The sequence below is a fragment of the Leptinotarsa decemlineata genome, unplaced genomic scaffold (genome assembly GCF_025532065.1).
Source record: "Leptinotarsa decemlineata unplaced genomic scaffold, Ldec_3_MD MMD2_tig00026307_RagTag_RagTag, whole genome shotgun sequence".
In the NCBI taxonomy this organism is placed as follows: domain Eukaryota; kingdom Metazoa; phylum Arthropoda; class Insecta; order Coleoptera; family Chrysomelidae; genus Leptinotarsa; species Leptinotarsa decemlineata.
Genome location: NW_027412681.1, coordinates 1893978 through 2182335, shown reverse-complemented (window position 1 = coordinate 2182335; position 288358 = coordinate 1893978). Strand labels below are relative to the sequence as shown.

The 288358-nt window shown below is 35.0% G+C and overlaps 24 protein-coding genes and 3 long non-coding RNA genes across 39 annotated transcripts; 10 read left to right on the top strand and 17 right to left on the bottom strand.

Annotated features, from left to right (window-relative positions):
- Nucleotides 1–10089: 10089 nt before the first annotated feature.
- Nucleotides 10090–18096, bottom strand: LOC141485092 (uncharacterized). The gene is made up of 5 exons (XM_074181096.1): nt 17920–18096; nt 16167–16342; nt 12733–12840; nt 12433–12582; nt 10090–10504 (listed from the first exon to the last, which is right to left on the bottom strand). Exons 1-5 carry the CDS (start codon nt 18052–18054, stop codon nt 10090–10092), a joined length of 984 nt encoding a protein of 327 aa, XP_074037197.1. The 5' UTR covers nt 18055–18096.
- Nucleotides 18097–77581: 59485 nt separating this feature from the next.
- On the top strand, nt 77582–79025 carry LOC141485116 (uncharacterized). Its single transcript, XM_074181156.1, has 3 exons — nt 77582–78022; nt 78082–78303; nt 78362–79025. Exons 1-3 carry the CDS (start codon nt 77789–77791, stop codon nt 79007–79009), a joined length of 1104 nt encoding a protein of 367 aa, XP_074037257.1. The 5' UTR covers nt 77582–77788; the 3' UTR covers nt 79010–79025.
- An 11495-nt stretch (nt 79026–90520) lies between these two features.
- LOC111502912 (angiotensin-converting enzyme) lies at nt 90521–108637 on the top strand. The gene is made up of 9 exons (XM_023157090.2): nt 90521–90771; nt 96256–96552; nt 100445–100700; nt 102260–102566; nt 102628–102780; nt 102883–103007; nt 103598–103773; nt 104065–104348; nt 108231–108637. Exons 1-9 carry the CDS (start codon nt 90688–90690, stop codon nt 108520–108522), a joined length of 1974 nt encoding a protein of 657 aa, XP_023012858.2. The 5' UTR covers nt 90521–90687; the 3' UTR covers nt 108523–108637.
- A 5915-nt stretch (nt 108638–114552) lies between these two features.
- On the bottom strand, nt 114553–119286 carry LOC111502928 (uncharacterized). The gene is made up of 2 exons (XM_023157113.2): nt 118429–119286; nt 114553–115276 (listed from the first exon to the last, which is right to left on the bottom strand). The coding sequence occupies exons 1-2, from the start codon at nt 119218–119220 to the stop codon at nt 114827–114829; spliced, it is 1242 nt and encodes a 413-aa protein (XP_023012881.2). The 5' UTR covers nt 119221–119286; the 3' UTR covers nt 114553–114826.
- Nucleotides 119287–124401: 5115 nt separating this feature from the next.
- On the bottom strand, nt 124402–139306 carry LOC111502934 (uncharacterized). The gene is made up of 5 exons (XM_074181093.1): nt 138500–139306; nt 135061–135503; nt 134175–134182; nt 132540–133387; nt 124402–124951 (listed from the first exon to the last, which is right to left on the bottom strand). The coding sequence occupies exons 1-5, from the start codon at nt 139283–139285 to the stop codon at nt 124505–124507; spliced, it is 2532 nt and encodes an 843-aa protein (XP_074037194.1). The 5' UTR covers nt 139286–139306; the 3' UTR covers nt 124402–124504.
- A 2802-nt stretch (nt 139307–142108) lies between these two features.
- Nucleotides 142109–145599, bottom strand: LOC111502927 (transcription initiation factor TFIID subunit 8). Its single transcript, XM_023157112.2, has 5 exons — nt 145391–145599; nt 145238–145336; nt 144778–144965; nt 144574–144724; nt 142109–144494 (listed from the first exon to the last, which is right to left on the bottom strand). Exons 1-5 carry the CDS (start codon nt 145515–145517, stop codon nt 144193–144195), a joined length of 867 nt encoding a protein of 288 aa, XP_023012880.1. The 5' UTR covers nt 145518–145599; the 3' UTR covers nt 142109–144192.
- A 1834-nt stretch (nt 145600–147433) lies between these two features.
- On the top strand, nt 147434–149979 carry LOC111502933 (uncharacterized). Of its 2 annotated transcripts, none has more exons than XM_074180977.1 (2): nt 147434–148107; nt 148313–149979. In XM_074180977.1, the coding sequence occupies exons 1-2, from the start codon at nt 147735–147737 to the stop codon at nt 149149–149151; spliced, it is 1212 nt and encodes a 403-aa protein (XP_074037078.1). In that variant the 5' UTR covers nt 147434–147734; the 3' UTR covers nt 149152–149979. The 2 variants fall into 2 exon arrangements, with proteins under 2 accessions (XP_074037078.1, XP_074037079.1); XM_074180978.1 differs by having other exon boundaries at nt 147438–148107; nt 148300–148815.
- Nucleotides 149980–153646: 3667 nt separating this feature from the next.
- Nucleotides 153647–161626, bottom strand: LOC111502920 (uncharacterized). 2 transcript variants are annotated; one of them, XM_023157103.2, is made up of 3 exons: nt 159213–161626; nt 158219–158476; nt 153647–154852 (listed from the first exon to the last, which is right to left on the bottom strand). In XM_023157103.2, the coding sequence occupies exons 1-3, from the start codon at nt 159562–159564 to the stop codon at nt 154029–154031; spliced, it is 1434 nt and encodes a 477-aa protein (XP_023012871.2). In that variant the 5' UTR covers nt 159565–161626; the 3' UTR covers nt 153647–154028. The 2 variants fall into 2 exon arrangements, with proteins under 2 accessions (XP_023012871.2, XP_023012872.2); XM_023157104.2 differs by lacking the exon at nt 158219–158476.
- A 464-nt stretch (nt 161627–162090) lies between these two features.
- LOC141479883 (uncharacterized) lies at nt 162091–165214 on the bottom strand. The gene is made up of 2 exons (XM_074180979.1): nt 164666–165214; nt 162091–163594 (listed from the first exon to the last, which is right to left on the bottom strand). The coding sequence occupies exons 1-2, from the start codon at nt 165024–165026 to the stop codon at nt 162792–162794; spliced, it is 1164 nt and encodes a 387-aa protein (XP_074037080.1). The 5' UTR covers nt 165027–165214; the 3' UTR covers nt 162091–162791.
- A 1069-nt stretch (nt 165215–166283) lies between these two features.
- LOC111502919 (uncharacterized) lies at nt 166284–171742 on the bottom strand. 6 transcript variants are annotated; one of them, XM_074180971.1, is made up of 3 exons: nt 169795–170363; nt 167951–168562; nt 166289–166516 (listed from the first exon to the last, which is right to left on the bottom strand). In XM_074180971.1, exons 1-3 carry the CDS (start codon nt 170153–170155, stop codon nt 166509–166511), a joined length of 981 nt encoding a protein of 326 aa, XP_074037072.1. In that variant the 5' UTR covers nt 170156–170363; the 3' UTR covers nt 166289–166508. The 6 variants fall into 6 exon arrangements, with proteins under 6 accessions (XP_074037074.1, XP_074037072.1, XP_074037073.1 ...); XM_074180972.1 differs by having other exon boundaries at nt 166289–166513; XM_023157101.2 differs by having other exon boundaries at nt 166290–166516; nt 168035–168562; nt 169795–170362.
- Nucleotides 171743–172221: 479 nt separating this feature from the next.
- On the bottom strand, nt 172222–174162 carry LOC111502921 (uncharacterized). 2 transcript variants are annotated; one of them, XM_023157105.2, is made up of 2 exons: nt 173784–174162; nt 172222–173586 (listed from the first exon to the last, which is right to left on the bottom strand). In XM_023157105.2, exons 1-2 carry the CDS (start codon nt 174145–174147, stop codon nt 172532–172534), a joined length of 1419 nt encoding a protein of 472 aa, XP_023012873.2. In that variant the 5' UTR covers nt 174148–174162; the 3' UTR covers nt 172222–172531. The 2 variants fall into 2 exon arrangements, with proteins under 2 accessions (XP_023012873.2, XP_074037076.1); XM_074180975.1 differs by having other exon boundaries at nt 173449–173586; nt 173929–174162.
- On the top strand, nt 174161–177990 carry LOC141485049 (uncharacterized). Its single transcript, XR_012466983.1, has 2 exons — nt 174161–174627; nt 176463–177990. It is a non-coding gene; the product is annotated as an uncharacterized lncRNA (long non-coding RNA).
- Nucleotides 177991–182498: 4508 nt separating this feature from the next.
- Nucleotides 182499–187293, bottom strand: LOC111502924 (uncharacterized). Of its 3 annotated transcripts, XM_023157108.2 has the most exons (3): nt 186825–187286; nt 186151–186327; nt 182499–183397 (listed from the first exon to the last, which is right to left on the bottom strand). In XM_023157108.2, the coding sequence occupies exons 1-3, from the start codon at nt 187144–187146 to the stop codon at nt 182673–182675; spliced, it is 1224 nt and encodes a 407-aa protein (XP_023012876.2). In that variant the 5' UTR covers nt 187147–187286; the 3' UTR covers nt 182499–182672. The 3 variants fall into 3 exon arrangements, with proteins under 3 accessions (XP_023012876.2, XP_023012877.2, XP_074037071.1); XM_023157109.2 differs by lacking the exon at nt 186151–186327 and having other exon boundaries at nt 186825–187293; XM_074180970.1 differs by lacking the exon at nt 182499–183397 and having other exon boundaries at nt 184395–186327; nt 186825–187284.
- A 562-nt stretch (nt 187294–187855) lies between these two features.
- Nucleotides 187856–193044, top strand: LOC111502932 (uncharacterized). 2 transcript variants are annotated; one of them, XM_023157116.2, is made up of 2 exons: nt 187856–188387; nt 189951–193044. In XM_023157116.2, the coding sequence occupies exons 1-2, from the start codon at nt 188072–188074 to the stop codon at nt 191120–191122; spliced, it is 1488 nt and encodes a 495-aa protein (XP_023012884.2). In that variant the 5' UTR covers nt 187856–188071; the 3' UTR covers nt 191123–193044. The 2 variants fall into 2 exon arrangements, with proteins under 2 accessions (XP_023012884.2, XP_074037075.1); XM_074180974.1 differs by lacking the exon at nt 189951–193044 and adding an exon at nt 189642–189939.
- Nucleotides 193045–197475: 4431 nt separating this feature from the next.
- On the bottom strand, nt 197476–199730 carry LOC111502931 (uncharacterized). Its single transcript, XM_023157115.2, has 2 exons — nt 199353–199730; nt 197476–198546 (listed from the first exon to the last, which is right to left on the bottom strand). The coding sequence occupies exons 1-2, from the start codon at nt 199717–199719 to the stop codon at nt 197684–197686; spliced, it is 1230 nt and encodes a 409-aa protein (XP_023012883.2). The 5' UTR covers nt 199720–199730; the 3' UTR covers nt 197476–197683.
- Nucleotides 199731–199758: 28 nt separating this feature from the next.
- LOC111502923 (uncharacterized) lies at nt 199759–213906 on the bottom strand. Its single transcript, XM_074181092.1, has 4 exons — nt 212826–213906; nt 210942–212149; nt 205154–205517; nt 199759–204260 (listed from the first exon to the last, which is right to left on the bottom strand). Exons 1-4 carry the CDS (start codon nt 213148–213150, stop codon nt 203305–203307), a joined length of 2853 nt encoding a protein of 950 aa, XP_074037193.1. The 5' UTR covers nt 213151–213906; the 3' UTR covers nt 199759–203304.
- A 2983-nt stretch (nt 213907–216889) lies between these two features.
- On the bottom strand, nt 216890–219781 carry LOC141485067 (uncharacterized). The gene is made up of 2 exons (XM_074181027.1): nt 218956–219781; nt 216890–218320 (listed from the first exon to the last, which is right to left on the bottom strand). Exons 1-2 carry the CDS (start codon nt 219323–219325, stop codon nt 217560–217562), a joined length of 1131 nt encoding a protein of 376 aa, XP_074037128.1. The 5' UTR covers nt 219326–219781; the 3' UTR covers nt 216890–217559.
- On the top strand, nt 218977–222603 carry LOC141485068 (uncharacterized). The gene is made up of 2 exons (XR_012466994.1): nt 218977–219108; nt 221731–222603. It is a non-coding gene; the product is annotated as an uncharacterized lncRNA (long non-coding RNA).
- Nucleotides 222148–224968, bottom strand: LOC111502926 (uncharacterized). The gene is made up of 2 exons (XM_074181026.1): nt 224373–224968; nt 222148–223661 (listed from the first exon to the last, which is right to left on the bottom strand). Exons 1-2 carry the CDS (start codon nt 224743–224745, stop codon nt 222520–222522), a joined length of 1515 nt encoding a protein of 504 aa, XP_074037127.1. The 5' UTR covers nt 224746–224968; the 3' UTR covers nt 222148–222519.
- A 1028-nt stretch (nt 224969–225996) lies between these two features.
- Nucleotides 225997–229255, bottom strand: LOC111502918 (uncharacterized). The gene is made up of 2 exons (XM_023157098.2): nt 228861–229255; nt 225997–228254 (listed from the first exon to the last, which is right to left on the bottom strand). The coding sequence occupies exons 1-2, from the start codon at nt 229237–229239 to the stop codon at nt 226771–226773; spliced, it is 1863 nt and encodes a 620-aa protein (XP_023012866.2). The 5' UTR covers nt 229240–229255; the 3' UTR covers nt 225997–226770.
- A 906-nt stretch (nt 229256–230161) lies between these two features.
- HINT1 (histidine triad nucleotide binding protein 1) lies at nt 230162–230762 on the top strand. The gene is made up of 2 exons (XM_074181024.1): nt 230162–230323; nt 230397–230762. Exons 1-2 carry the CDS (start codon nt 230204–230206, stop codon nt 230664–230666), a joined length of 390 nt encoding a protein of 129 aa, XP_074037125.1. The 5' UTR covers nt 230162–230203; the 3' UTR covers nt 230667–230762.
- A 2349-nt stretch (nt 230763–233111) lies between these two features.
- On the top strand, nt 233112–242843 carry Smox (Smad on X). Its single transcript, XM_074181023.1, has 9 exons — nt 233112–233491; nt 234823–235025; nt 236657–236786; nt 236841–237007; nt 237303–237480; nt 237540–237634; nt 240808–240918; nt 241036–241180; nt 241385–242843. Exons 1-9 carry the CDS (start codon nt 233289–233291, stop codon nt 241506–241508), a joined length of 1356 nt encoding a protein of 451 aa, XP_074037124.1. The 5' UTR covers nt 233112–233288; the 3' UTR covers nt 241509–242843.
- Nucleotides 242844–243709: 866 nt separating this feature from the next.
- On the bottom strand, nt 243710–244501 carry LOC111502917 (ribosomal protein L40). Of its 2 annotated transcripts, none has more exons than XM_023157097.2 (2): nt 244352–244501; nt 243710–244189 (listed from the first exon to the last, which is right to left on the bottom strand). In XM_023157097.2, exon 2 carries the CDS (start codon nt 244177–244179, stop codon nt 243793–243795), a length of 387 nt encoding a protein of 128 aa, XP_023012865.2. In that variant the 5' UTR covers nt 244180–244189; nt 244352–244501; the 3' UTR covers nt 243710–243792. The 2 variants fall into 2 exon arrangements, with proteins under 2 accessions (XP_023012865.2, XP_023012864.2); XM_023157096.2 differs by lacking the exon at nt 244352–244501 and adding an exon at nt 244291–244308.
- A 1397-nt stretch (nt 244502–245898) lies between these two features.
- On the top strand, nt 245899–249180 carry dUTPase (Deoxyuridine triphosphatase). The gene is made up of 3 exons (XM_023157095.2): nt 245899–246659; nt 248076–248221; nt 248799–249180. Exons 1-3 carry the CDS (start codon nt 246275–246277, stop codon nt 248853–248855), a joined length of 588 nt encoding a protein of 195 aa, XP_023012863.2. The 5' UTR covers nt 245899–246274; the 3' UTR covers nt 248856–249180.
- Nucleotides 249181–252535: 3355 nt separating this feature from the next.
- LOC141485065 (uncharacterized) lies at nt 252536–253561 on the top strand. The gene is made up of 3 exons (XR_012466993.1): nt 252536–252960; nt 253024–253113; nt 253172–253561. It is a non-coding gene; the product is annotated as an uncharacterized lncRNA (long non-coding RNA).
- Nucleotides 253562–253570: 9 nt separating this feature from the next.
- LOC141485064 (uncharacterized) lies at nt 253571–258206 on the bottom strand. Its single transcript, XM_074181022.1, has 4 exons — nt 258051–258206; nt 256883–257107; nt 254709–254844; nt 253571–253886 (listed from the first exon to the last, which is right to left on the bottom strand). The coding sequence occupies exons 1-4, from the start codon at nt 258063–258065 to the stop codon at nt 253726–253728; spliced, it is 537 nt and encodes a 178-aa protein (XP_074037123.1). The 5' UTR covers nt 258066–258206; the 3' UTR covers nt 253571–253725.
- Nucleotides 258207–262899: 4693 nt separating this feature from the next.
- LOC111502914 (uncharacterized) lies at nt 262900–268014 on the bottom strand. The gene is made up of 3 exons (XM_023157092.2): nt 267858–268014; nt 264341–264809; nt 262900–263242 (listed from the first exon to the last, which is right to left on the bottom strand). The coding sequence occupies exons 1-3, from the start codon at nt 267870–267872 to the stop codon at nt 263067–263069; spliced, it is 660 nt and encodes a 219-aa protein (XP_023012860.2). The 5' UTR covers nt 267873–268014; the 3' UTR covers nt 262900–263066.
- Nucleotides 268015–288358: the final 20344 nt, after the last annotated feature.

Below are 288358 nucleotides of genomic sequence, written 5' to 3'. Positions count from 1 at the left end.
CATCGGAACTGTCGAGGAAGATCAAAGTTGCTGCAACAAATATGCTTGCCGTTCCAATCTTACTCTACTCGTTTGGAGTGGTGAAGTGGACTCGGGAGGAGCTGTTTCAACTCGACGTAAAGACCCGAAGAATGATGCATCTCTATAGGAGTTTGCATCCCAAATCATCTGTTCCACGGTTATACTTCCCCCGACAACAAGGAGGCCGTGGATTTTTGAGTTTGAAGTGTTAACATGACAGAATTACACTGGATACAGCCTGTAAAGTCGTCAGAAGTTCGGATCCCCTTCTCTGCATGGTCCGTGACCATGAGAGAGCAGGAATTATAGCATTTCTCCTTAGGGCAGCTGCCCGAGCAGCTGATGAACTCGGTATAGTTTTCGACTCTGACTACAACTCTGTCACCGAGTTGGAACCCGTTCAGCAACAAGATCAGATAAAAGCCGCAGAGATCATGTTACTTCTGCGGAGACACAAGGATGAGCCAATGCATGGGGTCTTCTTCAATAACATTGGAGACCTTGGCTTACCAAGGCGCCTGACGTTCGCTTTTCTCAGGTCGAGTGGTCTGAAGTCGGAAACTGAGGGGTTCATCATGGCTTGCCAGGATGGTGTCTTCAACACCTCAGTCTACCGCAGTCGCGTGATGGGTATAGAGGTTCCTGACACAAGGTGCAGGGCCTGCCGCGAGTTGCCCGAGACCCTAATGCACTTGCTATCAGCATCTCCAGCATATGCGGTCTCGGCCTATATCCATCGACATAACGCGGCCCTAAGAGTGCTATATTACAATCTACGGCACTCTTACGGTATTGACGAGACACCGGTGTTGCCCTACGCTATGGGGGATATTAAATTCGTTGTGGGGAACGAGAAGTGCCGAATTTATTGGAACTATTCGTTCCCCACCCTCAGGCTCATACAAGCTAATAAGCCTGTTGTAGTCCTTCTCGACCACCAGACCAAAACAATATTTGCCGTGGAGTTTTCAGCTCCTGGCGAGACGAATATCGTCAGAAAAGAGGAGGAAAAACGGATGAAATATCGAGATTTTCCCTTCGAACTCCGCAGACTCTATCCAGATCACTCTGTCAAGATGGTTGTTCTGATTATTGAAGTCCTTGGTGGAATGATGTCCTCTCTATTCTCGAATCTTAAAATCATACCGGCTTGCCGCACTAAGGCAGAAATCTTAGCCGCACAGATGCAGAAGGCTGTCATTCTTGGCTCACTGCGCTTGCTCAGGGCACATGATTCTCGGACTCAATGATCACTTACCCCACGGTGTGGGGAGTGGTCCGAATGTATCAGGGCTTCGGGGGATAAGGCCTGACCAGAGCACACTACGGTGGAAAAAAAATAATAACAATAATAATGTTTATTATGCATAAAAATACATTTATACATAAAAGAAAAAGGGTTAGCCAAAGGCTATCTTACACCCTTCCCAAAAATTATATAGTAAGTATAAGAAAATGATTATAAACATACTTATTTAGTATTATAACAATGATACAGAAGAGAAAAATAATACATCATGTAGTTGCTAATAACTCTTAATTTTCTTGACATTATTTTGGTCAATTTAACAATTTTATTGCGCTACCGTACATTGAATTTTAAATCTTTTGAATTAGCACTGAGCAACTGAGACTATAATGTTGATGATTTCAATCTTCCTGACAACCCTTCAAAATAAACTAACAAGGTATTTTCAGAACTAGAATTTACCTTGGCTTTCATTTTCCAGTCCATTAAGTTTCTGTAAGCGATTTCATATTTTTCTCTTGATGTGCTTGGTAGCAAATCATTGCAAACATCTATTGCTTTCTGAACAATTTCTGGAGGTGTATTTTCCAACTCTTAATCTTCGTATTCCATTGTATTCAATATTGAATAAATCTGAACTGTTTATACTATAACAGTCAACAATAAAACTATTTTCGTTGGGTAAGTTGACAGCAATAATTATGCAGTGCTTCGGTTTTGTTGTTATGGAAACGCCGACAATGGGCTACTTGGATATTGCACGCGAATCTTCAGCGTAGCGTTGTCAACATGAATAACGTGTCATATCAATCTGACATGTAACAATTCATGACTGACTTGGGTTATTGTGATAACAGTGAGAAATTATTTCTCACTGTAATGGCGGATATTTCTTACTGCGTGAAAAATGTTTCGTTTTGAACGTATTAAAGCGATGAGACAGGTGGCACGTTGTATAGCATTCGTTGAAAAATGAGCTTTTTCTATTCGAAAAACAGCAATTCTCAAAAACGAATTCTGAAAGTAGTGAAACAAGTTTGGATCATAATAGAGACTAATTTTCAGTGAAAATAGATTGTACCTACCAACTTACTGAATATGGTTATCAAATAGAAGATGTATCTGGAAATGCAATACACTTTCCAAAGCGCGTTTCACCAGCCAAGTTGACGTCTTCAGAAGAAGAAGGGAACTAATTCCTAACTCTGAAATGATCTCTATTCATATCTAACAGGGTACACTACCACTTTCACTTTCCGATACACATCAATAATTTGAGCTAGAAATTTACATAATTTATTTTCGTTAATTTTCAAAAACGTTTTCACCAACTTCCATACAATGGTACAAACGAGCTTTCATTGCCGCCCTCACATGGTTGAGAATCTCGGGAGGTAATTCTCTGCAATGCCTCATGATATTCCCTCTCGAATCTTGTAATGTTGTTGAATCTCTCGTTAACTTTACACTTCAAATGACCTCATAGAAAAAAATTTACAGGAGTGAGATCCGGAGACCTTGGTGGCCATTCTGTAGGACGTCGTCTGCCAATCCAGGGACCAGGAAAATGATCATCCAAAAATTGTCGCACTGGACCTGAATAAAGAGGATGTGCACCATCGTGCTGAAAAACTATAGGGGAAGTAACATTAAATGTGAATATGTCAAAATGTGTCCCCCTGTATACTGTTGTTGAGGTGTTTGTTATTTTTCCTGCTAATCATCTCAAATCAATATCAGAGTCTCGTAACCTACTTTGTTTCGATGTTGTATTATTTTTCATTTTCCACGATATGTATAAGTGAATCCAGGCAAATAAAATCCTTGTTTTGTTTATATTTTCTGATGTTTTCGTTTGAGAAAAATTGGATGTTAGTAAAAAATTGAATGTGTAACAGTTCAGGCCCCATCCTTCTAATGAACTCACACATCCTGTAGGAACATAGCTCAAATAGCTTGTTCCGGTTGTTCAACACGAATATAACAACATCCCTGTCGACTTTTTGCCGACATTATAAATAAGTTTCGACCCGTACAATTCCCAAGTTGTTAGTCAGTAGTAGACAGTTCCCTTTTTTACAGTAAACATTCGAAACTAATGAGGCTTTGTAATTTACTATCCCATGTTGGGAATCTGCTCTATCGTCTCTTCTGGAGGCTGAAAGAGGATTTTCATTAACTTTGCTCACTGAGAAAATGATAAAGCTTGAGCCCGGAGCTTATGCAAAAAGATGCGAAAGAAACCGCCTTTGGCTCGCATTATTTTCTAATTTGAATAGTTGAGAAACTCTTGGGGCGTGGTTTTGTGTGGAGGATGTACTCGTCATATTCTTTGCCAATTCGTCTGGAAATTCAACTAGTGGGAGATTCGAAATCAATCGGTCTCGGATGTCAATAGCGTCAATTTTACTTGGAATTCGATCAAATACAGTGCGGTGGAAACTCGTTGATTTTTCCTATAAACTTTTGAATGGGGGAATATGTATTACCCATTTGAAATAATGTTTTCTTTCCATACAGGGGGTACCATAAGTAAGTTGAAATATTCAAGTGACGTATTCTTCAGACAATGTAAACTTGGGTACAGAAATGCTTCCTTTCGGGGATGCAGGGTGTTGGAATTGCATTTTTTGTTCGTTTTTTAAGAATAACTTCTGCAGAAAAAAGTTATTTTCACCAAATCTAGTACGCGGGGTTTTTTGACGTGGGAAATAATAATTTTGTATTGCCCCAAGGATCGATCTTAGGACCCATACTTTTTTTACCGTTTCAAATGACCTGGCTACTGTACGTATTTCTGGTAGTATCACCATTTTGCAGATGCTCTCACACTTTTGTGGCTGAATATAAATCAACAGAATTTACATGAAAGCATCTGTAATGACCTCAGCGAATTTAAACAATAGTGTGATGCAAATCTGTTGTCAAATCATTTTTTCCCATTCTAAAGGACCTTTCATGTTCAGCATACCGTTTTTGGAAATTTCATCCGCATTGTCCCACATAAACACTATTACACTCTGGACACTTAAGCTTATAAACCCCAGATTTTTCTAACTTGTCGACCTTATCTTTGGCATTGAAAAGAAAATGAGATGACCTAGCGATAGCTGCGTGATAGCTGCAAACCGCTACTCATAAGGGAAAACTTGTTATCAGTTCCATGCATATATATATAAATATATATATATATATATATATATATATATATATATATATATATATATATATATATATATATATATATATATATATATATATATATATACTGAAATGTATAACCTATTTAAGAAGCAACCTTGCATCTTTTGAAGTGAATGCGGCTACTCATAACTATTATACACGTCATGGTGATATGTTGAGAATACCCTCTCACAAAATAAATCAAATTTAAAAATTCTCCACTATATAACTCGATCATACTGTACAATAAACTACCAAATGCTATTGAGGAGTCCAAATCGTATGAAATATTTGAGAATAACACTAAAAAATTCCTAATAGATAGGTGTTTCTATAGCGTACAGGATTATTTAGGACAAAAATTCTAATTTTAGGATTCTTATTATCAATTTATACCTTCTCCAACTGTGATACCCATACGTTGTTGTGATATTGGTTTTAGTTTTTCCATTTATATATTATAAATCATGATTTTAATTGTTTTTATATTATTTAGTATTTCTATTCTACCATATGTACATTAAGTACCGAAATGGCTAATAAATATTATTATTATTATTATATGACATAGTGTTTTGGGGTGTATGCAGCTGTTTCAATCGTTTCAAACGTGCGGTACGGTATCCCTGTGGAGCATAGTGGAATCATCCTTGTAAGCCACTGTTTTCAATGCATGAAATTTCAACTGTGACCTTATTGTTTATTCTTGAATCAGCATGCCTTATACACGAGAACAAAGGTACCTTTACTTCTCCGCCTCAACACAATAACTAGAAAAGCTTGCTAATTAAAGGTTCCTATCCGAACAAGTAGTCAAATCAAGAACTCAATTATGTATAATGGGGTGAAAATGTATAAAAAGTTACCTAAAAGTTCAACAGAATGTGTCACGCTATCTTTTAGGAGAAACTTGAAGGCAATTATGGTCAAAAAGACTTACTATACATTAAATAAATTTTTTGTGGATAACCTCAACACATAATTTTTCCGTTATATATGAAGACCTCTCAATTTTTTATGATGTAAGAATTAATAAACTTTTATTGAGCTCATTTGTAATATTTCGTTGAGGTGAACTAAAAATGTTGCTCTTATATTTTTTTTTAAATCAGACACCATTTCCAAGATAAGTACCTATTGAAAGCCAAGGTCAAGATTTTATGCCTTGTGAATAAAGGTCGACAGGAATCCCTAAATTCAACACTACACATGTTTCTAACACCTCTTTTTTGTAGTACAAACACCTTATCAAACATGTATTGGCAACACGTTTCCCAAAAACAGATACCGTGTGGCAGATGGGAATGACTGAGAGCAAAGTACATATTTTTCACCACGATAGTGCCTAGTTCATTTGCTGATACTCTGCCGGCAAAACATCCTGGTGATTTTTTTACATACGTTATTTATGTGACTTTCAAAATCCAAATGTTCATCTATCTGTATCTTTGTAGGCTTTGGGTAAATCTTTGCGGTACTCTAGTACTAGCCCTGACGTAACATGTTGCCTGTTCAAGGCTAATAGGGCTTCTCTACTATCAGTGCAGATTGTTATGTTTTTGGTTTTTCCTTTTGTGGCGACTGAGATACCAGTCAGTTCTGTTTGAACCACACTGAAATTTTATCTACCGAGGCTTTGGCTAAATCTTGATGTTTATCTATTTGTGACCCCAACATTTCGTTTACTATTAATTGAGTACCCAGGTGAATATCCATCTCAAAAGCTGTACAACTTCACTGGTTGCAGTTACCCCTGTATTCTAGTGCAAAATCCACAAATACTATTACAGAAGAATACGTGAAACGTCCAATATTTGATCATTATGCCACCCCTCTCTATCAAACAAGATTTCTCGGTCTGACCATTAAAACCGATAATATCAATATTTGTAGATAATAACGGCAGCTACACCTCCGACAGACACATTCTCCTATTGTATCGTGTTCCAGCGTACAGAATATAAACAGTATAATGGACTGATTGATCATGGTCTATATAATCAAACCGACGTAATGAATTAGATGCCTGGCTGGTACAGCGGACATCATACGCTTCCGGTGTTTGCAGAAATCATCAATTTATCAACGTACAGGGTAGGGTCTGAACTTTGGATTTATAATTTTTCAAGCTGAAAAGATATAAATAACTGAGCTAGTGTGAATAAATACATAAATAGTTTTACAAAAACGCAACACGTGTTTCGCCATACAATGGCTTCTTCAGGCATGACTTCACTAACTTATTCTATATATTCAATGCTTCATACACCTTAATTTGAAGTACTTACATTCCATGTACCTGAGTGTAACTGAGTTATTTGAAGTTTCATGTGTACCTGACTTTGTAATGAATTATATTACCTGAGTTCATGTACCAGTTTCCATATTTGAAAAAATATTCAGTAACGAGGAGTTATTCATATCTAATTGATCTTGAATCTATTGATTTCTGAACATTCTAGAAGACTGAGTTTAAAACTCTTCTCTTCTAAATGTAACACGGCGAATTCATGTCCTTCTGCTAAAAGGTGGTTTGTAAGTGTGTAATTGGTCTTTCTATTTACAAAACTACTTCTAAGGTCTTTACTTCATCGGGAAAATGTCCTTCCTGTTTGGCCAATATACAGTTTCGAGCAAGAGCCACAGGTCAGCTTATATACTACTGATCTATCCCTCACCGTAGTTTCATCTTTATTGGTTTTAATGAATTTACGAATATAATTCACGAGGATACGTGCAGAACGTCCATTATGAGTATACATGTTGCTCGTTGTATGTGAATATTGGCAATATCCCACAAAAATAATGATTCACGTAACAATACGAGTAGACATGAGCCTACGAGTCCAAAAAAACTTTATTTGGACCTATCGCGTACACATTTTTTCATGGAAAAACGATGAAATGATTGGATCGAAATACAAAACATTACAAAAAAGTAAGTGAGTGAAATTATATTAATGAGTGTTGTGGATATTTACATCAATCTGCTTAAAATTTGCCAACATTACTCCACTGACTAGTAGTGACCTTTTTGCTCTTTTCAATGGGGATTGTTTCTCCTGACGAAAATCAAGTAGTTTCCATAAAAGAGCTCTAAAACAACGAATTTTAAACTTATCTTTTCAACCTTTTTCTTGAAAAAAATATTTGAATACTTAAAAAAGAGGAAAGAAATAATGCATTCAACATTAAAAGGGATTTGTTTCTATTTCACCATTTGGCAACATCGGTTATAGCTAATAAAGGACAATGAATCTGTTACCTGTATGAGACAAACAAAGATGACATATTTCAAAGGCGTGCTTTTCTGTTTACTTATGTTCCGAGTTCCGAAACATTCTGTGACATGACATTTTGTGCACCTAACCTATCTTCCTCTATATAAATAAATAACAAAACAACTGTTGTTTATGTGGCTTGTGGAGGTGGTATTGAACTATAATTTATATTTTGCCTCAATTGTTGATTCATAAAGATAATTTTCCTTTTTAAAGTAGAATATTCATGTACTTACGTATGAATTATTTCAACTTGATATAGGCGCTGTTGCCAATATGTGAATCAGAAACAAATCCCTTCAAAAATCAAAACCCAACATTTGAAACATCAATTTGAATACTTTTCGAAGTGAATTTGAAAAACTCATGAATTGAACTCAACTTCATTTTACTCAAACTTGCATTTGCTATAATAACCCAAATTGAGGAACATTTCCCATTGTAGTATAATTTTATATTCATTTGTGAAATACTGCTACAAACGACGGTATTTTATTTTCAGGAATAAAAGGCAAATTTTTCACTAACACTTGTTTTTGCAATTATAGATTATTCAATACAACTTTAAGCAATTGTTGACTATCTCCAACCCCCATGCCTTTTCATCGTGGATTTATCTGCCACACAGTGTCGGAATCACTGAGAAAACAATACCTAGTAAATTTTGCAGTTTTTCCTTGCATTTTTTCAAATTCATAGATATCAAACCTTTGTTTGTTATACTCATTACCATGAATATAACTAAAAAAATAGATAACTAGCCTGATGAACTTCAATTTTCATATGCTCTGTAGAAGTTCAAATGTTCCACTATAACACATCAACCGCTAGCCGCGGAAGAAAATATGCAGCTTCTCTGCCTAGTTAAAATATTTTTTCATTATGGCATGTGATATTTCCACACTGTCCCTATGGACATGTCGAAGAATTTGTGTTGAAACTTGGGGTTCAGGTCCCAAACAAATCCACTGGATTTATGTGATGATTGTTAGACCAATGATCACTTATGGTGCAATTGCCTGATGGCCGAAGACTTTACAGAAAACAGCCCAAGCGAAGCTCTCTGGCTTACAGAGGCTTGTCTGGCTATCAGTAGTTCTCCATGTGTGGATCTTCATGGCCTCACCGTCAGCGGCCATGGATATCCTTCTAGATCTACCTCCTCTCCACATCTTTCTCGAGAGAGGCTAGATGGACTGCATACAGACTTGCGTACATTGCCAATTGTATAAATCAATTTAATGCAGTCTGTTGCACGACTGTTGGTTGACACTGGAAGTCACATCATCCTTTAAATAACTTCTGACTTCATGCCTCCAACTGTCAACAACTTTTCCCGAGTAGAGAGGACTGGATCCTCCGGGAGAAGGAAATATTGAGAGCAGATAGTTGTTGGTTCACAGATGGATCAAAAACACCTTCCGGTTCTAGTGCAGGTGTTTTCAGTCGCAGACCCAGGACCAAGATATCAACCTGCCTTAGAACATATACGACTGTATTTCAAGCGGAAATTTACGCTATTGAATTGTATGCGGAGAGATTGGAAGAATCCAACCTCATACGCAAGTCAATAAAAATATTTTCGGACAGTGAAGCAGCTTTGAAAGCTCTTGACTCCTACCGAGCAACGTCTAAATTGGTAGCAAATTGCCAAAAACGACTCTCTTCGACAGGATGACTTAACAGATTGGCTCTGGTCTGAATTCCTGGCCAGACCGGCCTGAAAGGCAATGAAGCTGCTGACTCCCTTGCAAAGGAAGGGTTGCAAGCATCTTCATCGGACCAGAACCTGTTATTGGCATCACTTCAGGCTTTGCCATACAAAGATTGAACACCTGGATGGCAAGAAGAGTTATGGACTTCTGGCAGAATCTTCCAAGATTGGCTCACTCAAAGGCGTTTATTCACAATCACCCTTCGAAGCTTGATACCAAACAGTTGTTGGATTACAGTAGGGATTAACTACGATGTCTAATAGGCCTCCTTACAGGTCACTGTCATTTAAATCAGCATATGCAGAGACTTGGACTGTCGGAAGAGAGTGGGTGTCGCCTCTGTTTGGAAAATGATGAAACAGCATAGCACATACTTCATGTCTGCCCCGCTGGGGACCAAATCAGATTTTTAGAGTCCAGCAGAGCCGTACTCTCACCATCTGACCTGGACGACCACTCACCATACAAATTAATCTGCTTCGTTAAGAAGGTTGGTTCATTTGGTCGAGTGTTAATAGGTGTTAGTCACAATAAACCCTTGCGGTGGAGGGTCGAATAGACCCACTCACTTTGGACCTTACCTAACCTAATCTAATGTTCTCAGAGTGGATATTATTTCAACACGTTATTTGTAACGATTTCATCTACAGAATCCCATCGGTTGAATTCTGCTCAAAGTTATGGTGAAAATTGGCTCCTTCTTGATTCTTGAATGAATCGCCTGGATTATTGTGAACATTTTTCTTAGTTTTGGTGATAGAAAAAGTACACCATACATCACACCAGACATCGAATACACGCCGAATTGCCCGGAGTTATTCCGGAGAATTATTCCCGCTATGTTACATTCGATAACCAATTCCTCTCGGCCAGGATCCCGCGACATTATGAAGCCCACCATCGAATAAATATGCAGCGAACGTAACGGCGCAGTCAGTATAACGAACTTAGCGTTCTGGCGACCGAATTCGGTGTCTGTCGATGCGATGTTATATTGACTTTCGCGGATATCAATGGCTAACTTGTAAGTCACGGCTCCGGGACAAGTCGGCTTACTAGATCGGGAGAGGATTATCCGAAATACAATACGTTTGACTCGGAAAATAATTGGACGGCTTCGCAGAGCCGGGAAGGGGTGTTAGTGTTTTGATGGCAATAATAATGATAATAATAATATTGCAATCAATTTTCCACCATTCATTTTATATTTTCTGTGGGATAATCTGAACAAAAAGAAACCTCTTTTTGCCAATTTTCAATTGTGTATTATATTAAAAATGTCTACATTCTAAATTCACAGATTTATTCGAGAGATGACTTTATAAAGGTAATTCGAGCACTTTTATCTTTTCCCTCTTTCCTCTCTCCACTTTACCGTTTAGCGGGAGTTGAACGTTTTTCTGCTTGATCACAGGTCTTCGCTTGTTGCGCATCTCTACGCTAGCTTGTCTGAATGCGTTGTTGGACAACATATATGTAGCTTCTTTGAACTTCCTCTTGAACCAGTGTTTCTCCCTATGGATACTCTCAGCTTGGGACCACTTGATGTTCTGTTCATTGGTACAAACATGCTCTACTATTTCATCACCTTCACAATGGAGAAGGGATTCCACAACGTAATGCCATGCTTACACGTATTGGTGGAGACGACCGACACTGAGTGGGAAACATCTGTATACCGAAAAGCCACTTATACAAAACACTATCTGAATCACGAATCCAACCAGGAGAATCTACGAACCTACCAGGAGAGGAATTATCAAGACTCTAGTAGACCGTGTTTTGGGCTCTGCAATATGAAGGAAGGTCTCGAAAAGGAACTAGACATCATCAGAAAATGTGATGGTGGTCGGAAACGATAACAAGAATTGGGTCCAAGTACAGCATCAGAACCTGCTTCAGGTCTGGAAACACCATCCTCAGCAGCTTCGTGGAAAACAGTCCACAAAACGGACAGAGATTCTAAGAATTGCATTATCCTGATAACCTGTGAGTGCGGCAAATCCTATATCGGTGAAACTAAGAGACCTTTGTAAATCCGCATTTCCATGAACAAGGAAAACACACAGAGCGAGGGAAAATCATCAAATCGAAAGAACATGTTCAGAGCAGAGCTTGTTTGGACTCATGAATGAAACAGCATGTGGTCTCAAGCTGAGATCATCCACAGGAAAAAACACTGGTTCGAGATGAAGTTCAAAGAAGCTGCATATATGTTGTCCAACGACGAATTCAGCCAAGCTAGCGTAGAGCAACATATGAAAACTTGTAATCAAGCAGAAAAATGAGTCAACTCTTTCGCCAAACCGGTGAAGCGGAGGAAGGGAAGAGTAGTTTTATGAAAGCGCTCGAATGACCTATAAATAGTCATCACTTGAATGAATTCCACAGTTATCACCCGAAGACGATTGTAAATACTATCAATCGAAACGTCGTGAAGCATCTTGGATTAATATATCTTTGATTTCATCATGAATCATATCAGACAATGGAGTCCGAACTGGTTGAAAGTCTTTTTCCAGTTATACATCCTTACTGGTAATATATCGGAATTATCTCTAGAGTTTGGAGCTCTTTCAGGAATTTAATCTCACCAATATCTGCAGAATGTCTGTTTTAGCGATGAATGTTGAATTTTCAGAACGATAATGAAAGTCACGAAAATTATCTCGACCGTAAGGAAAAACCAGCATATCATTTCAGTGGAAAAAATCAATCAACGATGAAAATAGATCGTTCATCATATTCTGTGATCATGAAAATCTCTCTCTTCGTCTTCTTCTAGTACTGAAAGTTTTCATCTTCCAAATAAAAGTTGAATGAAAAGATATCCTTACAAAAATTCATTGCGGGATAAAAAATCCGTCCTGTGGATTTTTCACGGTCCATTTCACGATCTGTTGAAAACTGTTGGTCAGCATTGTCAGTTGAAAAGTGATTTTGGGAAAAGAGTAGCTCTAGGTTTATTGAAAAGCATTCATACATATGAAGTTTATTTTTAACAACACTGACCAAATTTAAAACACTGAAACTACATGATTGCTTATACTTCTTGCAATGTTTTTTGGTTCTTCCATATTCCTCTGATGCTACGTAGTCAATAAGACTACTCTCGTTTTTCGAGGATGAGGGGCTGAAACAATAAATTCTCTTTGAACTTTACATAGTAGAAGAGCGAATTTGAAATTTCACAGAAACTTCTAACTTTTTCAATTGGTGCGATATATTGAATTGAAAACTCCTATTAGGTAAAGGTTGAAGGAGAGGTTGTAAATCTACTCACGCCAGAATAATATGAACTAGATCGCCAAGAATTCCATAGTTTTTGGTTGAATATTCGGCAGCTTCACAAACAGCTCTCTGTAAACATGGTTTTCCCGGGTATCCATAGCTGAAATAAACAATGATGACCTTTTCAAAAAACAATAGTTACGAAAAAACCCATTTCTTTACTGCATATTCTGAGTATATCTAGTTCAGGATTGAGTCCAATACCATCTAAGCAAAATTTTCAGAAAATAGATCAAATCCATCTTCCTCTGTCACTATCTTCATTCGGGTTAGAAGGCCGTCATAGTTTGGAACTACATCCAAACATTTCGCCACCACGAGTGACTGCCTTCTTCAGAGGTTTATCATCTTGATGCTAGGATGTTGAGCATTTATATGGTCCGGAAATAGGTTCAGTCTGTCCCTCCTATGTGTAGAGATGACGAATGTGTCATCCACGCATGTTAGCCAAATGATTAATTTGAAATAAAAAACTTCGATTGCCTTGCATCAAGTTCATCATGGATACTGAACAGGAGCTCCTCTAGATGTACTCATTGAAAGGCTTGACACATGACTGATACACAAACAGTACAGAAAACCGACACGTACAGTCAGATATCTGCGTGCACTTTCGAACCACTATCCAAGTCAAAAGCGGGGAATTATCAACACCCAGATGGAACGTGTCCACAGAATATGTGAACCGGAACACCTACGAGAAGAATTGGAGCACCTTCATGTGGCTTCGAAATCTAATGGATACAGTGTAACCGAGATCAACAGAGCCATGCACCTGAACACTTCCACAAGTCAAAATAGGGAGGAAACTCAAACGGTTGCTGTCCATTTCTACCGTACATCTCTAGGGTTACATACGGAATCGGAAAAACCTTAAAAAAGCATGAAATAAAAATGATGTTCAAGCCTATCAGGGATGTACAACAAAGCCTTAGATCTACGAAAGACAAACGAGATCCACTGTACTGTGGGGGTATATTGTATACCATGCATCTGCGGAAAAGTTCATATTGGTACCACCAAAAGATCCATGGGTACCAGGCTGAATGAGCATCGGACAAGTTTACACCAGTGTAGAGAGGGCAAACTTCATAGATCACTCAATATGTTCCAGTAAATTGTCGTATTGCGAAAATTGGCCTATCAGCAAAAAGCTGAAAAATTGTTCGCATACTCATTTTAACATTTTCACCAAAATCTGTCTGTCTCCAGACAAAATCTGTCTCAGTCTTCAGACGAAATCTGTCTCTGTTTTCAGACAGAATTTCTCTGTTTTCAGACAAAATTACTCTGTTTTCAGACAGAATCTGTTTTTGTCTTCAGACAAAACCTGTCTCTGTCTTCAGATAAAGACAGATTTATCTCAATTTGTCAAAAATAAATTGGGATATAAATGGAATCAGCTGTCCCTACTGGGATCACTGGAAGCTACTGAAGTCATGATGTGGCTTTTGAAAAAATAGTGTTTACTCCATGCACTAAGATGAAATATACAGGGCTATTCCAATTCGTTTCTGTACATGGAGATCTCGTACACGATAAGGGATAGAGTGTCAGGTAAATCGTGGCGAAGTTGCGTATTTCAGAGACCTATTCAATAATGTTAAGAAATCGAATATAGCTCTGTTGGAGATATACAGGAAAAACAAATAAACCCCAAATAATTATTTGCCTACATATTCTTTATTCGCAGATATATTGGAAATCTGTCCACATTCTGCTACTGGTACTTGATGTGGGCTATCAGAATATGTCCATGCATTTTTTATACAGGGTGTTATGTGACTTGGGCCACCCCCATCTTTGAGTGTTTAGATACGGACCTGTATTTTTTTGTTGTAGTAAAATTGAATTCAATTTTATATTTCGGGATGTTTCGGTAATATTTGATTATAATTGTGTGAATAATTTCCTTTTAAATTACGGCCCTGATAATTGTTTGACTGAGTTGAATAAAAACACAATAGCAACTTTCACGTCTCCCTATGTATCGTAGAGTTTTTTGAGAGTTTTTTTTTTCATTTTTAGGTACCTATTTAAATTTTTTCCATTGCTCGAAACGTTTTCTACAATGAACTTCGAATAAGAAAACCTTTTATGATTATCTGAGTTAATTGTAGAAAACGCTCAGAAAAATGGGAATATGTTAAAATATTGATGAAATGAAAGGAATAAAAAAAACTCTCTAAAAACTCTACAGTACATAGGGAGACATAAAAGTTGCTTTTGTGTTTTTATTCAACTCAATCAACCAATTTCCAGGGCCATAATTTAAAAGGGAATAATTCACACAATTATAATTAAATATTACGGAAACATCCCGAAATATAAAATTGAATAAATTTGTCAGTATGAAGTGAACTTCGATGATACAAAAACTACAACAAAAAATACAGGTCCGTATTTAAAAATTCAAAGAGAGGGGTGGCCCAAGTCAGATGACACCCTGTATAGAAGATTCATGGTCATATTATGATAGCCCACATCAAGTACCAGTAGCAGAATGTGGACAAATTTTCAGTATATCTGCGAATGAAGAATATGTAGGAAAAAAAATAATTTAGGATTTTTTTGTTTTTCCTGTATTTCTCCAGACTCAAAAGATCTTCATTCGATTTTTCTACATCATTGAATAGGTCTCTAAAATACGCAACTCTATCTCTTATCGTTTACGAGAACCCCATGTAAGGAAACCAGTTTGAATAGCCCTGTATAATTTCATGTTGAAATAATCAATATTTCAGAATATCTAGGAAAAAATCTGGTTTCTGGATGCCAAAACTCTGTATTTCAGAAACGGTGCATTTTTGGAAACGTTTCATTTAAGAAATATTGATAAATTCGTGTGGAAAACCTTCTCTGTTAATTGGGAGAACGTTTTAGTCAATACTTTATTTGAATTTTTGACAAAATATCTCATGGAATCCTAATTATCTCAAAAACAGTTCGCCTTACACAAAATAATGAAGGATAAAAATTTTTACAAATTCAATGTCACTCATAATAATTATAATAATATGAATTTATTCAATTTTTAGTACAAGAATCAGTCAATATCAATTTGAACAATCTGAAGAAATTCAGGAAACTCACAAAGGACACCCTGTGCGTGGGAATGTAAAAAGATAATATGCAAAAATGAAAATGCAAAAAATGTGAAAATGGTAAATGTAAAAATGCAAACATCTAAAAGTATATCTCGATCACTGAAAGAATATCTCGAGTCTCAGCACCGTCTCCAATATCAGGAATTTTGACTTGACTCTGATGTCAAGTTACAGTCATATTTTCTTCTAACTCACCGGAGTCTGTGAAATTGGAATAGTTTCTTTTGTTTCCGAGATAATCCGTGTGAAAATTTCAAATGAAACACCCCGTATAGAGTTGCAGTAATCTCAACTTCCATCATCCATAATAAATACTCACCCTTCCAATTTTCTCTCTAGTAAACCATAGACGTACTCCCTGGTTACACCTACAATGGGAGGGTAATTCAACCTTGTTTGATTTTGGGGAAGTGGATATGAGGCTTCGAAATTCATCGATATGAACAGATCAGCCGGACCTCTCAAATCTATTGGTAACGCTATGGCAACGAACATCTGGAATAAAAAAAAAATTAATCTAAAGCAAATGAACTTTAAACGTTCAGGCCAGTCTCTATATACCTACACAGTAGGTTTAATGGACTGACGCCTATCAGAAAACAACTACTCCCCTGGCTAATACCACGAAGCGTTGACGTTGGATTATATCCAACAGGCGTCAGTGCAGGAATCTTCACAGAAAATTTCCTGCATATGCAATTGGCAATACAACTGAAAGAGTCGACCTTCAATTATGGAACGGGCACACTTGCAGACCGGTTTCGGGCTCATTAGCCACTCGTCAGTGCAAGATAGTGACCATCATCGACCTAAAGTCAATGATATTCCAGAATTGAAAATTGGAATTCTTTCAGAGTATTTCATTCCTCTTCCGAAGTTGAAGCGAACATCATAAAATGTCACTCCATCTAGTGGACGAGGAACTAACCAACTGCATATCCGTAATTTGAATAAGGAAGAAAAACTGTCGTATTAGTCAGTGGGCTATGCTTCAACCCGATGATGATTCCACCTCATCCGAATATAGCGAAGAAGAATTTTGATTTTTCTAGAAATTTTGTTGGCCTCTATTATTTTGTAAATATATGTTTGACGAAAATTCGGTGCGGTTATTTTTGTTTTCATTGTATTTTAGAGTTTTCAACTCGAAAATCAACTACCTTAAATTTCGAAGTTTTTCATGATTACCCATGGTGAAAAAATTCAGTTGAGATAACTTTTTTCATGGGGTGATCAATTGCTATGATTGTAAGAATAAGTAACTGAAAAACTACCACTGAAAAATAATATGCCGACGCCTATGTCGAGGCGGGAATTCCTTCTCTGTGCTATTCCAATCGGTATTGGAAATACTATACTGTTTTGTTAAGTGTCTAGCGGAAACGTTTCGATGTAAAGTCTCACTCAAATACTTGAAACTATATTTAGTATTAGCAATGCTAATACTAAATATAAATTCACCCACCGGAAACTCAAAAGCATGGAAAAAGAGCCCCGCGGTTGACTCTCCAGTTGGAATAACTGAAGATCCTTTCTTATGGCACATCTACAATATGAAACGAACCTACATACAAAACTTCAGCCTCCGATAATATAGCGATACAGAGAAACAGTGATGAAAAGGTAATTTTCTTATGTAAACGCGTCTCTTTCATCCCTAATGGGGAGACCCAATTGAAATATTTGAAAATCCTTTCCTATTGCACATTAACAAGATAAAACCAACCCACATACAAAATTTCAGGTTCCGAAAATATAGCGGTACGGAGAAACGGTTATAAAAACGTAATTTTCATATGTAAACTCGTCCTTTTCACTCTACATTGTTCTTGAATTCTTTGAGTCGTTGTTTGACATAACATATCTTCAAAATTTACCAAAAAAGTTCTGTTCTCTATCAAGTATCGCATTCAACGGCTTCTAGAATACGTGCTGTTATGTCTCGCTTATTACAAATAACCTCAAAAACATTCGGAGAGAAAGGACGACCTTGTATGTAAGGAAAATGTATAAAACCTCAAAAAAAATGTTACACTTGAAATAAATATTTTCTATAAGAAATGATAACTCACTCCAACATAAGGACTCCCATTATTCGTATAAGGAAAATGTATTTTATTTGGAATTTCGATTGATCTTGCCACCGAAATCCATCCAAACAGACTCACACTCACAAAAAACCAACGACACCGACAAAGTTTCGCCATGTTCACTTCTCTCTGCTGTATCTTCACGAAACATCTGACAATTTGTCTTGAAGAATTTTCCATTGCAACTTTCAAATAGATGCTAATGAAGCGATAAGAAATTTAGAACTGTAAATGATTATTTCAGGCACAGTCGGGTAGGATTACATTTGCTGAAGGATATACCATTGAAAAAATTAATAGTGACAAAGAATACTATCCAAATAGATTGTTCTACATTTCTGCTGGTTAATTTATTGCCATTCCCTGAACAGTGGGCTGTTAAAAAATGAAGTGAATGTTAAAATTTCTCGGGCTAAGTACATCCCATTAGCGATTTTCCGCTATCGAAAAAAGTAGATCAAAGAGTGATATAGTCGAAGTAACCTGTATTGTGAATAGGTAAACCTATCGGCATCTGAAAGGCCAAAAAAACCAATACAGAGAAATAACTCCGCTGCCAACTAGTCCACGTGGACTGAAGAATTGGCGGTTCGTATTGAATAATTGTTACTAATCGAGTTTCATGATTGGCTGAAGAGTCATAAAATTAAAGTCATGATACGGTGAATAGCGATGGTGAACAATGCGAAAAGGAGATACCAGTGAATATGATTCGGATGCATTTGAATATTGAAACACGGAGAGTATGTTTCAATGTATATAAGAATCTACATCTCAAGTTTGGTTTCGAGGGAAAGAAACTATTACAAGCAACATCAGATTTGACCGAAATTCCTTTCTCAACTGTACGTAAAATAGTCAAAAACAAACCTCATGAACGCAAGACGCGATGTGATACGGAATTACCAAAAGGTTTAAATGTTCATCTAATAAAATCATTGAAAAAAACAATATACGACTGTTACAAAAGCAACGAGATTCCTGCAAATGGAATCATAAGAAAGAAATTGAATATTTTCGGCCGTATCGTGAGCTGCTGTGACAAAACTCATCAAAATTAAATAAAGAAACTAGGATTTAGATTTAAAAAAAAACAAACGTCAAGCAGTTATGGAAAGCAGAAGAATAGTGGAATTGCGTAACGAATACTTAGACCAAATAACTAGATGTAGACAAAAACAACGGCAAATTTTCTATTTCGACGAAACTTGGTATGACACACTTCAACTAAAACTTTAACTATTATCTGAATGTATATCGCCTTATCAGATCACTTCGCGTATCGCACTGTAGCTTCCACTTGATTGTGTCGATATTCTCGTGGCTAGCCTTTAAATATCGTAATCATATGTCGTAGAAATTTCGCCATAGTTCTGTCGAAGTCGGTAGGATTATTCTCGCTGCTTCTCAAGTGGCGGGAAATCATCGTACACCCGCTGCTCTTAGCCACGTCACTCCTGGTTTATAGCTATCAACTAATGCTACAGGAAAGACCCTTTCCACGTTCAGAAAAATACATATTTGATATTAGAAATGAGATTTGTATGGTGCTTTTCAATAAATCTTCCATATCTTACGAAATCAAGCAGCTGATTTTCATTGGGGCTAACCGAAATTGGAAAATCATCTCAATTTGTTCCAGAAATTGCTCCATTTGAGCTCCAACATTCGAAAATATTTACGTACGTATTTAATCAATATCAGCTTCTACATACCCGAAGCCTATATTCATATTAAAGAGGAATGTGTTGTAGAATTTTTGGGAAAGAAAGTTTTTGGCTTTCTACTACTCCATCTTGATACAATTCAATTCAAGTGTTGTAGAAATTGATGAATTCTGCAAAAAATCGTGAGATAATGAAGCCATGTTTATGTTCATTTAGTCTGTTCCTCTGTTGTTCTGTTCTTCCGATTTTGTTTCACGACAACGCCCGCATATTTCACAAATCACCGTCCGAAAATTAAACGAATTGAGTGTCGAAGTTCTGCCTCACCCTCCATACTCCCCAGATCTGTCACCAACCGACTACCATGTTTGCAAACACTTCGATAACTTTCTCACCGGTAGAATCTTCGTCGAACAAAACGCCTTCGTCGGACGGAATTCATTAACTTGTATTACGTTTACAATTGGTAATGTGAATAAAAACTAGTATACGCAAATACTAGGGGTAGTAAGTGCTAGGGGTAGTAAGTTCTAGAGTTTTCCCGGACGAGTAGTAGATGCTTAATAAATGGCGTGAATAAAACTTTTGAAGTAGATTGTTCTGTAGCATATGCTTCGATATTTTCAAGCCTGGTCTGGGGCATGCTAGACTTTTTCCTAACACTTACTACCTGTCTTCTCGGTCCACAGTTTGTTGTTGATCATGGCTGAGTTTATACCTATTCGTCAACGTAAAATTCATCCTGTTCGCTCTGGAATAAACGAACGTAATTGTAAGGAACTGTTAATGTTCAACAGTGAGAGTGTTGATTTCCTTGCAGCACAGTTTCTTGAAGGAAGTGATACTCGTGGCGGTGGTATTTCCAGAAGACAGCAAATGGAAATATTCCTGAGGTTTGTGGGTGATCCTGGCTTTCAGTCTGGTGTAGCTCAAGATGTGGGTGTAGACCATATTACTGCTAACAAGACTATAAGGTACGTGATGAGTAGAGTAGTTGAACAATCACACAATTGGATACGGTTTCCAACTACAGCTGAAGATATGACCGAGGCTGAAGTTTTGTGGCAGAGACATTTTCGTTTGCTGTCTGTAATTGGTGCCCTTGATTGTACTCAAATTAAGATACAACAGCCTGGGCTGCACAGTGATGAGTATATTTGTAGAAAAGGATATCCTAGTATAAATGACCAGGCAACATGCAATGCATTGGAACAGTTCACAAGTATCAGTGCGGAGTGGCCCGGCAGTGTTCACGACGGCAGAGTGTGGAGAAATAGTCATGTCATATCCAGGATACGGTTTATCGCCGTGGTTGATTACACCCTTCAAACCTCCACGAACGCATCAAGAATGAGAGTTCAATCTAATCCATATTAGAGAAAGGGTTATAATAGAAAGGTGTTTTGGCCAGTTAAAAAGGAGATTCCTAACCCTGGGAAACTGTGTTAGAGTTGCATTAAACAACATTCCACAAGTGGTAGTCAGTTGCGCTGTGCTACATAACATTGCCAAGCAGCTGAAGGATGACTTTGAGTATGGGGATCTTGATAGCGTCCCAAATGAATATGACCAACCTGAGGTGGTTCGTTATGACAATCCCAACACAACATTAAGAGGCAAAGACAAGCGTGCCAATATGATGGCGTATTTGAAAATTCAGTGAGGGAATTGTTTTTGTGAAATTGAACTTAGTAACGTTTTCATGTTTTTCCCACGCAAGCACCTACTTGCACACACTTTTGTATATTTTTTTCATTTTCTTTTGGGATATGGGTTTTGTTTATTCACTGAATAGAATCATCTTATTTTATATACCAGTTTACTGAATCATTTCAAATACAAGTTTTATTACAATGGTAAGAATTATAATCCTAAGAATCCTACATCATTACAATCCAAAGGAAAATACAACTTATGTAGCTTACAATTAATTACAATGTGAATCGAGTATGGCAATCATCAACAGTTACATCAGTTTGGGTAGACTTTTCAACGGTTTGCTTCTTCATGGTTTCCAACAATATAGTTTCCTTCTCCATTTTGATTTTATTCAGTTTGTATTGTCGCAACAAAACAATCATTTGCAACTGCGATGTGGACAGGTCTTTAGTTTCATCTGCTTCATGATTCGACACAATTTTTTCACTATTTTTGATCTTATTTTTGTGGTGGTCGGCATCAGATTTACTTTTCATCGGCTTCTTTGTTTCTTGGTTCTTCGATTCTTCATTTTTATTTGGTTTCCCGTCAGTTTCTGTATTCGGTAAACTTTCTTGGATGTCATCACCGCCAATAGGTAAGACCACTTCGGACTCTTAATTAAATCATACTGATTCCTCTCATGGAATTGTTGGTCAACAACGTTTCCTTCGAGAAATTCAAATTGAGTAGTCAATGCATGTAGAGCCGACTATATTACTTATTACTATATTACTTGAGTACTGCAGCTCCTTTATTGATTGTTACCTAACTCATATTATCAATTACTACCTGGAAAAAGCTTATTTTCTCAAAGTATGGAAAAAAGCCATTGTTAAACCGCTACCAATATTGAAAAATCCACTTACTTTCTCAGATTTACGCCCAATAAGTATTTCATCAGCCGTTTCTAAAATTCTTGAAAGAGATATCCACATTCAACTAACAGCTTTATTATATCCAAAAACATTCTTCCAAACTACCAGGCAGGGTTTCGAAAGGGGTATTGTACTATTACTGCTCTACTTAATGTTAGTGATAATATTTTAGCCAATATTGATGGAAAAAAACTCACCGTTCTAGTATTATTAGATTTTTCTAAGGCGTTTGATGCCATTAGCCACAAACTCCTTTCCAAGCTCAAATACTATGGGTGTTCAGCTGATGTCATAAAATTTTTCAGTTATTATTCGAACAACAGATATCAAAAGGTATTTGTTGATGATAGAAGTTCATCCCTTCAAAGAATTAGATCGGGAGTACCTCAAGGCTCAATTCTTGGTCCTCTTCTATTTTTGTTATACACTGCAGATGTTTTTCCTCAAATTGAGCATTGTCAGGTTCAAGCATTTACGGATGACACCCAGTTATATCATAGTATCGTACCTAATAGCATTTCAGTATCCCAAAATCAAATAAATGATGACCTTGAAGTCATAAAAACTCTGTCGAGCAAACACAATTTGAAGCTGAATCCTAGCAAATGCCATATCATGTTCTTCGGCAACATAAACCAAAGACAATATGCTAAAGATCATATGGAACTCAAGATAGGTGACCAAATACTCAAATCGGTTGACTCTGCAAAAAACTTGGGAGTCACTTTCGATTAAGATTTAAAATTCAACGCACATGTAAACAGCTCATGATCAAATCCTATGCCGCTCTCAAAGTTCTTTATCCATATAGACAGAGCTTGTCCTTTAGCACAAAAAAGCTACTTCCACAATCGCCTATCCTTTCGAAAATCAACTATGGAGACCCTGTCTATGGTCCCTTTTTGGATTCCGCTAATCAATACAAAATTCAACGTGTGCAAAATCTTTGTGTTCGCTTCATTTTGGAAATACGTAAATTTGAACATGTTTCCCAAGCTCGTGTCAACCTTGGTTGGGTATCAATGTCAGGGAATATAACTACTGAAATATCACCTATTCAGTACTGAAATCTAAAATATTTCTTTCACTATTCAATTAATTGTCAAAGAGGTTAGAGCTCCATCCTTTCAACCTTCGAACTATCGAAAACTTACACATCCCTCGTCATTCGTCAGCCATGTTCAGAAAGCATTTTCCTTTCTTGCTGTATTTTTTCATAATACGATTACTCAGGATCTCATGCAATTCTCGAAATCCACATCCAACAAGAAACTAAAAGCAAAATTCATATTAGATTAAGTGTAAGAGTAGCATAACTAAGCTTCGCCTATTATGTAATATTAAATACTGAATGTATTATTATTAATGACATTTTGATGTCTTGTGGTATCATTTTCGACAAAATTTGCAACAAAAAAATAGTCACTGTGATATATGGAACACATTGTATATCGCATCTGATACAATGCAACACCTTCTGCCACTGGAAATATTCCCAACCGCTAAGCAGTGGTCCAGTTTGCTATTTTTATTTACTTTTTCTATTGGCACTTTAAAACTCCTAATTTCTCAGTTACACAAAGGAACAGAATATCGGATGGACAATTTGGAATAAACTTTCTTCAAATAATGAGTGGGAACAATTTTTGTGTCTATAAATACATTATGTTTTCCAGTGACCTGCAAATTGTCCCAAATAATTAGATGTCACTTTTTCTTTTGTTCCAATGAAGAAAACAGACGAACATAATGGAATGGGCATAACTGACAGCGGGATATCTTGAATAACTAGTAAGCGATCAGTCAATCTTTGTTCATGCAAATTGCAAATGTAAACTGAAGGTGCTATTTCTATAAAATCCACTTCAATTATACAGGCTGATTCACGGTGGATGGCACATTAGACGTTTCTGGTGAACCAGACAACAGATCACTTTGAAAATTTAATGGAGGGCATATTCGGACATTCTCTAACCAACTAAAATATTTTCGACAATGCGGTGTTGCCGCTTCTATTAGAAAGCAGTAGCAACTTTGATTTTTCAAATGGAACACTCTGTATATAATATTATTTTTGGAATCTCCAACAATTGCCCGACAACTTTTCTTGATATTTCCCTATACCTATCTGTTACCGTTTTCGAAATAAAAATTAATTTCAATTTTTTTCTTCGAAAATCATGACTTCTAAAAATGCCGATATCTTTTAGTTAAGAAGTACTATGATATCGAAATTTGGTTTGGAGTTAGGTGATACTTGGACACTTCCCACACGTCAGCCTAATCTCCGTTACTTCAATATAGGGTGGTAAAAAAATACAGTTTTTTCATTTGCTTGAAAAAGTTGCTGAAATTTGATTATTTTGAATAGAATACCCTATATATTATTGAAAATTCGGAAAGCTGCTGAAATTTGCTGTCTTTCTATGTATATCATACCTATACCTAACTAGTCAAGTTTCGGACTTATGAACTTTTATTTGTGAAAATGTCCCTTCAGAATAGTATTTCCATTCGGTATTTGGTAAGCAGGCCATGATTACTATTTGACAGTGACGTTGTGACATTCTCCTAATAATATCGACATTTTCGTCACTTCAGAAGTTGCAAATACCTTCAAAACGATGGAACAAATCTATTCAAACGAAGTTCTTATGAATTTGTTTATTATTTTTGGACAGTGTGACAAAATTATCAGCAGAACATGTAGAAAGTTCAATGAAATGTATCCGAATCTACCGCCAATGAACCTCAAGAAATTTATACGAATTCAGAACAATTTCAATGCATTTGGATTAACTTTAAAAGCACCAAGAAACTTGCCTCGACCCGTAACTTTCGAAGATAACCAGATTAATGTCTTAGCATATTTTCACTTATCATCGATAAGAAGTGCTGAAGAAGATTTGGGTATAAAATATTCATCGGTTCAAAGAATCTTGCGAAGACATAAAATGCATGATTATAAATTCACCAAAATTCAAGCAATGAAGCCTCAAGATCCTCAACAGAGAGTAGAATTTTGTGAAATGTTGTTGACACGCATTCAAGAAGATCCACTTTTTTTAAATAAAATTATTTGGACTGATGAATCGAAATTTTCGAGAGAAGGGATTTCCAATAGAAGAAATCGTCATTATTGGTCCAGTGAAAATCCTCACGTCACAAAAGAAGCCGGATTTCAAGAAAAATTTAGTTTTAATGTCTTCTGCATGTTGATGGACAACAAATTGAGGTACGTGATATACGAGGAGTCATTAACATCCAGAAGCTACCTGAATATTTTAGAGAATACTGTAGACAGTTTCGTGGATAATCTGCCACTAGAAGGTTATCAAAATTATTGGTACCAACTAGACGGAGCTCCTGCACATTGCACAAGAGAAGTGAGCGCAGAACTGGATAGACTATTTGACGATTGGTGGATGAGGCGCTTGGGACCATGGAATTGGCCATCGAGATCACCCGATCTTAATCCATTAGATTTTTATTTGTGGGGAATGTTTAAAGAAAAAGTTTACAAAATACCCGTGCGTTCGAGAGATGAATTGTTAGAAAGGATTGCCCAAACATTTGAAGATTTGGATCCCAATGAAATCAGATCTGCCACCACGAAAGCAGTCAACACCCGCATTTTAAAGTGCTTGGAAGTGAACGGCCAGCGATTCGAACATATTTTGAAATATTCCACATGATTGTTTTACTTTTTTATAATTATTCATATCAATATTTCCAATTTCAAGTTTCTTGGTGCTTTTTTAAAGTTTATCCAAACATATTGAAATTGTTCTGAATTCGTATAAATTTCTTGAGGTTCATTGGCGGTAGATTCTGATACATTTCATTGAACTTTCTACATGTTCTGCTGATAATTTTGTCACACTGTCCAAAAATAATAAACAAATTCATAAGAACTTCGTTTGAATAGTTTTGTTGCATCGTTTTGAAGGTATTTGCAACTTCTGAAGTGACGAAAATGTCGATATTATTAGGAGAATGTCAAAACGCTACTGTCAAATAGTAATCATGGCCTACTTACCAAATACCGAATGGAAATACCATTCTGAAGGGACATTTTCACAAATAAATGTTCATAAGTCCGAAACTTGGCTAGTTAGGTATAGGTATGATATAAATAGAAAGAAACAAATTTCAGCAGCTTTCCAAATTTTCAATAATATACAGGGTGTTCCATTTAAAATAATCAAATTTCAGCAACTTTTTCAAGCAAACGAAAAAACTGTATTTTTTTACCACCCTGTATTGAAGTAACGGAGATTAGGCTGACGTGTGGGAAGTGTCCAAGTATCACCTAACTCCAAACCAAATTTCGATATCATAGTACTTCTTAACTAAAAGATATCGGCATTTTTAGAAGTCATGATTTTCGAAGAAAAAAATTGAAATTAATTTTTATTTCGAAAACGGTAACAGATAGGTATAGGGAAATATCAAGAAAAGTTGTCGGGCAATTGTTGGAGATTCCAAAAATGATATTATATACAGAGTGTTCCATTTGAAAAATCAAAGTTGCTACTGCTTTCTAATAGAAGCGGCAACACCGCATTGTCGAAAATATTTTAGTTGGCTAGAAAAAAATGTCCGAATATGCCCTCCATTAAATTTTCAAAGCGATCCGTTGTCTGGTTCACCAGAAACGTCTAATGTGCCATCCACCGTGAATCAGCCTGTATATACATATTATATATAAAGATAAATAGATGAGTAATATTCCGATCACTCCCAATTTGATTTCAATTTGGGTGCCACCGTTAGGCAGCTGTCGTCAGTACTGGGCAGACGGTCCTTAATTGAAGACAAACTGTAAAGAGCCAACAGAGTACTTGATAAAAATGTCACACCTATTAGTGTGACATCCAAGTTAGCTTGCCAAGTTTTCATACCCGGTACTGATGATGCTCAACAAGCTGAAACACTTTCCACTAGTGGCTCATGAATTGAAATTGAATTGGGAATGATCAAAATATCACTCATCCATTTCTTTTTTTATTTTCATGGAATTATATTCCAGCAGCTTGGAATTCTTGATTTTATATAAATGTATTCAGAACTAGCAAAAGCACCGGATAAATATTTTCAGTGAAAATTCACTAACTGCATTCCATTCAAAGAACGAAAGACTCAGAGGACTCCCATCAACAAGTTTAGGATCATCAACATTCATTTAAAGGAACCACATTTTAAAAATATTTTGTCTCCAGTTGAATAACGTTGAGCCCAACAATGAAGTTTGACAGTATTTGACAGACCGTTGCAAACTACCATATTACACTGACCAAGTTGAGTTGAGGAATACTTGGTGGCTCACCTACGAAGGTTGATAATTGAATGTTTTCAAACGAGATGATTCACCTCCCTTAATCGGAAAGATAGTCATGGATCACTTTCCTGAAAGGCTGAGGGTAAAATGGAGTTTCCTAAAAAGTTCAGGCATGATATTTTCTTCAGGATCAATCGTGCAATAAATCAACCAATGTCAAGTGAATTTCTAGACCATAATATCAAAACTGATTCAAAATGGAAACAACATTGTGAGTTTGTTACCTCCAAGCTCTTCTCGATATTTTTTTATATTCAGGAAGCTGATAAGAATGTTATAGTTTGCACTGTTTGAACTGGAAGAGGTCATCTGACACCTGAGCTGAGGTCTCCCTCAAATTGCCCTATTTTGTAATTATTCCAAGCCTATCCTTGCTTTTCTTAACAGTTAATCAATTCTCTTCTGAGACGGCTCCTTCACAAAGGTCTATCAAGTTGATGTCCAGTTTCAGCCAGATACCTCTCCAAATATGCTTTGGTCAGGGTCAACGATACCTCCACCCAATTGTTGATTCGAAGTTTCTCTGGGTTCTAGTCTCACTATCAGTTATTTAACCTCTCACGACAGTAGTTTTTCGAAGTCGTAGAGATTTCAGACTATCTGTCTAAGTCCTCTAGGCCTCTTGGTAAATTCTACTATGCTTTCTCGGTCCATATTGTCATAACTTCTGAAGCCTGCTGCATACGTTTCCTCTTATAACATCATTATTTTTACACTGAACCAGGATGAGGGAGTGCATAGTCCGATAATATTTATCCAGTATATCCATCACGACACACCTCTTGATAAAAATTGATTCACTGTCCAAAAGAAATCCATTCAAAAATATTTAAAAAATTCTGTGTTTCCGTTAACCAGCTATCGGCCTCTACGAACGACAACTTATAAGATGATACATAGAATCCCCAAAAATTTCCAAGAATAAAGGATGATACATAGCTGTGATCTGTCTGCTCAGCAAGACCTTACTGGCTCTGTCACACTTATGGTTGATAAGGGACTACTTTGCTGGTTTGTGGTTCAATAACGATTTCTGCAGGTCATCATTCACTGATCACTTTCAATTTGACCTCTGTCAACTTCCTGCTACAGAAGTTGTGTCCCTGGTACAGAATTTACTCAACGACAGTACGTTTAGTTCATATAGAACAATTCCATATGATCTTGGGATCTCTGAGGTTTCGTTGTGAATTGAGTTCTCTCTTCTCCCAATCCCTCCTCCAGCCACCAGAGTTCTGGTGTGGTATCTAACTCTTTCATAACCTTTGTAAGGGCTACCAAACACCTTTGTCACTACTTGGGAGCCATCCGTTTCTCCCAAGTTTCTCCAGGAAGCACAGCAGCCTCATGGATTCATTGCGTTTCACTCCCATATATTTCAATAATCTTGTGCCCTGTTTTGTTTGTACAGATCCCTTGCTGGATACGTATTATATCCTCATGAACACCATTTAAGTATGGCCGTGAATTGTTTGCCTACTGTGATCCAATGTCTCACAATCGCATGTAATATGACGAGAAGCCTGTCCCTTTACTGCATGCAGTTGAGAAATTTGTGCTACTGTCCTATTTTGTTGAGGTGTCCTCTAAATGAACAATATCTAGTGAGTAGCCCTGTAACTGTTTTGAGCCGATCCCTACTCTGTTGAAGCAGTTCTTCAGCTCTCTTCTGGGACGATGTTTCTAGAAGGTTTTCCCGTGTGTTCCCTAGTATGTTTTTCCAATACACTATGTTTCTCATAGACCCAGTTTCAAAACCCAGTTTCCATACCAAAGACTCAGGTACCCTCACAGATGGTTTTGAGCCTATTAATTTCGTTGACAATCCGTCTGTGGCACATTCATCAGATTTTTCGTTGCCTGGGATGCTCAGTTCAAAGTCAATCTATTCCTGACCGCTAGTTGGATTCAGCACCTCAAGTGCAAGCTGGCTGTTTTTGAAGATATTGATCCACATTGAGGCCTCAAATTGATATATCTTCCGCATTGCAAGATTTGAAAACTGATGTGTACTGGGCAACTGAAATGGAAATTTTTTCACGCACAGTAAATTCCAGCTCCCGTTCCATGTACGGTTTTCGATCCGTCTGTATACCAAGTCTTCTTGCCGGGCATGTTCTCAAGATGAAAGTTTATTCTCTGCTCTTCGTGGAGTTTTTGTCGAACATATATTTTGGTGTCACGTGGTTCAAAAAAATTTATCATGTTCCTTTTTCCACGTATTTCGATGTTTTTCAGTCTGAATTAGCTCACTCTTGCCTCTTCCATTATAATTATATGTGAAGGAGTGTCTTCAATGCAGCCCAAACAGGCTTTACACCTTGCCTAGTTTGTTAATGGCGGTCGTTTGTTTCATATTTGGCCAACAAACAATAGATACATATATCATCATAATTTTAATTACCATGGTGTAGAGACAATACACCACGTCTAGTTTGAGTACCATGTATTTCCGTAGGTGCGTCTGGCTAGCATTAGTGCTACCTCTGGCTTTCTTTCAACACTCTCTAGATGTTGGTTCCAAATCAGGCTAAAGCAGCCTGTTTGTCACCAGTCGAGCTTCTCTTTGTATGTAGATGTGCAATGGTAGAAGTAGGACCTCAAGTATTGCAGTTAGGGTCGTTCTCATGGCTCCCGCGACTCTTAGGCAGTGGATATTATCAAAGGCAATGTGGTAACGGTCGTAGTGACCGAATGGGTGCTTCTGTTGTTTCGAAAGAATTAACTACGATGTCTCTTCACCACCGAGCCATACCAAGAACATGTTTAAATCTGTTCAAAATCTGTTTTTCCGTTAACCATCTGTCGCACCCCTACGAACAACAACCCTCGGAAGTCGAAACTTGTGCGAGCTAAGGATTAACAAGGTCTCACCTTCCAACTTGTGATTCCTAACACATCAACATAACGCGACCAATATTATAGTTTCATGACCGCTTGCTCCAAGGCCTGTTGTTTGAAATTTTCCATGAAAGAGTTTGCCACTGCCAGACTCAATGAACTGCCTATTGCGGTACCATCCGTTCATTCGTAAAAACACCATCGCACTGAAAATGAGTTGATGATAAACAGTGAGCAAAGAGGACGGTTATTTCTACTGGGAATACGTCTTCATCTCGAAGTTCCAAAGGTCCTCTGTTTCGGCCTCTTGGTGAATGCTATTATGGTCGATTCTGTTGGGCTCATTTTCAGCCCTTTTTCATCGGACCAGAAACCTCGAATGTGTCGTTGGTTGGCGTGTACCATCACTGCATCTGAGATGGGTCGCACTAGCATCCTCATCCTTCTGTTCATACTTGTAGTCTATTCAGTTCCCACGAGTTTAAGGAAAAAGTTATTCACATCCATGGAGCTCTTTCCTAAATACTGTGAGTGGTCACCTGGTATCCCAGAGGTTGTGTTGGTAGTAACTGATTAAAATATTTATCTTTGGGTAAGGCTCACATAAAGGCATCAGATTGGGCTCCCTTATTCAGCGTCCTACCTGAGCAAATTACACTATCTGTCGAAGCAGAGTTTTCATCATACTTACAACTCAATTCCCAGAGTATGATGAGAAATTATCAGTTTGCTTCGTAAATTTGCTCCTTCAACTGATGTCAAAGTTACTGAGATCGTTATCAGGTTATCGAGTCACTAAATCCCCCAAAGAAAACACACGGGAATGGATCCTTCATCCGCAGACAAGCCCGATATTGATGAAGTCCCCTAATTCAACATATTTCCATCAGGGTCCCCTTTTCCGATTAATAATGAAAAGACCGGTCGCGTAGCAAGCCAATGAAACAGCACAAATCCTTGTGAATTTTCATCGTGGATCCGAAGGCTTACACAGCGAGAGCTGCAGAATATCATTCAGCGTGTAAATTTATTAGGTTAGGCGGTGACAAGGGCTAAGCAGAGAAGACGTATCGCGGAGAAGAAAAATACAATGACCGGGCGTGGAGGATAGCGACTTCCTTACAGAATGAATGGGATTACTGTGTATGGAATATAAGCCGGCGTGACACGTCCTGCGATATATTTTTAATATTTCGCCGGGAAATCTATTGCGAGCCGAGGATTCCATTCGGGGGAATTCTATTGACGAAATCGTGATCGGAATTGGATGGATCAAATTTCATTTTTTGGCGGTGTCCGGCGACAAAGAAAGATAATTTCTCGTAGGTGAGAAAGTTCGTGTGGAATTATAATAAATATACGATTCATTTCAGTGAATTCACAATTCAGGGTACAATTCCGCCGAAATAAATGTAACGGATATGTACATGTACCTGAGAAGTGCCTGTATTGAACTACACTAGACTCATCTTGTCTACGTAACCGAACATGAGAAACATGTTCTTCGAAACGAATTATTATCGTTCACTGAATTTGACCAACATACATTTTGTCGCAATCCTCACAGCGCATTTCGTAAAATCCATACTATTCCTTCTGTCATCCTACTCATTGGGTTGCCCAACATCTTTCTTTGCTTGAGGGAAACATCATGAGTCCATGAACAGTTTTCATTATGAAGAATGGTGAGAACTATCAGGAATGTATTCTCTTGGAATGCTATCCCAAAACTGAACCGTTGATTTTAACACTTCGACACGTGTTTCAATCTGTTCTGGTCACACAATCATTCCAGCGCTCTAAAACTCCAATACCACTTTTGTAGAACCCCATTTTTACTGTACATCAACAACTTGGAAAAAAACAAGAATCCAATGTATTGCTTTGCTGACGTCATTCCATTTGGATTCCAGAACATCGGCTACGGAGGCACATCTTCCCTGGCAGCAGGAGGTTGCAATCTTAATGGTTCAACTCCGTACTCCTCGAACTCCATTGTTCAGAACTCTTTCATCCGGAGAACTGCGTTTATAAAGATGAACTTTGTTAAGTACAGAGTAAGTATAGTTGATGATGTATGCAATATAAAAGCTTGAGAATTTGTTTGTACTGAGAGTTATGAGTATCAAAAAAAGGACCCAAAATTGAACTTTGCGGAACCTTCTGTCATTTGAAATGGTTCCAAAATAAATAATGTAAACAATAAAGAGGCTTTGACCTATATTGCTTCAAATACCATGCCGATATGATTAGTAAACTCCAATGCATCTCAAAGAGGTGCGAAATCGAAAGAAAACCGAGCACACGAATTGAATTTACAGAGGAAACCAACAAAGACACAGGAAATTCTTTCTATTATCTTCTAATGGCCGCCCGGCATTTCCCAAGAACGTATTCGGGAAACGTCGTCATCCTGGGACTCTGGAATGAAAAGTGCATGGAAACTCCCGGCTACATTGCGCCATTGTCTACGAATTCTCTTCTTACGTACGAATAAAAATCAGACAATGGAACATCTACATCGTTATCACATCATATCCTAGCGGGATGCGACGTATAGGACAAGAAGAATTTGTTCCGTTTTATCTGCGGCGGTGGAAACTCGGGCGAATTTCCTCGAGTGGCTACTTCGAATTCCGATGCAGGAAAACGCGGGGATTATCTCCTGCAGTGTCTGATTCCTCTGGTGAATTATTCAGGAAAAACTCTGGAACTTAGTTCGTTCGGCAAATTCTATTACCCTTTGGATCAATTTTTTCTAGAAGTTGAATGATGAGAATTGTAAAAAACTGAGAAGACCAATAATTGATACTCATTTGGGATCCCCCGTTAGGTACATGGGGCATATGTTGCAATATAAGTACAAACCAACACGGTTTTATGAAAAATCGTTCAACGGTCACCAATCTTCTGACTGTAACCCAACATATTGCTGAATCTATTGACAATAGTGCCCAAACTGATGTTATTTACACAGACTCTTCTGAAGCCTTCGACAGGCTTGATCATGGCATTCTACTGAACAAACTAGTAGCCTTTGGATTATGTCCATCCTTAATCGCGCTCTTTCAGTCCTATCTACGGGATCGAAAACAATATGTTCAGCTCAATAGTTTCAAATCTACCGAATATAGTGCTTCTTCCGGTGTTCCACAAGGTTCAAATCCGGGACCGTTGCTCTTCAATATATTCATTAATGATATTGCAGATGTTATAGATGTGTATTTCCTTTTATATGCCAATGATCTAACACTATACTGCCTGGTGAGACCAGGAACATTTACTGATCTAGACGTCACATTTGACACTGCACTATCATTTAATAGGCATATCGATAATGTTATAACCTACTCCTGTCGTTTGTATGGATTAATTGTACGTAACAGTAGTGATTTCAAAAGAACTTCGACCTCAAAAACTTTATTCTATGCTTTCATAAGATCAAAGTTAGAATACGTGTCAGTTGTGTGGAGGCCCTTTTATCAATATCACATTGATAGAATAGAAGTAATTCAAAGACGATTTTTGAAACTGCTAAGCCTAAAAACCGATGGCATTTATGCTCCAATAGGAACAACCCACTCTGAATTGCTACAAAAGCATAACTTTTGCAGTCTCGAAAAAAGACGTGAATATTATAGTGTTGCACTAACCTATAAAATTATCAAGAGCATAGTTGACTGCCCAACATTACTGGAAAAGTTTAATATTTCATTCCTAGAATCTGTTTCAGACACCCGAGTACTTTCTATATAAAAACATCTCGCACAAATGTTCTGGAGAATTCTCCGATCCATACCATGTGTAAAGTGACAAATTCTGTTAGCGATAATTTAAATATATTCAGTTGCAAATTATCAAATATAAAATCCCACTTCCTAAAATAATTGTTTTGTCACCTATAATGAATATGAAATGTGTAGTCTTTAAAGTCACTTGTTTGTAGTGTTTGTAGACTTTACAGTCACTTGTTTGTGATGTATTTATTATACTCTGTTATTTCTTGCTCTGTAATTGGGCTATGTCCTGTAGAGTATTGTATTACAAATAAACAAATGAATATGTATTGGGAGTTGAATATTTGATTGAATGAATCATAAGAAGACATATCAGTAGGAAAACATTTCAAAAAACGAACTTTCAGGAATTCAAATATGCATCAAAAATCAATCACATTTTCTCTCTCCTCCTAAAAATACTAACACTAACACTTTAATGGTTCGTGGCTCACAAAATACAAGGAAGGACGGTATACCAGTTTTTTTTTTTTTGGAAAGGTACATTGAATTCCTTTCAAGTATCAAATCCTTAGCCGTCTAAGCTGATGATATCGACATTGATATGTTGCTATATCACTGTCCACAAGATGTGCCTTCGAATATTGGATACGCAGTAGATCAACAGGCGGAGAGAGGCGAGGGCTCATTAACATCGACGAACTCGTGTAGTCTACATCGTGTTAGTACAGTAGGTGAAGGAATTATTCTGTGTGCTGAACTGTGAGTTATTTTCATATCAATATTTGATAAACGATATTCCACTTCAACGGCCTCTCACATTCACCGATGTAGGTGTTACCTTCGACACAAAACTGTCCTCCGTACCACACATTGAAGTCATTCTGTCTGCTGCAAACAGAATGTATGGATCTATTGCACGAATCTCCAGAGATTTTGCAGATCTATTGTGAAAACCTCATACTATGCCTTCGCCAGAACAAAATTAGAACATGCATCCATAATCTGGAATCCATTTCATCAGTTTTATACAGAGAAAGTTGAAACAGTACAATGTAATCTCCTAAAACTTCACTTCTATAGATCAGACAATATCTATCCACCAATTGGATTTCCTCATGATGCATTGTTAGCTAGACATGCTATGAATAGCTTGAGTTGCCGTCGTGATTGTCACTCCACAATTTTTCTTTTTAAACTGAATAATAATTTAATTATTGACCCACATATTCTGCAAAAACTGAATTTCATTGTACCTAGACCAACCTCTAGAGTGGTTAATCCTTTTTATCTGCCAACAGCATGTACAAATATTCTGAATCTTTCACCTCTGCATAGATAGACACATACTTGATTGTCCAAGAAAATACAATCTTATCAACAAAGCTTGTTGAAAATCTGGTATATACGAGTATGGCACTTCAAAGAATAAAAGAAAAGAAACAATTCAAATACACAAATACCCAGAAACACAATTTGAGCAAAACTAAGTTCACATATCTAATAGATAAAATATAACAATAGAAAATAAAATTCAAGTTTGTGAACAAAATATTTTGTATAAAAAAAAGTCCTTTTCAAAAAATGTAACAAAAAAATATGCACAATTTGAACAGAAGTTCACATGTCATGGCAATAAAATAAGACATATCCCAGTATAAAATATAATTTAAACTATAGGTGTCAATATAAGCAACAAAAAAAACACCTATATTGAATTACAGCAGAATTCCATTGTAATATTCATCAAGATTGTAGTAAGCTTCAGTTGCAAGGGCATCTTTAACAAGATTTCTGAACATGTCATAGCTTTTTTCCTTCCTAATTCCGTAAGGTATGTGATTATACAGCTTTTCAGTTTCATAAATTAAAGAATACTTCGTCTGGCTTGTTTTTGGAACAGAAAGATGTATTTTATTTTCAGTTACTTGCCGGGTTATGTAATTTGTATGTTCCGGAGTTCCAAGCATATTATGTTTTTTCATGAATCAGGCAAACAGTTTCAAGTATGAAAATATAAGTAACAGTGAGAATTTTTTCTCTCAAAAATAATGGTCTGCATGACTCACGCACTCCCACCTTGCATAATTATCTAACCGCTCGCTTTTGCAAAGTAAACAATGAATGAAAAAGTTGTTGACTGCAAAATCCCCAGAAGGCAACACCATATCTCAGGTGGGACTCAATCAGGGAATGATATACCATTTTTGTTGTGGATGAACTCAGTTCATTTGAAACTACTAGAAGTGCATAACATCCTGATGCCAATTTTTTTATTCGGAGCTGAAATATATTAATCAAATTTTAATTTGTTATCCATGAAGATTCCTAGGAATTTGTATTGGTGTTTATTCTCAAGAATTTGTTCATTGCAAGTATAAATTGTTAATATTACAGCTGAAGTTGGGTAGGTTTGTTTTTTTTAATATCAAAGCACAAGTAGTAAGCGTCACACCATTTTTTCACAACTTCTATATCACTAGAGATAGTTTCTTTCATATTAGAAGTAATTTTCCATGCCAAAGGAGCGTGGTGTCATCCGCAAAGATCGTAAAAATTCGTTGAATAGAGAGAGTAACGAGGTCATTTACATAAATATGGAAATAAATCGGGCCCAGTACTGATCCTGGTGGAACGCCCCATGAGATGTATTGAGTGTGTGATAGTTTTTCGTTTGATCTTACTAACTGTTCTCTATCACTTAAGTAAGACCTAAACCAGTCATTACACACTCCTCTAAAGCCATGGTCGTTCAAATTTTGCAAAAGAAATTCATGATTTACACAATCAAATCTTTGGAGAAATCGCAGAATACTGCAGCTACGACCTCAACATTGTTGAGATGTGTTTAGACATGTTCAATAAAGGAAAAGATTGTGCCTTTTATCTTCTGAAAGCCAAATTAACAGTTGGTTAACATATTGTATTTATGAAAATAGACTAATACCCTTTTTTCACCATTTTTTCTATGATTTTTGAGAGTGTCGAGAGCATGGAGATGGGTCTGAAGTTATTTGGATTTTCTGCGTTACCGCACCTTTGAAAATAGGAATTACAAGAGCTGTCTTAGACACGGAGGCAAATTTCCAAGGGGAAAGGATTTATTTATATCCATAATTAGTGTTATCAAAGCGGAATCAGGAAGGTTATTTATGATTTTTACTGAAATTTCATCAAAACCCGTTGCATTTTTGTTTATATTTTCTTGCAAGACATAACATGTGTGTCAAATGTAATTTGGCAAATTGTCAGCTCGACATTTTTTCATCTCTGAGATTAGGTCTTTTCACTTCAGCCGAGTCTATATGTATTGTTTTCATCTTGTAACTTATTGTAATTGTATTGCGATTTGACTTATATCCCTGTTCTGTAGTTGGGTGTAACCTGTAGAACAGTGTATGAATAAATAAATAAAATAAATAAATAAATATTCTTGTTGCGTTCAATAGTTAGGAGGCTATCATTGTCCGCCCTGTATAATAAATGCCTATTGTTTTATTTAGTTCTCATACGGTTATTACATCACAGCTAAACCAAAACTAGCCCTCCAACCCACGATATCTATTTATAACAATACATCGTCGACGCTATCACATCCGTCCCATTTAACAAGCCCGTATTGATTCGCTCAAAAGTTCAGGACTGTCAGAATGCAAAATAACAACATCAAGCGTGTTACTCGATATGCTTAGCACCGATATCATTATCACTTGATGTACTGCCATATCAGCCAAAGCTAAAGGGACACATCAATCACGTGTGTTGATATCGAATCGGGTTGTTTGTCAAATGCAAAAATTGCATTATGCCTCGCTAGGTGAACGTGTATATGCGTGCCGTTGTGTGTTTTGGTGGAGGTATAATGAGGGACTCCTCCTTCGCCGTATCTGTGGCGTGTGGCTTCTTTTGTTTCGTTTATGCATGATGCATGCTCGATGAATAATCGAGATCGAGGTCACATCCGCGTGAATGGGATATTTACGCTGAGTCGTCGGGAAATATCGGGTTCGTAATTTGGTGTCAGGTGTGTCATGCATACTTTAAGTCGGGACTATGGCAGAATGAGTGAACTCCCATGCAGTTTTTCCTCTGTTTACAACTCACTTGAATGTATACAGTGTGTCAATGGAGAAACGCCCAAATTCATCATCAATCGAATACACACGTGAATAGAGCTCCCCTCTCAACTTTTGAACGAGGCAAGATATATATGGTCTTTCATTGAGCACTTCGTACCTTTGAATTTGAATGAAACGAATTGTGGGTGAGATATAAAAGGTGTTTCACGACGAGCATTCGTTAAGAATACATGGAGAACGATTCAAAATAAAAACTTGAAATTTTCTGGTAGTGGATTTCACAAAATGGCCTTCTCAAGTGAAATATTTTCAATTTTGGGACTCTTTCCTTTATACCAAAAGTTGAGGGCAACTTCCTTATTTCGAATGGAACACCCTGTATTTTATTACATTTTTTGATTTCTCAGCATATTTTAGGATCACTGTGTAAAATATACCAAAATTTATTATTTTTCAAGTTATTGATTTTTTTCTGAAAAATTTTACAGTTACAGCACCACTCCAAAAAAATCATAACTCATAGACATCATCAGTTGAAAATGTGAAATTCCACAGAGTCATGGATAGGTCCATCGAATTTTCGAAAATAATTTACAGGGTGGTCGAAATTTCCACCTAAAACATAACATCGAGAAAACTGAAAAACACGATTTTTCCAAATGGAAACCTTACACTATTCTATTATTTTTGGATACTACGAAAAAAATATATCAAATTCATGATACCTAAAATACACCCCTGGCAAGATATATCCGATTTTAGGAAATATTTGCAATGTAAATCATTCGAAGCAATACCAAACCAAGAAAGCTTTGAAAACAAATGAAGTTACAACAAATATGTCATGATGCGATATAATTGACGTGTATTTCGTAGTTTTCTATTTGTGTGCAAAATGTCTCTATTGTAATGAAGTTTTCGTGAATTTAATAATCATTTATGGTGAATGGAGTTTTAATGTTTTTTTGCGCTATAAAGGAAGAAAGGAAGACCGAATTTTATACTTATGATGTACTGTTTGGAACCTTTGGTGTAGTAATGAATATTACCGGAGTTTTTTCCCAACACCAAATCATTATTTTCAACACCTCGACACGTGTTTCGATCACCAAGTGATCGAACCAAGTAATCTTCCTCTTCAAAGAGGAAGATTAAAACTGATTAATCTTCCACTCTGAAGATGATCACTTGGTGATCGAAACACGTGGCGAGGTGTTAAAAATAACGATTTGGTAATGGGAAAAAAACTCCAATAATATTCACCGAATTTTATGTTTATATCTCTATGAAGAGAATTTGAATAGCGATAGATATTCGCATATAATTAAGAATGTGGTTGGTGAATCCATAAGGTATGTTTCAGAACAATACCGTTTCAAGTTATGGTATCAGATGAATGGAGCCCCTACACTAGTACTGATACCGTTGCTGGGTTTTTGAATGGGATGTTCGAAGATCAGTGGCTTTGCTACAATGGACTATTTAAATTTCCTCCTCGCTCTCTAGACCTGACGCCACTGGACTTATTCATCTGGGGATATATCAAAAAAAATGTTTATGCGGATCCTGTGAGTGATGAAGAAAATATGCAACGAAGGGTTCTGAGAGCTTTCTATAATTTGATTCCTGACTCCATACAGAAAGCTACAAATAGTAGTATGCAAAAAAGAATTTATTCTTGTTTAGAACAAAAAGGCAATGTCTTTGGACATATGTTGAAATGAACCACAATATTATTTTAATTTAAAGAAATTGAGTTTCGAAAGTAAAATCTAACCTTGAATAATATAAACAAAATAAAATTACTGTATTCGATATCAATAAATTAGGATATAATTCATCTCTCTGATAGTATTTTATTTCAATCCATACAATATCATGTTGAGTTACCTTTTACCAACGACAGAGTTAATATCAGTTCATTTGTTTTCAAAGCTCTCTTGGTTTGGTATTGCTTCAAATTGCATTTCAAATATTTCCCAAAATCGGATATATCTTGCCAGGGGTGTATTCTTCATGAATTTCATATCTTTTTCTTCGTAGTATCCAAGAATAATAGAATAGTGTATGGTTTCCATTTGAAAAAATCGTGTTTCATCAGTTTTCTCGATATTATGTTTTAGGTGGGAATTTTGACCACCCTGTAAATTATTTTCGAAAATTCGATAGACCTGTTCATGACTTGATGCTCAAGGTGTAATTCTGTGAAATTTCACATTTTCATCTGTTACTGTCTATGAGTTATGATTTTTTCGGAGTGGTGCTGTAACTGTCAAAATTTTCAGAAAAAAGTTAATATCTCGAAAACTAACAAATTTGGGTATAGGCACTGTTATACAAAGTGGGCCTGAAATGTGCTGAGAAATTCAAAAATGTAATAAAATACAGGGTGTTTCATTTGAAAGGAAGGAGGAAGTTGCTCTCAACTTCTGGTATAACGAAAAGAGACCGAGAGTTGAAAATATTTTAGTTGAGGAGGCCATTCTATAAAACCCACTAACACAAAATTTCAAGTTTTTATTTCGAATCGTTGTCCATATATTCCTTACGAACGCTCGTCGTGAAAGATCCTGTACTCGAAATTTTTTATTCGTTGGAAATGTCTACCACGACTTGGTGACAGCTCTCGTGATCCTCGCAGCTGCCTTATAGCTAGAACAGCTTTAGTATCGAACCATCTTTCATCTTTCTGGTCAACTGGTGATTCTGGAACTGTACCAAACGCTGAAAACCTGATCCTTTTACGACGGAATAGGTAGAAAATTGTGCTATCCTGGCATGACCCAATCAGCGCGGCCAGTCTATAATAACCTTCTTCCAACTTTCGTCCAACTTTCCATGATTCTGGTGTTGAATTTGATCGATGATATGGGTTATGTTGTCTTTGAGGAACGCTGTGGTTTGTGGCTTATTGGCATACACCTGCGACTTGAAAAAAACTCACAAGAAAAAGTCTAACGGGATCAAATCGCACGATCTCGGTGGCCAGTTCCCGTCACCTCCACGTGAGATGACCATGCCTTCAAATCGCTCGTGCAGAATATTCAATGTGGCATGAGCTGTGTGACACGTAGCGCCATCTTGTTGAAACCACATTACGTTGGTGTCCGGATCATCCAATTCAGGCCAAGAAAAGTTGGCATTCATCGACCTATAGTGCTTGCCATTGCCAGTGATGACCTAGTCAACGTCGTTCTTAACGAAATATGGACCAATGACGTCGCCAGCCCAAAATCCACACCAACAGTGGCTTTGATGGGATGCATTGGACGCTCTTGGATCATGTAGACTGGCATCGTTCCAAATTCGACAATTTTGTTTCTTCATCCAGAAATGGGCCTCATCGCGAAAGGTGGTTTTCAGATGAGAATTAAGGTCAGTTGCCAACTGCTCCAGAGACCATGACAATTTATTTGACAGATGTAGTTTCAACAAGAAGTTTGGAATTCCCTGTTGGAAGACCTGTTACCTAATTTTGTCTCCGCTTCGAAGTTTCTGATGTTGAGTAATATAAAAACGCAAAAATTGCAAATATAATCAGAATTGGAACTTGTTTTGGAGGCTTCCATGAGAACGATATCAGTGTCTCACCAAAAAAAACAACACAAAGGAACTAAGTTTAATATAAATCCACGATCTGTATTCAGTTTCATAAAACCCAACATCGTGTGAACTTCAATTCGCCTTCAGCGTTGAGCAATTAAAAACTACGACGATACACGTTTCGAAAGACAATCCCACCTCTGCCACCATTCAGAACAGCGAGCATAAACTCGAGAAAGAACTCCGACATAAAAATTCGAATAGACGTTCAGGTAATGATTAAATTTTGCGGAGTCTGGAGCCAATCCAGTACGTGATCGGCAAACCTGAATGGTGGTGTATTGATGGGTTATTTTTGTGTCACTTCGAACGACGTGACTTTTTCGCGCGGAACTATACAACAATATCATAGACATAGAAGATGCGGCGTGTCTTCACTGATCGAACGGCGTGACTGCCGTTCGCATGAGTGAATTTAGATGGAAAGATGTTTTTTCCTAGTCTCTACACCGTGGCTTGGAAGTGATGAGAATGAAAAATCAGAACCGGTGGTAGTTGTGTTATAATGAAGTCTGAGACAACAGGAAAATGTCGAACAAGTACGGTTATACAAAGGTAAAGAGGGATTTTTCTTGAGCTTCATTGGAAATCTCGTCATTTTTCTCGGGATCTCGACTTTTTTACACGATTCATATTAGCTTCACCTGTTTGTATATACAGTGTGTCTCACTTCTCATGGAAACACCCCCGTATCTTCCGTAATATTCGAGGTAGAACGATGAAATTCTCAAAATGCACCCATCACCTGAATGGGGTTGGACAAAGTGATATACACTGTCCGCCACTCGCGATGGAACACCCCATTTTTACGGTAAAACATGTTAGTGGGCAAAATAGGCTCAAAATTCCTTCAGATTCGTGATCAGGACTTCCAACTCACTACGATTATGCTTTTTTTCCAGAAAAACTTTCAATCCTGAAAAATCCGAATTTGTCTCACTTCTTATGGAAACACCCCCGTATCTTCCGTAATATTCGAGGTAGAACAATGAAACTCTCAGGACTTATGGAAATACTCAAAATGCACCTATCACCTGAATGGGATTGGACAAAGTGATATACACTGTCCGCCACTCGCGATAGAACACACCATTTTAACGGTAAAACATATTAGGGGGCAAACTAGGCTCAAAATTCCTTCAGATTCGTGATCAGGACTACCAACTCACTACTATTACACTTTTTTCCTGAAAAAATTTCAGTCCTGAAAAATCCGAATTTGTCTCACTTCTTATGGAAACACCCCTGTATCTTCCGTAATATTCGAGATTTTTGACCTCTGGTTTAAAAAAATATCTTTTTGAAATATGTTTTTCCGTTAATCAGCTGCTGCCCCCATACGAACGACAACTCTCAGAAGTTGAGAAACTTGTGCGAGCTAAGGTGATTTTGGCAATCGATCAGATGTTATTTTTATTTGATTTTCTGGTACCTTTTTTTAAAAAGTATAAAAATTGAGGAACACAATTTCATATTCAGAAATAGTCATCTTTCTCAGGATAGTAACATAGCGATTCAGCAAGTATAATATTTCGAAAAATATCAACATTTCAAGAAAAAAGACGAAATCTCAAAAAAAAATCTTGAGAAATAAGTCGAAATTTCGAGAAAAAATTCAAGTTGGGATGTTGTGAAAAAAGTCGAGATTTCGCCTTTTTTATAGGAATCTCGAATAATTTTTTTTTTGGAAAAAGACAAAATCTCGAGAATTAAGGCGAGGTTTTGAGTAAAAACGCGAGATCTTGAAAAAAAGTCGCTATCTCAAGAAAAGTCGCGATCTTGAGAAAAAATCGTCATCTGTGAAAAAAATAATTGAGATCTCGCGTTTTTTTTCCGAGATCCCAACATTTCTCAAAACTTTGACTTTTTCTCAAGGTTTTGCATTTTTTCCCTAGGAAAAAGTTGGTATCTCTATGAAAAAAGATATCATCTCGACTTTTTTATTGAGATATCGACTTTTTTATTGAGATATCGACTTTTTTCACGACATCCCAATTTTATTCACGAGATCTCTGCTTTATCTGGAGATCCCGATTTTGTTATCAAGATCTCACAGTTTTCCTCTACATCCCGTCTTTTGTCTCGAGATCTTCGACTTCGGGTTCCTCAGCAATTGATCAGATGTTATTATTTATTGAATTTTTGGAACCCTCTTTCGAAAAGTGAAAATTTCACGAACAACATTACAATCATATTCAGAAAAAGTGATCTTTCTCAGAATTGCAACACAAACAATATAGCGATTCAGCAAAAAAAAAATCGAAAAATGTCAACATCTCAAGAAAAAACATGAAATCTCGAAGAAAGGTCAAGATTTTGAGGAAAAAGTTGAGAACTCGAGAAAAAAGTGTAGATCTCTGGAAAATGGCCAAATCTTGCCTTTTTTTATAGAGATCTTGACTTTTTTCTAGGAGAAAAACGCGAAATCTGAAGAAAAAGTCTAGGTTTTGATATTTCGAGGAAAAACGCGAAGTCTTGAGGAAGAAGTTGAAATATTGAGAAAATAACGAGATTCCGTAAAAAAAAGATGTTGAGAAAAGAGTCAGGACCTCTGAAAAAAGTCAGGATCTTCCATTTCTTATAGAGATCTCGACGTTTTTCTAATAGTGAAAAAACGCGAGATTTTGAGAAAAATTCATGTATATCGTTTGAACAATTTGGAATAGCTTTGGATTTGATGAATTCTTACTCACAGAAAAGATTCAGAAAATACTAGTGGGAAGGGTGAAAATATGTACGTTGAAAATCAAAAAAAGAGTTCCACAGAGATCTATACTACGATCCTACTCTCGCATACGCAGATGATACTTATTTCCTTGTTGATGCACGAAATCGCATGAAAAAAGTTGAAAAGTCGTGAAAAGAGTCGAGATCTCTGGAAAAAAAGTCGGGATCTTGCATTTTTTATAGGGAAATCAACTTTTTCTTAGTGAAAAACGCGAAATCTCGAGAAAAATTTTAATAAATTCAACAAAATAAAAGACGATTTCCCGTAAAAAAACGGGTATTTCGAAAAAAAAGAGTGAGATAACCAATAAAATTTCAATATGACCCTTCTAGGCCTTCGTAGATTTATGATGAATTTCGATTCGAAAATTTGACAAGTTCTGTTTTCATCAAGTTCTGACAATCTTGCTTTTCTGAAATATACCTATTTACCATGACAAATGAAATAGTGACTTTCAATGTTTCGATGTTAGTCCAGAGTTGAACAGTATTCTATCTGTCTAAGATGAGGAGCAACAGCAGTGGAAAATCAACAACTGTGAGAGATACGAATTCAGTTGAATTAGGAGGAAGTTGAACATTTCAAAGCTCATTCAAGGCGTTTCAAATTTCATGAATTCCAATTAGTCTCTAAGATACTCAAAAAGAACTAATTTCGTGTCCTGATGGGATATTCAAAAACTAAGTCACTTTCCTATCGCCACTTTTCAAGCTGTACAAGAATTTTTTCACAGACTTTCAATCCGAAATTTCGTTCCCAGAAAACCATCATCAATTTTATTTTTTCATAAGAAAAATGTATCACCTGTTATAGGTTAACTTTTCTGTCAATAATGTTACTGATGTAGCACACTTAACCTCCTCAATTCCGAAACATCATTCGAATAAGGTTTTAAATGGGTAACTTTTTCACAACCCAACCAACTATGTTTTTTTTTCGCTGAGTTCATTCTCCCGACATTTCGTTGAAATAATTCAGTGCACCGCTTTTTTGGGCCAATATGAAATAGCTAACATAACTATAATAGTATAATAAAATCAATGTATGACATGAATTATTGAAAGAGCATCGGGACTTAATAATTCAATATGAAGTACGTAAACAACATGACATTTCTGAAATAAATTACAGGTCTGCAGAAAAATCACATACGTGAACTATTCAGAGAATGAGTTAAATATTCAAATTTCACGGCCAACGTAATAATAATAATAATAATAATAATAACTTTATTCACAACGTATACAGATTAGAGTACAATTAAAACAAAATATGTGAACACAGTGGTTTGGCGATAAGAGCAGAGCTCTTGTTTCGCAAGAAGTTATAAAGAATATGTAAGTACATAAATATTTGTATAAAAATATGTATGGCCCTCATGGAGTAGAAACTACAAAACATTTTATTAAATTTTGTGAATTTGGTGTTATAGTTCAGCAAATTATATTTCGGCTTGAGGTAAAATAGGCCGATTAAATACTAGACAAACAAAAAGTAAGAAAAATAGATAAAACCTTAGACAAATATTACACGTTCTATGAGAATAAAATATTAATGTACAAATAGATAAAATCTTAGGCAATATGGATCAAATTATGCTACTTACAATACAGTATGATACAATTTTAAGATAAATTTGACTAAGACTAACTTATTTCACTCTAACAGATTTTTTCGAGAATGTGTTTTCTTATTTGTTTTTTGAATATTGGTTTGGAATAAGATTTTCTATTTTGTGAGGTACGGTGTTATATAATTAAGTTACCATGAAAGAATATGCTCTTTGTGAAATTGACTTTTTAACAGTAGGATATGTTAGTTGGTCGCGATGTCGTGTGTTATAGTTGTGATTTCGTGATAATGCTTCATTTTCGCTGAAATGATACTTCACGTTTGTACAATAGTAATATAATTGTCTCATATCCATAACTCCACCCTCTTTATACAGGAGATTTGACGAGAAACGTGAATTTCTAGACATGATCAACTTCATGAATCTCCTTTGTAATACCTCTAACGGATTGAGGTGTACACGCAGAGCTGACCCCCATGCTGTTATACCATATCTCAAATGGCTCTCTACTAGGGAACTATATAATTGATTAAGTTCTATGTGAGGTAAGTAATTTTTCAAGGAACGGAAGTTGTGAAGCATTGTTTGCAGTTTTTTTATTGTATGTTTTATATGAGAGTCCCACCTTAAGTTTCTATCTATGTAGATGCCCAAGTATTTGATTTCTCTCAGGGAATCTATTTCTATTGTTTTTCCTTGTTCGCCGACATCAAGAGTTTCAAATCGACAATAATTGGATAGATTGCAGCTAAAAGGAAGAAAATCAGTTTTTTCCAGATTCACTGTCAAGAGTCTTCGGTCAAACCATTTTTTGAGCAAGTGGATATCTGTTTCTACGTTCTTTTTCGAATCAAGCCAAGAGTCTGCCTTATAGAATATCGCAGTATCGTCTGCGTATCCAATTATTTTCCCAACGCTGTCCAAACTGAATAATTCATTCAGATATAAATTGAAAAGCAGAGGACCCAGTACCGTACCTTGTGGGACTCCACATTCTATTTGATTTTGATTGCTAATTCGCACAACTTGAATTCTATTTCGAAGATAGCTTTCAAAAAGCGTTTGGCAGTTTCCTCTGATACCATTATTTTGTAAAGTTTGTAGGAGTAGTTGATGATCGACAGTATCGAAAGCCTTCGTTAGGTCTATATATAGACATAAAGAAGGTTTTCCTTTCTTTATTCTGTCAGTTCAAGAATCGCGTCTTCGGTTGAGGTTTTTTCTTTGAAGCCAAATTCTCTATCTGATATCAATTCGTATTTGATTATAAATGAGTTTATTCTTCTCCTTAGCAATTTTTCGAAAATTTTTGATAGATGGGTGATAAGCGATATTAGTCTATAATTTGTGAATTCAGTTTTATCTCCTTTTTTATGGATAGGAGTCACTACTGCAGTTTTGAATGAGTCGGCCACACACCAAGTAATATACATTTATTAATAATAAAAACCAAAAGGATTTACTATATAATAGTCTGGTTCACATGTACTCGATTTACCTCTTTTTGGTGACATTTTTCAGCCCTATCCAAAAATTACGACCAAGGTGTCATTTGATTAACAAATCACACTGGAGTTCCACAAGGTAGTGTGCTTGGTCCCCTATTATTCATTTTGTATCTGAATGATATTCAATTATTTACAGACTGTGAGTTCATCAACTTATTTGCAGATGATACCTTATTGGCCTGTACTGGAGTGAATTCAGAAGAAACTTTTGGCAGAATGAATACAGTTCTAGAGAAAGTAGAAAAATATCTGAAAACCAATAAAATGAAACTTAGCGTTAAAAAAACAAAAGTAATGATAATTACTACTAAATTCAAATATAATCAAATAAATACAAACAACATAAATATAAAAATTGGAGATGAACGTATAGAAATTGTAACATCAGTGAAGTATTTGGGATTTCAACTTGATAATTGCTTATCATTCGACGACCACTTCAAATATATTGAAAAAAGATTGCAAAAAAATTATATTTTATCTCAAGAATCGCCAATAAACTTATCAACAGATACAAAAACTATGGTATATAAATCAATAATCCAACCCCATTTTGACTACTGTGCATCTATTTTACTCAATTTTAATTTGAACAAAGTGCAACAAATACAAAAAAATGTAATATGTATACACCAATTTCTACCATGCTATCTCCTCTACAATGGCTCTCAGTATCCAAAAGATTATTCTATTGTTCCATGGTTTTCAATTATAAAATATTAAATAAAATGACTCCACCATACCTGCTATCATTAATAACTTTCAATAAGGACATTCATCACCATTCTACTAGGCACAACAGTCACATTCATATAAATAGAACAAATACAAGAAAAAGTATGAGCAGTTTATTTTTCGAAGGTTTTGTCCAATTCAATGATTTACCTGATTCAATTAAATCTACTCTATCATTAAAGATTTTCAAGAGCGAACTGTTAAAATATATCCATGATGGAAATTGAAAAATTCCTTTTTGTTCAGTTCAAATTATACCTATATGTATAAAAAGTTGTATTATTTATATAAATTGTTGATTGTATTATATTTTAAGTTAGCTAACCTGTATATTAGGGAATCCTGATTCGATAAATAAATTCATTCATTCATCCATATTATGTAGTTAAAAGTCAATGTATTGAGGCAATTATTGAAAGTTCCGCCATTTTGTAGTAGTTGGAGATATTGACATTATATTCTAGGGTTGTGAAGCATTTGTCAGGAGCTTCAAAAAGATGTATCACAAGACCCGCCTTTCTATTCCATTTTTTCCCAGATGTCGCCCAGCCGCCATCTTGAAACTTTCATCTGTCAATTTCATTTCAAAATAAGTTATTCATGCCTTGATTTTATTACTCCAAATTTCAATTTTTTGAGTTGACCCGTTAAAAAATAAAAGGAGGGGACATGAAAGAAATGAACTGTATAGTTTTCCATCACATAAATACTTATTCCATCATTATTTCATTAATTCACAGTAATTGTCCTGGCGTATAAGTCAACTAATTGAAATTCAAATTACTTCGATGTTGAATTGATGTTATAACATTTGTCAAAGAAATTTAATTCAGGTTATATCAAATACTGCGAAGAGAAGGTTCGTTTCACAACTCGTGGAAGTTGTTATTTATCTTAAATCCATGGTAAATATTACATATCGAAGTTAATATCGCTTTGATTTACATCAGTGGAACTTTATAAAATAGCAAATATTTTCCTGGTTCATTCCAACGGAGTGTTTGTTAACTCCAGCAGAGTTTGGAAACCGTTTTTACAACACAGGAAAGATCATTGAAAGAGACAGTAATGTTTCAGTCAGTTTGGGAATTTTGCATTTTTATGTGGTAAAAATACATCATTAATTTTTTCATTCAGTGTGACAAGTGAAACATAATGCAAATGCCCAAGTCTACATAGACCTAATACAGAAAATACTGAATGATTCGACAGAATATTCGGAAAAGATCCTCAGAACCTTTTACCAATTCGTTCAGAATATCACATCTAACTTTAAATTGATATAAAACCTGACAAGAAATTCTTCCTACATACATGTAGGAAAGATTTCATGATCCCCCTGTTAGTTTGTAGACATCTCATCGGTTTTCCTTGTCTACTGTGACTTGTTATTCTTTATATGTCTAACTAATGAGTTACCAGTCTTACATGCTATGCTGATATTTTGCATGTTAATGTATGACATCAGACTGGTATCTTTTTGGGTGGACATATGAAGAACAACAAGTCACAAGTCAAGGATAACAGATCAGGTGTCTACAAACTAGGTGAGGTTAGGTTAGGTCCAAAGTGAGTGGGTCTATTGGACCCTCTGCCGCAACCCGCAAGGGTTTATTGTGACTTACAACCATTCACACTCGATCAAATAGACCCAGCTTCTCAACTGAGCCAATTGGTTTGTATGGTTAGTGGTCTTTCAGGTCGAATAGTAAGAGTACGGCTCTGTCCAACTCCAAAACCCTGATTCAGTCCCCAACAGGGCAGGCACAAACTATGTGCTTTTCTGTTTCATCATTTTCCAAACCGAGGCGACACACACTGTCTTCCCACAGTCCGAGTCTCTGCATATGATTCAAATGAATGGCATGTGAGAAGGACTGTTAGACATCGTAGTTCATCCCTACTGTAATCCAACAACTGTTTTGGTATCAAGCTTCGAAGGATGAATAAACGCCTTGGAGTGAGCCAATCCTGGAAGATTCTGCCAGATGTCCATAAGTCTTCTTGTCATACAGGTGTTCAAAGTTTGTTTGGCAAAGCCTGAAGCGATGTTAATGACAGGTTCTGGTCCGATGAAACTGCTTGCAGCACCCTCCTTTACAAGAAAGTCGCAGCTTCATTGCAAAGTCGCATAATTTCCTAGGCAGGTAGATATCTCTGTCCTGGGTCTGCCACTAAAAACACCTGCACCAGAACCGGAAGGTGTTTTTGATCCATCTGTGAATCAACAACTATCTGCTCTTAATATTTTCTTCGGGAATATTACTTGATAAGGCAGTTCGTAGTTGACAGTTGGAGGCATAAAGTCAGAGGTCATTTCCAGAATGCTGTGTGCAAGTGTCAACCAACACTTGCACTCTGCATTAAATTGATTTGTGCAATTGGCAATGTGCACAAGTTTGTATACAGTCCATCTAGCCTCTTCTCAGAAAGATGTAGAGAGGAGATAGATCTAGAAGGATCTCCATGGCCGCTGACGGTGTGGTCCTGATGGCACCACTGATAGCCAGACAAGCCTGTCTCTGTAAGCCAGAGAGCTTCGCTTGGGCCGTTTTCTGTAAAGCCTTCGGCCACCAGGCAATTGCACCATAAGTGATCATTGGTCTAACAATCATCACATAAATCCAGTGGATATTAGGAACCTGAACCCCAGGTTTTACTACAAATCCTTCGACATGTCCATAGAGACAGTCTGGCTTTGTGTAAAACTTTTTCCAAGTGAACGTTCCAGGTGAGTCTTTCATCAAAGATACTGCCAAGATATTTCACCTCCGTTCCAAATGGAATGACCTCACCATTAAGAGAAAGTAGCGTTAGATCGTCAAGTTTTCTCTTTTTGGTGAGAAGGATTGACACAGTTTTGCTGGGGTTGACAGACATCTGCTACCTCAAGCACCAACTGTGAACAACGTCCAACCTGCTTTGGAGGATATTACAAGCTACTCTTCCCGACGTGGACCTTGCCAGGATGACAAGGTCATCTGCATAAGCTTGCAGATCAATTTTTCTTCTGTCGAGGGCATCAAGCAGACTCTCCAGCAACCACAAAAGGGGAGACAGTACCCCTCCTTGTGGGCATCCCCTGGTGACCTTGAACCTGATGGCCTCGCCTTGAAGATTCGTAGTTTACTATCCAGAAACAATCCTATAGATTTAGATGGTGCATTGTCAAATGCTCCTTCAATATCAAGAAATACACCAAATGCTTCTTGTTGTCAAGGGATTAACGTGGAGATTGAAGAGGATAGGATCTAAAATTGACCCCTGCGAGTCGTTAATATATCCATTTTTAATGCTCTCATACTGAGTTCTATAATGTGAATAATTTGAAATGCGGTTAAGTCACACCTGACTCCATATTTCTCTACAAGTTAGAGTATGAAGATGTCCCTCCGACCAGAAGATTCGTTGATGTCGAGCTGTTTCAGTGTTATTCCAATCATACTGGAATATTCCATGGCCTACTAAATGATCCACTTATCAAATCGTATTACAAAAAAACTCCCTCATTTAACTTTCTTCTGCAGATTCATTCGAACTCTTCTGATAACATCTGCATTCCGGCTCGCCGTAAACTTTCCTTGGGGAACGCAAATCGAAAATATTCAAACAGTCGCAAACACGCCGATATAGAAAGCAGTAAAACTTTTCAAATTAGCGTAGGTAGAAATATAAAAATATCTAGAACGTTGATCGTCAGTAAATATAACTGGAAAGTTTGGAGTTGTTGTCGGATTTCATAGGGAACAATCTTGTGATATACTGGGTGGATCAGCAGAAACAGTATAGCAAGGTTTATATATGAAAATTAAATTTATTTATTTTCTACTAGCTGGGAGCTGTCTGCTTTGTCATACTGAACCTTTTTCAGGGCAAAAACACAAGCACTACAGGAAAATCCTTAGGGCGCTCTAAGAGCGGTGCCTGTGTGAATGTACTGATTCACATTGGATTTGAATCGCTGGAGAATAAATCCATTTGGAGAAACGTTGCAAGGAAGTTTATTCCACATGAACGCAGTTCTCTGAATGGAAGAGTTCTGAAACTATGAAGTTCGCTCTTGGTAGAATCAACACTTTCCGTGGAAGTATCTATAGAAGAGAGACAAATCTCCAAACTTCCTTCGATATTCCAGACCAGTCACTCTCAAAGTGGGCGATAACGCCCACTTATAGGTGCTGTGGGCCTATAGGGGACAGTGAAGGGCAGAGAGAAGATTGGAGGGCGTTGAAGCGGTTTACGGGGAGCGATGGCTAATTTAAAAATGTTTTTTTGCTCCTAACACAAACTTTACTGCTCCTTTACGCTTAACGCTCGTTTTCTCGTGTAACGCCATCTAGGGGACTAGACAGTAACTATTTCCTGTTCGATAGTTGTCAAACTGTACAATAGATGCTGGTTAGCTTCAATGCGAAGCGAGAAGTTTCTAGTTTCCATTCTCGAAAGTACTAGGCCCGCCCGCTACCTCATATAAAAACGCGCGCGCCATCCAGCCAGTAATGTCATTCGACGATATTACGACAACAAATGAATTTAGTTAGCGACTAACCAGGTGAAGTGCTGTACGTGCGGTGGTCAATACTGTGAGTACTGTCATTAGCAAGTTTTCAATACTCGATTCTTTACTACGGTATTTTTGAAGAAAAAATTATGTAGGAAGCAAAAAAGAAGAAACGGCAGTATAGCGCGGAATATATTAAATATGGATTTATTGAAAATCACACAAATCAATCTTCGCCTGTGTGCCTTCTTTGTCAAAAAACATTTTCGAATGAAGCGATGGAACCCTCAAGGCTACAAGATCATTTGAATAAAATGCGTTCAGATAAAAAAGACAAAAGTGTGACTTATTTTCGAAAAATGGAAAATAACTGTGAAAACTTTTTTGAGCGGCTTTTAAGCAAGACGACGACGAACTGCGAGCTTCCTACATTATCCTCTTGCTAATTGCTCAAACAGGGAAACCTCACACTATTGAAGAGGATTCAATTTTACCGGCAATGAAAGAAGTAATAACTACTGTGAATATCCGAGAAATTCCTTCTGCTGCTACTGCTACTGCTACTACTGCTGCTGCTACTACTACTAGGCGGGTTAGCTGTCCTTGTTCATCTTTCACTGCCTGAACCACTGTGCATGCTGTTTTTGGAGAGTGCATTAGCTTGGGATGTGGGGGTTGAGCAAACCGACCATCGGATGCTTGCTTTCACGTAGCCCCGCTGGATACGGAAAGGACAGAATCACTTGTGGTTCTGTTATTCCCTAACTGAGAGGCATCCCAACGATGGCCTAATCCTGAAGTGTGTGTATCCGTGCCAAAAGGATAAATGACACTGAGCCTATCACCTGTCTCTACGGAACCTTCGAAATACCGGGAGCCCTCTCGTCGTAGCATCGCCTTGTCACGGTAATGCGGGGTTCTGCCGTGATTGACCTTCTTCACCTAGCTTCTCGTAGGACTTTAATGGACAGAGTAAACTCAAAAATTCTTTCTGTCGCTCAGTCTGTAGAGGGGATGGATGTCGAGCTTACGACTCCAACTGACCTCCCTGTAAATTTAGATCAGGAGCGAGTCTACAGAGGAGATTAATGTCGAGTCCACTACTCCAACTGACTTCCCTGTAAATTTCATCCAGAAGCGAGTCTACAGAAGAGATGGATGTCGATTTCACGACTCTAAGTGACCTGCCTGTAAATTTAGTTCAGAAGCGAGTCTACAGAGGATTCAACTCCTGATCCAATGAGTGAACCTAAAAAAGAGGTTTGGTGGTGGAACCAGGAAACGATTGAGTCGTCTCCTCAAGAGCGGGGTATCTTATGAAACCGCCTTGCACCAAATTCTTGAGCGGCATACGCAGAATCTGTTTGAGATGGAGGAACAAACCCCCATGAGCAGGTTAAGCAAACGTTTGCACTCAAGTGATGATTCACCAAAACCAGAGGCCAAAAACCCTGCACGGTTGAATCTAAGGCATCGTCAGGTGTAGCTGACGTGCAAATGGGAAGGTTGTTGCGGGTATCAAGGTGGAAATCTTGCACCTTACCTATCCAACTACCTCATCAATGCTGAAACAGAGCATATATTTTTTGCCTGCCCCGCTGGGGCTGAATCAGGTTTTTAGAATTCGGCAGAGCCGAACCTCAAGAACCACTCACCATACAAACTAATCGGCTTCGTTAAGGAGCTGTGAATAGGTGTGAGCCACAATAAACCCTTGTGGGTCGCGGTGGAGGGTTGAATAGACCCACTTACTTTGGACCTAACCTGACCTTACTACTACTCCTACTACAGTCTAGTCGCGTTGAAATCACTCGAGTTCCAGTGACTTTGCTGTTTGGGAGGGATCTTTCCTGCACTGATGAGAAGTCATACATCAAAACCAGTCTGTAGGTCCTGCTGCTAAATGAACGAGAAACATCTGACAGATCAACCTCAATGAGGTATCTTCTCTACCGGATTTGATTCAATCTCCATCGTGTTATTAGCCAGAAAAGTGGTTGTTTTCCACCAGGTATTCACTATATGCGTAGGGACGTGTAGGAACTTTGGGAGACATGACTGTTTAAGAATTCCATTTCGAAATATTCATTTTCTCATACGGATTTATCTCTCCTCCATACACCTATCACACCCATTTTGATTTCTGTAATGTGTAATGTCCCTCTGACACTGAAAGTATAGGCGCTCGATTTTTTTTCATTTTCACATACGAGGCCGGAAACCTAGCTGTGTGGGACTGTTTTCAGTGGACCACCCTGTATATCTGAAAAGTTCCAAGTCGTCGTCGGATTTTATAGGGAACAATCCCGTGGATGTATTGATAGTGGATATTTCAGATTCGACATTTTTGTTTGTGCAAAAGTTTGAACGATTTGTTTTGAGCTACCCGAGAGTTTTTCTTTTTAAGAAACTTCGCGAGTTGAGAGTTATGCGGGCGAATCTCTATCGTATACTGTTCCTGAAATTCACCGCCGACAAATATTGACTCAACTCGAAAATGTCTTTTTGAGCGAAACGTGGGAATAGAACATTATTTACATGGTTAATGGTTGATCAAATATTAATTTTGTAACGAGGCATATTGTGTATTCTGTAATGCGTAGACGTCTACGTGCGATGAGGAATATTTGAAAGTCAAATAGGGATTTTATTACAGTTGTTGTGAGGGTATTTCTGCCTATTCCAATGACGTCATATACGCAGGCTAGTTCAACCTTCAGTTAACATGCATACTCTACCTTCTTCAACAAGGAGTACTAGACATAATACGAGGTTATGGTGATGAAACCATAAATAGGCTGGGTCTTGGAAAAATTGTTACAATCATCGACACAAACTTCTAAATCATAGAATCATATTCAATAAAAATGCCTGGGAAAGAAACTAGTAAAGTTATAAGATATACTTAGAAATACCTAGAACCATTGTATTCACAAATAATGAACATTGTTTCACAATTGGGCAGTGATCAAAAAGGAATGTTGCGTGGTACTTGCGAGATTACACACCAAATACCAGCGGATAGAGCAGAACAAGAGGACAAAAAGGGTTAGGTTAGGTTAGGTCCAAAGTAAGTGAATCTATTCAACCCTCCACCGCAACCCGCTAGGGTTTATTGTGGCTCACACCTGTTCACACTTGACCAACTGAATCCAGCTTCTCAACGAAGCCAATTAGTTTCTATAGTGAGTGGTCTTTCAGATCAGATGGTGAGAGTACGACTTTGCCGAACTCTAGAAGCCTGAGCCAGTCCCCAGCGGGGCAGGCAAAAAGTATATGCTCTCCTGTTTCATCGTTAATGAAGTAGTCGGATAATCAAGGTGCAGGATTCCCACCTTGATACTTACACCTAATGATGCCTTAGATGGGCTTTTTCGCCTCTGGTTTTGGTCAATCAACACTTGAGCGCAAACGTTTGCTTTCCTGCTCATGGGGGGGTTTGTTCCTCCACTTGAGACAGATTCTGCGTACGGCCCCTCAAGAATTTGGTGCAAGGCGGTTTCATGAGGTACTCCTCTCTTGAGGAGATGACTCAGTCATTTCCGGGCTGCACCACCATATCTTCTTTTTAGGTTCAGTTATTGGATCAGGAGTTAGAATCATAAGCTCGACATCCATCTCCTCTGTAGACTCGCCCATGATCTAAATTCACAGGTAGGTCAGTTGGAGCCGTAAGCTCGACATCCATCTCTTCTGTAGACTCAGCGTCAAGAAAAATTTAGAATTTTCAAGTTTACTCTGTTCATAAAAGTCCCACGAGTTGCTAGGGAAAGAAGGTCAATCACGACAGAGCCCCGCATTCCGTAGCTGATAGGCTATAGGCTCAGTGTCAGTCATCCTCTTGGCACGGATACATACACCTTAGGATTAAGCCATCGTTGGGATACCATTCAGTTAGGAAATAACAGAACCACAAGTGATTCTGCCATTCCCGTATCCAGCGGGGCTACGTGGAAGCAGGCATGCGATGGCTGGTTTGCTCAACCCCCACAACCCAAGCCAATGCACTCTCCAAAAACAGCATGCAATGTGGTTTAGGTAGTGAAAGATAAACAAGGACAGCTTACCCGCCAAAAAAAGTAGTCAAATATAGAACTGGAGTCACCTGAAGGGTTTTCCAAGGAGCATTGGTTTATTTCAAAAACAATAATAGTTTTGAAGAAGATTCTGTAAAGAATTAAAGAATTAACTGTCTTAAGCAAATTCATTTTTACAATATTTCACTATCACAACTAATTTATGTACCACACTTAGCAACTAACGCTTAATTTATCTTTACAGTTCGATTTATTTTAAACGCACGATTCACTTTCTAGGTACATACTCATTCCCTCTAGGGAATGAATGAATGAAAATCGTATATTTACAAATTATTTACAGTTTTTACAATTTTGTGTGTATATGTGTTTGTGTAGGGCCCTGCTATAGGCTTATGCCTCTTCAGGGTGAGTGAGTTATGTGTGTGTTTTGTGTTTTATGTTGGTGTTTGTGTTGTGTTGTTTTGGTTTTCCAGTTTTCTTAGTTGGTTCTTATGTTGATCCATGTGGTAGTCCGGGTTCATTGCGGTGGTCGGTGGTCCAGATGTTGTGGCTTGGTACGGGTTTTTGGGCCGGGGTTTTGTGTGTTTAGGATTTCGGTACTTTCCGGGGCGCTGCTGTCAGGTGTCCGCTATCTGTATCCCAGTGGGAAATCCTCTAGGATGTTCTGGATCGGCTCTGGTGGGTCTTCCATCGCTCCCAGGAGTCTGGCTGGGGGAAAGGGGAGCTTTTTCCTAGGTTTCCTTCGGGATCCTCCACGGGGGATCCATGGCGATGTGAGCGTATCGATGGCATCGGTGTTGTTGCTGCTCATCGTCCTGGTCGCATATCGTCCTCGGAGTTCCTGAAATCTTTGGTCGATTGGTGTAGTATTTATGAGGTTGTATAAGTGTAGGGAAGGGTATCGGTAGTGCAGGTTGTGTATGTTGCGTAGTATTCGTCGTTCAGTCGTAAGGATGCGGTGGGACAGTCTCAGAGGAAGCGTACAGTATATCATTGCTTTGTAGTCGAGGACTGGTCTTATATAGGTATTATAGGTATGTTCTACTGTCGCATCCCCCAAGTTTTCCTCTCAGAGCTTTTAGAAGGTTAGCTCTCTTCCGGACTTCGTCCAGTGTCTCTCTCAGGTTGATTTCCCAGTTGAGGGTCCTCGTGAAGGTGACCCCAAGTAGGAAACCGAGTCCTGGAGTATGAGGTTTTCCCCCAAAGTCTGAGATTCAAGTTGTCCGGGTTTAGTTTGGGACGAGTGTCGGAAGAGGATTGTTTGGGTTTTTGTGGGGTTGATTTTGATACGCCATTTGTTGCACCACTGCTCGAAATGGTCGATCATATTTTGGGCTTGAATTTGCAAGCGGCGGGTGTTGAGGGCGGAGGAGTATAAAATGGTGTCGTCGGCGTATTGGAGGATTTTGTGGGTTATGGGAACATCATGTGCATAGATGAGGAATAGGAATAGGGAAGTGCGAATAAATCTTTCGCCTTTTACTACCTCTAGGGACGGGAGACCGGCTTTATATAGCGGCAACGATCACTGCAGATCTCTCTCGTCGTTTCGGCACTCATCTAGAATTGTCGTTGCGGTTCGTCGATCGCATTGTGGATGAGATAACGGTCAGGGCCGGCTTCAGATTCATTACAATTCTACGGGTAACTTTGATTGAGTGACTCTTTCGAATTTTTCATAGTGATGTTGCAGAAAGTTTGACCTTGAACACGAAAACTGTTTAGAGAAACTTTCATTTCGAAACCTGGAATATTTCCGTGATATTAAGAAAAAATTAAAGCCCCATTTTTTTTCACTTAATTGTTTACAACTTTTGTAATTTTTATCGGCCCGTTTTCGGACCTTTCCTTAAATTTTCTAGGCAAAAATACGAATCGAATGACACCTTGGTCGTAACTTTTGGACAGGGCTGAAAAATGTTACAAAAAAAAGTATATGTGAACTAGACTAAATGCACATCCGTGCAAGTTTACGTATTTGGATATTGCTTTACATTTTTATATCTTGTAATCGTATCAATTTTGATGTCTATAAACTTGGAATATTGAAAGATGGAATTGTGAACACTGAGTGTTTTTGTTTTAGAATACTGAAGTTGAGGTTGAAATATCTTTCAATTCGTTCATTTACTTGAATGGATTTCAATTATTTTGAGTTGTTTTTCTTAAAAACTAGTCTCTCCCAAAAAAATAGCTTTTTAATTATCTCGATCTTGATGAGAATTCTTTCATGTTCAAATTCAAATGAACTATTTCCATCATTAACTTAACTTTTTGTCTCAGGCAGAGACCCAACCCCTGTTTTGATTAACGAAACGAGCCCTCCCCTGCCTCGTAAAAAAGTCAAACATTAACCCCATATTACGAAGTTGTAACATCCAGCAGACCCATCCGTCGATAGTAAATCTAGTTTATGGCGAAATCGCTCCGGTATTGGCGAGTTGAGGCCAGAGTTGAAAACTTCTTTGTAGCCAAGTAGGTGGGAAGTTATCGGGGCATAACAAAACAACGCCAAAAGCAGTCAGCGTTTGGAGTTAGGGACGTTTGAGGACCAGATCTGGCGCCATTCGGAGGTAAACAAAGCAATCAATAACGGCTACCTGCGATCTGTTATTCGACGAAAACATATAAAACATGGCGATAAGTCGGAGTTTGAAACTTGGAGAATCATTCGTCATCGTTTTTCGGGGGGAAACGAATTATTTCCGTTGACTGAAAGGTTTGGGGTGAATAACATGTTTTATTAGGAAGGGATGACTTTTATATATCAGTGAGTTCTCCGCCACCGAATATAAATCAAGGAATAGATGGATTTTTCGCAGTGATATCGATAATTCATCATCGTCATCATTCAATGTCTCTATCATGCCACCATTTAGCTGGCTAAGAATATTACAGAAGAAATATTTGAAATTACTTCAAATCATTGCCTGATCCAGATTGAACTTAAACAACCACACATTCTTCATTGATACAATTGATACAAATATTATTACTTAATGAACATTATCGACACTAGTGTGGTTACCTCGTTAACACACAGACGGGGCGATGACAAACCTGTTGTTTGTTGTCCGCTTCAGCCTAATTCGAGGAATGATACTCTGAAGAAATTCGATTTGAATTATCAGAAATCATCGACTTTGTGTTGATGATAGACAGTACCTTGCACTGACGAATGGCCGAACAGTCCGAAACCGGTCTGCAAGTGTATTAGCCAGAGGAGTAGTTGTTTTCTGATAGGTGTCAGTCCATTAACATACAGTGTAGGGCCTGAACGAATTGTTCCTTTGGATGATTTTAAGAATATAACTTTTTTTAATATTCAAATTTCACTTCAGTTTATTTCAATAAATATTCAATCTCCCTGGCAATGATAGAGTCTGTCTAAAAATATTTCCAACATTCTGGAATGTTTCTGGAGTGTATCCCTCACTCCATATGCCACGTATTTCTTTAAAAACATCCAGAGGCGTCACATCAGGGGATCTAGTGGGCTCTTCTTAGGGATCACGTTTACCTGTATATTTATCTGTCTACTGGTGTATGAATTCAACCAATGTTGGGATTCAGCAAGATGAGGCTACTTTTCATCGCAACAAGCTGGTTTATTAGTGACTAGATGACATTTATTCAAACCAGTGGATAGGTAAACGTGATAGTTGGAATATTGAGAACTTTTTGGAAATTCTACAAGAATTTATGAGGAATATGGGAATGTGCATCAACAAAAGAAACAATAGTTTGAATTCACTATTACTTATCTAATGCAAACGGCTATTGATTTGATTCATTAGTAATAACCTTTGTTTCAATTTTATATTTCCTCCATGTTTCTCAAATCACATCTTTATCAGATTACAATAACTTATTGTGTTTAAGAATTATACATAATTTTCTTGTCATATTTTCACATATTCAACTCACTTTAATATTTTGTTACTTTCATTTCATACTGACTTCAATTCCCAACAATAAATGAAAACAAAAACATTCACCCCTAAATAAAAAAATGCTGATGTCATAGTTATCTTGCAGACCAGCAAATTTGTGAACACAGTGTGTTGTACTGTGTGTGTGTGTTGCACATTGTGTGAGGAACACTCACTGTCCATGAATCCCAAGAAGACTGAGATGGTCCTTTCCACCAGGAAATCTTCAAAAGCAAACTAAACTTCTCAGGAGAAGTGAAATACCTTGGTACTACCCTCGACAGGAAGCTACCATAGAACTCTCACTACAGAGTAGAGCAAAAAGAGTATATGTGGCTTATGAGCAATGTCGGAGAACAGTGGTGGTCCATGACCTGACAGAAATTTTGTCAAATGGTCCCGCATGACTATAAGGTTAAGAACCACTGATCTAGGAGGATAACTCCTCAGGATGTTGTACCCTAAGATGTAGCCTAAGTGCTGTGGGTATACACTCACCCTCCCTACTCCACAGATACAGATACCCCCAAGAAAACATAAAAAAATATCACCTGAACAATCTTACTTTATTGTTTTATGTCCGTCGTAATTTTCACAAAGCACGCCTCTGGTACATTACCATCGTGGAAGTGTTGAATCTTTTGAAACGTTTGCTTTTGTTCGTTGAGTCACTTCCTGAAGTGCGTAGCCTGGTAATTTCAACTTCATTCGTCCTCTTCTAACTTATGCTGGCATGTGTACTCTGTCAGAGATACTCCAATAAAAATTCCATTTCTTTGTTTCGTACTGTTGCGAACTTCTTTTTAATGTCAACGATTGAATGAAATTTTCAGTTATAAGTTCAAGAGGAAGGAGTACTGTTTCCAGTGCAGGTTCTGGGGTTCATTTAGGGAGTGTAGAATATATAGAATAAGAGTAAATTAATGTTACACAGTAGTTGTTGTTGAGTTGTTGCTGAAATAAAAAAAATTAAATTTTGAATTCACCTTTGAAAAACATCTCGTTAAATTGAATTGGCGTTTAATATGTGTGAGGTACCTCACATTTCTCTCTGTCCTTGGAATAATGTCAATGAAGCCAAAAAATAGCGCTACTCAACATGTAGCTTGTAGATGATAATATTCAAATATGTTCATTCACATCTGTTCCTGCGGAAGTTTGATTTCAAAACGTTTGTCTTTGTTCATCTTGTTTCATTTTATAGTATGTTTGTGTCAGTTTTCCTGTTCGACCCCGTATAAAAACAATTGAGAGTGTAATATGTAAATAAAAAGTTGTTTTTGAAGGTACGAAAAATCATCTTCTCATTTTGTATATGTCAAAGAGAACCAAAGTCTTCACCACTTTGGAGAGTAAAACCAAGTCAGATACAACATCCACGAATATTTTCAATATCATGAATTGTGAAATTCATTATGTATCATGAACTAAGAATATATGGTTCTTAACTGTCTACAAGTTACTTCTTTTTGGGTCTAACAAGTAACTCTATGAATGAAATTATACAACACGTACAACGTTTAGTTGAAAACTAAAAAAATTTTGGTAAAACATAATGAAAAAGCCTAAACCCGGCTAAATTTCCACTCGTACGAATTCTCTTCAACCAGAGTTTGTGTAGACTCACTGTGACTCTCATTAAACATAGAACACATAGTATGACATTCACATCTCAGGAAAATTCGTAGAAAGAAGTACAGTTAGATCACCCTGTACATGTCCAGAAGCTCACATACTTCACATGAAAACAAAAACGAAAGAGCGGGAAATTCAAAATTTGTGTATAAAATTTTACAATTTTCACAAAATAGACAACCGGCAGAAGATGTAAATTATTGTCAAATGGAAATAATTTATTATCTGTTAAATAAAATTGGAAGAGAGATCATGAAATTGTTGTAAATATTCAGAAATAATGAAAAGTTTGAAAATTATTGTTATAAACCGTTTCCCTGGTTACGGGTATGAAATGATGATATCGAAAAATTCATATGTTTAGACATAAGTGAGGTTAAATATGTATTAACACAAATATTAAGGAAAGATCCATCTAAATTTAGAAATAAGTAGCAAACTTGTAGAGGAAATAGTTTTCAAGATATCAAAGTTAGAAATTTGAAGTTACAGAAAGTGAAAGTGAATAAGGAAAGTAGAGGATTTTCAACTTTTTTGTCAACAAAAGATTCTTCTCAAGGCGACGAAACCTGAAGCCACGCAGAGTCTTTGCTCCCAGAATATAATAACGATCAATAGAAAAGTTAGCAGATATTGTATAATTATATTAAAAATAATACTTGGAAGAATTTTTGAGACTACTAATCTGAATAAGCCAATTCCAACCAAGGAATTTATCAAGAAATTTATTATTTGTGGAATATCCAGCAGACAAGAGGAAAATCCAGTTGGAGAAACAATCTTTACTGCACTAAACACACACAGAAGAAAAACCAGGTATTTACCTCTTTCCATATCGAATGAAAAAATATATATGCATACATAAATAATTTGTTCAAAAGGAAACACTGGGCAATCGAACAAAAAAAAATTATGAATTTCCATCGAACATAAAATCACAAAGTGACCAGGATAGATTAACTGACATTTTATGAACTGATAGTGCGCTCCAAAATTCATATTGCATAATTTGGTTCAGCATAACTTCAGCGTAACTTGCAGTTCACAATAGTTGATTTATATTAAGGATTCAGATTTTTCATTATATTAAACTGTTTCAAATTTCTATTGTCAGTTTAGTCTTTCCAAAATATAATTACAGGTACACCTGCAATTAAGATTGTTTCTTGGTAAGTAATATTTGTATTTGAGCCTGAATCTACTTGAGGTGTTGGGAAAAATCTCTATACATGAGTTATAGGGATTTCAACTCGACAAAAGAGTCTAGTCGAATCAAAATCAAAATTATTTTTGAAAAAATTAAATTTAATAATTAAATATAAAATTCAAATTTTTTTTTTATTCAACAATAACAACTATAATAACAATAATAATTATAACTCTTACATTGCATAATAATACACTATTTCACTAGTTCGGACTTCCAATGTCTAATATATAAAATGATTTGAAATCTCTGAGACACCTAAAAAAGAATAAATAAAAAATGAATAGCTGAAAATAAAAATTATATAGAGCAAAAACCTGAAATTAAATAACAGTGAAATAAAATACAAGTGAAAATAGAACAATTGAACAAAACATTAAATAAAAATAAAGAAATGAAAAAAAAATAAAAATACAAAGTTAAGAGATTCCTAGCCACGTTAGTTCACGACGTTTCGATTGTTGGTATCTACAATCGTCTTCGGGTGATGACTGGACTGATTCCTCCGAAAGATGACTATTTATAGGTCGTTCGAGTACTTTCACTTATCCCCGCTTTCCATTTTCCGCTTCACTGGTTCCGTTGGAAATGACCGTTTGGCGGGAGTTGGCCATTTTTCGCTTGATGATGGGTTCCCATACGTTGCGTATCTACACGCTAGCTTGGCTAAATACATTGTTGGACAACATGTATGCGGCTTCCTTGAATTTTCTCCTAAACTAATGTTCCTCTAATATGATCTCAGCTTGGGACACTCGATGTTGTGTTGATGGGTCCAAACATGGTCTGCTATTCCTGATTTGCTGGTTTTCCCTCGCTGTGTGTGTTTCTTCTGCTCGGCAATGCGAGCATTCAATGGCCTCTTAGTCTCACCAATATAGGATTTTCCGTACTCACAGGGTATCCGGTAAATGTAATTTTTGGAATCGCAGTCCGCGTTTGGTGGCCTGGTTTTCGTGAGTCTGCTACGGATAGTGTTACCGGATCTGAAGCAGGTTCTAATGTTGTACTTGGAACCAATTCTTCTTATCCTCTCCGATAATCCTCTGATGTAGGGAAGTGCAAGCACTGGTTGTGATGGGTCCTCTTTCTTGCGAGGCTCCTGCTGTCTTCTAGCCAAAGTCTTTTCTACCATCGCTTTGGAGTAGATCTCCGTTGTAGATCATTTTTGATGATGTCTAGTTCCTTCTCGACACCTTTCTTCGTATTACATAGCCCGAAAGCACGGTCTTATAGAGTCTTGATGATTCCTCTTTTAGTCGATTGATGGTGGTTGGATTCGTGGTTCAGATACTGTCCCGTGTGAGTGAGTTTTCGGTATACAGATGTTTCCCACTTAGTGTCAGTCCTCTTCACCAAAACGTCTAAGAATGGCAATTCGTTGTGGATTCCCTTCTCCACTGTTAAAGTGATGGAAGGTCTCACGCTGTTGATGTGTTTCATATGGTTCCATATTATGAAGGTGTCATCTACATATCTCAACCAGACTCGAGGTTTCTTGTGGGCTTCTTCAATGACCAGAGTTTCAAACCACTTCATATATATGTTGGCTATGACTGGTGAAAGTGGCGATCCCATTGGCTGTCCCTCGTCTTGTGTAAAGAATTCGTCCTTAAGTTGGAAATAACAGTTTCGTATACAGCATCCTAGTAATTCCATAATTACTTCTATCGGAAGATTCGTTGTCTCTTTCAGGTTCCCGTTTTCGGATAGCTTTCTCTGTATGATTTGGAGTGCTTCTTCGAACGGAACATTGGTGTAAAGGCTATCCACGTCGAAACTAATAAGTTTATGTTCCTGTGTGACTTCAATTGACCCTAGTAGTTTGACAAAGTGCCTGGAATTCTTCACAAAAGACGATGTTTTCTTTGTAATGGTTGTATCATGGGAAGTAAAAATCTAGACAAGTTTTGAGTAGCCGAATCTCTGGATCTGATGATCGGTCCAAGCGGAACAACATCGAGTGGTCCCAAGCTGAGATCATACACAGAGAGAAACATTGGTTTAGGAGAAAATTCAAGGAAGCCGCATACATGTTGTACAACAACGTATTCAGCCAAGCTAGCGTAGAGATACGCAACGTATGGAAACCCATCATCAAGCGAAAAATGGCCAACTCCCGCCAAACGGTCATCTCCCACGGAACCACTGAAGCAGAAAAAATTGAAAGCGGGGATAAGTGAAAGTACTCGAACGACCCATAAATATTCATTTCTCGGAGGAATCAGTCCAGTCATCACCCGAAGACGATTATAGATACCAACAATCGAAACGTCGTGAACTAACGTCACTTGGAATCTCTTAACTTTGTTTTTATTTTTTTTTTCATTTCTTTATTTTTATTTAATTTTTTGTTCAATTGTTCTATTTTAACTTGTATTTTATTTCACTGTTATTTCATTTCAGGTTTTTGCTTGGTATAATGTTTATTTTTAGCTATTCATTTTTTAATTATTCTCTTCTAGGTGACTCAGCGATTTCAAATCATTTTATATATTAGACAATGGAAGTCCGAACTAATGAAATTCATCATGAAACATTGTCAATCACCTTCAAATAATACACTATATTTGATGAAACCAGCAAATCCAAACTTCAACAGTGACCGCACATTTTGAGAGGATAGAAATTTCATCTCTACCAGAAACTTGGCTGGTGTCTGGCTATTTTAGGATAAGTATCATTAAACTTGGTCTCAGCTATACATGTCATATTCAAAAAACTTCGTCCTAAATACACCTACCCTCGAACCCCAGAAGAAAACCACCCTTCACGCCCATGAATTCGCATACGGCGGCACTTAGCCAAATGACTTCGACGTCTTTTGGCAACAATAACTGTCAGGAAAACACTCAGTCCTTAACACTTATTTTTTCTCTCTTTCACTTGTCTCATATCCTGTTTACACACCCCTTAATGCGCCCCGACCCTTTGGCTCTGCAAACACGATTTTACCTAGCAAACACAATCCCGAAAAGCACCCAGGACTATTGTCCCTGGAAAATGCCGGAAGAGCCATTTCATCTAGAATAAGAAAAGGTTACATTATTGGGAGAGGATTACAAACATGCTCTTAGTTGCGAGAAGTATACATTTTTATTTTAATAATCCTTTCGGTACTGATTTTTCCCATGCCCATCATTTTTGGCTCATATACCGTTTGATTTGGTTGTTGATTATAGTGGATGTAGAACCAGATACAGCTTGAGATGATTTTCAAATGGATTTTCATATATCGTCTCTTGCGTGGACATCCAAATGAGGAGGTAACACAAGAAAACATGTTTTGAATGACCGAAAAGTGAAGTTGCGTGAGTGATGACATTGTAAATACAGGGTGTAACTGAATAAGTGTAAAACATTCAAGGAGGTGATTCCTCATCGAAAAAAAGATAGGATCTTTCATATAAAGAAATTTAATTGGAACATCCCTTGTTAAGATACAGCCCCTCAAAGGGGGTACATAAAATTTGTGTAACAATTTTTTTCACAAGCACTAAAAAAGTTACGATATTGAAATCAACCTGACGTTTTGTACTAACAAAAAGACACTCAGCTAGAAATTTATTTGGTTTACCCCATGGTTGTAAGGGGTGGAAAACGCAACCTCTAACTTTCTGTCTTATCATTTGTTTACCATTTAAACATTTATTTCCGATAGCCTGTTTCATTGTAAACAAAAAATGTCTCTTAGGTTTTTTGACCAAAATAAACCAGTTCGCAGCAAAAAAATATTTTATGAACAACTACAGAGATACATCGTCATAAATGTGAAAATACGAAACTAATCTATCTAGTAGGTCGCTATTAGCGATAGTGACAATTAAATTGGTATGACCCTGTTAGTTTGTGAATTTTCGAAATAGAATTAATACTAATTGTGTGTTGTTCTGTTCTTGATTTGGTACTTTGATAATTCACTTGTTATTAAAATGGCATACACAAATAAGGATACGGCTGATATGCATTACGTTTACGGTCTGTCGCAGGGGAATGAGTTAGAAGCTTCTAGAAGATATGCTGAAATGTATCCTCAACGGCAGCATTCTTCACATAGAATATTTGCTCGACTTCATCAACGATTACGTGAATATGGTCCATTCGACAAAAGAACGCAGGATTGTGGTCGCCATCGAGAAGTACGAACACCACAGCTTGAGGAAGCAGTACTTAATTTGATTGAAGAACAACCTACTACCAGCACTAGAAAGATTGCTTTCCAGCTAAATGTTGATCATATGACGGTATTTCGAATTTCAAAGAAACAACTCTTATACCCTTACCATCTGCAACGAGTACAGGCACTGTTACCGCGAAAAAATTGTGACTTTCTGAAGCAAAAGCACAACAATTGGCTGGAAAGGTTATGTCTTCGGTATTTTGGGATATGATCCTTGTGAAACACCAGATTTAACAAAGATGATATGAGAATAGTAATGATTAACCCTGACAGTTTACGTTCTTTCTGTAAGATAGCTCTGCAGCCACTGCAATACTAACCCATCAACTTCGTATAAATAAAATTTATATTCACTGATGTATTTAAGAAGTTTTGAAGAGGACGGAATTCGATTCAACTGTATTGAGAACGAGGAAAATGCTGCCAAACCAGGCAACTAACTGGTTTTGTTTTATATATTAGACTAGATATTGCCAGCAGCTTCGTCCGAATAGCATTCGGTTTGTCCATTAAGTTTCGTGACAGATCATTTTAGACAAATAGTTACAACATTTTTTATCAAACCAAAACTTCAGGTTTCCAACTTCAAAACTGACAAAATTGAACCCTTTTTTTCCCCTTCGAGGGTAGAAATTCCTGATTCCCTTTCTTGATATTTACGCTATACAAAGAACCCGCCTGCATATTTCAAAATTCTAGGTCCAGTAGCTTCGGCTGTACGTTGATATAAAAGCGGGCAACAGCTAGTCACTTATATTTTCAACACGCTTTTATTAGCTTCACCTGTATGTATGTATGTTTGTTTGTTTGTTTGTTTGTTTATAACTCTTCTTTTCATTTCATATTCATTCCCGTTTGAATGCTCGGGATCTGTATTTGATAGAATTATCGACATTATTGCTTGGTCTATTCGCGGGCAGATGGTGCTGTACGTAACCTCCTTGATATAATTCGAACTAACTTTACATGTGGATGGATTTTTTTCAATAACACACGCGCCTGCTGCCTTATTTGTAACTCTCCTTTGCGCTCCTGCTGCCTTGTGCTTGGCAGCTGATTTTCAGGCACCCTCTCTGGAATCGGAAAATATCAATGGTCATTTTTCTAAACAATACACGGCTGATTGATCCCAAAGTTCAGATAAAATAAATATAGTTAAGAAAGACTAAAAAACAATCATTTATAGCATACGACATTAAAAAGCGCCTGTCGATTTTTTCACAATAAGACTAGAATTCTTCGTTTGATATTGTTTCAAGCATATTCAAAAAAAATATTTTCAACTCTTTACTTCAATGTTCTTCAAAGGCATGTTTTTTTTCCTCAAACTATATTTATTTCATTTTTAAAATGCAGTAACTGAAAAAATATGCCAATTGCACTACATAATGAATAGCTTCGAGAATCGAATTACGTCACCTGAAGAAATTCGCAAATCGAGTCGCGTTCTTGGCGTTAGTGCTTCATTGCTTAGACCGCCCCTCTACCCCTGCGCATCGTCCCCCCGACGTCTTACAGTAGCCGCGACGCGCAATGGCTCAATGTGATAACTTCTGAACGATTCCTCCAAATCACTTAGTGTGAATGACAAAGTGTATCTTTACTTGAATACTGGAAACGACAATTTTTTCAATTTTTATAAGATTTTGACAGATATTCTAAAATCTGTAATATCATCTAATAATCGGTAATCAAATAAAAAAATTATGAATCAAGAAATATCGAAAATCTGGCCTTAATTTCCCACGATGGATGATGGTGCTTGGAGTTTTTGGTAATGTCCTAAAGAGATGACAACTTGTAGCAGTGCTCTTATAAAAAATGTTCCAATATTATGACCTAAATTACAGAAACCTCTGTAAATTGTAGCCTATATGTTATTCTAATGTATAAATTGTCTCATCTAAATCCGTTCAGTCATTTAGGCTTGAAAGAGCCACAAACATACATGCATACATCCATGCCTACATATTTTCACATTTATATTAGTATAGATTCTATTGATTGTTAAATAATTTCCCAATTTTAACATGCCAAAACTGTTGACATAACCTCTTTTGAATATGTACTGCAGAATAGTTGTTTATAAATATGAATTATCTATATATCTGTTTTCTATACTTATGATCCTATAAATAAATAGCAATAACTTCACATTCATAATCATGTTCCCTGAAATTTTGAAAAATATGGTGTGTCGGCAGAGTTTCCGGTAACCTCAAGAGAAGCATTTGTAGATTTCGGTTCTGGAATGATACTCAGGGGTCTAGAGGAGAGGTAAAATCACCCTTTCGTGAATAATGCAGACTCGAATAAATAAATTGGATGCTGTTCCTGTTAATTTTACAGAATATCTTGAGTAACTGGTTCTAATAAAGAGACCGTTGTTATTTCATTTTCATGGGCGTTTAGTTACATTTGATGAAGATACTTTCATCTACTGAAAAGGAAAACAGTAACGGTAATGTAACGGTTGAATAATGAGGTGGGAATTAGTGAAAAGAAGTTATTAAAGTGGCAGTTATGAGAAAAACATGTTTCAATGCTCTGAATTTATTATCTGTCAATCTACATTATTATAACATGGAAGCTATATATGAAAAATCTCATAGTTTTTCTGATATCCCTCTCCCCCTGCTCTCCTGTGCAAATGAATGATTTTTTTTTCTCCAAAGAGTGACACAGTAATCATGACCGTTTTTTTATGTGCTTTCACTATTCTTTCTTCCATTTTGTTCACTTTCCATTTCTGGTTCCATTTTATTATTTATGTTCAAATTCACAAACAATTTTTTGTTTTGTTTGTTAATGAATATTACTGGAATTTTTTCCCCTACACCAAATCGTTATTTTTAACACCTCGACATGGGTTTCGATCACCAAGTGATCATCTTCAAAGAGGAAGATTAAAACAAAGATTGAAACAAAATGGAAAAACACAAATTCACTAGTTCTTTGCATAAGCGACCAAGAAAAATCCACAGTAGAAACAAACTTGCAAAACTTAGATACGGAGGGAGCCAGAAAGCACAAACAAGCGTAATATGTTGGTCGTGGGTTTTTTAAAAGATTTTTTGAAATATTCAAATGCGCCCAACACAGAATCACAAGGAAATGGAAAATTAATAAGTGATCTGATACAAAACGTGTCTGGTTTTCATCGCAAGCTAGATATCTTTGAGAAAGATATTGTAAGACAAAAATTTATTCATATTCCGACAATTCTTCAATATAAAAAGAACTCTCAAGAAGACATTGCAGTGTTTGTAAAATTTCTGACCGATCTTAGGAACGAATTTGCTACAAGATTCCAATACTTTGCAGAGATGGGCAAGCTATATCCGATTCTTAAATCGTCATTTGAAGTTGATGTAACCGCAGAATGGAATGGAATGGAAGTGATATCTTCGGCTGCTAAAGATATCACTTCAAATAGAGATAATTGATTTGCAAGAAGATGTGTCTTTGCAAATATATAAAACGATATCCACTGAAGAATTTTGGACCAAACATGTTCCAGAAAAATATGAAAACTGCAAGAAACCAGCTATAAATTTGGCCACTATGTTTGACTCGACATATGTATGTGAAACATCTTTCTCAAAGATATTAATTTTTTTAAAAATAAATATCGTTCGAAATTAATAGACGCCCACCTAGAAGACACACTTCGAATTTGCTTTTCCTCTCAAGAACCAAACTATAAAAAACTGGCTCAAGGCCGTCGGTGTAATTTCTCACATCAATTTTTGGTCTTGTGTTTTATAATTCAGGAATTGATCTGAAACCAAAATAATACAAAGGTTGCACTTAATTTTTATCAGTTGTTTTTTTCTAGACCTCATAAAAAATTTCCCACAGTTACCGGACCCCACCCAAAACTATTTTCTGATCCCTGGTATAGGGTCTTCCATCAAACGCTTTCTATCTTCAAGGTCAAATGAAAGAAACGAAGAATTTGACAGAGGTAGCTTCCCTCATAATAATATATTTCAGTTTTTCTTATCACTTTTTTCATTCTTGTTTCCGTAAAATAGTAAGCATTGAGGACATGTCATTGTTATTCATTTGTTTGTAACTTCTTTCCAAAAATAAGTTTCTCTTTGTTTATCCAACAATAAATTTGGTTTACTAATTGGTGAGTTTTTTCTCTCTGTATTTGTAGAATGGAAAGATATATTCCAGATCCTGTATCATTTATGTTTTTCAATTTCTTTAACATTGATCAATTTTTGAACGATTTCGCAAATCCCCAAATCTTCATTTTCGTTGTCTGTGTCTTTTATTTCAATGACTTGTTGCTGCCTGAGTTGCTGTGGAAGAGCTTTCCTTACACAAAACAGGTCCTGATTGTTTTTCCCAATCATGCCGAGAATAGCATTGCTTTCATTTTATTTCTGCTCTACACTCGATCAACCAATCTATCAGTTATCTTCTTTGCAAGTTCCAACTGGTCGTTATGAGATTATCTATATTCACATAAACATCCTACGCACGAGCAATCAGAAGAGTGGAGAATATTTTCTCCATGAATCAGGAATTCAGGAATCCATATAACTTGGCATTCTAAAGTTGGATTTTCCTACAAATTGGCAATATTGTCTACCTAGCTTTAGCTGATAGCTTTCCTATATTCAACGCCAACAGAAATTTTCAATATCGTCTGAAAAATCCGCACCGATCATTAAAACATCTGAAACTTCATCAAGAACCAATTGAGTTCCTTTTTCATCAAGACCAAGGAGAATAAACTGTTCCAAATCACTTCACGACAGTGGAATATTTATTCCACTCTGGTTTCACCATTTAGTTTCAGAAGACAGTACATGAATTCAGATGTGAAAACGAGAAAAATAACCAAGTACTTCACGATCGACACAAAAACAATAATGACATAAGTCGTAAATATTGTTTGGAGTTGGGAATCATCAGCAGTCCCGGGGTCTAATCTCATCAAGTTTTTCACGGTTGACCATCGGAAAACACTTAGATAAGATGGACGAGTTGGACAAGCGTAGCGTTTTAAAAACTTTTCTCCGGCCATCGGAAAGATAGGTACAGAAGCGGAAATATTGAAGAGACGTTTGTGAAATACTTTTATTCCCGTGATGTATTCCGAAGATGAGTATTTTTCACAATTAGTCGGTGATTAAATAATATGGAGAAATCCGTTTAATGTAGATTGTGGATTACGCGTTAATGAAATGCCACTTTGATTACCACAACGTCATCCAAAATCAACAATGATTTTCCGATGTCTTCAATCAACTCGATATAATGACCACACATAAAATCAACTGGTTCATTTGTCCCATTTGCGAGGTTCTTGGAACACAAATGTCCCATTTGCGAGGTTTTTGGAACACAAATGTCCGATTTGCGAGGTTTCTGAAACACAAATGTCTCATTTGCAAAGTTCTTGGAACACAAATGTCCCATTTTCTAGGTTCTTGGAACACAAATGTCCCATTTGCGAGATTATTGGGATACAAATGCCTCATTTTCGAGGTGTCTGGGGCACAAATGTCCCGTTTGCGAGGTTCTTGGAACACAAATGTCCCATTTTCGAGTTTCTTGGAACACTAATGTCCCATTTGCGAGGTTCTTGGAACACAAATGTCCCATTTGCGAGGTTCTTGGAACACAAATTTCTCATTTGCTAGGTTCTTGTAGCACAAGTGTCCCATTTGCGAGGTTCTTGGAACACAAATGTCCCAATTGCGAGGTTCTTGGAACACAAATGTCCCATATGCGAGGTTCTTAGAATACAAATGTCCCATTTGAAAGATTCTTGGAACACAAATGTCCCATTTGCGAGGTTCTTGGAACACAAATGTTCCATTTGCGAGGTTCTTAGAACACAAATGTCCCATTTTCTAGGTTTTTGGAACATAAATGTCCCATTTGCGGGGTTCTTGAAGCACAAATGTACCATTTCTAGGTTCTTGGAACAGAAATGTTCAATTTGCGAGGTTCTCGAAACACGGATGTCCCATTTGCGAGGTTCTTGGAACATAAATGTCTCATTTGCGAGGTTCTTAGAACACAAATGTCATATTCACGAGGTTCTTGGAACACAAATGTCCCATTTGCGGGGTTCTTGAATCACAAATGTCCCATTTCTATGTTCTTGGAACAGAAATGTCCCATTTGCGAGGTTTTTGGGACACAAATGTCCTGTTTGCGAGGTTCTTCAAGCACATATGTCCCAAGAACGAAGTTCTCGAAACATAAATGTCTCATTTGCGAGGTTCTTCGAACACAAATGTCCCATTTGCTAGGTTCTTGTAACACAAGTGTCCTATTTGCGAGGTTATTAGGACACAAATGTCTCATATGCAAGGTTTTTGGAACACAAATGTCTCATTTGGTAGGTTTTTGGAACATAAATATCCCATTTGCGAGTTTCTTGGAACACAAATGTCCCATTTGAGAGGTTCTTGGAGCACATATGTCACATTTGTGAAAATCTCGAAAAGCGAATGAGATTTGATACGATTTCAAAGAAATTCGTGTACATTCCGTTATATTACCAAACAGATTCATTATGACTCATTCGAGATGTACCTAATCAATGCCGAAATTCGCCCAGTATACATTATTTTGCCTCGCAAATCCTCCATCGACAGTCATCCATCCCAGTCTATTGAAACCGCCCTTTATGGCCATGGTTCGATGCACAGGGATACATACTATGTTCGGACATAAATCAAGAATACAAAAACGGCCGATTAAATTGAAATGTGGATCACTTTTTGGCGATTAAATTTATATTTTGATTCCGTACAGGTTTGCCAAATGATGCGTGAGAGGCGAGTTAAAATTCAAAAGCAATACATTCAACCGACATGCGAGCTGTTACTATGAATATTTATTCTGCTCCAGAGGGACGCTAATTTTGGTGCACACACAATGGCTTTCTGAAGCGCATGATGCGAATATTTGCACATTTCGATGGGTCATATACCAGAAAAATGTTTTCAGTGAAGCTATGGTGATAAAATTACCAAACTACATTTGTTATACACACAATAGTGATTAAACTAGCAAAGTATTTTATTACAAAAGCACAGAATCATTTCAAAAGTTTAGGAAAGTGAGATTTTCACTTTCTACTACTCTCTCTTTATATAAAAAATATTAGGATGTTCAAAAGCAAGGAAGAAAGCAATTAAATTCAAGATTAACTCTATACAATGATTTGTAGATCATGCAAAGAAGTAACTTTCAGGCACAAACTGAAAAATATCCCTCTCGAAACAGCTGTATACTCTCTTATGAAAATTGCCTTATTCATTCATTTATTGTATTCCGAAACGTCGAATGTCCGCCATTGAGGATGGCAGTGTTCCATGTAAGTGAAATTTCACCTCTTCCGTATACTATATTGTCCCTATAGCAATCCTATGAATGATATCTGATTCGATTCCATAACGAATGCTTGGAGTACAAAGTACATAAGTAAAAGTGTTTTGTATATTTCAATGTTATTCTGAAAGTTATTGTTTCAAGAGGCCTTTTTTTCAGTTTGTATCTGAAAGTTATTTCTTTACATCATCTACACATCTTCGTGAAGAGTTTATTTTGAAATTGATTGCTTTCTTTCTTCCTTTTGAAGATTCCCACTAGCTCGATTCCAGACTATTAGGTATGACTTACTTAAAAATACTCAATAAATATGTTACTCGTATACACAACATCAAACTTCTTGAAATCAGTTATCTTGAAATAATTAATACTCAAATGGTATTTGCATGTCCATGTCATGTTCACATTGTGTCCATCTCCTCTCCATGTTCTGTGTACATCCTGTTCATGTCCTTTCCATGTCATGTCTATGTCCTGTCCATGTTCTGTGCATTTCCTGTCCATGTCCTATCCACGTCCTGTCGATGCCTTGTTCATGTTGTGTTCATGTCCTGTCCTGTCCTTATCCTGCCCATGATCTGTACATGCCCTGTATATGTCTAGTCCATGGACTGTAATTGTCCTGTGAATGTCCTGTCTATGTACTATCCGTGTCCTTTTCATGTCGTGTCCATGTACTGTCTATATCCTGTTCTTATAATTTTAATTAATGTTCCTATTTATGTCGTGTCAATGTCCTGTACATTCTCACATCCATGCCCTGTACATGTCTGGTCCATGTCCGGTCAATATCCTGTGGAAAGCAACACCTCAAGGTTGCCAAAGAGAGTGTGTGTTCGGCTAGTCTTGGCCTACACCTGCCGATATGAAGATGTATCTTAGTGACCTGTCCACTTTCCTGGAAAGGACAGGATGGACGATGACCTAGGAGGACAACTCTTCGGGAGGATGTACAATGGGATGCATGCGGCCTAAGAGCTGAGGGTCTACACTCACGCTCCCTATTGTACAGATACAGATACAGAGACGGTCTTCATTCAATATTATCTTCAGAATATAATTTTGCGTGTATTGGAGACTTTTATCACATTGTTGAGGCTACCACTCCATTACACACATTAGCTATGGCATTACTCTCTGGGGTAATTCCACCCATGTGATAACAATTTTCAAAATGCAAAAGAAGGCAATAAGGGTACTTGCCGGAATTGGTTTCAGAGATCACTGTCAAGAGTTTTTTAAAAAATTGAAAATTATGCCTTTACCATGTTTGTTTTTATTTCACACTTTAATTGAAATTCATAGAAGTCAGTCGGTGTTGCCGAGAAATTCGGATGTACACAGCTACAACACTCGCAATGCTCATCTTATCCGAAGCAGCCGTTTTCGACTAAATATTTCACAGTCGAACTCACTGAACTATGAGCTTTTTAACACATTGCCATCAAATGTAAAAAAAATTGAGTATTAATGCCTTTAAAAAATACTTAAAAAAGTATCTCCTGAAATATTGTTTTAACACTGTTGAGGATTACATTGCGCATTGCCAAGCCAAACGCATTGCCGCATCTCTGCTGTGATAGTTTAATAACATATTGTAACTCAGTTCTTGAATTCCTGTATTTGCTGTCAAATTTTATGCGAAAAAATGTTTATTGGACTTTCTTTTTTGACGTGCTACAAACAAGCATATTGTAAAGTAGTTAAATAATAGTATATTATGCAACGATCATGTAATGATGGTTATTAAGACACGAGCATTAACGGGGATACGAAACGAGCCGAAGGCGAGTTTTGTATGGTATATGCGAGTGTATTAATAACCATTACATGGGAGTTGCATACGCTATTTTTCTAAACCCGATAAATAAAGAAAAAGTATAAATATTATATTTGTATTGAACACATTTACAGTAATTACCTCATATTTCTTTAAAAAAACACAAACTTAATGGTATTATCATGGATATATGAAAACTATAAAGATTCTAATTATATTTATATTTAATATAACAACTGTAATTAATCTGATCTTTTAAAAATATTGGAGTGGATGGTATTCCTTCTATATCGCTGTTTTCAGACATTTTGATAATATAGGTAGGTAAAATGAAAACTGATTTTGACAAATAAAGCAATTAGTTACTTAGGTTAGAATCTAGGACAAACAAAGGAACAGGATTCTTGATTGAAAAATTATGGTTTTCTATTGGTTGATAATCTGTATCGTTATGAAAAATCTGTATCATAATGGATGTCATTATGAAACGGATTATGGTCATATAAGTGTATTGTTAGAGTACGGGTGTAGAAAATAGTTATTTATGTATCAAGGGAATTAGGAGGGCCTTAATTACCAATGGCAAAGTTTGCGTCCCGAGGGCCTCTTGCCCGAGGGACAGCAATTGCCTGAGGTTATTAAGGCTCATTAATTCCCGTGGTACATAGATAATTTTATTTCTGACCGATTTCAATAAAATTTTGTTCATTTTTGAAACGGAAAATGTACCAATTCATTACCTTCCCGGTATATTTGAATCAGGTACCGTTGATTATAGTAGAGTTTTCTTGTTGCTAGGTTGTTGCTATGTTACTTGTTTATGAACAGAACTTTGTTATCAAGCTGTGTTTGCGGTGAAAACGTGTTTTCTACCCCAAATATAATGGAGGATATTTTGAAAAAAGCTGAAGAAGCAAGAGAATCATTAATTCCATCGAAAAGTGAAGCCGTATACCAAAAAGAATACAAGATATATCTGGACTGGCTGACACGGAAAAATGTTATGCCAAAAGATGTCACTGAAACTGTATTTCTGGCATATTTTCAAGAACTGGTAAGGAATTTTCTATGTTTTTCGGTAGATTTGGTAGTAATTGTGTTTATTCGTTTCAGTCAGAAACGTATAGTCCGAATTCTTTATGGACTAAATGGTCAATGCTAAAATCGATGGTGACTATACATGAGAAACGAGATATCACCAAGTTCAATGAACTACAGGCTTTTTTGAAACGGAAGAGTAAGAGTTATAAGCCGAAAAAGTCTGCTGTTTTATCTCCTAAGGATGTTATCAGATTCCTAAAGGACGCTCCTAATGATATTCATTTATTGCATAAGGTAATTTTTTTGTTATTTTCCTTTTTGTGTGTATTTATTTCCTTTTTTTTTGTTATAGGTTGTTTTGATTATGGGTTATTTTGGAGGATGCAGAAGTCAGGAACTTTTGAATATGAAGATATCGGATATAGAGGACCGGGATTCCGTTATGGTAGTGAACGTACCGGAAAGTAAAACTGGTGTATCGAAGAAATTTACAGTTGTGGATGAAAAAGAGTTCTCCGCTTTGCCTTTATTGAGACTTTATATGTCTTTGCGTCCTAAAGGTATTGAACGATTTTTTTTGAGCTTCCGACAAAATAAATGTACATCTCAGCCAATTGGAAAAAACATCTTTGGGAAAATCCCCAGCAAAATCGCAATGTATTTAGGATTGCCAAACTCATCTTCCTATACGGGACATTGCCTTCGTCGCACTTCTGCTACTGCTCTAGCCAATGCAGGAGCAACTATGACTAACTTAAAAAGACACGGAGGTTGGAAAAGTTCCACGGTGGCGGAGGGGTATTTGGAGAATAGCATCGAATTGAGAAATAAAACGGCGCGTATGTTGTCTACTTTGTCATCAGAAGAGGCAGGTACCTCGACTGTAGTGAACAGAAGCTCCAGCCATACAAAAGAAGAAATTGTTTCCAGTGGCGGAAGTAATTTTCAGGGAACATTTCAAAATTGTACATTTATTATTTGTAATGACGTGAATAAATAAAATATGGTTCAGTTTTCATTTCTATTTATTTTTACTTGTGAAAGGTAGAGGGAATTATAAAATCTATAATGTCCCAAGGGAGTTATGACCCTCTTTATTGATAGCGTAACTATGACGATATAAGCTTATAATATCCCGGTCAGAAATAAAATCTATAACAATGCAGTATCGTAGTAACGATACTTCCAATCCATCATGAACACTACATATACTACCCATCAATCATGAACACTACTGCAGATAGGGTTTTCAACTAGGTTTCAAAAATTGTCAATCACAAATTCTTCCACCGCCAATTCTCACCCAGCAAATCACCGCCTCGGTCGCAATCTCGAAAAGTTATTTCACCTCGCATGATGGTTCTGTTTTCCAATAACAAAACGGCGATCAATCAAAATGTGTACCGGGCATAATAGTAGGTGGCTGGGTCGAATAACCGGATATTGCATTCCGTATTTCACACCGAGATGCATCAAGTTTGCCATGTTGGAAAATCCGGCTGAGCCGGCCAATCCACCGCAGCGGACGCGCGAGAAATAACAAAATACTCTAATGACGTCTCCGGCAAGCTGTGCCTTCGAGATGATATACCAGATATGCGGAAGTGGGCCGAGAAAATTGGGGGGTTGTTTCATGAAACGGGGGAGTCACTCCCGGTCACTGGGAAGTGGAGAATGGTTCCAAAACATTACGTTCGTAATGAGATGATCATACAAATGATTCATATTATCGTCATCTCAGTGAAGTTTTTGTGGGATATTTTGTACAGCGCGGACTGTAATAGTCCCCCTTCCTCTCGACTTCCGAACTGGCCAAGATATATCAGAGTCGAAGGAGTAAATTAATTTGCGGATTGTTTATCGATGAATGTGATGGGACAGTTACTATTTTAACAATAATAGAAGACAGAGAAACCCGTAACAAGAATAGTCAGTTCTAACTTCAAGGACCAATATACAAAAGTTGACTTATTTACTAGGAAAAAGGAATTATATCAACATAAAGGATTTTCTCACAATGTTATCCTCGTTTTATTATTCAACTGATGAATTATATTCCCTCTAGTCAGCATATCATCGGTTTACAGTTGGTCGAAGGTAGCTAAGGAAAGGATTTATAAATGGGTATCAGATGACTGAACTACAATTTTCTGTCTTATTTCGAAACGCTTGTTGCTCAAATATATTCATGGTTTCACTCGATTTATCCATGATTTATAAATTTGTTCTATGATCATTTCATGTCTCTTTTCAGGCATGTCATAGAAATCATCCTTTGACCGAAATTTCACAAACACAAACTGAACCGGGTCAAAGTCCAACATATGTCCGGCTCACTTCTGAATGCTGTATCCACCCCGTAGGAGGAAGTCGTGAAATGAATCAAGTTAACGACGGGAAAAAGTGCCTCCCTGCAAAGCTTCCCGGCCGTGATGTATCATCCGCATACATCTTTGTAATGGATCTCTTATATGGTAACTTTTGCTGAGTTTGCTCGCTCATTATTTTCCGCTCTGTCAATTTTTATTCCTCTTCAGAAAGATGCGTTCAACACCTTGTTTTACAAACGTACGAACAATTATTTTTCGAGATTCGTCTCTTTTGAGAGCGCCGTGATTGTGAAAGTGTACGAAACAAAAAACATTATGTATGTTCAGTTTTTTCTAGGGAAGCATAAGCTGCTTTGCTGTCGAAATGGAAAACACATTAAGAATGTAGCGAAGCTATTTTTCGGGTTTGTTACACACGATATGTGAATTTCGTAGACAATTGCGGTAGATATCAAGGTAATTTGGTGACAAATGTACTAGTTGTCTTCAAAGTCCCTCGCCCTTTGCTCCAATGCTTCAAATAATTTGAAACTAGAGCTCAAAAGCAAAGCAAAGTATTCGTGTACCAAAACCAGACTGTTTGAATTCGCCAAAGTCTAATCAGTGGTTCTTGGCTGCAAATGCATCTCTCCTTGAAGGAACAAGTCTGATTAATCTGATGTTGATGACCATGACGATGACGATGACGATGAGTATGACGATGAAAATGACGTTGGCAACAACGACGATGACAATGACGAGGAATGACAATGACTATGGTTATGATCATGACTATGCCTATAACTAAAACTACGACGATGATCATGACGATGACTATGACTATACCGATGGCTTTGACGATGTTCGTAACCATAACGATGATTATGACTAAGACTCTGACTAATACGATGACGGTGTAGGTGAGCATGATCCTGATCATAACCCTGACCATGACCCTGACCATGACCCTGACCCTGACCATGACCATGACCCTGACCATGAGCCTGACCCTGGTTATGATGACGATGATACTATGACTATGAAAATGAATATTAATATAAATATGACTGTCCCGTGGGTGGCGGATGGGGGAACGGCCAGGGGAACGGAGGCCCTGTCCGGGAAGCCAATGCGGCCTTGCGGACGGGGTCGCCGGACTCCTGGTCAGTGGCAGAAATAAGTAGGGTGAAAGGAACAAAAACCCTCCAAGAGCCTTTGCAAAACATGCCACCGTGGACCAGTCTACCCAAACTTAGGTGTAAGGAATCATGCCGACAGCTGAATGGCCGCAGGGTGATATGCGGCCACGAATGTTCCCCTTGTGAAACTGGGCGAAACCTCATTGTAATCAGCCTACCTCTGGTAATGCGGGGCTCTGCCAGAGATGACCAACTTTTTCCTTGCTACTCGTGGGAACACACATGAATGGAACAACACAAAAACAGAAACAACAAAAACCAATCCCGAGGCTGGACAGAAGTGCTCACCTCAATCTGAGGCGGTGGCTGGGGATGAACAGAAGTGTCCACTCCAATCTGCCGCTTGGAATGAGGCTTGACATGGCAGATCACCTCCAACAGCAAAGGCACTTCTTGCGGCGGGCGCCAAGACCTCCGCCTTGAATAAAGGCAAGGAACCGGCTCCCCCTGGTGGCCTCCCCCTTTGTGGAGGCCACTATAAGACACCTCAAGGTTGCCAAAGAAATTGTGTGTTCGACGAGTCTTGGCCTACACCTGCCAGTATAAAGGAGATGTCTCCTATTGACTTATTAACCTTCCTGGAGAGGACAGGATGGACGATGACCTAGGAGGACAACTCCTTGGAAGGATGTACAATGGGTCACATGTGACCTAAGTTCTGCGACTCTACACTCACCCTCCATACTCTACAGATACAGATGACTATGACCATGACTATGACCAGGCATATGAATATGACTATGATCAAGAATCTGGCTGTGACTATGAATATGACCATGTCTATGACTATGAGCATGACCATGGGTATGACTATGACGATGACTACGACTACGAATATGAATATGACTATGAATATAACTATAACAATAACGATGACTATGACTATTACTATGTATATAAGTATGATGATGACGAGATGACGGTGGCGATGGCTATAATCATGGCGATGACCATGATCATGACCATGGCCGTGACGATGAATATGGCCATGACTATGGCTATTACTATGAGAATTACTGAGGCTATAGCTATGACCATTACATAACTACAAATCATCTCTTCTTCATCCATGGTATCATGAGATACTGAATCCACTAAAAGTGTTTCAATTGAAATTCATAATAATTATTTTTTTGAAGATTATCGTGAATACGTATATTCTAATGGAAGTATTTATTGTATACTCACAAACGTTTCATAGCGCTAGCTTCAGATTACAAAAGTGAACGGTATTCTCAGAGAAATCGTAGATTGACAATTTGGTCCTGAACCAAATACAAAATAGAGAATGATACAAAATGATTCAAGGAAGGAGCCCGAAATTGTATATTTCTGGATCCACTATCAGTGGTTGTTCCATCGGTCGGTCGGTAGCCGGTCGGTTCGACGTGGGTGCTTTGTTCACTCACTCAACTCGACCGCCGTGTGTTGTACAAGCCCCAGGCTGAACGATCGATTTTCACTTGCTATCGTTCAACCCATGCTAGGAATCACACGTAAAAGATAAGACCTCGTTAGTTCTTAGCTCGCAACAGTTTCTCCTTCTGATTTTAAACAGATTTTAAACATGTTTCACTGAAAATTGACTCAAAAAAGTATCGCCTCCGATGCGGAACCTTGCGGAATACCTCAAAACACTCCCTTGCAATTCGAGTCGACCTCGCATGTGGCACTAATTTTTCCTGAAAGCGTACCTCTCCCACATCCACATGATTTATCAGGCACCCCTGCGGCATCGTAATCCGGAAACATGTTTACCTAATATAACAAAAAGATTTGTGCTTGCAGTGCAGAAAAGGTAAGAGGCGCATTACAATGTTAGCAGGAATAGCAGGAATAGCAGGAACCGCTCGACGTGAGTTATTTGCTCAACTAAAATCCTTTTGCAGTGTTTTATGATGTGTTTTTTGTTGGCTTTGTGCTCAGGATATCCAAAGTTGCTGAGCCGGCAATTAAAACGGGGTAATTATGGCGCGCGGACGACTTCGGCGGAGGTCAGGAACGGCGGGCGAGGGGTGGAGGGGTGGGAGAGGATCGTTTTGAATTCAGAGGGGATGATATACGTTTCCGTTATCTGCAGAGGGAAATGAGATGTTGATTCACAGATTTTTTCGATCTAGACTTCATGAAGAACTTGAGGACAAATTTTCGATAAATTATAAGAATATACAAACGATTAGGACCTCTAATTCGAATATATAATGAAATGAGATTCATGTTTCCATATGACCATGACTATGACTGTGACAATAAATATAAATATGACCATGACCAAATCTACTACTATGACCATGACCACAACTATGACTATGACTATGATGATGACTATAACCATGATCATGACTATGGCTATGAATATGACTATGACTCTAAGTATGACGATGACTATGACTATGTACACACATCGGAAAAGTCTAGGGATATTTTTATAACATACTAAATATCATAAAAATAAATGCATGAGGTCGTTTAATTTCGATTGAATTGGTACACTCGACCACCCTGTAGATTTCTATGGGTTGAACAAAGCCTGCAAAAACGGTAACTAATCTTTTATCAAGTTTTTTACAAACTGTAGGTTTTCGGCTAAAATGAATAATCTGAAAGTGTCGAGTTTGTACATCCTATGCAGTTCTTGCTCAGCAATTAAACTGGAAATATTGTGCTTTAACATGGAACGCCATCACTTACCATTGGCTGAGATGAATAGTGCTGTAGGGCTTCTTCAAGGTGGCATGCGACAAAATGATGTAGCTCTTCGTTTGTGGGTCTCCCAAAGTGTTATCAGTCGATTGTGGCGGCGTTTCCGTGAAACTGGCAGTCCAGCCGAACAACATCCAGGGCGAGGACGCGCTACAACTGCAGTTCAAGACCGATTTTTGGTCTTAACCGCAAGAAGATACCCGACAATCACAGCACCTGAGTTGGTTAACGTGTTGCAGCAGACGCACCAGGTAACCATTGGTCATGATACTGTCAGAAATCGATTGCATGAAGCAGATCTCCACAACAGAAGGCCACTTAGATGTCCACCTTTGTCGAGAGGCAATCGCGGTAGAAGATTAGAGTGGTGTCAAGAACATCAAAACTGGGATGCAAATGATTGGGCCGCAGTTTTGTTTACAGACGAATCCAGATTTGGATTTCATCCAGATTCTCGTCAAGTAAGACTGTGGAGACGACCTGGAAATAATGAACGTTTGAGACACGTCCAGGAAGTCCACACATACAGAGGTGGTACAGTAATGCTATGGGGCGGAATCATGATCGGCGGCAGAACCGATCTCGTTTTTCCAAATCGCTCCCTCACAGCTCGACAGTACCTCGACACCATTCTTCTACCTATCGTCCGTCCGTTTGCTGGTGCTGTTGGTGAAAACTTCCACCTAATGCACGATAATGCTCGTCCACATGTCGCGCGTCTAGTGACTGACTGGCTCACCAACGAAGGAGTTGATGTATTGCCATGGCCAGCACAATCACCGGACCTGAATCCCATCGAGCATATGCGGGACATGCTTTAACGAAGAATTACTCCGCATATGGGAAACATTCACACAACGTTTCAATTGAGAGAGCTTTTAATCGCTGAATGGGCAAATGTACCTCAACAAGACATTGACAATCTCATTTTGTCGATGCACGATAGTTGTAGGACCGTAATAAACCAGCGTGGGGGCCATACTTTGTACTGATTCCATTTTTTTTGTATTATGATTTTTTTTCGGGGTGCCAAAGAAGAGCCATATTTTTTTTAGTTTTGCTTATATGCACACTCAGTATTTTTGACCATTTAATAAATTTTGTTGTAAGTTACATTCGTTTAATAATCACTCGTCAACTTTTTTCCCTAAATCGATCTAAAAAAAATTATTGCCATTTTCAAAAATATCCCTAGACTTTTCCGATGTGTGTATATGAGCATGATGATAACGAGGTTACGGTGGCGGTGTCGATGGTGGGGACGGTGACAGGGATGATGACTATCATGATCATAACCATGACGATGAAGATGACTATGATCATAACCATCACTATGGCGATGGCTATAACCATGGCGATGAGCATAATTATGATCAAGACCATGACTAAGGCCATGGCCGTGACCATGACTATGACTATGAGAATGACTATGACTATGAACATCACATCACTACTAGATCAACCATTTAGAATTTTTTTAATGTGGTGTTGAAGATTTTTAAGTCTCAATTCAATCATTCATTGAAAACTAGAGTCGAGGTATAGAGTTTTTCGTTAGACGCTTCTTGTCGAGGTATAGAGTTTTTCGTTAGACGCTTCTTATCTTCAAATTTTAATTAAACAAAGTGTATGTGACATATCAATGAAATTTTTTATTGCTGCACGACTGCCCTACTGAAAGAAGTTGATGACATTAATACATCAATAGATGATGATGAATTAACACTTCTTGTTTTAATACATTATTCTAAAGCATTGACAAAATAAGTCACCTCCTTCTGATTGCTCTGTTGAACTGTATAGGTTTCTCATACTCTTCTTCTACACTGATTATTAACTATTTGAATGAAAAATATCAATGCGTAACTTTGGATAAAACTATGTCAAGTTCCGCAGGTGTACCTCAAGGTTCAATTCTTAGTCCTACGCTTTCCGTAAAGCGTAGGACCAAGGACCATACATTGTATTTTTTTATCTATCGATAAAAACAATTATCATCATTTTTAATTTGACAGATGTACCTACCTTCAATAGGATGGCCATTATTAATTATCAAAATTCGTTAGTCCCTGTTAGAAAATCCTATATTACCTCTCATCAGTGCAAGAAAGATCAGAACCAAACAGCTTGGGCTTATTTTTTATACGTATGTATCTGTCCTCGATACAGTCTTTAAAATCGGTTTGATCTCAATTAATAATTGTTGATTAACTTTTTGAAAAATCAACAATGAATTTTTTCCAACTTTTCCAACTAGTCTACTAGTTTCATTTGAGAGTATAGTTTTTTTCCAATCAAAAATTTCCCAATCAGTTGCAACTCAAGATTAAAATTCACTTCTTCATCCGTTATCTTTCTGGAATATCAGATTGATAGTCATCCAAGTTCAGGAAGAAAGTGTTTCACGATTTTAGTCTACTCCTCTGAAAGCTTCTCGTAGTTTCAATTGCGGACTTCGTCAATTATTGATACTGAAGTTTCTATAAGTCTCGTGCTGCATTCTAAAACGAGGACATTATAGAAGTTTCGCGCTGAGAAGAAAAAACTCAAATTAAGCGAATCATTTCTCTATTCCCCGAGCTTCAACTACTGAGAGATGGAACAGGAGTGTTATAATGATGATAAGAAGTTCGTTTATCATGACATACAAGTGAAAGGGCAATATACATTCACAAATGAGAATAAACAATTGAAACACAAAATCAATGGGTAACTATAGCACGAAAATACAATTTCTGTGAACTAATTCCATGAATGATCAATCCATCTGAGGTATTCAACAAAACTGGTTCCAGTTTTTGAATGTCGAAGATAAATTTAGGCAGCATTGCAATTGATAGACATATACTTTATTGTCCAAGAGAACACAATCTTATTGACAAAGCTTGTTAAAAAATCTGGTATATATAGCACTTCAAAGAATAAAAGAAAAGAACCAATTCAAAAACACAAATACCCAGAAACACAATTTGAGCAAAACTAAGTTCACATATCTAATAGATAAAATATAACAATAGAAAATAAAATTCAACAAAGTTTGTAGACAAAATGGTATGTATATTCCCTTTCAAAAGATGTAAATAACAAATATACACAATTTGAACATAAGTTCACAAGTCCTGGCAATAAAATAATATATATCCCAGCATAAAATATAATTAAAAAAAACACCTACATTAAATCACAGCAAAGTTCCATTGTAATATGCATCAAGATTGTAGTACGCTTCAGTTGTAAGGGCATCTTTAACAAGATTTCTGAACTTTTTAGAGCTTTTTTTCCTTCCTAATTTCGAAAGGTATGTGATTATACAGCTTTTTACTTTCATAAATTAAAGAATACTTTGTTTGGCTCGTTTGGATCAGGAAGATGTATTTTATTTTCAGTTACTTGCCGGGTTATGTAATTTGTATGTTCCGGAGTTCCATCCATATTATGTTTTTTGTAAATCAGGCAAACAGTTTCAAGCAATAGTGAGAATTTTTCCTCTCAAAAATAATGATCTGCATGACTCACGCACTCCCACCTTGCATAAGTATCTAACAGCTCGCTTTTGTAAAACAAACACTGAATGAATAAGTTGTTGACTGCAAAATCCCCAGAAGGCAACACCATATCTCAGGTGGAACTAAATCAGGGAGTGATATCCCATTTTTGATGTGGATGAACTCAGTTCATTTGAAACTATTCGAAGTGCGTAACATTCTGATTCCAATTTTTTATTCAAAGCTGAAATATGTTGATCAAATTTTGATTTGTTATCCATGAAGATTCCCAGGAATTTGGATTAGTTTTTATTCATATGAATTTGTCCATTCAAGTATAGATTGTTAATATTACAGCTGAAGGTGAGTAAGTTTTTTTTAAATATTAAAGCACAAGTAGTTTGCGTCACACCATTTTTTCACAACGTCTAAATCACTGTAGATAGTTTCTTTCATATTAGAAGTATTTTTTCCATGCCAAAGGAGCGTGGTGTCATCCGCAAAAATCGTAAAAATTCCTTGAATTGAGAGAGTAACAAGATCATTTACATAAATAAGGAAAAGAATCGGGACCAGTACTGATCCTTGTGGAACGCCCCATTAGATATCCTTAGTGTGTGATAGTTTTTCATTTGATCTCACTAACTGTTTTCTATCACTTAAGTAAGACCTGAACCTCTATTAAAAATTGAAATAGGTATAACCTGCAAACGTCTATAAATAATAGGAGCAACGTTTGACGCTATAATGGAGGGGGTTTTACTAGTAAAAAATAAGGTGCTTAGCTACATTTGGAGAGTGGGTCGTGGTGATAGAAAGTACTTGTGATGCAGTGTTTGGAACCTTTGGTGTAGTAATAAATATCACTGAAGTTTTTTCCAACAGCAAACCGTGTTGAGGTGAAAGGAAGATCTTCCTCTTGAAGATGATCACTTGGTGATCGAAACACGTGTCGAGGTGTTGAAATAACGGTTTGGTATTGGGAAAAAAACTCCAGTAATATTAATAGAAAGTAGATTTATTCGTTGTGCTAGCTACAAGTAGATGACTACATTACATGGAGAGATGGAAATGATCATTTGATACCCCTATGTATATATACACCAGAGTTACATATATGTATAAACTAATAAGTGGTAAGTAAATACAATTTCAATGAATTGTCACGTTGAGTTAACTGTATTCTTTCTTCTAGAATCACTGGTGGAAAAAGCTGCTAAGATAAGGGATTAGTTATTAGTTGTATAGCTATTAAAAAGAATGTAATTGAATTAATAAGCTTCCTTCTACCTTTTTAGCCAAAAAGCAGCATTCAAGTGTTGCCAATAAGCAGGACAATTCACAAAAACGAGTGTGATATTAATATAAACAAGAGAAATAATGGAAACAGCTCGCCTTGCCAGCGTTTATCTTCCTCCAATGGAACTTCGTTCGAACCCCTGTAGAGGTCTGGTGTGTTCATAAATGATCTTTGAGATTTTGTGGTAAGCGGTGCAACCCTTATGACGACATCCTCAGCAACCTCTAATAGTAGTAATTCGACGAGTCGCCATCGAATTGAAAAACAGTTATTCAAAAAAAAAGGCAGCTCTGATGTGAACTGTATAGTAAAGTAATTTTTCAATATGTTTAGATTGAATTTTCGTCATAAATGAAAAAATAACGGCTTCTCAATAGACTCTGTCTTGAAAAAATCAAGGTATTTGTTCTGAACCTATAAAAATGTTGTGTGTAGCATGTAACGACATCTTTGCGTCGGTAACTCAATTCACATAAGCTGACTACCAGAAATCTCACAGCAGTTTACAGGAACCTGGTTGTATAGAATGCTAACAGAAACTTGAATAAAGTTTTGTTTACTAGATGTCGACTATTGCTATTTTTTTAAATGTTTCAATATATCCAAATTCATATTTTCATTCGCATCAAGAATTAGTCAGCAATACTCATTACCTAATTATTTTGTCATCGACACATAAATGTTATATCACTGATTTCCTCGAAACATTTCTTGAACAATACTTGAAATGAACAATCAAATAAAAATTATTTTCATATTAATTTTCAGTTACATAAATATAATAATAACTACCTTTACGGAACGATGATACCCCTGTAATTGGCATATTTTATTTATGATTACTTCAAGGATATTGCCTAATTTGCTGTAAGCTCAAGAATACCATTATTTTTCAAGGAACATATCAGTATTTCAGTTTTTTTGTGGAAAGTCTGGTGGCAGGTAGCAACATAGACCAACACCAGGATTCGATAAGATAAATGTTGTTTTCTGAATATACAGGTTTTCTGAATATACCGGGTGTCCCACATTTTATGTGACAGGCAATATCTGGTTTGTTGAAGAAATACACAAAAATGTTTCATACAAAAGTTTTAGTCCAAAAACAGTGTAGTGCAACTAAATCCCTTCCGAAACCCAGACTGAACAGATGGTAAAATGTTGAATTCTGAAATGTGCTTCAGGAGTTGTACTTCTATGGGATACATGTTCTACAACCGCGATAGTTCTTAGCTCGCACAAGTTTCTATTTCTGAGGGTTGTCGTTCGTAGGGGTGCGACAGCTGGTTAAGGGAAGAACAAATTTTTGAGATTGCCAGAACAAATCATTTTCAAATCCATTCTAAATTCTTTCTGCCCCATCGACCACGTCGGCTCTCCCTGCAACCACTTTCCACTATTAGAAAGCGCTTCTGCAAACACATCTGACGAAACCAAAAGAAGGCGATGCACAACGGAGCACGGGGCAAATCATCGCAGTGGTATCGAAAATGAACGCCAGCACATCCTTCACGACATCGTCACGCTCCGTGCGGTACACCTCGACAGTCATTTGTCACGCCAGACCTCCAAAGCCTTCTTTAATTCGCGTCTTATTTTGCCCGGCTGTAATTTTCAGATACGATGTATGTATTCAATGACACATTTGGTGTTTTATTGTCGAGTGGAATGAATATTGAAGAATGATCGGAGTTTCGGCGGTGATTTTCGTGGTGGTTTTGTTGTTGGGGGTAGCCAGTGAGCCGGATGATCTCCAGTTCGTTAGGGTGAGTTCACTGTGCGTATATTATGTCGAAATATTGTGGAACTTCGGAACATACACAAATTTCACTTTTGCCGATATGATTCGTTAATAAAAATGTTTGAGATTTGATAATTATGCCTGATCTAGTGTTACCTTCAGTATCGTATTATGAGCAGAAGAGCAGAAATTGTAAAACTTCTTTCTTAGGAATTTGAAAGATGTATCAGAACATAACCTGTTAATGAATTTCTCTCACTCTCAAGTCAATTTTTGATTTTGGGTGTGTCTATGGGGTATTATTATCCATAACAATATTTGTTTATAGACGAATGTACATTTTTTCAAACGACAATGTTCACAGATAAAATTGCCGTTGTTGAAGTGACACCAACCCTCACGTTTTCCGGGAAACACATACCCAATAACCAGAGAAAATTAACGTTTGGACAGAAATATTCTGAAACCATATTATAGACTGTAGAACGTCTATTTATCGATCAAAATTCAACAGAGGAATTTGAATTTGCTGGAAACTACTGTTGACCCCCTCATCACTGAAATCGTGAAAACGAATCCTAATGAATTTGATATGGATATTGTATTTCAACATCACTCCAGACTAAGAAAGAAACTATTTGGATACTACTTTTACCGGTCTTTGGATTGGTCGCCGAGTTCCTACAGAGTGACCAGCCCGCTCGCCAGATTTGATACCTTTGGACTTTTTTATGGGGCTATTTGGAGCAAAAGGTGTACGGAACTGAACCTGCTTCAATATTGGATATACGGCAGAGAATAATAAATATTTGTAGAGATATTGACGTTACTGTGATCGAAAATGTTCGGCGTAAAATATCGAATAGGCTGTTCATATGTAAAGAAGTTCAAGGCAACCATTTGGAGCATCTTCTGAACTGGCCTCAAGCTTATTACCTCATATCATGTAGTTAGTATTAGTATTCAGGCAATTATTAGAAAATCCACCATTTTGTAGTAGTTGAAGATATTGACATCATGTTCTACGGTTGTGAAGCATTTGTCAGGAGCTTTAGAAAGGTGTATCACAAGACCCCCTTTTCTATTCAATTTTCTTCCCAGATGATGCCCAGTCGCCATCTGGAGAGTTTAATCTGTCAATTTCACTTCAAAATAAAGTATTCATGCAATAATTTCATCATCCCAAATTTCAATTTTTTGAGTTGACTCGTTCAAAAAATGAAAGTGGGGGGGAGCATTAAAATGAACTGTATAACTTTTTCAATTCAAAGTATATCACATCAAGCTTGATTCCATTAGAGGTTTCAAATGAAGGAAGGAATTCATCAAACAAATTTTTCTGTAGTAGTTGCAGATGTCAATACATTGACTTTTATTAGGTATTCTCCAATACACAGGGTAACCAGTCGAAATATGTCAAATCAAAGTTGTTTTTGAAAGAAATGATAGCGACCAGTTGAGGAGTTATTTCAAAAATAAAATCTGAAAATTAATGTATAAAAACGTCCCAATTCTTATTGAAACCTTATTGAATTTTTTTATGAAAATGTCATGAAAATATAAATTGTATATTAACAAATAGTGACCACTAGATATACCACTAGATACATCAAAACTCGCAAACCATTAATAATTCTGTATTCCTGAATTATGGTTGATTGACACAAACTCGCAATTTGTAGCAAAATATAGAGGTATTTTTTGAACATAGCGAAATTAATTTGTCGTCCACAACCTGGGTTCTCAATATTTTTTCTAGTGAGATACACATTCACGATGTTTAACTGTTAGAAGAGGCGCAGTTTGTTTTGACACGGTATTTAGAGCTAAACAATGGAACGCGTGCTGACCTATAATCATTCATATGAAACCAGAAGAGGAAGAGTATTCAGTGAAATTTCCTACATTAACGAGGCATGGATACCGCTTACAGCACAGCACACTCATTCATTGTTAACCTATTTGACAATGTTCGGGTGGATATAGAGTGAACATATAAAAGTTACAAAAAAAATCGTTTTGGTCTTATTGGTCTTCCGTTGTTTTATTCATAAACAGACACTTTTAGAAAAAGAACGAAGATATCTATCCAGAACTGTCTAGTGAAATAAAAACTGAAAAATTGAATTCAACTAAATCAACTGATTTTGCAAGTGGTTGACAATGTTTCGTGGTGAATTTTACTAGTGGACTTCCATTGTCAAATATGAATGAATATGAATAAAAATGAAAGTGAATAGCTAAAAATAACAATCATATTGAGCAATGAATACAATAAAATCAAAGTAAGCAAAAAACTCAACTGTGTCAACTCATGGAACCATTAGAATACAGAACTAAACACCTTTTTGAAGCACATCAACAAGCTAAAACCTTTCATCACACTTTAAATGGAGCAGGAAATCCACAACGAATTGCCATTCTTAGACGTATTGGTGAAGAGGACCGATACTAAGTGGGAAACATCTGTATACCGAAAACCCACTCATACGGGACAGTATCTGAATCACGAATCCAACCACCATCAATCTAACAAAAGAGGAATCATCAAGACTCTAGTGCTCTGTTATACGAAGGGAGATCTGGAGAAGTAACTAGGCATCATTAAAGAAGATCTTCAGCACAATGGTTACTCCAAAGTGGAGGTGGAAAGATTTTGGTTAGAAGACAGCAGGAGCTCCACATGGAAGAGAGGCCGTCACAACCAATACTTGCCCTTCCCTACGTCAGAGGATTGTCAGAAAGGATAAGAAGAATTGGGTTCAAGTACAATATCAGAACCTGTTCCAGATCCGGTAACACCATCCGTAGCAGCATCACGAAAACCCATCAGAACCCACCTATACATCATTGGGATTCAGTTTCGAATCTTCTGAATAGAATCAGATGAGTATCTGACGAATGAATTTGTTATCCCCACCAGTAGCTGTAGCAGACCCGATCTCCTATGTCGGAGATCCTATGGCACTAAAGATTGGTGCTAGTGAGACACCCGGCTTGTGAATTTTCGGTAAAGCATACAAACGAGGTGGTAATGCCTCGATTTTCTGTAACGTAAATCTCTCTTGTCATCGTGGTTGATTGATGACATCGTGGTTGATTGAACACGAATCAGCTTTTGGTTTTTCTCAAGACGCAGTTGATCGTATTTCACTTGAGCACGTTATATGTTTAGGGGTCAAGTAGGTTAACTATCTTTTTTCTGCAGTCGTGCTTTTTCATCACAACGGAGGCATTTTCTTTGTCGTAGGATCAGGATATTCTCATCATTGTTCAGAGCTTTTGAGGATACTCTTTCTCACTCACGTTTCGTGTTGGACTCAGAAGGTTTTGCACCTTGCAGAATCAACGTTGTCTCGATGCGGATTTCCTCCACAACTGAGGTCGGTATCCTGTATTCCAGCTTCTACTTTGAAGATATTATCCTTATCTCTTTGGGATCATGTGTAGTGTAAGAGCGAAATTTACCCCGTTGGATCTTCGTTCTTTGACCCCAACACATATGACGTGCTCAAGCACGTAAATACCATACTAGAAATCTTGAAAAGGTTCGTACAAATAATACGATGCAGCAAAATCCCAAAAAAATATTCGGGTTTTAATCTTTGGAACAACTTTCCAATTCTGTTGGAAAATTGCTTTCTGGTGGTTACTTCTACTTTGTCAGTGATAACCTGGAGCGTTCTGAAAATTATAGTCAACGTCAGCCAAACCACACAATCACTAATTTTGTCTGTTATATATTTTTTTCATTTCCACATGTATAACACCTTCATTGAGTTAACGTAACTGTTACAATAATTCATTATGACTTGCTCCAGACATAATTATATACCTATCTCAATAATATGCAACTTCACCAAAATGAAATCTCCATCTATCGAAATTGTACAGGTACGGCTCTGACCCTGATATAACTTTTTGTATCATACTTCACTGACAGGCGTCAGTGTTATATGTTATATTCAATGGCTTCAAGTCTGTGGAACATGCAGGTACCTCGGGTGTTCCACAAGGAAGCAACCTAGGTCCACTTCTCTTCAACGCCTTCATAAACGACATAGTTGAGGCCATTGACATCAACTGTTTGATATACGCGGATGACCTTAAATTATATTGTGAGATCAATGGCATCGAGGTCTGTCTGCAACTCTCCCTCAATCTGAAACGTGTTGAGCAATGGTGTTTTCGCAACAATCTTCTTTTAAGCGCGAGTTAATGTAATGTAATGACGTACACACTAAAAACTCGTCCATTTTCATATCTATATTTAATAAACGATATTCCACTTCAACGGCCTCTCACATTCACCGATCTAGGTGTTACCTTCGACAGAAAACTTTCCTTCGTACTACACATTGAAGCCTCTCTGTCTGCTGCAAACAGAATGTATGGATTTATTGCACGAATCTCCAAAGATTTCTTGGCTCCATCTACATCGAAAACCATATACTATGCTTTCGTCAGACCAAAATTAGAATATGCATCCATAATATGGAATCCATCTGTATCAGTTGTATACAGTAGAAAGAAAGTTGAATCAGTACAAAGTCGTTTCCTAAAACTTATCTATTATAGATCAAACAATATCTATCCACCAATTGGATTTCCCCATGATGAATTGTTAGCTAGACATGCTATGAATAGCTTGAGTCGTCGTCATTATTTTCACCCCATAATTTTTCTTTTTAAACTGGTTGATAATTCAATTTTTGACCCACATATTTTGCAAAAACTTAATTTCAATGTACCTAGACCAACCTCTGAAGTGATTAATCCTTTTTATCTGCCAATATTGAATATTATTGGAGTTTTTTCCCAACACCAAATCGTTATTTTTACACCTCGACACGTGTTTCGATCACCAAGTGATCGTCTTCAAGAGAAAGATAGTTTTATCTTCCTCTTGAAGATAGATTTATCTTCCTCTTGAAGATGATCACTTGGTGATCGAAACACGTGTCGAGGTGTAAAAATAACGATTTAGTGTTGGGAAAAAACTCCAGTAATATTCATTACTACACCAAAGGTTCCAAACAGTACATCACAAATATAGTGAAATATTGTTAAAAATAAATTTGTTCAAGACAGTTAATTCTTTAACTCGTTACAGTATTGTGATTTGACTCATATCCCTGTTCTGTAATTGGGTGTAACCTGGGTGTAAATAAATAAATAAAGAAATAAATAAATTTACTGATGAACGTTAGTTAAAAACACTGAACTTTCCAACTTTTCAATGTTTTATCCGTCAATATTAGATGTAAAAATAGTTCAAAAACCAGGCACCCTTCTAAATTATTCAGTCTAAGAGCATTCAGCTTCTAATTCTCAATCATTTATTTCTATTCATCAACTTTACCCACTTGGGATTACATAAAAGGGAAATGGTCCAGGAAAATAGTACAATGAGATTCAAACTTGATAACTTGATGTGCTCATAATGCTTGTTTTCAGGAGTTTTCAACAGAATTTTCACTCTCCATAATTACATATTCTCACATTTCAGGCAGGTAACACGAATGTGAATGAAGCTATTCAGTTTCTCAGAGAATACGACTCAGAAGCTTCTGAAATGTGCTTCAGGGTTAATGCCGCTCAGTGGCAGTATTCCACCAACATGACGGATCTTCTCAAGAGGAAGATGGTTGAAGAACAAACGCTGAAGGCGAAATTTGACAAACTGACTTGGAAGAAAGCATCCATCTTCCACTGGGCTGCGATACCAGATCCTGTGGTCAGAAGGCAATTGAAGTTATTGACCGTTGATACCAGGGCTAGTTTGTCCGATGAGAAGTACAACGAGGTCAGTTAAAAATTATTTAAGTTCATACCGAATCATCTCAATAACTTGAGTAACATATTTTCATTCCCTTGAGGTTATGCAGAAGAAATTTATCAGGTGTATCCTACGGAAAAGTTGAGGAGTCTAATTTTGAGTTACTAAAATAAAAAATGGAAGATGATTTGAAGAAGGTAAAACACTGGTGCGACTCAAACCATCTCTGAATGAAAAAAACTAGCCTTCTAACCTTCAATTCATGAACCTCTTATATTTGACACTACAACCATTGAAAACAAACTCTGTACCAAATTCCTTGACATTGAAATTGATAGTAACCTAAAATTTCATATCCACATCCAAAGTCTCAAACGGAAACTGGCATCGGGCTGCTCTGCAGTAAGAGTTGTGTCTGAGGAACTAAGTCTGCCAATGAGTGAGGTGACATATTTTTCTTCAATCAAATCACACGTGCGATAAGGTATTGAATTTTGAGGTTATTGCAGCAAACAATTGTTCGATTCTGTTTTCGTCCTGCAGAAACGAGCAGTTAGATTCAGGTCCAGAGCTAAATACACCGACCGTTTCAAACCGTTATTTATAAAACACAGAATTTTGACTTTAACTTCTATTTTTATACTTGAAACTCTATGTCTGAAGCGTAAGCTTCAGACATAGAGTTTCAAGTATAAAGCGTAAGCTTAGAATTAACGAAAAAATCAATAATGTTTGAGAGTAAAAAGATATATAAAAATTTGCCACCCTGTTTGAGAGAAATCTCCATACACCATATTTTTAGAAAAAAAGTCAAAAAGATGCTTTTGCTCAAATCCTATTATGTACTATTTACAAACTGAATTATACATATATTCATTTTACATGTGAATAATTTTTTTTATGATGATGCTTATAGAAAGCTTTGTCAATAAGAATATCTTTTCTTGGACAATAAAGTATATTGATTGATTGATTAATTGACTACCCTAGCGATCTACTTTATTCAGAATCTGGAATATTTGATCCCAGACAGCTGTTTTTTATAAATATTACTGCTGACAGCATAAAAACAAAAAAGAATTAACTACTTATCACCATAAATATGCTACACGTCGGAATCATAGTATCGTCGTACCATTAATGCTCAAATCAGTTGGGTAGAAATCCTATAGGTATTTAGGACCAAAACTCTACAGTTTTCTTCCTTAAAATTTAAGATACGAATCAAATCTCAAAAAATGTATGACAAAAATTAAATGATTTGTCAAGAATATATCAAATATATATTGTGTATTTATTTGTTTGTAGTCTGGAACCCTTATGATTAAAATCTCTATATCCATTGATTGTTTAATTTATTTATATCTAGTTCAAATGCGTCTAGTTCAAAATTATGTTTTAATCCATACTTAGTATCCATTCAATACATTTTTGTTCATATTCTGTTCAAATATGTACAGTTTAAACTTATATTCTAATCTATATCTAGTACTTATTCCAATCAATTGATTGGTTTTATTCATTTTTTTTTTCACCATAGTTTGCGCTGGTTAGGCCCTATCCCCCGAAGCCCCGATACATTCGAGAGGGCGCGCCAGCATTATCAACCAATGACCACTCCCCACGCCGTGGGGTAAGTGATCATTGGGTCCGAGAATCATGTGCTCTGAGCAAGCGCAGTGAGCCAAGAATGTCAGACTTCTGCATCTGTCTGGCTAAGATTCCTGCCTTAGTGCGGCAAGCCGGTATGATTTTAAGATTCGAGAGTAGAGAGGACATCATTCCACCAAGGACTCCAATAATCAGAACAACCATCTTGACAGAGTGATCTGGATGGAGTCTGCGGAGTTCGAAGAGAAAATCTCGATGTTTCATCCGTTTTTCCTCCTCTTTTCTGATGATATTTGTCTCGCCAGGAGCTGAAAACTCCACGACAAATATCGTTTTGTTCTGGCGGTCGAGAAGGACCACATCAGGCTTATTAGCTTGTATGAGTCTTAGGGTGGGGAACGAGTAGTTCCAATAAATTCGGCACTTCTCGTTCCCCACAACGGATTCAATATCCCCCGGAGCGTAGGGCAACACCGATGTCTCGTCAATACCGTAAGAGTGCCGTAGATGGTAATATAGCACTCTTAGGGCCGCGTTATGTCGATGGATATAGGCCGAGACCGCATATGCTGGACATGCTGATAGCAAGTGCATTAGGGTCTCGGGCGCCTCGCGGCAGGCCCTGCACCTTGTGTCAGGAACCTCTATACCCATCACGCGACTGCGGTAGACTAAGGTGTTGAAGACACCATCCTGGCAAGCCATGATGAACCCCCCAGTTTCCGACTTCAGCCCACTCGACCTGAGAAAAGCGAACGTCAGGCGCTTTGATAAGCCAAGGTCTTCAATATTATTATTATTATTATTATATCATCCAAGAAAGATATTTCACATATTCAAAGTTTCGTGAGAAAAGATATTTGAAACATCTTCAAAACTCATCTTCAAGTAACTGTTTCTAGATTTGTATATACAAAATGATATTATGTTTTGTCCTTTTTTATGAGTCTACGGTAAGCTGTCATCGAACTAAGCGCCATTTGAATCAGTGCACTTTTGCCAACGTAAGATGAGTCGCTTAATTACGTATCACAAAAATGGTGTGCTCGGTATTCGATGAAGTCGATGAATGCCGAGTTTACCCGGTCCTGATGAGCGGAAGTTTTACCGGTGAGAAAGTTTCCCAAGTACTCGAAAAGGTGGTAGTCGGTCAGTGAGAGATCTGGAGAGTATGGTGGATGAAGCAGAACTACAACGCTCAGTTCGGACAGTTATTCGTGAAACGTGCGGACGAACGTTGTCGTCGAGCAGGATTGGTTCTCTTACGTTGACCAGTGCCGGCCGCTGCTTTTTGGTCATCGATTTCCTCACAAGAGGACTCTGCAGTGAAGGTTTGTCCCGGTTGCAGTAAGTTATGATGAATCATATTAGCTGCAGACCTCTATACAATAATCATGATCTTTCACATGAGTGTTCGCCATTGGAAAGTGCCTGGAAGGCTCTCCGGGGTCCAATCACGATCCAATCACGCCACCAAAACGATCCAGAAAGGATCGTTTTGGTGGCGCAAAAGCAACGACGAACAAACTTCGGAACGTGACAATTTCTGTAGATCGTTCAAATCGAAGGGCACCCACTTATAAAGCTTTTCCAATACGTTTCGAACCATCGGAAACCGGTGAAGAGTTGACGCCCAGTTGTTTCGCTATCCCAAGCACCATTTGTGATAGATCGGTCTCCACCAGGTTCTTCAAATCCTTGTCTTGGATTCCTGTAGGTTGACCACAGTTATTTCACGAATCCAGGAAACAAATATTTCCGAAATGTTTTCCTTTCAACCAGTTTGACTTGTTAGGTTGTCTGATGACTTTGTTCCACAGTAGCATGTCGCAGAAAAGTCAATGTTACCATATACGAGTAATTTATATACCTACTTGAGAATTGGGTTTTTGAAAAATATGCTGGGAAAATCGAAAAATTAAGATGAGATATGATATGATGAAGGAAAAGGACATCAAAAATGTTGTAATATTCAAAATTGCAAGTCAAGAGAAACATAAAATATATTTGGAGGATTATAAAGGAAGATTAAAAGTATATTTCATTCAAAAGTTTGTCAAAAACCAAACGGAACAAATTTTTCTTTGATTTTGTATGGTTCACGTTATTGATAGTGCAAAATACCCTCTTTGAATATTCAATGAGCATCCAAAGGATCCATTTTGTATATTCGCATCCTCTTTGAAACATGATTTCATGAATTTCGAAATATCCTGCTGAAATTTGAATAATATAGTTCTTGAGGAATATTTCTGAAACTCTTGAACCCTTTTTCTTTTTTAATGGTTTCCCTATCTTTATTTTTCAGATATACCATTTGATATCCGAGATGAAAGATATTTATGCAAATACCAAAATTTGCTCGTACGCACCAAAGGTAGCCACCAATGAAGTAAGTTATTGTGATTTAGACGCTGATGATGTTCAGATGATCATGGCAAGATCCAGAAATCCTAAGGAATTAGCTTATATATGGAGGGAATGGCACGACAAAATCGGACCTCCGATGAAGAATAAGTTTATGCGATATGTCGATCTGGCAAATCAGGCCGCTAGAAAGAACGGTATAAACCTAAACAAATTTCTAGTTCGAGTGTTAAAGTCTTTGAAATTGAAATTGAAAATAATTGAAAATAACAAAAAATAATAATGAAAAATGGGGAATAAAACTTTCTATGTTCTTTATACCCATCGTATTTGTAACTATACGGACATTTTCAAACTTATACAATGAACTAACAATGATTCATTACATTAGCCTCATATACAACCTCTGTAGATACGAATAGAGGGACTTGGCTTGATTGAGTACCTGAATTTACAGTTCACAATGCGGATGTGCCAATTTAAAAACCGGTGAATAAAGTAAATCGATTTGATCATTTAACATTTTGCACCCGCAATGTTTATGCTTGTGAATTTCCAAGGATTCTAAATAATTGAGTTTGTAATGCTGGTGTTTTTGTCCTGGTTACCAGCAGCGGAAAAAGCGATAATGAAGGCACGAAGTGATCTTTCTAAAGGAAGAGTGTAGGACACTGTTCTCAAAAAGGGGTATCCTGCCACTTTATTTGAAGGTACTACACTCTGAACTTACTTTTCAACTCCACCAGATAAAATTGGACATTTGTCATGTCCAAGTTAGGTCTACAATTAGTGATTTCATATACCGGAAGTACCAAACTCAACTCAAGAAACTTAAGGAACTAAAACAGAAACAACAACATATCATGCACAGCGAATCAGTCGAACCAGATATCCAGTTCAGCGAAAGAATCATTAACTTGATCAAGGTAGAATTTAACAAAGAGGAAATTCCAACAATGTCCAAGGGGCCAAAATATACACCAACAATAATTAATAAAAATAGTTTGGATACGTTTATAACAGATACAGCTATTGCATTGAAACAGACAGATAATAGAGATATAGGGGCATACAAGATAAATAATTGAAGTAATTCAGAACCATCCATTCTCTTCATCAAACAGTAGGGAAACAGGCATAATAAAAACTATACAACAAAAAATAAGAAATAATGATCTTGTTTTCACGAAAGCTGATAAATCGAATGCCATCGTTATCCTTGAACGAGAAAAATATGTTCAGAAAATTGAGTCAGGCATTTGAAATGAAAACCTTACTGTCATCAAGGAAGACCCAACAAAAAATAGTCAAAATGAACTGAAAAATTTCCTCTTAAATGCTAAAGTCATTTTCACGAGATCAGAGAAACGGAGAATTACCAACATGAACCCCTCTTGCCCTTAACTATATGGCCTGATAAAAACACATAAAGAGGATAAGGTACTTTCGTTTATAAATAGTCCGGTAAAAGAACTAGGAGCATTAAAAATTTACTGACTTTAGTAGAAAACATAAGGAACCAAACCACGCCATATAATTCAATTTTAGTTTCATTCGATGTAAAGAGTATGTTCTCCAACATACCATACAACGAGTGTGAGCCTCTCATTTTAGACATATTAGATATTCATATGTGATATTTATTATGTCGTCTCAAACTTATGACTAAGAAAAATTGTTGGTTTAGCTCACAGTTTACTAAAATAACTTCAAAAGCCAGTATTTTCATTTCTCCATAACCAATGACATTTTTAAGGCTTTTTGGATGCGGGTGAAGAAATGAGATACATCTACGAAGACCTCAATTTCGAGAACGAACTGGCCCAATCCCTCCACAAACTGCAGCCGTTGTACAAACAATTACTGACTTACGTCAGAAGGCAGCTGATCAAGCAATACGGGAATAAGGTTGTCAGGCCTGACGGTCCACTACCTGCTCATATTCTAGGGAACTTATGGGCCCAAGAGTGGATCAATATAGCTGATATAGTACTCCCCTATCCCCAGTTTTCCAATATGGATGTTACCGACGAAATACTGAGGCAAGGCTTCACTCCCTTGAGGTACTGTGAAGAGAAAATCAAGTTCACCTGAGGCAGTGTCAATTCCAACGACTTTTTTCAGAATGTTCCAGATGGCAGAGGAGTTCTTTACCTCGATGGGTTTGAAACCCATGCCCCCAGAATTTTGGAGACACTCGATGATGGAACGTCCCAACGGGAGGAAGGTTCAATGTTCTGCGAGTGCGTGGGACTTTTGCAACAATATAGATTTCAGGTGAGAAGAGATTCAAAGCAGTGGAAAGTTTCGTCTGGCTTTCCAACACAAGCTGTTGCTCGATACTATCTAATAACAGTATAGTACATATTTGGCTTTTAGGATCAAGCAATGTACAGAAGTTGACATGAAAAATCTCATAACTATTCACCATGAGATGTCGCATATTGAGTATTACTTGTACTACGCCGATCAACCGTTTCTATACAGAGATGGGGCTAATCCAGGTGAGTCAGTAACTAACTGAGTGTGAAGCCAATAATGTATTCAAAGTGTATAGAGGTTATTTTCTGGACTATTTTGAGAGTATTCCATAAATTTCAAGCCTCAGCTGAATTTTCAGGCAGCCAGCTCATACATCTTCGAAATGTATGGTTTGCATAGTCCTGAAGTGGAAAATGTGTTTCAGTCAAAGTCAGTAGAAGGTGGCGCACACGTGGAAATCTTGGAAAATTGAATACATTTATATGTCTTTCATAAAATATACTAGATACCACATGATGTTTTACAATTTATTGAACTTATCTGAAATAAAAATTTGGCGCACTATAATGTGATTACCAAGCATTGAATCAATAGTTTATTCTACTCCAGTGCAGATTATGGAAGATTAAAGACAACCCCTGGGTTGACTCATTGTGGTACGACCCTGCTACCTTTGAAAAAGTTTGTCAGTTAATGAGAAGCTGCATGTGTAACTGTAGCTGTTAATTTCGAAAATCACTAAAGGATAAAATATTCTTAGTATAGTCCAGAGGAAAGTCTTCGAAAGTTTGCCGCGTGTCCAATGAACACTTCATATACGTTACTTTTCTAGGATTCCACGAGGGAGTTGCAAACGCCATAGTTCTTTCTGTGTTCAACCCGAAACATCTGTGGAGAGTTGGACTTTTCAACAATAATACGGACAAATACGAGACCAACATCAATTTTCTAATGCTGATGGCTTTAAAGAAGGTTGCCTATACCCCTTTCGCCTATTTGGTAGAACAGGTATCTCTTCTGTTTCGATATCGTGAATATTCTGTTGAAATGCGTCATTATTTCATCAAATTACCAAAAATCAACAACCGCAATGAGCTAACGACTGAGTAGTTGAGATGGATATTCAATTACTTTTCTATGACTTACGAGTATAATCTCATCTTGAGGATTGACAGAAGATTCATTTCACAAATATCAATACTCTCTCTATCGATAAAATCATCATGAAAATCAAAAAACTCGGCATTCCAGCTACTCAACCGTTGGGAACATCACGAACAATTGTTTTTCCATTTTCAGTGGAGGTACCAGATCTTTGACTACGGCGTAACGAAAATGAACTCCGACTGGTGGGATTTGAGGTTGAGGTACCAAGGAGTCGTTCCTCCCATACCAAGATCTGAAGCCCATTTTGATGCAGCTTCCAAGCGGCATATTCCTGCTGACATGCACTATCTGAGGTACTACGTGGCTTTGCTTCTGGAGTTCCAGATCTACAAGCAGATGTGCCAGGCAAGTGGACACAGTGGGTCCCTGCATACCTGTGATGTGTACAGATCGAGGGAAGCGGGAAGAGTGCTGATGTAAGTTAGGGAATCTATAATAAAATGAACAATTCCTCTTCGAATTCTTCTAATTTGCGTTTATACTCTCTCGAAGACATTCCGGTTGATACTGAAAGTTTTTATTTAGATCACCGATTAAATAGGTGAGATGTAAGCAAAATTAAAAAATCTTCTTGGTCCACTTCTCCTCATGATGTGAACTTGGTTGAAGAAGATGCTGCTCAGTGTTTTTCTGACACGATTTGTTTTGAGGCACCCTGTAGAATTTTTCCGTTACATTCATCTTGATTAACTTCTCCTGATGATGCTAACTTGGTTAACGAAAATGCTGCTCAGTGTCCTTGTGGTATGTTGGATCGCACGCTAAAACGATAGAGCCCCGTTAAACTGGCATGTTTTTCCTTAAAGGATACACCTCGATATACCCCGATGGCAGCCATTTTTTTACGTTGCTGGCCATGTTTTTTTCTTTAACGCTGTACTGAATGCCTGCCGTCATGTTTTTTTTTTCAAGCCGATTTTTCCTTCATTATTATTATACCATTATTTTTAAAATTCAACCGTGTCGCTATCACGCTTAATTTTAAAAGCTCCAACAGCGCCAACTTGAACAGCTCTTACTGCCCTTCTAACATGTCGGATCGCACGTTGAAACATTAGACCCTGCTAATCATCGCCGTTGACGACGTCATTTTTCCCACGCTTAATTTCAAAAAACCGGTAACACCTCATAAGCCACATCGCCCCCATAAACAATGCTTTATTTTACATCCGACAACACCGAACTGTTTGCGCTGCCAAACGTTTGTTATCTTTGAAACGGATCAGCTCGATACCATCTCCATCTCTCTCACACTCGTATGACAAACCGACCCCTCTCATTCGTTTGAAGGTGGTTCTATACACACGCTCTTATGAAAACCCATCCTCTCGCTCTGACAAACACACTCTTATGCAAAAACAATTTTGAGGTTATGTGCAAAAATTGAGACACCTTCAGCCTTGTATTTCTACTGTTCTCACTCGTTATTAGGTAGGTTTGTTGCAATCAAAATATGTAGCAGAGCTGGGCTTTGCAGGTCACAAAGTTGTTAGGTTAGTTTCCAAATGGGTGGGTCTTTCAAACCCCTCTATATAACCTACAAGGATTAATAGAAGCTCCCACCAATTCAAACTCCAATATTCAACTCCAGTTTAGTTGGTTCATTTTCTGAATGACCTTTCAGTACAAAAGGCATGAAGAAATCTCTGGAAAACAGTGCAAGCTTGATTCCTTACAAAGTATCCGCTTTGCTGCTTCATCATCTTCCAAACAGATACAACCGGCAGTCTCTTTATATGATGGTCAGAGAAAAATGAGTTGCCAATTGGATGACGTGGGTAATCTAACAATTATTTGGTAATATTCTTCAAGGCGTGTCCTGGTTGATTTTGTCAGAAATTCTTCTTAGTCCAGGTATTGAGTATTTCTTGAACAAAACTAGAAGCGATGTAATCTGCAGGTTGTGGCCTGCTTGCAGTGCAACTTCTTCCTTCGATAGAGAGAATCAGCAGCTCAATACCTTACAGGTTTTTGTAGCCGGAACAGAGACAATTTTTCCAATATTTTCGTTAAAAATAGTTTGACAATTCAGTAGGCTATTCAAGAATATCTTTATTGATTAGTTTTCGGCAATATCTCCACATATATATATCCATGCCAGAAATTCGATCGCGTAGGTTGATGTGTGCATCCTGGGTCTGCGAATGTATACACCTGCATGATAACTTGAAGGTATTCATCTGTGAACCAACCACTACGTGCTTTCAGTTTCTAGTTCTCCCAGAAGATCTGGAAGAAGTAAATACTGACAGACTAGGACCATATAGGGCAGGTCGTAGTCAACTATAGAGACATCAAATCGAACGTGAATTACATTAGTTCGGAGTCCCATTGTCTGATATTATATAAAATGATTTGGAATCCCTGGAAGAACTAAAAAAGAATTAAAAAATTGAAGATTATTAACGATTAACTGAAAATAACAATTATATCAAGCAACAAAAAACCTGAAATGAAATAATAGTGAAATGAAATAATAGTGGGAGATGACCGTTTGGCGGGAGTTGACCATTTTTCACTTGATTATGGGTTTCCATATTTTGTGTATCTCTACGCTAGCTTAGCTAAATACATTGTTTGACAACATGTATGCAGCTTCTTTGAATTTTATTTTAAACCAATGTTCCTCTTTATGTATGATCTCAGCTTGGGACCACTCGATGTTATGTTGATGGGTCTAAACATGCTCTGCTATTCCTGATTTGCTGGTTTTTCCTCGCTGTGTGTGTTTCTGGTGCTCGGCAATGCGGACATTGAATGGTCTCTTAGTTTCACCGATTTAGGATTTTCCACACTCACAGGGTATTCAGTAAATGCAATTCTTGGAATCGCAGTCCGCGTTTGGTGGCCTGGTTTTCGTGAGACTGCTACGAATAGTATTTCCAGATTTGAAGTAGGTTCTGATGTTGTAGGGAAGTGCAAGCACTGGTTGTGACGGTTTCTCTTCCTTGCGGTGCTCCTGATATTTTTTAGCCAAAATCTGTTCCACCATCGCTTTGGAGTAGCCATTTCGTTGAAGATCATTTTTGATGATGTCTTGTTTCTTCTCGAGACTCTCCTTCGTATTACAAAGTCCAAGGCACGGTCTAAAAAAGTTTTGATGATTCCTCTTTTTGTCGATTGATGGTGGTTGGATTCGTGGTTCAGGTACTGTCCCGTGTGAGTGGGTTTTTGGTATACAGATGTTTCCCACTTGGTGTCGGTCCTCTTCACCAGTACGTCTAACAATGGCAATTCATTGTGTACTTCGAACGTCATTTTCAGAATGCTATGAGTTTCATAGTCAACCAGTAGTCTACTACGTTCCGCATAAGATCGCTGTTTTGATGGAAACTCGAAGACCAGAATTTTCTTTACGACGCGCATTCCATCGATGTGGAGTAAAAGAATAATTCAGCTGTATAATATATTGTCTTTATTATGTGTATAGTTCATTTCCTGATGACGTCATCTTGGTTAATGAAACGTGCGCCGAGAAAAATATAGAAATTCTAGTGTGTGGGGGCAGTGGGTTTTTTGGAATGATAGACGGTTTATTTATGAGCGAGAGAAATTGGATTTCCACAATTTGTTGACTACAGACGGTCTGGGTGATTTCCTTCACAATGTTATATAGTGTCATTAAACTGTAAACTTCTCAATTTGAAAACCATGCTTGTGGTTTTCAATATCCTTTCGGAAGTAAAATGTTGGCCTAATTATTCTGTGTGTTTTTGTGGACCACCTTAGGTTTAAATAACGCCCCTGCCACAAACCAACTGTGTGATTTGTAATAAACTATCCAGACACCAGACCATACTGTAGTTGGGAAAACGTCCAAAGTATGCATATTTTTCCTAATATTACTATAACTTTTGAAATCGTTAAATTCACATTTCGTTCAAAACACCAATACTTTTCACATGATAGTTGTGACGTCACATGTAATCACCGAACCCTGGTGAACTGATAATGTGATAAAAGGTTTTCCTGAAGTTTTTCTGATGTAAAGAATATCTAAGTAGGTACTCACTAAACGTTTCTAAAATTGTTCACATATTAATAATAATAATAATAATAATAATCGTCTTTATTGTGACCCAGCTGTAGTTACATACAAATATTTAAATAACTTAGAGAGCTAGTTGCTGACATAACAGAAGGCGAAGTTCAACTTAGTTAGCACAAGTGCTACTGAGTTCTCACGTTTCAACGTGCTCACCATGTAACTATTTTATATGCATGATTTGTGATGAATATCCAGTCGGAATTGAGATAATAGCGATATTTTTAATTTTTTTTTCAATATTCATTTTCAGCGACATTCTGAGAGTTGGAAAGTCAAAGCACTGGAGAGACGTAATCAGGACCCTCACGAGAGGCGAAACAGACAAAATATCATCAGACGCCATGCTGGAATACTTTGAGCCTCTACTGGAATGGCTGGAAAATAAAAACCGCGAAGAGAGGGTTATAGGTTGGACAACTTACAGAGAAGATAAAGCTTTGTTCCAACCACTAGTCTTCAGTTCGTCACTTAGGATTACACTTGATGGCTTTACTGCATATTTGATACCACTCGTGGGGTTAGCAATTAGAATAATGATCTAAAGAAAGAATTATTGTGATCTTAGGAATAATTAGCATGTAATATGAAAAATTGTTGCCTTTTTGCTTTCCTACAAGCGTCCCTAGAAAAATAAAAGACTAGATTACTCAAATATAATTTGTTAAAAAAGTAGAGTATTCAACTCGTGAGAAATAGTCTTTTCTCACTCGAATGATTTACTTCGTTCTCATGGTGATTGTATAATATACTATTACTATCAAGAAGTTTCAGTGTCACTATTTTCCGGGTTTGAAGGCCGGGAATTTTTGGAATTTCTTCCTGACGTTTCGCTGGCTAGCTTTCCCAGAGGTTTCTTTATACGTACTGAGTTCATATCTCCGATGATATTAACTCTGAGATATCAACTCAGTTAGTATAAACCTGTGAGGAAGCTAGTCAGTCGCGCTAGCGAAACGTCATGAAGAAATTCCAAAAATCCACGGCCTTCAAACCCGGAAACATCGAAAACCTTGGCGGCGAAAGCCTTAACTATTTTGTCGTCAAAAAGTTTTTCCAGCTCTTTTTTGAATTTCAACAAATTTTCTATATTTTTTGACTTTAGTGACGATTTTTAATATATATTTAACCCCGTAGGTATATACGCAATTGAATATTTCAATCCATTTTTCACTCAATGTACTCCAGTGATTCCCAAAGTGATCCAGATGGACCCCAAGGGGTCCACGAGAAACTCGACGGGGGTCTACGTTGGCGTAGCCAAAAAATGAGGATTCACAATTCGTAAGCGGGGATCCATTAGAATTTATCTGGTTTCGATAGTGAAGAACTAAAATGTTGGCTTTACTTAACCTATCAATGTAGGCAGATGATATTTTAAGAACCTCAGCGACTGCTTCATGTGAAAATTTGCAAATTCCATATTCAGTACAACCTGTCGAGACTTGCAAAGCGCCGCCGTCCACAACGCTTGTGCAACCTAACCTAACCTAACCTAACCTAATCTAACCTAACCTAACCTAACCTAACCTAACCAAACCTAACCTAACCTAATATAAATATTAAATAAGTACAAAAACCAACGATGAACGTTATTAATTTGTTTCCGGAATTTCGAAATGAAAAGTAAAGTAAAGTGAATCGATGTTAGTGTTTGCTAGTGTCGGAAAAAGTAAGTACTCATCTGCATATTTGTTATACATACTCGAAACTAGCACTACTGAGGAGCTGAAGGTGAAATTTAAAAGATGATAATAAACATTTTTGCTGCAGGCAGAAATACACAAAAAATATCCTGAACTGGGGAATTGCCAGAAAGACTTTGATAGCTTTTTTCTCGTCATATCTTGCCAAAAAAAGTTTTAGTTACAAACTTTTCAACAAAAAAGAGCAGATTGAATATCACAGAACAGAAAGATCGCGGTTATTGCTAACAAAACTAAAGCCAAATATCGATAAGTTGCTGTCAATCCATCAACAAGTATATCCCTCTCGTTGAAATTATAACTATTTTGTGATTGTCATTGTAGAGTAAAAGTTACGACTGAGTAATAGTGTATTACTTAAATATTTGAATAAATAACACAGGAACATACACTATTTTCCTTTTTATTTTCACCACACCAAATGGGGGGTTTTCTTAATAAAATAAATGAGAATATCTCGTGCTGTGAGTAGATGTCAAAAAAGTAAAGTTGGATGGAATCCCTTTTTGATTGACCCCTGTTTCCACATCTGTTTTACTCCGAAAAATGAAAATATATTGCATCAGTGGTGCTTCATCCTTAAAATACGAACTGTTGTGGGATATTATCTCACTTGAAATAAATTTTTTTGTTCAATGTTCAATCTTGTTTCGTTATTTCGGAGTTAATTTTGGTAGATCCGGAATCAACGATATAATCCTCAGACTTAATATCATCTCCTACAGGTAATAGTATCACTGTTCCAATAATTATCAATAATTGCTTCCATTGCTCTGTGACTTCACTAATGTTTTATCTGATAGAATAAATATTTTATCAATGCCAATGGGCTGTTTAACACTAAAGGATCAAGTGTATCACATACTTCATTCGTCAAAAACTCAGGTATCTGAGAGAAATAATTGTTCATTATGTCAAGGGCTAGAAGAGTTTTCATTGTCTCTTTATAAATATAATAATCCATTAACAATGCCTGATGTTTGCGATGTGTCTTAATTAACTGTTTTAATTAGGTTGATTGAAGCTAATAATATGTATTGTGTGGATTAACAATTCGAAGGCAAAAACAAGGACTTGTGATGTTATGAAAAAAATGAGTAACTGTGTACGTCAGTACATATGTATGTAAGTACTGGTACGTGACATAAAAATGTCACACGATGATTCAACTATGAGGTCAAGTGATATCTAAAATTTCGAACTTCAATTTGCTTGTGACATCAAAAAAGAATTCACAGCTAGAGTAACACAGAACTGAAAGTAGTACGATGAATTTTAAAGGTTTCCGGAACCGACGTCTGAAGCTACAATAAAATCATGCATCACATCAGAAGCTACATATGTTCTTGACGTTCCAAGAGTGTGAGTGAATTGTTTTGCTTGCTTAGATATAGATAAACTCCAAGAACTTCTAGTTTCGGTTCAAATCCAAACCTGATTCTTCAAATTGGCAAGTTTAACTTCATCGATTGCAAGGAAGCCTATAACGAACGTACTTCATCTCTTGTGAAGAATTCAAGGCATTTTGTCGAATCAATAGAGGCCATCGAAGTCACAGAGCAAGATCAATTAATCGGTTTCGACATGGAAAGCCTTTACACCAACGTTCCTGTTGAAGAAGCTCTTCAAATCATACAGAGGAAGCTAGGACCTAGAATAACTCAACTATAGAAGTGATCGTGGAGTTACTAAGATGATGTGTACGTGCTATTTCCAACTGAAGAACAAATTCTTTACGCAAGATGGGGAATTGCCAATGGGATAGCCATTTTCACCAGTTATATAGTTTGAAGAAGCCCACAGGAAGCCCCAAGTCTGGTTGAATCACGTTGACGACACCTTCATAATATGGAACCATGGGAATACAGAAGTGGACTTGTTTCTGAAGTACATCAAAAGCGTTAGACCTTCCGTCACTTCCACAATGGAGAAAGTAATACATAACGAATTACCATTCTTAGACGTATTGGTGAAGAGGATCTTCCCTGAATGGGAAACATATGTGTACCAAAAACCCTCTCATACGGGACAGGATCTAAAACACGAATCTAACCACTATCAATCTACCCAAAAAAAATTTAAGAATCAATAAGAAACTAGTCATCATCAAAAAAGATCTCCAGCGAAATAGTTTGTCCAAAGTGTTGGTGGAACAGACTTTGGCTAGATGACAGCAAGAGCCTCGCAAAGAAGAGAAGCCGTCACAACCAGTACTTGTACTTCCCAACATCAGGAGATGGCCAGAAAAGAAAAGAAGAATTGGGTCCAAGTACAACGCCAGAACCTATTTTAGATCCGGAAACGTCATCCGTAGCAAACTGATAAAAACCAAGCCACCAAACGCGGACTGCAATTCCAGGAATTGCATTTACCGTATACCCTATTAGTGTGACAAGCACTATATCTAAGAAACTAAGAGGCCACTGAAAGTCTACATTGTCGAGCACAAAAAAATACACAGCGTGGAATAACCAGCAAATTGAGACGAGCAGAGGATATTTGGACTCATTAACATAACATCAAGTGGTCCCTAGCTGAGATCATCCATAGAGAGGAACCATGGTTCAAGAGGAAGTTCAAAGACATTGCATATATGGTGTCCAACCACGTGTTCAGCCAAGCTAGCGTAGAGATACGTAACTTATGGAAACCTCTAATCAAGCGGAAACTCTCGCTAAACCGGTGAAGCGGAAAGAGGGAATAAGAACTAGATGAAAGCTCTTTATTGACCTATAGATAATCATCTCTCGGAGAAATAGTCCAGTCATCACTCGAAGATGATTGTGGATACTAACAATCGAAACGTCGTGAATTAACTTGGTCTAGAATCTTTTTTATTTTTCAATTCATTTTAAATATTGTGTATCTAGATTATCTCATTCGTTTCATTGTATTTTCATTTTACGTTTTATTGCTTTATATAATGAATATTTTAGCTATTTTGCTATTTTATTTGTTTTTTCATAGATTCTGAATCATAGTAGAATTATATTAGACAATGTTAATCAGAACTAAACTCACCATTAAACCACTTTCAAACGAGATCAAAAGTATTGATTTGTGCTATTTCCCTTGGGTCTCCCTTGAAAAATTTTGAATGGAAGTTATTCCTGGGATGCCAGGAGCTCTAGAATCGGCCCTGTGGAAGTTGCAGAGAATGAGAGAAAGTTATACCTTTCTGGATAGCTTTGTTTATCTTGAATGAGGTTGAGTTTTCCAACAATATCATAGATTGCTTCTTCGAGAAGTCCATGTTTACTTCAACTCAGGATTGTTCTTTGAGGATAGTTGAATTTAAAGTTCAGCTGAACACCACTGATGAGGTTCAATGTAGATTGGAACAGCACTGTCTGTTGTTGGTCTTCGAAAGCTTTGTTTTTGGTATCTGTTTTCATGGAGTGTTATGGTTCACCAATTTTGAGAGGCTCCTGAATTGGAGAGTGATTAACATCAGGCTTCTTTTAAGAAGATACTTGATACTTTTCTTATGGAAACAATAAACATGTAATTCCTCACACACGTAATTAAATATTATAAAAATCATCATGTATATCTCGATTATAATGTAGTTAGAACTACCCATCTTAGACATGAATTCAAAAATTCTATCCTTAGAAGATCGAAGAGAACTTAACATTTTGATGTTTTTATTTAAAATTATTAATAATAAAACTAATTCACCAACGTTACTTTCTTCACTACGATTTAATGTGCCTCCAAGGAGAATGCGCTCTTCTGTTACATTTAATATCCCTGCTTTACATAGAACTACTAGAGTACCTCTTGCAATCATGTGTCGACTAGCAAATTATTATAACACACTCTCATTAATTTAGATTGGTCAATAACTCAAAATATATTTAGAAACATTATAATCAAACAAATTATTAATTTATCATCATAATGTTAACTGATTATAATTACTACCTACTCAAATAATTTTTTTTATTTGTTGAATTGAAATTAATATTGTAAAAATCATAGTGTTAATGAATCGAAGAGGTGTTTTGTATTGAAGTGTATAATTTTTAAAATTCTTGCAAAGCGCTTTTGACTTTCGTCATCATCAGTGCTCACCTGAAAGTAAGTGATCTAATTGAAAAGGAAGTTTAGTGAAAATTGAAGTTGTAAAATTTTTTTTAATAATCTTTAAGGTTAAGAAATTTGGAAAAATTGTTAAAGATTACTTACTTGTCAGGCAACAGGAAGTATCAAATTAAGTACATTGCACATTTGTAATATTTGACTTATATAAAACAAAATACGCTTATAGCCAAGAAAATACATTTTTGGATTGAGGCCATTTGGTTCAGTCAAAGTATCATATGAAGAAGGACAACTTGAGACAGAATGTGTCGAGTGTCATGTTAAAATAATGGTACCAACTTGAGGAGTGATCCATTATGGATTTGATTAATTATGTAGAGGAAAAATATTGAATAAATTGTATTAGTAAAATGTGATTTATTAATAATTCATAATCCTTTTATGAAGGGGAAGGAAATCTCTGTTTAAGTTTACTTGAGTATTCAAACAATGATCATTATTGGAAAGTTCTTTAGAAATCTCCAACTCTTCAAACAAGTCAAGTCTAAGGAAATTTTTATTATCTATTTTATGTAATATTTGGAATTTCTAAAGTTGTGATTGTGAAATTTTATGTGGTGGCCACATAAAATACATATTCAGCTTTTATTCAGCTTTTCCAAATCTTTTCATAGTGTTAAGTTCAGTTTTACTTTTACTTTTTTTTTTCATGTTTATGTCTTGTAAATTGATATAAATTATTTGTAATATTATATATTTGTATATTTATCCATGTTATTAGACCATTAGGTCTGTTTGGATACAAATGAATAAATGCCTTCGTTAGGTCTAGAGTCGTTATATTCACAAAATGGGAGATTCAGTGAATACAAAAATATACTCAAAATGATGCTAATGAAAATATCCAATCTTTGAACTGAAAAACCTCAAATCACAATTCTTCGTATCAATTTTCAATGAGAAAAGTAGCGAATCCTTCGACATCTGCAATATTTGCGATCGTAGGTGTACAAATACCATTTAGATTGAAACCTCATCTTTAGAATATCGTATGTAACTATTTAGTGAATGAAAAGCCTATCCTCCTGTACGTTTCTCAAATATTCTTTTCTTGAAAATCAAAATAATGTGAAACAACTGCTTTCAACCTGTCATACACCAAAGCTTCCCCTCCCAATAATCCTAGTTTGAAAACATCCCCGAACTCTGCGCCCTCTTCACAGTCGTTGAGCGAAGGAGCTTTATCCTTGTCACAAAGAATAACTCTAAGTGCCGGTATCATGTGTATGAATCCATACAGGGAGTATTTTTTCCAGTGTATCTTCAAGTCAGCATATGGGAATACTTCTTCTGGGTCACTTCCCAAGTCAGTCAAATGAGCAGCGAAGGATTCGTAGTAGACTTGCAGTAACTCTTCGAAGGATTCCAGTTCCGTTTTGGAACAAACAGCATATATGAAGTACGAGAGATCAAAAACTGGAGATCTCAGGGATGAAAATTGCCAATCTAGAATTGATACACCCGAAGGGATGTTACAATCACCTCCCTGAAAATCAAAGGAGAATCATTACTCAGATGAATGAATACCCAACAAAAATACAAAAATCGGGTGATATATTTCTCAAAAGTAGCAACCAATTGAGTCTGTAAAAATTATTCGAAGTTTCCGGGTTTATTAGCCGTGGTCTGCAGGTTTTTACACTTTACGTTTCGTCTGCTACAGCGGCATACATTATCAAAAGCGATGTGGCAACAGTCAAAGTGATCCACCTTGCTGCAATGCGCAAACAAAAATGTCCTGGTAGTTTTATACTTATAATGGGACTACGAGTCGTAACGCCGACTGCTCTTCTACCTAATTGGTCCGAACTTTTCTCCAATTATTGGAAGAATATTCCTTCAATGAAGTGCCAGTATCCATGTCTTGTTGATGTTCAAGCTCTCTCTCTTACGGTTGAAATTATTCTTATGTTTAAGCCATAGAAAAAGCAAATCTACTAGTTGAATAATTTGCGTCCCACTCCACAGTTGATTCTCTGGGAAAGGCATCACCCACTATTTCCACACTAAAATCCACAATGCCGGTAATTACTTTTCGACAACGCCAACGTCTAGTCAGGTGAATTTTGCTCAATATCAACAAGCCGTCTGGCCCGGCATCGTATTCAAAAAGTGCGCAAATAAAACTCGGACCAATATTTTGCAGATTTTTCAACCAACACTAAACCGTTATTTCAACACCTCGACACGTGTTTCGATCACCAAGTGATCATCTTCAACACCAAACACCAACACCAAATCGTTATTTTAACACCTCGACACGTGTCGTGATCTCGTGATCGAAACACGTGTCGAAGTGTTAAAATATAGGTATGGTGCTGGGAAAAAACTCCAGTAATATTTATAGACCAGTTGTTTTGCTATCAGTGATATCAAAAATCATGGAGAAAGCCGTAAATCATCATATTCTTGAATATTTGGGAGGCTTCAACTCCTTGAGCGATCATCAATATGGCTTTCGGAAACAAAGATCAACAGGCGACTCTCTATCGTACGTCACCCATATTTGGAATAACGCAATTGAGAAACATGGAGAATCAAGAGCTGTTGCGCTTGATATTTCTAAGACCTTTGACCGTGTATGGTATGAGGGTTTGCTGGCCAAACTTCAATGCTATGACTTGTCCGATAATTTTTGTGTATGGCTCTCCAGCTTCCCAAAAGAACGTTCTCTGCAAGTGGCCATCGATGGATATCTCTCAACTACTTTTACCATCAACGCAAGTAAAAGTTTCAACAACTCATTGGAAAGAAACAAGAATCCAATATATTGCTTCGCTGAAAACAGCACACTTGTTCAAAGTGATGCCCATTAGATATTATACAGGCTTCGAAACGTCGAATCACTTCTCTCGTACAAGTCGCTCTTATAATATCAGGCGTAATATCACTGCACGCTAGTCGAATTTTCATTTTCAGATCATCCACATTCAAAGGGGGAGTAGTGAAAACAATATCTTTCAAATAACCCCATAGGAAAAAATCAAGCGGTGATAAATCTGGGGAACGAGCCGGCCACCGAATTGGACCCTTATTACCAATCCATCTATTTGGGTACGTTCTATCCAGATATTCAGTAACAATCTGTGAATTGTGAGGAGGAGCACCATCTTGTTGCCACCAAATTCCTTGTCGTTCTGCTATGGGAATATCTTCCATCAACTGGATCAAATCATTTTCTAGAAAATGTAAATATCGCAATCCATTGAGATTTTCATTGAAAAAGTAAGGTCCTATGATGCGGCCATTGAACAATCCACACCATACATTAATACCCCAAGTAGTTTGAAAATTACTTTCGCGGACCCAGTGGGGATTTTCTTGAGACCAATAGTGACTGTTATGTCGATTCACAACTCCATTATTGTGGAATCGCGATTCATCGCTCCACAAAATTTGACTGAATATGTTAGGACTTTCATGTAATATTACCTGAATACAAGCAATGAATTCAAGTTGTCGTTCAAAGTCCGTGGGTTTCAAACCTTGTATCAACTGAATTTTGAATGGGTAGTATTTATTTTCTTTCAGAATTCTCTGTATATTAGATTTACTCACACCGACTTCTTCTGCAACAGTACGGATAGAAACATGTGGATGAATAATAATATAAGCCAACACATTGATCTCTAAATCTTCAGTTCTAACAGATCTCGTATGATGACGATGCTTTATAGTAGAAGGAAATGAACCAGTTCGCAATTTTTCTACAACTCTCGAAAAAGTCATTCGTGACGGAATGGGTCGAATGGGTCTGTCTGGAAAACGTTCTTGGTATAAACGTTGTGCTTGACGGCAGTTTTTCTGACATTCCCCAAAAATTAATAACATATCAATGCAATCACTTGGACTAAACGCGAAAGGCATACTGGAATTTTCGCACAAAGAACACAGTTACTGTTTTGCAAAGAATCACTGAATCGAACTGACAAGTAGATACAATTCAACAACATTTGTTACTATGGCATCAACAAGCATAAGCTACTTGATGAAATTGTGCAATATAAAGCAATTCACCCTCAAGTTAGTCACATTCTCAAGAATTTCAATATTATATTCAACTGATATCGATATCGTATCGTAGAGGTGAGAATAATGGTTTGTATTCAGTAGTAGTCTAGTTCAATTTAATAAAAGATATAGACTGGATCCGTGTACGAGTAAATAAGTTTTTTTGAAACTTTATATTTAAGGAAAAGTGCAATAACTCAACAACTCCGTAACCGAATTTCAAAAACCAAACATGAAATGATATCAGAATTCAACGTAGCATCTGAATATGTAATGATATACAGGGCGTTCTATTTTAAAAAATGGAATTTTGGTCTGTAGCACCTACACCAAACACCCTATATATTTATCAAAATATAGCTCTCATGAACTACTAAAACTTTTGTATGAAAATTTTTTGTGTATCTCCTTCAACAAACCAGATATTACCTGTCACATAAAATGTGGGACACCCGGTATATACAATTAAAATCCTCGCTTCGTATTTCAGTTATAATGAAACACGCAATTCAAAAAGAAATATCAGAAACAAGGCTAGTCCAGAAGATTCCCGAAAATTGCCTGATTTACGTATTCGTTGAGATCCATATTTGCGAATGAAAGCGTTAAGACAACAACAGTACTCACCTCATATTTGAATAGAAAATTATTACACCAGCAATCCCCATGCGATATAACAGATTGAGGTTCAATATACATCGCTCTGAGTACTTCCTTCACCATTGTACTACATCCTTTCCCCAATAGTTTCCTGAGTTTTTCGTGTATATCCGAATCGCCATTCTTCTCGAACATTTCCAAGGCAAGTGCAAACGAATCATCGTAAACATTGCCGATGTTAGAAGATTCGAATAATGTTGAATTTGGATCTCCTAGTTTCGAAACCAAATCATCAAAGGTTTTGGCGTATTGCTGTCTCAGCGCAAAAGAAACCGCGTGTAATATTCCATATCGTTGTAGAACGGCCTTGCAATGCGCTAGATTCATGGGTTTTTTCCTGTCGTATTGCTGGTACCCCTTCATTCTCAGGTTTTCCAAAACTAGGACTTCCATACTTCCAGAAGAGGAGGAGTAGAGGCATCTGGGAGTACAGTCGAACAGCTCCGTGGCCTTTTTGGCGCGTTGGAACTTCAAGAAAGCGGGAAAAACCGTTTGGTACATGTATATTTCGTTTTCGAATATCTCGTCTATCGGCATGGCTTTCCTTAGGTGGTTGTTGTTTTTGGCATGCTTCACCACCAAATGCAAACTTGTTGGCTCGTTGTCCTTAGTAGTGCCCTTAGTTTCCACGAACACTATGTCGCTCATGTAGCCTTGATCATTCTCAGTACCTCCGGTTATGTCGATTGAATAGTTCTTCAAGTTTTCTTCGGCTACAGATTTCCCAACCCAACAGACGATTTGGTCACGCATAGCCATGTTTGGAATAATTTAATACGACTGACTGTGGTTTATTGCTGTTATCAAAGCATATTTATTATTCTACTCATATCCACTTATCACTCAACTAAACATTTGATGATCGGTAAGTGAATTAATGAATATAATTTGTTCTTACAGGGTTGGATTGTCGCATTTTCAAATATATTTGTCTCTTTTGTAGGATTCGGTTGAATGTTTGTGGTTACTAATATAGATAGATAGATAGATAAATACTACATGGATCAATAAGTCCCGAGACTAACCCAGAGATGGCGCTCTTAGTAAACCAGTAACCACGTCTTTCTAGAGTACTAACCTTTGCTTGAAACGTGTCGAAATTTTAAGTCGATCGGACCAGAAACAGCTGAGTTATCGAGGTTAGAGTAAAGTCGTTTTGTAGTTTGTTTAAAAAATGGAAAAAACCGAGTTTCGTGTTCTGATAAAACATTGTTTTTTAATGGGTAAAAACACCGTGCAAGCGAAAGAATGGATTGAAAAATGTTACCCGGACTCTTGTCCATCAAAAGCAACGATTTGTCGGTGGTTTGCCGAGTTTAAACGTGGTCGTACCGACACAAATGACGCAGAACGCTCGGGTAGACCTGTGGAAGCTGTTACACCGGAAAATGTGAGTGAAGTGACAAAAATTGTAATGAAAGATCGTAAAGTGAAGCTCCGTGAGATTGCTGAGATGACACAGATATCATATGGAAGTGTATTTACTATCCTTCATGAAAAATTGAACATGAAAAAGGTTTTTTCTAAGTGGGTGCCGCGATTGCTTTCGATGGAACAAAAACAGCAACGAGTCGATGATTCAGAAAGCTGTTTATCGCTATTTACTCGCAACAAAAAAGATTTCTTGCGTCGTTACGTGACCATGGACGAAACATGGATACATCACTACACTCCAGAGTCAAAGCGGCAGTCATCTGAGTGGCGCACAGCTGGCGAAAACCGTCCGAAACGTCCGAAAACGCAGCAGTCAGCTGGCAAAGTGATGGCGTCAGTTTTTTGGGATGCGCATGGCGTGATTTTCATTGACTACCTCGAAAAAGGTAAATCGATCAACAGTGATTATTATATTGACTTACTGGTACGTTTGAAGGAGGAAATCGCAAAAAAACGACCGCACATGCAGAGAAAAAAAATCCTTTTTCACCAAGACAATGCACCTTGCCACAGGTCGATGAAAACAATGGCAAAATTAAACGAATTGGGCTTTGATCTGCTTCCCCACCCCCCATACTCACCAGATTTAGCCCCCAGTGACTACTGGCTCTTTGCTGATCTTAAAAAAATGCTCCAGGGAAAAAGATTTGGCTCAAATGAGGAGGTCATCGCTGAAACTGAAACTTATTTTGAAGCGAAAGATACATTTTTTTATAAACATGGTATTGAAAAATTGGAAAAGCGTTGGAACCATTGTATCACCCTAAAAGGAGATTATGTTGATGAATAAAAAAAAATTTTGTAAAAAAAATGTTGTTTTCATTGTTAGTCTCGGGACTTATTGATCCATGTGTTAGATAGATAGAAAAAAACGAAGAACTTTCAATAAACACTGCAAACAGAGCACTGTTGCTAGTGGCAGACTGTATGGAAAGTAGACTTCTCAGTTTAGCTGAAGAAAAAACCGAAGCAGCATTGCTCACTAAAAGGAGAAAACTGGCACCAATAACTTTTGATCTGCAAGGCCCAGAGATAGTACTGAGCAAAGCTGATAACTATCTTGGGGTATGGCTTGAAACGAAGCTCTACCTTTGCCGAACACGTTCTTCAAAGTATCCTGAAGTCAGAAAGAACAGTTTTTGCGCTGGCCAGTCTGATGCCCAATGTTGGTTTTCCAAGGTCTTCCAAGAGAAAGATTTCGTCTGGAGTAGTACACTCCCCGTCCCAGTCCCAGACTGGAATTCCACCAATAGAGCTCCAAGTCCTCGAGAGAAAAGAGAAATATGCAGGCATTTCAAAGGGAATCGCAAGAGAAAATTTGATGGAGTTGATTGAGAGTTGGTTGAATCGAACCTACGGAGAGGTGGACTATCACCTCACCCAGGCACTGGTACATAGTACCTTCAATGCAATCTTCTTTCTTTCCTAAACTATTCAAAGGTGTGATGAAATACAGGGTGTTCCATTTAAAAAACACAACTTTAATATGTCCTTTTATGTTCCACCCTGTAGACTTCAAAATAAATTTGCTCTGCAGCATTGATCAATATACATATAATGAAATGGAGAAATTCCCGAAAAAACCCATGGTTTGGTTTACATCGATCGTGCCGTATGGAATCCTCCACCCTGTATATCTATGAAGAAATATTTTATCAGATTACAACAATTATATTAATAAAAAAGAGCAAGGGTTAGATACTCAGACAATTTGAAACACGGTGTATTACATAGAAGATTGGGGAAAATTCCAGAATATACTTTCAAAACTGAAAATGCAACTATAGCCCTAATTAGAAATTTTTAGTAAATTTTTCGAATATTTCCTGAAGTTCAGCATTTTTTTTCAACAAATTGTCATTTCGAATCAAGGAACTAACTGTTCAAAAAAGTATGAGCTGTTACGAATAATATAAACGACAAAAAAGTGTTTTACTATAAATCTAAACTTGGTGACAGCTTATGAGGCTGCCAATCATATAATTTTGTCACAACCAATGAAGAATGTACCTAGGAATGAAAGGTCCATTTCTGAAAAAATTAAAAATTGAAACCCTGTTAGGAATCACACGTTGAAAGGCTAGACCTCGTTAATCCTTAGCTCGCACAAGTTTCGACTTCTGAGGGTTGTCGTGCGCAGGGGGCGACAACTGTTTAATGGAAAAACAGATTGAAATCAAATTTTAAACCACTGTTTTGTTATTCAATACTTCATTCCCACAAAATTCTTGAGGGAAACGGCTACATATTTGAACTTTTTGAATGGTATTTATATTTTCATATCAATTAGACAATTGAATAACTTCGGACACGTTGAATACTGGGAATTCGTACATTGCTTTAATTTGATAAGAATTGAACCGAAACTATTTAATCTATTAGTCTATTTATATATGTGAGATCAGTGAGATCTGGTTCTGTTGTTAGTGCAATAATTGCTAGGTTCTATTATCGTTCTATTAAATTCATTGTTTTGCCAGAGTTGGACTCATTCATTTATAAACGAATATTTCCAATCTATCAAAACTGTGAAACTTGACTTTTATTTTTATTTTTGCATCAAATGTTTTTGTAATATTTTTGAATTCTTAGAAGTAATTAGAATTTCACTGAAATAAGGAATTTGTTGAATTAGGTCGTCTGCAATCAATAGTGAAAGTTAGCTCAATAATTTTTGCTGTTGGTATTGAAAGTTGTTGAAATTCTTATAGAAGTTTCCTAAGCCTTATACCTTTCTTTGTTTCTTCTTCATTAGTCATGAATGCAATTATATCTTACCAAATGTCTGTGATACGAAAGGGCCTTCTCGGCTTAAGCAAGCAATGGTCGTCCCAGTCCATAAAAGAAGCGATAAGCATGTAATGTCGAACTATAGAGGTATTGCTTTACTATCTCCATTTTCGAAAATATTTGAAAAATCATATCAAAACAGACTTGTGTCCTTTTTAAATAAATACAATATCGTATCTGACAACCAATATGGGTTTCAAGTAGGCTTGTCAACTCAGGATGCCATCCTTTCTCTACATAATCATGTATTATCAAACTTCGACAACGGTGAAAAATCACTTAGTGTTCTTTTCGACTTGACACGGGCGTTTGATACCATACATCATGGTCTTCTTCTCGATAAACTGTTTGACATGGGCGTCCGTGGTCCAAGTCTGAAATGGATTGAAACCTATTCAACTGGTCGTACACAGGTTGTTAAAGTTAGGCTTCAGACTGGGTCATTTGTCTCTGAATCTCGAAACGTTGTTACAGGTGTGCCCCAAGGTAGTGTTTTGGGGCCTACACTATTTATTTTATTTGTTAATGACCTTTCAAAAATTTATCATCCACAGTGCTCTATATAATTTGCTGATGACACATCTTTTACTGTCAGTGGTTCGGAATGTAAAACATTGTCAGTAAGAGCAAATGATGCTGTATGCAACATGCAAAATTATTGCTTTAAAAATGGCTTGATTCTAAATAATCTTAAAACCAACACCATTCTCTTTACAATTCAGGAAACTGATTGTAGTGTATTGGTTAGGTCTGAGATTAAAAATATTGAACAGGTAAACTATAAAAAATTTTTAGGAGTTTTTATTGATTCCCAACTCAATTGGAATCATCATGTTGATTTCATACTGAAGAAATTAGCGACACACTGTTTCGTTATAAGGAATCTGCGTAATTTTGTGTCTATTGAAATTCTTAAAAGTTACTATTATGCATATGTTTACTCTGCCCTCAATTACTGTATTATTTGTTTTGGCAACTGTAATAGAATCAGTGACTTATTAGTTTTCCAGAAAAAGATTATTAGAACAATTTGTTTTAAAAAACCACTCGATTCCTGTAAAACACTATTTGCAAAGTTGAATATATCAACTGTTACTTGCATGTATATTCTTAATTGCGTAATCTACGTTAAATCAAATTGCTCCAAGTTTCAGAACAGAGATGATACATGTCTTCTTTCGGGCTTCATCCTGAGAAAAAACTAAAACATTTTAATTCCTAGTCATAAGTTAGCCAAGGTCACTAATGGACCTCATATCATGTCAATAAAACTGTACAACAAGCTCCCAATATCCATTAAAAAAATAACTAGTGTAAAGCTCTTTAAACAAAAAGTTCGGAAACTATTATGTGAAAAGGTATTTTATTCGCTTGATGAATTTTTTCAGTCTGATTTGGAATTTTAAATTTTAATTTTTGTATCCCTTCTATGGTCTAAATGTTATATAGTATATCTTATAATTATGTTGTTTTATGATTGTGACCTCATTGTAATTGTACTGAGTAATGTGACTTTTTCCATGCCTTCCCTAGGTCTACGGAAATAAAGATTTTTTGATTTTGATTTTGATTTTGAATCCTGTAGTTTTCGCAAGATACTTGACTAAAATGAATAATAACGTTTTTGAGTAATACCAGTACGTATTAAGACCATCATATACCAAAACTTTTGATGGGATCTACAAATGAATAATCTTTTGTAATGAAAAACACATCCCTAGGTGGGTGTTGATGACCTTTTACTGGAATTTGTCAAAACTATAATTACATTGTTGTTTTTTACAAAACAAATAGGCTTGAAAGTCAACCTTAAAATTCACTATTTGTTGTCCAAGAAATGAAAATAGTGCCACACTACCCCTTTTATCCTATCATAAAACAGCGTGTCGTCCTCAAACTTTATATTCTTGAATATATCAACAAAAGTGTTTTCATCTCCCACATCTTCTAAAGAGGGCGCTGTTTCTTGGTCGCAAAGAAACATTCTCAGTCCGCTGCTCACGTTGACCAGTCCAAAAATGGAATATTTTCTCCAGTGACTCTTCAAGTCGGAATAGGAGAAGATTTCCTCTGGATCACTTCCCAGTTTCTTCAAATGTTCGGCAAGTGAGTTGTAATAAAAGTGCAGAAGTTCTTCGAAGCGCTCCAGTTGGGTTTTGGAACAAACGGCGTACAAAAAGTAGGACAGGTCGAACACAGGTGACCGCAGGGTAGATAGTTGGAAGTCAATAAGGGCTACTGCTGAGGGTTTATCTCTGGAGTCTTCCTGGAACATGGAAAAAAGACGTTCTTAGCAACATTCACTGGCGAAATTGATGGAAATTTATGATAGATGTATTTGAACAATATTGTAATAAATTTACATAACAATTCAGAAGGCCTCAACGCGTTTTTTGCTACACAATAACTCATTGAGATATGGCTACTACTATCTTAAATGATTCTCAATTGCATCAAGTCAAGATTATGATTATATTTACTTTGCAACTTTGCGAAGCTCTTGTGGGTGATTATGTACAACAGCATTTACCTGTCAACCATGTATATTATTTCCGATCATCAACATGGTTTCATGAATTATAGATTCACAATGAGTAACTTGGCTGTTTGTGATCAATCTTTATGTGAAACACTTGACCCTAGAGAGCAGGTAAATGTGGTTTACACCGACTTCTCTGAAGCTTTCCATAAAATAAGTCATGCGATTCCTATGCATAAACTTCCTGGTATTGGTTTCAATGAAATCTGTATTGAACTTTCGAAATCATATCTTGATCAGGGGAAGCAGTATGTCTACTATAATAGTTTCTCTTCAAATATTCCTTTTGCCGCTAGGGGAGTCTCTCAAGGATCTAAGCTTGGGCCATTACTTTGTTTACTATTCATAAATGATCCATGCAACACATTATTCTGCATTCTGATCGATGTTTGCAGATTATTTGAAGTTATGAAGATAAGATGACTGTACTAGATCGCAACAGAAGTTGAACACTGATGCACCGTCTCAATTCAAATATTTCCAAATACGAAATTGTACCAGAAAATTCAGTAAAATACAATTCGCATACAGTATCAATGAATCTATTTTGGATAGAACTAACACTGTCAGGGATCTAGGTGTTCATTTTGATTATCAATTTACTTTTGATAATCATATTAATTTTGTATTTCATTAGATCTGACTTCCATTGTTTAATATGATTTAAATTGTTTTGAAATACGGTATTATTAGTATTATTATCATCGTGGTATTAGCCAGGGGAGCAGTTGTTTTCTGACAGGTGTCACTCCATTAACCTACAGTGTAGGTAAGTCGAGACTGGCTTGAACAAATTGTTACTTAAGTTAAGTCTTCGAGTATGCCCCCTAAATAAATGTGGAGGTGTATACTTTGTTTACCAGATGGAGCGATATTACGATTTGTTTGTTTATCGTTCGCTTCAGCCTTGTTCGAAGAATGATACTCTGAAAGGAATTCAATTTTAAATTATGAAATATCATCAAGTTTAGGTTGATGATGGCCACTAACTTGCACTGACGAGAGGCCAAATAGCTCGAAACCGGTCTACAAGTGTGCTCGTTCCTATAATTGAAAACCGATTCCAGCAGTTGTATCGCCAACAATATATACAGGAAAAACTTCTGTGAAGATTCCAGCACTGACCGTTTAGATATAATTCAACATCCTTCGTGGTATTAGCCAGGGGAATAGTTGTTTTCTGATAGGTGTCAGTCCATTAACCTACAGATAATTTGATTCATAGGCAGTATCCAAGTAAGCCCACTCAATTCGTGAAGTCAAAACAATGTTATTATTGTCTTGATTCGTTTCATGAATAATTTCAACAAAGTATTTCATACAATAATTTTTTTTTTAATCCCAGAACATTTCCGAGAGCCTTGTATCCACAAACTACAGTCAACATTGAAGTAGTCGAAACAACTCCATTGTTTTTTGCTAATCTTATCAAGGAATCCGTCTTTGAATGGTAATTACGAAATCTAAATTGCATCCTATTTTTATTTCACGCAATCTTGCTACGTCATTCGCGAATATTGAAGTGAACAGTTCATGTTAACGTTAGTATTTTCCAACAAATGCTTGAAATGGAATGAAAATAATGTAAATATTCTTGAAAAATATATTTTTGAGGTGTTTTGCTGAAACTGAATGTTTCGAAGTCGAAACTACCTTGAATTGTTTTCTCTTCTCCGAGAAAAAAGTCAGCACATTGGAAAACTCTTATCTACATAACTACATTCGTATATGAGCACAGCCAGTATCAGAATGATATAAATATGACATAAATATGATCGTTTCATACAGAACATCGAGAATATAAAACCATATGTGATACGTTAATTGCGAAAAATGAATCTTTCTATATTTTTTTACCACTTTTACTGCAGTGTCCTCCTATAAAGAAATTTTCAAACAATGAACTGAAAATAATTGATAATATTAGCCCTAAAATATCTAAACATCACTCTAGGTAATAACAGAGGTACTTAGCTTAATTGAGTACCTGAATTTTGTTCACCTGTGACAATGTGGGTACGCTAATTTGAAAACCTGTGAGTAAACTAGATCGATTTGATAGTTTGGCAGATTACATCGCGAATGCTTATACTCATGCTTATGAATTATAAGGATTCCAACCGTTGCTTGCAAAGTGCAAAATTACCCTATCGTTTATATTCGGGAATTTGTTTCGAGAAATGTCGACCACATTGTCCTACATAAACACTATTACACTCCGGACACTTGAGCTTATAAACTCCAGATTTTTTCAAATTGTCCACCTTATTTTTGGCATTGAAAAGGAAATCAAATAACCTAGCATGTGGTCTGAATGCCACCTCCACATTGTTTTATCTGAAAAATCCCGCAATTGTCTCTTTTCTTTTGATTGTTTGATCTGGGGGTATATTAAGTAAATTTGAGGCTTTGTTTTCTGAAAAACTTCTGGATTGAGTCATGATAATCTCCTACCACGTAGTAACGCTACATCCATCAATTTGCGTTAATTGCGTTTATGTTTCCAAATAACTAAATATATCATTTACCGTACTGATGAAACATGTGTCAACACAGGTCTGCAGTTTGCATATTTTCTGAGTGCTTCGTCCATTAATTTTTCCTGTCTTCGATTATATGATTATTCGTGTTGTTTCTGCAACCAAGTGTTGCCTAACCTTGCACTTGGTTATACCGTACTGATGACAACTAATGACCCAGAAACACGTGTCTGCGGTTTGCATATTTTCTGAGTACTTCGTCCATGAATTTTCCCTGTTTTTGATTCAACATATAGAGATAATTTTTTTGGACATAGCATTCAAAAAAGGAGCAAACCAAAGGCGGGTGTTTCGAGCTTGTGGTACATCATCAGTATGTTACAGCCATGTGGAAAGATGGACAACACTTGGTTGCCAAGAGAAGTACAAATGCACGAAGTCATCAGCAGAAACCAGCCGAACATTTGCAAAACAGCTTAGGTATTCACACTAAAATTATATAATGAAGAAAAAAGAATTGAAACTTTCTATGTATTCACCACTTTCATTTGTAACTAACAACGTTACTGCAGTTTCGTCCGATAAGGACATTTTCAAACTTACACATTAATGTACATAAAAAGTTTCAATTCTCTTTTCTTCATTATGATTTCCTACCACGTAGTAACGGCTACATCCAACAATTTACAATTATATAAAATTTAAATTTCGAGGATTTCAGATTGGACTCCAATTAATTGATGAATATACCTGAAAACAGGTTAATACCTTGGGTAATAGGAGTGGATCTGGATTATTACCTCGGGGACCGCCGTATGAGCCTGTAAACTGATAGTACTTATCGCCTCTGCGAGGTACGAACTAGATTTGAGAGATCAATTATGATACAAAGAACAGAATTATATTATTTTTTCGTCTATCCCAAAATAGTATGATTTGGCAAGTGGGGTTTTGTGGTGGAGGTTGTCAAATGCCTTTGTGAAATCTGTGTCCAAGCTCAAGTTGCAAATGATTTGCAAAGGTTTTGCAAAATGCAAGTACAGTCCTTGATTGAAAAGTTTGGAAGGAAATATCAAGTTATACGCGGATGACACAACATTGCTTTATTTTTCTAGTGATACTAAAGAAGTTTACAATAACATGAAAAATGGCATTTTATTGCTAACTAACCTCTTGGTTCAATTATCATTAATTAAGTTTGAATTATTAAGTCTTCTTTAATATTGATAACTAAGAACAAAATCACAAACGAAGAGAATTTGGCTGTTAACAACAAAATAATTAAATATTGTCAGAATCACAAAATTTTTAGGACTTTACATTGATGAAAGTCTTTGTTGGAATACTCATATTGAGATGTTAAAAAAGAAAATCGGACCAATTTCAGGAATATTATTTAGGATTAGAAATTTTATACGATTAAAATATTTCAAATGTATATATTTCTGTTTGGTATATTCAAATCTACAATATTTAATTCCAATTGGGAACAGCTAATTTATCAATATCAAATTCTCCCAAGAGACTGCAAAATAAAATAATAAAATGTATATTCAAATTACCAAACCTTGAACCTACGTCAAATTTATATATATCACGTGATCTTTTAGATATTCAATCTATTTTTCAATTGAAAATTCATTTATTTTGTTAGAAAAAATCACAAATATTCGAATTTGGAATTCAATCAAATAAATACCATCCATGACTATAATACAAGACAAGCAAAAAAATTGCTGGATAAATCATATCACTCAAAATTTGGGGAGAAATCAATATTCCATTTAGAAGTTAAAATATATAATAAGAAATTGAAAATGAATCAAAAATCAAAATTCAAATCGGAATTGAAAAAGTTTCTGCTTTATTCCTCTAATTAAAATTCTGATCTCCATATTACATTTTTTGTTTTCAATTACCATTAGGGGACCCTGGGGCTGGTTTTAACAGGGGTAAATACTAACAGCGTAATTACATGGAACCTATTCGACTTACCATGTTAGTTCCAACGCACTTTGTGCTTACGAATACGCGCGAACGTGTCTCGACCTGTCAGTTGCCGGCCGAGCGTCACGGGAGCAGGTTGTGTCAGACGCCTCCAATTTCACAGGTAAATGAACTTTTTAACGTGTTTAATTTTTTGCATTACTTTTTAAATATGTATCGTAAAAAATTGGCTTTGGTATTGCATAAATCTGTATTTATTGTATTTTTCATTAATGTTAAAGTTTTAATCGAGAATATAACCGGTAAAAGAAAAACTATAACTTTGTGCAAAATGGGGTCGTGGGGTTGGTTTTAACAAAATGCACGGGGTAGGTTCTAACGCGTTAATATTTGCCCCGCACACGGGGCAGGTTTTAACAGTTGAAAAAATTTAAACGTAGGTAATATTGTTCTTACTGTTTCTATACGACGAGGGTGCAATTTTGATACCAAATGTGATCCCATTTAAAAAATGTTAAGGTTATGGCGACAATGTTTGACGACCTCTGTGGTTGAGTGGTTAGCGTGCCGGCTTTCAAAGCGCTACTACTTTCATTTCCTCCACACTGTTCGCACAAGCTGCAGCCATTAGATGTGGGAATTTATGGGCCCCTGAAGAATTACGTTGCCAGACTACAAACTATTGGATGATTAACAATCCTGGAAAGACGATGACTATTTATGACCTGCCTGGTATTGTAAGAGAAGCATTTCCGTTGGCTTTCACCCCGAACAATATTGCTCACTCGTTTAGAAAAGCTGGTATCTGGCCATGCAATGAGTTTGTTTTTGGCGATGACGACTTTGCTCCGTCTTTCGTAACAGACCGGCCAATGCCTGTATCCCAGCCGAATGACAACACTAATGCAGCGCCTGTTGAGTCTAATATCACGATTCCCCCGAATCAACAAAACGAGGAAGACATTTTAAGTAATCCATCGCCTTCATTGCTGCAAACTGAGGAACAAGACGAATTAACACCAAAGAGTCTCAGCCTAACATTAGGCCTGGAACCGTCCTTGATACCAGAAATCGAAAGAAGCATGCCTAATCTTGATATCAGCGTAGGTGCAGTAATTGAGGAAATGTCAAGGAGTCCAGTTCCTGGTACATCAACTGCAGAAAATGAACCAGCAGTGACGTCTCGTCCAAGAGATTCACCAACATTCTTTAGTCCCGAAGCTGTACGGCCATTGCCAAAAGCGGCCCCCCGCTCTAAGTCTAATCGAGGTCGCAAGCGAAAATGTGCGATCTTAACCGACACTCCGGAAAAGAGTGCTTTAGAAGAAGAAGCTAAGCTAAAGAATAACAAAAAGAAATCTACTGCGAAAGTAAAAGTCAATAAGGAAAAGCAAAGAGTTAAGAAACGTAAAGTGGAAAAAAAAGAGAAGAAGTCCAGTAAACAGCCTAGGGATAGAGTGAAAAAGAAAGTATTACAAGAGAGTTCAGAAGACGACGATGATGAGGATGAAACCATTTGCTTAGGCTGTGGCTCATCATATTCTGAAGATATATCTGGTGTGGACTGGGTTGAATGTATATCCTGTAAACAATGGTCGCATATAACTTGCATAAAAGGCGATGCAGTTGCTTATGTTTGCACAAACTGCAACTCAGATTCCGATTACGATGACTAATTTTTATCACTGGTTTGAAGACTGACTAATGAGTAGGTTGAGTAAGACTGATTAGAAAGTTTCACTGTTATAACCAAAGTTGTACCTATGTTGATTTATTAGAGGAGTAATGTTTTGTTATTTTATTTGATAAAGATAGATTTAGTAAGTTTTAAGTTTATTACACATGTTTAAACGGCAAGGAGCCGAATTTCATTTTATTTGGATTTTTAATGATCATTTGATGATCAAACATTATTTTTTGTTCTCTGATTTGAGTAATGCTGATTAAGTGAGTCAGTTTAACTATATAATTTAAGTTTTCTGTTTATTTTATGAACGGTAAGGAACCGCATTCAATTTTATTAGTGTTTCTAATAAACATTGAATATTATTTTGTTGTTTATCTTAACTAAAATCCCATTCCCAACTACATGTTATTTCTTACCCCCGCTGTTAAAACTTTCCCCAGCGGTGTTAAAACCAACCCCAAACCGGGGGTAAGATCTAACAAGTGACTTGTTTGCCAAAACTCGTTTTTTCTCAGATATGGTAATTATTATATACATTTTGTTGTACTTTACGTAAAGCTCATTAAATTTTGCATCATTTACCAAAAAACCATGTTTTTTGCTAAAGTAGTTTAGAAAATATTACGCTTAATTCAAAATTTGTTAGAACCAGCCCCCGTCTCCCCTATAATTTGAAAATATATATATATATATATATATATATATATATATATATATATATATATATATATATATTTATATGTAAATATATATGTATATATGTGTCTGTATTTATGTATTTATATATTTATGTGCTGTATATTTACCCGATATTTAATATTGAAATAATTTATTTAATCATTATTTTAAATTGTATCCCTGTTATAAACATTATTGTTTCTTGGGAATAATAAAGATTATTATTATAAATATCGTTAACACCACAAGTTGCTAAATTTTAAATTTTTTAGAACAACTCTCCCTTCCTCTTTACTCAGTGAAGGAATGAAGATTATGAGGTTGTTAGATACAACAGACCTTGCTACGTCAGAAGAAATTGCTATAGCATTTATTATGGCTACTGGATGGTCAACTTGCTTCTTGTACAGTACGCCAAGAGTCTGAGAACCTTTTTTTGTTATGTATGCAATTCTAGAAATTTGAAAGGTCTGTTTTGATCGAACATTCCAAATGAATAAGTGGAATGTAGAAAAATACTCACCTCATATCTGAACAAAAAATTATTACACCAGCAATCTCCGTGTGTTACAACAGACTGGGACTCTTCAGCGTTGAGTGCCTCCATCATCATCACCTGCGGACCCCTCTTCAACAATTTCGCCAGTTTTTCATGAAGACCATCATCGCCGTTTTTTCTGAACATCTCCAGGATGACATCTCTAGAATCATCGAGAACTTTGCCAACAAGATCGGTTCCCAAGATCTTACCTGGTGTATCATGAAGCTTCGACGCCAGATCATCGAATATCTCTTTCTTCTGATGCCGCATGGCAAAAGAGAGAGCATGTAACTTTCCATACTGCTTCAGTATCGCCTTGCAGTGGTTCAGATTCATAGGTCGTTTTCTATCGTGGTTCTGGTATCCTTTTTTCTTCAAGTCCTCTAGGACTAAGACTTCTGTGTTTCCAGAGGTAGAGGAATAGAAACACTTGGCGACGCAATCGAACGAATCGGTAATGTGTTTTTCCTGTTGGAATTTCTGGAAGGCAGGAATGACAGCGGTATACAAGAGTATCTCATTTTCAAAAATCAGGTCGACAGGAATGGTTTTTCTGAAATTTGCACTGGGTTTTGCGTGTTTCACCACAAAGTACAGCCGTTTTGGTACATCATTTTGAGTGGTTCCTTCAACTTCAACGAACAGAATGTCGCCTAGAAAACCTTCACCCTTTTCGGTGCCGCCGCGTATCACAACTTTGTAATTCTTTAAATTTTCTGACACCAGAAATTTCTCAGCCCAACATTCGACCTGAGTATATGTGGCCATAGTTTTGCTTTTGTTACATCGACTGATTCGTGAAGCTGTACACTGGGTACCTACATCAGTTCACCAGTTTTATCATCTCTAATGCAATATCAACATTTGACAGAGGTGGGTTCGCCCATTCAATCAGTTTGGAAATTCGAATATAAGGCAGATGCTCTGCCGGTATTAAAGAGAGTGCCACAAGGATCTATCCTTGGGCCCTTGCTTTTTAGCTTGTATATTTGTGACTTTTATCTGTCCGTGAAAAAATGCAATATACATCACTATGCAGACGACACGGAGTCATATTTCTCCTTTTCGCCTGGCGAGTCTACATCTGCTCTGTCGCATATTAATAACGATCTCCAAGCCATCTTTGACATTTCTACTGCCCATAAGCTCAAGCTCAATTCAGACAAATCCGCAATAATGATGTTCGGAGCTAAGAAGAACAGAGAGCTCACCAACTCTACCTTTCAAGTTCGCATCGAAAACGATTAACTTCCCTCCGTGGACGAGATAAAAAATTTAGGATTGTGGTTTGATTTGGATCTTTGCTTTACTAAACATGTCAGCTATCTGAACCAATCTTCTTATAACGTTCTCATACAGCTTTTTCCTAATCGTGATTTGCTCAACACAAACTTAAAACTTGCGACAGTATTTATGGACCTGCTTTAAAACAATCGGATGCTCTCCGACTAGCTATTCAGAATAGCTGTCTACGTTTCTCGTTTGGTATTCGGAAATATGACCATATATCCCCAGCAATGCAAAAATCAGGATGGTTAAATGTTGAGAAACTTAGAACTCTACACCTTCTTACCAACACACATAAAGTGTTGATAACTGAACAACCTGATTACTTACTGAAGAAGCTTAAAACATTATCTACGATTAATAGCTTTACTACAAGGAACAGTTCAGTTCTAGTCATCCCCAAACACAAATCTTCCATCTTCACCCGCTGCTTCTCGTATAATGCACCCAAATATTATAATCAACTACCCTGCGAATTTCGATCATACACCATCATAAACTTTAAAAAAAGACTGAAGACTTATTTATTTCATTAGCCTCTTGTCCGTTCCCGACCTTGGCATTTCTAAAATGAATTTTCTAAAGTAAAGCAATAACTAAAATTTTTTGATATTGTTAACTCGACTTGTGTTCATATTATTTATCTATAGTTTCTCCCAGGTTGAGTTGAAAAACAGCCTTGGCTGATACTCCGCCTATTCACCATATACTGGAAGTTTTTTTTCTTTGTTTTTGTTATTGTTCCTGTATACTGTTTTATTTTATTTTTGTCTTTTTCATTTGTATTTTTATGGTGAATAAAGACGTATTATTATTACTATATGTACATTCACAAAATAATCAATGAACATTTTTATTAATGAATAACCTTTCTTAACATTATCATATCAGTATACATGAAATGTAAGTAATAATTTAAGCTTTTGTCAAGTTAAACAATTTCAAAATTGAATAGTTCAACAGAGATTAGTTTCAGTTATCACTTCTGTTTTTTCTAGTATATTATCAAGAAACATCTAGTTATTAGCTTTCAAATCAAAAGACAGAAAGATTGAAAGACAGTCTTCGCAGTTACCGCCGCCAACCACGAAAAAAAATAGCATTCCATATAGTGGTGAATAGTTATATTTATTTTTTACCATTTTCTTTAAAACTGTCATCATTCCGACAGATTTTTTTCACCACTTCAATACAAATTAACTGAAGTATCTGTCACTAATTTTTTTCTATAAAATCAAAATAATGCCAGATCACTGGTTTTATTCTCTCGTAAAATGGCACCTCGTCCAATGGTACATCCGTAAATAACTCCATGAAATGTGTTCCCTCCTCAATGCTGCCTAAATCTGGTGCATTTTTCTTGTCGCAAAGAAATATTTTCAACCCTGTACACGCGGTAAGGACCCCGTAAATAGAATACTTTTTCCAGTGTATCTTCAAGTCGGAATATTGAAAGAGCACTTCGGGATCGCTTCCCAATTCGACCAAGTGGTCTGCGAAGGTGTCGTAGTAGAACTTCAGCAACTCCTCAAAAGATTCCAACTCCGTTTTGGAACATACGGCGTAGAAAAAGTACGAGAGATCGAAAACTGGTGATCGTGTTGCAGACATTTGCCAGTCCAATATTGCCACTTCCGATGGGTTGTTTTTGTCAAGACCCTGTAAGGAAGAAAACGCATGTTCATGCTAAAAATTTATGAGACTATCATGTATAGTTTTAAAAGAGAAAATCTTGAAAAAGTTAATACAATATACGACTTGCATATTCCCTAACCTAATGTCATACAAAAATTGGAAAGAAAAAAGTCGTTTTCGAAAATATATTTGCCAAAAAGATATAAAATTCCAGTACGGCTTTCATGAAATTGGATATGTACCTACTAATTACTACTCGTGTATTCCCTAATCATATGCCGTACAGAAAATGGGAAAAGGAAATAGGAAAAAAATTAATTTTCTGAAATGTATTTGCAAAAAAATGAATATTCCAGTACGGTTTCCATGAAAATAGATACTAATTACTACTTGTATATTCCCTAATCATATGCCATACAGGAAAAGGGGTAAGAAAATAGAAAAGAAATTATATTTGTGAATATATTTGCAAAAAAATGGATATTCCAGTACGGCTTCATGAAAATAGATACTAATCACGTCTTATGTATTCCTTAACCACATGCCATACATAAAATGGAAAAAGAAAGTAGAAAAAATGTCGTTTTTGGAAATGTATTTGCAAAAATTATGGAAAATTCCAGTACGGCTTTCATAAAATAAGATAGCAACTACGATATGTACATTTCCAAACCTAATGCCATACAAAAAATGGAAAAAAAAAATTAAAAAATGTCATTTTCGAAATTGTATTTGTCAAAATGATGAAAAATTCCAGTACGGCTTTCATAAAATTAGACATCTATTGCGACTTGTATATTCCCTAACCAAATGCTATACAAAATATGGGAAAGGCAAATAGAAAAAATATCATTTTTGGAAATGTATTTGCAAAAAATATGGAGAATTCCAGAACGGCGTTCATGAAATTAGAGACTCATTACAACAGATATATTTTCTTACCAAATGCGATACAGAAAATGAGAAAGGAAAATTGAAAAAATGTCATTTTAGGAACTGTAGTTGCAAAATGATGAAAAATCCAGTACGGCTTGCAAAAAATTAGATAGTAATTACGACTCGTATATTTCCCAACCAAATTCCATACCAAAAATAGGAAAGGAAATAAAAAAATTGTCATTTTCAGAAATCTATCTGCAAAAAACATTGAGTATTTCGGTACGACTTTCATGAATTTAGATACTAGTTACGATTTGTATATTTTCTCACCAAATGCCATACAAAAAATGAGAAAGTAAAATAGAGAAAAATCTCATTTTCGAAAATGTATCTGCATGAAAAATGGAAATTTCAGTAAGACTTTCATGAAATTAGATACTAATGCGACTTGTATATTTCTTAAACAAATACCATAGAAGAAATTGGGAAAGGAAGTCATTTTCGGAAATGTATTTGCAAAAAAGATGGAAAATTCCAGTAGGGCATTAATGAAAATAGATACTAATTACTACTTGTATATTTCCTAATCATATGCCATACGAATAATGTAAAAAGAAAATATAAGAAAATTTCATTTTCGGTGATGTATTTGCAAAACAATTGATATTCCAGTACGGCTTTCTTGAAAATAGATACCTACTGATCACGAAGTATGTATTCCTTAACCAAATTCCATATATAAAATGAGGAAAAAGTAGAAAAAATGTCTTTTTGGAAAGCAAAAGTGATGGAAAATTTCAGTACGGCTTTCATGAAATTAGTATTTTATTTCAAACACAATCATTCATTTGGTAATGCCGAACAACTCAGATGGTACACGAACCGTACACGAATAAACTATTCACTTTTTTGCCAATATTCTTCAAATAACTTGCCGATTCTATTTTCGAAATTGAAAAAAAAAAGGAATCGAACGAATGTGCCATCATCCCAACTTTTTTTATTCATTTATTAAATTTTTCGAGAAGGTCAAATTGGATATTGTTATGAAAAACCGAATTGGATCTAATTCGTCGAAAAAACTGTTTCGGTTGAAACACCGGTATATTTTTTAAAGAATATGACATTTACAAAAAGTATTTGACATTTTTTTGTGAAGTTATAAATACAACAAATTAATTGATCTCAAGTCAGTTGCTGAAGAATGCTTTTCACATTTTTTTTCTATTTTTTTACTGCTGAAGTTATTCTTTTTATCAAATGACACTTCAAAAAATAATGAAATGAGGATATGATGTGAAAGTAATGGATCAACCAATGAACAAATTTCATTAAATCACATTTTTAACAAACTTTACTGAAAAATCGAACCAGAAACACAGTGTCGGACTCAACCGACCTTCAGAGTAATTCAGCTTGTGCTTTCCTAATAGTTTTGAAGATCATACATTAAGAAGTAAGTTTTTGTATTCATTTGAAAAGGGCTCATGTATGCTGAATATCTGACTATGAGCTGATTTGTTCACATGGGTTATGTTGTTCCCAGTATATCACCTTCATTGCTCTTGCTTGATGCAACCATCACGAAACTACTTCGTGATGGTTACATCATCGTGATGTAACCATCACGAAGTAGTTTCGTGATGGTTACATCAATCAAGGGTCGAATAGGCCCACTCACTCCGGACCTAACCTAACCTTTCTTCACATAATCTCAAAGCTCTGTTCACTAGGGTGTTGATGACGGTTCGTTTCTCTTTTGGAAAATGGTTGGATCCATTATGTAGGTATCGATCTGTTTGTTTTTTTTTTATTACAGAAATTGCGCGGAAAATCAGCACTATAAATGACATGGCACAAATGAGAGCTTCAGTTTCAGTTGATACCTCAAGAAGAGTACTTCGACCAAGCCACTGAAGATGACTGCCGCAGTTGCAGTCGAAACGTTTGGAGATTACCACGGCAAAACCCGGAAACCAACCAAAACATTGACGCCAGCCGTGAAAACCTACATTCCTATGGGACTAATGGGATTATTGTATTGTTCAACTGAATTCTGAGTCAATATCAGATTTCAACTCATTCAAAACAGTGAAACTCTGAATTATTCAACAAATAACATTCACCACATTCAAACCTACCTCATATTTAAACATAAAATTGTTGCACCAAGGATCACCATGATTTATAACATTCTGCGGTTCGTCATCTGTGAAGAAATCGTCATTGACTTCTGTATCGAGTGCTTTCCACAGTTTTTCCAGTTTATCGTACAACTCCAAATCGCCTTTCTTCTTCAACAATGCAGAAACAAACTCTTGCGATTTCTTCATGGAGGAAACTGTCGCAGGGTCGTTCATGAACCACTTCATGGGATCTTGTATATTGGTCGTCAGGGCAGTAAATTCATCCTTATTTTGATCCCTCAATGCAAAGGAGACAGCGTGGAACCTGCCTAGTTGCTGCAAAATCGTCTTGCAATGAGTAGAGTCCATTGGTTTCTTTCTGTCATAATTTTGAAACCCGGCTACTTTGAGGTTTTCCAGAATCAGGACCTCCGTGTCTTCAGAGGAAGAGGAATAATAACACTTGGCTATACAGTTGAAGACGTTGTCCACTCCTCTGTCCTTCTGGAATCTCTGGAAAGCTGGAATCACAGTAGAGTACATGAAGATTTCATTTTCGAAAATGATATCCACCGGCATAGCTTTCCTCATGTGCTCATTGATTTTAGCGTGCTTCACCACTAAATGCAGGATCGAGGATTTGTTTTCTTCGCAAATCCCTTCAACCTCGACAAAAATTATGTCACCGACGTAGCCCTCATCTTTTTCCGAGCGCCCTGTGATGTTTATTTTGTAGTTTTTCAGATCTAGTTTCTCTATGGATTTTTCGACCCAATTAACTATTTGAGATTCGGATGCCATGGTCGAAACTTTACTAAATATTAAGTGCCAAGTATTGTTGCATGTTTGAATTGCAGGAAGTGAGCAGTTTCAAACAGCTGTAATCAATCTTCAATTTGTTAGGGCCGGACTTTTGCCAAGGAACCCACAACATAAACAAGCGGTTGAAGTTCGAATGATGCAGGTGGAGTGTTCTCCTCTAGGATCGTATCAAAACAGAAGTTTCCCATAATTTTTGTATGAATGGAGAATTAGAAAGATATAAAGCTCAGCCGGACATTTTTAAATGCCCTACAAGGAAGTTTGAAACAGTCCTCGTAGGACGAAACTGCAGTAACGTTAGTTACAAGTAAGGTGGTATACTACATCAATCAATAATAATAATAATAATATTCATTTCTTTGGTTGAAAAGTACAGTTGACAGAAGTCAATGTACAATAAACAAAGAAAATACCAATTATAAAAGTAAAAGTAAATGTAAAAACATATAAATGTAAATAACTACATGTAACCATATTATAAAAGTCAGTCCAAATAATATGTAACCATATTATAAGTCAGTCAAAATAATATAAACAACACAATAACACAAACAGTGATAAACATCTATATAAAAATATGAATGTAACTCGTCATAGACCATAAAAAAGCCAATGAAATGTAATCAACACACAATTTCTCAAGTATTTTTCAAGTATTGAAAGTAAACACTTTAACCAAATGTGCTAAAGCTCAAGGTCTCAGGTTAGTTGATTGGTTAATTCTTGAATCGTTTAACAAGTCCTTTGAAGTAGTATTTTTTTCAGCTGACTTTTGAACACATTATTTGGGGAATTCTTGAGAGATATTGGAAGCATATTGTATAATTTACACCCACTATACTTTACGTTTTTTTCATACAAACAAGTTCTATGAGCGTTTGGTACGATTAGATCTTTAGAACGAGTATTGTGGTTATGATTTGGACGAGAGGACTGACACTAGCCTCTAGTATGTAGGTGCTGGCAACTGTAAGAATTTTTAGCTGTTCAAAAGCATCTCTACATGAATCACGTTACCCTAGCTTAGGTATTATTCTAACTGCATATTTCTGGAGGAGAAATATCCTTTTAACAGAATCACTCATACCCCAGTTGAGAATGCCATATCAAAGGTGTGAATGGAAGTTAGCATGGTACAATGTTAAGAGTATACTAGAGCTGCAGTGGTTTGACATGAATCTAATAGAATAGCAGCTTTTCTTCAGGCAATTGTTACATTGGAAATTTGCGAAGAATAAAGTCATTACAAGAAATAAACAAGAACCCTACAAAAGATTATCTTGTCCATAGGGATTAATGTTGATTATTCACTTATCTTAAGGTTATTATGTAGGGTTTCTCGACTAAGTGAGATTAACATGATTCATTTGCTTTCATAGAAAGGGATAGCTATTAGCGGAAAAGTCTATAATGTTTAAAGTTTGGTTAGTAGGTATATAATGTACATTAAAGTATAAAAGTTATAAAACACATTTCACTTAATGAATATTAGCAATAATTTTACATATATAATGTATGGTTATAGTAACTATAAATCAGAAGTCACATCAGTTTTTTTTATTTTTTTTTTAATATATTTAGAGACAAAAATTATACATATATACATTGAGATTGGTAATTCAGTCAATTTATCATTCCCAGAATTGAAGAAGTAGATGATACATGTGTACACATATACACACATATATATTTCCTGTTATGATTGGTGGGAATTTCTCATATCATTAAGATCGCGTATTTTCATTCGATCTACGCCCGTGATGTATTTCTTCAACCAATTTTCAAATGAATATATATCTAATGTGTGTAACAGCATTTTAAAGTGCCTCTGGTGTCTGCGATGTAACCACTACTGAGAAGTCGTCTGCAAACATCGTGACAGATCCTTTTGATAAGAACTCAGGCGTATCGTTTATAAATATGATGAACATTAGTGGCCCCAGTACGGACCCCTGAGGTCCAATATCATTCGTCATATACTCAGAACAACAGTTTTCAACTTCAACGTAGGATTCTCTATTAACTAGGTATAGGACTGGCCCGGGACTGAATTCTCATTTTTCGAGACAAAAAGCTTTTTCCTAAAAACTGTTCTTTCATACAAAATATTCTACAAAAATTAAATACTTCTCTTTCTCGCAGATAAAAAGCGAGAAGTGCGGTCCTGAACGAATTTGTTAAAATTAACTGTTCAAGAGTATATTATTATGCCTTGTTTGACGATTATGTAATACAGTTGACAATGTGAATTAATGTATTACAATCCGTTTTTTTAGCGATCCAGGAAATAACGATGGGAGTAAGGAGTAGGGTCAACTGAATTTAGGTCATTGAGATATTGAGCAAATATCAAAATTGTATTTGGTTTTATTTCTCGAGCTTCATAAAATGATTCTCAACAAGGAAAGCACTATACTTTTGCCTCGACCACGTCATATTCATTGAGTATTGGTATATTACTCAACAAGCGATGAATGTGGCCTTTACTGAATGAAGTTCCTCGAAGGCAAGCGTCGTAAATCATTACCATATTTGAAACTAGTCTTGATGTGTTTTTGTAGATTGTTACAATAGTATTTTAGAGTGAAAATATGAGTCTCCATTATCAATTTTCATACTTTAACAAGGCTAGCCATTTGAACAAGTTCTTAGTTATTCCCAACCCTTTATATGAGAAAACCATAAAAATTTAACAACTGTTGAAGACAATATTGGCAACAAAAGCTGTGATTACTCTGTCTCCTACAAATATACTGCTCCTAGTATTTTCATGTTCTTTTTATTGAAATTGAAACAAATGGGTAGATGTGTCGATGCCATTTTATTTCACATCAATATCACAATTATAATGAAACATCTCTTATGATAAATTGAAATATAGTTTCAAACGGGAATAATTTTTGGGAAAGAAAGGTTTTGGCTTTCTATTCCTCCGTCTTCTTTAAAAAATAATGTGGGAATCTTCCAAAGACAGGAAGAAAGCAAATAATTTCAAAATAAAATTTTTGGGAGATTCGCACATTGTTTTGTATGAAGATGGAGAAGTAGAAATCCAAAACCTTGTATCGTCCAAATGCCGACTCTAAAATCCTCAATATGAACAAGTCATTTAATTGGTGAAAATCAATTGTTTTCTATTGACCTTATTAGGAATGTTTCACTTTCTACAAAACAAAAGAAAGAAAAATTATAAAGAAGAACTTCATATAAGCATGGATAAGATAAGGTATATTTCATCAGTTCGGACTTCCATTGTCTAATATAATATAAATTGATTTGAAATCCCTGAAAAAAAAAATTAAAGAAAGGTTAACCGAAAATAACAATTTTATTAAACAAAAAACTGAAATAACAAGGAAATAACATACAAGCTACAACCAGAAAAAAAATTGAAGTATTAATAAAAGCTGAAAATTAAAAAATATTAACAAAAATTGAAAAATTAAAAATTAAAAGATTCCAAACAAAGTTACGTCACGACGTTTAGATTGTTAATATCCACAATCGTCTTCAGATGATAATTGAACTTATTCCTCCGAGATCTGACTATTTATAGGTCATTCGAGTGCTTTCACCTATCCCCTCTTCCCTCTATCCGCTTCATTGATTTTAGCGGGAGATGACCATATGTTACGTATCTCTACGCTTGCTTGACTAAATGCGTTGTTGGCCAATATATACGCGGCTTCTTTGAAGTTTCTCCTAAACCAGAGTTCCTCTTTGTGGATCAGCTTGAGCCCACTTGATATTATGTCGATGAGTCCAAACATGCTCTGCTATTCCGGATTTGCTGGTTTCTCCTCGCTGTGTGTGTTTCTTGTGCTCAGCAATGCGAACTTTCAATGGCCTCTTAGTTTCGCTGATGTATGATTCTCCGCACTCGCGGGGTATCCAGTAAATGCAATTCTTGGAATCGCAGTCCGCGTTTGGTGGCCTGGTTTTCGTGAGGCTGCTACAGATACTGTTCCCAGATCTGAAGCAGATCCTAATGTTATACTTGGACCCAACCAGTAGAAGACTGGTTGTGGCGGCTTCTCTTCCTTGTGGAGCTCTTGCTGTCTTCTAGCTAAAACCTGTTCTACCATGACTCTGGAGTAACCATTCCGTTGAAGGTAATTTTTGATGATGCCTAGTTCCTGTTTTTTTTTTCAGGTATTTCAAATCAATTCACATTATATTAGACAATGGAAGTCCGAACTGATGAAATACACCACGAAACATTGTCAACCACCTTCAAACAAAGATAAGATATGTTCAAAAAGTAAAGTGAATGTTCAAAAGTCGCGGGCTACAAACTTTCGATTAACGATTATTCATTTTTTTATGTTTGTACACTGGTTTCGAACATATGTAAACCGTTTCAGCTGTTTAGCATGCTAAGTTTGTTGGTGAGAGACACAAAAGTAAGAAGTTTCGAAATGCTGAAATGAAAAATGAGTTGAAATGTGTCTTTCCGTTGAACAGCTGTCATTACGAATGATAACCCTCAAAAGTCGAAACTTGTACAAGCTATTAACGATATCTTACCTTTGAACATAAGATTCCTTGCGAAAGAAATTACAAAATTGTTGTTTTTTGATAGACAGAACAACCAAACATGACATATTACTGATAAAACAGCACTTTTTTTAGTGTGAATAGATTGAACTTATGCAGTAACTCAACGGGGTGGGCTAGAAGTTTGCGCTATCTACACCTGCATAAAATTATCTTCATCACATTTTTTTTCGATCTGTATTAAACTCAATCAAACACCTGATCTAGATTTATTTAACTGGACTGTAACCTGAGAAAAGTTTTTATCTTTGATAAATGAAGAACCTACAAGATCTCAGAACATCAAACTACATTAAAATCCATGCAGTCCATCAATCAATAATGAAGTATCAATAGGTATCCATAGCTTGACCAGCTGGTAACTTAGTAGCAGCCAGGTAGGGGTTATCAATGAAATTCATCCCACTCGGATTATCTGATTCGCTGGTTCTTGACTCGTTCATGGTCTCGTCGGGCTCCTCCATTTCTTCTTTGATCTCTGGCTTGATTTTCTTCTTCGCCCGGTCGTGATTTTTCTGCTGTTGTATGATTTGGCTTTTGGGGTCGAAGTCCAGGTCTTCCGGATCGAAGATTTGGTCCTGAGGCAAAAGAGCACTGAGATAAGGAGGATAAGCCGGCTTGGATGCTATTACTGAAATGAAAAATCGATAAAGTGAATCAAATAAAGAATTTTGTTATGAATGAAGAAATGAATGGTTCGTTTCACTTACATGGAAATATGTTTGCCTCATCAGTATCAAACAGGTTATGTGTCGCACTAGTTTTTGCCAAAAATTTTGTCAAAGCCTTTTCGATGTCTCTTTTCTGAATAGCTGCCTTTTCTCTCACAGATTCGTAATCGATCACGGGTTGTTTATGTGTCTGAAAAAAATATAGTGAGATCTCTTACGAGACTTTTATTATCAAATACCCACAGGTGTTCTAACGTAGGCGTGAGGATCGGGAAACTGAGGCAAGTACTGTGGAATGTGTGGGGGCAATGGTTGTTTCGTACCAGCCGGGAGCATACTGAGTTGCTTTTGTGGTTGTTGCTGTTGCAAGGAAGGTAAAACAGAATGTTTTCCGTTCTTATAGTAGTTTTCCAGGGTATTGAAGTTGAAACCTGTAAAACCATCCCATTTTAAATACATTATTATAGACTGTCTTTTACTGTCAAAAGAATTTGCAAACATCTGTTATGAATAAATTGATGTATGTAGCCATTACTATGTGGTAGAAGATCGTTATGAAATATGAGAAAGGAAACTTTCTATGTTGTAAAAAACATATAAAGTTTCATTTCTCCTTTTTCACTCTGTTTTGAAGTTTGGAGTGATACTAGTTTTTGTATTTTATATTTCTTATTCAATTATGAAATGAATCATGCGTGCATACCCATTTCAACAAAACCCAGGATAACGTCTGCAAGTATGGGTTCCACTCTACCTGCCAATTCGCAGTAGCTTTTGCTCATGGCTCCGATCTCTGCCAGGACTGAAAGTTAAGGAAATGAAACCAATTGTTGAAATGATATATAATCCTACATACAAGCTTGTAACATTTCGGTTAAAGTTTCCAAGGCAGCTTTGTCGGCCGAATCGCATCCGTGTTCTAAGAGAATACTTGCGACTGATGTTGAAAGCATTTTTCTATAAACGTTAGGTTGTTGGTCCATTTTCTACAACAAATTCACTTCTAATCAACAAAGTTTATTTTTGTAAATATTTATGTCTTGTGAACTCTAACCATAAAATTTCGTCTTCTCAATTTTTATAATTGCCTTATCTGTCCGAAAACATTCAGCCAATATTTTATAGTTAATATGTATTATACAAATAATCATTTTTGTCAGTATTTCATTCCACCATATTCCATCATTTGCAATTGAAACCAGTAGGAAGTAGAAGTAGAGTAGAGTACTATTAGTATGCAGAAAAAATTCTCATCGATAAAGGAGCTAGTTTGTTCAACAAATGGTGACCTCAAACTGTAGACATCTTATCCGTACACATAAATATTTCTCAAATATTTTAATATCATCCTCTGTATCATTTGTAACGATAGTGAAGGGCAGCTGATAAAACATTGTTTGATTCATCTTTTGACTTTGTTGTTCTAATATTTTTTATATAATATGTCACGTGAATCGGTTAATATTTGATGAAAATCCATAACTCATTCAAGAAACACTTTAATGTGAGATTTCCACTAAACAGTTTTGCAAAAACACAACACGTGTTCTGCTACACAATAGCTTCTTCAGGCGTGTCTTTACTAATTTGAAGTTACATATTAAATGCTTTATATATGTTTGAATTTGAATTACCTAAATTTTGAGTACAGGATTGAGCTGCATTCGAATTGATGCCCTTCAATCGATTTGATAGATGATGTTATTGAATAGAGTAGATGAGATTATCTTGTGACAGTTTTAGAACATGGCTCTCATGAACTCACTTTCTATTATGTAATTTGAAAATTCCAACTAATTTATTCATTGTTTTGAAGTCGATATTTCCGATTTTAATGTCGGAAAGACAAGTCCCAGTTTGAAGTCAGATATATCAAAAATAACAATTTTTGTGGCTCTTTTAAGCTATCACACAGTTGTTATAATAATGGAGTAGAAATGTTAGGACAAAAACTGAGGAGTAACCACTCTCAAACACCGACGCCAAGGTGATCATTACATGATTTCTGTTTATAATTCCTTCCTCATGTATGTCCTATTCATAACCATTCTATAATACAAAATAAAAAATATTTGAAACTACTGTTTTTCAATGAATATTTAGAGATTGCAACAATATTTTTTTCAAACCTGTAATGTTTTACTCCCAGATGATGTTGGCAACATTTTTTAGTGCCATTTATCAATATAATCTGAAACTTTGAACATTAGGAGTCACGAAAAGATGAATATTTTCAATGTTGGAATAATTTGACCAGCTTACTGATATGAAATTGTAATCAACGTTCACGAAAAATGTATTTAATTATATTTTCCATGAATTCATTGAGTGAACTTCACAATTCAGATGAATTTATGACAACTCAATTAGCAAGTACTTAAATTCTGATTAGCGAGAAGCAAGTGACAAAAACGATGACATTATTCATGCAATCCAAAATAAAAAGTCACGATGAAATGGTTCGCAATCATCTGAATCACCCAAGCCTTTATTGAAAAAAAAAATAAATTTGTATTATCGACAATTCTATATCTAATATTGTGTAGAAGATTCGTTATAGTGTAAAATTTTGGTACAATGAAGAACGGAAGTTGAAAGTTGGCCAAGTTCTACACGTCAGTTGTTAATCGGTAATTATTGATTTTCTGCATAAATGTGTCCATTGCAAAGTGAGGAGTTAAAACATAATTGATAATTATCACGTCCTTGTTACTTACTACTTGCTTTTCAGGTGTGCATAAATTCCCCTATTCCCAGTTTTAGCACAGAATAATATTCTGTGGTTAAAGTTCACAATCGGGGTATAAATCGGAAACTGTGCATGCGCAAACGATCTGTCACATATGGGAAGAAGAAAATGACAAGTAGGTACCAATTACGTCATAATGTGGTGTGACCTTTGAAGAGAAAACATTGACTCAAACAACTAATAGAGACGAAGATTCACGTTTTGACATTTACGTCACTCATGTACTCAATGTTACATTTCAACAGGGGGCTCTTTCGTGGCAAGGGCCTTATTTCCAAATCGGTTGAACTCGCACATTCAGAGAAACTTCAGATTATTCTCTCTGTGTTACTTTAAAAACATTTTACTGTATCTCGTCTTCAGATTTTGAGAAAAGAAACCCAAAAACTGATTGCTGTGAAAGGTAGGTGACCATAATTATTTGAAACAAATCTAGCTCTTGCAACTTGATATGGCTACTGGTGAAAATGGAAAGCTAATTAAAGAGGAGGTAGAATCTGCTGGCGATGATAACATTACCAACAACTCTGAAGAAACATTTGATGCACTTGAAATTGTTATCCCAAAGAAGGAATTTGAGCCAGAACACATCAAAATTGAAGATGTCAACAATCTTGCTTATCATGATCTAAAATTTGAAAATTATCTGGACGAAGTGAAGGAAGAATTTCATTGTGAGGTGTGTGGAGGAGGTTTATCTAGTCCAACTAATTTCTTCAGCTCCAATAGTTGGGAAACCCGTCGTTGTAACTGCCAATGCCAGTATGAGTATAATGCCATGCAAAGTGAAAATACAAGGGACTTGAAACCAAGCTTTGGCTCAGGTAACATTTATTTTAGTAAAAGTATGATTTGAAAGATCAGAAATATAAGAATTTTTGGCAGTTTTTTCTTACTTGTCTCTTATTAATTCGCTACCAAAAATGTCTTTAAAGTACGAACATCTTTCAAGACTTATCACATATATAGCTACTTCATGATGTGAAATGAATTACTTTTCTTTTTTCATAGACTAGTTTTTTTTTACAGATTCTGAAAAGTTTCTTTTTAAAACCCAGGAAGACACTGTCTTTAGAAAGAAAGAGGAGGGTACCAATGAGTCCATGCCATCAACATCATCTGGAAAAGAATTCACGTCATCAACTCAAAGTTGTGAATTGAAAAGACGTGAAAACATTCATACTGGCAAAAAACCGTTTCAGTGTAAAATCTGCTCCAAGTCATACCTTCAAAGAAGCAGTTTAAAAAGACATGAAGAAATTCATACTGAGAAAAAACCATTTCAGTGTAAAATATGCTCCAAATCTTTCATTCAAAGTGTCAATTTGAATCGCCATGAAAAAATGCATACTGAGAAAAACCTATTTCTTTGTAAGATCTGCTCCAAGTCATTCATTCAAAGTAGTGATTTGAAGAGACATGAAGTAATTCACACTGGTGAAAAACCATTTCAGTGTAAAATCTGCTCTATATCATTCAGTGATTATAGTAATATGATAAGACATGAAAAAACTCATAATAGCGAAAAACCATTTCAGTGTAAAATCTGCTTCAAGTCATACTTTCAAAGTAGTAATTTAAAAAGACATGAAGACATTCACACTGATAAAAAACCATTTCAGTGTGAAATTTGCTTTAAATATTTCACTCAACAATATAGTTTGAAATTACATAATAAAATTCATACTGGCAAAAAACCATTCATGTGTAAAATATGCTCCAAATCTTTCATTCAAAAAATTCATTTGAAATCGCATGAAAAAATTCATACTGGTGAAAAACCATTTCAATGTCATATTTGCTTGAAATCATTTCTTCGCAGTGGTGATTTAAAAAAACATGAAAAAATTCATATAGTTTCAGTATGAAACCTGTATATTGTTCCATTATAATAGTAATTTGAAAAGTCATGAGGAGTTTCATATAAATGGAAAACCATTTGCTGATAAGAGGACTGTAAAATGAGCATTATTGGAAGAAAAAAAAATCGAATTGTATAAAAACTAAAAAGTTATTGAACGTCGGCAGTTTCTTTGTATGGCATGGGCGGCGCGGTATAATTTTTTGTCTAATCATTTTCATATGGGAGGTTTTGTATAGTATATCAACTAATAAATGTATCAGACCTGGTACATTATTCTTTTATGTAGCTGTTTGGATAGACTTCGTCTAGAGTATAGACTATACAGGAAAGAAATGTATATATATAGAGTTTATTTTGGAATAAATAGCTTTCTTCTCACATTTTTTAAGATAGAGAAGTAGAAAGGCAAAACCTTTTCCCAAAAAGGAAAATATATACTTTCAGAGTTTCGTTTATTAATTGAATATGTATTCCTAATTATAAACATAATCATTCCTTTGAAAAATTAATGTTATTCTTTTTACCGAATCCCTGACTTGTGATGTCGACCAATCTGTACTTTATAAAACATATATTCTCGGATTTTGACACTTCATAATTACTCTCAAGCTGGATTAAGAAAAACGTATTCTTGTAAAATTGCATTACAAACTTTACTTAATGACTGGAAGTCATCAATTGTGCTAATGTAGTTCTATTCAACCCAGCCTATGTCTTTAAGATCTTAGAAAAAATTATCGTTGAGACTTTGAATAATATTGTATGTTAGAGGTAGTTCATAACCCTATTGTTAAGTTAACTGGTTCAACAATTAAAGTGTTTCCAACCGTTATTCTGTATTTTTTTTCTCCTTAAAGATATACAGTGTCTTGTATTTCCGTTGGACAATAAAACTCAATTATTATTATACAATGAATTCATTCAGCGGCGGCTCGTCAGAGGAGGCAGGGGAGGCTTAGCCTCCCCATAAAATTTGAGGCTATTCATCGCAATAAATTGAAAGATATTGACAAATAATTATGATTTTTTTTAATGCTGGTTATCATTACTGTACCATTAATTTTTAATATAAATACATATTATGCCCGAAAAAACACTATCACTCACTACGTAGTACGTACCGCACTGTATCCTGCATCAACAAAACTCAAACGCACCGCCCATGAACGAATAAACCATCAACCTGAAATAATGAATGCCATACGTTGCAAGGGAGCCAAGACTCCGACCGCTTTAAAATAAACAGGCTCCACGAGACCGATCTAACCAGCGACATACGTCCCGATTTGTAATTTCAGTTGCAGAAATTATAGCGTTAGAGGAGGCTAGCCTCCAGTTGGTCTCCGTTAGTGTACGACTGCGTTTGTTTTTCAGTTAATTATTATCGGACGGGATGCCGTGACAGACTGGGACTGAAAAATATTTCGATAAATCGTTTTAGTGTTTCTTGATAATATTTGTTATTTGTGTATAAAACAGGCAGTATTGTATTACAGCAGTGCTTTTTGGTAATATTTTCAATGTTTTCAAAGTGGCCTCAACCAAATTTGATTTCAATTAAAAAGTCAGATAATTGACAAAATCAAGGATTTAATATTAGTTGGTACGATAAATGCGATTGGTTAACCGGCTCCAATAAACAAGAAAAACTTTTTTGTTGGCCCTGTGCTCTATTTTCCGTACAAACCGAATACCAAACGTAGTCTAAAATAGGATATTCCGATTTAAAAAATTTACCTCGTTCTACAGAAAGACATTTTAAATCTAAAGAGCATATATTTTCGTCTTGTAAATTAAAATTTTTTAGCAAACAAAATATAGCAACAGCTTTAGATACAGCTTAAAAAGAGGCCATAATTTCTTTTAATAATCAGGTTAGGGAAAATCGGTCGAATTTAAAAATACTTATCGATATTACGATTTATTTGGGTTCCCAAGAATTAGCTTTTCGTGGACACGATAAAACCGAAGATTCGATCCATCGCGGCAATAACAAGAAACTTTTAATGTTATGGGGCAAAAATGATTCACAATTTGGCACTTTTTTAAACGGTAACGTTTTTTCGGGCACCTCAAAAACCATCCAAAACGAGCTTATAGACAGTGTGGCATATATTATTGAGGAAAATATAAGCAAGGAGATTGAAAGACTCTTTTTTTGCATGGAAAATTGATGAAACTACCTATTTTACCTGTACATCACACCTTTCAATCGTTTTTAGATATGTCAAAGATGGTAATGTGGTAGAACGTTTTATGGGTTTTCATGATGTTTCATCTGGGCGCACAGCTGACGATTTGTTTAATTTTTTAATTCGTACGTGTGACACCCATAATTTGAGGCAAAATTCAATTGCGCAAACCTATGATGGGGCTGCGGTCATGGCCGGCTATTTAAATGGTTTACAAACTAAAATAAATTCCATAGCTCCTCATGCACTTTTTACACTTTGTCATACCCATGCCTTAACTTTAATATCAAGCAAAACTCGTACAACATAAAAAATTTCACGCCTCCGGCGGGCTATTCTGTGTGTACATAGTCTTTATGACTTTAGCCTCCCCTGTTCTCCATTGCACGATGGACTATGGAATATTCGAATTAAATGTACAGTGTCCTTCAAATTGGGAACACATTTGCACATTAATTATCGAAATAACCACACTTTGAACGTACTATATCTCACCGGGATACGAGCTCTCCAAGTCTCTTAATGTAAAACGAACTTCAATATGAGGGAATGCGTCCTGCTTCATTCAATAGGTATAATATTTCGTAACATCAATTAGGACTCTTTCATAGGGGGAGCTTCACAGCTCTCACTCCTATACGGGAGCTTTTATCACTCCTACCTACCACTCATTCACACCAGAAACTTTTTCACTTCCTGACTCCTTGAGGTCAGTCGTAGAATGGATCGCACGCGAGCTATTGCCCTTCTCTACCGTCGACACAAACGCTATATAACGATCAAGAATGTTTTGGATCAGTGATGTTACGTGCAGTACAATTGTACTGAATCTAGTACAATCGAACTAAATGCAGTACGGCAGTACCTCTTTCGCCATTTTAGTACAATTTTGCTTTCTTTTTCTAAAAAATAAATTTTTTATTCGACATTTGACAGACAGACAATAGTCTCGAGTTATGAATTAATATGCAGATGATGTATCGCAGTCCAGCATACGTATTTTATATCGCTGTATTTCATTCTGTCGATACTTTGTCAAACGCACGATCTCGACAACAGACCCCATGGGCCATGACCCATGAACATAATAAAATGATGTTTTGTTGACACTGTCAACAGTGTCAAGTGTCAACTTAACAGCGTTGAAGGTTTTTGTCTTTCATTCACTTTTGCCTGGCATAATTTGTGCAATATCTCCATTTTATTTTTTGATTGTGCACTGGTTCTGGATGCCTTATTTTCAGATCATGTGAAAAATAAATTATGCAAGAAAAAGGACGATTTGAAAAAAAGTGTTATGTACATGTTTTGATATGAAAATTCCACCCACCCCTGTATTATGATTCATATATTCATAATATGATCATAAATTCACAGAACACTTATATTATTATGATGTTCCATGATATTACATAGTGCAGTACAATTAAACGTAATTTAGTACAATTTTCATTTTTGTATTGGCACAATTTTTCCCGAAAAACATCACTGTTTTGGATGCACTCAATCAACCAAAAACTCGATGAAGCAGTTTTTGATTCACCCAGAACTTAGATACTAACATGAAAAACTGCACCCCTTCCGACTGGCTGCAACTAGGGAAGAGAGGGATAGCCGTTTTCACTCGTTTTGTGGAAGCCCCCACTCATCCTATTGCATTTTGAGGAGGAGACGTGGCTCCTAGGCTCAAGCTGCAGGAGATGTGAGAGCTATCGTCTCCAGAGACTTGACGGCTCCCGCTCTTCGTTTGGAAGCTCCATTGGACTTGTTGTATTTTGGCGATAAGAGCCTTCCTCTCTCTCTCTCCCTCTCGGGAGCGGCAGATGTGTGAAAGCGGTCGTGTTGTTACCACAGTCCATTGTCTCGTTTGCTTCGTAATTTCAACAAAAATGGTAGGGATCATTTTTGCAGCCCATCGGCCTCTTTCAGACATTCAATGTAGTAATATAGCTACCGATTCTATGTCACTGGAAGTCAACTTGAGGTTTGGTGACTATGTGGATGGTCGGAGTGAAGTCAAGAAACCCTTGCGTTCAATCACGCGGAGGGTGATGATGAGGGTGTGGCAGAAAAATTAAGGTTAAGAGTGACTCCAGGCGCTCTGTGGCGGAGTGAGTCATTTTATAGGTCCTCGATTTGATCGTCGAACTAGGAAGGGATGTGCCCTCGATTTGGGTTGTGGTCCACCACCCGTTCGGGAATTTGTGATTGTTTTACACGTAGTGACGTCAAAATTCACCTAGATCTAGGGAAATTTCGTGGATCCGCACCATTGGACTTAGGTTTTAGAATAAAAGAAATCAGACACATTATTACAAATATTTATTTGAAATTTTTTATTCGTAGATATTTGGTTGCATTTGATTTAAAATAGGTTCAATGATTTTTGAAGAATCATGAATAGGTACGCCTTTTGAAACGCATTCTGAGCTATGCTGATTCTATGACCAATCCATACTTTTTATTATGGTGGCAGTTTGATCATTTCGGACCTCCTAACTGAACCTTGTGGAACACCCAACCTAATTGATGTTACAGAGCCATGGGCAGTACAGTGGAGACTTGAAAACCGCGATCATCCAATACTTTGTCATCTTCTGAATAAATCCTCAAATATAAAGATCACTCCCCAACTTTAAGATAGGTTTTCAACAGTGTGAATGTTTTCATGGCTAATCAAATTAATTTTTCAAATAAAAGATTTGGAGCACATTTCACATTGAAATGGCTTTTCGCCGGTATGAATTTTTTCATGCAATTTCAAGTGACTTGGTGGAATATATGAGTTAGAGCAGGTTTTACACTGAAATGGTTTCTCGTCAGTATGAATTTTTTCGTGGGACTTCCAGTTACTTCTTTGAATGAATGACTTTGAGCAAATTTTACACTGAAATGATTTTTTACGAGTATGAATCTTTTCATGCGATGTCAAAGTATTTTTGCGAGTGAAAAACTTGAAGCACATTTTACACTGAAAGGGTTTCTCGCCAGTATGAATTTTTTCATGGGACTTCAAGTTACATCTCTGAATGAATGACTTTAAGCAAATTTTGCACTGAAATGGTGTTTCACCAGTATGAATCTTTTCGTGTGCTGTCAAACTATCTTTGCGGGTGAAAAACTTAGAGCACAGTTTACACTGAAAGGGTTTTTCACCAGTATGAATTCTTTCATGTCTTCTCAAATCACAACTTTGAGAAAATGATCTTGTGCAGACTTTACAGTTGAAGATTTTCTTTATTGGTCTGTTTCCAATACTGGTACTTTCATTCAAATTTTTTGAACACATTTCGTTTTCTTCTTGAAACCTCTGCTCGACTGAACTCAAATCGTACCCTGATCTAAATGTTTCATCGTCCTCAGTTTTTTGTAGTGTTTCGTGTTTAACAACATGAAATCCCTCAATAGAAATTTTGTTTTCACATGACGTTGATGGCACATTTTCAGTTTCTTCCTCCTCTTTCTTCCCAACTAGTGTTTCTTCCTGAATTTCAAAATGAAAGTTCTTAGAATCTGTAAAAAAAATTCTAGTTTCATTAATGATGATAATGATAATCTTTATTTCAAAAATATGCCGATTATTACAGCTTGTACACACGCAACATAGAAATGATGTCAACAAAAAAAAGAAAAAGACTACATATACTCATAAATATATACATTTCTATAATTCTATTTGGTTCAAATGGTCACTAACACTATATGGTTCTAAATCTATTAAATATTTTTTTATTTCTTTCTTAGATTTCTTTATGCTCCTCAAATCTTTGATTCAATTAGGCAATTTATTGTACAGCTTCATTGACATGTAATGAGGAGTTTTTTCTGTTATGGTTAACCTATATATAGGGAGCACGAAATCATTTCTTCTTGTTCCATAGGAATGTTGATTAATGTTAAAGAACAGATGCCTATTTTTCAATACAAACATTAAGCATTCATAAACATAAATATCATATATCGTCATTATCCTGCTATTCTTGAAGACATTTCTACATGATTGATTATACTTCAAATTACTCATCATTCTGATTGCTCTTTTCTGAATTACAAATATTTTATTTATATTACTATTGCTTCCCCAAAATATGATTCCATATCTAGCTACAGACTCAAAATTGGAAAAATATAAAATTTTTACCGATTCTTTGTTGAGATATTTGTGAACCACTCTTAGTCCATACGAAATTTTGCTCAATTTGTAAGCTGTATAATTAATCTGTTTGTTCCATTTCATTACATTACAATTATGTGGTTTCATTCATGATTGGTCATAAAACATGTGCCTAATATGTTAAAAACAAAATGTGTAACAATCACATCCATACCATGTGAATTTTCGAGACTTTTGAATTGAAATACCTTAGATTTCAATATCAACAATGACTTTCAACTTTCACCAGTATCGATCACATACAAAAATAAGCTTTTCTCATTTTCTTCATCTCATTGGGCTTTATCTAGATTATTGTACAAAAAATTAACAATCATCATTCAAATTTGTTATTGTTGTCACAGTAAATTTTGCTTCAGTGCAAGTTCATCCTCCTTCAGTATCAGTAGGTATGCTGGTATTAAGCAATAAATGATGCTGATACTCTATAAAACAGAGTCGAGAACTAAACCCAGATCTTATGGTTGACCTGATTGAGACAATTATTGTTCAGTTGACTTCATTGTTTACTGTATATTGATGATTCATCATTTGAACTGAAAAGGAAATATTTCTAAGGAGGATTAGATTTTTGGGAATGAAACTTTTTGGCTTTTCAACTTTTACATCACTAAACAAAAATGTGAGATAACTTTTGAAGAAAGTAAGAACTAAAATAAAAGTTCTTGAAAAAGATTTGTAGTCCACTTCACAGAAGTTTTGTACAGATACAAACTAAAAGAACATTCTCACGAGTATTGACCATATTTCTCTCTCGTTGAATAGTATACTATCAATGTACCATCTCAATTTTTGTGGATACATTTTTTTACTACTTCCACTTCATTTCTACCCCATTTAATTTTAAATACTCTTCTAAGCTTTCGACAATCTTTGTATTCTTCAAGGCTGCAAATAAAGTGGAGTGCAGAAATATCTTGCTACTCTCTGCAGAAAGCAACAAATAAATTTTTTCATTTCTCATTTTTTGTTTTAAAGTGTTTGATTCTGGTCAAAAAAAGCACCTGCTTGCATAGAGATGGTATGAGCTCAGATGTAGATGTCATCGAATTATATTCTTGTTGTTGACATTATTCTACAACAACAGTAGACCGGTTTTCAGGTATTATCTCTCATCAGTGAAGTGTAGGTGATCTACACGAATAATTTCAGCGTTGCCCTGCTGCTGGATGAAGGAGAAACATCTGTGAGTATCTGTTAAGTATCTTGCATAAATGTCTGTCGGATTTAATTCAATATCCATCGTGGTATTAGCCAAGGAAGTAGTAATTTTCCAGCAGGCATTTACCAGAACCTACAGTGTAAGTAATTGGGAGGGATGAATTCTTCAAGATTTCATTTCAAAATATTTATTTTCTTAAAATTCAATCACAATTTTGATTGTGAGACAGAGAATATATTCAAATACTTTCATATTTTGATGTAATTTCGTAAATTATGTTTCTTGAATATCTCAAATATAAAATACAGTTCTCATGTCAACAGCCATTCATATAATACAAGAAATTCAACTGATATCCAATTACAGAGATATAACAAGTTTTGAAAAAAATAAATTATCCTATAAATGTTTGCAAAATTATACTAAGTAGCCATTAGAAATAGTAACTTGGATAAATTTTGTAAAATTCTATTTTTTTACAAACTTTCGTACAATAAAAACATTGATTTCTGAGTAATACATTTTCTTCTATCATAGTGTCTCTATACAGAAATTATACACTCACTATTATTATCATAACTATTGGCATTTTTGCATATTAAACATCACACATTGAACTCCAGTTAGAAAAACTTTGTTTATTTCATGTGGTTCCATAATCATTTTGGCCCATCAATATAAATCATATGTCAGCATATAACAAAAATAAGAGTTTTCATTGAAAAATAAAAAAATGTTTAGTGAGTCAACTATTGGTGCTTTTACCATGATCAATGTTGTATTTTTGATAACTGAATAATAGTTGTTAATTTGTCAAATGTACTCTTACTGAAATACCCAGAGAATTTACTTTACTTAGGGGCTGATTTTTTAAATATTGCCCATTTTACTCTCACACTTAGGGTACTTATTCATTTATGATGAAAAGGTTTTTTGCCAAAATGAATTTTTTCATGTCTTTTCAAAAAACATCCTTGAATGAATGATTTGGGGCAGATTTTACACTGAAATGGTTTTTCTCCAGTATGAATTTTTTCATGCAGTTTCAAATGAATTTTCTGAATGAAAGACTTGGAGCAGATTTTACACTGATATGGTTTTTCACCAGTATGAATTCTTTCGTGCAATTTCAATTTAACTTTGCTAGTGAAGGACTTGGAGCAGCTTTTACACTGAAATGGTTTTTGGCAAGTATGAATCATTTCATGCATTTTCAAATTACCACCTTGTAGGAATGATTTAGAACAGATTTTACACTGAAATGGTTTTTCACCTGTATGAATTTTTTTATGTAATTTCAAACTACCACAGCGAGTAAAAAATTTAGAGCAAATTTTACACTGAAATGGTTTATCGCCAGTATGAATTTTTTCATGCATTGTCAAACTATCTTTGCGAGTGAAAAACTTAGAGCACATTTTACACTGAAAGGGTTTTTCACCAGTATGAGTCTTTTCATGTCTTTTCAAATCACAACTTTGAGCGAATGATTTTGTGCACAGTTTACAACTAAATATTTTCTTTATAGGTCTGTTTCCAATACCAGTTTGTTCATTCAGATTTTTTGAACCCATTTTGTTATCTTCTTGAATCCTCTGCCCAACTGATTTCAAATCGTACCCAGATCTAAATGTTTCATCAACCTCCTCAGTTTTAATTAGCGTTTTGTGATTAACAACATGAAAACTTTCAACAGAAATTTCGTTTTCATACGACGTTGATGGCACATTTTCATTGTCTACCTCCTCTTCCTTCCCAACTAGTGTTTCTTCCTTAATTTCAAAATGAAAGTTTCTAGAATCTGTAAAAAAATACTAGTTTTATGAAGAAAGAAGAGTTACTTATTTCATTACATAATTATGAGGTTTCATTCATGATGGGTCATAAAACATTTTGAATTGATAAAGCTTAGATTTCAATATCAATGACGACTTTCACCAGTGTCTATCACATAAGAAAAATAAGCTTTACTCATTTTCCTTCTCTAATGAAGTTGTATACATAGGGCTTTATCTAGATTCGTGTACATAAAATTAACAATCATCTATTAAAATTTGTTATTATTGTCGTAGCAAACTTCGTTTCAGTGCAAGTTCATCCTCCCTCAGTATCAGCGTATATTGTAAATGACTCTGGTTCAACAAGTTTCAAGTAGATCATACACAGAAGTTTCGTTTAGATACAAACTAGTAAAAAAGACCCTTTTCAGTTTGTATTACAAGTATGCATGGTGACATTCTCGCAAATAATGACCACATTTCTAGATGGTTGAATAGTATACTATTAATGCACCATCTCAATTTTTGTGGATACACTTTCTTTTACTACTCACACTTCAGTTCCACCTCATTTACTCTTTTTTTTACTCTTCCCAGCTTTCGAAAATCTTTGTCTTCTTCAAGACTACAAATTAAGTTTGAAATACAAAGATATCTTGATATATACAACTGCAGAACATTTTCAGTTGGAAATATATGTTATATGAGATCCATCATAATTTATTTTTCTTCTCAAATTTTGAGTAAAATAAATGTTACCTGCATCAATGTTAAATGGTTTGAAGTCCCAAGTCATATCTTCATCTTGCATATCATTAGACTCATTCTGACAGTTACAAATGGATTCCAAACTATCAGGACTGAAGAAATCAGTTGTACAAAGCAAACCTCCACACACCTCGCATTGTAATCCCCTTTTTCCTTCTTCCACACACTTTTCAGATTTCATATCATAAACAACGTCAATGACATCTTCACTTTTGATATTTTCTAACTCAAATTTCATCTTTGAAATAATTTCCGGTGCATCACATTTTTTTTTGGAAATGTGTTCTTCGAGAGCAGATTTCACCTCCTCTTTGATAAGGTTTCCATATTCACCAGTAGCCATTTTCAAGTGGAATGTTGACAAAGTAGGTGTTTCAATGATTGTATTAGTTTTTTGACCACTTTCCTCACTCCAACGAATTAAATTAAATACAGTAAACCTAAGAGGAAAGTATTCTGCAAGGAAATAACAAATTACCTACATATAGGTATGTGGGTTTGTACTTAATATATGGGTTTCAAAATTGAAATAATTGATATAGATAATATTTTGACATTCATGACATTGATACAAAAGTGTTTGACGTTTGTCACAGATCACAACACGCACGGTACTTTTGTGTCATTAATGTCAGTTGTCATATTGATTGTTCACGCCGTTAACTTTATATATTGGACACTGAAAGAAAAATGAACACAAAGAAAACAGCAAACAGAACTCTAAAATTAACAATATAAACATCAACTGTATATGACAACTGACACTAATTACAAATACATGTTAGAGTAGCCAATTCGAAATATCTGTGCTACAGACAAAATTCTTATTGATATCTTTTACACACCGTGTGACTCACTTGATAGCAATTACGAAGAACTTTCTTTTGAATTTTAGAGTTCAAAAAACTGTACTTTGGGATCAAATATCATTTTCTTTCTACAAAAACCAAGACTCGCTGCGAATATTTTTATAGGTTAACATTCAAGAAATCGTAGTAGCGATTTTTTAGGAAAAATTTAAAATAACCATTGAGCTGGGCACCCTCTCAAATGGTGGCATACCAAATTTCATGAAAAAATATTCAATATTTATAATTATGTGAAGGAATCAAAGAAATTTTCATTATGAATTAATTCAAGTATCTGATGGACTGAAAGTAAAATAAACATCGAATAATCGATGTTAATAAACGAATTTAATAAACGAATGAATATATTCATTGTGATCAATTAATGATTGGACAAATTAAACAATTGAAAAACAACATACAACAAATTATTGTAGACACATTTCTGTTGTTACAACTCATCCGCCATTCAATGCAATGCACTGCATACCATCTAACCTTCATACCATTTTCTAATATTCAATGTAACTTTTCTGTTGTAATTTCTACCCAAAATGAAGATATTCTGATTCATAGTTCTTCTACTGACTGCAGTTTGGATTTGTAAATTTTTTGCTTCATAGTACCCCAAAGAAAAAATCTAGCGGCGTCAGTTCCGGTGATCTTGGCGGCCACCCAATGTAAGGACTATTTCGACCTATCCATCGATTGCCATAATCATTATTCAGACATCCTCTTACAATAACTGCATCATGTACCAAAGATCCATCTAATTGAAATTTCAAATTCAGGCGATCCTGCACTGGAAAATTATGTATTGCATCCCAAAACTCAATTCTCAAAAAGTCTAAAAATATAATTACATTCAGATTACTTTCAAAAGAAAACGGACCGATAATCTTATCATGGATTATTCCACAACACAATTTTTTTTATAGGAATATTGCCCTTTGGCGTTCATAACCCAGTTAGGATTGGGACGAGACTACTCCATTTATAATAAACGTAACTTAATCGCTAAACAAAATTGTTTTGAAGTAGTTTATATCATTCAAATATTCTCCTTGCGCCCACAAACAGAATTCTAATCTTCTTTTATCTCACGGTTCCAGAGTGCGTAAAATTTTTGGCTTGAATGGTTCAATTTAATTTTTTACAAGGCCTCTCCTGATAATTTCTCTAGGAATATTTAAGTTCAAACTTGCCGTTCGCAAGCTGGAATGACGAATATTACGAAAATATTGCAATATTTGCACGCCATTTATTTTCTCACGATGTGGATTGTATCCGCTTTTGATACACAACCCGTTTGGTTTGAAACAGAATTTATACGGTTCACCATACTGCTGCTTACTGGAAGTTTATCAGGATGTCTGTTATGAAATTCTCTGACAGCTTATCCTGCCGAAAGAGCTTCATCTCCGACAAGGCGCACAAGTTCAATTTTATCCCGCACACTTAGTTCTCCCATAATAAATCACTAATTTTTGTCACTGTTTCAATACAGTGTTTGATAACAGCAATAATAATCAATAAGTCTTTTCTTTCCAGTGCCAAATGAAAAGAGCGCGATTTTGCATATCTGCGCGGTATGTCACGACCAACTCACCAAGATTCAAAAACCATTCAAGCTGTGTGCAGTTAACATTCTAAGTGCCTAAGTGTCGCGGGAGCCATGTGAACGACCCCAACTACAGCACTTGAGGTGCTACTCTGACTTCCACCATTGCACATTTACATACAAAGACAAACCCCAATCAGCCAGTCACACGGTGCAGAATACTTGAAACTGTACAATGAACTGAAGGCAGATCCAATACTAGGAATGCCCGTGGATATCACAATTCAAAATCATCATTCCAAGTAGAGGACTGGCAAAACAGCTCACCGGTAAAAGCAGAAGAAACTTTGTATATAGATTGCCCAAGGAGTGGGACCGGTATATTCCCCAACAGCCATGTGATCTGTGAATGCGAAGCGATAGCAAGGCTGAGACACGCAAGATGCGGGGAAGAGAAACCAGCTTTATGATGGGGTCAGTGTCAAGGCTGTGGAGCCTCATCAAAGGTATCAAGCTAGACAATGAGCTCTAACAACCAAGGAACATCACAATAGATCTGAAAAAGTTGCAGTTAATCAGGTCATGGGCTAGCTCCCCTCTAATCTAATCTAACATTCTATCATGATACAATGTGAATGTTGATTCGACCGAAGAATGATTAATATTGAATATTTTTTGGTGAAATTTGGTATATCACCATTTGAGAGGTTGCCCAGTCCAATGATGATTTTAAATTATTACTACAAAAATCGCTTATACAATTTCTTGTATTTCAACCTATAAAAATATTCACAGCAGGCTTTGGTTTTTGTGGAAAGAAAATTATATTTGGACCCAAAGTACAATTTTTTGAGCTCTACAATTCAAAATAAAGTTAGATGCAAATTTTGGGGAGGTGTCCCTTCACTTGTGAAATACAATATATAGCTTCAGGGACATCACTCCTGCTTGGGGATGCTATGTGAACTTTTCATAGTGAAAATCTCTTAATAAAAACTATTTCAGATGATTAATAAAACTTTTTAGTGTGACAACATTAGAGTAACTAAGTGAAAACAGTTGGCTAATTCATGGTTACTTTAAGCTGAAATTATGAAAGAATTCAAAATTTTTGTGTCAAGATTGATTTTGAAATCTGCGTTATTATAATCATACCTAAATTCACTTACTACATGTCTTTAAGCCAGTATGAGTTTTTTCATGTTTTTTCAAATAACGTTTCTGAGTAAAACATTTAGAGCAAATTTCACACTGAAACGGTCTTTCACCAGTATGACTTTTTTCATGCCTTTTGAAATCACCTCCTTGGGAGAATGATTGGTGGCAAATTTTGCACTGAAATGGTTTTTCGCCAGTATGAATTTTTTCATGTTTTTTCAAATTACTGTAATTACTGAATGATTTAGAGCAAATTTCACATCGAAATGGTTTTTCCCCAGTATGAGTTTTTTCATGCAATTTCAAACTACCGCTGCGAGTAAAAAACTTGCAGCAAATTTTACACTGAAATGATTTTTCACCAGTATGAATTTTTTCATGGATTGTCAAACTATCTTTGCGAGTGAAAAACTTGGAGCACATTTTACACTGAAAGGGTTTTTCCCCAGTATGAGTTTTTTCATGTCTTTTTGAATCACAACTTTGAGCGAATGATTTTGTGCACACTTTACAATTAAATATTTTCTTTACAGGTCTGTTTCGGATATCGGTTCTTTCATTCAAATTTTTTGAGTCCATTTTGTTTTCTTCTTCAATCCTCTGCCCAACTGAATTCAAATCGTACCCGGATCTAAATGTTTCATCGACCTCCTCAGTTTTTATTAGCGTTTCGTGATTAACAACATGAACATTTTCAATAAAATCTTCTTTTTTATGAGACGTTGATGGAACATTTTCATTATTTGCTACCTCTTCTTTCACAACCAATGTTTCTTCAGGAATTTTAAAATGGAAGTTTCCAGAATCTGTAAAAAAAATCTAGTTTTATGAAGAGAAAAGATGTACTTATTTCATTACATAATTATGAGGTTTCATTCATGATGGGTCATAAAAAATGTGCTTATTATATTAAAAACAAATCTTGCAACAATCACATCCATACCATGTGAATTTTTGAGACTTTTGAATTGAAATGCCTTGGATTTCAATATCAACAATGACTTTCACCAGTATCGATAACATAAAAAAATAAGCTTTCCTCATTTTCTTTCTCTCATAAAGTTGTATACATTGGGTTTTATAAAGATTCTTGTACAAAAAAAATCAACAATCATCTATTCAAATTTGTTATTGTTGTACCAGCAAACTTTTCTTCAGTGCAAGTTCATCCTCCCTCAGTATGTTGGTAAAATGCGATAAATAAAGCTAATACTCTAAACGAAGAATCAAAATAAATCAGAGTCAAAAACTAAGCCCAGATCTTAATGTTGACCTGATTGAAACAATTTTTGGTTGAGATGTCTGTATTGTTTACTCAATATTGATGATTCAAGAAGTAATATATCATTGTCTATCATTTAAACTGAAAAGGAAATATTTCTAGGGAGGATCAGATTTTTGGGAATGAAGCTTTTTGGCTTTTCTACTTTTACATCATGTAAGAGATAACTTTCAAAGAAAGTAAGAACATAAAAATTATTGAAAAAGATTTGCAGACCACTTCACAGAAGTTTTGTTCAGATACAAACTATAGAAGAAAAAACCCTATTCAGTTTGTATTGAAAATGTGCCTGGGGACATTCTCACGACTAATGACCACATTTCTCGCTCGTTGAATAGTATACTATCAATGTACAAACTCAATTTTTGTGGATACACTTTTTTACTACTTTCACTTCATCTCCACCTCATTTAATTTTTTTATACTCTTCCAAGCTTTCGACAATCTTTGTATTCTTCAAGGCTACAAATAAAATTTGAAGTACAGAGAAATATTAATATATACCACAGCAGAACATTTTCATTTGGAAACAAATGTTATATGAGATCCATCATAATTTATTTTCTTCTCAAATTTTGACCAAAATAAATGTTACCTGCACCAATGTTAAATGGTTTGGAGTCCCAAGTCATATCTTCATCTTGCATATCATTGGACTCATTCTGGCAAGGACAGTTACAAATGGATTCCAAACTATCAGGGCTGAAGAAATCAGTTGTAAAAAGCAAACCTCCACACACCTCACAATGTAATCCCCCTTTTCCTTCTTCCTCACACTTTTCAGATTTTAGATCATAGTAAACATCATTGATATCTTCACTTTTGATATTTTCCGACTCAAATTTCATCTTTGAAATAACAATTTCCAATGCATCACATTTTTCTTTGGAAATTTCTTTTTCGAGAGCAAATTCCATCTCCTCTTTGATTGGGGCTTCATATTCATCTGTAGCCATTTTCAAATGAAATGTGGACAAGGTAGATTATTCAATGATTGTATTATTAATTGCAATTTATCTTTGTCGGTAATCAGTTTTGGGCCACTTTCCTCACTCTTAACGAATAAAATTAAATAGTGACTTAAGAAAAAAGTACTCTTTGCAGTGAAGTTAGAGATTACATTACATACAGATGCATGGGGTTGAATCTGTGGGTAAGTTTGAGTTTCGTAAATTAAATAAATTAAAATAATTGATCTTCTTCTTCTTAGTTTTCCAATAATTGATTCAGTTGCCAGAGATATCCAGCCAAGATTTCCAGAATTATGTTGATACTAAGTGATCACAAACATCAAAAAGCTTCTATAACCGTTCCACATAATGACCGCCGTCGTTATGGTCGCCTCAAAAACGTCATTCATGACGTCATTACTTTCGATCACACCGACCTATCTGAAGAGGTGGGTGGAAGTGGACGTTGAGAACTTTTTGACACAATTTTTGAAATATGATATAAATGTTATACATTCTAATTCATTTATAATTTCTCGACTTATTCCATTATTCAATGGAATAATTACTTACACATAATGAAGTAAATTTAAGAGTAGCATAAATTCAGAGTCTAATCTAAGTGAGCAATGACATTTTCAAAATTTACAGTTAATATGTGATAGAAAATCATGTCAGAGGTTTAACCATCATGACTTGCTGTCCAATGACTACCTTTTAGGCTTTGTAAAGCCTATTTATGCTTTGTCAGGTAATCAGTTGTATTTGCACCTTCATTTGTACCTGCACTTGAACCTGGAACATCAACAAGGTTCTCTGCAAATAGCTACAAATAGAATTTTTTCTTTTCTCATTTTTTGTTTTCAAGTGTTTGATTCTGGCCAAAAAAGCACCCGTTTAAATGCAATGGTATAAGCTCGGATGTAGATGTCACTGAATTATATTCTCGTTGTTGACATTCTTCTAAAACAATAGTCTGGTTTCAATGTATTATCTCTCATCAGTGCAGTGTAGGTGATCTACTCCTGCTGCTGGATTGAGGAGAAACATCGGTGAAACTAACCTCAGTAAAGTTATCTTGCATAAATGTCTGTTTTATATAATTCAGTATCCAACGTGATATCAGCTAAGGAAGTAGTAGTTTTTCGGCAGGCATTTACCAGAACCTACTGTGTAGGTACTTTGGGAGAGAAGAATGTTTCAAGATTTTATTTCAAAATATTTATTTTATTAAAATTCAATATTTTTCAACAATGTTATTCTCACTAAATAAGAATCTGATGAAAATTTTACAGAGATTACAAAATAGGGCTTTGAAAGTTATGATAAAAGAAACAGGATTTGAAGCTTTAATAACTTCCACTAATTACATGCGAGCACTTTCGATACCAGACTGTTATCATCTTCATGGCTCCACTCAAACTGAACCTTTTATCTTCTTGATTGTTCCTTTATATACATATATGGAATTGAGAAAGGTTAATGCAGTCAACCTGCTGGAAAATATTTCCATGAAAATCAAAAGATAAATAGAAAGTACTATTATAATCATTCCCATATTAATTTCAATTTGAGAGCAACCGGTAGACAGCTGTTTCAGCCTATTGGGCATCGTCAGTACCGGGCAGGCAGTCCTCGATTAAAGACAAAATGTGAATAACAAAGCAAAGTACTGTGTAAACACAAGCAAAACATAAGTGAAACCACCTGTTGGTGTGACCCCCAAGTCAACTTGCCAAATTTTTATGTCAGTGTTGGTAGTTTTTCCAATCAAACGACACTTGAGGTAGCAGAAATTTGGGAAGCTATCCTGGAATGCCATCGGTTTATACAGAGATTACTTGAAAATAATAAGATTCTATAATTCATGTTTTCATTCCATTATAATGTATTTGAATTGTGTTATTTGATAATTTCGTTTAGTAGCTTTATAGCTGAATAAACTCATTATTATTATTATTACACATTGAACTCCAGAATTTTGTTCATTTCATGTGATTTTATAATCATTCTGACCCATCAATATAAATAATATATCACCATATAACAAAAAGGTGAGTTTTCCTTGAGATATCCTGAAACAGATTTTTAGTAAGCAAACTATTGGTGGTTTCACCATGATTTATGTTGTATTTTCAATAACCTTATTGAAATACCCAGAGACTTAACAGTACTTAGGGGTTGATATTTTTTAATAATACCCATTTTACTCTCACACTCACGATAATTATTCATTAATGATGAAATGGTTTTTTGCCAATATGAATTTTTTCATGTCTTTTCAAATCACCTCCTTGAATGAATGATTTGGGGGTACATTTTACACTGAAATGTTTTTTCTGCAGTATGAATTTTTTCATTTATTTTGAAATCACTGCCTTGAATGAAAGCTTTGGAGCAGGTTTTGCACTGAAATTATTTTTCGCCAGTATGATTATTTTCATGCAATTTCAAATGAATTTTCTGAATAAAAGATTTAGAGCAGATTTTACACTGAAATGGTTTTTTGCCAGTATGAATTTTTTCATGCACTTTCAAACTAGCTTTGCTAGCGAATGACTTCAAGCAGCTTTTACACTGAAATGGTTTTTGATAAGTATGAATCATTTCATGTACTTTCAAATTACTTCTTTGTGAGAACGATTTAGAACAGATTTTACACTGAAATGGTTTGTCACCACTATGAATTTTTTCATGCGTTTTCAAATAAACTTTTTGAAGAAATGATTTAGAACAGATTTTACACTGGAATGGTTTTTCGCCAGTATGAATTTTTTCATGCAGTTTCAAACTTTCACTGCGAGTAAAACACTTGGAGCAGGTTTTACAGTGGAATGCTTTTTCAGCAGTGTGAATTTTTTCATGGCGAATCAAATAAATTTGTTTTGTGAAAGATTTGGAGCATGTTCTACACTGAAATGGTTTTTCACCAGTATGAATTTTTTCATGCGATTTCAAGAGACTCTTTCGAATATATGATTTAGAGCAGATTTTACACTGAAATGGTTTCTCACCAGTATGAATTTTTTCATGGGACTTCCAGTTACTTCTTTGAATGAACGACTTTGAGCAAAATTTACATTTAAATGATTTTTCACCAGTATGAATTCTTCCATGCTTTGTCAAACTATCTTTGCGAGTGAAACACTTAAAGCATATTTTACACTGAAAGGGTTTTTCTCCAGTATGAGTTACTTCATGCCTTTTCAAATCACAACTTAGAGAGAATAATTTTTTGCAAACTTTACAATTAAATATTTTCTTTATAGATCTTTTAAAAATATAAGTCCTTTCATTCAAATGTTTTGGGCCCATTTCGTTTTCTTCTTTAATCCTCTGCCCGACTGAATTCAAATCGTACTCAGATCTGAATATTTCATCAACCTCCTCAGTTTTGATTGGCGTTTCATGATTAACAACATAAAATCTTTCAACAGAAATTTTGTTTTCACATGATGATGATGGCGCATTTTCATTGTCTACCTCCTCTTCCTTCCCAACTAGTGTTTCTTCCTTAATTTTAAAATGAAAGTTTGTAGAATCTGTAAAAAAATACTAGTTTTATGAAGAGAGAAGAGTTACATATTTCATTCCATAATTATGAGGTTTCATTCATAATAGGTCATGAAACATGTGCTTATTATGTTAAAAACAAAACGTGCAACAATCACATCCATACCATGTGAATTTTTGAGACATTTGAATTGACATGCCTTGGATTTCAATATCAACAATGTCATTCACCAGTATCGATCACACACAAAAAAAGAGCTCTACTCACTTTCCTTATCTAATAAAGTTATATCCATAAGGCTTTATCTAGATTCTTGTACAAAAAATCAACAATCATCGTGTTAGGAATCATACGTTAAAAGGTAAGACCTCGTTAATCCTTAGCTCGCACAAGTTTCGACCTGTTGTCGTTCGCAGAAGTGCGACAGCTGGTTAACGGAAAAACAGTGTTTTTTAAACAGATCAATACAAATTTATTATTGTTGTGGCAGTAAACTTTGCCGATGAAAGTATCTATAGAAGAGAGACAAATCTCCAACCCTTCTTCGATGTTCCAGGCTATCAAAATTGCACGTGTCTCCATTCAGGGGGATGGCTCTTTTCTGGATGGAATCCAGCAACTTCAGGGTCAAGAATTAAACCCAGATCTTATTGTTCAGTTAATTTCATTGTTAACTGTATATTGTTTGAACTGAAAAGGAAATGTAGTAATATTCATTACTACACCAAAGATTCCAAACAGTGCATCACAAGTCAAAAGGAAATATTTTCAAATAAGAGATTAGATTTTTGGGAAAGAAGCGTTTTGGATTTTCCACTTTTACATCACTAAACAAAAATGTAAGAAAACTTCCAAAGGAAGAACTAAAATAAATAGAATTAAAAATTCTTGAAAAAGATATGTTGACCATACACAGAAGTTTCGTTCAGATACAAACTAGAAGAAAAAATCCCATTACTTCTATATTACAAACATGCTTGGCAATATTCTCGCGAGTAATGACCACCATTCTTGCTCGTTAAATAATATACTATTAATGTACCATCTCAATTTTTGCAGATACACTTTTTTACTACTTCCATTTCATTTCCAACCCATTTACCTTTTTTACTCTTCCAAGCTTTCGACTATCTTTGTCTTAAAGGCTACAAATAAAGTTTGAAGTACAGAGATATCTTGATCTTCATTTGGAAATATAACTTATATGAGATCCATCTTAATTTATTTTTCTTCTCAAAGTTTGACTAAAATTAACGTTACCTGCGCCAATGTTATATGGTTTGGAGTCCCAAGTCATATCTTCATCTTGCACATCATTGGACTCATTCTGGCAATTACAGTTACAAATGGATTCCAAACTATCAGGGCTGAAGAAATCAGTTGTAAGAAGCAAACCTCCACACACCTCACAATATAATCCCCCTTTTCCTTCTTCCTCACACTTTTCAGATTTTAGATCATAGTAAACATCATTGATATCTTCACTTTTGATATTTTCCGACTCAAATTTCATCTTTGAAATAACAATTTCCAATGCATCACATTTTTCTTTGGAAATGTGTTCTTCGAGATCAGATTCCACCTCCTGTTTAATTAGGCTTCCATATTCATCAGCAGCCATTTTCAAGTGAAATGTGGACAAAGTAAGTTTTTTTCAATGATTGTATTGTTTTGTCAATCAATTTTTGGGACACTTTCCTCACTAACGAATTAAATTAAATACAGTAACCTAATAGAAAATTACTCTTTGCGATGAAATAACATAACTACATACAGGCACAGAACTTCTATTAGATGTTCTGTGGTTCTGTGATACGGGTGTGTGTGACAGTATCTGTGACAGTATCAAGATGTCTACAAACCCTGGTGCATTACTCATACCTGCAAAAGTTTGGGACAAAAAGAGGCATTTCCGGATACTTGATTAGAAGAGATCAGCGGCATTTCAGATAGCGCAAGCAGCCTTCACAGTAAACTGTAATCACAGACCACCAGGGTGTATTATTATATTAAATTCCACATTCATTTTTCATACTGTGCTTTTAGGATAACTTTAGGAGTTAATGAATTTATTATGTTTCAAGTGTTATTGACGAATTGTCAGTATTAAATCGAAAGAAAAGTGTCTAAGTTCTGGTGAATTATTAGTTGAAGTTTCAACCCAAGCAAAGTTTTGATGAAATTTCATGTATTTCCTTGATATTTCGACTCAAGAAATGTTTGCAGATGATGTTATGTACTTGACACTGATTGTTAATCGGAACGAATTCCGCAAAAAAGTTTTGCCAGCGCATTTTTTGAGTCGCTGAAGATGTCTGCGGTTTGATATTTTTTTCAACAATACTCTTCACCCAATTTAATTCTGAATAATTAGAAATGAGGGAATATATTTTTAATTGTAGTTTTGTTTTGAATGTTTATTTTATTTTATATTGCTATGTCCTGGACCTACCACAAATAGAATAATACTTTGTAAAGTGGCTGAATGAATAAATAAATAAATATTGAACCAACGTTACCGCATCCAAGGAAGTAGTAGTTTTCTGGCAGGTATTTACCAGAACCTACAGTGTAATTGGGTGAGATGAATGTTTAGAGACTTTATTTCAAAATATTTATTTAATTAAAATTCAAGATATTCAGATCTACCATAGAGCCTCATTTTCAATATTTTTCAACAATGTTATTCTCACTAAATAAAAATCAGATGAAAATTTTACAGAGATTACAAATTAGGGCTTTGAAAGTTATTGAGTTGATAATCTTAGCGACTGAAAAAATGTATAGTGACCAAAAAAATCGTATACATTAACTTTCTTTCTTCAATAAATATGTTCATTGTTTTTCACTCACATACAGTATTGTATAAGGTTACTTCTAATTCACCTTATGTGATGGGCCCAAATATCTTTAATAAGTTACCAAAAGACATTAAGGAGCTCAATAAAATAAATGAATTTACCCGAAATCTAAAAAAGTATTTAATTGATAGATGTTTTTATAACCTAGACGAATTTTTTATATCATAAAATAGTTTTCTTTTGTATTGTATTTTATATTGTGTGTTAATTTTAGAGTGTTTTTATATTGATACGGACACTGCGTTTTCATGTGTTCTTCATTGCTGGATAAATCCTATACATACTTATATGTCAAACGGATAATCAATAAAAAAAAAAAAAATTCAACATATTTTTATATATATATATATATATATATATATATATATATATATATATATATAAGTACTATAATGATCATTCCCATATTGATTTCAATTTAGGAGCCACCAGTAGTATGTTGGGCATCATCAGTACCGGGCAGGCGGTCCTCGACAAAATGTGAATAACCAAGGAAAGTACTGGATAAAAATAACTGCGTAAACACAAGCAAGACATAAGTGGAACCACCTGTTGGTGCAACACCCAAGTCAACTTGCCAAGTTTTTATGTCAGTGTTGGTGGTTTTTCCAATCAGCCAACACCTGCGGTAGCAGAAATTTGGGAAGCTATCCTGGAATGCCATCACTTTATACAGAGATTACTTGAAAATAATATAATTCTATAATTCATGTTTTCAACCCATTATAATGTGTTTGAATTGTGTTGATATTTTCATTTAGTAGCTTTATAGGTAAATAAACTCATTATTACTATTATAACTATCGGCATTTTTTCATATTGAACATCACATTGAACTTCACTTAGAAGAATGTTATTCACTTCATGTGGTTCTATAATCATTTTGGCCCATCAATATAAATAATACATCACCATATAACAAAAATGTGAGTTTCCCTTGAAGATATCCTGAAACAGATTTTTAGTAACTCAACTATTGGTTCGTTTTACAATCATTTTTGTTGTATTTTTATTAATAACCTTATTGAAATACCCATAGACTTGACAGTACATTTATGATGAACTGGTTTTTTGCCAAAATGAATTTTTTCATGTCTTTTCAAATCACCTCCTTAAATGAATGACTTGGGGCAGATTTAACACTGAAATGATTTTTCGCCAGTATGATTATTTTCATGCAAATTCAAATGCATTTTCTGAATAAAAGATTTAGAGCAGATTTTACACTGATATGGTTTTTCGCCAGTATGAATTTTTTCATGCAATTTCAAACTAGCTTTGCTAGCGAATGACTTCAAGCAGCTTTTACACTGAAATGGTTTTTGACAAGTATGAATCGTTTCATGCACTTTCAAATTACTTCTTTGTGAGAACGATTTAGAACATATTTTACACTGAAATGATTTTTCACCACTATGAATTTTTTCATGCGTTTTCAAATAAAATTTTCTAAGGAAAGATTTAGAGCAGATTTTACACTGGAATTGTTTCTCGCTAGTATGAATTTTTTCATGCAGTTTCAAACTTTCATTGTGAGGGAAACACTTGGAGCAGACTTTACACTGGAATGCTTTTTCAGCAGTGTGAACTTTTTCATGCAATTTCAAGAGAATCTTTCGAATATATGATTTAGAACAGATTTTACACTGAAATGGTTTCTCACCAGAATGAATTTTTTCATGGGACTTCCAGTTACTTCTTTGAATGAATGACTTTGAACAAATTTTACATTGAAATGGTTTTTCACCAGTATGAATTTTGTCATGCGATGTCAAACTATCTTTGCGAGTGAAAAACTTGAAGCATATTTTACACTGGAAGGGTTTTTCTACAGTATGAACTATTTCATGTCTTTTCAAATAACAACTGTGAGAGAATGATTTTTTGCAAACTTTACAATTAAATATTTTCTTTATAGGTCTGTTTCCAATATCAGTCCTTTCATTCAAATTTTTTGAGCACATTTCGTTTTCTTCTTGAATCCTCTGCCCGACTGAATTCAAATCATACCCAGATCTAAATGTTTCATCAACTTCCTCAGTTTTAATTGGCGTTTCATGATTAACAACATGAAAACCTTCAACAGAAATTTTGTCTTCACATAACGTTGATGGCACATTTTCGTTGTCTACCTCCTCTTCCTTCACAACTAGTGTTTCTTCCTTAATTTTAAAATGAAAGTTTAAAGAATCTGTAAAAAAATAATAGTTTTATGAAGAGAGAAGAGTTACATATTTCATTCTATAATTATGAGGTTTCATTCATAATGGGTCATGAAGAGATATCTTAATATATACCACAGCAGAACATTTTCATTTGGAAATATATGTTATATGAGATCCATCATAATTTATTTTCTTTTCGAATTTCTATTGGAATAAATGTTACCTGCACCAATGTTAAATGGTTTGAAGTCCCAAGTCATATCTTCACCTTGCATAGCATTAGACTCATTCTGGTGAAGACAGTTACAAATGGATTCCAAACTATCAGGGCTGAAGAAATCAGTTGTAAAAGACAAACCTCCACACACCTCACAATGTAATCCCCCCTTTCCTTCTTCCAGGCACTTTTCAGATTTCAGATCATAATAAACAACACCAGCGACATTTTCACTTTTGATATTTTCTGACTCAAATTCCCTCTTTGAAATAACAATTACCGGTGCATCACATTTTTCTTTGTAAATTTGTTCTTCCAGAGCTGATTCATTCTCCTCTTTGATTAGGCTTCCATATTCATCAGTAGCCATTTTTAAGTGAAATGTACATAAGATGTCTAAAAACCCTGGTGCATCTACTCATACCTGCAAAAGTTTGGGGTAAAATGAGGGATTTATGGCTAACTTGATTAGCAGAGATCAACGCCGTTTACGCCGTTTCAGATGGCGCAAGCAGTCATTACAGAAAACTGTAATCATAAGACCACACAGGGTGTATTTGTATTTATATTTAATTCCACATTGATTTTTCATACCTACTGTGCTTTTCGGATAACTTAAAAAGTGAGTTAATGAATTTTTTGTGTTTTAAGTGTTATTGATGAATTGTCAGTATTAAATCGAAAGATAAGTGTCCAAGTTCTGGTGAATTATTAGTTGAAGTTTCAACCCAAGCAAAGTTTTGAAGAAATTTCGTGTAATTTCTTGATATTTCAACTCAAGAAATGTTGGCAGATGTTATTATGTAGTTGACATTGGTTGTTTATCGGAACGAATTCCGCAAAACAGGTGGTAAGTATAAAGATTATATACTTGAATACATGTTTTTAGTATAGTATTGGAATGGAAAAATAACTGAATAATTCACTAGATTACAAAGAAATATTCCCAGTGAATTCTTTGTCGAACTTTTCGATTACCTGTTAAGAGATCATTTTGATAAGCACCAACTTTTAACCGTTTTTTTTAATTAATAATAAAAAAGTTTCCTCATTGATGCATAAAATTTGGAATAAGCGGTTTATATACGAAGAACAATGTAATGAGTAGAAACACAGCTGTTTTCTAATAGATATTCAAGCAAAATACATCTACTCATAGTGACTATGGATGTATGTGTATCACACCTAGCAGTTCTACTCATGAATCAGGACATTGATTTTCTTATACATACACATCTCGTTAAGTACAGAAAATCACTCAAGAGAAATAGCACTACAGTCCCACCTTGAACTCGTCATGCAAGCCTTTGGGTTCTGCAAATAACTTGAGAGAAATTACAAGGCAAAATTTATTAATTTACAATAGATGTAAGATGGTCAATTACCTTCCGTTGATCATCAGATGTATTGAATAACTTCTTTGGTTCAGAAAGAATGTGAACTATTTATTGTCTGTAAAAGTATATTAAAGTTTATAAGATTTCTGTATTTATAATTATTGAAATTTACAGTTCCAGCATAAATTGAACAAAGTTTAATTCAAATATCTTCCATTATTATTATTTTAATTTGATTTCATTGAGTCATATTGGTCATCACTGATAGACCAATTTGACACTTGACCCCCATGCCAATTAAAATTTTGAAAAAAGTTGAAGTGCCTCCCCCAGCCATCTATCGAGCAATCAGTGTTTTTTTTTTCAAAAAATAGTATCGGTAATAGCCTCCAAACGTTTTTTTCATGTTTCTACGTCAAACCGTTCAAAAGATAAATTAGTTTTTTATCTCTGAGGTGAAATTGTATTTAATATCCTTACCAGTGGTAAATTAACTTCCAGTTTCCTTGTGAAGGGATTTCTTTTATATTCAGGTTCCCACGAAAAGTAAAATACCGTAATGTTCAGAGAACACCAGGTTGAATTTCTGCAGACTGCATGAAAGTAGTTTAGTGTCTTTTAGAATACAAATACAAAATGTCTTCTGATATACTTTAATTGCTTACTACAACCTTTTACATTGAGTGTGTAAAAGAGTTCTTTTTTTCAAATAATGTGATCATCAATTATGATACTGGTAGTTTTTTGAAAATATTCAATCAAATTTAAAAAAAAACATACAGCTGATGAGAGTATCACATCTCAACAGATATTTTCAGATTTTTCGAAATTTGACTCACAGAAAATTGTATTTTTTTTAATTTTTATTTTCGAGGGCTCTTTCATTATGCTCTTTAGCACAGCAGATATTCAATCTAGAAATCAAATATGCCCTCAGTGCCTCTCTTGACAGTTCTTCCTTGTGGTGTCCACAACCTACAAAATTTTTGGGAGAAAAATTTGACAATTTGATTAAAATTACTGGAAAGCAATTTCTTTTAAGTTCCCTCTCAAAAACACCTGATATTATTGTGGCTTCAACATCGTGAAGAAAGCTATTAATTTTTTGTGATGGTAATGTTAAAAATCCTCTGCTCTTGTTTCTTATGAGGGAATTGAATATTTCATTTCCCTTCTCCAATATCGAATCCACACATTCTCCACATTTGGTGTTGCCTTTAATTTTTTTTGCAACATATTCACAGAAATAAGCAAAAGCTTCATCAATACCTGAGAAGTCTTCTTCAATTTCGGAGATAGTTTCTTCTATTTCAATATAGAATATAAATTTTTGCTGTTTTTCTTTCAGATCTCAAATATGAAGAAGGGATTTCATCATTTCTCCTCCACTAACATTACTTTCCCTGGGCGGTTTTATCAGAGAATAGAGGGACATTAGGCGGAATATTTGTCCAACTTGAATTGACTTGGGATGAGTATTGCATCCACCTGCAGCTCTCATCATCCCAAAAATGCTGAAAATGATATCAACAAAGTTGATTGGAATTGTTATGGATATGTGAACATTATCACCTCCAAATGATCTTGGTTCAATCTGGATGTCATCAAGTATTTGAAACCAAAATGGGGTTAGGAATATTCTCTAGTTGAATACTGCTAGAATTTGCCAATGGATGTTTTGTGACAGAGTGTGAATCGGGTAGAATACTACAGGATGGACTAGGAAAAACGTTTAGTGGAAGTTCAGGAGCGGTTTCACTGAGAAATAAAAAATATCAAAATACCTATTTTTATTATGAAAAATAAAAATGACTATCACGTCAATTTCACAATAGAACTTGTCTAAAATCTAAATTTTTCATGATGATCTTCTACCACATAGTAACAGCTATATATCCATCAATTTACTTGTCTAAAACATGTTTTACCCTTTAGATCAATAAATTTTATTTAATTAAATTAATAAAACTATATAAATAATCACACAATCCTTATCAGATATTTGGCAGAAGCTTTATCAAATATTCTTTGAAAAAATGATCACAGAACTAAATATAGGAATTCAAGTATTCCAGTTGTTCATGTTTCAAACAGAGTTTTTTCCACTGGATAATCCAACTGCAAACTGAAAAATAAAACCAGTTATAAAAAAATGAAAATCTTTGAATTTGGGAAAATTTCAGCATCCTTCATCAACAATTTTCAATAGCTCATGTAGTATGATTTCATGACTGACTTCAATGTTTTGGTTGGTTTTCGGGTTTTGCTGTTGTCTTCTTTGGTAAACTCCAAACGTTTCAAGTGCAACTACGACAGTCAGCGGCGTTGACGAAGTACTCCTCATAAGATATTCATTGAAACTAATTTCAGATTTAAACTTTATTCTCTAAGATTACTTCATCAACGCAACTGAATATGATTGTCTCAGTTGCAGTCAAATATTTTTACTGAAAATGATCAGGGCAAAGCCAGGAAACTAACTATGTATTACGAAATTAGACAGGATGGGTTTATACATTCAGTTCGATTTTAGAAATATTTCATGCTGATTTCAGAATCGAAGTTACACTAAATCATTAGTTTATCTATTGAAATTTATATCTGGTTTCATTGATTGCACAAGCTTTCTTTGTTATATAATTTATTGTAAACAAAACTGAATAAATTGAGATCCCTGTAAATAAACATGGACAAAAAACTAAAATGGTATTTGTTAAAATTGGTTTTTCTGTAAACCAGCTGTCGTTCCCCTACGAACGGCAGCCCTCAGAAGTCGAAACTTGTGCGAACAGGGATTAACGAAATCTTACCTTTCAACGTGCGATTCTAAGCTAAATATAACCCTTTGTTCGATAACAACTTTTTCATTAATTTTTTTTTTAATTCCTACTGGCATTTCATTATAACCGTCTCACAAGAAGATTCTAAAAGATACAGCTTTTTTTTATTATGTTCTCAGAAGAGGCTGTTTATAATAATGACAACGTATTTATTATTTCCATGTGTAAGCAGTAAGCTTACACAGAAATTGACAAATATGAAATATCAGGAAATAGAGGATGAAGTTAATGAAGTTAATTTTCTGTGAATCAGGCATTTATAGAAAATGTTCTTCAACTGTACCCCTTTCTTCCACTATCACCTTTTATTTATAGAATGATATTAGCACATATTAGCCCGTATTGAATAATGATGTATTTTTATGAAAGGTATCAAGGGAAAATATGATGTAAAATATTGAACAAAACAGCAGTTGCGATCATTGAAATGAAAAATAATATGAAATGTTATAACTAAACTCCACACATTTGGACAATTTGTAACATATCCTTTTTTCAACATGATTCAATTAAATAATGGTTACATAAATATCTCTTCTCATATTATGTTATCAATAACTTTCTTTAAAATCCGTTATGAGCTTTATATGAAATTTGTAAAAGGACATTGATATGCTTGAGTTGAACTGAAAACAACAATCGTTTATCTTTAAGAGAAATGAATGGCATAGAGTGTTTGTTTCCAACTGCGAACTTCTCAGGGTTACCGTTAGAGAACAGCCGGTTGAAAAGAACCTTTTTTTGTAGATAGGTAAATCTAGAAGGGGTTATTCATCATTTCATATATGAATAATTTGATATTTATCATTTTGATAACACCAAGTGTTCTCTCTTGATTTGTATGTGATCAAATTTGCTTTTGATACCTTATTCAACGGATACTTTCCAACTATTTTGATCAGGTACAATGCACAAATAAAACCATTCAAATCACCAATTGAGAACAAGTAAAGTTAAAAGATCATACTGTTTGGTTGCTTGGAATTCTATATGCTAACAATTACTACGAGTATATATTTAAGAGAGCATTAGGTTTCTCATCATACATGAGTAGTCTTTTAACCACCCAATAAATTTTTTTTATACAAGTCCACAGTACAACAACACCCTCGAGTTCTATAATAATTTTCCACAGGATTTCAAAAATATACAACATTCTGTTAGGCTTGGGGAACTATTTGTTCGACATGGAGCCCTACTCAGTCAGTGATTTTCAAACTTAATCTATGATTTATTGATTGTTGATATAGATTTAATTTTTTATTTGTTTTAAATTTTATGCTGATATTAATATCATGATATTTTAAATGGATGTTAAATTTCATGTAACTGTAAACTTACTTACTTCTCATAATAATTCTGTAGAAATGCAATAAATCTATCTGCATACTGTAATATTCATCTGTAGGTATCTATGATTCTATGAGTAGACTTTTCTTGCAACTAGGTATTAAGTTGTATTTAAAAAAATTTAAAAAAAGCATAAGTGAATGTTTATTTTCAATTTGATATTATGATTAAGAAAGTAATGATACTCTAGTAGCAGAAGGTGGATTTGAAAGGGTGAAGGATTATTCAAAATATGAAGTTGGTTATTGGTGTAGCCTGATACAAACTTAGTTTATCCGTGGTGGATTGACAGTAATTATAAAGTGTTTCATTTACCTTTGGCACTGAATACAGATGATTACTCGAATTTTTACACTGTCCACACAAAATACAGAATTGTCCCATTTTACAAAAAGTATCCTTATACACTATATAAAACTATTCCTTATTACTACTGAAAAATGTAACCAAACTAAAATAACTGAGAACTAACGAACGAAAACTATAATAAAAAATGCGAACAATGTAAAGATTGGGATGACAAAAAATATCAATTTCAAAATACCAAAAGTTGAAAATTCTTTTTGACAATGACAGATAATAATTAATTTGACTGACTCAGCGGGGACTCGAACAATTCAGAATAGCGCCATCTTGGGAAAACCTCGTAAGTGTTGTTAAAAGCAACAGGTGGTTCCTTCAAAAAGTTCAAAACAAAATCTAAGCGTTACCAACACCAGGGTTTCTAGGAATCTTAAATGTACACAAAGTAGGTTCTTCGATGATTGTATTAGCAATTTATGTTTTGTCGATCAGTTTTTGGGACACTTTCCTCACTCTAACGAGTTAAATTAAATACAGCAACCTAAAGCCGGGTCCATATTAGTAAATATTTGCGTTGTGTGTTGAATTGAGGATTCGCCATAAATATTTGCGTCGCAAATTGGTTAACTTCCCTGCACAATTTTTTACGTTGTGCGCCGTGCGTCCCTGCTCAACACGTGTGCGAAGTTGTGTGGTGGTTTGTTTTTGTTGAATTTAGTTTTTTCGCGGTACCTACCGAGTTAGTACATCGAGAAAATAAACAAAAATGAATTTAAACAAAGAGGACAGTCTCCAGTTAATTCAAGAATATCAAAAACATAGGCACTCTCTGATTTCAATATCAACAGAACACCAAAGCAAAACAATGACAATAACACTTGATGAAATTACTGCGTTCTGGAAACATACGTCCACAATTGCACGATTTTGTGACGCAAATTCCTTTGATCTCCAAAAAAAACCGACAAGCCACGGATGGCGTGCGTTGAATGCGGCGAAAAATTTTGCGTACCTTTGTGTGCGGCGAACACGTGCGAAAACGTCCACACTCGCATAAATTTGTATGTTGCATAAAAATTTGTGCCGAATGCCCCGCACAACGTAAATTTTTACTAATGTGGACCCGGCTTAAGAGAAAAGTACTCTTTGCGATGAAATAACATAACTACATACGGGTGTGTGTGACAATATTAAGATGTCTAAAAACCCTAGTGAATTACTCATACCTGCAAAAGTTTGGGACAAATTGAGGCATTTCTGGCTACTTGATTTGGAGAGATCAGCGCCATTTCAGATGGCGCAAGCAGCCTTTACAGTAAACTGTAATCACAGACCACGAGGGTGTATTATTATATTTAATTCCAATTTCCACATTCATTTTTCATTCTGTGCTTTTAGGATAACTTTAGAAGTTGTTCTAAGTGTTATTGACCAATTGTCAGTATTAAATCGAAAAAAAAGTGTCTAAATTCTGGTGAATTACTAGTTGAAGTTTCAACCCAAGCAAAGTTTTGATGATATTTCGACCCAAGAAATGTTTGCAGATGTTATTATGTGCTTGACACTGGTTGTTAATCGAAATGAATTACACAAAAAAGTTTTGCCAGTTTTGCTATATTTATATATTGAGGAGTACCAGAAGATGACAGTACTACCAACTGTCGAAAGCGCTCGCAGATTATTAATAGAAGATATGCAAAATATATATGATTTGAAAGGGTTATATTTTTAGGAGTGATTAATTTTTTGGGAAAGAAAGTTTTTGGCTTTCTACTACTCCATCTGATACAAAAAAATGGATGAGAGAATCTTCCAAAGAAAGGAAGGATTAATCAATTTGAAAATAAGTAACTCTATACATCTTTCTGAAAGATACTTCTTTGCATGATCTACACATCCATGTATAGAGTTACTTATTTTCGAATTGATTAATCCTTCCTTTCTTTGGAAGATTCTCTCATCCATTTTTTTGTATCAGATGGAGTAGTAGAAAGCCAAAAACTTTCTTTCCCAAAAAAAAAAAAAATATATATATATATATATATATATATATATATATATATATATTATATATATATATATATATATATATATATATATATATATATATATATATATATATATATATAAATATAATATATATTTTATATTGCTATGTCCTGGACCTACCACAAATAGAATAATACTATATGTAATGTGGCTGAATGAATAAATATTGAACCAACGTTACCTCAGCCAAGGAAGTAGTAATTTTCCAGCAGGTATTTACCAGAACCTAGTGTAATTGGGAGAAATGAATGTTTAGAGATTTTATTTCAAAATATTTATTTTATTAAAAGTCAAGATATTTAGATCTACCATAAAGCCTCATTTTCAATATTTTTCAACCATGTTATTATTACTAAATAAGAATCAGACGAAAATCACACACTGAACTTCAGTTAGAAGAATTGTATTCATTTCATGTGGTTCTATAATCATTTTGGTCCATCAATATAAATAATACATCAATCACCATATAACAAAAATGTGAGTTTCCCTTGAAGATATCCTGAATCAGACTTTTATCAAGTCAACTATTGGTTTATTTTACAATAATTTATGTTGTATTTTAATACACTGAGACTTAACAGTACTTAGGGGTTGATTTTTTTAATAATACCCATTTTACTCTTACACTTAAAGTAATTAAATTTATGAATTTTTTTTTTGCCAATATGAATTTTTTCTTGTCTTTCCAAATCACCTCCTTAAATGAATGATTTGGGGCAGATTTAACACTGAAATGATTTTTCACCAGTATGAATTTTTTCATGCAATTTCAAACTAGCTTTGTAAGCAAATGACTTCAAGCAGCTTTTACACTGAAATGGTTTTTGATAAGTATGAATCATTTCATGTACTTTCAAATTACTACTTTGTGAGAATGATTAAGAACAGATTTTTACACTGAAATGGTTTTTCGCCAGTATGAATTTTTTTCATGCAATTTTAAACTTTCACTGCTAGTAAAACACTTGGAACAGGTTTTACAGTGGAATGCTTTTTCAACAGTGTGAATTTTTTCATGGAGAATCAAATATATTTTTTTCACCAGTATGAATTTTTTTATGCAATTTCAAGACACTCCTTTGAGTATATGATTTAGAGCAGATTTTACACTGAAATGGTTTCTCGCCGGTATGATTTTTTTCATGGGACTTCCAGTTACTTCTTTGAATGAATGACTTTGAGCAAATTTTACATTGAAATGGTTTTTCACCAGTATGAATTTTTTCATGCGATGTCAAACTATCTTTGCGAGTGAAAAACTTAGAGCATATTTTACACTGAAAGGGTTTTTCGCCAGTATGAGTTCTTTCATGAGATGTCAAATTATCTTTGCGAGTGAAAAACTTAGAGCATATTTCACACTGAAAGGGTTTTTCTCCAGTATGAGTTATTTCATGTCTTTTCAAATCACAACTTTGAGCGTATGATTTTTTGCACACTTTACAATTGAATATTTTCTTTATAGGTCTGTTTCCAATATCAGTTCTTTCATTCAAATTTTTTGAGTACATTTCGTTTTCTTCTTGAATCCTCTTCCCAACTGAATTCAAATCGTACCCAGATCTAAATGTTTCATCGACCTCTTCACTTTTTTGTAGCGTTTTGTGTTTAACAACATGAAATTTCTCAAGAGAAATTTTGTTTTCACATGACATTGATGGAACATTTTCATTGTCTACCTCCTCTTCCTTCACAACTAGTTTTTCTTCCTGAATAATAAAACTAAAGTTTGTAGAATCTGTAAAAAAAATACTACTTTTTATGAATAGAAAAGAGTTGCTTATTTCACACTAAATAAAATTTCATTCATGATGGGTCATAAAACATGTACTTATTATGTTAAAAACAAAGTGTACAACAATCACATCCATACCATGCTAATTTTTGAGTCATTTGAATTGAAATGCCTAGGATTTCAATATCAACAATGACTCACCAGTACCAATCACATAAAAAATAAGCTTTTCTCATTTTCTTTCTCTCATGAAGTTGAATACATTGGGTTTCATATAGATTCTTGTATAAAAAAAATCAACAATCATCTATTCAAATTTGCTATTGTTATACCAGCAAACTTTGCTTCAGTGCAAGTTCATCCCCCATCAGTATCAGCATATATCATAAATGATGCTGGTATGATGCGATAAATGAAGGTAATATTCTATACAAACGATCAAAAAACAACAGTCTCAAGAACAATGTTGACCTGATTGAAACAATGTTTGGTTCAGTTGACTGTATCGTTTACTGAATATTGATGATTCAAGAAGTAATATAACTTTGTGTCTGTCATTTTAAATGAAAAGGAGAATTAGATTTTTGGAACTGAAGCTTTTTGGCTTTTCTACTTTTACATCACTAAACAAAAAATGTGAGATAACTTCCAAAGAAAGTAAGAACTAAAATGAAAGTTCTTGAAAAAGATTTATAAACCACTTCACAGAAGTTTTGAACAGATACAAACTAGAAGAAAAAACCCTTCAGTTTGTATAAGAGTGTATAAGAAATGTGCCTGGGGAGATTCTCGCTCGTTGAATAGTATACTATCAATGTACCATCTCAATTTTTGTGGATACACTTTTTTACTACTTTCACTTCATTTCCACCCCATTCCACTCTGCACAAAATTTAGTAACAGATATCAATAGAAAATCATGGAGTAACAATTGAAAAAAGCAACCACTCTGAAATAATCGCTTGCAAAATAGGTTTACAGGGTGGTAAAAATGTATGAATTCAAATGATTTTTTCATTTATTATTCAGTTTTTCATATACTCTGCACATAATTAAACAACGGAATTGTATAGAAAAATATGAAATAACAATAGTATTGAACAACCACTCTGAAATAATCGCTTCAAAAATAGGTTTACAGGGTGAATAAAATTATTTTGAGTTGACTGCTTTGTTACATATAATTGAATTTTCCATATACTCTGCACAAAATTTAGTAACGAAAATCGATAGAAAATCATGAACTAACAATTGAAGAAAGCAACCACTGCGAAATAATCGTTTGCAAAATTTGTTTACAGGGTGGAAAAAAAATAAAGAAGTAAATAATATATCACCATATAACATAAATGTGAGTTTTCCTTGAAGGTATCCTGAAACAGATTTCTAGTAAGTCAGCTATTGGTGGTTTTACCATGATTTATGTTGTATTTTTAATAACCAAATAATGTAGTCGTTAACTTGTGGAATGTACCCTTATTGAAATACTCAGAGACTCAACAGTACTTAGGAGTTGTTTTCTCACACTTACTGTAATCATTTATTTATGATGAAATGGTTTTTGCCAATATGAATTTTTTCATGTCTTTTCAAATCAAAACCTTGAATGAATGATTTGGGGCAGATTTTACACTGAAATAGTTTTTCTCCGGTATGAATTTTTTCATGTCTTTTCAAATCACCTCCTTGAATGAATGATTTGGGGCAGATTTTACACTGAAATAGTTTTTCTCCGGTATGAATTTTTTCATGTCTTTTGAAATCGCTGCCTTGAATGAAAGCTTTGGAGCAGATTTTGCACTGAAATGATTTCTCCCCAGTATGATTTTTTTCATGCAATTTCAAATGAATTTTCTGAATGAAAGATTTAGAGCAGATTTTACACTGATATGGTTTTTCGCCAGTATGTATTTTTTCATGCAATTTCAAACTAGTTTTGCTAGTGAATGACTTCAAGCAACTTTTACACTGAAATGGTTTTTGGTGAGTATGAATCATTTCATGTATTTTCAAATTACTACTTTGTAAGAATGATTTAGAACAGATTTTACATTGAAATGGTTTTTCGCCACTATGAATTTTTTCATGCGTTTTCAAATAAAATTTTTGAAAGAAAGATTTAGAGCAAATATTACACTGGAATGGTTTCTCGCCAGTATGAAGTTTTTCATGCAATTTCAAACTACCACTGCGAGTAAAGAACTTGGAGCAGATTTTACACTGGAATGGTTTTTCAGCAGTGTGAGTTTTTTCATGGCGAATCAAATTAATTTTTCGCATGAAAGATTTGGAGCACATTCTGCACTGAAATGGTTTTTCACCAGTATGAATTTTTTCATGCAATTTCAAGTGACTCCTTTGAATATATGATTTAGAGCAGATTTTACACTGAAATGATTTCTCGCCAGTATGAATTTTTTCATGGGCCTTCCAGTTACTTCTTTGAATGAATAACTTTGAGCAAATTTTACAGTGAAATGGTTTTTCACCAGTATGAATTCTGTCATGCGCTGTCAAACTATCTTTGCGAGTGAAAAACTTGAAGCATATTTTACACTGAAAGGGTTTTTCACCAGTATGAGTTTTTTCATGTCTTTTCAAATCACAACTTTGAGCATATGATTTTTTGCACACTTTACAATTGAATATTTTCTTCACAGGTCTGTTTCCAATATCATTTCTTTCATTAAAATTTTTTGAGCATATTTCATTTTCTTCTTGAATCGCCAGCCCAACTGAATTTGAATGGTACCCACTACTAAATGTTTCATCGACCTCCTCAGTTTTTTGTAACGTTTTGTGTTTAACAACACGGAATTTCTCAATAGAAATTTTGTTTTCACATGACGCTGATGGCACATTTTCATTGTCTACCTCCTTTTCCTTCACAACTAGTGTTTCTTCCTGAATTTTAAAATGAAAGTTTCTAGAATCTGTAAAAAAATACTAGTTTTATGAAGAGAGAAGAGTTCCTTATTTCATTACATAATTGAGGTTTCATTCATGATGGATCATTAAACATGTGCTTATTATATTAAAAACAAAATATGCAACAATCACATCCATACCATGTGAATTGTTTAGACTTTTGAATTGAAATGCCTTGGATTTCAATATCAACAATAACTTTCACCAGAATCGATCACATAAAAAAATAATCTTTTCTCATTTTCTTCATATCACTGGGCTTTATCTAATTCTTTTACAAAAAATGAACTATTATCTATTCAAATTTGTTATTGTTATGGCAGTAAACTTTGCTTCAGTGCAAGTTTATCCTCCCTCAGTATCAGCGTATATCGTAAATGATGCTGGTATATCAAGTTTATTGATACACTATACTGCGAAACATTTTCAGTTGGAAATATATGTTATATGAGATCCATCATAATTTATTTTCTTCTCAAATTTTTACTGAAATAAATGTTACCTGCATCAATGTTAAATGGTTTGAAGTCCCAAGTCATATCTTCATCTTGCATAGCATTAGACTCATTCTGATAAAGACAGTTACAAATGGAGTCCAAACTATCAGGGCTGACAAAATCAGTTGTACAAAGCAAACCTCCACAAACCTCACACTTTTCAGATTTCAGAACATGATGAACAACATCAATGACATCTTCACTTTTGATATTTTCTGACTGGAATTCCATCTTTGAAATAACAATTTCTGGTGCATTGGAAATGTGTTCTTCCAGAGCAGATTTTACCTCTTCTTTGATTAGGTTTCCATATTCACCAGTAGCCATTTTCAAGTAAAAGTGGAAGAAATAGGTTTTTCAATGATTGTATTGGCAACTGAAATTTATGTTTGTCAGTAATCAGGTGTGTGGAGTTGTACTTAACCTGTGGGTTTCAAAACCATAGATAATATTTTGACATTCATGACATTGAAACGCAACTATTTGACACAGATCACAACTATTCGTGCGTTCAACTAAGCGCTCACAACCACGGTCGTTGTAATCGTGGCAAAAAAGTAACTCATGACGTCATTACTTTCGCTAACGTCAAGCTCACAACGACCCACCTGAAGACTTAGGTCAAGTGAACTTTGAGAACATTATGGTGCAATTTTTGAAATATGACTTGAATGTTATCTGTCATTCGTAATTCATTTTTAATTTCCTAACCTATTCCATTATTCAGTGTTGATCAATGGACTAATTACTTGCACATAATGATGTAAATTTGTAATGTAAAATCATGTCATCATCAAATGACAATACTGTATTCGTTTGAAAATGTCCTTATTCTTATAAGGACTGCATTAACGTTAGTAACAAATACTAGTGATAAAATACATGTAAAGTTAAATTTTTCATGATGATCTTCTACCACGTAGTAACGGTTACATCCATTAAGTTATAAAATGTCTCCTCCTCTTCTAGGAACATACCGTAAGTTATTTGAAAAAAGAGGAAGCATTTTGTGTTATAATGTTGGCTACACTTACTGGGAATATATTATAAACTGTCAAATATAATGTGAAAATGTATAATATATAAATATATTTATTTATTGTATTACTGCCAGATATTTTAACATTTTTTCACTGTGTTCAATTCACTTCTTCAGAGAGTAGGGAAAGTGACAAGTGACCCAAACTTGCCCAGTGATTACTGGCAAGCAGAAATTCAATCCACCTTGTCCACATCTTATGTGAAATTGAAAATGGCTTCGGGAGAATTTGGAATGGTGATTAAAGTGGAGGTGGAATCTGCTAGCGATGAAAACGATACCAACTCTGAAGAAAAATGTGATACGCTTGAAGTTTTCAACTATAAGAAGGAATTTGAGCCAGAATATGTCAAAAGTGAAGATATTAATATGGTTTTGAAATCTGAAGAATGTCTGGAAGAAGCAAAGGAAGGATCACATTGTGATGTCTGTGGAGAAGGTTTGCCTAGTCCAAAGGATTTCTATGACTCTGATAGTTTGAAGTCTCATTGTAACTGTCAGGGCCAGAATGGGTTCAATGTAACACAAGGTGAATATATGACTCATTATTTGAAACCACTTATAGATGATTCACACACCAAACTTTATAACTTCACCTTTCTCTCAATAAATTGATGAATGTAGCTGTTACTACTTGGTAGCAAATCATCATGAAAAATAAGAAATGAAACTTTCTATGTTTTTTACCACTACATCAAACTTAATGTTGTTGAATGAATTCAGCACAAATTGTTCTATTATATCAGTTTCGAGATTCGTATTTACTTTAACTACCAGTATTGTGAACAGTTCACCAACTTGTCCCCATTTTTTTCTCAGGAGAAAGGACAGATTTATCTTTTCGTTATGAATTTATCATTAGTAATCTGAATGATCCTAGCTTGCTATCGAAAATACATTTTCAAGTACCACCAGACTTTGTAAAATCTTTCATATTCAGTCCTATCGACCCAACTATAGTTACATGTGCCTTCCACTTATCCGAAGACTGCAAATGGATTTGCTTATCTCAATTTTTTCACCTCATTTACTTACATCTTAACTTTTAACTTAAATTTTTACAACCTTGCTTTGCTTTATTATTTTACTAGTGTTAGTATTGAGAAATTGTGTGTTGTCTTCGTACTGTTTTTTACCAAACTGGCTTTGTCCTGTTACTAAATTTTTTTTTCCACTCAAGCTGTATGTTTTTCATTTGAGACCACTGAATGAACACAGCAAAGAAAGTAGTGAAATGGGAGAGACCATCTATGAAAAACAGTAACTTTCAGATAGTACAAAATGGTATAAACAACCTTCTTAATCCTATTCCACTTAGTCCTATTCTGGCAGAGATTTTCTTGGATGAGTTAGAGAAAAGAATACACACTAATCCACTGGTAAGAAGTTTCATGTATTGATATACATATGTGGATGATATCCTGGTATGTTGAATTTCATCAATTCTCTCCACCCTTCTATCACATTTACAATGGAGATGGAACAGGATGACTCTATACATTTTCTGGACTTGACCATAACAAAAGTTAACAACAAACATGATTTTTAAATTCATCGTAAACCGGCACATACAAATATTATCATTCATAATTCGTCCACCCACCCATATCAGGTAGATTCAATCATTAGGCAGACGAGTAGGTAATAGGTTAGAGTATAAAATTTAGAAATAACTATCAGTTTATGATTGAGAAAGCTATTGTATAGCGAAACACGTGTCACGGTTTTTGTAAAACCCTTTATAGTGGAAATCATACAATGAACTGTATTATTTTTTTTTAAGATAAATCAACAAGTTTTCAACGATCACCCTAAAATGATCTCACTTAAATCAAGAATACAGCTAATTTCAACAAAATGCTACTACAAATCAAATGCAATGTTCGCACCAGAACAAAAATATTGTCATTTCTTAATAGGCAGAAAGATCGATTATTGTTGAAGTTATTTCCTATAATTGAAAACATTTCTCGAGTTTCCTGATTTTGAAATTATATGTAAATGTTTTGTGATTTATCATAAATGGAACAACTTGATAGTGAAGTGAAATAATTTTCTCTTTTATTTTTATGAAACAAGTTTTTTTTTACAGATTCTGGAAATTATCTTTTAGACGCCAAAGAAGAAACAGTGGTTGCTAAGGAAGAGGAGGTTTTCAACGAGAATATAACATCGTCATGTGACAAAGAAATTTCTAATGAAAGTTTTCATTTTGTTGAACACGAAATGTTACATAAGACTGAAGAGATTGATGAAATATGTAGTTCTGGGTACTATTTGAATTCAATTGGAGAGAAAAAAGAAATTTGCTCAAAAAATTTGAATGAAAGAACCAATATTGAAAATTGTCAGTTCACTCAAAGTTGTGGTTCAAAAACTAATGAAACAATTCATACTGGTGAAAAACCATATCATTGTGAAATCTGCTCTAAATCGTTTTTTTATAGTAGAGATTTGAAAAGGCATGAAAAAGTTCATACAGGTGAAAAACCATTTCTGTGTAAAATTTGCTCGAAGTCGTTCCCTCTCAGACATAGTTTGAAAATGCATGAAAAAATTCATACTGGAGAAAAACCATTTCAGTGTGATATTTGCTCTAAATCATTCCTTCTAAGTAGTGGTTTGAAAAGACATGAAAAAATTCATACAGACGAAAAACCGTTTCAATGTAAAATCTGCTCCAAGTCATTCAATCTCAGACATAGTTTGAATCTGCATGAAAAAATTCATACTGGTGAAAAACCGTTTCAGTGTAAAATCTGTTCTAAATCATACAGTCGAACAAGTCACTTGAAAGTACATGAAAAAATTCATACTGGTGAAAAACCTTTTCAGTGTGAAATCTGTTCTAAATCCTTTCTTCAAAAAATTCATTTGAAGTCGCATGAAAAAATTCATTCTGGCGAAAAACCATTTCAATGTAAAATTTGCTCTAAATCTTTCATTACAAAAATTTATTTGAAATACCATGAAAAAGTTCATACTGACGAAAAACCATTTCAGTGTAAAATCTGCTCAAAGTCTTACACCCTCAAACATAGTTTAAAATTGCATGAAAAAATTCATACTGGCCAAAAACCATTCAAATGTAAAATTTGCTCTAAATCTTTCGTTCAAAAATTTCATTTGAAATCGCATGAAAAAATTCATACTGTTGAAAAACCGTTTCAGTGTAAAATCTGCTCTAAATCTTTCATTTTAACAAAATACTTGAAAGCGCATGAAAAAATTCATAACGACGAAAAACCATTTCTTCCAGTGTAAAATCTGCTTTGATCACTCATTCACAAAGATCATTTCGAATTGTATTAACAAATTTATACTGGTAACAAACCTTATCACCATAAATTGATAATACTTGCCTTAACAGCAACAGTAAATTGAAAGAAAAAAAACAAAGCATAAGTACTGTTATGTCTTGGCTAATTAACGATTTCATTAATTTATTTAAAAATGTTACCTTAAATACTTCACTGGTTATATTTCTCTTTTTCCAATGCCTTAACTTGATCTGGTCTGAGCTGATCTTGTTCCCATTGGTCTATGAAATCACTCTTAGTTTGTGCAAGAAATTTCTTAGACGTAGCATATTCCCAATGATGGATAGGAAGAGGAGACACTCAGCATTAGCCCCCGAGGTTACCGGACCTCAATCCCGTCGATTTTTTTTGGGGCACCTAAAATCACTAGTTTATGCTAGCTAACTAGAAAATGTCAAGGGATTGCATCATAGCTTACTGGAAACGATAAGAAACACTCCCGGCAATTTTCAACGGGTACAGAATTCTTTGATGAGGAGAGCAGAAGCTTGTATTACTGTTGGGGTTCGTCACTTTGTATATGTATTGCCTAGTGAATAACATAGGACTTCTCCGAATTGTTATTTTCACAAACTCCGAACTCAAATGTAATGGAAATCAAATGGAATAATTAAACCTGACAATTTTTCTCAATTTGGGTTGATTATAATAGTCTTAAGATTCCACAATCAATGGTGGTCATAAATTGGGAAGTAAAGAATACAAATACATCTTGTCAAAATAAATGAACACATCTGAAATTAGTTTGCAAACATGTTGGAGTTTGAGAATTAGACTGTAATCATGAGGTTAAAAAAAATTACATCAAGATCGTCAAGATATTCAGTACAAACATGTGATTTACATTTCAATACACATACATATTAGTCAAATGGGAACATACTATTTGGACAATTCCATAAAATCCATTGATGTCATACAGAGGATTTTCAGTCGAGAAAAACTTCGTGAGTACAGTAAGATTATGCAGTTCAATAATGCTCAGTTTAGAACAAGTCTGTCCGGGTGCACTGCCTATATAGTTTGATGAAAATAACTAAAATTACAAAAAACTTGGGATAAAAACCAACCATGTTTTGAAAAATTTCAACGATTTGTATCTCGAAAACGAATTATTTTTGATAGACATTTCATAGAAAATTTTGTTTATTTTGACGAACTCCACCATACACTAAGTTTATGTAATATTCTCAGCAACTAAGTAATATGCATAGAAAAAATTGTAAATATCTCAAAAACGATCACCTCCAGCGTTGTTGAGAAAGTCTACCTTTTTTACTTGGAAAAGGTGTGGGAATTAGATTTTTTTATGAAAAGTACCAAAAGTTTACTGTCAAAAAAGTAAGAGCAGTTTGAAATAAATAGTGACAGGCGCCCTCCAGATGTTACATGAAAATTAGTACGAAATTATGATTTTCCACGTCAAAAAAACCCGGGTACCAAATTACAAAGGAACAAAGAAATTCAATTTCAACACAAGTTTATATGGACTTTCTTTCTTGAAATTGTCAATTGAATATTTTAACGTACTTTTGTTACACCGTGTATATATGTATATTTGTACTGTACATTTAATTAATATGTCGGTATTGGTAGACCTAGTTGTTAATAATTGAGGAACAGCCATATTTTGGGATCGAGTACGATATAATTCATTCATCATTTACAGAATAGGATATTTTTGTAATTTATTCTTGAAATAATGATAAGTAAACCAAATATATGGCTTTTACTTTTTTTTATTGTAAGAACAACTGAAAATATTGTGATAACTTAAAAGGTAATATATAAGTATGTGATTTCTCACAATGTAATATACATGACCTCGTAGAAGAATTTCTATTAAAATAATTTTCATGAACTGAATATTGTGTTTTCTTTTTATTGATATATTTATTCAAAACAAAACAAGGTTTATATGTATAATATAATATATATATAACATGCATAATATAGTAGAGACACACTGATAATTTTAGAGGTTTCTAATGTGCTGTCATAAATAAACACATTTTTTGCGCTTAAAATTGCAAACGCTGGCTGAACCCTAAGAGATAGATAAAAAATGAACTACAGTATTATACACCTCAAAAAGTCTACAAAAAATTCCGCGATGGTATATGTCTATCTCTTCGAGATAACACACAATAAACATTCTTTATTAATGGTTTATTAAATCTAAAGAAATGAACTTTTAACTTTCAGTCTCGAATATACGTACACAGTAGGTCGAATGGACTGACGCCTATCAGAAAACAACTACTCCACTGGCTAATACCACGAACGGTGTTGGTTTATATCCGACAGGCGTCAGTGCAGGAATCTTCACAGAAAATTTCCTGCATTTGCAATTGGCAATACAACTCAACAAGTCGACCTTCAATTTTGGAACGGGCACACTTGCAGGCCGGTTTCGGGCTAATTATTCACTCATCAGTGCAAGATAGTGGCCATTATCGACCTAAAGTCAATAATATTTCATAATTGATAATCGGAATTCTTGGAATCATGGACTTTAGGTCGATGATAGGCGTCAGTCCATTCAACCTACCCTGTACGTATATTCGAGACTGGCTTGAACGTTTAAAGTTCAATCTTCAGATTTGTTTACTGCCAGTCTTCAAGCATAGCCCACTGACTAATAAAGTTTTTCTTCCTTATTCAGAGAAATCGGGCAAATTAAGGACATGCAGTTGGTTAGTACCTCGTCCACTAGATGGAGTGACATTTTGTTGTTCGCTCCAACTTAGGAAGAGGAATGAAATACTCTGAAAGAATTCCATCCCGTTTGTCTTTCTGGCAAACATCAGTTAAAAGGGGAAGGGAGCCAGGCTTCAACCTGAATAAAATCAAGATGGATAACGTCGACTTTCCATTTACTTCACTGAGTTACAGGCTCTAAGGCTGGTCGAAAACACCATCCGCGACTTGAACACTAATAAAAAAGTACATATTGTCCTATTAGCCATCTCGAAGGCCTTCGACCGTGTTTGGCACGAAGGTCTTCTACATAAATTGAACGCTTTCGACATACCTCGGGGCCTCGTCCGGTGGATCGGGTCCTTCCTGAAAGACAGGGCATTTCAGGTTAGAGTAGAGGGATCTCTGTCTGACAACAGAGAGATCCACAGAATACTGATCGCTGGTACCTTGATTGGAAGATCCGAGTGAACCCGGATAAGACTCAGGCAATAACCATGGGAAGACTGAAATCTTCTCCAGCCAGAAAAGTGAGAATCTCTGGAAGGGAGATAACTGGCAAGCGCGGGTAAAGTACCTCGGCCTTCTAATAGACCGTAGGCTCACTTGGAACCCGCACATAATGTGCGTCAAATCTAAGATCGAGGATCGGATAGCACGTCTGTACCCTCTGATAAACAGAAAATCAAAAATGAGTCTAAAAAAACAAAATTACCATCTACAATACGATGTTCAAGTCTGTCATCATGTATGCTTCAGGCGTCTGGGGACAAGCGGCTCCGTCCAACATTTCCATTCTGGAAAGGTTACAAAACAAGCTAATAAGGATGATTGTGAATGCTCCTTGGTTCGTGCGGAATGAAGCCATTCGCAGAGATTTGCAGCTGTCTTCCATTCGGCACTCCATCCAGTCGAGAAATCAAAGAGTTTTTGATGATGCAGAAACTCATGAAAACCCATTAGTCAATGGATTATACTATAGACGACCCCTCCTGATATAGAAGGCACCGACACTCTGTCGAATGAGGCCCCTATATCTTCCGATGAAAGATGAACAACGTTTTCATCCATTTCACCCCAGTCAGGCAGGGGTACACCGTGAAGGGCGGTACTGATGTCTGAGGACATTCATACTGCCATACCATTCAACACCCATATCAGTTATGACCCGTTTGTCTTTCTGGCAAACATCAGTTCAAAGGGGAAGGGAGTCAGGCTTCAACCTGACTAAAATCAAGATGGATTTCGGCGACTTTCCATTCAGTCGAAGAATCAGCGAGTTTTTGAAAGCACGGAAACTCACGAAAACCCGTTAGTCAGGGAAGCCACAGAGTATGCTGTAGACGACCCCTCCCGATATAGAAGGCCCCGACACTCTGTCGAATGAGGCCCTCATGTCCCCCGTTAACGGATGAATAGCTTTCTCATCCATCCCATCCCAGCCAGGTCGGAGTATCCCGTGAAGGGCGGTACTGATGTCTTAGGACTTCATGCCGCCATACCATCAGTCATGTACCCATTGGTCCTTCTCGTGACCAATAATCAGCCAAAAGGGTAAGGGAGCTGGACTCCAAGCCTGAACGACACGAAGATGACTTTCCACGACTTTCAATTATGGAATATCATTGACTTTTGGCCACTATCCTGCACTGATGAGTGGCTAATGTGCCCGAAACCGGCCTGCAAGTGTGCCCGTTCCAAAATTGAAGGTCGACTCTTTCAGTTGTATTGCATATGCAGGAAGTTTTCTGTGAAGATTCCTGCACTGACGCCTGTCGGATATAATCCAACGCCCTTTCGTGGTATTAGCCAGCGGAGTAGTTGTTTTCTGATAGGCGTCAGTCCATTCAACCTACTGTATAGGTTTATCCGAGACGGGCTTGAACGTTTAAAGTTCATTTCTTTAAATTTGTTTACTGCCAGTCTTCAAGAATAAGCCCACCGACTAATAAGTAATAGTGGTTTATTTACGAAACGATATTAAACATACAGCATTAATCCTGTGTGTGTGTGGTTTAAAATTTTTTGGCTTTGGGAGAACCAATTAGCCAGACTGTTTTAATGAAAAACTATTTGAAAGTAACATTGAGTAGTAGCTCAAACATAGATTTTTTCCCTCGTTTTTTGCTTTTTGAATTTTCATTTCTGTTTGTTTTTGTATTTTTTTTTTCTTTTTGTTTTTGCATTTTGATTTTTTTTTTTTTTCAAATAAGTGTTTTTTCATGATTTGTTTTATATTTTTAGTTCCCTTATTATTTTTTTTTGTTAATATATTTTTTTTTAATTTTATATAGATTTTTTTTTTCAATGCGTTTGTACATGATATGATTCAATTTCTGTTTACATTTGAATATATTGTTAGTAGTACTAGAACTATATTTACAATCAATCATTCATACTTTAATTTTGCATCTTATTAGATGATTGTATAATAATTTGTATATATTTCTGTTGTTTGAAGTTAACATACAATTTAAGTTTATTGGAAAAAAGATATTATGAAATTTCAATTCAGAGTAAAGGGTATTTATACTGTGGATGTGGTGCGAACACTCCAACATGATGTGATTGAGATCGCCATTACGTCCACATGAGCATAGAGGATTATCTGTTAATCCAATTTTGAATTTGTAAGCAGGGCAGATAGCGTGATTTGATCGTAAACGGTTTATTGTATTTATGTATTTTCTGTCGCTCTCTTGTTCAAACCATCTCTTTCCAATAATCTTTGGGAAGAGCTGTTTGAAGTTTTTGCCTGTCTGAGATTCATTGAATTGATTTTGCCAAATTTCATTCAAATCTTTCTTGTAAATTCGATTCAAATCGGTATGTGGAATAAAGGTGTGAATGGACTCTTCTCCTGTTTCAGTGGCTTGCTTTGCTAATCTATCTACTACTTTAAATACATGTGCATAGGAAATAGATCAATATGGCCTTTTACAGCATGTACTGCAAATCATTATTTTCGAAGATATTACAGATTTGAAATGCAGGAACATAGTGTTGGCGGCGGTACGGTCGGGGGGCGGCGCATACCTATAAATAGCGCATTTGAAGGCTCCACTTCGCCCTATAGCAGTTTATGGTTAGCAGCCATCGAACGCATTTATATGTATATTTAGTATCAGCATTACACCCGTGCGGAGCCATGGCGGTCACTGGTATAAAATATAAAGAGACAGATCTTGTTTTTCAGGCCACATCTTATGAATAATATAAATTAGTTCTCTTTCGAAATATTAATTATTAAATCCAAAATAAAAATATTCAACTTTATACAAAAAATTTAGGAGTCTTCTGAAGAAAGGAGGAAAGCAATTGGGTTCAAAATAAACTCTTCACAAGGATGCGTAGAACGTGCATAGAAGTTACTTTCAGATTTAAATTGGAAGATTTAGTCAGATTGTCACTAGGAAAGAAAAGTTTACAAAACTATCACCTTTGAAATAGCTTAAGGGAGATCAATCCTGCTTGGGGAGACTATGTAAACCATCCATAGAGATAATATCACAATAAACTTTAGTTAGTTAAGATTCTTCATCAGATAATTAATAAAACTTTTTAGTTTGACACCATTAGAGTCAGTAAAAACTATAGTTAAGAAGAGAGCATTTATTAATATAGGAATCCTAATATACATAATACTGTTATAACAATCACATTTGAAAATACAAGCAAAAAAAAGTTGGCTAATTCGTGGTTACTTGAAGCTGAAATTATGAAAGAATTCATAATTTTTGTGTCAAGGAATTCACGGTCCTGCAATTGATGTTAAAATCTGCTGTTATTATAATCATACCTGAATTTACCTGTTGCATGTATTAAGATGAATGTTTTCATGAAATTTCAAATAACGTTTCTGAGCAAAAGATTTAGAGCAGATTTCACACTGGTATGGTTTTTCACTAGTATGAATTTTTTTGTGTATTTTCAAGGAACTTCTCTGATTGAATGATTTAGAGCAGATTTCACACTGATATGGTTTTTCGCCGGTATGAATTTTTTCATGTCTTTTCAAATCACCTCCTTGAATGAATGATTTGGGGCAAATTTTGCACTGAAATGGTTTTTCGCCAGTATGAATTTTTTCATGCCTTTTCAAATCACCCCCATGCATGAATGATTTGGAGCAGATTTCACACTGAAATGGTTTCTCGCCAGTATGAATTTTTTCATGCCTTTTCAAATCACCTCCTTGAATGAATGATTTAGAGCAGATTTCACACTGAAATGGTCTATGGCCAACATGAATTCTTTCATGTGATTTCAAATTACTTCTGTAAGTGAAGGTCTTAGTACAGATTTTACACTGAAATGGTTTCTCACCAGTATGAAGTTTTTCATGTACTTTCAATTTACCTCCTTGAACAAATGATTTGAGACAGATTTTGCACTGAAATGGTCTGTCCCCAGTATGAATTTTTTCATGCCTTTTCAAATCACCACTTTGAGTGAATGATTTTGTGCACACTTTACAATAAAATAGTATTTTTTTCGTAGACCTATTTTCCAGACTCTTATGTAACATTTTTTGTTCAAAATTGTGTTGAAAATTTTCAACAAAAAATTCTTTTCCATGTGAGTTTACTGGCATATTCTCATTGAAAACCTCCTCTTCCTTAGCAACAATTGTTTCTTCCTGGTCATCAAAAAGAAAGTTTCCAGAATCTGTAAAAAATAATAGTGAAGTGAAAATTATTTCAATCAATTTTATCAATCTCATAAAAAATAAACTTCCCTCATTTATTGTGTCTATTTGAAATTGATGTTAGAAGGGTTATTTCTAAAAGTTGATACAAAATTGATAAACATGTCCACCAGGAATAACATATATTTTTATGTACAAACTTTTCAGTGGCATGATTTTTTCACTACTTCTACTCTCGAAAACTAGAACGTAGAATTAATTCCAGATAGCAGGTTACACATTACATGAAAATCTGGTAGGTGTAAAAAGGGTGTTACAAGATAAAATTTATAATTTAATATATTTCTCTCACTGTTCTAAGTGGAAACGAATATGACACATTATTCAGTAAGCAACCTAGCTTTGATGACAATAGTTATAGAATTTCCACAATAATCTTTATTTAAAACACGTTTTGCTAAACGGTAGCTGATATGACTGGGATCAGTCCAACTGATGAAGCCACTGTGTAGTGGAACACATCTTCAATAAAATTGCTATGAAAACAGTGAAATCATTATCATGGATAATGCTATAAATTTTCATCAAGGAAAGGGTCCTTGTCTTAATAACGTAGCTTTTCCAGTACATATGGATATGACAAAAAAAATTTACAGCAGATTACATCTTCAATTTTCTCCAATGAATTTATCTCAGTTATTGTAGATTAGTTCAATAGCTCGGATATAACCTCAGAACATTTTTTGTTGCGAGTATATTTTCATGTCTTTCATTGAAATGCCAGTTATTTCTAGGCATACCATACTTTTAATGAAATAAATGTTACCTGGGCCAAATCTAAGTGGTTTCAAATCCAGAGCTATATCTTCATCTTTCATTGCATTGGACTCACTCTTGCATTGACAGTTACAACTATCAGGGCTTAAGAAGTCAGTCGAAGTAATAAAACCTCCTCTACACAGTCCACAATGTAAGCATTCCTTCACTTCTTGGGGACCTAGACACTTTTCAGATTTCAGATCATGATGAACAATATCAATGAAATCCTCAACTTTAATATGATTTAGTTCAAATTCCTTCTTTGGGATAATTTCGTGTGCATCAAATCTTTCTTCAGAGTCGTTGGTAACGTTTTCATCATCAGTAGATTCAACCTCCTCTTTAATTATCCTTCCATATTCACCAGTAGCCATTTTCAAGTGAGATTTGTGTTCAATTCATCAACAATTAAATTCCTCTTTGCCTATTGTTTATTTTTTAATTAAAATGAATACAGTAAACAATGAATATAGTATTCTTCACAGTACAATCACAGTAGGAAGCTTAAAACTGTACAATTCCATAAATAAAAATAATTGGAGATTTCAGTATCTGGTATCTTATGCCTTTAGCTTTAGCATAGGATAGGTAAATGCGGTTGACAGTTGACACGGATCTCTCTCTGTAAATTGGACATGCTTCCCCGTCGGGCGCATTTGTCCAGGCTCCTCCTATCAAATTGACAGAAGCTTCGTCGGTGTGGAGTGGCGCGGCGGTCTTGCTCGAAGCAATGCTGCCACCCTTTTTTGTCGAACTTTATATAATAAAAAACAATATTCTTTTTTATTGTCGCCTCCTTCTCAGGAGACGTTTCGATTTTTTTCACATATATATTTATTGGGTCGCCTTCTCTTCGAGGGACCTTCGGATTTTTGAATACACATACATGGCCCCTTTACGTGGTTATTCGAACCCCGGTCTGGATACCGACCTGAATAAAGTGGCCCTTATTCTTTACTTTTTAAAAAACTCTCACACATTTCAGTAATTACCGCAATATACTAACACAACACAAAACGGAGCCCTACGATAGCACATGACATCCGCATACCTTCTTTGGGGCTGGACGTTATCAGAAATTTGTGTCAGATGTCAAATTTGATAATAAAAACAAATTTTTCAATTTTATCTAACTCAAATATAATCTGATTTGTGCAAGTAATAATTTTCCAGCTTTTCAGCACTTTATAAACTTTAACGATCAAAATAAGGCAGAAACTGACAATTGACGTAACGTAATATCAAATTCTTTTCAAAACCAACTTCGCGCTAGTTTTGAATCATGATGAATACAATGTACGTATCAAATCAGTTGATGTGACATCATCGTTTCAACGCCAGAATGAATGTATTTGAACGAGTTTCGTGGTGGCCGTGCTGATTAGTCAGGGAAGCTATGGAGTATACTGTAGACGACCTCTCCCGATATAGAAGGCCCCGACACTCTATCGAATGATGCCCCTATATCTTCCGTTGAAAGATGAACAACTTTTTCATCCAACCCACCCCAGCCAGGCAGGGGTACACCGTGAAGGGCGGTACTGATGTCTGAGGACACTCATGCCGCTATACCAACAACACCCACATCAGTTATGACCCGTTTGTCCTTCTGGCAAACATCAGTCCAAAGGGTAAGGGAGCCAGGCTCCAACCTGTCTAAATTCAAGATGGCCTTCCGCCGTGCTGATAACGTCCGCCCACAAGGAAGGTACGCGCAGGCCATGTGCCATCGTGAGGCTCCATTTTGTGTTAGTCCATTGTGGTAATTATTGAAATGCGTGAGAGTATTTAAAAAAAAGTGAAGAATAAGGGCCCCTTGGCTTAATGCGCCGGTATCGAGAACAGGGTGGTTCGAATAAACACGAAAAGGGGCTATGTATGTGAATTCAAAAGTCTCCCGAAGAGTAAGCGACCCAAATAAAAATATATGTGAAAAAATCAAAAGGTCTCCTGAGCAGGAGGCAACAATAAAAAAGCATATTGTTTATTATTATATAAAGTGCAACAAAAAAGGGGTGGCAGCATTGCTTCGAGCAAGACCGCCGCGCCCTCCCGACGAAGCTTCTCTCAATTTGATAGGAGCCTGGACAAATGCGCCCGAGTGGGAAGGAATGTCTAACAAATATAGAGAGATAATTTATTTGAATCACAGACGAATACGTTTTTAATACATGAGTGCCAGAAGACGCCTAATATTTATATAATAGATTCATCGCCTAGTTTAGTTCCCGGCTTAACTAAGTTGTTGAGTTGCTACAAATAATTAAACCTTAGTGAAAATCTTACAATAAACTATTTTACTAAGTTATAACAAATACTTTTTAATTCGAATGTCATTATTTGAAGGATGTAAAAGAAAAATATTCTTTTCGCAATATACTAATATAGAATGAATGAATATAATACATTTATTTATTAATATAACAAAAAATGAAATGTTTATAACCTGAAACTTCATGAACTCCGGTACATAAAAACTGCCACAATGAAATATTAACAAATTTTTATCTTGAACAACTCTGTTTATTTGTAGCCCAAACAGATTCCCTAATGAGACCTTATTTTAATATATTATAGGAGGAAAAATAATTTGTATATGTGTATTTTTTCCGATGACATTCAAAATCATTATGTACGCCAGCTTAGTTCAGTCCCTAATCAAATCAAAATGTACTTTATTGTCGAAGATGAAATCTCATTGACAAAGTGTTACTATTCTAAGAAATATAAAATACACAACTTAAAGATATTGTCGAAGATGAAATATTGTCAAAAATGTTATTATTTTAAAGAATATAAGTTATACAAATTGAAAGTAATATTTGAACATTTGGTGATTTCAGCATTTTGGGGTGAAAAAGTAGTCAGAAAGTAATAATATATATGCTACATATTGAAATAAATAATAATAATAAATATTCTCATGCAACACATAAATGTAAGTATGAGAATATAAAAACTCTAAAGTATAAAAATATAGAAGTGAATGCATAGAAAATAACAGTAAGTATCAACTCCGTAAACATTTTCAACTATACAGTTCAGAACTAAATATAAACATTAAACAAAAAGTTAAAAAAGTCACATAGTTTAAATACCAGTAGGTACTGAAACACAATAATTAAAATTAATTGTTTATATAATTTAAATTTCTGTCTGAATAGAATTCCTCTAAAGAATAAAAAGCCTTTAAAATCAGAAGCTTTTTTATAGACTTTCTAAATTTAGTGGTATATGTTATACCTTTGATCTCAATTGGCAAATGGTTGACATTTTTTTCCATTATATATGAAAGACCTCTCAGATCTATACACTGTTTCTAAATTATTTTAATATCGATTTATTTCAAATTCATGAATCAAGCATTGCGCTTCTCTACGTATTCGTGGCCAATTTTTCAAAATCCATCAGGACAATAAGTTGTGAAATTATGCAACTGGTAATCAACGTCAATACTTTGGGAGACATTTTTTCATCTTGTTGAATTCTCGTTTTTGAATGAATTTACTGTATGTGCAACCTCAAATTCATTGACTGAAAAAACTTTCTCCGCATCAGAACACAAATACTGTGCCTCGCTGGACGTTTCGATAACCAAGTTAACATCATCAGAGGCATTTCTTAATGCTGACTTAGCGACACGCCTACTCCCTAGATTGAACCATAGTATAAAGATAATAAGATATATCTTTATACTACGATTGAACTGAGGTTTCCATGGGTGTTCGGTGGTATTTATATCAGTGGTAGCTACTGAAGTGGAAATGTGTTACACCTTTAATGTGTAACTGACAAAATTGGCCGAATTCTCAAAAAACAGGACATAAAAATGATATTCACCGCCAGCAATCAAATTTCCACATTCCTCCGTTTCCTCAAGGACAAAATTGTCAAATGAATCCCATGGTATATATTCCCACACTCAGGATAAATACTGATCAGTTACAAAGAAATGCTTTTCAACCAGTATGCATTTTTTCATGTCTTTTCAAATCACCTCTTCGAATGAATGATTTAGAGCAGATTTCACACTGAAAAGGTTTTTCGCCAGTATGAATTTTTTCATGCAATTTCAAATTACCTTTCTGAGTAAAAGATTTAGAGCATATTTTACAGTGAAATGGTTTTTCACCAGAATGAATTTTTTCATGTCTTTTCAAATCACCTGATCGAATAAATGATTTAAGGCAGATTTCGCAGTGAAATGGTTTTTCACAGGTATGAATTTTTTCATGTCTTTTCAAATCACTGGCTTGAATGAAAGATTTGGAGCAAATTTTGCACTGAAATGGTTTTTCGCCAGTATGATTTTTCTCATGCAATTTCAAATTACTTCTGAAAGTGAAGGACTTAGAGCAGCTTTTACACTGAAAAGGTTTCTCGCCAGTATGGATTTTTTCATGTCTTTTGAAATCACTGCCTTGAACAAAAGATTTGGAGCATATTTTGCACTGAAATGGTTTTTCACTAGTATGATGTTTTTCATGCCATTTTAAATTACTTCTGTAAGTGAAGGACCTAGAGCAGCTTTTACACTGAAATGGTTTTTTGCAAGTATGAATCATTGAATGTCTTTTCAAATCACAATTTTGACTGAATGATTTTGTGCACACTTTACAAGAAAAGGGGATCTTCTTTGTTGATCTATTTTCAATATCGGTTCTTTCATTTACATTTTTTGAGCATGTTTTGTTTTCTTCTTGAATCCTCTGCCCAACTGAATTCAAATAGTACCCAGATCTGAATGTTTTGTTGACCTTCTCAGTTTTTTGTGGCGTTTCGTGTTTAACAACATGAAAACTTTCAATAGAAATTTCATTTTCACTTGACGTTGATGGAACATTTTCATTGTATACAACCTCTTCTTTCACAACTAATTTTTCTTCTGGAATTTCAAAATGAGAGTTTCCAGAATCTGTAAAAAATACTAGTTACATGAAGAAAGAAGAGTAACTTGTTTCACATACATAATTATGAAGTTTCATCCATGATCGGTCATAAAACATGTGCTCAATTTGTGCAGTCAAAATGTGCAACAATCACATTCATACCATTTAAGTTGTTGAGAGACCTTTCAAGTTGAAATTCCTTGGAACACATCATTATCAATGACTTTTATCAGTACAGATCTCATATAAAATACTTTTTTCTCGTTTTCCTTCTCCTCTTATGTAATCATATACATTATGCTTCATCTAAAGTTTTGTATACAAAATCAACCATCGATTCAAATTTGTTATTGTTGTCGCAGCAAACTTTGCTTCAGTGCAAGTTCATCTCAACTCAATATAACCTAGGGTGTTGTATCAACTTATGCTGGTACATCAAGTTTATTGATAGTTTTCTGTGACTTGTTAGTGACCCAAATAATATTTCATTGATGAACTAGTTGAGCAGAGGATCAAAAAAATAGGTGGGAAAAAACTATGTACTTTCGCTAATGTTTTGAACATCATCGTGTCCGAAGCTTAATGAAAACAGGCAGATCTACAGAAAATATTCCCTGTTGATATACTGATTTAAAAAATTATTTGCTTAAAATAACTCGCCTCCTCAAAAGGAAAGGCTTCCAATTGAAATAACGAGCAACACAAAAAATTATCCATGTATGTTTAAAGAAAAAGGAAGATACTTACAGCATATCAGAGATACTCAAATTGTACTTCAGTATTCTTCAATGATATCAACTCAGTTATTGTGAACTAAGCAGGGTGTAGATTAGTTCAATAATTCAGAAAATGTATTTTTTATGAGATCCATCGTGATTTCTGTTCATTCTTTTGAAACTTTTACTAAAATGTATGTTACCTGAACCAAAAATGACTGGTTTAAAATCCCTAGACATATCTTCATCTTGCATAGCATTAGACTCATTCTGGCATTGACATTTACAGGAGGATTCCACACTATCAGGGCCGAAGATATCAGTTGCACCTCCACATTCTTCACAAAGTAATCCTTCCTTTACTTCTTCCAGACACTCTTCGGATTTCAGATTGTATACCATATCAATATCTTCATGTTTGATATATTCTGGCTCAAATTCTTTCTTCACGATACTAGTTTCGAGTGCATCACATTTTTCTTCAAAGTTAGTATTGTTTTCATCGCCAGCAGACACCACCTCCTCTTTAATTAGAACTCCATATTCATATTCACCAGTAGCCATTTTCTAGTGGAATGTGGACAAGGTTGATTTGTTTTCAAAGATTGTAAAAGCAACACAAACCACTTAGAGTAAGTAGTTTGTGATAAGCAATTGAATTTTTGTTCGTCAGTAATCAGTTTTTGGGGGTCACCTCCCTTACTCTGAAACTAGAAAAGTAATGTAGTCTGCTCTGCAGTGAAGTTTCTCTCTCTCTCTCTCTAAATTAAAAGACGTTTTCCACTCGGGCGCATTTGTCCAGGCTCCCCTATCAAATTGACATCAATTTGACAGAAACTTCGTAGGGGGGGCGGCGCGCGGTTTTGCTGGAAGCAATGCTGTCACCCCTTTTTTGCTGTCACACTTTTTATAATAAAAAACAGAGTACTTTTCCATTGTCGCCTCCTGCTCAGGAGACCTTTTGATTATTTAACATATATTTATTGCGTCGCCTCCTCTTCGGGAGACTTTCGGATTTTTAAATTCACATACATGTCCCCTTTATGTGGTTATCTGAACCACTTCGGCCTGGATACCAGCGTGAATGAAGGAGCCCTTAAACTTCACTTTTTAAAAACTCTCACACATTTCAGTATTCATTACAATAAACTAGCACAACACAAAATGGAGCCCCACGATAGCACATGGCATCCGATGACGGACGTTATCAGCACGTCCGTCCACTACCACGGCCACCAACGAGATTCCTGCAGTAAAGTTTGGTGAATCGAAATAATAGATATAGATCTCTCTATCTCCTTAATCTCTATGGCTGTTGGTTCTCATTCCAGAACATTTGGACATGCTCCTCCTGTTCATAGTGAACAGAAGCTTCTTCCGGGGGCACAGATGTCTTGCTGGAGGCAATGCTGCCATCCTAAGATTTTTGCATTCGCTACTTCTTTCAACAAAAACACTTTTTTAATGCTCTTTCCTTTTCGCGAGGCCTTCGGATAAAAATAACACAAATATACATGTTCATATATTTTATAGAACTGACGACCACGTCGAATCCGTCGACATCCAGCCTGGTTACTGGCGTAGGGTGCATCGGAATTTTGACACTTCCGGCAGTTTTCGATAATTAGATAAATGGTGGTCTTTGACGAAATTGGTCTATTTTCGGAGGCGATAATAAATAGATTTATTTTATTGTATTTCGAATAGAGTGACCACCAACATACCACTTTCTTCTTTTGTGAACGTAAAAATTTAGGGTTCGCATCAATCTATCCATTTAAATTTCAAAAACTACACCCAACGATTTGATATCCACAAACTTTATTTGAAAAATATATCACATGTTTCGCTAACACAGTAGCTTGATAAAGCTTTGGATAAAGTTTGTGGAGATCAACTCGTGAGGCGTAGTTTTTGAAATTACTATGGATCTCCAACAAGTAACGGCCGAATCAATCAGAAAAATATCCTTTCTTATTTGTCAGTGGACTATGCTTGAAGACGGGCAGTAAACAAATTTAAAGAAATGAACTTTAAATTTTCAAGCCCGTCTCGGATAAACCTACACAGTAGGTTGAATGGACTGACGCCTATCAGAAAACAACTACTCCACTGGCTAATACCACGAACAGTGTTGGATTATATCCTACAAGCGTCAGTTCAGGAATCTCCACAGAAAATTTCCCGTATATGCAATTGACAATACAACTGAAAGAGTCGACCCTCAATTTTGGAACGGGCACATTTGCAGACCGGTTTCAATTAATCCTAGGAATCACACGTTAAAAGGTAAGATCTCGTTAGTCCTTAGCTCGCACAAGTTTCTCAACTTCTGAGAGTTGTCGTTCGTATGGGGGCGACAGCTGATTAACGGAAAAACAGAGATTTTCAAATGAGCAAATCCATGAACATTTCACCAGAAATAACTCTCAACTACATCAACTTTATAGTAGATTTACAGTACCAAAGAATCACCCCATGTGCTGTGGGGTTAAGCTATATAATAAGCTTAGTGAGGACATTAAATCCTCAAATATCAATGTATTCATAAGGCCACTCAAGATTTTTCTATTCCAAAAAGCATTCTAATCTGTGGATGACTTTCTACTTGAATCCTAATTTGATTGTAGCTTATTAACTTTTATATTGACTTTTTTATGTTTGTGTGACCTGTTGAATCAGCCATATTTTATGATGATGTTGTTTTTTGTCCAATGTATATACATCAAATCAAAATACACCAAGATCTAACATTCAATATATTACACAAAACAATACACGCTCCTAGAGAAAATCCAACACAAAGGATAATAACTAATGTAACCTAAATACAGGTAAATTTACCTTACAGTACCTGAAATACCTGCACTAAGCATTCTGACCGCATAAAAGAACAAACAAGAGGATGAAACGTTCAGTTTGAGTAGAGCGTAGATGATGATAGTACGAGCAGCTATCGAAAGCGCTCGCATATAATTAATAGAAGTTATAAAGCTTCAAATCCTTTTTGTAACATATGTTAATATTAAAATACTGAAAATAAAAGGAAAATCAGTTGAATCATTCAAATAAATAAATAAATAAATAAATATATACAGAGTGACCCATTTGAAAGCGGGCCACCTCTCTAAAACTGTTATTTATTATCCGATTCAGAAGTTTTTTTTTTCAATAGATAGAGCGTCAATAGTTCTATTAGAGTGCTGTGAAGTCGAAATATAAATAAAATTTTCAAGGCCTACTTCGAATTTTTTTCAAGGTCAAAAATCCAAAAAACATACTAGCGATTTTTTTATATGAAATTTGACGACGCCACTGGATTTGTGATGCTTTCAAATGGTTGTGACTGAAATTTCAAGATAAAATAATGTTTTTTAACAGAAATATGGCATAAGTAAAATATACCAATCACTGTCAAAATAATTCAAATAGTTGTATATTAAATAACAATTTTGTAAATAATATGGTTTGAAATACTTCTTCAGAACATAACAACTTTATGTGCGATATAGTTATCTTTATTAGCACACTGCAGTTTGTTGTCAAAGAATAGAAATACACATCTTTATATCATAATATAATTATCAATATTAAAACCATAAATGAACCACTACAAAAGAATGTATTAACATGACAATGCCCACACATTAAATTTTGGACTGTTCCACCAAATCTCCATTCAATTCGATACATTTATCATATCGTTTTCTAATGTTAACCAAAACATTCAATAATTGATTTGGGGTGATATCTCTGCAAGCCTGTCTTATTCTTTCACGCAGTTCCTCTTTGCTCGTTGGGCGAGTTTTGTATACTTTTTCCTTAACGGTGCCCCATAAAAAAAAATCAAGTGGAGTCAAGTCCGGGGATCTGGGGGGAAACTCAATCAGTGAACTATTTCGCCCTATCCACCGATTAGGAAAATTTTCTTCCAGCCAATCTCTAACAATCCTGCTATTGTGGATGGAACAGCCATCTAATTGAAATAGAATATGGGCCTCTTCTGCTAGTGGAAGTTCATCCATAGCGTTGGAAAACTCGTTTTTCAAAAAATTCAAAAAAATTTGACCATTCAAATTGTTTTCAAAAAAAAAGGGGCCAATTATTCTGGTATGTAATATTCCGCACCAAACATTTATTTTTTGGGAGTACTGTCTTCTGCAATTTATTATCCAATGTGGATTTTCTTCCGTCCAGTACCTTGAATTTTGAGAATTAACTGTTCCATTGGTTGTGAATGTTGCCTCGTCACTGAACAAAATTTTTTTCAGAAAATTCCTGTTATTTAGATATTCTCCTTGAGCCCATAAACTATACTCCATCCTCTTTTCATTATCGCCTTCTTCTAAGGTGTGAAGAAACTTTGGTTTAAAGGGCTTCATATTATTATATTTCCTAAGATTTCTCCTTATTGTTTCACGCGGTAAGTTGATGTCCAAACTTGCAATTCTCACACTTGTTTTCGGATTATTATTAAAATAATTTCGAATTCGTTCAGAATTATTTCGTCTCTGCCTTTGTACAGTATTAATATTCTTCAGGATATGTTTACTAACAGCTCCATACTGATTGAAAATTTTGTTTACTCTTCCAACTGTAGCTCTGCTAATATTTCGACGCTCCGGATGCATGTTATTGAAAATTCTACATACTTCCCTTTCGGATCTGTCGTTGTTACCACGAAGTTTTACTATTTCAATTTTCTCCTGCAAAGTCAAATTATCTGCCATACTTCTTTATTAGTGTAGGTACTTGAAGAGTTATAAACTTCACTATTAATACTGACAAATTTGTGTCTTTTCGTCTTTTATTTTAATGACTTGTCATCTCCACGGCAACTTAACTTTCAAAGCCTTCTAATAAAAATAATATTTTCGAAATGTGGCATCCCAAACATGTTTGAATGAAACCAAGATATGTAGATATTCGGAATAACTGACAACCACCAAAGAGGAACTGCGTGAAAGAATAAGACCAGGCTTGCATAAATGTTACCCCAAACCAATGATCGAATTTTGATCGAATCTTATGATTAGTTAGCATTAGAAAATGGTAGAATAAACGTATCGAATTAAATCGGAAATTAGTTACAAAGTACGGAAATTAATGTCTGGGCACTCTCATCTCAATCCATTTTTTTGTTGTAGTTCATTTATTTCATCAGTATTGGTTATTATTGATTATTGAATATTGATTACTATTTGATGTAAAGATGTATATTTCATTTCTCCGATGACAAAAAAACTGCAGTGTTTTGATGGACATAACTATCTTCTATACTTTATGGAGTTCTGTTTGAAAGAAACATAATTTGACACCATTTTGAATAACTGCTGTTTACAAGCTCGACTGCTAACGACGTGAAAGAGCATTTTAAACGATATTATTAATAATATTGTGATTTAATATGACGACAATTCGAAATATTTAGATAAAGTGATAAAAATTTTACTTATGCTATATTTCTGTTAAAAAAACATATTTCATCTTGAAATTTCAGTCACAACCATTTGAAAGCATCACAAATCCAGTGGCGTCGTCAAATTTCATATAAAAAAATCGCTAGTATGTTTTTTGGATTTTTGACCTTGAAAAAAATTCGAAGTAGGCCTTGAAAATTTTATTTATATTTCGACTTCACAGCACTCTAATAGAACTATTGACGCTCTATCTATTGAAAAAAAAAACTTCTGAATCGGATAATAAATAACAGTTTTAGAGAGGTGGCCCGCTTTCAAATGGGTCACTCTGTATATATATATATATATATATATATATATATATATATATATATATATATATATATATATTTGTAAATTATTTACTTTGAATAAATATAAGTAATTTATGTTGAATTTTTAATAACTAAATAATTGTTAATTTGTTGAAAGTACCCAGAGACTTGACAATGTTTATGGGTAGCTTTTTCAGTATTACTAATTGTACTTTCAAACTCACGGTAATTACTTATAATTTACAGTAAAATGGTTATTCACCGGTATGAATTTTTTCATGTCTTTTCAAATAACTTTTTTGAGTGAAAGTTTTAGAGCATATATCACAGTGAAACGATTTTTCACCAGAATGAATTCTTTCATGTGTTTTCAAATTACTTCCTTGAATGAATGATTTGGAACAGATTTTGCACTGAAATAGTCTTTCGCCAGTATGAATTTTTTCGTGTGTTTTTAAATTACTTCTTTGGATGAATGATTTGGGGCAGAGTTTGCACCGAAATGGTTTTTCACCACTGTGATGTTTTTCATGCAATTTCAAATTACTTCTGTAAGTGAAGGACTTAGAGCAGTGTTTACACTGAAATGGTTTCTCACCAGTATGAATTTTTTCATGTCTTTTGAAATCACTGCTTTCAATGAAAGATTTGGAGCAGATTTTGCACTGAAATGGTTTTTCGCCAGTATGAATCATTTCATGTTTTTTCAAATTATTACTTTGAATGAATGATTTAGAACAGATTTTACACTGAAAAGGTTTTTCGCCAGTATGAATTTTTTCATGCAATTTCAAACTACCACTACGAGTAAAAAACTTGGAGCAGGTTTTACACTGGAATGGTTTTTCAGCAGAATGGACTTTTTCATGTCTTTTCAAATCACTTCTTCGAATGAATGATTTATGGCAGATTTTGCACTGAAATGGTTTTACACCGGTATGAGTTTTTTCATGTCTTTTGAAATCACTGCCATGGATGAAAGATTTGGAGCAGATTTTACACTGAAATTGTTTTTCGCCAGCATGAGTTTTTTCATGTCTTATCATATTACTATAATCACTGAATGATTTAGAGCAGAATTTACAGTGATATGGTTTTTCACCAGTATGGATTTTTGAATGTCTTTTCAAATCACATTTTTGACTGAATGATTTTTTGCACACTTCACAAGAAAAGAGGATCTTCTTTGTAGATCTCTTTTCAATACTGGTTCTTTCATTCACATTTTTTGAGCATATTTTGTTTCCTTCTTGAATCTGCTGCCCGAATGAATTCAAATAGTACCCAGATCTAAATGTTTCATTTACCTCCTCAGTTTTTTGCAGCGTTTCGTGTTCAACAACATGAAAACCATCAATAGAAATTTTGTTTTCACATGACGTTGATGGGACATTTTCGTTGTATACAACCTCTTCTTTCACAACAAATTTTTCTTCAGGAATTTTAAAATGAGAGTTTCCAGAATCTATAAAAAAAGTTGAATGAAGAGAATAGAGTAACTTATTTCACTACATAATTATGAGGTTTCATCTATAATAGTTCAAAAAACATGTGCTCAATATGTGAAAAACAAAATGCACAACAATCACATTCATACCATTTAAAATTTTGAGACCTTCCAAGTTGAAATTTCTTGGAACTCAACATCAACAATGACTTTCACCAGTTTAGATCTCATAAAGAAATGTTTTTCTCATTTTCCTTTCCTTACGAAATTATATACATTGCGTTTTATCTGAACTTATGCTGGTACATCAAGTTCATTGATAGTTTTCTGTGACGAATCAGTGATCTAAGCGTTTTTGCCGACGTTTTGAACTTTATCAAGTGTCCATGGTTTAAAGTGATCCCGGTTGAGATATTGGTTTCTGAAGTTAATTGGATAAAATAATTCACCTCCTCTAAGGCTTTCACTACGAATAACAAGCTACACAAAAAATGAAACATGAATGTATAAAGAAAAAAATAAAGGTTTTCACAGTAGATCAGAGATTCCTCAACTTGTATTTCAGTATTCTTCAATTATATCAACTCAGTTATTGTGGACTAAGCAGGGTATAGATTAGTTCAATAACTGAGAATATTTTCTGTTGAAAATATATTTTTTATGAGATCCACTTTTTTACAAAAACGAATGTTACCTGGACCTAGGCTAAGCGGTTTAAAATCCAAAGACATATCTTCATCTTGCATAGCATTAGACTCATTCTGGCATCGACATTTACAGGAGGATTCCACACTATCAGAACCGAAGACATCAGTTGCATCTCCACACACTTCACAAAGTAATTCTTCCTTTACTTCTTCCAAACACTCTTCATGTTTGATATATTCTGGCTCATCTCCCTTCAAGATACCAATTTCAATTGCATCACATTTTTCTTCAGAGTTGGTATCGTTTTCATCGCCAGCAGACACCACCTCCTCTTTAATTAGACTTCCATATTCATATTCACCAGTAGCCATTTTCAAGTGGAATGTGGACAAAGTGGATTTGTTTTCAAAGATTTTATAAGCAATTAAATTTTAGTTTGTCAATAATCAGTTTTCCTTCTGCCACTCTGAAGAAAAGAATTACTAAATGAAGGGTAAAGCACTCTTTTCAGTGAAGTTTGGTGAATTAAAATAGTGCAAATAGATCTCCCTCTCATCACTCCTATTTCTTTTTCCGCTGCTTCTCATTCGAGCGCATTTGGATTTTGGATTTGGTTTAGCTTGGGCCTCCTGTTCATAGAAGCTTCGTAAGGGGGCGCAGCTGTCTTGCTCGAGGCAATGCTGCCATCCTAAGTTTTTTCATTCTCTTCTCTCAAAAAAAACTTCACTTTTTTACTGGTCTTCTTTTCGGGAGGCCTTCGGATAAAAATTTCACAAACACACATGTTCATATATTTTATAGAACTGTCGACCTTGTCGACATCCAGCCTGGTTACTTCATAGATATATTCTATATATATTATAATTTCTATGGGTTACTTGCGAAGGAAGCCGCCAGTCCTCTCATATTTCACGTCACTATTATTCAAACATAACTCCATTTCAGAATACACTTTATTCAAGGTTACACCTTTTTGACTTCACTCCGACCACCTACCATCTTTGAGGGCAGTCGTTATCAGCACAACTGCCCTCTCTCCAAATGGAGATCACTAATCACTATATAGTATAGGACAAAGTCGCTATATACGCTTAAATATTTAAAACTACGCAACGGATTTTGGTGCGGTTTTTTTTTAATAGATAGAGTGCATGTAACATGCATAATATAGAAGAGGAACACTGATAATTTAAGAGATTTCTAATGTGATGTCGTAAATGAGTACTTTTTTTTCTTCTTTTTTTATGGTCTACTCCGCCGAAAGGAAGAAAAGACCATAAAAAGAAGAGGAGAAGAAGAAGTAGATTTTTTGCGTTTACTTCGCAAACCTCAAAACGCTCGCTGAACCCACAGAACTATAACTTAGTTATGTTCACAGAACTATAACTTAGTTATAGTTCTGTGGCTGAACCCAACAAGATTGAACAAAATAGTGTTCCACATCTTGAAAAGGTTCACAAAAAAGTCTACGATGGTATATTTCTTTCTAATTCCTTAACTTTTTACGATAGTTAATGGCTTATTTACGAAGCTATTTTAAACAATATAGATTTTTGTGTATTTTTTACGCTTTAGTGATAATTAGCATCAAAGAATCATAAAACTCAGTGGTGTGAAATAAAAAATGAACAATTCTGCGATTCTCTTCAAAATTTTCTACACCGAATATTTCGAATTCGAACTCTTACCATTGGGATCTTGGAACTATATTGACTATATAATGACGGTTGAATTGGAACCAAGTTGCTCATTTATGTGACAATGTCACGAAATTTTTTAAAAGCCGTTTCCATGGTTTTCTGGTTTTATTTGATAAAGGACACTTTTTCGTAAGCTTACGTAAGATGCTTTCAGATTTTCAATCAGATGTTTCGTCTTATGGCAATCATCATCAACTTCTGTATTACAGTTTATTGTATTCGTTTGAAAATGTCCTTATAGGACGAAACTGTAGTAACGTCAGCTACCAATACCTATACGTTGTATAAAAACATAGAAAGTTCTAATTCTCATTTTTTCATGGTGATCTACCAGGTAGTACCACCTACATCTATCAATTTACAAAAATCTTTGAAAAAAAAAGAAACTTTTCAAGGAAGAAAGAAAGCACTTAGTTCAAAATGACATCTTCATGAAGATGTGTCTATACAAAGAAGTTACTTTCAGATAAAAACTGGAAGACAAAACTTAATTCCCAAAAAGTCTCTCCTAAAAGATATACCTTTTTCAATCTATATCAAAGCTTAATACCATAGTTTACTGTGAGATTTTAACCTCACAAGAGAGGTTTTCAAAACCGCCACATGTCACTGTTTTGTAAACCTTTCATATTTAAAATGTCGCGATAACCTACCATGAAATTTATGGAATAGTTTTGAATTCGAATGTCAAGTTTTTGGAGGATATAAAAATGAAAGATTCTTCTCGGATATCATTGCAAGGTTTACTGCTAAATCAAACGAATATAAAATAGAATGAATAGAATAGAATTATTTACCATTATAACAAACAAAATGCTTATACTCTAAAACAGTATGTTAACTATATACATTCAGGTACATTAAAACACTGCCACCATGAAATAGTAACAAATTTTGATATATTTTCTAATGAGGCCCAATTTATACACATTTACAAGGAAAGACAGTAGATCTTTTGGAGAAAATTCCAAACCATTCTGTGTTATCTAAATCATTTATTAAAGCGGTAGCAATCAATGTGCAACTAATGGAAGTCTTCAGATCAAATGTTTCTTTTGTTCATTTGTTTTTTGACAATAATAAAGGCGTTGCTGAAAGTTATCAACAACATCTCGAATGGTTTCGGGGAATCATTTCTTCGCTAATTCTGATTTGCAAACTTTCAATATTGTTTGGTCTATTGACGTATACTTTAGATTTTAGGTAACCCCACAAAAAGTAGTTAAGCGGTGTCATGTCGGGTGAACGGGCTGGCCACTCTATGGCACCTCCTCTACCAATACAACTGTTGGAAAAAACTCATTCAGATATCCACGCACGTCAGCTACAAAATGTGGTGGAGCACCATCTTGCTGATACCGGATACTCCTATCTATTCGATTCGGATTACCATTATCAGGAAAAAGTCATTTCAGCGTTGGAACTGAAAAATTAGTCAAAAACTCCAAGTAACGTTCACCGGTTAATGTTTCGTTGAAAAAATATGGTCCCTCAATCCGATAGATTGAGAATGTGATGATCAGGATATTTATTATTGAACATTTCACTTACATTCTTCTGGGTTCTAGTTTTGTCCCCACATCCTAGTAGTATTAACACTTCTACTTTTTGACGTTCAGTCAAATGAGACATTGCTAGAACTTTTAGTCCACTGTCTGAAAGTAATACTGAACAAGAAACACAAACAACAACTGCAAAACTGTTTTTCTTCAGCAAATTCACAGAAAACATACAATTTTTCACTCTCAACTATCAAAGCTGACAAACAACGGTTAGTAAAAAACAAAAAAAAAATTGAAGGTGCATGGCATATTGTACAGCGGACGGATTCAATGGAATAGCTACGTGATACCTTTCAACACTTTGAATTTTTTGTTTCATAATGACGCATGCACGAAATTAAAAAATGAAGAAATGGCTGTACAGAAAATTGAATACCCTTCAAAATGAGGTATCACTTGACCCTCTTTTGCATTTAAAAATATTTGGGGGTGGCTGTCACGTTGAGGGGGGTGGCTGTCACGTTGAGGGGGGTGAAGGAGGGGGGATTTTGTTTATGTCACAGAGTGTCTTTTCAAATATATAATTCGACTTGTTGAAAATGGCTAATAACGTAGAAAATGATTTTATCTGTTACATATGGTGCTCACTGTATAAGGAGGAATTACAATTGTTACTTTCATAGGTTCTGGAAATATTCCTCTTCAAAAAGACATCAAACATAAACTGTGAAATTATGCAACTGGCAATCAACGTCAATACCTTGGGAGACATATGGTAGGAGTTGAATCTCATCTAAGTAACTGGTCGGAAGGAGTGAGGTACAATCCTTGATAATCCACATCAATCTAAGTCTCAACATGAATTGCAGAGGCCCACCTCTTTTTTTTATAGAAAATACTCATTCCTTATTACACACTTGAATACAAATGCAAGGATGTCAAATAACAAACACCAAATGGATATAGTGTCATGAAAAAAATCAGGAATGACCTATTTTCTATCTAAATGCTCCATCTTTAGCTAATAATAGCAAGCATAGAGCTAGTGACAAAACTTGGGAGCAAGGGAGATTGCGACCTAATCCTCAAGTCATGTAAGTACAGTTCCAATAATAAAATGTTGTGTAAGGGTTAGAGCAGGTGTTCGAAAAGAAACGAAGTAAGACTGACGTGTATTGGAAGTTGAGGTGGTATTATTAAATTGATTTTTATAGTAGGTTTCATACTGAAACAGCTCATCACCAATATGAATTATTTCATGTCTTTTCAAATGTTTCTAATGAATGATTTGGGGCAGACTTCACACTGACATGGTTTTTTGCCAGTATGAATTTTTCGTGTCTTTTGAAATCACTGCCTTGAATGAAAGATTTGAAGAACATTCTGCACTGAAATGGTTTTACGCCAGTAAGTATAATGTTTTTCACGCAATTTCAAATTACATTTCTGAATGAAAGATTTAGATCATATTCTATAATGATTTTTTGCCAATATGAATGTTACTTTTCATAGTAAAAGATTTAGAGCAGATTTTACACTGAAACACTTTTTTGCCAGTATGAATTTTTCCATGTCTTTTCAAATCACCTCCTTGAATGAATGATTTAGAGCAGCTTTCACACTGATTGTTTTTTCTTCAGTATGAATTTTTTCATGAATTTTCAAATAACGTTTCTGAGCGAAAGATTTAGAGCAGATTTCACACTGAAACGATTTTTCACCAGTATGAATTTTTTCGTGCAATTTCAAATAACGTTTTAGAGTGAAAGATTTAGAGCAGATTTCACACTGAAACGATTTTTCACCAGTATGAATTTTTTCATGTCTTTTGAAATCACCTCTTTGAAAGAATGATTGGGGGCAGATTTTGCACTGAAATGGTTTTTCGCCGGTATGAAGTTTCTGATGCTGCTTCAAGTGACTTCTTCGAATGAAAGATTTTAAGCAGATGTCACAGTGAAATGATTTTTCTCCAGTATGAATTTTTTCATGTATTTTCAATTCACCTCCTTCGATGAATGATTTGGGGCAGAGTTTGCACTGAAATGGTCTTTCCCCAGTATGAATCTTTTCATGCCTTTTAAAATGATAACTTTGAGTGAATGACTTTGTGCACACTTCACAATAAAATAGGGTCTTTTTTGTAGATCTGTTTTCAATGTCACTTCTTCCATTGAAATTTTTTGAGCACATTTCATTTTTCTCATGAATTATACTTCCTTCAGTTGAATTCGAGTAATACCCAGAACTGAAGATTTCATTATTCTCTGTAGTCTCAGGTAACATTTTTTGTTCAACGACTGTTTCTTCCTGTGTGTCAAAAAGAAAGTTTCCAGAATCTGAAAAAAATAATAAGTGAAGTGAAAATTATTTCAATCAATTGTATCTGTCTTATGAAAAACAAGTTTTGTCTATTATATAATTGAAGTAAATGATGCTGGAATATCGATTTCATTGATACAATATATAAGCATTCAAAAGCTTTCTTCTTTCGTTTGGAAGTTTTCCACATTTTCTATATCAAGATAGAGAAGTAAAAAACCAAAACCTCTCCTTTCCAGAAATTATTCTCTCCTAAAAATATGCATTCTTTCACTATAAACAAGATTCCTATGGCTGGGACCGAATCAAATAAGATAATGATTGTAAATTGATAGAAGTAGCTGTTACTTCGAGGTAGGAGATCATGAAAAATTATATCCTCATTTAACATGTTTTGTATTCTTACTTGTACAGGGATAGCTGGCTGATAGATACGATTATGTAGGAAGCTGATATAATAACATCCATATATGAGTAAAATTCTAATTATTTACAATCTGGCAACACTGACCACAAATTTCATTCTAAACAATGTGCCATAATCCCACATCAGAAGCTGTGGATGAGAACAGAACATTTTTTGTTGAATATATCTGAGATCCATCATAATTTCTGTTCATACTTTTCAAACTTTCACTGAAATAAATGTTACCTGAACCAAAGCTAAGTGGTTTAAAATCCCAAGGCAAATCTGCATCTTGCCTAGCATTAGACTCATTTTGGCATTGACATTTACAGGAGGATTCCACACTATCAGGGCTGAATGTATCAATTGCACATAGCGAACCTCCACACACTTCACAAGGTAATTCTTTCTTTACTTCTTCCAAACACTCTTCAGATTTCAGGTTGTGAACCATATCAATATCTTCAAGTTTAATGAATTCTGGCTCAAATTCATCCTTCAAAATACCAATTTCGAGTGCACCACATTTTTCATCAGAGTTGGTATCGTTTTCATCACCAACAGATTCCACCTCCTCTTTAATTAGACTTCCATATTCATATTCACCTGTAGCCATTTTCAAGTGGAATGTAGGCAAGGTAGATTTATATATATATAAATATTATATAAGCAACTGAATTTTTGTTTGTCAATAGTTTTTTGATCACGTTCCTCAGTCTGAAGAATTTAATTAGTAATTTAAAAGTATACGACTTTTTGCAGTGAAGTTTGGTGAATTAAATTGATGGAAATAGATCTCTCTATCTTCCTAATTTTTATGACTGTTGCTTCTCATTCGAGTGCATTTGGCCATGCTGTTCCTGTTTATAGTGAACAGAAGCTTCGTCCGGGGGCGCAGCTGTCGCTCACTTCCTTAAACAAAACATTTCATTTTTTTACTGGTCGCCTCCTTTTCGGGATGCCTTCTGATTAAAATAACACAAATACACATGTTTACGTGCCGTCTTTAACGGCGGTCGCTATCAACACAACCGCCCTCTGTCGCGATTTGAGAGGAAGTCCCGATGGAAATAGGTAGTAACTGACATTAAACTTCGTGTTACCAAATGGTGGAACACCGACATAACCTATGTCGATGGGTGGAACTAGTTATTATTGCAGGGTTGCCAGATCGTTCAGCTCGATTTCCCATATCGAAATTTGAAAATCCCCAAATTGACATCTTTTTAAAGAAAATCCCTAAAAAATTAAATTTAACGGATGCTTCATTTGTCAATGAATATGCATATCACTTAAATTTGATAGTTAGAAATGAATGAGAACAAGAAAGTTTTCAACGCAAATTAAAAAAATGTTACAAAACAATATTCACAAACTTACAATATTGCGTTTTATTTTCCTTAAAGGGAAATCGATGGTATGCCAGTAGTACTATTTGTATAGCCAGATACAGTAAGAAATTTAATTAAAGGAAACAAAAAAAGATAGATAGTAACGGTATCAGAAGCAAAATAATTTGGGGTTACTTAGGATATATTTTTTAATTTTGTATTTTTGATGTTGAAAATGTCCCTCATTTGAAGAGGTAGTAAATTATATAACTTTGGTCCATAATAGAAAACGTATTTTTGCCTGCGAGTCTTTTTGAAAAGTGGTAAACGTGTTTCTAGTAATAGTAGGTTTATCAGGCAAAGTTTTTTCGTTTCGTTGTCTTTATTTAATATTATTTTCAGAATAGAATATTGCGTATATTGAAGGCTTTTTTATTACATTGTTGAAGCTACCATCCCATATAACAACGCTGTATCGCAGTCACGATTTCACTGGTGACTTGTAGACTAGTAATATATTATTTCCATGCAATATATCCCCAGAGTGTAGAATTTGTCTCAACCATATGATTAGGATTGAAACTTGTTCATCCCATCTCATATATGTTGGTCCAGGATAGGTAATTCCCAAATATTTTAAAGAATGTATTTTTTTTTTTATTTCACGGCATGTACAGTTTAGCTGCTCACAGTTACATAGTTTCTGAATTTTAAGTACCCTGATATTTGGTTGATCTTCGGAAGTGAGAGAAAAAGTTATAAATTTGCTTTGCTCAAATTCAAGCCAAGTCTGTTATGATTTAACCAAGATATATCTTCCCCCAAAGCTAGACTAGTAGCAAGAGGTTTTCAGCAGAAAGAAAACATATATGTCACAAAAATTATTTGAAGCTTTATAACTTCTATTTGTTATATGCGAGCGCTTTCGACAGCTGGCAGTACTATCATCTTCCTGGCTTTACTCAGTTTGTTTGCAGGTATGTTAGGCGTACACATTCTCGAACCATCAGTCAACCTTTTCGTAACTGTGTCGTGAGTGTCATACCAAGATTCGGCCAAATAGAAAATTTGCCGTTGTTCTTGTCTATATTTAGTTATTTGTTACGCAATTTCATTATTCTTCTGCTTTCCATCTAAATCCTAGTTTCTTTATCGAATTCTGAAGAGTTTTGTCACAGCAGCAAGTATTCAATTTCTTTCTTATGATTTCAATTGTAGGTATCTCATTGCTTTTGTAACAGTCGAATATTGTTTTTTTCGATGATTTTATTAGATGAACATCTAAAGGTTTTGGTAATCCCGTACCACATCGTGTCTTGCGTTCATAAGGTTTGTTTTTGACTATTAGAGGAATACAGAGTGAAAAGGGAATAAAAAAAAAAGAATTCCATATGACTGACCTTGGTATATGGGTATACATATTCAACAAAATTTAGAGAAAAATTAGCTGGTCATCAGTCAGAAAGAAAATATTGAAAGCCGTTGTAGGAAATAGAAGTATTGGAATAGACAAACCGCACCGGGACTCATTGGTAGTCTTACGTTCATTACGTTAACTGCACGTCAATATATTTGTTTTGCGTAAATTACTTGAGTCGTTTTCAAGATTGTGCAGGAGAGGAACACTGCAAACACCTCAAGACAGTTTCAAAATATTGCGCAGAACTTCTATACTGAAACTTTGTTACAGGCGACTATGGACGTCCATGCAGGCGACGACAAAAAGCCACAGTAATGATTGGTTTTGCTGATTCTGATTGGACGAATGACAGCGACAGGAAATCAACTTCAGGTTATTTATTTAAATAATTTGGAAGTCTGATTTCTTGGACAACAAAGATACCACTGTCTGTTTCACTTTCAACTATTGAAGCTGAGTTTGTTGCTGCTTGTGAAAGAATTTGGTTAAAAAATCTGATAACTGACATGAGAATAGATTTTTCTAATCCTAAACAAACATTTGAGAACAGTCCAGGAGATGTTTTTAGAACTCCAATGTCTATTATCGGATTGAATGATAAGACTTTTTATTCAGGTGGGGTGGTTAGGAATTAATATGAGAACATTATTCAGTTTAGTTTACATATACTTTTATTCAATTAGTTGTATATAGTTGCTATTGTGTGGATATAAAAAATAGAAAAACAGTTTTGTCAATAAATGCCAAAGGAAACATTTTATTCTCTTCAATTTTGAGAAATAATAGATTCTAAAACACACTCATAATTTATAATGAACTGGTTTTTCGCGAATATATATTGTTTCATGTCATTTCAAATCACCTTTTTGAATGTATGATTTGGGGCAGATTTTATATTTGAATAGTTTATCACCAGTATTAATTATTTAATGCAATTTAAAGTAACCTTTCTGAGTAAAAAAAATACATATGATTTCAAACTGAAACGGTTTTTCACCAGTATGATTTTTGTTATTTTTTTTTCAAATCACCTCCTTGAATGTATGGTTTGGGGTAGATTTAACACTTGAATGGTTTATCGCCAGTATGAATTTTTTCATGTATTTTCAAATAACTTTTCAGAGTGAAAGATTTAGAGCAGATGTCACACTGAAAAAGTTTTTTGTCAGTATGAATTTTTTCATGTCTTTTACAATCACTGGCTTGAATGAAAGATTTGGAGCAGATTTTGCACTGAAATGGTTTTTCGCCAGTATGATGTTTTTCATGCATTTTCAAATGAATTCTCTGAATGAAAGATTTAGAGCAGATTTCACACTGAAATGGTTTTTCACCAGTATGAATTTTTTCATGCAATTTCAAATAACATTTCAGAGTAAATGATTTAGAGCAGATTTCACACTGAAACGGTTTTTCACCAGTATGATATTTTTTATGTTCTTTCAAACCACCTGCATGAATGTATGCTTTGGGGCAGATTTTACACTTAAATGGTTTATCCCCAGTATGAATGTTTTCATGAAATTTCAAATAACTTTGCTTGGTAAAAGATTTAGAGCAGATTTCACACTGAAAGGGTTTTTCGCCAGCATGCATGTTTTCATGTCTTTTGAAATCACTGGCTTCAATGAAGGATTTAGAGCAGATTTTGCACTGAAAGGGTTTTTCACCAGTATGAGTTTTTTCATGTTTTTTCAAACTGCCTCTTCGAATGTATGATTTAGGGCAGATTTGACACTTGAATGTTTTATCGCCAGTATGAATTTTTTCATGCAATTTCAAATAACTTTGCTGAATAAAAGCTTTAGAGCAGATTTTACACTGAAAGGGTCTTTCACCAGAATGAATTATTTCATGTCTTTTCAGATCATTATTTTTACTAAATGATTTTGTGCACACTTTACAAGAAAAGCGGGTCTTCCTGGTAGGTCGGTTTTCAATATTGGTTCTTTTATTCCAATTTTTTGAGCACTTTTTGTTTTCTTCCTGAATCCTCTGCCCAACTGAATTCAAACAGTACCCAGATCTAAATGTTCCATCAACCTCCTCAGTTTTAATTATCGTTTTGTGATTAACGATATGGAAACGTTCAATAGAAATTTCCTTTTCATATGACGTTGATGGCACATTTTCATTGTATACCACCTCTTCTTTCACAACTAATGTTTCTTCAGGAATTTTAAAATGAAAGTTTCCAGAATCTGTAAAAAAATGGTCTAATTGTACTTTATGGGATACTTACGGATTTTCGCGATTTTTTATGGGATAATACTACATGATGGTAGGAATTCAGAACACTTTTTGTTATTAGTCGGACTCAATTACTTTTCGAGATATACCCAGTCAGAAGTTGTATGATGTCATATTTTACCTTTTTCTTAACAGCAATAAACGATGGCTTAGGTCGGGTTAGGTTAGATTGAGTTAGGTTGGGTCGAATTAGGTTAGGTTAGGTCAGGTTCAGTTAGGTTAGGTTGGGTTTAGTAAGGTTAGGACAGGTTAGGTTAGAGATAAGCTATTTATTTCACTAGATCATGAAGTTTCATCTATGATAAGTCACATAACATGTGCTCAATATGTGAAAAACAATATGTGCAACAATCACATTCATACCATTTAAATTTTTAAGACCTTACAAGTTGAAATTCCTTGGAATGCATCATTAACAATGACTTCCACCAGTATAGATACAAAAAATAAGATTTTTCATTTTCCTTCTCTTATGAAATTATATACATCTACAGAAAATGATCCCAGTATTCTTCAATGACATCATGTCAGTTATTTGTAGACTAGGCAGGGTGTATATTAGTTCAGTAATTCAGAACATTTTCTGTTGAAAATATATTTTTTATGAGATCCATCATAACTTCTGTTCATTCTTCTCAAACTTCAGCTAAAATAAATATTACCTGAACCAAAGCTAAGTGGTTTAAAATCCCAAGACAAATCTGCATCTTGCATAGCATTAGACTTCTTCTGGCATTGACATTTAGAGGAGGATTCCACACTATCAGGGCCGAAGATATCAGTTGTACAAAGCAAACCTCCACATAATTCACAATGTAATCCGCCCTTCCCTTCTTCCAGGTACTTTTCAGATTTCAGATCATGATAAACAACATCAATGACATCTTCACTTTTGATACTTTCTGGCTCAAATTCCATCTTTGAAATAACAATTTTCAATGCATCACATTTTTCTTCAGAGTTCGTACCATTTTCATTGTTTTCCACCTCCTCTTTAATAATTATACTTCCATATTCATATTCATCAGTAGCCATTTTCAAGTGGAATGTGGACAAGGTAGATTTGTTTTCAAAGATTGTACAAACATTTGAATTTTTGTCAGTAATCAGTTATTGGGTCACTTTTCTCACTATGAGAATTCAATTACTAACTCAAGAATAAAGTACTCTTTGCAGTGAAGTTTGATATTTTCAAATAATAGAAATAGATGACACGCAACTTTGGTACCAAATGACAGTTTATCATTGCAGGGTTGCCAGATTGTTCAGCTGGATTTCCCATGTCAAAGTTTGAAAATTCCCAAATTGACAACTTTTTCAAAGAAAATCACTAAAAAATTAAATTTGTTTTGACGGATGCTTAATTTTTAGTGAATATTAATTTCACTAAAATTACCAGTAAGATGGTATTAAAAACTATTCCTAAAGAAATGTTATAAATCAATATTGATAAATTTGTTTTGGATTGATGAAAATAAATAAATTGATACAATACGCTTGGGAAAGAAAGGTTTTGGCTTTCTTCTCCATCTTCATACAAATAAATGTTTAGTTCTTAGAAAAACAAACAATTTCAAAAAAGATTTGTAAATCATGCAATATTTATATGAAAGTATGTAGTTGTTTCTGAGGGCTTTTTCTTCCAGTTTGTGTCTGAAAGTTACTTCCTCTTTTTTTTATGGTCTTTGCTTCCCTTAAGGCGCATTAGACCAAGAAAGTTACTTCTTTGCATATTCTACTTATCTTTGTATTTTTTTTAATGAAATGCTTCTTTCTTTCTTCTGGAATGACGGAATTGACTAAATGGAAGTGTACAGTTTGTGCAGTGGATACAGATATAAATGAAATAGAAACTGAATAATAGTTACTACCTACATAAGAACAACATACAAATATAAAAAAAATATTGATGTTCTTCTTCTATCCGATTATTTATGTTATTCCTAGTACTACTATTGAAATAAATATGTTACTTAAGACAAAGCTTAGTAGTTTGAAATCCTGTGGGGTCATAGCTTCACCTTGCATTGCATTGGGACTCATTCTTGCATTGACAGTTACAACAGGATTGAAAAGTATCAGGACTGAAGAAATCCGTTGGAATATGCAACACACCACAATGTAGGCCTTTCCTTTACCTCTTGGGGACCCAGACCTTTCTTAGTGAAAATCTCACAACAAAATATTTTGGAAGTAGTAATAAATAATTATTTGGAGGTTATGAAAGTAAATGATTCTTCTGGAATATCATTGCAATATTTATTACTGATTTGAGCAAGTACAATATAGAATGAATAGAATATATTTATTTACTAATATAACAGACATGAAATTATTATAACATGAAATTACATATACTCAAGATACATAATAAATCATCATCGTAAAATATTAACACATTTTGATCTTGAACAACTCTTATTTTTAGCCTAAATAGATTTCCTAAAAAGGCCCGATTTATGCACATTATAAAAGGAAAAACAAAGTGCCGCTTTTGGGTGACATTCAAAACCATTACGTATTCAAGCATAGTTCATTCCCTATACAATGTTTCATCATTTATTTAAATAAAACGACTCATTTCAAATTCATTATTTGATGAATAAAGCATTGCGTTTTCTCTGCGTATGTCGACTTGAAGTTAGTATTTCGAATTTTTCAACATTGTGAGGAGGGAATACAACTGTCACTATTCCAGGTTCTGAAAATATTTGGCTTTGAAAAGATATTAAATATAAGTTGTGAGATGATGCAACATGCAATAAACTTCAATATATTTCACCCTTTTAATTTTTGTTTTTGAATGAAGTTACTATATCTGCAACCTCATATTCATCAATTGACAAAACTTTTCCCACACGAAAGTAAAAATATTGTCTTCCGACGGGCGTTTCGATAACCAAGTTAACATTATCAGCGACACACGGATTGCCAAAGATTCCACATCTACCTACTAAGCCTCAAAATAACTGAATTGTTAATTTGGTAAATGTACCAGAGACTCGACAGTATTTATGGGTTGTTTCTTTTTTTTTAATACTGCTCATTTTAGTGTCACACTCATAATTTATGATGAACTGGTTTTTGGCCAATATGTATTGTTTCATGTCTTTTCAAATCACCTCTTTGAATGTATGATTTGGGGCAGATTTGACACTTGAATGGTTTATCGCCAGTATGAATTTTTTCGTGCAATTTCAAATAACTTTTCTGGGTAAAACATTTGGAGCAGGTTTCACACTGAAACGGTTTTTCACCAGTATGAATTTTTTCATGCCTTTTCAAATCACCCCCTTGAATGAATGATTTAGGACAGAGTTCACACTGAAATGGTTTTTCGCCAGTATGAATTTTTTCATGTCTTTTGAAATCACTGGCTTGAATGAAAGATTTGGAACAGATTTTGCACTGAAATGGTTTCTCACCAGTATGATGTTTTTCATGCAATTTCAAATGAATTTTCTGAGTAAAAGATTTAGAGCAGATTCCACACTGATATGGTTTATCGCCAGTATGAATTGTTTCATGTAATTTCAAACTAACTTTGCTAGTGAAGGTCTTAGAGCAGTTCATACACTGAAATGGTTTTTCGCAAGTATGGATCATTTCATGTTTTTTCAAATTATTACTTTGAAAGAATGATTTAGAACAGATTTCACACTGATATGGTTTTTCGCCACTATGACTTTTTTCATGTAATTTCAAATGAATTTTCTGAATAAAAGATTTAGAGCAGATTTCACACTGATACGGTTTTTCGCCAGTATGAATTTTTTCATGTAACTTCAAACTACCTTTGCAAGTGAAAAACTTGGAGCAAATTTCACACTGAAATGGTTTTTCGCCAGTATGAATTTTTTCGTGCAATTTTAAGGTGCTTCTCTGAATGAATGATTTAGAGCAGATTTCACACTGAAATGGTTTTTCACCAGTATGAACGTTTTCGTGCATTTTCAAGTGACTTCTTTGAATGTATGATTTAAAGCAGATTTTACATTGGAATGGTTTCTCGCCACTATGAATTTTTTCATGGAATTTCAAGTTACTTCTTTGAACGAATGACTTTGAGCAAGTTTTACACTTGAATGGTTTTTCACCGGTATGAATTTTTTTGTGCAATTTCAAGGTGCTTCTCTGAATGAATGATTTAAAGCAGACTTCACACTGAAAAGGTTTTTCACCAGTATGAATTTTTTCATGTCTTTTCAAATCACAATTTTGACTGAATGATTTTGTGCACACTGTGCAAGAAAAGAAGATCTTCCTTGTAGGTCTGTTTTCAATATTAGTTGTTTCATTCATATTATCTGAGCATATTAAATTTTCTTCTTGAATCCTCTGCCCAACTGAATTCAAATGGTACCCTGATTTAAATGTTTCATCAACCTGCTCAGTTTTGAGTAGCATTTCGTGATTGACAGCATGAACACTCTCAATAAAACTTTCTTTTTCATATGACATTGATGGAACATTTTCATTGTTTGCCACCTCTTCTTTCACCACCAATGTTTCTTCGGGAATTTTAAAATGAAAAATTCCAGAATCTGTAAAAAAATACTAGTATTATGAAAAGAGAAGTGCAACAATCAAATTCATAACATGTAAATTTTCGAGACCTTTCAAATTGAAACTCCTTGGAACTCATCATTAACAATGACTTTCACCGGTACAGATCTCATGAAAAATAAGTTTTTCTCAGTTTCCTTCTCTCAAGAAATTACATTGTGCTTTATCTGAGTTCTTGTACAAAAAATCAACAACCACCTATTCAAATTTGTTATTGTTGTCGCAGCAAACTTTGCTTCAGTGCAAGTTCATCTCAACTTAATAGAACTAGGAATGATCCCTGTTGAGATATTGGTTTCTGAAATTGGTTGGTTGAAAAAACTTACCTCTTCTGAGGGAAAGGCTTTCACTAAAAATAAGGGCAACACAAAAAGTGAATCATGATGTATAAAAAAAAGAAAGGTGTTCATGGCAGATCATAGATCCTCAAGTCATACTTCAGTACTCTTCAATGATACTAACTCAGTTATTGTGTATGAAGCAGGGTGTAGATTAGTTCAATAATTCAGAACATTCTCTATGGAAAATATGGGATCCATCATAATTTCTGATTCTTCTCAAGTTTCTACTAAAATAAATGTTACCTGAACCAAAGCTAAGTGGTTTAAAATCCCATGACAAATGTTCTTCTTGTATAGCATTAGACTCATTCTGGCGTTGACAGTCACAGGATTCCGCACTATCAGGGCCGAAGATATTGTTTGCACAAAGCAAACCTCCACACACTTCACAAAGTAATCTTTCCTTTACTTCTTCCAGACACTCTCCAGATTTCAGATTGTGAACCATATCAATATCTTCAAATTTAATGTATTCTGGCTTAAATTCTTTCTTCAAGATACCAATTTGAAGTGTATCACATTTTTCATCAGAGTTGATATCGTTTACATCGCCAGCAGATTCCACCTCCTCTTTTATTAGACTACTTCCATATTCATGAAATTCATATTCACCAGTAGCCATTTTCGAGTGGAATGTGGACAAGGTAGACTTGTTTTCAGAGAATGTATGGGCAACTGAATTTCTGTTTGTCAATAATCAGTTGTTGAGTCCCTTTCCTCACTATGAAGAATTTACATGGTAACTTAAGAGTAAGATACTTTTTACACTGAAATTTGGTGAATTAAAATAATGGCAATAGATTACTGACATTCAACTTCGCGACGGAATTTTTGATGTTTGCGTCTGTTATATTTTTTTTAGACTACTGCGCATCTGTAATAACCCGCCTCGAGTGGATTTGTCAGCGTTTGACATTTCATACGCTGCTCAACAAGTGAATAATAGGTATTTTCTTTAAGGACAAAACACAAGCACTACAGGAAAATCCTTAGGCTCTAAAAGCGGTGCTTGTGCGAAAGTAGCGATTCACATTGGATTTGAATCGCTGGAGATTAAACCCATTTGAAAAAACGTTCTCAGGAAGAACATAAAGGCAGTTCTCCAAATGAGAAAGCTGTTGAACAATGAAATTCGAAGCGTACTGAGTTGAACCTCAAAACGATGAGCAGCCACAGTACGTAGCGTATTTCTGATATGTACCTCTCTTGGTGGAATCAAATGTGCCAAGCCACTTGAATTCCGTGAAAGTATCTATAGAAGAGAGACAAATCCCCAACCTTTCTTCAATGTTGAGGTATGTACACTTTTCTGGTTCGAAACAGTGTTCCAAGCTTTCGAGAAACAGAAACCCAAAACTTTTCTTTCCCAAAAGTTAATCTCTCCTAAAACATTCATTGATAGCTGAATCATATACCAAACTTCTACTTGATCTTTTACTTCAAGAAAGTTGTCGTATCCTAAATCAAGTCAACAAAACACACCTTCTGCAATTAAATTTGTGTGATGGAAAGATTTTGACGTACTCATATTCTGTGCTTCAACTATATTGTCAATTGTCAGTTAAGTTTTTGACATTGCCATAAAAATGGCGAATGAGGTGTTTTTGGCGCAACACCATTCTCAAACTACAGCCGGTGGGGATACTATCTTTGGAAAGATATTGAAGAAAGAAATCCCTTGCAACTTTATCTACGAAGATGATTTGGTAAAGCAAATTTTCATCACGTTTTCGCTTATTCCAATTTGCTGAAAATCAACGACTTTGTTTTAATTTTTAGTGCGTTGCTTTCGACGATATCAACCCCCAGGCTCCAGTCCACTTCCTGGTGATACCTCGCAAATACATCTCGCAGTTGTCGAAAGCTGAAGACTCCGACGAGGCTCTTTTGGGGCACCTCCTGCTGGTCGCCAGAAAGATTGCCCAGAAGAGGAATCTGAAGAACGGATTCAGGATTGTGATAAACGACGGTCCAATCGGAGCCCAGTCTGTTTATCATCTCCACGTACACGTCTTGTCCGGAAGACAGATGCAGTGGCCTCCAGGATAAGGCTTAAGTTGCCGGCCACAATTCGTCAATGAAAGCTCAGTTCGCTTCTGCTTTATTACGTTCTGGTTTTCCTCGAAATAAATATTTGCTTTTGAAGTTTGTTGCAATATTTATTTTCAATTAGTCATTTCCTGCCATTACACTTAACATGAGCAAGTAATTAGATGAGCAAAAAATATCATGATTTGAGTTGAAATTGAAAACGCTACTTCATTTCTAGTGTAAAGTTACTCACAACCACATATGAGCTTTCTAGTGTGCCACAACTTCTCATTCTCTCATTCACAGTTAATGACTTAGAACTATTGCACATGGTTTAGAATGAGATTTGCGAACAGTATTGCCAAATATAAGTAATAAGAATGTTATCGGTATGTCGATGTTATCACATTAAAAACACATGTTGAATAAATAAGTCGGAATTCTAGATAATCTCATTCACATGATTGATGATCAATTTATTTTGCACTACTACTAAGTTTTTTATTTGTTACGACCGGTTTCAGTTTATTAAACCATTCTCAAGGAGGGTTACAAGTAAGGCAGCAAGCGCGTGTTATTAAAAATACTTTTTTCAAATGATGAAATACGTATAAAGTGAGTTCCAATCATATCTACCCGCGAATAGATCAAGCAATAATGTCGATATATCATATATTAAGGAAGTTACGTACAGCGCCATCTGTCCGCGAATAGATCAAGCAATAATGCCGATAATTCTGTAAAATATATGAAATTCTGTCATTGTATATGAAATGAAAAGGAGAGTTACAAACAAACATACATACAGCGAAGCTAATATAAAGCGTGTAATAAAAACTTATTAGAAATCAGACAAAAGTTATTTCCTTTATCCTATATTAAATACAAGTATTACTACAGGAAAATATGTAAAATAACAATATTATTCAAGAAAAATTCATTTGTATGAAAACAGGTAGTATATATGGGAACTCAAAAATTGATTTCTCGCTCAAAATTCAGTACTTGTGACTCAAAAGTATGTATTTTGAAGTCTCTTGCGTTGATAAAAACCTAATGCCCATGAAAGACTTACCCAAAAAGCCAAATTTCTCGCTTATCAAAAATAGTTTGTTCATAAAAATCTCATGGAATATTCCACAAAAACATCTTCATTGATGTACTTGAACAAGTCGGTCGGTAGCCGGTCGTTTCGACGTGGGTGCTTTGTTCACTCACTCAAATCGACTATTTTCAACCTATCGTCCAACCCGTGTTAGGAATCACACGTTAAAAGGTAAGACCTAGTCCTTAGCTCGCACAAGATTCGACTTCTGAGGGTTGTCGTTCGTAGAGGTGCAACAGTTGATTAACGGAAAAACAGAGATCTGTGTAACATATATTTTAACTGTGCGAAAAAAAAATTCCGTATATTCAAGTCAAAAAAGTCAAACTTACTCTGAAATTTTTATCAACAAACTTTTTTGATAACTGACAAATTTGTTTTTCTTTGAGTGATACAGACTTGAATATACAATATTTCATTATTATACGTGAATAATTGAAAGTACTTTTCTAAGTAGAAATAACTTTCACACATTGGTTCTCATTGAGGATAGACCTTATTACTGTAGATATTTCATCGGCTTTTATTTTAATTCTTATTGTTATGATCAACACATTTTTCATTTCATTCAGTGGTATATTTGAAATATTTAGTAATTTTGTCCATAATTTTGTAAAGAAAATCGCGATTTCCTGTTTTCATTTGTTAATATTCATCTCTCATTAAACTCAACTTTCTAAGCATTGTTTGTCCTCGGACGATCTTCTATGCCAGCATTTCTTGTATAATATCTCCCTTTGAAATGAAATATTCTGTTATTTAAACTTCAATTCAACTTACTATGTATAAATTCTTCAAATGATCGTTCATTATATTCTTTGCCAGAAACTTCTACTTTAACATGTTATATGCATATTCCCCTGTTTATATGAACCATACAAGATAGAGGACGACTGGACGGCTTCAAAATGTCATCTCAAAACTTAATTTTTTGAAACCGGATACCACAAAAGAGTTGATATAGCCAGGCAGCATTGATTCCCTGCAGAGCTAGCTTTTCAATTCATTCGTAATTTATGAGTCCATCAACCTTTTAAGTTAGACGTAGTGCACAGAAACATTTTATAGATTGTTTGTCAATATTTTAGATTTCTAATTATATGGAGGAAAACGGTTTGAATGGTAATTTGGACATGAAGTAGGATTTATAGACAATTCGGTTACATTTCAGACATTTCATTTTAAATTATAGATATCCTTCAGAAAATTCAATTGCCTACGTCTTTGGTGGAACTTTGAGATCCCTGAAAAAACCACGCATGCGTTAAAAGAAATGCCACAGTAGCTACAGTTCAAATGAGCGGCAAGAGACGAAAGATACGAACTGCCTTTCGAAAATGGAAGACAGATTTCCTCGGGACGTTGCAGATTGCGTCAAGTCATTACCAAACTGGCAAATGAATGAATGCACATCTGTCAAAAAACAAAAATGGCAGTTGATGAGCAATAATACAAAAATTTTCACAGTTTTAAAACAACACCAGCTCGTTATTCCTCGATTAATAAGTCACTTTCGATTTTAATGACGTTTTGTGATGAACGGGATGCTACCGTCATTCACCCCACCAGTGGTTAAACGCCTCCTGGGCTGGAAAAAAGGTACAGACGCTGACGATAAATGGTCGGAGAAGGCAGTGAAAAGTTTGGTGAAAAAATTGAAAAAATCTGGAGCGCTAGAAGAACTCGAACGCGCAATTTCCTCGCAAAATCACAACAGCAAGTGTGTTACGATTCCTAGGTGAGCTTCGCTTCTGTTATCTTTCTGCGTGGTTTTATCAAAGTTTAAGGTCATATTATGGATCTGCATTCCCCTCACCTCACTCCGTCTGGCTTGTGACCTACCCTAAATGTCTGCAAAATGTCCTGGCCTTCCATTATATGGAGTTGCTGTCTTTTGTTATTTGGGATTCTGAGTCGAATATCTGAGGATTTCTTTGTACTCATGATGTGATGTCATGGATTGGTGGATCCTGATCCTGAATACAACAATAAATGTGTCATGTACAGGGTGTCAAGTTCTATTGTTCAGGATTTTATTCATGGGAAATTTCAATAATGATTTACTTTATTAACAGATTTTTGAAATGAAAAGAAATTTTTAGTAGTAAAATCAATGAAAATTGATAATTGTCCTCTTACATTCAACTTTTACAGAAAATGTGGGGAGGAAAAAAAATTGAGGAAAAATTGACTAAAAATAGGAGTTAGATATTTACTTTCCTATCATTTCTTCCTATAGTCATAGAAGTCATTTCAGTGTCAAATATCAAGATACATATTTTGAAAACAAATATCCAGAAAATTAGTTCACTAAACTATATTAAAATTTTGAAACCACTACCTAGTTATGATATTCTCCACAAGTTTTTATACTATGCTGAACTGTTATAGGAAATATGGTGATGCCACACTATATTGTACAAAAAACTTCAAATAAATAGCTAAGTTTCATGCTCAAGGATTGAGATGAGGTTTTTATTGTCTGGTGATGTGGTAGACAAGAAAAGAAATCGAGCAAAAATGGAATTTTTGAAATTATATACAGGGTGTCTGGAAAGTTGAAGATTCAGTTTTTTTTTGCAAGATTAAAGAAAATTGTGTCAAATAACGTCTTCTAAAATATGTATCAGTTTTCATTAAGATTGGATAGCAATAAGTGTGTAACTTTGATCTTGCCGGGTGCCCTTAAGTTTCAAAGAATTCATCAGTTTGCAGTGTAAAGGAAGCAAAGAATTACTTTACTTTAATGTCATAGTAATGGAGACTTTTTATGTAGATACTTCATTGGAAAATTTTTCAATGTACCTCAATTGTTATATAAAGCACTAATCATGTATCATTTAATTAGTACGAACATGCCCGAAGAAGCTATTGTATAACGTAACACGTGTTGCAGTTTTATAACCTGTTCAGTGAAAATCTCATAATGAAGTGTATCTTTGAATAAAAAATTTATGTTAGGTTAGGTCGCAAGTGAGAGGGTCTATACAATCCTACACTGCTACCCTCAACAGTTCATTAATTTAAATCTGTTGAATGTTAGTTGTTGATTTCTTGTAACAATTGTAGGGCACGTCCCAATGCTGAAATAGGCAATCTGCAACAACAACGCAAGGGTCTACCTCATGTTATTTACTGTCGCTTATGGAGATGGCCTGAGCTGCAGTCCCACCATGAGCTGAGATCTCTCGATCATTGCGAATACGCCTACACTTTGAAGAAAGATGAAGTCTGCATCAACCCTTATCACTACACCAGAATTGAAAGTCCAGGTAACATGTTTATTGAAATAGAGTAGAAGATAACGTTGTTGAGGAATTACACAGTATTGGACAATATGTCTTTGCTAACGTTTCATGGTTTTATTTATTGCTTCTTCAGAACTAAAAACAAAAACTATTCAACTAACGTGCTTGTCACGATGCACAAAGAAGAATTCACCTCAGGCATAAATTATAGTAACGTGTATGATGTTTTTGGTGCATTGTGACAATGTATTGGTCATATAATTAAAATAATAAATGACAAACCGCATATTTAATAGTCAGACTGCTGGAGTAAAGTTGACATTTATACACACCTCAGGTTTAGTTATTATCAACAATCAAAAGTGGCGCAAACTCAGTTTTTCAAAATTCTACTTCTTGTATTTCAATTGAATTTCATTTGTATTTCAATTGTATTTTGCCCCGAGGAGGAATTCAATATTCGAATGTTTGTTACCACTTTTTTGTAAAGATTGATGTGAATCATTGCTAAAATCCATCTTTTTTGATCTAATAATTGAACATTATCAAAATTGAAGTGATGACTTTCAGGTAAGCTAGTCCTATCCAACTTTAGACTCCTACAATCATATTTGTGTTCTTTTACTCTAGAGTGTAATAACTGTACAGTCTGCCCAATATATACTTCATTACAATCGAAAGATCCTAAGTTCAATTTATGTATTTGATACATTCAATTGTGAGATTTTTTTCTAAACGTCTACAAAATACAAGTATTGAATAGACCTGAAAAAACTGTTGTAGAGAGACTCTCGTATTGTGATGTGAACATGATAATCTTACAGTAAAGTACATTGAATACGTCCATCATGATTTTCATCAAGTATTGGTCAGTTCCATCACATAAGTTTGATTTGTTTTTACAGTTGAAAGGATGTTTTCAATTAATTGTAATATAAAGCAATGCCGTCCTGCTTTGTTTCTAATACTCGAGCAATTTTTTTAGGTAACTCTTCGACATAGTTCAGTTTGAAATACTCTTTCTTCATTTCTGGAAATGGAAGAAGTTTGAACAGTACTCGAATGATTTTATATGATTCAGTTGATGAGAGATTGGGGATATTGTTTTTTTTAAGAAAAAATTCATCGATATTCGAACGATTTCTTCGTGATTTTTTATGAGTCAGTGCCAATGCTCCATGCTTGAGACCTTTTGTTATTTCAGATTTTTCCTCCTGTTTAGTGATCAAGAAGGAAAAAAGTATTCAAAACTTAGGAGTCGAAGGGTTATGAGAGAAATGAGGTCGGCATAATAATGAATTGATAAACATCTTCTCAACTATGAAGGCAAATTATCGAATAAAAAATATATCAAGCTCAGTTTACAAAGTGGAATAGTTGAATTGTGATGAAGTGTATATTGGGCAGACTGTATAACTATTAGGCTGTAGAATAAAAGAGCATATATATGGTTGTAGGGATTTACTAGTGAGATACTCTGTTCAAACATCATCATTATCATAGTCATCACTTTGATTACGTTACCAAAGATTAGATTGTTTTTTTAATTGTCTAATGCCCTGCAATTCCTCAACAATGGTAGCATTTTTGTCAAATATTATTGTAAGATACATTGTAAGGGTAAGTGTACCTTTTGTTCATTTAATTTTTTACAGCGTTACCTCCAATCCTAGTACCTCGTCATTCTTTGAGCGATGAAAATAATTTATTTCCCCATTCTCTCGAGGATTTGAGCATTTCTGTGCCGGAGAATACTTCTTTTCCTCATAACACCAATCCCCTGGGGTAAGATTACCCAGTTATCGATTCATTATTTGTTATTCATTGAATATTTTTCAGTTTACATTTACAACATACGGGAAGTTACATGGATACTGTTGGAATATGCCCAAACGGTACCTCTACAAATATGGAATCGCCTCATAGCATAGCACCCCCGACAGAAACGCCTCCTCCTGGTTATATGTCGGAAGACGGGGACCCCATAGATCCTAATGACAATATGAGTAAGTAAAAAATAGTCGATGGATCTTTCCACTAATATTGGGATAACCGCATAGATGAAAATAACATGTATATGGGTCGTAATGAAGAATGTTTTTTTCAAGCCAAAACTTTTCCCAAAAATTAATGTCTTCTAAAAATATACTTCTTTCAATTTAAGTAAAGTAGATATTACAATGTATCACTCACGGTGTCATCATTGAAATATACATTACCGATTTACATTGATGGATAATTGAAATATAATACAAATTTAAGAACATAAAACTGTAAAATTATTGCTCTTTTTATTCCCAGGTATTTCGAGAATAACTCCAAGTCCCCCGGTAGATGCCCAGCCTGTCCTGTATTGCGAGCCGACATTCTGGTGTAGCATCAGCTACTACGAACTGAACACGAGGGTAGGAGAAACTTTCCATGCCAGCCAGCCTTCCATTACAGTGGACGGTTTTACTGATCCCAGTAACGCAGAAAGGTATTCGGCAGTTTTCCTTCTGCTGCTACTTTAACATTAATGTCTTTCTTTGAATACAGGTTTTGCTTGGGTTTGCTGTCAAACGTAAATCGCAATACAGTGGTTGAGCAGACTAGGAGGCACATAGGAAAGGGCGTAAGACTGTATTATATTGGTGAGTGGAGTTGTCAATCAAAGACGATAGTTGTTTATTCATTGCTGACGATATCTTGATAAATACTTTGATCAAACAAGATTAGTTTGTGGATCATAAGTAGATATATATTGCTATGCACTAAGAGTGATTTCTAGAGAACTAGGCTACTCCCATTCAAGAACAGCTTATTTTGCTTTAATAGATCCCCATATTAAATATGGAATTGCCTTCTGGGGAGTCTGTTCTAGAGATTTATTTCAAATGATTTTTGTGCTCCAAAAAAGGGCTGTCCGATATATGTGCAAAGCAGCTCCCAGGGATCCATGCAAGCCTCTTTTCATAGCTCACGGTATTTTAACAGTAGCTGCCCTGTTCATCTTGGAATCAATTTGCTTGATAAAAAAAATATTCTTGTGCATCTCCCCCTTCCTCATATAATACTTGTAGCCACAATAGTAACATAGATCTGCCTATTCCTGCGAGCTCCCTTGTTAGGGATTCAATTATATTCAACGGGACGAACTGTTTAACCACTTACCAGCCCAAATTAAAGAAATTATAGTGCTTAACAAATTCAAAAAAGCAGTTAAAATGCTACTTGTTGATAGGGCCTATTATTCAGTTCAGGAGTATCTTGACGATTCACTTGAATCTTAGCTTTTATTTCTGTCTTGTTATTTCCAGCTGAATATCTCAGTGTATTTCACATTTTTAGCTTATGTTTATTGTATTTTGTTTAAACTGTTTTATGTTTTTTTATCTAGATTTTTGTATCTTATTATTTATGACTTTGTCTACAAGATGTAGTTCTTCAGACAATAAAGTATATTTGATTGATTGATAAAAACTTCTCACAATAGTAGGAAAAGTTAGCAGATTCTATCACAATTGAATCCAGAATTACTCCTGAGAACTACATATATAACTATCCTCAACTACATTCTCTCATTGGTCTTGGATGGATGGATGGATGGATGGATGGATGGATGGATGGATGGATGGATGGATGGATGGATGGATGGATGGATGGATGGATGGATGGATGGATGGATGGATGGATGGATGGATGGATGGATGGATGGATGGATGGATGGATGGATGGATGGATGGATGGATGGATGGATGGATGGATGGATGGATGGATGGATGGATGGATGGATGGATGGATGGATGGATGGATGGATGGATGGATGGATGGATGGATGGATGGATGGATGGATGGATGGATGGATGGATGGATGGATGGATGGATGGATGGATGGATGGATGGATGGATGGATGGATGGATGGATGGATGGATGGATGGATGGATGGATGGATGGATGGATGGATGGATGGATGGATGGATGGATGGATGGATGGATGGATGGATGGATGGATGGATGGATGGATGGATGGATGGATGGATGGATGGATGGATGGATGGATGATGGATGGATGGATGGATGGATGGATGGATGGATGGATGGATGGATGGATGGATGGATGGATGGATGGATGGATGGATGGATGGATGGATGGATGGATGGATGGATGGATGGATGGATGGATGGATGGATGGATGGATGGATGGATGGATGGATGGATGGATGGATGGATGGATGGATGGATGGATGGATGGATGGATGGATGGATGGATGGATGGATGGATGGATGGATGGATGGATGGATGGATGGATGGATGGATGGATGGATGGATGGATGGATGGATGGATGGATGGATGGATGGATGGATGGATGGATGGATGGATGGATGGATGGATGGATGGATGGATGGATGGATGGATGGATGGATGGATGGATGGATGGATGGATGGATGGATGGATGGATGGATGGATGGATGGATGGATGGATGGATGGATGGATGGATGGATGGATGGATGGATGGATGGATGGATGGATGGATGGATGGATGGATGGATGGATGGATGGATGGATGGATGGATGGATGGATGGATGGATGGATGGATGGATGGATGGATGGATGGATGGATGGATGGATGGATGGATGGATGGATGGATGGATGGATGGATGGATGGATGGATGGATGGATGGATGGATGGATGGATGGATGGATGGATGGATGGATGGATGGATGGATGGATGGATGGATGGATGGATGGATGGATGGATGGATGGATGGATGGATGGATGGATGGATGGATGGATGGATGGATGGATGGATGGATGGATGGATGGATGGATGGATGGATGGATGGATGGATGGATGGATGGATGGATGGATGGATGGATGGATGGATGGATGGATGGATGGATGGATGGATGGATGGATGGATGGATGGATGGATGGATGGATGGATGGATGGATGGATGGATGGATGGATGGATGGATGGATGGATGGATGGATGGATGGATGGATGGATGGATGGATGGATGGATGGATGATGGATGGATGGATGGCGGGAGGGAGGGAGGGAGGGAGGGGGGTGGGTGGGTGGGAGGGGGAGGGAGGGGGGAGGGGGGCGGAGGTATGGATGTATGTATGTATGTATTTGTACTTTTGTATCGGGTATTGTGTGTAGCAACTTTGAAATTTTATTGAGTGAAATGGGTCTTGAACTTGTAAACGAATGAATAAATAAATAAATAAATCTAGCATTGTATGTTTATTAATTAACTTCCTTTAACTTTGTATATAGTATGCTTTTAGTAGTCCTACGGTGCACATTGTTTGAAATTAATTCTAGATATGTGATAATGTGTATATGAAGTAGGTTAACAAGATTCAAATCATTAACCGTAAAATTTAGGTTAGGTTAGGGATATTTCATTGAAGATAGGTGATCATATAATTGAAGACTGGAATACAATCATATCTAAATTCAATAATTTTTATCATTCAAGACCAAATTGATTTGGTAAACCAAATACCTTTCAAAGCAAACTTCTATTTCAAAAGTGACTTCAATTCCTTTACATTATTTCTGAATCCTTTCACAGAAAAGTAAATTACTATTATGGCATAACACCAAGAAGAGAGATTAGTGAGAAGTTTTAAATTGTGCCCTCTTATTCATATTGCATATAAAATGGACTCGTAACGAAAAATATAGATGAACAAGCACCTTGCAAATTATTGTTTTATTTCCTCCCAATTCTGTTGGGAAGAAGATGATCATTTGCTGTTACAACGTTTCAAGATAATTGGAAGTTTTTTTTTTGTACAGGTGGAGAAGTTTTTGCGGAATGTTTGAGTGACTCGAGTATTTTTGTGCAGTCTCCAAATTGCAATCAAAGATATGGTTGGCATCCTGCTACAGTTTGCAAAATACCTCCAGGTTTGTATTATTCAATAATTTGAGTAGTAACTTTCATGGTGGTGGCGAATTTCTTTAATCTTTCCAATAAAACTATGAGAGTTCCAGCAGAGCAAAGAATACCTCATTGGTTTTCAGGTTGTAACCTGAAAATATTCAACAATCAAGAATTCGCAGCTCTCCTTTCGCAATCTGTCAGCCAAGGTTTTGAGGCCGTTTACCAACTAACGAGAATGTGTACCATAAGGATGTCGTTTGTCAAAGGATGGGGAGCAGAGTACAGGTACTTATCGCAACTGATAACCGTTTCTTTCCGTCAGAAAAAATTACCGTAGTCAGATATTTTTGTTGAGAAATATTCAAACAACTTGGCAGCATGAATCGCGAAAGTAAGGGGCCTAAGAATGGACCCTTGAGGCACCCCTTGCTTATTTGTCGAAGAATTATTTTTATTCTGCGATTTTTGCAATATAATGTTACTTTTTAGGAGACAAACAGTCACTTCGACGCCATCCTGGATAGAATTACATCTTAATGGTCCTCTTCAGTGGTTGGACCGCGTCTTGACCCAAATGGGTTCGCCCAGATTACCGTGTAGCTCCATGTCGTAACTTCCTTCGGTCCCTAAAGAGTTCAATACATTGTGTATGTATCCTTTTATACGTACTAGACTTTTCGATATTACTGTCGAATTTGAGAGAATAATTTTTTTTTGTTGTTTTCATTTGTGTTTCAAGCAATATTTCTGGAAACCTTGGTACACGGCTCAAAATGTGAGAAATGGAAGTTTATTAGATACCAAATACTACATATAATATACTAGAAAAAACTTTTTTCAGGGCAGGTCTCTAAAATATTACAATAATGACAGATATAACAAAAATTTATGGTGAATATTACTGAAGTTTTTTCCAACACCAAACCGTTATTTTAACACCTCGACATGTGTTTCGATCACCAAGTGATCATCTTTAAGAGGATTGGTGTTAAGAAAAACTCCAGTAATATTCATTACTACACAAAAGGTTCCAAACTGCATCACAATGAAAAAAATTACGGTAGTGAATGAGTATTTGAACATTGAGGACTAAATATCTTTTGATTAATTTCAAATTAGTATTGTGGTTTTGTTTTATGGAGGGTTGTTTGATTTTATTTGCTTTTTTTTTTCTCCTTCTCCTGTTTCAATTCCTCCATATATCTTCATAAAGTTATTAGAATGTTGACTAGATTTGAATTTCCTGCCAAGTCAAATGTCATTTAGTTGGGACATTTGACACGAAGGTTAGCCAACAAATCAGCAAGAAATTTTAGAAAATTATGCATATATATCGAAAGACTTTGGTTTCACAGGTTGTGTATCAGGGATTTTGTTTATCTTTGAGAGATGATTTCGAGTCTTAAGGGTATAAAGTGTACAACGTTTTTTACTATAGTTACTAATAGTAAGTTGAGAGTTACAGATTTTATTTTCGAATTAGAGGTTATATGATTATTGAAATATGCAGATTGTTCTATTTCGGAAGGTTTTCTGTTGTCCTTAGTGCATAGCAGCTTTTATCACTGATGGATTTTTTTGTTGACATGTACAGGGTGTTTCACGCTGCTTTTAAATAAGAACACGTTTGCTTGCTGGACAGAAATTGCATTAACGACAACAGACTAAAAATGACGTTATCTTATACCATTGTTTTATTAGTTTTTCAAATTTTTACCTGTGTGATATGTCGTCTTGCACTTCATTGTGAATTAATGACGGTTGTTTTTCTTTATTTAAGTGCATTTTTAACATTTAGGGTTATGTATTATAATCGGTTCGCGTTGAGTTCATTATTTGTATTATATACATATTTTGATTATTGTATAAACATAGTTTTTATTGAGGCAAACTACCAAATTGAATGTATTTCACTTTCAAAAATATATAGCCGTTAATTTATTCTTGACTCGTTCAGTTTTTTTTCATCCTTTCTTCCCTTTGGTGAAAATATTGATGTAAACAAGGTATAAATCTGTTTTGTGATTTGTTGTTTTAGTTACAGCATTAGTACTCATTTCAATGAACAAAGTGGGGATTGAACCAAGGATAATAAATGTATCACGAATCGTACGCTGAAAATTAAGACCTCGTTAATCATAAGCTCGTATAGATTTTCACTTTTGGTAAAAGAGTTTTTGGCTAAGGCGAAAAGGGCTTTTATATTACAAGGTGAAGCTGAAAAACTCTGATGAATAAATTCTAATTTGTGTTGTTAATCCTACTTAAGGTATCTTGTTTTTCTTTCACAAACGGTAATACTTCAGTAACTTTCCCAGACCTTTATAAATATGATATATGTCGTTAACAACTAAACTCAGCAACTTTGTAGTGAGTGTAACATTCTCATTCTCTACAAAGATTTATGAAATTATCAAAGAACAATTCATCGAACTTCATTCTCAAAATGGCCACATTTTTCACAAGTTGATTACTATACTTTACCCGTTTAGTTTAATGTGTTTATGATGACATTTATTGAAGGTACTGGTAACTGTTATTTTGTATACCTAGATATTTGTATTTGCCTGATTTGTTTTCAGTGCGAGACATTTTTAGTAGTTTCATAAATAGTTAATGACATTTTGTTTCGGAAGACAAATAAATCAACTGATTACTTTCTCAGACTCCTGTCCCAAAGATTGAGAAAAACTAAATATCTATTTGTAAGCATGAATGTTACCAATGAAAATCTATGATTCAATGATTATCACTAACACTCACAGTATCATTATAGCAAAAGAGCTATCACATTCCAGAAATGAAACAGAAATCAATGTTTAAGAACTTCTATTGAAATCCAAGTTTACAGATGTTAAATGTCATTTCAGAAAATGCAAATTCCAACAAATCATCATCTACTTCAGCTTCTTCTTGGGGCGCAAGTTGTTGGTGTGGCCACACTTTGTCTTCCTGCAGTTCGTAGCCCTTGGGTGTAATCTGGCGTAGCACTTGCGGCAGATCATCTTGTCGCAGTTGTATTTCTGAGCAAGGATACGCAGAGAGGGCTCGATAATACCTCCCCTCAATCTGAGGACGAGATGGAGGGTGGACTCCTTCTGAATATTGTAGTCGGAAAGAGTTCGACCATCTTCGAGCTGTTTTCCAGCGAAGATCAATCTTTGCTGATCTGGGGGGATCCCTTCCTTGTCTTGGATCTTAGCCTTGACGTTTTCGATGGTGTCAGAGGGTTCGACCTCGAGGGTGATGGTCTTACCCGTGAGTGTTTTTACGAAAATTTGCATCGTGGCGTTTCTAAAAAAAACGAATTGACATAACCTCACTTTATAATTATATTAAAATTATCGGGCAGATACGTGAAAAACGATTCGACGAGTATTTAAATACGTAATTACCTTGTTTGGTTAAATTACAGTAAGAAAATTAGTGAATAATACAACGGTGAAATCTACTTACATGCAAAAAACGTGCTCACCACACTATCTTTCACAGGCTAAAGAATATTACAATGCTGCCAAAGTTGCTAGATGAAAGAAATGAAGTCATCAAAACACTAGCGCCATCGTGTCAAACTACGGAACATATATTCTAGTTCGCATTTCGAACGGTTCTACAATGGTTCAAAATAGATACACAGCTGAGTATTGTAATTTGATTCGAGAAAACTTTACCAAGACACAACTGTGCGACTATTTTTGACTGTTCCGAGGACCGTTCACATACATCATGTATATATCCTAGATTGAAGTTCAAATAAGGAAATTCATCGACAAGATGCGACATCTATCGGAAATGTTAGAACTTAGTCAAACAGTAAAATTAAAAAAGTTCGGTCAGATACAATTTACAAATTGTTGTTTTTTTTTATACTCCACGTTTGGTAAAGTATCTGATTTGTTATTGAAGCAACACACTTTTCTCGTGAACTCATAATTAGATACTTCAGATTATCTATTTACCGTATGATGTCATCAGTTATTGAACACAGTAGCGCCTGTCACTATATTGGACACTAGGAACTAATATACTTTGAAAAGAAAGACGCATGTTTTTTCAAATCCTTCAATTAATCAAGAAGAATCCATGCCGACTTGAAACGATTTTACATATAGTTTTGCAATTAGTTATCCGATTTTCATGTAGCTTGAATCGATCGCTTTGAAATAATATTCTGCAAATGGGTAACTATCGTTTCTCGAAGTTTCTCCAAGGAAAAAAAATCTATACTGAATTATATCGAAATCATGGAAATGGGAGTTACATACATACATTCCATTTCGCATGCAATTTTCCCTTAGTATGACAAAACGAGTATTCGTCCGATTCTATATTCATATATTTTATACACTGGATTTTATTTGAATTATCCAATGTTAATAATAAAGTGTATTCATAATCAAACCATATGGTTTTCAGAAATATCTAATAAATAAATGAACCCCTCTGATTTGCCTTATTCTTCAAAATATTCAAATTCAAAAATAGTTTTTCCCCAAATCACAGCGTCACATGAGATTGTCGTGTAAACATTCAGAAAAACCCAATCACAATCATAAATAATTATCGATAATATTAATAGCAAAATTACCGAAATAAGTGTCGGAAACGATTCTTTTATCCATGACTTACGTATAAAGTACTTTTTTCTAAAAATTCCGACCAATTAGATTTATTTTGTATCATAATTAAGGAATTGAAGTTAAATGTATAATTCCAAGCAACTTCGTTGAGGGTAACGTACATGTTGAAGTCAAAATATATTAAAATTGAGGCAAACGTGTGTTCCCCAATCCTATTGCACCATTCAGCTCATTTTAGTGGAAGTATGATGTGGTAATTGTCCTTCAAAGCGCTACGTTGTCTGTGCCTTGTTGTCGCCAACGACACTTCACAATCTCCACACTTCAATCGACCAATCAAGTATACAGTATAATAGGAAAATACCAGCCTGTGATTGGTTCTAAACACGTCAGATTCGTTGGTTAGTTCAGTTATCAGCCGTTTTCTGGTTCATCCGTTCAACGTTCAACTTAATTTTTTTAAATATTAAAAATACAAATATGTAAGAAAATGACTTGATTATAATTGCGGATTGAAGACTTATTATGAGTGAGACATTAATATATATTGAATAGATCATCGTCATAACTTTATTCATCGGAATATTGTTCAATTAAACTAGGTATATTTTGCTGTTTACTTTAAATTCTCATACCTAACCTAAATCGACTTTGCCAAATTTAAATCAATAATATATCGAAATCAAATATATCTTTCTGAAGGTGTAACTAAAAATTTCATGAAAGTTAAGCAAAACTTCGGTAATCAATTCAATAAGGCGCCAAAATTTTGAAATTGCCTCCAAATGTGAGCTTTTCCATGGCCAACCGAATTTTCAACCGCCAAATCTTCGAGAGATTGTCTATGCCCTTTCGCGCCAATTCAGTCGTTAAGTCAAATCAGCCGGTTCAGATTACACGTGTTTTTTCGGCTAAAGAACATAATAATAGCAAAATGCCTTCAAAAGAAAACGGCGTGGCTTTGAAACTGAGATACTCCAAAGTGGTGCCGGAGGCCTACATCCCGACCAAGGGTTCCCTGAAAGCTGCAGGCTACGACTTGAGGAGTGCCTTCGACATAACCGTTCCGGCGAGGGGCAAAGCCCTTGTGGATACCGGCTTGAAGATTGAGCTCCCAGAAGGATGTTACGGAAGGATTGCACCTAGATCGGGTTTGGCTGTGAAAAATTTTATCGACGTAGGAGGTGAGCAAAGCACACTATGATTTTATTCAAAAACGACTCAGTCATATTATATTAGAGTAAATTATATGCAAAGAGAGACACGTCATGAACCACAAGGGATACTCGTAAGTTCAATCTCCTTCCATCGTAGAGATAACCTCCATTTTCAATTCCAGACGGTATGAAGTGAACAAACACTATTTCGAAATAGGTTCCATACAGCAATCACTTGTTTTTTCTCGGTAAAAGTCTTTTGATTTTTTTTACTGCTGCTACACTGATTTCAAAAGCAAGAAAAACATTTACAATTTAAAAAGTAGGGGTTGGATGTGGCAAAATGGGTTCGATATTACTTTCATCAATCTTTGTGGTTACATTCTTCAAACAAAAATCAACTGTACTGACAATTTTTTCCTTTTACTGATATTGAATATGCTTTAAATAGTCAAAGGCGTCCATATAAAATTTTCAGAAGGGTCATTATTGTGGAAATTGAAAATTTGGTCTCGGAGGGAGTAATTAGAGACATTTTTATTCAAGTTTATGACACTTACTAAATTTGGTATTAAAATAATACTTCACGTAGGGAAATTAAACAAGAAAAAGAGTCAAGTTGATATAAATACTTCAATAAAATAGTGTTTCAGAAGTTGGTTAACTAACCTGTTTGAATTATATTACTATTCTACTCTAGTAGAATAGTAATGTGATTGTTCAATTAAAGTTTTTTTTTGTGTAGGAAACTAGTTTTTCATTGACATTTTGGGATTTCTTGATCTTCATATAAGTTGCTTCATACAATCTATATATTTTCATTCAAAGAAATGTGTATTGTTATATTTGTTGATTTTGCCAACCACTGAAATAGAGACGTGATTGCTTGGCCCTATCTTGAGCAGTATAATTAACAAAAGAATATATTGCCCTTATTTATTAGGTCAAATCAATTTTCATATACCGAGGCTGATTTCGGAGAAAGAAATTACTTTTTATGTAACATCTCAAACTAATTCACTAGTCAAGTCTCCATTCAGCTCAGTATGTAAAATTTTCAACGACAATTAAACTTCTTGTGATATAAACAATGATTATCTGAACTCTAGTTTGATTGTTTATAAGCAGAATCCAAAAAATGTGGAACTTCATATTTTATTTCATGTAAACTTATATCATCCTTCATTTTTTTTCTGGTTTAGAGTGTACACCTATAGAAAATAAAAGTATTATTATTATCATTATTCAGAGGTTCATCTTGTCGATAAATATTTTCGAGCTAAAATGACATGAATAAAAAAACTACAAAAAAAAGAAAAAATTCATTAGACTTATTATGAAAATATTTTGTGCAAGTTAGTCCTCAAAAAATTGATATAAGGCATAATAAACCTTTTTGTATATTCCATTGAATATCTTTCTATCTTTGTATCTGTATTGCAGCTGGAGTGGTCGACGAAGACTACCGAGGAGTTCTAAAAGTTGTGTTGTTCAACCATTCTGATACTGACTTTGAGGTCAGATCAGGAGATCGCATAGCCCAACTCATTTGCGAAAAGATCTACTACCCAGTTTTAGAGGAAGTACAGGTAACATCCAAATATTTATAATCAACTATTTATGTACCAAAATACTGTTACGTTTTTCCCCGTGGATTGACCAATAATTAAAACTACAGTGAACAATAATCAAACTTAATTTTATTTCACTTCAAATACAAAAAACACTTCAACTATTATTCCAATCTCTATCGCCTTACTAGATCGCTTCGCATACCGCACTGTAACTTTCACTTGACTGTCTCGATATGCTTGTGACTAACGTTTATATATCGTAATCGAATACAGTAGAAATTTCGCCGAAGTTCCATCGAAATTGGTAGAGTTATTCTTGCTGCTTCTAGAGCGGCAGCGAACATCGTACATTCGCGCGCTCTTAGCTACGTCACAATTGGTTTATGGCCACCAGTGGCGGCCGGCGTTATTTTCTTTAGGGCATGATTATTTTGATACACGAATATTGTCAAGGAATCTGTTCATTTTCAATATTGAATTTTTTATGATCTTTTGGTATTTAAGGTACATTTTTCAGTAAAATGTGGTCAAGTACTGTTACAGTTTCACTTTTCTTTAGGTTAAGTTAAACACTCACTTTTTTTTCTTCTAGGAATTGACAGCTACTGAACGTGGTGAAGGCGGATTTGGATCAACTGGTACCAATTGATTTCTTAACTGCCTTTTTTTTAATTTCCTCAATGTATTATTTTAATTAGTCAGTACCAGTTTAACTTGTTTTGTTTTTATTATAGTTCGATGTCTCGATATCAGGATGTATGTCAACTATTTCGTTGTTCCTATATTACTTTGAGAGTGTTCATATCCACCTGGGATTTTTGTTTTTTATTCTAGTTTTAATTGTAATACTTTCCTTTAAATTTCAGTTTTTGATATAGGCAGATCTGATACAATATGTGATACATGTGGGAGTTCAAAGCTAGCTTCTGAAATTACTGAAAATACTGGAAAATACATGCTTTTATTATTACAAATGTTTTGTTTTTTCTACATGCATTTATTACGTGACTGTAAATAACAATTCATGCAAATTATCTATGTCAAACAATTCACTTTAACCATTATTTGTGAACGAAAAACCAAAAACATTTAGAGTGAGAAGTACTTAGTTTTATTTAACTAAAAGAATATAGATTCCATGGAAATTCATCACCTTCAATAAAACAATAACATAACAAAAAAATATGAGTTCGAAGGCACAAAGCATGAAAGTGATGTGTTACAGTGATCGAATTGTAATTTTTAGTAACCTTTTGTCACATTTGGAGATACTTGAAACTGAATTATATTGATACAAATCTCGTGGACAATCACTGAGGCTTTCATAACCAACCACTAGTAAATGGACTGATTCTATTGATAATGGGGGATAAGTAGTTGTTTTCTTAGACTTATGAAAGGTTTTGGAACCAATTGAATACTGTATTGGATTTCTGATCAGGACTTGTCACGACTTCTGTAATACTAACTCTGTTCGTACACTTTACATGGCTTATGTAAATAGTCAGCTCAGTTCTGCTTCAGTTATTTGGAACCCCCTGTATATCTCGTATATTGAAAGACTTTAATCTATACAAAGCAAATTCGTCATCTATGGGCCGTGTTTAGATAATAGAGATTGTTTGAGGTTGATATTGTATCAGGCGAAGATGGAGAGTGTCGCGTAAGCTAAAGGAAATAAACTGGATGAATATACATAATCGAAGACTACTTCATACAACCTATAAAATTTTAAAATGCGAAAAAAACCTCCTTATTTACACAAAAAATCATCTTTAGAAGCCATGTTCATAATGTCAATATTCGTAGAAGAGGAATTATAACTATACCCTCCCATAAGAAAGAGATATTCAAACGTTCCTTCACATACTGCACGGCAAATCTGAATAAATTCCTGATCACTCACTTCACAAAATAGATGGCGTTATTTAAAAGAATAATAAAAGGGAAGCTATTTCAACATTAATATATTTAGTACTCAACTGGCAGTTTTCATAATATTCGAAATATAATAATCTTAATTGATTACCATTTACTTAGATATATGCATTTTCCCTCTGGGCCTCAACAGCACCTGATCTTGTATCAGAAAGCTGATAGTAGGCCAAATAATCTGTATATCACAAAATATATGTATTATCATACTGGTTATGTAATTGTCAATTCGGATTATTATTATTATATCAATAGAAAATACTTTCATAATCTCAAAGATCAATTACAAATTAAAATACTACCCAATCTGATATCTTTGAGGGATAGACGCCAAATAGCTGATATTAAGTTCCTATATAAAATAATGAATAATTTTTTTGACAGCAGTTCTATATTGAACTTTTTTTTTATTGAATAATAATAATTTAATGCAAGTATTATAATATATAATGAAATTTGGAACAATCATGAAATACAAATCAATTCGGAGAACTAAGATTATACCTATAAAAAAAAGAAGACAAAAAAATCACTTCAAAGGTGCTGCTTTGTTCCCTCCTGTTCATAAAAGAGGACATATGCCTCAGCGCTCACAAGTGATTTTGGCGAAATTGGGAACACGTGTGAATCGTTGTATTCATGCCACGTGCCACTATAAGGGTGTCTGTAATATGCTGTGTAATGCCCGTTGTAAGTAGTCCCACTGTGATTTGAAAGTGCATATAGATTATAAGGACAAGGAGCCATATTGTCTGCTGCATAATTGCTCATATCTAATCCATCTGAAGAAAAGTCAATGGAAACATTCAATTTGCCTCTGAATCTTTCCGTAGGAGAGAATATTTTCAAATTAATTACTAAAATATGGGGAAACTTATAGATTGATAAGGACTTTGTACATTTTCATCTTTACTTGCATCACGAACACTTTGGTTTTTCATCTCCATCCAGAGTTTCCTCTCTTGTGAAGGAATCCAAGCAATGTGACAAACTCAATTGGCCAGTTCTTTGTGGTATGGAAAGAGACAAATTCCAGAAAGGATCGAAGGTTACTGATGAGTGTCCACAGTAACATCAATTAAAATCCACATAGTGGATTTTAATTGACCAACAAAATAGTCTACAGCTTAGAGTTGTTCATATTCAAATATCTCAGCCAGGACTCTTACTTGTGCTTTTCTGCTGTCGCTCAATATTTCGTCAATCTCCGTTAAGATCGGTTCAGGTTTCTCAGTAATTCTGTTGAGGTTCTCATGTAAACCTTCTAAAAGATATCGAAGGAATTCGTGGGCGTCTTGATGGGCAGAACCCATGAATCGAGGGGCAAATCTTTGAATCTGACTTTTGAAGTAGACTGTGTTAATTACTGTATCAGATTTATCTTCTGACCACAATATTGAACCAACTTTTGATTAATGTACCTCTGTATAATACCAGAGAATTATATTCATTCCAAACAAATCAAAGTAAAACTAATTACGATTTGAATTCTCCCCTAAATAGGTGTAAATCCTACAACTCTATATCTAAATCAATTGAAATTGACATCTTTTCTAATTCCCTCACAACCTTCACCACGTCTCTCAAACGTTCATACAATCACCATTTTCGTATCTAACTATTTTAATTTGAACTGCACTTGATTAATAATTGTTCATAACACGATATTGCATGTCAATTATAACAATCAAACCATTTATTGTTATTTTCACCTCATCATTTATGAATACTCTTTTTGGGTTTGTCCCGTTTTGTATTTCACTGAAAATAAATAAATAATTAAATTAATTGAAAAATTGAAAGCATTTGACATCAAATTAATTGCTTTGGAATGGTTCAAAGCTTATACAAAAGATCGTAAATAAGTTACTGAACTTGGAAATAAGCATTCAAAGCCAATGTATACAGAATTTTGAGTGCCACAGGGAAGTGAGTTGGGCTCCTTGTTATTTTTCATTTATTAGGTTGTTTCAACAGTTTTCTCCGTTTTTATGAGTCTAAACTGTAACATCGCAGTGAGTACTTATTCAATTTTATCGAAATAACCGCCATTTGAATCAATGTAACGTAACGCCATTCGACAGTGTAGCACAAGTCAAAAAGATGGTAGTCAGTTGGCGAGTGGTCAGGGAGGTTTGGTAAGTGAGGCAGAATATGGACGGTCAATTTGTTTAATTTTCGGATGGGCATTTGTGAAACGTGCTGAACGAACCAACGTTCATTGCCAAATACTTGGTTAATTTTTTGGTCTTTTTCTGCAGCGCTCTGGTTCAATTTAAATTCGTAGAGAAAACTTGGCTGAAAGTCGTTCAACATCATATAGTTATAAGCTGAAAAAAAAGCCAAAAAGTAAAATTTGGGGAAAAAATGAGCAGCATCAATGTCAAATCTTTAGACAATGCTTTGGTAAAAGAAAATAAAGTAAGATTTCTTTACCGACTTCTTCTGTCATGATCATGATTCGACTACTGATCAGAAGATGTCGCAGAATTTCCTCACTGAATTTTGTCACAGAATAATAAACAAAATATTATTAGGCTTGTTCTGGTTCTCTGCTCGGACTGTTCCAAACAGTCAGAAAACAGTCATCCAAACTGTATACTGAACATTTTGTCGCATTAACCTTTTCAGTCCACAACTGACTCACTGATTTTAGACGATTCGAAACAGTACAAACTGAAAACCAGAACAAACCTATTGTGTGACTGCAATTCTCAGGCTGAATCATTTTTTGAAACGCATTCTAGTTGTCGATAAAATGGAATATGTAACTTGATTAAACTGTTAGAATATAGCGTTTGTGGCCCAAAATTATTCAAGTAATAATCTGCTGCGTCGTGAACTGGTTTCACGTTTCATTATACTTATTGACTGTGTTGCAGATATACAGAGAACAGAGAGTATCAAGAAGTTGTCTGCCGAAAAAAAATTATTCCCATTATTGGTGTATCGAATTGTATTACTACAAGAAAGTTTGTATCATTTGTCATATTTATCTATTGTTGCTAACACGAACCCCCGATTTTGCAGATTTTGATTTTGATCTTTGCCACTATAAAGTCCAAGTGACTGATGGTATCTGGAAGAACTAGAATAAGGAAAAAAATAGTCTCTGATTTGGTAAGTTTTTGTAATATATTTTTTCAAAAAGGATAAGTTGTTTGCTGACTCTTTAGTAAAATAAAATATAAAAATGCAACCTACCCTTAGCATAATTAAATTCCGGAACATTTATAAAATGCATTCATACCTATTCCATGGAAAAAAATAACGTAAAATAAAATATCTATAAAAAAAATAGTGAGCGTTAAAAATTTGTCTATCTTTGTTGAACACAGAGCGAGTATCTTATTCACAGCTATGTTTCCCGAAAAACAAAAAAAAGGATCTACTCGAAAAAATGGATTTGCAAATAAATAACCAGAAAAGTTCTTTGAAGTTGTCAAAGACACATGCTTGTTTATTTGTGATTGTAAAAGAAAATCGTTATCTAGGCCTAAACATATCTGCTGATGAATTTCGGAAAACTGAATTAATCTATTTGAGATAAACAACATGTTGTCAGCTGGCGTGTCTGACTTGACTTAGGTGCAGAAGGGGTAGTTGGGGCAGGAGTGGGCGTCTACTCCGGCAGGGATTTGGCCTACCCCGTGGGTCTGTTGAATGTTTGGTGGGATTCCTTGGTTGCCTTGGTTCCATTGGTTGTTTCCTTGGTTCCAGTTGTTTCCTTGGTTCCAGCTGTTTTCTAAAAAGAAAAACGATTTTTATGAACATGGAGTTTGTCCAGTCCTCACAGCTTTTTCAATGTATCCCTCAACACCTTGTGTTTAGGGTTATCTAACATTTATTGAAGTGAGCACGAAGTTCTGAAGGGTAGCTTTACGTTCAACTTTGCAGATTTTTGTTGGTTGAATGTAGTCTTCGATTACTTCATCATTGAGAACATTAACACTCAGATGAACCTTCAAAATTCAACAGTTTTTGAATACGAACACTTGGGAAAAACGAAGATACGTCAAATGTTTCTGAAATATCTACTCGCAACTTTGCATTCTTGATTTTATCTATGAATTCATGTGAATTACCGAAAGTTAAATTCACTTGTGAGATTGAAAGAGTTTCAAACTGTTTGGTAAGCTGTTTAGCAATTTCATAAGTAGGGGAATTTATGACGGAGTTAATTATTGGCCGCACCGACTCTCCAGATTTCTGAATTTTTGGTAGACCGCATATTTTAGGAACTGTATGATTAGGAACCTACAGAGTCCTGTTTAAAGTCGGTGCAATCAAATCTTGACACTTCTTCAGTGTGTTTTTCACTTCTGAAACTGTCTTAGACAATTGGTTCTTTGGTCGCATATTATTGTTACAGTTTTGACTCCTAAACCGAAATTCTGATACGTTATATCAGAATAGCTCTTTATTCCAACACAATCCTGGTTAACTATGATCGTTTGAGCACATACGTAAGTTGTGGAACCCAAACACAGATCGACAGGTGACAAGTCTGGCGATTTTGCTGGCCGATCTTTGATTACCCCCTCAAAACATAAATTGAACGGCTTACCATATCCTGGGGCAAGTGCTTCTGCGAGTCCTTCTCCGTGGTAATCTCCATCTCCAATGTATTCTCCTCTGTTCAGTCTGTTGGTAGCATCATTTCCCCATTGCTGTGGAACAGGAGCAGGGTTCCACTGTTGTCCCTGGAACAATCATTACTTATTAAGTACACATTATTGAATAACAAATAAAAAAAAATTGGGAGCTGGTAGCGAATAAAATTGTTTTTTTTTCAATCCTGCTTGAAGCAGTTCTGATATGCACAAACGCCGGTGCGAAACGCCGTCCTTTCATGTGTCTCTTCAATCTTGGGAACAAGAAAAAGTCGCCGACGGCTAAACCTGGAGAATACGGTGGCTGAAGCATAGTTACCGTGGTGTTTTGACCAAAAAGTTACGAACAAGCAATGAACAGTGAGCAGGTGCAATAATGTGATGCCAACTTGGCGTGTTTTTTTGGTCTTGGCTCTCCTGGGCTCTTTTATTGGGATGATTGACACTTTCGAGTAAATTTGGATAGCCGTTGACGTCTTTCAACAATTCCTGAGCAATGCTAATGAGACGTTTTTTTGGTATTCAGCAATTTTGCAACGCCAATAGTTATTGGCGTTTCATTGTGTAATTGAGTGACTTCATATTCTCTTCTGTAATTTATAGTTATAAGTTTTTCCCAAATCTGACCCTATATGATGGGGTAGATATAAAATTGTCTACTTCTCGTCGAATTTACTTTGAATCAATCATTTCAATTTTAATTCCTACGGAACACAAATTTGCATGTTTCATAGCCCACACATCGAAATCACACATTTATTTGCCATGTTTATATTTGAAGGCCCAAAAGTCTCGCGAATATATTCAATTAAATTACATTTTTTGTTGAATTGACCTTCGCCGTGTTGTATAACATTTATAATTGGTACAGCAACCGAGAAATTTATTTAAAAAATGCTATTAAGTCTATATCTGTATCGCGCTTTATGCAAATCTTGTTATTATATCGTTATATTTTACTATAAAGGAATATTATTCCTACCTACATTCTCTTATTTTGAAACAGACACAATCACTTCATACCAGTACTCTAATTAAAATTCTTTCTTCCTTTGTTATCTGTCGTTGGTGATTTTGAAATCGTGAATTATTTTTTTAACATTCCTAATTAGCAAGCGAATATACAAAATAAGAAAGTGAAAATGTATTCTGAACATTCATCTATTTGACTCATATTTGCTCGTACATCATTTAAATGTCCAGCTTAAATATCGTCCGAATATATTTGGAGATATTTTATATCAATGATAGATGTTCAAAAAAGTATTTATTACGTGAAAAATGATAATTAAAGGCAATACCTAATAACAATAATCACTAAGTAATTCGTTTGGAAATGTTCTTATAGGACGAAACCACAGTAAAGTTAGTTACACAAACAAGTGGTATAAAAATAGGAATGAATTCTCATTTTTCAGAACGATGTTTTTAATGAAAATAGAAAACTTATTTTTTTTTCATCCGAAAATGAACGTCGGTCAAGAATTTCAAATAAAATCCTGTATATTTGATAAAATATGAAAGTATCTTTTCAACGATATAACACAACTGACCGTTTTCTCTCAAAATGGCGCCATAGGAGCCATTTTCATTAAATTAAATATGGTGGCTTTATGACGTCATTTATTATATGGACATTTTGTCAAACAAATGTATTGAGAAACAAAAGAGGATGTTCACTCAGTATGTACATAAAAATTTAGGAACTAAAGTTTTCACCAATTGACTTTTCATCAATTTATTTGTATTTACCGTATTTACTTCATTCATTTAGAAAATCGTAATAAATAAAATGTTGAAGATAGTGTGAGGTTCATTTTTCTGTACCGGTCGAAGAGTTACAATTACAATTGAATGTACAAATTCAAGATGTACATTGGCAACGAATTGCTTTTCAAATACTCGATTGGAATAACACATCAGGCATGAGAATAAAAATGAAACCATTCGTAATATTATATTCTGTTACCTGATGACTATTGAATCAACATTAATTTCCATTGAAAAACATTCCAAATTGTTTTCCTTTCCATTAATTTTTTCACAATTACTATTTTCCTTGCAATAATGGATTATCTGTTTCATCCTCATCTTTCACAAGCCTTCACAAATATATCAAAACTCTCACCTGATTCCACTGATTGGGTTGTGGGTTCCATTGCTGTTGAGGTGCTCCCCATTGTTGTGGGGCGGGTTGTTGGGGATTGGCGGATACAGCAGGGTTGGCACAGTTGGGGAAATTGGGGCAAGCCTGGGGACTGACACCCGCTGGATACAGGGAAGCAGGCTGACCCCCTGCGAGGGGACCATTCCATACAGCATTGGCTGCTGCCAGGGTACAAGCGATTACGGCCTGAAAAATCATCATCATTATTATTTTTCAGACGAAAAAAAATATTTGGCTTGATGCGCCTGAAAAGAAGCAAAAGCCAAAGACATTGACAGACAAAGACAGAGGGGAATTTGGTTGTAACTGTTTATATTTGTTGTCTGTATTCTTCTTTGTATTTTTTAAGTTCAAGGATGACAAATATTCCTTCTGTATCAAAATATTCTTCTGTTAATCTAGATTACTTCGAAATCCTTCAAAATTTTCTCAAAATGAGCATTCAATTTGTAGGTTTTTTAAAATTTAACCTTGCATTATTACCAATTTACTCATGAACTTTTTCATCAATCTGAATATCCCTTTCATTTACAAAATTTGGTTAGAACAAGAAGAAATCTGAGAGTAACTAACAAAATCCATCATATCTCAAAAGCAGTACTGAATTGTATGTGTTTTTCTTTTTCTGATTGGAAACTGCTACCCTTTGCTTTGGTTGAGGCAAAATAAATACGCAGCGTCCTTTTAAGTACAGTAATAGGGGTAGTTACCCCTATTACTGTACTTACATTTACTACAAATCACAATGACAAGAAAGTTGAAGCTATGTAGAAGTTGGGAGCAGCTTGAATCATTTGAAATTTTGAATTCACTTTCTTTTACTATCAAATATTGAATTCTCTGAATTAGTGAAGTTCTAGTTGCAAAAAAATGAATCAGAACTTCAATAAAGTAAAAAATATCAACAAAACTCAAGATGAGTTAAATAAATTATTATTATTATCAATATCATTCAAGATTGTGTTCACTGAATGCCGTGGAAACTATCAACAAATTCAAAACACCAAAACTAGTGAGTCCCAAAATAGTCCTTCTGGTATATTTTTCACTTTAATCCAAATTGTCACACACTGTCACAGGAAAATCACTGCTCTAAAATTCCCAACACTGAAAAATCCACTCTACTTACCAGTTTTACAAACATGTTGTTAATTTACTGAATTATCAAAAGACAAAGTGCTCAGCAAATTGGAAACGCCCGTTATATATACCTTTACCACACCTTTTACGCCTGTTACATAGAAATGTAACAGTAATGATATTATTTTTAATACCGATCCCACACATGATAGAAGAAAATATAGATCATTTTGTATGGGGTGATCCAGATAGATAGACAGCAATACATGTCTTTATAAATTTACACCCTGTTGATGGGATACAAACGACTAGGGATACAAACAGAATAAATCAAAAAAATATCCCTATTTTACAGATGAGTAAATAATATATAAACGCTAAGTACATTTCACTAGTAACGAATATGAGAAAAAATGAAATAACTGATAACTAACCGAAGATAATAAGGAAAGGTAACATCAGTTTTTTAATATGTGGAGTATAGTGAATGATAAACAATACACATTCCTAGAAACAATAAACTTAGAGAAACACACACACAAAGAATATTACCTGATGTAACAGGCAAATTCAATGAGATATCCTGATGAAAGGGAAGGACAAATACCTGCCCAAACCCTAGTTAATGAAGCGTCAACAATTTCACTAAGGCGATTTAACCGTATAAAAGAACAAACAAGAAGATAAAACGTTCAGTTTGAGTATAGCCATGACGATGATACCACAGTCTGCTATCGAAAGCGCTCGCATATAATAATAGTTATTTAAGCTTCAAATCCTTTTTGTAAATAAGTATCAATATTAAAACAATGAAAATAAAAAAAAACTAGTTTCTGAAATGTCTTGTATTCCTGATAATGAATCCCAATAAACGATTACACATATTAACGGTTTCTCTATGTGGAATCCATTATTACTCCTAAATCGCGTACTTTCCTATATGGTGTATTTATGGGATTTCTTTTTTTTGGTAAAAGGTATTTTGAGACATTTATCGTGATTTAGGTATAGACTGCTATTGCCACAGATTTCTGCAAATGCATCAAGTCATTTTGCAATTTTTTACTGTCCTGGATTTCTTTGATGGTTCTGTAACCGTAACCGTTCTGTAAGGTAACATAATTTGATTCTCGTAGCTATCACTTAGTGCAGTTGACATATTTTTTCAGTTACTGCATTTTAAAATTAAAAATAACTGCAAATTACTGGATGTTGCCCGCTTTTATATTAACGTACAGCTATTGAACGTAGAATTTTGAAATATGCAGGTAGGTTCTTTGTATAGCGTAAATAATCATTAAGAAAGGGAATTAGGAATTTCCAGCCCCAAGGGGGAACAATAGGGGTTCGGAATTGTATTAGATTTCGTCAGTTTTAAAGTTGGAAACCTGAAGTTTTGGGTTGATAAAAAAATATGGTAACTATTTGTTTAGAATGATCTGTCACGAAACTTAATGTGACAAACCAAATTCTATGCAGGCGAAGCCGCGGGCAACAATTAGTTTATTATAAATTCTTATTTTCAGCTTGACTGTCCTATATTTACTGTTACAAAACATTAAGTTAATCACCTAACAAATACGGAAACCTTACTTTTAACTCTTGATAACTGGGACCAATGTAGAACAAACACAATTTCTTGCCACATTGTGGATATTTTGAAATTGACATCATTTGTACTGAATTATTAATTTTTTTTCGATTGCTTGGAAGCAGTCCAAAATATGTCTTTGAGTTCCTCCTTTTTCCTCAGGAAATTAGATGATGTCATTAGATATGGAAGCTCTGTTGTAAAGTCACAAGTCAAACCTTTTGCTATAAAATGTATTTTTTTGGGCAATAACGTTGATAACGTTTAAAATGTTTTGTAAACATGAATACTTTTTTTTCTCGGAAAATATTTCGAATTTTTAGCTTTCTGCATATTCCTTCGCCACTGGATTTGTGTATCGTCCTGTACAACGGGGTAAAATCCTAGTTCAGACTGGGCGGCACAAAACTATTTTCTATGCAATAATTAGTTCTCTGTCACATTGCTTCCAAGGTTCTACACTTCATTGCATTCATTGCCATGGTAAATATTCACCCATTAAAAAAATGGACTATATCGGAGTAAAAAGTTGAAATGCCTGCTATAGGTGAGGCTTTCCTTATTCTGTCATATCGCAAGAGTGTGACCTTATAGCAGGAAGGAATTTTTCTCTAGCATTCATTGTTCCATGGTTTATGATGTCAGTTGGCAAACATTGTGTCTGATGCGTTAAGATCGTAGATTTGATGTATTGTGTAATTTGCTTTATTTCTTCACTGCTAGCCTTGGATGGTTATCTTCTTTGTCTATTTGAAGTTACTGGTAGGTTAGTTGCAGCTGCTTAAGATAAAGCAGCAGTTCCAATTGATGGTGTGGTGTTGTTTGTAACAGCTATATCCATAAAAGTGGCATAAATGCTAATGAAATTTACATAAATCTACAGTTATTTCGTGTCTCAATTCAGTATGATATACTACGTACTAATTGAAAACAAAACCATTTCTCAATAAGGCTGAACTAATTTTTGGAAGTGAATCATTTTGGCTTTCTGCTTCTTCATCTTTGTACAAAAAATGTGGGAAATCACTTTTGTCCATTTTAGTTTGTTCTCCAAACATATGTTATAGATTTGAATCAAAGTATCACTAGTTTACAGCTAATTTACCTACGACTGTAATGTCAGAGGACGTTCTTTGTTGATTTTTGGTCCCTAAATGGATCTGGACGATAACGACATTTGGCCACCAAGATCCTGCGATTTGATCCCGTTAGACTTTTTCTTGTGGGGTTTTCGTAAGTCGCAGGTGTAGGCAGGTGAGGCCCTCAAAGCCAACATCGGTCAAATTCAGCCTGATTTACGCGCCAAAGTAATGGAAAATTGGACGTGGCGGGCATGATTATTAAAAATCAGGTACTACAATTTTTCCTCAAAAATGAACTACTTTCGACAAACCAGCATGGTTCATGCAAAATTAAAGCACGGAAACAGATATGTATGATTTCATAGAACACGTAGTAACAGTCTTAGATAACAAACTTAGAATTTGTGGTTTGTTCATCGATTTTCCTAGGGGATTTGACTGTGTTGATCACTATGTACTATTCCAGAAAATGCATCGCTTTGGGATTCGTGGAGTTGCCCAAAATTGAAGGAGGTTCAATCAATCTCACAAACAGTGAGTATCCAAGGTGTTCACAGTCAATCCTTCGCCTGTAAGCAAGGAGTTCTATAGGGGTCTATACTCGGACCACTTTTTTTCTTATTTATGCGAACGACTTGATACAATACCTAAATAGTCTTTCGAAAGTACATATAGTTGCATATGCAGACTATACAAATGTTCTGGTCACTGATCATAATACATTAGCACTTGCAGAAAAAACAGAATCAATATATGAGAAAATAATGAAATGAGCTGATAAAAATCATTTAGCGCCCTAATTTCAGCAAAACAGAATTAGGGATAAACTGCTTGCCAATCCCAACGGTTCTAGATCCTTCTGGTCGGTAGCTAAAGCTGTTAATCAAAACAATTCCACCACTAACACAAGCAGATGATTCAATTGCAACAACAGCCATAGAAAAAGTCTACTAGCTGAACAATTTGCGTCCCATTCCACAGTCGATTTTCTGGAAAAAGCACCACCCACTATTCTCACACTAGAATCCACATTGCCGACACAAATGGCAAATAGGTGAATGAATGTCATGACATTAAAAATCGTAATTCATGAATGAATTGTGTGTATTTTCTATAATGTTATCCAATTTGGTACTGAAGAGCCTTGGGGAAAGTGTCTTAAGGCGAAACATCGATGTATACCAGTGAGGATGACAATGTTGCATGTAAGTGCAATTTTTTACTATCCATTCAAAGTAGAACTCATGTGAATATCTGATTTTCATTCCACAACGAATTTTTGAAATACAAACTGAGTAGACAAATGTATCTTCTGTATAATTCCGTGTTCATATAGAAGTATTTGTTTCGAAAGAATTTTTATTCAATATTTATATGAAAGTAGCTGTTCGAGAAGGAATTTCTTTCAGTTTGTGTCTGAAAGTTACTTTTTTGCATGGTCTACACATCCATGTAAAGAGTTACTTATTTTCAAATTGATTACTTCCTTCCTTTCTTCCGATTCCAGCAAGAATTCTCAGAGCTTTTTTCTGTAATATAAAAATGCATTGGGCATCACTAGAATTTCCCCAAAGTAAAATACCGTAAGAAATGTAAGACTGTACGAGCGAACAAAATATTATTTTCAACGTAGTGAAATTTGTTATTGGTTTCAGCTGTCTAAGTAAAAATAAGGCACTCGATAATTTACTTTTCAAACTTGAAATGTGGCTTGACCAATTTAGCATATTGTCCAGAGTAAAACCCAATAATTCGACACACCGGAATTCAGGTAATGGCAGAGCCATAGAAACAATCATGTTTTGTGATTTTTCCTTATTCATCATGAGTTTGTTGACAGTGAACCAGCGCTCCGCTTTTTCTGTATTTCATATAGTTGTAAAAATCATTTATATAAATAACGAACAAAAGCGGGCGCAAAACCGTTCCCTGCGGTACACCTAGGTCAATCGGCTTTAGCTCAGAAAATGTATTGTTATAAAAAACTCTCTGGAAACGATTATTCAGGTAAGTTTCAACCAAACCCAAAGGAGTACCTCTTACACCATAATATGACAGTTTTTCGAGTAAAATGCTGGGGGAAACACAGTCAAAGGCCTTTGACAGGTCCAACTTTGACTGGAAAACTGCGTTCTGAGAACGTTTTTCCAAGTGGATGTGAAAATGTGAACCGCTACTTTCGCACTCACCCGATTATGTACAAAACAAAATCGAAAAAAACTCCATTATTTTAAATTTTGTTTTTTATTAAATAACTTGTATAAAATAATTCACACAAATCACAAATCGCTATGTTACAGGACACATTTACATCTTAAAAATAACATTGACATGTCGTCAGCTGGCAGTCTGGCTTGTCTTTTGGAAATTTTGAACTACTTCGGGGGAGTTTTTAGTGGCAGAAGGGGTAATTTGGGCATGCGTTGGCGTCCACACCTGCTGGAATTTGGGCTGGGGTGGCATGAGCTCCAGCTTGGTTGTACTGGGGAGCTGGGGCGGGGTTGTAAGCGCGGGCCTGGTATTGGGGGGCTTGGTTGTAAGCTGGGGCAGGGTTGTAAGATTGACGGGCTGAAAAAAAAATTAGTGTTAAGTTTTTATTTTCGAATTCCATTGGGTCATATATCATTCACAGCAATTGAAAGTAACTTCTACGCTTGATCTACACATCTTCGTGAAGAGTTTATTTTCGAATTAATTGCTTTCTTCTTTCCTTTGAAACTTTCCCAAAATACTTCACCAACTAGTCGTTGGTAAAGTATTTTGGGGTTTTCAAGTGAAAGACCACATCCGACTCCAACTACTCAACTAATCACAAATCTGACAACTACAAAGAAAGGTATAAAAATTAATGAAGATAACATTTCTCTATTTGGTACTTCCAGCTTTACTTGAGCATTTGATGCATCTCTTCAGACTATAACTAATTACCCTAAATTGGAACGACCCATTAGCCTAACATCTCTCCTGCTGAAAGACTTGAAAGGATACTGCAGAGACATTTCAGGAGTACAGCTTTATGTATATCCCCCTTGGACTATCACCAGCATGCTTATAGAAAGAGTAAGCAGGGCAAGGGCATAGAATGAACATAGGTCATGCTTGTAAATAGAACAGTTTTTATGATCCTTTAAGATGATGCCATCAGGATTATGGTCACCAGGGGTTGTCCACAAGGTGTTTGAGGTCCTCGACGAAAGAGAAGTAGAACTGTAAGTTTACGCAGAAGTTATCACCACACCGGGAAGAATAATATCTTCCAAAGAACATTAGACGATGTTCCTAGGGGAAGCAGATGTCTGTAAGCACCAGCAGAACTTTGATAGTACTCTTCACCGGGAATCTTAATGATTTGGTTCCACATTCCTTCAATGATGAGGTGATTCCTTTTGTAAATACCGTGAAATTTCCCCGATTGAAAAGGGTCTTCATGAAGTCAGACTATCCCTATGGACCGTGACAAATCTTGGGGCTTAAGGCCCAAACAAATCCATTGGATCAGACCAATGATTACGTAGGGGATAATTGCTTGATTGCTTGATGGCTTGCCTAACGATGGTTAAGTCCTACATATAGTTTTTAGCTACTTGTGACTTCAATGAAGCAGAATATCACTATTGTAGAAATAATTGTAACATGAAGTATTTAAAAGGAATATCTGTATCTTACCAGCATGTCCAGGTGCAAGTGCTTCAGCGAGCCCTTCCCCGTGGTAGTCACCATCCCCGATGTATTCTCCCCTGTCCAGAGCGTTTTGGATCTCAGGGGCGTACTGGCTCTTCTGACTTGGTGCGTACTGTTGAGCATGTACTGGGTTGTACTGGTTAATTGGGGCTTGGTACTGCTGAGGTTGTGGCTGGTATTGTGGCTGAGCCTGGTACTGTTGTGGTTGGTACTGAGGTTGAGCCTGGTACTGTTGTGGTTGGTACTGAGGTTGAGCCTGGTACTGTTGGTACTGGGGAGCGGAGTTGTATTCCTGGGGGATTTGGTTGACGGCTACGGCGGGGTTGGTGCAATCGGGGAAGTTGGGACAAGCTTTGGGGTCGACTCCTGCGGGGTAAAGGGCGGCTGGTTGACCTCCGGCGAGGGGACCAGTGTACGCCGCTGAGGCGAAGGCAAAAGAGCAAGCAATTACGGCCTGGAATATAAAGTAGAGTTATTATTTCGCCCGGGAGTTGAAATTTTCAGATCAGCTGTAATTTTGACCCAGTGGCGAAAATAAGAAAACAAAAGTTATCAATGATATCCTATCTGCATTGTGGTTGAGGAGTAGTGTTTTCACCCGAAACTTTCATAGTACACCTGAGATTACAAGTTTTCCTTGTAAGTTTTCATATATTATGTTATGTTAGGTTCCTGTGTATGATATCTGAGTCAAGTATAAACTGAATGGGAAAGAGTAATTTCGGTGTAATTCAATGTTCAAATTTTGAGTTAGTTGTTTTTATGTATATAATTCTACTTTCTTTTTTCAGAAGTTCAGTGCTATATAATGATGAAAGAGAAGAAAGACAAAAGACTTGTACATCAAAAATATAAGAATTTTGTTACATATTCCTCACAATTTTGTTTTAAAGAATAATAATAATAATAACGTTTATTGTGCAAAAACAAGTTTTATACACAAAGGGAAAAGGGTCTTTCACCCGTCCCATAATTAAGAAAAAAAAATAAGCATACTATAAGTAACAGTTACAATAGACACAAAAATAAAATAAAAAAAAAATATTATGAAGATAATATAAAAGATTACAATCATTTTTGAACATCTAAGAAATGAATTTTCAAAGTTTTTTTGAATTGATATGTAGACAAATGAATATACGGCAATAAATTATTTAGATACTTCGGTCCAAAGTAAGAAAAACATCCCTCAAATTTGGTGGTAACATGATATGGAATGGTAAATGTATCTTTTCTCAAATTGATAGAATGATTATCAGATCGCTTACTAATTAATCTGAACAGGTAATTAGGAGTTTTGCTTTCCAATAGTTTATATAAGAATACAGATATGAGATAACGAATTCTAAACTCATTATTCAGCTGATCTAATTTCAATAAATATGGAGTTACATGATCACGATAGTTTATGCAGCATACAAATCTCATACAAGCATTTTGTATGCGTTGAAGTTTGTGTTTATTATAGTCTGGCAAGAAATTGTAATACACTGAACAGCAATACTCAATATGGGGATAAATCAACTAATTTCAGTTTTGTTTCTTGAGAAAGCTGGAACTTGAACTTGTATAAGGATTTCAGTTTAAAAAAGCAAGTTTTGTAAATGTGTTTAACGTTCTCGTTGAACGAGAGGGTGTTATCGATATATACACCTAAATTTTTTGCTGAATTCACCGAGTCAATCGGTTCATTGTCAAAAAAAATATGGAAATTTGTTTCAACTTCATTTCTTTGTAGGTCAGATCCCAAACATAGGGCTACTGTTTTATTTGGATTTATTCGAAGGCCATGATTTTTGGAAAATATAGAAGCGTATTTTCTAAATCTAAGTTCATCCTGGTGATAGCATGGTAAATATTATTAGATTGACTTGACAGACATAATTGAAAATCATTAGCATATAAATGTACGTCGCATTGAGATAACGTGGCAGGAAAGTCAAAAATGAAAAGAGAGAACATTAATGGACCTAGAATGATACCTTGTGGTACACCTGAAGAAGTTTCCTGAAGAGATGAGATCATCGATTTGTCCCGAGAAGTAGTGATATCATTGATAACCTTCAACAGAGCAGTGTTGATACCGTGTTTCTGTCGGAATCCAGATTGCACTTCTGGAACTATGTTAGCTGTATCCAAATATACTTTGATTTGTTGCGTTATTATTTTTTCAAAAATTTTTGAGAAGGCTGGTTGCGAACTGTATTATTATTATTATTGCTTTTTGTCAAACCTCTCTAATATGTAAATTCATGTCATGATTTCATTTGCTTTTTAATGTATTTTTTCTCAGTTCAAATGATAAAGAATTTATTGAATTGAAAATAATTTAAAATTCAACTGAAATATGTCTAGTGTAGAATACTGTTTTTGAAAAGGGCAATATTTTGATAGATGAAAAATATATTCGAGTTATATTCGAAGCAGAAAAGAACACCTTACGTTAGTTCAAAAGGCAGTTTGAAAGGGAGAAACTATTTCTGTCGACGTATTTCGGACAATATAAGAACTCATTGGTCAACTTCGTCCAGAATACAGGAATTTTTGTTTTTTCTCAAAACCCCGTTTAAACCATTGAAAACTAGATAGGTTAAGTTAGGTTAGGTCAAAACTGAGCGGGTCTATTCGACTCTCCACCGCAACCCGCAAGGGTTTACTGTGGGTCACACCTAATCATACTAGACCAAATAAACCCAGCTTCTAAACTAGTGCTAGGCCTACTGAAAATGAATGTTTTTTTGACAATAAGAGATTTTCTCATTCATCAATGGTGGAAAATTCTCAAATGTAATAGTGAGCGTATTGATTTATTTTGAAGTCACTGCACGGCAATTTTTAACTGATTGCTGTAACCAATATGATTACCGGATCTGATACTAATCGACTTCTTCATATGTATGTATTTCAATGATTAGTTCAGAAGACTTTAGGAACTCAAGGTTCATTTACAAAAATTTTGAGGCCTTTTAGCTTCGTTTGAGAATTCAAATAACAAAAACTATCGAATTATATTTGTTTGGCATCTTCAAACTTCAGCAATAATTTTGTTGAACCATAAGCTAATTGATTTGATGTAATCGACGTTTCAACAGTCATTTTAACTCGTGACACTGCAATCAAAGAAATATTTGAAACATTTCACGAATTCAGTAATTTTTCAGCATTACTGTGTGTTAAATTTTTCAAAAACTGCATGAAAAGATTCGTTTTCAACTCGTGACATCATTGTGGAGCTACTTCACCGACAGAGCGAACATTACTTCTGTTACGTTTCAGAAACACTGCCACAACTTTTCTGCAAGTTGTACAGTACAGAAAGTAACATTCACCGAAAACGAATCTATTATTTTCTTTATCACTTATCGACGCTACAGCACTTGTTTATAATCCCTGTATAATCCACTTCACAGGTTCACCCACAAATATCAATACGCACGACTGGTTAACGCGATTAGAGACACTTTTTTAGGAAAATTTCAAGCTCCACTTAACAAGAACTTACCAGTTTTACGAACATGTTGATGTTTTGCTGTTCAAGTTCACAGTGACTATCCACCCGAAATATCACGGATTTATACAATTGCCACGCCTCATTTAGCCCTGAACTTAGTCGAAATCCATATTTCCACGACGGTGGACCAGTTGTTTCACAAAGACGCCAAGAATCGAGAGGTCTTCATTGTTCATTCGGAGCTAGAAGGCTGGGTGTACTTTTACTTCGGTGCTATCGGATGTCTTCTGAAATTTTATATCTAATCGTTATGGGATTGTTTCGGATTACCGTGAAATGAAGAAGGTGGCTGGAGAAACGATTTGCAAGTTACTGTGTTTTTTTTCAGAAGCGAACGAGGGAGGTGAATTTTTGATGTGAGCAAATTCATAGTGTCTCAATCGTTGATTTACTGAAATTCACTTGTTCAGTATAGTTCAAGTAAACGATATAGCGCAACCTACCTTCCAACAGCTCTCCTTTAATAATATACTTAGGGAGCTAACTAATTTCGTTATTCAATAATCATATAAGAATCACAATAACTATATAAATATACAAACAATCGATCGCTTCAAAAACACTTCACTAACTTTCTTTGAAAGCTTCTGATAATTCCTCTTCCATATTATCTGTTTCACTATCACTGTCGTCATTTAAATCAATAATGAATTTATTTCCACCATTAATATGGAAGTGTCCAATCTCCATATAGTCTTTTTCAACTAAAATTACTTTTTTAATCTTTTTCTACCAGTCTTCTTTGGTAATATTAAAAGAATAATTATAAAAAGAATCAAAATGCTTCGATTTGAAACAATCATTTTTTTATAGCATTTTAGTTAACCTATACAGAAACAAACACGAACTGAAAACAATAGAACATAAATACACAACAAGACAAAAAAGCAATTCTGATATTCGTACGAAATCCTCAAAAAAGCGGTAGAACAACGATGTTATACTTACCTCGCACCTCGGCTTTTCAACTTCTTACATAAAAGTTTAAAGGATCTCATCACTCACATCAACTCTATCACTTTAATCAGAAAAAAACTAAAATCGTACACATTTAATCTAGACAGAAAAGTAATTCACGATATATTAAGAGTACAGAACAATTAGTTGAAAATTAAACGGTTATTTCCCCTATGTTGACTACAATATTGAAAAAATTATAAAATACCTCTACATCAAACAACAAAATTTATGAATAAACAGGAAAAAGTCTCACGCACAACCTAGGTTTCTGTGGGTCTCCCTGTTTATTCGTGAAAATCATCGAAGAAACTGATATTCATTATTGTACTCAGAATTATACAGAAACGTATATTCACAACAATAAGTATTAGTACTATTACATTGTTAATATAATATTGTCCAACTTAGGAGTGTTCTCTATATGCATCATCATTATTATTGTTTTACTTTATTCATTTTAATATTCTGCCCACGCACAAGTTTTACTTTTGTGGGTCTTCTTTTCTTTTATTTATTCACCATTGTTATATTTATATATGTATATATTGTAAACTTGATTTGAAATCTTGGTAAATAAATATTATTATTATTAGCTCTATTACCTTCTTATCAAATTTTGGAAGATTATTTTTATGCCTGATGATTTCCCCAAATCAACTCAATGGGATTGAAAACACAAAAATAGGGGGGAAGTCTTAGTATGGTGTGTCCATACTTTTCAGCAATACACTTCAGCATACACTTTTCTGAATGTTTTTGTCAGTAAAGTAGTTCGTTTTTGATAGAGTAATCTTCAAAATACAAATTGATATTCATTGAAAAACTTTGTATTTAATTTTTCTTCGAATTTCTATTCAGTACTTTGATGAGCTGTCGCGAATGATAGGAAGCGCTGTCAAGAACTATTACACTAATCGCATCCAAAATTTGGGATCAATGTGTTTACAAACCATTCCTCAAAAATATTAGCTTCCATGTTCTTATGCAGTGTTAGTCAACATTGCAGTCCTCAAGTTTTTTCCCACATAATTTCAAAGAATTCGGAACCCATCCTTTACTTCCTCCGCAATGCTCAATGATTAGTCGCGATCCATGAGTAGCCCGTGTATGACCCAGTCAAAGTCGTGAGAGAATTAGTTGTTTTCGCCTGTTATCAGGTGTGTTCTTCCATGGTAGAACCGATGCCTTGATGCTGGATAATTTTGAGAGTGATCCATTCTATTGGGATTGCCAACAGTTGGAGAGGATATGTTTGTAAAAGGGTTTCAGATATCGGTTGCTGTAATCGGGTTGATAATAGCTTCCTTTGCTAGTTTGCCCGCCATTACCTGCTATTCCTATATGCGATGGAATCCACATAAAATGAATTTGTGATTCTTCATTTTCTTGCAGAGAGAGTATAACTCTTTTCATGAGGAGTATGAAGGGGTGATATTTTGAAATGCTGCCTCAAATCCAATGATCTGACTTTTGTGTAATCCAGCCAACAATGTTTTTCTTTATAGTATAGATATCTCAGTAACCTAACCAAATTCTAATATTGGTCTCACAAGTGTGATATAAAGATGTTGTATCGTGAATACGTTCACAAACGAATAGCTAGATCTTATAATACATCACAACATTCTGTTAGCCCTTTTACAAATTTCATCAAAGTGTTTCGAAAATGACAAAGTGTTTTCATAAATAATCCCAAGACCTTCCACTTCATTTTTTCTGTCGAGGAAAGTATCTCCAATTTTCTAACTAAATTCTATGGGGTTTATTCGCAAAGAAAATGTGAAGATATTACATTAATCAATATTATTTTCCATGGTCCAATCATATATTCTATTATTGTCTTTTTGTAATGCAACACAATCTCTGACGGTTTGAATTTCTTTAAAGCATTTGAAATCATCTGCAAAAAGGAGCCCTTTGGAAAAATGTAAACATGATGTTTGATCATTGACAAATAAAACAAACAGCAAAGGCCCCAAGGTTGATCCCTGTGGGACTCCCGAGTTGATTTCATAGGGATCAGAGTAAATACCATTATATCTGACTACAAAGTTACGATTCTGGAGGTAATTATTAATTGAACCATGGTTCATACCAAATTTGCTGAGTTTTGAAAGCAATAAGTCATAATCAGCTTAATCGAAAGCTTTCGAGAAATCTGTATAAATGGTATCAAGTTGCTGTTCATTCTCAAAAGTTTTGTAAACATCATTGGTGAATAGGAATAAATTTGTATTTATAGATTTTTTATTAACAAAACCATGTTGCCACTCATCAATAGTATTTTGAGCATGAAAATAATTATGGAAAATTTTCAAATCGATCTATTATAAAAATAATAATTGTATATAAATATATGAAGATAGCTATTACTTTCAACAATATTTTTGATTTGAAAAAATGCAAAAATGCAAAATGCAAAAATGAGGTGGCCCTGATTAAATATTATAAACCTGTCTATATTAACTGTGGCAAATCAACACGAAATTAAAACATTTTGTTTCGAGCACTCTGTTGACGTTTTGCATTGATAATGTTCAATTATTACTTTCTACTATGACTGAAACATTTTTCATATTCCTTCTTGATAACTTTGTATTGATAGCATTTGGGTTCCAGATGACTCAAAACTACAGTTCATTTCATATAATTCAAAGGTTGTTTTTGCTGATTTATTTCTTCACTGCACTATTTGAAAAAACTCGTAATAGATCACGCCACAGCCTGAGGAAATATTGGAAAGTTCAATCGTGATATTAGATGTTATTTGCAATTACCATCTTCATGTGGTGTTGTTTCATATATATGTAAGGAAAATGGTACAATCATTACATAACCTGACCTACTTTGACTGATTCAAAGTAAAGTACGTAAATGAAATGCAATCTATTACAGTACCTACATTTCGTCAACAATTGAGTTTAACACTAAAACCAATATTGTCAACTGTTGTCACTTCAGATCTACTGAATAAAACAACTATCCATATTGAATATAATAATATTGATAATCCAAAAGCAGGAAATTCATTTTAAAATTCATTTCAAATTTCCATTTCACAACATTTTCGGGGTTGAGACTATGTCAAATTGCTACATTGAAAATCATCTATGAATTAGGAAGAACACGTGAATGAAACAAAGTTTATTAATTAACCGTGTGCCAAATAAAGATAACAGTTGGGCTGTTTTTCGTTAAAATTTGATTTCATTATTTAATATAGTTCCCTCCGAGGGTAATATAACGATTATAGCGGTTACACAATTTTTCAATATCATTTTCATAATACGATTTGTTTGTGATATCTCAGTGAAGACTTATTCAGTTCATTCGAAATAAGCGTCAGACGAAAGTTGTAGATCATAAAATTATCTACAAAAAATGTATTAATACTTTTTTCCTACAAGCCACCGTTTTTGAGATATAACGATTCAAAAAGTTGTAAAAGTTGTGATTGTAATAATATGCACACGTTTCCACGCCATCTATGAGGTAATGTACTTAGCGCGTTTTTTTTTAAGTGGTTTCCCCAGTAGGCATATTCCACGGGTCAGTTGTGATCCTGTTTAATTTGAAACTATTGCAAAATAACTAATATTAGCAGAGATTGAAAAGATGAAAGCAATTTAAGTTAAAAGAAATAGTGAAATTAACCGCCCGAGTCGTAACTTTCAGATTCTCCTTCTTGTTCTTCTTCTTGATCTTCTTGTTCCTGTTCGTCTTGTTCTTCTTCTTTATGTTCTTCTTGTTCTTCTTCATCTTTATCCTGAATACATGTAAACTGCGTCAAGAGTGATGTATCGCATGTTTCCTCGTTGGTATCAAATGAATCCTCCACTATTGGTGATTCAGGATTAGAACATGACTGGCCTTGACAATGTGTACATGCCAGAGAACACAACAGTCCAACTTTTTAACAACCACATTTAGCACTGCACTCCTTTTTGCAGTTGCAAAAAATTGTGTTTAGCAGTTTTTCCGGCGCAGGTGGAAGTGAAGTTTGGACTGTAATTGTACTTGTTTTTTACTTTTGGTATTTTTAACGAAACATGCATATCTATACTTATCTAAGCGGGTAGTTTGTTTAGGAGCTCCGTGCATAGAAAGAAAAAAAAGAATGACCGATAGAAAAATATTTTAACGTATATTACAACGACCTTTAAATACATTTTTTCCATACAGGAGAAAGATGGGAAATTTCAAATTTTATTTTTAATCATATTTTAAACAATCTTACTGATTTTCAGCTTGGTGGGAATTTAGGTAGCTTTACTCTTACTTTTTGGTCTAATTTGAGCGGACTATCACTGCATTTTTGCCAATGTCATACAGCCAATAAAAAGTATTATGAATATTACTGGAGTTTTACCCCAAACCGTTATTTTTAACACCTCGACGCATGTTTCAATCCCCAAGAGATCATCTTCAAGTTGTGCGACGCTTGCCAGAAGCAATATGAAATAACGTCCGCTATTTTGGAAAAACAATTGATAACTTTTGTATCACAATAATTCATCTAGTCACCCGTCATTTTTTGGCCACCGTATTCACCAGATTTGCATACCTGTGACTTTTTCTGTTCCTATGATTGAAGAGACCTATGGGAAAAATAAAAATTCACTTTATTTTTCTCAACAGACCTCGTATAGTTCGAATCCGTAACGCCTATGATAATGACTTGCTATTTTTAAGTATAATGATAAAACTTAATTTGATATCGATATAAAAACTCCACAAAAAACGTTAGGGAGATTGATATAAGAAGGAGATTGAAACTAAAATATATTATCTATTGTCGGCGTCTACTGATAACTTTTTAATGATTAGAAAGCATTTCAGGGTCAGCAAAGATTGGTATATACCAGTTTGAATGAAGTGGAATGTGTTCTATATGCCAAACCCTTCATTTATATTGCAGAAAAGTGCGAAAAATATGTAAAAGTCAAGACAATTTCAATATAAATATCTGTGAAGTGTGGAATAGTAATACAGTCCAATCATTAATTGTGATATACGACGGCGATACTGTATAATTTGGGCAAACGACTCGCACAAACATTTTGATTTAGGTTCTACTTAAGATAGCTCTACTTCAAAGTTGCATTATACCGAGGGTTGTTTTTACCCTGGGAGTGGATTCCACCTCTTCTTGGGAATGAAAATTGTTTCATTAAAATAAGTCCGGGAAAGAATAAATCGATCAATTCTAAGCAACTATCTTATATTTGTCAAATGATAAAAATTTCAACTTTATTGATTTTCTATGAAAAGACACGAAACCGTTTATGAAGTCTTTGAGTAACCGAGTTATGAGAATTATTTGTTTCGATTACAGAAAATGTCAAAATCACTACCTAATTACAATCTCCACCTGAAAATGATAGTTACTACTTTACAGTTCACTTTATTGATGTACTTTTGCTTAGTTTTGGAAAAATTTGAACTTCAAGTAAAAAGTGATTTTTCTTTAGAATAACTCAAAAACTATGAATTGCAACATTCCATTTCCAATTACAAAAAAGTTCTTCTCATTTGAATCTCTGCTCACTTGAATCTCTTTTTAATTAAAAGCTTTTATTTAACTTGACTTGTATGTATGTTAACAAATCTTGCAAGTTTAATTTGACCCATTTGTTTGTGCAAACTACTTATTTTTGGCAAAATAAGATTTCATTTGACTTTTCTGCTTTTCAATCAAAAATAAAACTGGCAATAATAATGGTAACTATATAAAACAATAAACAATCTCAACTTCAATACTAGATGTGAAATGGCAGGGCTCTGGTTCAATTTGAATTCGTAGAGAAAGATTGCAATGGATCGACATCAGAGTCAAAGACGGTAAAACTCGGGGTGCCACAAGGCTCTGTTCTAGGACCTCTACTGTTTCTTCTCTATGTCAATGATCTTCCCCAATATATAAAGGGAGACTTGTCACAATGTTTGCTGATGATACAACGATAACTATAGCAAGCAATAATGCTGAGAAACTCATCAACAAATCTGAATAAATCACTGATCAGTTCAGTACCTGGTGCCAAAGAAATGAGCTTATTCAAAATACTTCGAAATCGATCAGTGTTAACTTCCAGTTCAGAAGAAATATTCAAATTGGTCGATGCTCTAGCTATAATACTTAAATTTCTGAAGAAATAAAATTTTTAGGGACCTACCTAGACGCCAATCTAAATTGGGAGGCGGACTATAAATGTGCTAGACTAAATAGAGCATATTTTGTCATAAAACAGCTGAAATTCTGTTTGGATGAAACTGGCTCACTCAGCATATATTATGCCATGGCCTACCCTCATATGAGTTTGAATATTATGACTTGGGGCAGAGCAACGGATTTTTCCAGAGTCTTTATAGCACAGAAACGCATCATAAGGCTAATCTTTGATATGGATTTCTGGGATAGCTGCCAGCCGGTTTTTATAGACAAAAAAATATTGACAGCCCCCTCCATCTTCATTCTCAAATGTATTTTATTTGTTAGGCGAAACCATAAATTATATGATAAGACTGCTTCAGAACACAGTCATAATACAAGAAATGGTGATCTTCTAAAAATCCCACAGCATTTCATGACAAGTTATAAAAATTCTTTCAGTATAATGCCATTACGTGCGCTTCAATAAGCTGCCAAATGTGGTTAAAAAAATCACAAGTGACAAATTATTTCATGATTGTGTTAAAACTATGCTTTTAGAAAGATGCTATTACAGTTACCAAGATTTTTTAATTGACAATCTCACAAACAATCAAATTCACAGTTGACGTAATTTTATTTAGATTAAATTGTGTGAATGGTGTAAAATGTTTACTAAATTTGTGGGCATATATGCTTATTTGTATATGTGTGTATATGTGTATGTGTATATATATATATATATATATATATATATATATATAGATGTAAATATGTGCTCAATCTCTTCCTCTTTTTTTCATCACTAGCTTGTAGTACAACTGACTCAACTTATATACCCATATATATATATATATATATATATATATATATATATATATATATATATATATATATATATATATATATATATATATATATAGAGAGAGAGAGAGAGAGAGATAGATATTATTGAGTGTGTATGATATAAATCAAAAGGAGGAAATTCGTGGGCATGACACTCAAGAAATATGGAGGCAAACCGCGGACACGTGTTTCTGGCTATTGGCGTCTCTGTATCTATATCCTGGACCCGGAAGTCACGCAGGTAGCTATAGCTGCCTACGTGGTGATGTTAGATGATGCCTGGGAATGCTGGCATTAAAAGGCATATAAAAGTGAAGAGTGTAGATCAAATAAAAAAAACTATAAATACAAAATCAATAAACTAAGGATTCAATGAGGTATTTCATCATATACTGAAAAGAGGCGTCATATCAAAAATTATCAAAGAACAAAATATCTTCAGAATAGTCCAAGGAATAGTATATGCCACATGTTTAATAAACACCCTGTGTATGCTGATCGACACAATTGAATATGGAGCTACAAAAACACATGGCATCAAAATGAACGAAACTTTTGAAACAACTTAATGCAATACAACTTAAAGCATTGTATTCAAAATAAAAAAAAATCAATTCTATGTTGGGTGAACTTTTGTAACGCGCATTATAAAAATGAAGTTGATATTGTAAAATGCAGCAATGATTTCAGTTTTTCGACGTATCTTTGGTTATCAGTTTATCCACCGCATTTCAATAACCTCCAAACTGCACGATTATTTTCTGTTTCAATAATTTCCGTGAGTTTCCGAAATCTCCGTGATAGACATCCTTATCTTGGACACACTGTATACTGATACTGCCAAGCTAGTTTCATACCATCAAGCGTTGATTAATAGTTTTTCTGGGGGCATTACTTCCTTTCACTCCGCCACTGGTTTCAAGCTGCTTTTCGTCGAAACATTCTGAGATATTTTTCAACCATCGTAATTTTCCTCTATTGCGTTTGATTTTTGGAATTTTTCAAACAGTCCCAGGGCACGAAAACGCTTCGTGTGTTCCGTGAAAGTCATCGACATTCGTCACGCTTACTAAACGCGTAATTCACGCAGGTCGATGCTTATTCTGAAATATGTGTGTAATATCATTTTCTCACGGAAAAAGTCGACATATTTTGCCATTGGAATTCATTGACAAACCATTAAATGGGAACGAAAATAATGAAATACACCTACCTACCTACATGATATTTCGTCAGGTTGCAACATTTGTGGCTGGTGAGTTGAAACAGAAAAAAAGAATACCTCGTGCACCAATTGCAAATCGATTTATTTTTCATGAATTTGTTTCTCCGTACTAACAATGTGTTTGAGCAACACTACTTCAAACTTTTTTTCTCTCGAGCCGCTTGTTTTTATTACTCTTTAACATCCGTTCTTCTGATTCTCCTCATTGAAAAAAATATTTTGACTTTCTTGATTGCTTCTAATTTGGAATTCAGTCTCCCACTTGATTGAAGGAAGTAAATGTTTCTGTGTTAATTTTACAAACATTTTATTACTCAAAAGAGGGATGATTCTTTTCTACGATATTTTTGTTGTCCTCAGATTTGTGTTTAATCCATTTTTATTCGTTTTCCCACTTGAAATTTTAATATTATAATATATTTACTGTTTTTAATCACTACTCTTCCATTTATGATAACTGGATCCGAACTGATAACCTTTCGAGGAACTATAATTCTAATTTTCATTCCTTGTTGAGGTGAACAAAGTAAAAATTACAATATTCTTTGGAAATAAGTTCTAGGAATTATCAAACTATTTTTCAGGATATACCTACACCCTCTTTGCACACTTCCATACCCCACAATATCTGAACTTTTCAAATTCACTTCCCACAGAGACCAAAGTCACCTTGTCCTTGACAAATCAAGGAAACGTTTCCTATACCTGACCGGTCTTTGATTTCTTTCGAATTGCATGTATTTGCCTGACATTTACTGTAGTTAGCAGCTGTTAATTATGACTATCGTAATTGGATACGATTATAGCGTATAATCAACGTTTGTAAAGTGAAAAATTCACTGTTGAATTATTCATCGTCTGGCCGAGGAATTTTGCAAAATCTCGAAATCTAGGGCCAGTCGTTGTGTACTTAGTAACCGTTTGAAATGAGTCGGTTATAATCAATATTATATTCAGGGACAAAAGTCTCGAACTATTAAAAGGTTTGTAAATTGAATTAAAGTTCAGAAGATTTCTCTTATTTTTTATAAATAAAGTTATCAACATTAAAAAATACCTCAATGCCTTCAAAATAGACCTATTTTTTATTTGCATACATTCGACAAAGGTCTTATAAAGATCCACTACCAATTCAACAATCATCCAAATCCATAAATTATCAATCAGAAATTCAAAACCAGTTTTATTTTCAAAACATACTCTACCAGTATATACCACAATATACACGATATAATATATACTTTTATATAGCATTTTTTTCTTTTACAGCCAAAAATAATCAATGTTTGCATTATCAATGGTTGCCATGGTTTTTTGTTAATTTTTTCATTGTTAAATTTCGTAAAATTTTAGATCCAGAAAACTTTTTTTGGGGTTGTGATTCAAGTATTTCTTTATAAATTAATATTTCGAGCGGAATTTGCGGATTTTTCTCATCGACCTCGCGCGAAATAATGTTATTAGATTGGAAACCCTGTCGGTGACCAAACGTGTGAAATAACTCACAAATAATCGTTTTCACAACTGATAAACTAGTTTACAATTTGAAAAGCAGAAATTAACAATTGAAGTATACAAATTATAAGCTCTATTTCATATAAAACAAAAAATAAAATAAAAACGAACTATGAATGATTAATAATTAACCATAACTCATAAATGTGAACGAGATTAATATTTCAGCTCGCATATCTATACTTACTTTTTTGTAGTATCCGTTTAATCTTTCAATTTAGTATTCAAATTCTTTATGGTTTTAATATTTTTTTGGCATATTTTGATATTTTGTTCATTATGAAAAAGTTTTATGATATTTGAAGATGCATTTTCAAGATAAGGTATAGATTTATAAGAAAAATTGATAGGTGAACTATTATCACATACATTTCTGTTGATTATTTCGGAATTTGTATTACTGTCGAATGTGATTTATAACATTCCTTGTAACAATTGTAACTTGGATTATATTGGAACATCTAGAATTCTTAAAGATAGAATAACTTCACATAAAAGCGATATAAAGCTTAATAAGAAATAATGTGCATTAGCATAATATTCTATAGAAACAGGACATAAACGAAATTACTCTAATATCAAAATTTTACGTACAGAAAAAAATATTTCCAAACGCCGTTTTCTTGAAATGGTTGAAATTAATAAGTCTTCTGATTGTATGAATAAGAAAACTGCCATTGATAATCTCAGCAGTATATACGGTAACTTACTGGAACTACACCAAAAAACAATGATAATAATGAAAATTGTATCAATCAACTCTCTCTTTAGAATCAAAGATTATCAAATCACCATGCCCATTGAAAAATGACATTTATGTAAATGTATGACATTTGTCAAACCAAAAAAAACCTATACATGTTCAACTTTCTTTCGTCAATTTATATGTTCAATTCATTGCTTTTCACTCATTTTTACTGTAGGTATGATTTGTAATGTTATTCAAACTCAATAAATTATAGGTCCTGAAGAAGCTTTCCATTAGAAGCGAAAGCTTGGCAAAGTAGAGCAGAGTTGTGATTTTTGATTTTTTGACTGAGAGACCTCGTTGATCCATTTTACTGTACATTTCTCCAGTCGCTAAGATTATCAACTCTGTAAATTAAATTATAAATGGGATCCCATATTAAGGACCCATACATTTTTTATGAAATTCTTACAACTTTTGACAATAGGCAGCAATAGGCAGAGTTAACTATAAAATCAATGTGATTACTGAAAGTAAATTGATAGTCATAATGGATACGATAATGGATACGTTCTGTCTACGATAGTTCTGTCGATACTGCATTCTATAAAATCTATAAAATTTTCTGGTTAATGATATAATTTTGCATTTGGAGATATTTGAGTTCAGACGGTTTTTGCGGCACCAGTCATTTAAACTGTTCAACTGTTGAGGCAATCTAATACATCCATCTATATCGGTACCTACCAAAGGTGTATAACTTTAAATCATTTGCAAACATCAATCTAAAGATGGTATAATGTGTTACATGAATCATATATGAATAGTAAGAAAAGTAATGGCCCAAGATTCGATTCTTGGGGGACCCCACTAGAGGCAAAATAATTATTTGAAGAAAAACCATTTTATTACACCTACTGCTTCTTTTGATAAATTATACAAATATAATCTGAAAAATTCTTCAATTCCGAAATGATTCCTGAAAAATAAAACTTGCCAGTGGCTTACCCTGAATAGTGAACGAATTCTCTGCATTTTTTTAATTTAAAAACCCGTCCATAATTATATTATTTACCTCGATTACAAGAACACTTGCCATTTTAGGCCTGGCAACCTTCGATAAGTTTGATTGACAACAAAACGCCCACTTTAATTGCCCCAAATCGTTTTTAAACAAACACAAATCAAAAGATTCGGCAGTAATACTAATAAATCAGTACGATTTGAACAGAGTAACAAATCGATACTTCGAATTTCCTTGACAGACTAAATTATCTATAATAATTATAGATATATCTAGGGCAAGGTATGATTAATGTCTTAATAATTAGTTTGGTTTTGCTGCTTTACAGTATGAATTATGTGATGTTTTATTGATTACATTGTTTGTTACTTGAGGTAAAAGAGAAGATTTATTTTTACGAAGTAGACGGTAAATATCTTGCTTAGCGACTTGTTAAGATGTTTGTTGAGTTTTTAAGAAATGATCGGAATATTTGAAACGATATATCGCCTCTTTTTCGGTCATTTTGGGGTCAATAATCACAGTGAAACTGAACAGTATGCAAATGAGGTATGAATACCTTGGTATACGGCTCAATTTCATAAAATATGCGTAGACTTTTGTTCAGGTATCAAGAGTTCCAGGTAATAGTGGCTGGACTGTTAATTTTATCCCACCCAATTTTTTGTGCTGAAAAATTTCATAATTCTTCCGAAAAGTCTGGAAGAATTTGACTGGCCAATGAGTTTTTGATATTGAAGATAACAAACCGCCTTTGTGAACATTTCTATTTGCTATTGATAGAAATCATAAATAGAAAACTCTTATCTTTTATGATGAGTTGGGATGGGTTGGGAAGGGATGGAACGGGACGGGACGGGACGGGACGAGACGGGACGGGACGGGACGGGACGGGACGGGACGGGACGGGACGGGACGGGACGGGACGGGACGGGACGGGACGGGACGGGACGGGACGGGACGGGACGGGTGTAGCGGTACTTCACAAATGAATAAAAATAATTATACTATGATTACAAAGGGCAAAACGAATTATCAGGCTAGTGGAGTAATGTTGTAAAATTGTACTATACAAATCCGCGACAATCATCAATAGGTACTATAGAATTTCTTCTACTCAGTTTTTGATATGTTTTGTGTTACGTTACTTAATCTGTGTTATGTTTTGTGTTTTTATTTTATCAATGTTAGAATTGAATTCATAATGAAGTTATGAATTGTGTCGTTCTTTTTCTAAGTATAAGCCTTCAATTACATTTTCCACAAAAATAAACTAACTCACTGTGCATTTGTTCTATAGATGATTTGTTAGAATATTTTTATGGTTGGGTGTTTAAGCAAGATTTCAAAACAAAAAAGAAGGTAATCCGTCAAAAATTACTTTAATGTCTATAGGCATTAAAAACGCCAATTCTATGATCGATAATTGTTACAGAACACGATGTACAATGATAAACGGGGAAAAATGTTTCTTTTCAAAATTGTAGCCTTTTGTAGGGTTTTTCCTACAACTAGATACTTAGTTCAAAAACATTTCATTTCTTTATTAATTTTTATTTTGTATTATAAATTGTTGTTAGAAAATTAACTTTTCATAACTCTATTATCGAGCAGTTGTCCAAAATATCCATCTTCTTGAGTCTTTATGTTAATTCTTTCATTATAATTTTTACTTATCATTTTCGTACTTTCTCGTCGCATATTTTTGAAATGCTGTCTTCTCTCGAAACGAAAGTTTATTGCCGAAAAACAGATGAATATTCAGAACGACACCACTTGGGATGTTTGGAGTAGGTACTCATTGTTAACACTTCTATGGATTAAGATAAGGAATTCGGGCCCAAGTGGTTGATCCTTTTTGACTATATTTATGACCCCGACCATTGTCAGTGAGATGAGTCATGTAATAAGGAAACAGTCTCTATATTTCTCTGCGATTGCATCCTGCAATTCAAAAATTGCGTTACCAAGTACTCTGAGCAATTTCTGCTGCACCTCACGAATAACCTTTTGTGGGTGTACTGGATTTAGAAGTGACCTCGCACGCCGAGGTGCCCTTCGAACTGTACACTCAACTCATTTTTTCAGTTCAGTCCGAGAAATCAAGAGTCATACCAGCTTCCTAAATGCTCGAAATGTAGTGTGTCGATCGAGAGCGATTAAATCCTGTTTGCGACACAAGGAGTGGGCATTATTTTCATGGTTATCGTCGATTGAAACTTGAGGCTGAATATAGATCGGAATTGCCAATCGCGAATTGTTTGGAGTTGTCGTTTAGTCATATTATACATGTCGATTCCTAACTGATCACCAACAAATAGTAACTATTAACGAACATGGTCGAACATATAAATCTAAGAATGCTGCAGTTAAAGTTGGGATGCCCCAAGGAAGCAATGCGGTTCCCTTGTTATTTATCATCTACACGAATTATTTATGTTATCATTCACATACACATAATTCAATTACAGTCTTCTTAGAGGTTAATTTTTAATGAATATCAAACTAATTTCATATTTTTCAGAACTAATCAATTAAAGATAGATCGACCTCAAAATTTGAATATTGGTAACATTACGATAAAATATTCAGAAGACCTCAAGTTTTAAGGACTTCATATTAATGAATTCTTGAAATGGAACAAACATATTGATTATACAGCTAACAAATTGAGCAAAATTTGATATGGACTTTGCCAATTTTGAGTCTGTAGCTAGATATGGAATCATATTTTGGGAAAGCAATAGTTAGACTATAAAAATATTTGTAATACATAATAGGGCTATCAGAATAATTATTAATTTGAAGTATAATCAATCGTGTAGATATGCTTTCAAGAATAATGGTATAATGACGATATAAGCCTTATATGTTCGACTTTACTTTGGAATTTTGTTAAATTTGGGCTTTGAACAAGCAATGTTGTTGATTTGGGACTTTCAACTTGTAATTTTGTTGACTTTCAACTGGATATTTTGTTGAATCGTCCAATTTTTCTTGAAATTTCTGTAAATTCTATCTTTGAACTGAAACTTTTGTTGAATCGTTCGACTTTTACTTTGGAATTTTATTAAATTTGAACTTCGAACGCGCAATTTTGTTGATGTGTGACTTTCAACTTGTAATTTTGTTGATTTGTGACTTTCAACTTGTAATTTTGTTGAATTCCGACTTTCAACTGGATATTTTGTTGAATCGTCCAATTTTTCTTGAAATTTCTATAAATTCTAACTTTGAACAGAAACTTTTGTTGAATCGTTCGACTTTTACTTTGGAATTTTATTGAATTTGAACTTCGAACGCGCAATTTTGTTGATTTGTGACTTTCAACTTGTAATTTTATTGAATTCCGACTTTCAACTGGAAATTTTGTTGAATCGTCAGATTTTTCTTGAAATTTCTATAAATTCTAACTTTGAACTGAAACTTTTGTTGATTCGTTCGACTTTCACTTTGGAATTTTATTAAATTTGAACTTCGAACGCGCAATTTTATTGATGTGTGACTTTCAACTTGTAATTTTATTGATTTGTGACTTTCAACTTGTAATTTTGTTGAATTCCGACTTTCAACTGGATATTTTGTTGAATCGTTCAATTTTTCTTGAAATTTCTATAAATTCTAACTTTGAACTGAAACTTTTGTTGAATCGTTCGACTTTTACTTTGGAATTTTATTAAATTTGAACTTCGAACGCGCAATTTTGTTGATTTGTGACTTTCAACTTGTAATTTTGTTGATTTGTGACTTTCAACTTGTAATTTTGTTGATTTGTGACTTTCAACTTGTAATTTTGTTGACTTTCAACTGGATATTTTGTTGAATCGTCTAATTTTTCTTGAAATTTCTATAAATTTTATCTTTGAACTGAAACTTTTGTTGAATCGTTCTACTTTTACTTTGGAATCTTATTAAATTTGAACTTCGAACGCGTAATTTTATTGATTTGTGACTTTTAACTTGTAATTTTGTTGATTTGTGACTTTCAACTTGTAATTTTGTTGAATTCCGACTTTCAACTGGACATTTTGTTGAATCGTACGATTTATTTTGAAATTTTGATAAATTCCCACTTTGAACTGGGAATTTTGTTGAATTTTTCGACTTTCACCTTGAAATTTTGTTAAATTTCGTTGATTTGCTACTTTTATTAACTTTTAATTTATTTAAAAACCGACCGGTATCTCCAATTTTGTTGAGTTTTCCTACTTTTTTAACTCCTATGAAATTTTCATAGAAAAAATGTTGATTACTGAACTAAAAATTGCCAGAAAAGATGGAATAGGATGTAAAAGAGGTGGTGAATATACACTTGTGTTTTTCTATAGTTTGTATTGTGAAAAAAGAGTGAAATGTTGCAATTTTCGACTGTAATTCTGAAATAAGAGAGAGCACCGATTTCTTCTTTCGGATTCGTAATCTACACGTCAAAATATGTAGGTACGACAGAATTTTTTCTTAAATCGGAAGTACAGCCAATTCAAAATTTTTCCAAATTTCTCCACTTCCTCATCAAACCTCTACCCACCCCTGAAGGAGGCGTATAATGTACTAGTTACGCAATAGTCACTGAAACACCCAGTACATAGAATCAATGACTTTTACTTTTATAGATAAAACCAACCCATGCGCTGGTCGAATAAAATATGTTTCAAAACGTGATTTCAGCATGTCTGTTTTCTTCCAACTTGCAAGTTGTGCATTTCAAGGCGTTTAGTTTAGAAAGATGTCGATTTCAATGGTCGCATTCAGATCAGTCGTTGGGTCGGAACAAAATCCCAAGGCCGGGGGGCCATGACTTGGTTCTGAGTTGTCGGTATAGGCGTATCAAGTAACTTTGCTCTTATATAAACCCGACGATATTGGTTGTTTGCGATAATTGTATATTGCTCGTGTTTGCTTTAGAAGAAATTTAATCTGTTGCTCTTTTATGAATTGAAGGTCAGAATACGTGGCGGTAGCAGAAATTTTATTAAAAATACATTCAATAAATTTTGAGTTGAAATTAAGGGTTTATTGAAAGTTTGAGAACAGAGTCAGAATACAAAAATATTCCAATGTGGGAATTTGACAATTATAATTTTGTCATGTTACGACTTCAGTTTGGAATTTCCAGTAAATTCTGACATTAAATTCGAAATTCTTTTGAATTCCCATTTTAAACTTGAAATTTTATTGAGTTCCGGCTTTGAACTAGATATTTTGTTGATTTTCGACTTTCAACTTGTGATTCTGTTAAATTTCGGCTTTCAACTCCAAATTTTGTTCAATTGTTTGACTTGTAACCGGCAATTTTGTTGAATTCCGACTTTCAACTCTAAATTTTGTTGAATCGCCCGACTTTTGACTTGAATTTTTTTCGAATTTCGACTTTGAACTGGAGTATTTGTTAATTTCCGACTTTTACCTTGAAATTTTGTTAAATTCCGACCTTCGACTCGAATTTTTTTGAGTTGTTCGACTTCTAACTTGAAATTTTGTTAAACTCCGACTTTGAACTGAAAATGTTGTTGAATTATTCGGCTTTTGAGTTGAAATTTTGTTGGTTTCGGGTTTCAACTCCAACTTTCAAATTGAAATTTTGTTGAATATTTCGCATTTTACGTTGAAATTTGGTTGAAATCCGACTCTGAACTGCGAACATTTTGATTAGCGACTTTCAACTAGAAATTTTGTTAATTTTTCCAACTTTCAAATTGAAATATTGTTGAATTTCGACTTTGAACTAAAAAGTTTATTGATTTTCGACTTTCGACTTGTAATTTTATAGAATTTCCACTTTCAACTCTAGATTTTGTTGAATTTTTCGGCTTTCAACTTGAAATTTTATAAATCAAACTCTGAGTTTTGATCAGTTTTGGTTTCAAACTCGAAATGCTCTAAAAATTTGAGTTTAAACTTTTTCATATTAAAAAACAAGGTTCAAATTTCTACCAACGTTGGGAGAGGTCAACTTTGATGCAGGATGCCACAGAACAATTTTAAGAAGCGCATTTTCAAATGTCTACTTCAAACTTGAAAGTTTATCAAATTTCCGCCGTTAAACTTGGAATTTTTATAAATACAGACTTTTAACTTGAAATTCCGTTGAACTCTGACTTTTGACTTGAATTTTTTCCAAATTCCGACTTGAAACCCAAAATTTTGTTGAAATCCGATCATGATCAAGATAAAAATGGAACAAAAGAGTTCATTCTAGAAAACCTGACGCATTCGCCAATTTTTAAAATGTTAATTTCTGCTTTTTCTCAATTACAATCCTTTTTTAGATCTAGATTCACTTTTCTTAACAGAAACTCAATGAGATTGAATTCTTTGTGTACTCTGGCTTCCAAATCTGAATTGAAAATTTATCAAATTTCCAACTTCAAACTTCGAATTTCTACAAATTCCGACTTTGAACTTGAAATTCTGTTGAACTCTGATTTTTGACCTGGAGTTTTCTTAAATTCAGACTCTGAACTCGGTATTTTCTCAAATTTAAATTCATCTTAAAATGTCATCATTTGAATTTTAAAATTTTATCAAATTCCAACTTTCAGCTCGTCATTTAGCTTTTTTTCAGCCATATCTTCTTTTGTATCAAAAACGTATATGAAATTCTAATTTTTCATATGCTTATTTTGAGTAGAAACTCATTTTTGTTATTTCTATTTGGCACAGATCACATAAAAAATAAACAAACCCTGGCGCATTCGCCAATTTTTGAAATGCATTTTCTCAATTATAATCTTTTTCGTCCACATTCACTTTTTTTTTCGATTATGTTGTACCACTATCCCAATAATGAGCTACCAAAATTGTTCAAGAAAAACAGATGCATAATTGAATCTTCATCATTATTCATTATCAATGTTTATGAAAAAAAAGTCAGAGACAAAATGGAAACCTAACTTCAGAAATGATTTCAAAATTTCCTAATTCTAAAACTTTTCATATTACAATCAAAATTTTTTCATCTAATGATAATGTAACTAAATTTAAAAAATGCCGCGAGTAAAATTAATGAATATCAGCACATTTCTATTGAACAATAACGTGTGAAATTACACAAAAATCACTCATAAAAAGTAGTTTTTTTTCATTATTCTCATATTTTTTCTTCAGTGGCGGAGAAATAGAGAGCCAAAAAGATTTTTCCCCGAAAATTGATTTTCAACTTGATGTTTGTGTGGTACATCAAGAAAGCGAGAATCACTTCCTTTGTAGTAATTATCAGGACCGTTATAAAAAAATTAATAATATTGTGATGATCATTAATTTACCTAAATTCTCGAGGATATCAAAAAAACTTCATTTTCCGGAAATATACAGACATTTCTACAAAAAAATCAGGTCCATATTTAAAACTCCAAAGATGAGGGTGTCCCAATTTTCACGGCGCACTGTATAACAATTCTATGATCATATTACAATATTATAATGAAAGTTATATATATATATATATATATATATATATATATATATATATATATATATATATATATATATATATATATATATATATATATATTATGAAGTGTGAACAGATTTTCAATATGTCTGCAAATGAAGAAGACGGCAAAAAACAAATATTATTTTTTTCGTTACTGGTTACTGGTCGTTACTGGTTGGATGGAAGAGCAATTTCTGCCTTGATTCGTCATGCGCAGACGTTGAATTCTGCCATTTGTTAGGTTAGATTAGTATCCCTTGTACTAAGTAACCTTTCAATAAAAGCATTTATTATTATTATTATTTTTCACTACCAATCAATGAAAAAATTTTGTCAACAACCGTGTAACTCGAAATATCTATGATAGTCTGTATACTAATAAAAAAGTGAATGGGATATTTTTAGATATGATGAAAGCTTTTGATACTATATCTCACTCTAAATTCCTCGAGAAACTAACACAATACGGAATAAGAGGTGTTTGCCTTGAATTTTTACGGAGTTACTTAAGAAACAGAAAACAGTTCCTGCAAACCTACAAATAACAAAGTGTGGTGTTCCTCAAGGTACGGTTTCAGGACCGGTACTTTTTTTATTCATATTACTAATTTACTCAATACAAATATTGATGGTAATCTTTATTTATATGCA

Bases quoted from the DNA above. Each gene is read 5' to 3' on its own strand.
- LOC141485092 (XM_074181096.1), bottom strand. From the start codon at position 18,054: ATGGCGAAACTTTGTCGGTGTCGTTGGTTTTTTGTGAGTGTGAGTCTG. The intron at 12,841-16,166 runs GTGAGTATTTAT...TGTTTATTTCAG, and splicing joins CTAGAGAGAAAATTGGAAGG to CTATGGATACCCGGGAAAAC. The intron at 10,505-12,432 runs GTATGAATGCTT...CTCCCGATCTAG, and splicing joins GTTAAAAATAAACTTCATAT to TAAGCCGACTTGTCCCGGAG.
- LOC141485116 (XM_074181156.1), top strand. From the start codon at position 77,789: ATGAACAGAACTTTGTTATCAAGCTGTGTTTGCGGTGAAAACGTGTTT. The intron at 78,023-78,081 runs GTAAGGAATTTT...TATTCGTTTCAG, and splicing joins TGGCATATTTTCAAGAACTG to TCAGAAACGTATAGTCCGAA. The intron at 78,304-78,361 runs GTAATTTTTTTG...TTTTTGTTATAG, and splicing joins ATATTCATTTATTGCATAAG to GTTGTTTTGATTATGGGTTA.
- LOC111502912 (XM_023157090.2), top strand. From the start codon at position 90,688: ATGATCGGAGTTTCGGCGGTGATTTTCGTGGTGGTTTTGTTGTTGGGG. The intron at 96,553-100,444 runs GTCAGTTAAAAA...TTTATTTTTCAG, and splicing joins CCGATGAGAAGTACAACGAG to ATATACCATTTGATATCCGA. The intron at 103,774-104,064 runs GTATCTCTTCTG...TTCCATTTTCAG, and splicing joins TCGCCTATTTGGTAGAACAG to TGGAGGTACCAGATCTTTGA.
- LOC111502928 (XM_023157113.2), bottom strand. From the start codon at position 119,220: ATGGCTATGCGTGACCAAATCGTCTGTTGGGTTGGGAAATCTGTAGCC. The intron at 115,277-118,428 runs GTGAGTACTGTT...TTTGATTTTCAG, and splicing joins ATTTTCTATTCAAATATGAG to GGAGGTGATTGTAACATCCC.
- LOC111502934 (XM_074181093.1), bottom strand. From the start codon at position 139,285: ATGGCATCCGAATCTCAAATAGTTAATTGGGTCGAAAAATCCATAGAG. The intron at 135,504-138,499 runs GTAGGTTTGAAT...TCTTCCTTACAG, and splicing joins ATTTTATGTTTAAATATGAG to GGTCTTGACAAAAACAACCC. The intron at 124,952-132,539 runs GTGAGTATTTTT...TCCATGTTCCAG, and splicing joins ATTTTTTGTTCAGATATGAG to GAAGACTCCAGAGATAAACC.
- LOC111502927 (XM_023157112.2), bottom strand. From the start codon at position 145,517: ATGGACCAACAACCTAACGTTTATAGAAAAATGCTTTCAACATCAGTC. The intron at 145,337-145,390 runs GTATGTAGGATT...CTTAACTTTCAG, and splicing joins AACCGAAATGTTACAAGCTT to TCCTGGCAGAGATCGGAGCC. The intron at 144,966-145,237 runs GTATGCACGCAT...ATGGTTTTACAG, and splicing joins CCTGGGTTTTGTTGAAATGG to GTTTCAACTTCAATACCCTG.
- LOC111502933 (XM_074180977.1), top strand. From the start codon at position 147,735: ATGGCTACTGGTGAAAATGGAAAGCTAATTAAAGAGGAGGTAGAATCT. The intron at 148,108-148,312 runs GTAACATTTATT...TTTTTTTTACAG, and splicing joins GAAACCAAGCTTTGGCTCAG to ATTCTGAAAAGTTTCTTTTT.
- LOC111502920 (XM_023157103.2), bottom strand. From the start codon at position 159,564: ATGGCTACTGGTGAATATGGAAACCTTATCAAAGAGGAGGTGAAATCT. The intron at 158,477-159,212 runs GTAACATTTATT...ATTTTTTTACAG, and splicing joins ACCATTTAACATTGATGCAG to ATTCTAGAAACTTTCATTTT. The intron at 154,853-158,218 runs GTATTGGAAACA...TTTTTTTTACAG, and splicing joins AAATCTGAATGAACAAACTG to ATTCTAAGAACTTTCATTTT.
- LOC141479883 (XM_074180979.1), bottom strand. From the start codon at position 165,026: ATGGCTACAGATGAATATGAAGCCCCAATCAAAGAGGAGATGGAATTT. The intron at 163,595-164,665 runs GTAACATTTATT...TTTTTTTTACAG, and splicing joins ACCATTTAACATTGGTGCAG to ATTCTGGAAACTTCCATTTT.
- LOC111502919 (XM_023157100.2), bottom strand. From the start codon at position 170,155: ATGGCTGCTGATGAATATGGAAGCCTAATTAAACAGGAGGTGGAATCT. The intron at 168,563-169,794 runs GTAACGTTAATT...ATTTTTTTACAG, and splicing joins ACCATATAACATTGGCGCAG to ATTCTACAAACTTTCATTTT.
- LOC111502921 (XM_023157105.2), bottom strand. From the start codon at position 174,147: ATGGCTACTGATGAATATGGAAGCCTAATCAAAGAGGAGAATGAATCA. The intron at 173,587-173,783 runs GTAACATTTATT...ATTTTTTTACAG, and splicing joins ACCATTTAACATTGGTGCAG to ATTCTTTAAACTTTCATTTT.
- LOC111502924 (XM_074180970.1), bottom strand. From the start codon at position 187,146: ATGGCTACTGGTGAATATGGAAACCTAATCAAAGAAGAGGTAAAATCT. The intron at 186,328-186,824 runs GTAACATTTATT...ATTTTTTTACAG, and splicing joins ACCATTTAACATTGATGCAG to ATTCTAGAAACTTTCATTTT.
- LOC111502932 (XM_023157116.2), top strand. From the start codon at position 188,072: ATGGCTTCGGGAGAATTTGGAATGGTGATTAAAGTGGAGGTGGAATCT. The intron at 188,388-189,950 runs GTGAATATATGA...TTTTTTTTACAG, and splicing joins TGGGTTCAATGTAACACAAG to ATTCTGGAAATTATCTTTTA.
- LOC111502931 (XM_023157115.2), bottom strand. From the start codon at position 199,719: ATGGCTACTGGTGAATATGGAAGGATAATTAAAGAGGAGGTTGAATCT. The intron at 198,547-199,352 runs GTAACATTTATT...TATTTTTTACAG, and splicing joins ACCACTTAGATTTGGCCCAG to ATTCTGGAAACTTTCTTTTT.
- LOC111502923 (XM_074181092.1), bottom strand. From the start codon at position 213,150: ATGGCTACTGGTGAATATGAATATGGAAGTCTAATTAAAGAGGAGGTG. The intron at 205,518-210,941 runs TAACCATTTTAC...ACATTCCACTAG, and splicing joins AAAAAATTCATACCGGTGAA to AAAATGGCTACTGGTGAATA. The intron at 204,261-205,153 runs GTAACATACATT...TATTTTTTACAG, and splicing joins ACCAGTCATTTTTGGTTCAG to ATTCTGGAAACTCTCATTTT.
- LOC141485067 (XM_074181027.1), bottom strand. From the start codon at position 219,325: ATGGCTACAGGTGAATATGAATATGGAAGTCTAATTAAAGAGGAGGTG. The intron at 218,321-218,955 runs GTAACATTTATT...TATTTTTTTCAG, and splicing joins ACCACTTAGCTTTGGTTCAG to ATTCTGGAAACTTTCTTTTT.
- LOC111502926 (XM_074181026.1), bottom strand. From the start codon at position 224,745: ATGGCTACTGATGAATATGAATATGGAAGTATAATTATTAAAGAGGAG. The intron at 223,662-224,372 runs GTAATATTTATT...ATTTTTTTACAG, and splicing joins ACCACTTAGCTTTGGTTCAG to ATTCTGGAAACTTTCATTTT.
- LOC111502918 (XM_023157098.2), bottom strand. From the start codon at position 229,239: ATGGCTACTGGTGAATATGAATTTCATGAATATGGAAGTAGTCTAATA. The intron at 228,255-228,860 runs GTAACATTTATT...ATTTTTTTACAG, and splicing joins ACCACTTAGCTTTGGTTCAG to ATTCTGGAATTTTTCATTTT.
- HINT1 (XM_074181024.1), top strand. From the start codon at position 230,204: ATGGCGAATGAGGTGTTTTTGGCGCAACACCATTCTCAAACTACAGCC. The intron at 230,324-230,396 runs GTAAAGCAAATT...TTTAATTTTTAG, and splicing joins TTATCTACGAAGATGATTTG to TGCGTTGCTTTCGACGATAT.
- Smox (XM_074181023.1), top strand. From the start codon at position 233,289: ATGAACGGGATGCTACCGTCATTCACCCCACCAGTGGTTAAACGCCTC. The intron at 237,008-237,302 runs GTAAGTAAAAAA...TTTTATTCCCAG, and splicing joins AGATCCTAATGACAATATGA to GTATTTCGAGAATAACTCCA. The intron at 237,635-240,807 runs GTGAGTGGAGTT...TTTTTTGTACAG, and splicing joins CGTAAGACTGTATTATATTG to GTGGAGAAGTTTTTGCGGAA.
- LOC111502917 (XM_023157097.2), bottom strand. From the start codon at position 244,179: ATGCAAATTTTCGTAAAAACACTCACGGGTAAGACCATCACCCTCGAG.
- dUTPase (XM_023157095.2), top strand. From the start codon at position 246,275: ATGGCCAACCGAATTTTCAACCGCCAAATCTTCGAGAGATTGTCTATG. The intron at 246,660-248,075 runs GTGAGCAAAGCA...TCTGTATTGCAG, and splicing joins AAATTTTATCGACGTAGGAG to CTGGAGTGGTCGACGAAGAC. The intron at 248,222-248,798 runs GTAACATCCAAA...TTTTTCTTCTAG, and splicing joins CAGTTTTAGAGGAAGTACAG to GAATTGACAGCTACTGAACG.
- LOC141485064 (XM_074181022.1), bottom strand. The intron at 254,845-256,882 runs GTGAGAGTTTTG...TGATTGTTCCAG, and splicing joins AACCCAATCAGTGGAATCAG to GGACAACAGTGGAACCCTGC. The intron at 253,887-254,708 runs GTAAGCCGTTCA...TTTTCTTTTTAG, and splicing joins AGCACTTGCCCCAGGATATG to AAAACAGCTGGAACCAAGGA.
- LOC111502914 (XM_023157092.2), bottom strand. The intron at 263,243-264,340 runs GTAAGATACAGA...TTTTTTTTTCAG, and splicing joins ACTTGCACCTGGACATGCTG to CCCGTCAATCTTACAACCCT.